Source organism: Panthera pardus, unplaced genomic scaffold (assembly GCF_024362965.1).
Source record: "Panthera pardus isolate Hobbes unplaced genomic scaffold, ASM2436296v1 HiC_scaffold_13, whole genome shotgun sequence".
In the NCBI taxonomy this organism is placed as follows: Eukaryota; Metazoa; Chordata; class Mammalia; order Carnivora; family Felidae; genus Panthera; species Panthera pardus.
The window spans coordinates 191,107,536-191,354,090 of record NW_026526688.1 but is presented as its reverse complement, the minus strand read 5'-3'; the positions used below and the strand labels follow the sequence as shown (position 1 = coordinate 191,354,090).

At 43.6% G+C, this 246,555-nt stretch overlaps 3 protein-coding genes and 1 long non-coding RNA gene across 7 annotated transcripts in view; 2 read left to right on the top strand and 2 right to left on the bottom strand.

The window, feature by feature from the left end:
* Window positions 1-30,663: 30,663 nt before the first annotated feature.
* Window positions 30,664-59,947, top strand: LAP3 (leucine aminopeptidase 3). Its single transcript, XM_019453630.2, has 13 exons — window positions 30,664-30,807; window positions 33,158-33,273; window positions 34,600-34,654; window positions 35,125-35,230; window positions 36,303-36,462; window positions 38,328-38,492; window positions 41,119-41,277; window positions 45,507-45,631; window positions 47,067-47,155; window positions 48,251-48,353; window positions 55,367-55,446; window positions 58,584-58,693; window positions 59,392-59,947. The coding sequence occupies exons 1-13, from the start codon at window positions 30,706-30,708 to the stop codon at window positions 59,579-59,581; spliced, it is 1,560 nt and encodes a 519-aa protein (XP_019309175.1). The 5' UTR covers window positions 30,664-30,705; the 3' UTR covers window positions 59,582-59,947.
* A 3,167-nt stretch (window positions 59,948-63,114) lies between these two features.
* On the top strand, window positions 63,115-77,394 carry MED28 (mediator complex subunit 28). 3 transcript variants are annotated; one of them, XM_019453629.2, is made up of 5 exons: window positions 63,115-63,292; window positions 67,627-67,693; window positions 68,366-68,478; window positions 69,730-69,955; window positions 70,803-77,394. In XM_019453629.2, exons 1-4 carry the CDS (start codon window positions 63,143-63,145, stop codon window positions 69,925-69,927), a joined length of 528 nt encoding a protein of 175 aa, XP_019309174.1. In that variant the 5' UTR covers window positions 63,115-63,142; the 3' UTR covers window positions 69,928-69,955; window positions 70,803-77,394. The 3 variants fall into 3 exon arrangements, with proteins under 3 accessions (XP_019309174.1, XP_019309173.1, XP_019309172.1); XM_019453628.2 differs by having other exon boundaries at window positions 70,800-77,394; XM_019453627.2 differs by having other exon boundaries at window positions 69,730-77,394.
* FAM184B (family with sequence similarity 184 member B) lies at window positions 76,711-227,391 on the bottom strand. Of its 2 annotated transcripts, XM_019453622.2 has the most exons (18): window positions 227,083-227,391; window positions 151,971-152,723; window positions 151,080-151,215; window positions 149,618-149,757; window positions 148,883-149,089; window positions 127,789-127,899; window positions 123,627-123,734; window positions 110,430-110,533; window positions 100,404-100,533; window positions 99,451-99,663; window positions 90,797-90,950; window positions 87,612-87,775; window positions 84,812-84,984; window positions 83,567-83,713; window positions 81,594-81,711; window positions 79,914-80,018; window positions 78,702-78,901; window positions 76,711-76,944 (listed from the first exon to the last, which is right to left on the bottom strand). In XM_019453622.2, exons 1-18 carry the CDS (start codon window positions 227,227-227,229, stop codon window positions 76,851-76,853), a joined length of 3,204 nt encoding a protein of 1,067 aa, XP_019309167.2. In that variant the 5' UTR covers window positions 227,230-227,391; the 3' UTR covers window positions 76,711-76,850. The 2 variants fall into 2 exon arrangements, with proteins under 2 accessions (XP_019309167.2, XP_053757637.1); XM_053901662.1 differs by lacking the exon at window positions 76,711-76,944 and having other exon boundaries at window positions 78,701-78,901; window positions 79,914-80,071; window positions 227,083-227,286.
* A 16,988-nt stretch (window positions 227,392-244,379) lies between these two features.
* Window positions 244,380-246,555, bottom strand: part of LOC128776657 (uncharacterized) — a 9,716-nt gene continuing 7,540 nt past the window's right edge. The window contains exon 2 of the long non-coding RNA XR_008421830.1: window positions 244,380-246,123. This is a non-coding gene — a long non-coding RNA (uncharacterized LOC128776657). The remainder of the gene's footprint in view (window positions 246,124-246,555) is intronic.

The following is a 246,555-nucleotide window of genomic DNA, read 5'->3' as shown; positions in this document are numbered from 1 at the left end:
TCATGACCTGAACCAAAGTCGGATGCCCAACCGACTGAGCCACCCAGGCGCCCCTGAATTCTACTTCTGAAAACAATATTACACTACATGTTAACTAACTAGAATTTTAATAAAATTTTTAAAAAGAAAAAGAGTTCTGGAGGCCAGAAGTCCAAAATGGGTCTTACTGGAGTAAGTAAAGCTGGGCTTCATTCCATCAGCAGGGCTGTGTTCCTTCTGGAAGCTCTAGGGGAGAGTTTGTTTTCTCACTGTTCCAGCTGCTAGAGGCTGCCTGCGTTCCTTGGCTTATGGCTCTTTCCAGCAATGTTGTCCCTCCAACCTCTGCTTCCATCATACAGGTGATTATTCTGAGAACTCTGACCCTCATGCCTCCCTCTCATAATATGGATCCTTGTGATCCCATTGGGCCCACTCAGCTAATCCAGGACATCTTTGGGGGACATTTTTCTGCCTACCAGAGCAATGCTACTCAAATCCAGAATTTCTTGTTCTAACAACATTCCTGAAAAAAAATATTTAGATATAAAATACATGAGCAAAATAGTGTATTATTATTAGTCAACACTAGTAGATTAGCATCATAATTTAGAAAATCTTTGCTGGAAGTGGAGTGCTCACCTACATCACCCACATGGAGTTCAAATACTTATATAATATTCGGAGTACATCTTTGAAAATCAGAGAGGGACAGGAGACTAAGTAAGGCACAGGGAATCTCAAGGTGAACCATGATCTCAGGATATGGTGCTGGAGAGGGACACAGCCACTTAGAGAAGTTACTGTGCCCATTTTAGATGAGTTACTGTATAGGAAAGACGTCTTCCCCTCCCCTTCTCTCCTCCTCCTCTCTCTCCTCTCCCCTTCCCCCCTCCTCCTCCTCCCCTTCCTCCACCTCCTCCTCTTCCTCCTCCCTTTAGTTTTGGTTGTTGAACTAAAGTAGAGTTTCATAAGTAACCTATGTAACCCTGACGCACATAAAATTCTTGCCAAATAAATTAGGTTTCACGCTCTCTTTTGCTCCTATAATTGCTCCTATAATTTATTTTCTACCATAATGTCAACAGTCAGCAAATAAGAGTCTCCACTTGACGTGAACACCATTGGATCCCTACTGAGCATTCGCTGGGCTCTGTGCTGAGTACTCCACGTGCATTATGTCATTTCATCCCCACCAAAACCCTGAGAAGCACTTACTCTAATTACTGGTTTTGAAATTAGAAATCTAGTTTTCTCATTTGGAAAATAACCAGCTTGCATAAGATCATCTCTAATTTTCTTTCCCACTGTAACATGTTATGATTTTTAATGCTATAAAATATGTTCAGATTTATCATAAACGGAGCACCTAGTATATCCCCGGCACTAAGCTCAGCATTTTCATGTGGGCTATTTGGTAATGTGTGATGGAGATGTTACATGTATAAACTAAAAATTCAACATTTGGAGGATTCCAACCACCAGTTCAATGATATTTTGAATACACATGCATTTCTGTAATCGTCATGGGTTGAATTCTCAGCTAAATAAAACAAATTTATACACAGCATGGGATTATTTGTTTCCTTGCTTTTTGTTTTGGAAAAAGTAATAAGCAACAATGACAAACAACTTTGCAACAACAGCGATTTTTCTTTTGCCATTTCGGGAAGAACAAATAGGATGTAACACATCTTTTCTTTATTGTTTTTTATTTTAAAACTTTTTTTTAACGTTTAGTTATTTTTGAGAGACAGGCAGAGCATGAGCCGGGGAGGGGGAGAGAGAGACAGGGAGGCACAGAATCCGAAGCAGGCTCCAGGCTCTGAGCTGTCAGCACAGAGCCCAATGCGGGGCTCAAACTCAGGCACCCCGATCATGACCTGAGCCGAAGTCAGACCCTCAACAGACTGAGCCCCCCAGGCGCCCCCATTTTTTTTCTTTTGTAGCAAGTTTCTCAACCCTGAAGATTTTGAAAGGGTGGGAGGCATGAGGAAGTTAATAGGCCAAAACGTGTTCATTCTACTGAAAAGGAGAGGATTATGTGAGGCCAGCAGACCTTCTTGGTACTGCTCTATGGAATGGGGAGCCAATCAGTAAGGAAACCCTGATGTCCCTGCTGATGGTCACCCTGGGCTCTTCCAGGTAGAGCAGCCCATGTTGAGAGGCAGTTGGCTCTATACCCACTATTTATTAACTGTATTGTCAGGGTAATTTCTGTCTCCAGAGCAAATTATTCAAAGTATTGTTTTGTGGGGTTTTTTTTTTAAGTTTATTTATTTTGAGAGAGAGAGAGCGTGGCTCCAGTTCAAGTGCAAGAGCGCATACCAGCCGGGGAGGGGCAGAGAAAGGGAGAAAGAGAATCCCAAGCAGGCTCCCCACTGCCAGCCCAGAGCCCAATGTGGCTTGAACTCACAAACAGTGAGATGGTGACCTGAGCAGAGATCAAGATTCGGCTGCTTAACCCACTGAGCCACTCTGGCGCCCCCTTACTTCGGTTTTGAAAAGCAGTGTTCTGGGGCACCTGCGTGGCTCAATGGGTTAAGCACCTGACTTTGGCTCAGGTCATGATCTCGCAGTTCGTGAGTTCGAGCCCTGAGTCAGGCTCTGTGCTGACAGCTCGGAGCCTGGAGCCTGCTTCGGATTCCATGTCTCCCTCTCTCTGCCCCTCCCCTGCTCATGCTTATCTCTCTCTCTCTCAAAAATAAATAAACTTTAGGGCGCCTGGGTGGCGCAGTCGGTTAAGCGTCCGACTTCAGCCAGGTCACGATCTCGCGGTCCGTGAGTTCGAGCCCCGCGTCAGGCTCTGGGCTGATGGCTCGGAGCCTGGAGCCTGTTTCCGATTCTGTGTCTCCCTCTCTCTGTGACCCTCCCCCGTTCATGCTCTGTCTCTCTCTGTCTCAAAAATAAATAAACGTTAAAAAAAAAAATAAATAAATAAATAAATAAATAAACTTTAAAATAAGCTAGATTTCTATTAAAAAAAAAAGAAAGAAAGAAAAGCAGTGTTCTCTGTGGTGAGTGGTCAGCAGAGCCATTTTAAAAGCCCAACTTTAGGGGCACCTGGCTGGTTCAGTCAGTAAAGCATGGGACTCTTGATCTCCAATTGTGAGTTTGAGCCCCACATTGGGAATAGAGATTACTAAAAAATAAATAAATAAAATAAACACCCAACTTTAGGGGTTCCACTCTAGTAGATTCTCATAGTGGAAAAAATCCTAGAAAATTCATAAATTGTTCACTTTTTCATTTTGTTTTTAAGTGTGTCTTTTTTTTCTTTGAGAGTCACATCTAGAAGGTGTTCTCTCTGTCAGTCATCATTATAGCAAATATTAACAAGTTACTTAGAACTTATAAAGCTATAGCAAAAACACTATTTTACAGCTGAGAAAGCAGAGTGGGAATGCATTACGTTTTCAAGTTTCCTTTATGTATCAAGTTTTATACCCATCAGTATAAATGAAAATACTACATTCAGACAAATAATATTACACTTTTTAAAGTTATACATTCAAAGAATCAGTTTTCTTTTTTAAATTTTTTTTTAATGTTTATTTATTTTTGACAGAGAAAGAGACAGAGCATGAACGGCGGAGTGTCAGAGAGAGAGGGAGACACAGAATCTGAAACAGGCTCCAGGCTCTGAGCTGTCAGCACAGAGCCCGACATGGGGCTCAAACTCACGGACCGCGGGATCACCACCTGAGCCGGAGTCAGACGCTCAACCGACTGAGCCACCTAGACGCCCCAGAATCAGTTCTTTCTTAAATTGAAGTTTAGCTTACAAATCACATTATTCTATTTATAAGGCTAGCAAATTTTAATGGTCACTTTCAAAGGGCTTTTGATTACTTGGTGCCATTTACAAATGTAGTTAAATAAACTTCTTGAAATAGCCTGTATACCTTTAATCAATTTCTTTTCTAAGCACTCCAATTAACTGACAAAATTTAATAAGTCTTCTAATGAGTGAAACTTAAAGTACTGTGAACCTTAAATTCTTGTAGCTGTTCTAACACTACACATAAATGGAGTAGGATTCCAAATCAATTGGAATTGCAAGGCTGACCTATTTCTCACAGACCAACTCCTCTTAATCATCACCAATACCTAAAATAGTAAATTTGCACAGATTTTAAACTCAAAAATATCACTACTTCGACTTTCTTCCTTTTAGATATTTTTGCACTCAATGAGAAATCTTGTCAGGGAAAGATGCTTACTCACCAAGTAAATAATTATACCAATTTTTTAGGAATTGCTTTCCCATATATTTTGGGAATTAACTCTCAGAAGGCTTGAGGTCACATGAGGATCTTAAGTCTTGCCTCAAATGTCACCTTCCAAGTCACAACCCAATTCAACACTGAAACCTGCTTCACACCTCCTTAGTATTGCCAATCGGCCTGCTCTGCTCTACATATTCCTTTTACTTAATTTTCACATGCCACATAATTGGTGTGTGTGTTGTGTTATTATTGTCTTTTTTCTCTGTTAAGAATGTCACCTCAGGGCGCCTGGGGGGGCTCAGTCGGTTAAGTGTCTGACTTCATCTCAGGTCATGATCTCACAGTTTGGGGTTTGAGCCCCGCATTGGACTCTGTGCTGACAGCTCAGAGCCTGGAGCCTGCTTCAGACTCTGTGTCTCCCTCTCTCTCTGCCCCTCCCCAGCCTGCACTCTGTCTCTCTGTCTCTCTGTCTCTCTGTCTCTCTCTCAAAAATAAGTAAAACATTAGAAAAAAAAGAATGTCATCTCTGTTAAGACAGTGATCTTTCTAGGTTTTTCTCTTGTTGATGTATCTAAAGCATCCCGAACTGTTCTTAAATTATATAGAAAACAAAGATTTTATATACACAAAAAAATTTAAAACACCAATAAAAATTTTAAAGTGCCCCTTTTCCTCCTTCAACCCCCACTTTTAAAGGTAACCATTTCTAAAATCTCTATGTAAATTTTCCTATACTCTTTTTTTTTTTTTTTTTAATTTTTTTTTCAACGTTTTTTATTTATTTTTGGGACAGAGAGAGACAGAGCATGAACGGGGGAGGGGCAGAGAGAGAGGGAGACACAGAATCGGAAACAGGCTCCAGGCTCCGAGCCATCAGCCCAGAGCCTGACGCGGGGCTCGAACCCACGGACCGCGAGATCGTGACCTGGCTGAAGTCGGACGCTTAACCGACTGCGCCACCCAGGCGCCCCCTTATACTCTTTTATAAATATACATCCACTTTTCTCTTACACAATGGATTATTTGTATACATATTGCTCTGTAATTCTAAAATGTTTATTTATTTATTTTGAGAGAGACAGAGAGAGAGAGAGCAGGGGAAGGGCAGAGAGAAAGGGAGAGAGAGAATCCCAAGCAGACTCTACAATGTCAGCACAGAGCCCTACATAGGGCTAAACAAGCCAACTTCTTCTGGAATAGTATTAACTATCTTCTTTTTATAAACAGAGAAATCATATATGACAACAAATGAGCTGTTGCTTACTTTTGATTTTATTTTATTTATTTTTTTAATGTTTTTTCATTTATTTTTGAGGCAGAGAGAGACAGAGCATGAGCAGGGGATGGGTAGAGAGAGAGGGAGAGAGAGAATCCCAAGCAGGCTCTGCAATGTCAGCACAGAGCCCGATGTAGGGCTTGAACTCACAAACTGTGAGATCATGACCCAAGCCAAAATCAAGAGTCAGATGCTTAACTGACTGAGCCACCCAGGAGCCCCTCCAGTACATATTTCTAAACAAGCCAACTTCTTCTGGAAAAAAAAAAAGTGGTGGATAATATAACTTTCTTCTTTTTATAAACAGATAAATCATATATGACAACAAATGAGTTGTTGCTTACTTTTTATTTTTTTATTTATTTAAATGTTTTTTTTTTAATTTATTTTTGAGACAGAGAGAGACAGAGTGTGGGCAGGGGAGGGGCAGAGAGAGAGGGAGACACAGAATCTGAAGCAGGCTCCAGGCTCTGAGCTGTCAGCACAGAGCCCAACATGGGGCTCAAACTCACAGACTGTGAGATCATGACCTGAGCTGAAGTCGGATGCTAACCAACTGAGCCACCCAGGCATCCCTGTTGCTTACTTTTTAGATCATTTGGTCCGTAAGAATTCAGGAAAGAGAAAGGTACACATAAGAAAGGTACATATTGCAGTGGTCAATAAAGTTTCTTGGGAAAGTGACTGGAGGTCAAGTAAATGTGTTTCATGCTGGCAGAGAGGATGCATGGAAAAGACAGAGACACAAGCAAGCAGGGCATCCAGGAAAGATGGACTGAGCTGTGTTCTGAGGACAGTGAGACGATGGGCTGCACAGAGTAGAAGACTGCATATCAGAAGATAAGTCTGTAATATTAGCAGTCTTGCAGGAAATATATCCTATATTCCAGGCACTATGCTAAGCACTTGATGAGCTTTACCTATGCTATCACATTTGATGCCTGTGGCAATTTTTTAACTTTTAATTTTGACATGATTTTAGACTTACAGCAACTCGTAAATGTGGTACAAGGAATCCCCACATATCCCTTAGCTAGATTCTCCACTGTTAGCATTTTACCATATTTTTTTTATTACATTCTCTCTCTCTTCTCTTCACCTCTCTCTTCTTCTGTGTGTGCGCATGTGCATGTGTGTGCATATGTGTGTGCATGTGCATATGTATGCAGGTGTGTGTGTGTGATGTGCACTATGTACATGTGTGTATGCACGCAAGGGTGTGTGCATAGACTTTTGCTAAAGCATTTGAGAGTAAGTTGCAGACATCTTACCACTTACCTCTAAATACTTTAGTGTGTATTTCCTTTAAAAATATTTTTAAAGGCATTCTTTTATATAACTACAACACAATCAGCAAAATCAGGAAATTAACATTGACACAGTTCTGTTGTCTCATCTACAGATCTTATTCCAATTTTGCCAACAGTCCTCTTTTGTCCTTTATAGTTTGTTCCTTTTAACATGATGCAGGGGCCAGGTTGCATTTAGTATCATATCTCTTTAGTGTCCTTTAAACTAGAACAATCCATCAGTCCTTTGTTTTCTCTCATGACCTTGACATTTTTTGAAGAACACAGGACATTTATTTTATAGACTCTCTCTGGGTTTGTGTTTCCTTAGATTTAGCTGTGCCTTCTCGGCAGGAATCACCTTTCACATGATGTTGGAACCATCTCAATACAACCTATAGGAGGCGCTTGATATCTTTTTGTCCTGGTGGTATTAACTGTGATAGCTTGGAGAGTGGTATTGTCAGATTTCTCCACTGTGGTTACTACCTTTCCCATTCACATTAGTCAGTATCTTCTTGAGAGATATTTTGAGCCTATGTAAACATCTTATTTCCCATCATATTCTCACCCAGTAGTTTTTTTAGTTTTTTTTGTTTTTTAACGTTTATTTATTATTGAGAGACAGAGAGAGACAGAGCATGAGCATGGTCATGGTCCAGGGGAGGGCAGAGAGAGGAGGAGACACAGAATCCAAAACAGGCTCCAGGCTCTGAGCTGTCAGCACAGAGCCTGACGCGGGGCTCGAACCACAAACCGCAAGATCATGACCTGAGTTGAAGTCAGATGCTTAACTGACTGAGCCACCCAGGCGCCCCTCTCACCCACTAGTTTTAGCATCTGTTGACTGCTTCCTGCCTGAATCCACTGTTATTGTGATGGTTACCAAATGGTTCTTTTCCTAATTGCATTATTCCTTCTTACATGTATTAGTTGGCATTTTACTGTAAGGTAGAATTTATTTATGTATTTGTTCATTTGTTTTTATGAATATGGACTCATAGATTCCTATGTCATTCTATGGTTTATTATCCATTCTTAGTTCATTGTTTATTTTGATGCTCAAATTGTCCCAAATGTGACCCGCGAGAGAGCCTTCTGGTAGCTCCTTTTGACAGGTCCCCACTGTTCTCTAAGCACTTCTTTACCTTTGGCACAGCAAGATTCTAGGCTTATGTTGTGCTCTCCCTGTCCCAGCCCTGAATCAGCATGGCTGTGTTTTGAGGTAGCTCATACTATGCATCTATTTTTTAGACGAGAAACAGAAGCTCAAGAAGTTGGGTATGTGGTTACAGATGTCAGAAAAAGGAAGTCAGTTCAGTAACATTTTGCCATCAGACAAAAAAACTGCAAGGGAACTGCCATTAAAATAACAACTGTTTGGGGGGAGGTGGCTTTAAGTCCCATTTGGGATGAGGGACCACTGCTCACCCACCATGGGGACCAACTAGTATGAGAACTCTCCCTGACAACCTTATCCTTGACAAAGCAACAGAAGAAAGAGAGAAGATGGTGTCAGCAGACTGTGCAGCATCTGCTAGAAAGCCAAACACACCTTGAGTCATTGCTTACACTCAGTGAAAAGCTGATTGAACTTAATTTTAAGAGTCTTTGATTTGGGACACTTGGGTGGCTCAGTCGGTTAAGCATCCAACTTCGGTTCAGGTCATGATCTCACAGTTCATGGGTTCCAGCCCCATATAGGGGCTGTTAGCACAGAGCCTGGAGCCTGCTTTGGGTTCTGTGTGTGTGTGTGTCTCTCTCTTCCCCTCCCCTGCTGGCAATCTGTCTCTCTCTCTCTCTCTCTCTCTCTCAAAATCAAATAAACATTAAAAAAAAAATATGAAAAACAAAGTGTCTTCAATTTTATGGTTTATCAGAAACATAGTCTCTGGGATTTTCTTTTAATAAAAATTCATTACCATTGGTGAATGGGACGCATCCTTGCTGGATTTTCACTATGAGTGATGATAAATTGTGCAGTGTTTGTGGAGAAGATAATGTAATGAATTACATCATGATGTAATAAGATAATTTTATTAAAAAAAAATATTGTATCCCAAAACCCCAACATTTTTAACAGCTTCATTGAGGATGACTTTATACACCATAAACTGCAGTCATTTAAAGTAGACAATTCATAAATAAATACATAAATAAGTGTACAATTGAGAGCATTTGTAGAATTGTGTGCAAACATCACCACAATTTTAGAACATTTTCACGGCCCCAAAAGGAGCCCAGGTCCTCTAGCATTCTGCTCCCTCTCTTCCAAGCCCAGTGTAGGCAACCACTAATGTGCGTTCTGTCTTAGGGATTTGCCTATTCTGGACATTTCTTATAAATGGATTTAGACAATATGTGGTTCTAGTGACTGGGCTCTTCTGCTTAATCTAATGTCTTCAAGGTTCATCCATGTTGTAGCATAATGTCCCCAAATTATAATTTAAAAAAAATTTTTTTTAATGTTTATTTATTTTTGAGACAGAGAGAGACAGAGCATGAACGGGGGAGGGTCAGAGAGAGGGAGACACAGAATCTGAAACAGGCTCCAGGCTCTGAGCTGTCAGCACAGAGCCCAACGCAGGGCTCGAACTCACGGACCACGAGATCGTGACCTGAGCTGAAGTCGGCCACTTAACCGACTGAGCCACCCAGGCGCCCCCTAAATTATAATTTTTATATGCCATCATTGTGTCTCTCATCCCACATAGTGTACAGCCTGTACTTATTTTCATTCCCTTTTCTTCACATAAAAATATCAAGCCTATTTTTTTTTTAATTTCCATGTTTTCTTCTTTATAACTTTTAAGGGCTATATCAGTATCTAACCTCATGACCTCCCCCTGCAGTGGAAATTTCCAGGGCTGACATTTCAGACGATCCCATCAGATCCTATAATCCCTTACTCATGCCATCATTAAAGACAAAACATCATTAAAGACAAAACAAAATCGGAGCCAAAGGATAGCGTGTAACAATGATCATTCTAATACTCAATTGTTTCCTCTGCAGCTAAATGAAGGTTTTATCCTCAGGAAAACTGTGACACCATCTCAAGCTCCACGGCAGTGACACCCTTGCCTGGGCTTCTCCCCGGAAGATATGGAAGTCACTGCCATCGTTCCTCAACAAAGGGCCATTATGACAAAATGCAAAAAATAAGCTTTCCCGGGCATCTTCATTATAACATTAAGACTTCTTTCTCATGCCTGTTTATAAACAAATAGACTTTCTTTTTTTTTCACATGTTAATCGGGAAATTTTCAAATCTAATTAAAAGCAGACAGACTATTATAATGCAGTCCCATCACCCAGCTTCAATGATCAGCCCATGGCTAATCTTGTTTCGTCTGTACCTTCACCTCCACACTCCCACCTCCAGGGACACCTTTTAGCTTCTCACTGAAACTATTTTCAAATATTTCCTTGGGATGCCCCTACACTGTCCTCCCACTGATATGACTATTTTAACTTTGTTTTCAATAGATATTTGGGGAGAATCACTATGTGTCCAGCACTGGGTCCTGAGGGCACAAAGATGAATAGGACATTGTTTGGGCAGTTTATAGACCAGAAAGCAAAAACACAAACATCCCATTTGATTATTACATGAGTTTGGGGCGTGGACCAAGTTGGTTCCTGACACGGCTTCACGCGGACAGTGGTGGGGTTTGTAAGTAAAGTCACCAATAGTAATCATGTGCTGGAGTGAGGGTAAAGTTTCCAATAAAGTTGCGGGTATGGAAGTACTCACATGGTGTTATTTTAAAGGTAAGATAGGGTTAACCTTTATGATGAGGTTGGGGGTTGGCTAAAATGTGAAAGCAGGGCCACTTCTCTGATTGAACCCTTGAGCAGCTGTGGCACTTTGTTATGGCAGCTCCAGGGAATAATAACGAGGGAGGAGCAGGATGTGAAGGAGGGTCAGGAAAACCAACAAGATTTGTTGGTTGCAAGCAGGGACAGAGGAAGGAGAAGGATCCAGGAGGCCTCCCAGATTTCTCATTTGAGGAGGTTAGTGATGATGGTGATACCACCGACCGTCACAGGAATCCAGGAGAAGGAATAGTTTGGGATGAGTTACATCTTCGAGCCTGTGGACGGGTCATCCAAGTAATACACAGCCGGAAATTGAATGTTGAGTCTGAAGCATTTCACAAACACTGGACACCTGTGATTCTTGCCTCATTTCTGGGACTGTTTTTGCTGTGTGCTCTTTCCTCAACCAGAAAAAAAAAAAAAAAAAAAGATAATAATACCTTCCCTGTCTACCTTGCAGAGTTGCTGAGGGATCAAATAATAATACAATGTATACAAACACCTTTTGAAAATGGTAGAAAAGCAGTTATTTTAAGAAAAATTTATAATTACATCTGCCTATTCCAGGACACCAAAGGATGTTTTCAAAACTTCGCCGAGCTCATTGAGGTTCTTCAGAGCAATCTGCCTCCAAATAACAACTGTTTTCTAGGCATGAACCATTTACCAAATCCTGGATCTGGTAGTAAACTGTGTCCGGATCCCTTTGTTTTGCTTCTTTTCGTTTTGTTCTGTTCTGTCACTGAAGGCTATAACCACAGGGTGGCAATTGGCCATTTCTGGAAACTTAACCACACTGGCTTATAATGCTGTCTTAGTATGATAAGGGCTGACTTTTAACTATAACAGTTACATGCATTTCTCTAAGATATCTTAACAGTAGGAGTATTGTAAATCAGAGATAAGTCGTTTCATTTGAAACAGTGAGTCAAAAAGAAATTAGAGAAGTAATGAGCTTCACCTGCCTTATTGCTTTGTTAAAATCATGGGCTGTTTTAGCACTGATATTATGTGATATTGTCACAAAAGCATAGGTTGTAATAATCACAGTCAAAGAAATGCATGCTGTGCAAAAATTGATAAACTGATTTTGAAGTTGAACTACTTTTAAAAACTGACATGGTAGGACCATCTTTCACCACTGGGGGGAAGCAATCCACTGGAAACAAATACATTGTGTCCTGGGGTATGATTTCCAGGGGGATAGGGAATGTTGAACGGGTCTTCCAACTCAGATTCAGTCTATGATTCTAACAGGATAGATTTCAATTTCAAGTTCCAATCAGAGAAGGAAAGCCCTTTCTATATTTTACATATAACATTGCTGGCTAAGTACAATGGCCATCATTTCTCAGGGGGTGCTGACAGACCGTTAAGACAGAAACTGTTAGAACTTTAGAGGTCTTCTATCTTACCAGTAATCTGTAAAGTCTTAGCCATTAAAGTATTCCTTTTTAGTCTTCTGAGGGAAAAGAGAGTCCTAAAACTAAAAATATTTTGTTAACTGATAACTCACCAAGTATAAAAGAGTAGATAGGGCAACCATGACAAGTCACTGGATCAACTTTTTACCCATAAAAATTTACTCTTTAATGGGGCACCTGCATGGCTCAGTCAGTTAAGCATCTGACTCTGGATTTCAGCTCGGGTTATGATCTCACCGTTTGTGAGACACCCCCCTGACTCAGGCTCAGCACAGAGCCTGCTTGGGATTCTCTCTCTCTCTCTCTCTGCCCCTCACATGTGCATGCTCTCTCTCTCTCTCTCAAAAATAAATAAGGGGCACCTGGGTAGCTCAGTTGGTTGAACGTCGACTCTTGGTTTCGGCTCAGGTCTTGACCTCACAGTTTGTGACTCTTGGCTGACAGTGCAGAACCTGCTTCGGATTCTCTCTTTCCCTCTCTCCCTGCCTCCCCCTCTCAGAATAAATAAATAAACATTTAAAAATAAATAAACATTAAGAAAACTTTAAAAGTTATTATCATTATAATAACACATGCCAGGGCAACTGGGTGGCTCAGTCGTTTAAGCATCCGCTTCTGCTCAGGTCATGATTTCAGGGTTCATGAGTTCGAGTCCCGAATCGGTTGAGCTCAAGCTCCACTTTGGGTGAGCACAAATCCTGCTTCAGGTGTGCCCTGCTTCTCTCTCTCTTCCTCTCTCTCTGCCTCTTGCTTGCTTGTGCCCTCTCTCTCTCTCCCTCTCTCTCTGTCAAAGAAAAAAAAACACACATTAAGAAAATCTGGAAAGCACAAAATTATGGGAGAGAAGGTAAAAATTAAACTACTATAAATATTTTATTTATTTTATTAAATGGTTTCCTAAGATACTGTATTTAATTAAGCTCATATCTTAAATGTTTTCTGGAATAAGGAAAGCAGAATAAATAGGATAGATAGATTGATAGATCTACAGATTGATAGATAGGCACAAGGAACCATCTCAATAGTTTCCAAACATGGATGACGGTCAAAATTACCTGCTGAGCTTTTAAAAACTAAATCAGAATCTGTTGTGGGGGAGGAAGGAGAAAAGGAAAGGTAGATTTCTGAGTGAGTGTGTGCGTGCATGTGTGTGTTTCCTGAGTTCTCCAGCTGACAGCTAAGAGTTGGCATTTGGGAATTACTGATACAATCAAGACAATATACAGTGTTTGAAATATACAGTGCCTGAATGTAAGTGCAGAATTACCCGACTCCATAGGTTGATCAGTACACTCCCTGGACATAAGAATGTTGTGCTGCTCCGTGCGAAGTGAGACAAAAGTATTACTCAGAGTCCAAATGGTTTGGAACAATGAGAGGCCCAGAGGGACTGCACCAAGAAAAACTCCCTTAAGCAAGAGAGGGCTGTGTGCAGCCCTGACCTGGGTAGCTCTCCTGTATTTGTTGGGGAGTGAATAGTAGTATGTGGAAATGAAAGCAGAAAAATAAGTTACTGAGTCATGCTGACATACCATGACTCTAATTACGTGACTGCTTATGCATATACATTAGCAAACTCAGGAAGAAATGCATGGGGTGGAGTAATGGGTAAGGGTGGGCTCGACATTCCTTAGTAACCTAAGCATTTCATCTTGGAAGGAAAAACATTTCTGCTATTTCCGGCATGTCTTGTTTTTTCCTTGGTTGAGCAGATACCACGTTCAGCGTGTGCTGCATTCAGCCCACGCTGCTCTTGCCTTACTTTATCTCTTCTGTCCTCTGTATCCCCACATAAGAAGAGGGTCCACTTCTTTTTTTCTTTTATTTATTTATTTTGAGAGAGAGAGAGAGAGAAAGCTAGAGCAGGGGAGGGGCAGAGAGAGAGAGAAAGAAAGAATCCCAAGCAGGCTCTATACCATCAGCACAGAGCCCAATGTGGGGCTCAAACTCGTGAACCGTGAGATCATGACCTGAGCTGAAATCAAGAGTTGGACATTTAACTGACTGAGCCACCCAGACGCCCCAGAAAAGAATCCATTTCTTAAACAGAGAGCTCGAGATATAGAAACTTAGTTCTATTTTTATTCAGTGGTAGAATTGATAAGGATGAAGTTTGTTTTGTTTTTTTTTTTTTTGAGTAATTCACTCTATTTTTGAGTGAATTATTTTGAGTACCCTATTTTTTGAGTAATTCACTTTACAGTGGTAGGGCAAAACACTCCCTTAGCTCTAGCAAGTTCTTGACTATGACAAGTTGGGTACTCACCTGCTCCAGTAACTTTTTTACCCACTTCACATATTCATCCTCCGTGAATGTAATCCTTACATAGATTCAACTCGCCTCAATTTTTCACAAACTGTATTCGAGCGGCATTGTTGGGCATTGATTTCCTAGCTCTAGAAGCAGATGCTGTGGAACTCAGAAATTTACATTTCTGTAGTTCTTAAATTTCAGACTCACCTAGAAATATTTTTTTAATGCAAACTTTCAACTCACGCTCCCTAAGATTCTGATTCAGAAGTTCTAGGGTGATTCTGATTCAGGTCTAGGGTGAGACCTAGAAATCTACATTTTTAACAAGCAGTTCCAGTGAGACTTACCCACATGGGCCACAACCACATTTTGATAAACGTGGGTCTGCTTGTGGATGATCATTTCTTGTTAACACAGGCTACCCCCTGGGGAGTGAAGACAGATTAATTAGAAAGCCCCAGAGACATACTGGCTTTACAAGTGCTTCTGTTACACAAGCGATGCCAATGAAATCCAGCTGACCTATGGCACTTGGAGAAAATTGCCTGGTGAACCTTAGCCAAGGAAAATGCTTCCCTGGCAAGGGCACCTTGAACTTGAATCTCTGCCTTCAGAAGGGAGAACAGTGACTCACGAGACTACCCATATGGAAATGGTAAAGTTGAGGAAAGCATTTCCTTTAAGATAAACACCTACACAAGTGCAAACTCCTAACAAGGCAAGGGTAAGCCTAAAATGTTCTCCAGGAATTCTGCACATATCTGTAAAACTGTCAAATATAACACGGATAGAAGCAGTGAATTGCACGATTCTACAATTGATGCTGTGATATTGTCTAAGGGTATCATAAAGGCGTCAAAATTATTGGGTAGAGGAGGATAAAGGCAAGATCACTGCAGGTACCTGGTGGTTAAGCCGAAATGACTCCCAGTTACTACGGAAAGGGTGGGGCACCTTTGCTGGCGTCTCACTACCTGTACCCACGCGCATGCGCACACACGGCTACTGTGTGATTGGAAATGTGATGCGCAGCACGTCCTGCGCATCAACGACAGTCACCCTGATGATGGAAGTACACTAAGTCGTAAATTCTCCGCATCAAGCTTTCACCTTTCTTTGAAAACGTAGAGAACACATAAATAATTGGTAACTTTTGTCAGACTCTTCTGGTGTGCAAAACTCTACTCCAAGTAGATTAATTCTGTATGGATTAATTCTCACAGCAAGCCTAGGAGGTGGGTGTACTGTTAATTGCACTTTACGGTAAGGAAAGGGAGACAGAGAAGCATTGAATAATGTGCCCAAAGTCACACTGGGATGTAGCTACAGGCACTTTGGCTCCAGAGCTCAGCTTTTATTGACTTGTCTGTCAGTAACCAATGTGTGGTATTTATTTTGTATACAAATTCTTTGCTGATTACATGGCTCGCAAATATCTTTTCCCAAGCTATGGTTTGCCTTTCACTGTCTGAATGTCTTTTTGTTGAACAGAAGTTCTTAATGTAATTCATCACTCTTCCTTTATTGGTCGTGCTTTTTGAACCATGTGTAAGAAATCTTTGCCTATCCCTAGTTCATCCGAATAGTGTCCTCTGTTTTCTTCCACAGATTTTACCGTTTTACCTTTCACATTTGCTTGGAAATGATTTTTGTGTTTGTTATGAGGTAAGGGTCAAAACTAATTTTTTCCTGGACACATACCCACCTGGCCCCACTTCATTAATTGAGATCCGAGGGCTTCAATTACGTAAAAGACTTGTTTCTCTGCTGCTCTGCAGCACCACTTTTGTAACAAATCTAGTGTTCATAGAAGAATGCTCATTCATTTTTATTCTTATTTTTTAATTTATTTTTTATTTTTTAAAATTTTTTAATGTTTATTTATTTTTGAGAGAGAAAGACAGAGACAGAGCATGATCAGGGGAGGGACAGAGAGAGAGAGAGAGAGAGAGATACACAGAATCCGAAGTAGGCTCCAGGCTGAACTGTCAGCACAGAGCCCGATGCAGGGCTCGAACCCACAAACCGTGAGATCATGACCTGAGCCGGTCTGATGGCTTAACTGACTGAGCCACCCAGGCGGCCCCTATTTTTTATTTTAGAGAGAGAGAGCATGTGAGTGGGGGAGAGGGGCAGAGGTAGAGAGAGAGAATTTCAAGCAGCCTTCAAACTTAGTTCGGAGCCTGATGCAATCCCACAACCCTGGGACCATGACCTGGGCCAAAATCTAGAGTAGGATTCTCAACCTATTGAGCCACCCAGGTGCCCCTAAGAATGCTAATTCATTTTTTTAAATGTTTATTTTTGAGAGAGAGAGAGAGAAACACACACACAGTGTGAGAGGGGGAGGGGCAGAGAGCAAGGGAGACACAGAATCGGAAGCAGACTCCAGGCTCTGAGCTGTTAGCACAGAGCCCGTCGCAGGGCTTGAACTCACAAACTGTGAGATCATAACCTGAGCTGAAGTCTGACGCTTAACCGACTGAGCCACCCAGGCGCCCCAGATGTTAATTCATTTTTAAGTATCAGTTTCGTATAACTAGTGCATATGCCAAATTATATTGGGATACTTTTTAAATACTAGGAGATTTTACTAAAAATCTGAGCACAATACTCTGATCCCACATAGCTGGACTCCTGCCTCTGTTGGGGAGGCTGGAAGCCCATGAGTGTTCATGGCAACTATCCTTTCTTCCAGAGCTTCCCCAAGTGGTGTGCCAAGAACACTGTTCTCTGGATGGGTGAGGGGAGGGCCTAGAAATATATGAGGAGAGCAAACAATTAATCCTTCACCACACACATTCATTTGTTCAAACCACAGGGTGTGGCCAGTTTTCATTCTCACCTTTCCCACCTAGCTCATAGCTAGGGTTCAGCGTTAACAAGAAGCATTTCCCAACTGTGTTTGAACTCAGAACCCTTTGATCTTAGAGCATGTCACTCTCAGCCTGGCCTTCATTCTCTATTTACTAGTGAGAAGAGAAGCCAGTAAGTTCCTGCTACCAAACCTATAAAGCAGCCTGTGTCTGACCTCACCCCTTCCTCCTCTGGTTACTAGTGTGTGCTATTCAGTCAAGGGATGTCCCTTTCTTCCACTCCAGGGCCACCCCTCTTGCTGCCTTTGGACTCTGCTCCCACCCCCCACCCCCCAAACAGTGCACCTTTCCCCTTCCTGGTGACTGGCTCCTCCCCTACAACACATAAACATGTTTTACATCACCCACCTTAAGAAACAAAACAATCTGGGGCACCTGGGCAGCTCAGTCAGTGGCACCCAACTCTTCATTTAGACTCAGGTCATGATCTCACGGTTTCATGGGTTTGAGCCTGAATTGGGTTCTGCGCTGACCGTGTGCAGAACCTGCTTGGAATTCTCCCTCTCGCTGCACCTCCCCTGCTCACGCTGTCTCTGTCTCTCTCAAAATAAATAAAACTTAAAAAATAAATAAATAAATAAACAATCATGAGAAATGTAAAATGGTACAGCCCCTCTGGAAAATAGTTTGATGGTTTCCTTAAAAACTGAATTCAAGAGTTGAACGCTTAACCCACTGAGCCACCCAAGTGTCCCACAGCTTTGTTTGGAATAGTCAAACACTGGAAACAATCAAAATGTCCTTCAGCAGGTGAATGGCTAAAAAAATGTGGAGCATCTATACCATGGAATACTATTCAGCAAGAAAAAGGAATGAACCATTGGACAGATCTCCAGAGCACATGCTGAGTAGGAGAAACCAATCTTAAAAGGTCACATATGATATGATCCCATTGACATAACACTCTAGAAATGATACCATTCTACACATGGAGAACAAATTAGTGGTTGCCAAGGGTTAGGGATGGGGAGAAGGGAGCATGAGGGAGATCTTTGTAATAGTTTGATGTGATAAAGTAACATGGAAATATACGCACACATTATGCTAACGTCAGTTTCCTAGTTTGGATATTGTACTGTAGTTATATAGATGCGAATGTAGACCTACTCATGTGATAAAACATAGAACTGTATAGACACACATTCACATACCAATGTCATCTTCTTGGGTTTGGTATTGTTCTATAATTATGTAGATGTAGAAGTAACCACTGGGGAAAACAGGTGAAGTGTAAATGGAGTCTCCTGGATTTCCTTTCCAACTTTCTGCAAACTGATCATTTTTTTTTTCAAAATAAAACATTAAGAAGAAAAGGAAAAATATGAGTGTCAACCAAACAAAAACATCATCTTCCCTAGACCCCGCATTTCCCTCTAAGTACAACAATATCTTTCTCCACTTCTTTCAGCCAAACTTTTGAAAAAATTTTAATTTACATTCTCCATATCTACTTTTTTGAACCATTACTTGAGTCATTAATTTATTCACCAAATATTTATTGAGTGACTATTATGCCATATGCATTATTCTAGTTTCTATTTATTAAGTGATGATGATGTCATATGCGTTGTTCTAGCTTCTTGGGACACATAAGTGAACAAAATTTCTTCTCTTATGCAGCTTACGTTTGAGGAAAGGTGGAGGTGACAGGCAATAAAGTAAATAAATTAAACATATAGTATGTTCAATGGTGGTAAAAGCCATGAAAAAAAAATAGTAAGGAGGAATAGTGCTTATATGGAAACAAGAGTGATTTATGTTTTGGGGTGTTTTTTTAGTTTATTTATTTTGAGAGAGAGAGAGAGCACAAGCAGGTGAGGGGCAGAGAGGAGAGAGAATCCCAAGCAGGCTCTGCACTATCAGATCAGAGCCCGATGTGGGGCTTGAACTTACGAACCATGAGATCATGACCCGAGCCAAGATCAAGAGTCAGACACTTAACCTACTGAGCCACCCAGACACCCTACAAAAGTGATTTAAACAGAGTGTCAGATAAGCCCTCACTAAAAAGTAATATTTGAGCAAAGACCTTAAGGAAGCAAAGGGAGGAGTTTGGCAGAAATCTGGGAACATCATTCCTGACAGGTCAAATAGCAACTGCAAAGGCCCTGTGGCAGGAGCCTCCCTGGCTTTTTCAAGACACAGTGAGGTGGTAAAGTGATAGGAGTAGAGGGAGTCGTAGGAGATGAGACCCAGAAGATAATTGGTTGGAGGTGGAGAGACTGGATCCCTAGTTGGACATTGTAAGTCTGAAAGTGAATGATCAGAAGACCTTGGTGAATTTTGAACTCAGGAGTGACATGAGGTAACCTACATTTTTACAGAATCTGCTACGGATGGAATAGACCTTTGCAATGGCTCTTGCCAAGTAAACTGGAACCTCCACATTGTATCATCTGTTGGACTCTTGCCGGTTTTTCTTCTTGCTGACTCATCTTCAGGCAGTGTTGGAGCTTGCTGAGCACTGTTGTTCTCTAGTCACTGTCTTTATCTTGCTACCCCTCAGGCCGCTCCTTCTCTGTTTCTTCCTCTACCTGTTCCTTAATGGAATCTTACCCTCTCCCCTGGTTCCATTCTGGCTGATGCTTGCAAAATTGTATCATTAGCCAGCATGACTCACCTGAACTCCCAACCCTTACATCCAGCTGCCTATTGCATATTTCCACTTGGATGTCTCCAACTGCAAACTCACCTTGAGTAAAATGGAACTGTTTTTTGGGTTTTTTTGTTTTTTTGTTTTTTTGTTTTTTTACTACTGCCTCTTTGTTTAACCCCATTCCCAGGACTGCTTCTCCACCTGGGTCTTCAATCTCAGCTGAAAGCATGACATCCACCTTACTGCTTAAGCTAGACATCTAGGAGTCACCTTTGAATCCTCACTGCCCCTCACTCTTCAAATCCAGTCCATCACCAAGTCATCTTGACTCCACCTTAAGTGCATGATAATTCTCCATTTTCCTCCTTTGCTGCAGCCCCCATGCAGTCCAAGCCACCGTTAGCTCTCCCCAGAGTACAAGTCTTCAACTGCTAGACCCTGCTTACCTGTACAGCTCCATTTTCCCTTACTGTCTACACTGCAGCCACATCGACTCTCAGTTCCTTGAAAGACCAGCCACACACTCTTGCCTATTAACAAGCTCTTCACCTACCTCCTCTCTCTTCAGTTCCATCTGTCCTACTCATTGTACAGGTCTCAGCTTTAATGTTAATTTCTCTGGGAGAACTTTCCTGCCTCACAAATCAGGTGAGAGCTTCCTACTCTGTGCTCTTGTAGTCTCCTTATCACAGCCCTCACTCATCACATACCCTTGGGATTGCCTTGTTTAGTGGTCTTTCTTCCTTCCCGCATGATGTGCTGAGTGAAGGCAGATTGTGTCTTTTATTTATCTTGTATTGGGCTACCTCACTACTGCCATATTGTAAGCCCTGAAAATATTTATGAAGTGAATGAATGAAGTAAATAGATAGATCCTGGGGCTCATGTAACTCAGGACTCTCTTGCTTGTCTTATTCACTGCTGTGTTCCCCAGCTCCTAGAACAGTATCTCACACAAAGTAGGTATTCAATAAATATTTGCTTCATAAATGAACAAACACATATAGCAAAATTCCATTCCCCTGGTCTGAGGAGTAGTAAATTATTCAGTCCGTGATGAGATTATATGGAGAACGATCCTTTTAATCCTTAATTTACAGAGTCATCATGAGGCCAAATTACACAGCAATGAAGAAACTGTAAACAGAAACATGAAATGATACCTCAATAAATCTTTACACATTATACTCACTCTCCCCCACATAAATGCTTCTTTCCTAATTTAGTTGAAGACTAGATTCTCTCTCTAAAGGGATTGAATCATAGATACTCCAGATTTGGGGGGCCCAGATCCATCAGGGGGATGCACGTAATTGAAAATAGGGAAGGAGTGCCCGGGTGGCTCAGTCGGTTAAGCATCTGACTCTTTCTTGGTTTTGGCTCAGGTCATGATCTTGCAGTTTGTGAGATCAAGCCCTGTGTCAGGCCCTGAGCTGACAGCTTGGAGCCTGCTTGGGATTTTCTCCCTCTCTCCCTCTCTGCTCCTCCCCACCTCCTGTCTCAAAATAAATAAATAAACTTAAAAAATGAAAATAGGGAAATTAAATGAAAATCTATAGACTGAATTATGAGTCAAGACACATTCCACTTGACATGCTCCAGAAAAACTAGCAGTCAGGCTATTGAAGGACAGACAATCAAAGGATCCTTTTTGAGGAAAAGGGGCAGCCCAAGAGGAAAGACTTGTCAATTCTGATATTTGGGGATGTCCCCATGAAATGACTGGATCCTACCTAAACACCCTTAGGTGACAGCTACTAATTGTCAAAGAGGTTCCATTTAGCCTTGTAGTGCCTCACTCTTATATATTATTAGACAGCCAAAGATCACCAGGCATTTGAGGAAATCCACCAACATCAAAGTCAGATTAAAACAAAGAAGAGCTAGGTCTCAGAGGAAACAGACAATTCAGAGAATAGGAGCAAACTTCAGAGAAAGTGTTATTAATGTCTACAGAAAAATAGTTGTAAATAGGGCAAAAATGAGAAAAGAAAGAGCTCTAGGAAATGAAAAATTTTGATAACAGAAATAAGAAATTCAAGGGCAAAATCCAAGAAGATGAGAAATAGGATTGATGTTAAACAAACAAACAAACAAACGTGTTAAGGGATGCATGGGTGGCTCAGTCAGTTAAGCGTCCAACTCTTGATTTTGGCTCGGGTCATGAGCTCATGGTTCGTGAGTCGAGCCCTGAGTCAGGAGATTCCTTCCTTGAGATTCTCTCTCTTCCTCTCCCTCTGCCCCTCCCCAACTCATGCTCGCTCTCTCACTCTCTGTCTCAATAAACTTAAAAAAATATATGAAGCAAATGTTCAGCCTTTATTTGTTCACAATAGATTCTTAATATATAGTAGCTATTATCATCTCATTCAAAAGATAAATGTGTCAGTAATCTTTGCACATGAGATTCCTTCCAACTGGAATGTGTCTTCTAGGGATATTTTATTAAAACCTAAATTTTGGGGCACCTGGGTGGCTCAGTCGGTCAAGCCTCCAACTTCGGCTCAAGTTGTGATTTCACGGCTCGTGAGTTCCAGCCCCGCATCAGGCTCTGTGCTGCCAGCTCAGGGCCTGGAGCCTGCTTGAGATTCTGTGTCTTCCTCTCTCTCTGCCCCTCACCCACTCACAGTCTGCCTCTGTCTCTCAAAAATAAATAAACATAAAAAATTTTAAAAAAACATAAATTTCAAAGTTTCACATGTATTATTTTAGAACATTAATCTTAGATTTGTACACAGCAATGAATTCACTCAGCCTTTGCAATATACTTTGCAATGCGTTGGTTTAAACAACATTAACAACCTAGTGTATAAGCTTGCAGCCCTAATTGCCTCTTTGGGTCTTTGTTTTTCTTGTGAAGGCTCCCATGTAAAAATTAATAAGTAAAATGTGTATGCTTTGTTCCTGTTAATCAGTCATGTCAGTTTAATTTTCAGGCCCAACTAGAGACCCTAAGAGGGTAAAGGAGAAATTTTACCTCCTCTAAAAGAACATAGACAAAGAGGACCTGATCTAACAAGGGCATCAAGAAAGAATTCCTGTGGGAAGTGAAATTGGAACTGTGACCTGAGAGAGGAGTAGCAAATACTGCGTGGGCAGACACCGCTTGTGGTGGAAACAATATCCAGTTTCCCTTTCATTGTTAGTTTCAGAAGGCAGATTTTCATCCTGGGTAGGCTCAGTGTGTGTTCCTTTGTTCTTCTGAAACGTGTGTGTCAATGGCCCACAGGCATGCCCCTAGCTTTCAGTGTTTCAGACTCCACTGGGGAAGGGGAGGGGTCCTGCTACTGAGGCAAGAGAGAAGTGCTGGTAAGCCAGTTGCCCTGCATTGGCTCTCAGGGAAACCCACTGGCCATCGGGGACTGACGCCCACTGCTGAACCTTACCTTGCTCTGTCTCCTCTCTGTGAGTATAATGTACTTCCATCCAGTGCTTGACTGCATTGCATTTTTCTTTGAAAACTCGGATACCAAGATGCAGTGGGCAGAAGAGCCTAGGTTCCTACTCTGGATAAGAGGCAACAGATGTCATTTGCTTAACACTAAATATGGTAGTGCAGAAAGACAGAAGAAATGTAGCCTCTGAGAACTGTAGGCAGCTGCGGTACCAGCCTTTGTCTTCTCTCACATGAGAAGATAAATTTCTAATGTGTTTAAGTCTCTATTGAAGAATTTCTTAACACACAGGAAGTTGCGTAACAGTAAGGGTTATGGACGCCTGAAACCACAGACAGTACCAAACTCTATACATACTAATGTATAAATTAGGTACAATAAGAGATTAGCAACAATAACTACTAATAAATAGAATAATTATAATAATATTCTGTAAAAAAAGGTGTGTCTCAAAATATCTTCTTGTACTGGACTCACCTTTCTTTTTCTGGTGATGATGTGAGACAATAAAATGCCTGCGTGACAAGATGAAGTGAAGGACGTAGGCATCTTGATGGAGCGTTAGGTTAGACGTTCCATTAGTTGATACGGTCGGGGGGGGGGGTCACCTGCTTCCAGACCACCTTTGACCGAGGGGAACTGAAACCATGGAAAACAAAACTGCAAAGAAGGGGGGTGGCTACCGAATGGGGCTGTGTGGGCATCTCAGGTTTGCTGGCTTCCCAGTACCTCTTACAAACCCCTTCCGTTTAGGGAACAGCCCACCTTGGGAGCCCTGCCTCCTTAGGGAATAGCCAGAGGCCTCACATTCCCAGCAGCTGGGGGCGGGCAGGTGGCCCCACTCTGCCCGTGGTGGCCCCCTCAGCAGATTTCAATTCAGAGGAGAGCAACCTGAGGAGGGAGGCCCGTGTGGGAGCAGAATTGTGGGTAGGTTTGAAGCAAATGGAAGACAGATGCAGCCGGTGCCATTCCTTTCTGCTACCCTGAGTGTAGATACGCTGCTGATAAGCTCCTGCAACCGTGAAGGAAAGACCAAGCAAAGAGCAGGAACAGCCAGGCATCACTAAGCAGCTGAACTAACACTGGAAAAACCTATCACTGGACTTGCTGTTACAGGAGGAAAACAAACTGCTATTCGTTTGGGCCTCCGTTGGTCAAATATTCTGCTGTTTGTGCCTGAAATTGTTCCTAACTTAGGGCAAAGTTACAAACAAGCAAGTGGTAGGTGTTGTCACGGAGATGTGAATGAGGGCCTCTTTCTTGACAAATAGGATGAAATGTTGTCGCCGGACTCCTTAATCTTGGGAGCATTTGAAACCCTTGAACTCTCAATCAGTAGTCAACCTCCTTCCTTCCTCGGCTTTCGTGACATTGCACCATGAATGTTAGGAAGCTGTGCATGGTGTTCGGTGATAGGGCTACATACGGGGGTTGTCCAGCCAGGAGGCTCTCAGCACACAAACCTGTACCGTAAGGGGGAGGGCCAACTTCGTGGGCGGGTGATCTGTGATGCATAGGTCCCCACAGTTAGCAGGGCCCAACACTTGGTTTAATGTTCCATCTTGTAATTCTTAATCATTTTGAAGAGGGGGCCGCACGTTTTCCTTCTGCACTGGGCTCTGAAAATCAGGTAGCTAGGCCTGGTAAAAGACTCTAACATGCTAATGAACCAAATCAGAAATATGGTGCCAGCTAACTCAAATTCCCCTCCATCTTGATGACCATACATCTAGTGAAATAAAAATTGATTACTTCCTGTCAAGGTACATAATACCTTCAAAGGAAAATCAAATTCTCCTCATGATGGTCCTCTTCTCTGTGAATTTATTTTTTGTGTGATACAAATGTATAAGGCTTTAAATTTTTTCTTTTTTACCAAAGTATAAATAACATACAATGTTATATTAGTTTAAACGTGTATTTTTTTGTTTTAAACGTTTATTTATTTTTGAGACAGAGCATGAACGGGGGAGGGGCAGAGAGAGAGGGAGACACAGAATCAGAAGCAGGCTCCAGGCTCTGAGCCATCAGCCCAGAGCCTGACGCAGGGCTCGAACTCACGGACCGTGAGATCGTGACCTGAGCTGAAGTCGGACGCTTAACCGACTGAGCCACCCAGGCGCCCCTAAACGTGTATGTTTTAAGGGGAGCAGCGGCAGACCCCACCCCACACTTTCAGACCAGCCCATTTGACAGCTTCTCTGTCTAGACTCACCATCAAAGGAAAGCAAACAGTACTATGGCATAGTGATTTGTTTTATTATCTGAATTGTAAAACGTCCAATACTCCCCCACAAGAATCTGTCCAGTTTGGAAAAGAAAAAAGAAAACCAAAGTAAGAATGAGAACGAATAAGATGTGGGAAAGATTTCAGCTTGAAACTAGGGTGGGGGAATTGAAAATATTTTTTTTAATGTTTATTTTTGAGAGAGAGAGAGAGAGACAGAGGCAGAGTGTGAGTGGGGGAGGGGCAGAGAGAGATGGAGACACAGAATCTGAAGCCAGCTCCAGGCTCTGAGCTGTCAGCACAGAGCCCAACTCGGGGCTTGAACTCACAAACTGTGAGATCAGGCCATGAGCCAAAGTCAGACGCTTTACTGACTGAGCCACCCAGGTGTCCCAGAATTGAAAACCGATTTTAAGCAAAGCTTTGTAATGTTATCTGTTATCTGTGTTTTAGTTAGAATTCAAACTCAGCTGCTATAACAAAGGATAGAATATCAGTGGCCTAAACAAAGTGACAGTCGGGGTATGAGCAGTCCAGATACGATTCACTGGCCTCCTGCTGTTGGTGACCAGCTTCCTGTGGCTTATGGTTTTACAGGGTTGCTGTTCTCGCCCCTCCACTAAGCCTGTGCTTCCAGTGACAGAGAAGGGGAGAAGAGGAGGAGGAAGGCTCCCTTTTCCATTTTACAGAAATCTTAAGGCTTTTTTCAAGGAACTACTCTCTCAGTTTTCCTCCTGCCCCATTGGTTGTGACATTTTATTCTGTGTGCTGGTTCTTCTTTGTTTCCAACATCTTCGTGTTGAAGGACCTTAGAGCTCAATCCTTGGTGCTTTACTTTTTGATTTTTCCCCTCTATCTACACGTCTCCTTTTGTGGACTCATGGTTTTAGGTACCGTCTTCATGCCAACTACTCTCAAATATGTATCTCCAACCCAGAACTTTCTCCTGAACTCCAGACTCCTCTATCAAGCTACTTCCTCCACATTTCCACTTGGATGTCTAATGGACATCTTATACCCCTGACCACCTCCTGCAAATCTGCTCTGCCCACAGCCTTCCTAGTTGATGACATTAGCCAGGAAAGCTCTTTCCCCTGATATTCTCACTATTCATTTTCTCACCTCCTTCAAGGCTGTGCTCAAATGTCATTTTTCCAATGAGGCCTACCTTGACCACCCTATTGAACACTGCATCACATTCCCCTTCACTGATTGCTCTCAACCCCCTTGCTCTGCTCTGCCTTTTCTTTTTTCTATTGCATGCGTGTATTATCTTCTCACACACAACATAATTTATGTAGATAACTTCTCATAATCCTTATGTTTATTGTTTGATTCTCCCAACTAGAATATAAGCTCCAAATTAGCAGGGATCTTTGTCTCTTTTATTCACTGATGGATCCCAAGTGCCTAGAACAGTGCTTGGCACTGAATATTCAATAAGTATTTTTAAATGAACAAATGGACAAAGAAGGGCCGTGCTTTGTAAGTCTCACATGCATACTTCACTTCCATTCCCTCCCATTAGCTGGAACCCAATCACAGAACCATCCTACCAGCAAGAGACTGGAAAATATAGTTTCATTGGATGGCAAAGTGCCTGACTAAAGCTTCCAGTACTAGAGAAAGGAGGGAGACTAATATTGGGGGACAACTCACAGACTCTACCACAGGGTGAAGGTTACCTTTATCCTCAGTGACTGTGAGTGACTAACATCATCCAGTCATGATTTGGCTTGGCGGGGGGAGGGAGGCTATAAAGTGAAAGAAGATGTGAAACAAGTTAAAATATTATGCTAGGGTTATTGCATGTAGCAACTTCCTAAACTTGAACATAGCTAAAAGTATATAATTTTTATTACTAGAAAATGCTTCTCCCTTTCTCCGTCTAAATAAGTGTTGATGTTTTAAACGTATCAGCTAGAAGCAGTGTTGAATTACTACCTGTCCAGGGTGCCCCATGAGGTGCTAAATGACTGTTACTCATCAATGTTTATATGATCAGGTCCTCTTCTTGCCTCTCTGACCACTCCCTACTTTGCCTCTTTCTTGGGTTTCTCCATCTCCTGACAGAGGGTATCTGCTACAAGCTCTGTCTTTTCTCTTTGTTCATCTTGCTCCATGATGGCATCTGTAGGGAAACCATCAGACTCCTGGCTATTGAACTCACTCTGTGAAAGTCTGCATAATCAGCTCAAGTTCCACTGGACTTCTTTCCTTCTGCTTTTCCCTCCAATGTCCCATTGTTACGTTAGAGTCAACGTTTTTTCATTTTTTTCTTTTTTTTAGACAGAGAGAGGGAGAGAGCGTGCACATGCATGGGAGGAACAGAGAGAGAGAGAGAGAGAGAGAGAGAGAGAGAGACTCCTAAGCAGGCTCCATGCTCAGTGGTGAGCACAACATGAGCTCAATCTCATGACCCTGAGATCATGACCTGAGCCAAAATCAAGCGTCAGATGCTCAAGTGACCGAGCCACCCACCCAAGAACCAGAGAGTTAACATTTATAATTAAACTCCCCATCGCCCATTACCTTCATCGCTTTTCCCCAAGCAAGAAGAGAGTGTTTGGGTCCTAAACAGGGTAGTGGTATATGTTGTCTCACATCCATAAGCTGTGTCTAGCTGATTCTAACTTTCATTTCCCAAATTGAGTCATCTAGAAAGTCTGTCAAAAACTCATGCCTTTAGTCAGCCTCCCTGCTGTTAGAAGATAATTTTCCCAAAAAAGTTATAATCATGGCTCTTATATGGACATAGAGATGAATACATGTTAAAGATTTTATTTAACTCATGAAGGAAACAGATTGTTGTTTATAACTAGCTCAAAAGATAATTCTGAGAACCCATGAATTTATAGATCAAGAATACTGAAATGAATATGCACATGGAGACAAGTTGTCATCAGTGAGGATGGGAACAGGGAGGCTATTGACTAGGAAGGCTGTGGTTGGAGCAGGTTTGCAGGGTGTGGTCAGAGGTATGAGACTCCATCAGACATCTAAATCCAAGTGTGGAGGATGTGGTTCCATGGGAGAGAGAGGGCAGTCAACTCACTTCTATTGGACAGGACATAATTTGCATGTCTATAAACAAGACTTGTGTTGCCCAACAATTGTCAGAGTTGTGAAAGAACTTCCTTGGAATCTAAATCAGATACGCCAGAGGAGTTTCCTCATAGTCTCTCTGGACAATGCACAGGTTTCCATGAAGGTGTAACTTTCCCCTAAACTGTTCATTCTTCTACCCTTCATACCAACCTCTATCAGGTGTACTAAAACATAGGTTTTAGGTCCTCCAGCTTCTATGAAGTACATTATCGAGTCCATGTGGACTCTCACATTGATAATAAACTCTGCCAGCCTTTCAAGATCCTCTTTAATCCAGCATCACTCTCTTTTATAACCACCTTTCATTCTAGGCAGGCCTGATCACTCTCCCCAAGCCAAGCCAATAACTTCCCACACACTCCTCCCTATTTTCATATCTTCCTCAATCATCTAAATCCTTCTCATTCGCCTGGCTCATTTCAAACTTTTTTAGTTTTGCATTTAGTATCTAAAGACTACAAGTGAGACCTATCCTGTTCTTTAATTATCAAAGCTATGTCCACTAGACCTTGATCAATGCTTTCATTCATTTTATGAACACCTTGTTTATGTGCCAGCCACCATCTATACTCTACATCTAGGGACAGGAAATCAAGACATGAAAACCTTGGCTCCCAAAATGCCTGAGGGGAAACATACAATGAGCACACAGTAATTAGTTCTCTGAGACAAGCTGCTTTCAGAGCAAAAGAAGTGCACATAACCCAGATGTGGAATGTTATTGAAGGTTTCCTGGCATCAGACAAAGTCTTAGTCAAGCAGAGAAGGGGGCAGAAAGAACTGGAGCATAGGCACATATCACTCAATGAAATACCGTCTATTTTTATCTCTCACAGTCATGATATATCTTGCTTCTACTACATAAGAGTCCTTGTGGCCAGGGACCCTTTTAAATCCTGTTGTACCTTAGTGAACACTTTGTAAAATTAAGGTTTGATCAAAGACTGTCTTACATCCCTAAGTGGCCAATAATAAATACTGTTTGGTAAGGACTAAAGTTACTTGGGGGCTGTGAGATTTATTTCTTCCTTCCCATTAAGTATATGAAAACGTAAATGCTGTGGTCCTTGAAGCACACTTCAGTTGGTGGATCCCTGCCACCACCCTGTGCCCTAAGCTAAAATCAAAGATCCAGCTAAAATTAGGATCAGACACTGGTATAACATTATGGATGGTTTTGTAACTCACCTTGTGCTTCTAAGTTCTCAGAGTTGCATTCCACCATGTGTGGGGGTTTTTTTACAATAAAAATTTAAAATCCTCTTATTTATATTTTTAAACACCTTTCTTTCTTCCTTCCTTCCTGAGCCAGAGTCAAGAGTCCCACCGATGTTTAACCAACTGAGCCACCCAGAAACCCCTAAAACCCTTTTAAAAAAAGGAAAATGATGGGGGCATCTGGGTGGCTCAGGCAGTTAAGCTTCGACTTTGACTCAGGTCATGATGTCACGGTTTGTGGATTTGAGTCCAGAGCCTGGAGCCTGCTTCAGATTCTGCGTCTTCCTCTCTCTCTGCCCCTTCCCTGCTCGTGTTCTGTCTCTTTCTGAAAAATAAATAAACATTAAATTTTTTTTTTTTTAGAAAAAGGAAAATGATGTTAAAATATTGAACACTATTCACAAAGCCCCTGTTTTCAAAAATAGCATTTGGGCTAACTGACGTATTACACTCCTGGACCAGACAGAAGTTCAAAAACGTTCCCCAAGAGGATATGAATAAAAATAACTCGATAGGACCACCTTCACTACTCGGACCTGTAGGGTAAAACCACACTCCTCTTCCTAGCTCCCGGGGATTCCTTGGAGCCCCGCCTCCGTACCCGCCCCTCGTGGTACGCCAGTACCGCGACTCCGCCCCTCTCTCGCGCTCTCGTCGGAGAGCTGGCACGCCCCCGAGCCCTCGCCACGCCCTAGCGTCCGTCCCAGCACCGTCCAGTCTGATGGTGCGTGCCTGCGCGCTCCGCCCCCTGGCATCTGCCCTCTCCCACCCCAGGCGCAAAGCACACTCGGTCCCGCCCAAGCTCGGGCACGCGCAAGCCGGCCGCACCCAAAAGCCGCGCCCCTGGTGACCTTGTGCCCAGTTTCTGACTCCAGCCCCGCACGCTCTCTGGCACCTGCCCCGCCCCTTGGGCGCGCGCCCGCCGTTCCCGAAAGCCCCACCCCCCCGGCACGCGCCCGTCCTCCCGAAGCGCCACGTGCTCGCTGGAGGGCGGTGCTGGGGCCGAGCCGGGAAGATGTTCTTGCTGCCCCTTCCGGCTGCTGGGCGAGTCGTCGTCCGACGTCTGGGCGTGAATCGTGTCTGGGGACGGGGTTTCGCTGCCGCAGACATGACGAAGGTGAGAGGCCGCCGCGGGAGTCCTGCGCGGGGCGACCGGAGCTTCGGGGCGGGTCGAGACCGCGGTGTCCGGGCTTCTGCGCCAAGTTGCCGAAACCGGTTCCAAAGTTCCCTGCCTTTGCCGAGCTGGGCTCTGGCAGGGGCGGGCGGCTTTGGGCTGCCCATCCCCCGAGCATTCAGCGGTGCGCTCCCTTCCTTCTTTTGCTTGGGGGAGTGCTAGGATCCGAGCTCTGGCCGAGAGAGAGTGATAGCTGTAGCTACCGTGTCCTGATGCATTGTTTTGTTTAGTCCTCGCTGTGTCCCAGGAAGGGATGGTGCCAGTGTGGCTGTCACAGTAGCTAGGACGAAGCTCACATTTCGTGAGGTGCAGCGCAGCGTCCTCTAAGGTCCCAGAGGCGGCCAGCCTCGGGCCCCACTCCCACCAGCTCCCACCGCCTGCTGAAGTGGAAGACCAGGAAAACAGGTCCACCGGGAGCAAATTGCCTGAAAGAGTTTCTAGAGGGAAAATAGTGTCTCTCTAGGGAAAAGGGCTTTGCACAGACACCTATATCTTCGTGAAATCAGAAGAAGAGCGTCTTGGCGGGAGAAAAGCCTTTTCCATCCAATTGATCAAAAAAAAAATTATGAAGGTCACTATTGGGGTGAGGATCTGGAAGGGGGATGGTTCGGTGAAAGGAGCACAGACTTGGGAGTCATGCTTGAGAACCAGAAAGAATGACCCTGATGAGGAATATTCTAGATGCGGCTTGAGCTCAGGCCTCCCTCTGTATGGCAGGTGAACCAGATACTTTATCCCCTGTTCTTTCCAATACTGTGCAACACCTATCCAGACAGCAGCTGGCTCCCGTCTCCTCAGTTCCTCATTGGTTTCACCAAATACCGGGCAGTGGGCAGTCTTAGGAAGATTAGAAGCCGGGAAAGCTATGCCGAGGAAGCGGTGTTTTTGTTTGATGGAAAAGAGAAAGGATGCTGTTTGGTCCAAGTACCAGTGTGATTTTGTGGCAAAGATGAAGGACTGTCAGAGAAGGTAATTAGGATTCTTGCTCAGTTCTGTTATTGCACATGGGCTAGTATTACTGCACCAGGTTTCTGTCTCCTGGTCTGTGGGAAGAAGAGTACATGTCCTTTCTACCTCACAGAGTTGCTGTAAGGCAGAAAACATTTTAAAGTCAAAAATTGTCATGCAAAGGCAAATAGTGATTCCTAGGGTGACTTCCTTATTTCAGTTGTTGGAGACTTGACGGGTAAGCCGCCTAAGTACTGGGCACAGTGCTCTGCTCCTGCCTCTCCTGCCTCTCTGTGAAGATGCCTCCTTTTTCTTTTCTTCTCTTTCAGCCTATGAGTTGGCCAGAGTGCTTATTTGTATTGGCAGGTGCAGCCATTGGCTTTGCTGTGATCGCATCCCAGGATACCTGAGATTTGCATTTGAAGATTGTGGGGAAGGGAAAACTTCCCTCTACTTGGCTGGGTTCTGTGGCTGGACCTGGCAATTAAACGGACATATGACAGATTAACAGGGAAAAGCGAACAAAATTTTTTTGATGTTTTTACACGTACATGGGAATTTTCAAAAGGAAAATGAAGACCCAAAGTGCCTGAGGCCTAAAAGCTTACATACCTTTTTAAACAGTGAGAAATTGTGGGGGTGTGACAAGACAAAGGGGCTTGGGCTGGGGCAGTAAGCTATGTAACTGACTAGGAAGTATATGGCGGAAATTAATGGAAGATAAGGGTGATTTTAGTAGGTTTGTTTGTGTAGGTGTGTTTTAATGTCAACTCCCAGTTTCTGGTGATAAGAATGTTCTCTTCTCAGTACAGGAAAGTACCTTTCTTATGGGAAATTTTTTGCCCTGCTTTTAGGTGGAAAGTGGGATGTCAGAGAGCCTTTCCTGCACCTGCTTTTTATTCATGAGTCTTTAGCTCAAAATAATCAATATGCCCAAGTGACATATTTTGGGGTGGCCTGTTCTAAACCCCTTTTGAGGTCTAACTTGGTTAAAAAATGAATTTGTTTTCTTACACAAAACACCTTTCTGCCCTTCTTTATTTGGAAGTAAAAAAGGAAACGCTTTATTTGGTGAAAGTCATTTGTTGGGAGAGACCAGGAAGACCCAGGACAGGTAGTACTTACAGCCTTGCTTTGGCAGGAATTTGAAACTTTTAGGCAGGATGTGAGTGTAGCGGACTGCCCAGCACCTACTTCTTTTTCAGCTTTGTCCTTGAGGGGAACGCAGTTTGGGTGGAATTATTTGCTGCTTCTGGAATGTGGGGACCTTTGAGTCTCCCTAAGGGATCTACTGTAATTATATTCTTTTTTTTTTTTTTTTTTTTTCCGGCTTATTCTTTCTCAGGGTCTTGTTTTAGGAATCTATAACAAAGAAAAAGAAGACGATGTGCCGCAGTTTACAAGTGCAGGGGAGAATTTCGATAAATTAGTGTCTGGAAAGTTGAGAGAAGTTTTGAACATGTAAGTATTCACCTATGGGTTCTGGTTTTTAAAACGCCCTGAAATCGAAAGAGAATTTTTTTTTAATGCTTTGTTAGTAGATAAAAATGAACGGAAGTAAGTTGGCTGCTATCTTCTCAGTAGAAGTGAAAGTATTCATTCCTGGAATGCACTTTGGTACTTTGCCTTTTAGTAGGGGTGGGTGTACAATTCTGGGAAGTCAGGCTACTTCGGATCACAAACATGTTATGAGAAACTGACCCAGAAGGATCTGGAAAGTACCAGATTTCCTTAGCTCACCTTCTTCCTACCCGCCTGTTTTCCCACCAGCCTGTCTACCTCCTCTAATGCCCCTTCACTTATGGGGGACAGTGTCCCTGGACTAGTTCAAAACTGCTTGAGGGTGTCACTCCTTTCTTGGCATGCCTTGAGTTTCAGGAGCTTCTCAGAGTTTCAAAGTGAATCACCTGGGGGTATAGTTGGACTACAGATTCTAAGTCAGTAAGTCTGGGTGGGGCCTATAGTTGGAGCACTTTTGGTTTAGCTACAGTTTAAAGAAGGTAGGGAAACATTGGAGTTTCTAAGTCCTTCTGAGCTGCGGGCCACTTTTGGCAGAAAGAGAAGTGTTAACATAAAGCCACAGCAAGTACATACTATGTGGGTTATAGATCAACCTACTAGAATCTAATAGATGTAATCTGATAATCATAGTAATTGTCTCATCACCGGGCAACAGAACTTGTGTCCCTTCTCAATGACCAGTCCTTCACCAGTAGACCACCTTCTCAAATGCTGTGATTAAGTCATTAATGCAAAAGCCAGCCTGACAAAGTATAGTTCAACTTGGCCTTCCTGACTGATAACTATCAGCCCTGGGACCAGGGCATCCAGCCCTCTAGCTATAAGGCTTTGCCATCTGCTTTGTTTTGAAATTGAACTGTATCCCATCTGTATATAACCCCCCACCCGCCCCAACAGTCTCCAGGCTGAACACCGCAGTCAGGTCAACCATGACGAAGATGGGAGATTCAGGCTCGCCTTCATCTGGGGCTCCGCTCTCCTCTGTAGCCACACGTTACCCATCCATGGTGTTGCTTTCTGTAGTTGTTTTCATATAAATTTGTATGAACTGTAATGTGGAAGTTTGCTGAATAATTTTTGAGCTAGAATTAGAAGTGCTGCAGCTGAAAAATCAGACCTGTGAGAATTCTGTATGTTGATAAAAGCATAAATGCAGCAAACTCACAGAAGCAGCAGAGTATTATAATAAACCTAAAGGTGTGAATATGTCACTGCCCAAAGGAGCAGAGCAAACTAGATTTTAAAACCTATTTCCTCTTGTTTTAGATCTGGACCTCCTCTGAAGGCAGGCAAAACCCGAACCTTTTATGGTCTGCATGAGGTATGAGATGAAGATTAGGTTCATTTGGCAAAGCCTCAGTGAGCACCCTCCTGAGTGCCAAGTATGGGGACTGCGTAGTCATGGAGAAAATTTCCTATCAGATTGTTTGCATGCTTTTGTCACCGTATTAAGCCATAAATACTAGTTAGATTTGACAGGCAGTTTGTGGTCAAATAGCACAGCATCTCCTGCATTCCTCAGTCTATCGACTTTCTTTATTCAATTGCCATAGAATTTCTGTACTCAAATTACATAGAATTATTTGCAGGATTATCTTCACTCTACCTTTTAAATACACAAGTGATAAAATTTTACCAAGATACAGGGTAAAAAAACCAAAATAACCGAATTACACGGTGAAGTTCCTGTGCTGAGGCGAAGGTAGTTGTGTGGGAGCTCATGTACCATTCCTGCTTGAAAAGGATGTTTTAAAGACAGGAAGTGGTTGATTTTGTGTGTGTGCCGAACAGGACTTCCCGAGCGTGGTGGTGGTCGGCCTCGGCAGAAAGACAGCTGGAATTGATGACCAGGAAAACTGGCATGAAGGCAAAGAAAACATCAGAGCTGCTGTGGCAGGTCATTACCGTTGTGAAGTGTAAGGTTGATGGAGAATCTGGAGGATGTCGTCTTTAAATTCTCTCTTCCCCTCATTTTATCCTCTTAATCACCACCCGTCTGCGGTCACAGAGAAAACCCTCATCTGAGTAAATATTCAGTTTCTCTTACACCGTATGCCTGGCCTTATGTTGGCTACAGAAGGTTAGCTTATGGAGTTTTAGTTTGGGTATTTCCATAGCTTGTGTTTGGAGCTTTCAGACCATTTATTCACTCGTGTAGTAGGACCTTAGAGCTCGATTTTACCAGAAAGTTACAGTGGATTTTCTGCTTTTTGTAATACGAACCTGTTGTTGCCCAACTTCTAAATGATGTGGATTCCTCTTTTTTACCAGTCAGAGAAAAGGGCTGCAAAGTGCAGGGTGCTTGTTTATTACTGCTTACCAAAGGTAGGTGCCTGTCCCACTTGGCCGTGTGCGTGGTTTACAAGTTGAGGAAGACGCAGCTGAGTCACTGCAAAGCTGAGCAGCAGAGTGAGGCCTTTACCACAGAGACTGTGGTTAAAGACGCTTTGAAGACATCGCCGAGGCGGTGGCAATTAGCTTGACTGATCTTTGGCTCTGTGTATTTCATCTGTGCTTGCTAAATCTACTTTCAAAGTTCACGGGGAGTGATTCGTTCATAACTTTTATTTGCAACTTTTTGCTGACCTGATCTTAATAAAGTGCTGTGTTACTAATGTACTTGACTCAGTTCTTTGCTATTGCTAATCTGGCAAGCTCTTGGTGACTGGGAAGCTTCATCAGGAGATTGTAGTGTTTCTGAAGTAATATGGTGACAGCAGCCACTTCTGATGGCCCCCTCTGCCAGGAGCTAGATGCGTCCTTTTGTCTGTGAGTCTGTCTTCCACAACCTGTGAGGCATGTACACATCCTCACTTTACAGAAGGAGAAATGGAGGCTAAGAAAGGTCAAGTGTCAGCTGGGATTTGAACCCCAGTCCTCTTTTCTCAGCCCACAACCATGCCTCTGCCTTTCGCTAGTGAGTTGCCTCTGACTGACTCCAGTTTTCCGGTTCCTCTGTCCTTCTGAAGCGGGGTGCAGGCAGATTCAGGACCTGGAGATCTCTTCGGTGGAGGTGGATCCCTGTGGAGATGCGCAGGCGGCTGCAGAAGGAGCAGTGCTCGGTCTCTATGAGTATGATGACCTGAAGCAGAAGAAGAAAGTGGTTGTATCGGCAAAGCTCCACGGAAGGTGATGGAACGAAGCCAGGCCCGGGGTTGCATTTCTTGACCTTCAGATAGTGGGACATTTGGATATGACCACATACGAGTTTTTCAGTACGGGCACTGCGACATGGCTTATCTGTGACCTCCTGCATCACTTTAGCCATTTTAAGAGTATGGTAACTGTCCATGTTCTGCTCCTGGCTTTCGCCATGTGCACGTCTTGACCCATGGCTTCCTACTCCCTCCATGCTTGCTGGTTACTAGGAAGCCAGACCCAGTTAGCTCTCTGAAGAGGGAGGGAATAAGGTGACAGGTAGGTCCCAGCAGGTTTCTTTCTTTCTTTTTTAATGTTTATTCATTTATTTATTTTTGAGAAAGACAGCATGATCCAGGAAGGGGCAGAGAAGAGAGAGGGGGAGAGAGAGAGAGAGGGAGAGAGGGAGAGAGAGAGAATCCCAAGCAGGCTCCATGCTTTCAGTGCAGAGCCCAACTTGGGGCTTGAACTCACAAATCATGAGATCATGACCTGAGCTGAAGTCGGACACTTAACCAATTAAGCCACGCAGGCGCCCCCCAGCGGGTTTTGATACAAACAGTTTTCATTTAGCCAGCATCTGTAGGCACTGAGTTAAATTCCAGGATACACAGAGGAAGAGCTATGGTCCTTGCCCTTGTGGTCTAGTGGGGAGACTCATTTCTCAGCCGACTTAATGAGCACCTGCTATATTGCAGCCCTATCCTGGGGTCTGGGAGATAAAGCCTCTCTTGTTAGGAACAGACAGAGGTGAGACCTTCAAGAGGTGGGGCTGTGAGGACACAGCCCGGTGGTTGGCAGCTGTCGTGGACTGGTTTGGAATGAGGGCCCTGTGACCAGTCAGTCGGGCTTTGAATCCTGGCTCCCCTGCCTGCTGGCTGAGTAACGTCAGCGAAGTGATTGAAGTCTCCGTTACACGTTCTTCGTTTGTTCAGTAGAGCTGTAATTCCAGCCTCCTAGGGCCTTTATGATGATGGAAAGACACTGTCAAGCGTATGGCACATGGCAAACCCTCCAAACTACGAGCTGTTTTATCTGTCTCTATGCCACCTGTATTAGTTCCTGTTGTGCATAAGGAGAGCTGGTGGGGGCGGGGGGTGGTGGTGCCACCTGGTTGGCTCAATCAGTTAAGCATCTGACTCTTGATTCAGCTCAGGTCATGATCTCATGGTTTGTGGGTTTGAGCCTCGGGTTGGGCTCTGCATTGATAGTGAGGAGCCTGCTTGAGATTCTCTCCCTCTATGTCCCTCCCCCATGCGCACTTGCTCTCTAAATAAATAAATAAATAAACAAACAAACTTAAAAAAAAAAGAAAGGAAGAAGAGCTGGGATCGTGAAACACATGCGCATGTCCTTTCTCTTAAAGCTGGTCATTGCCCTTCGGTGCGGTGGTATTCAGAGCCCTGACCCAGGCACAGAGAAGGCAGAAAGACCTTCACGTCCACTTCAGGACTTTGCAGTGTGCTTGCTCTCCAGTGAGCACTGGGGGCTGCATCATCCCTGATGCAGTGAAGGAAGACAACACGGGCCTTTGGAAATGTGGAAACCTCCTCCATCAGTGTGTGTTAGAGTTAGGGCTTCAGAGACCCATCAGTCCACCCCTTGTTCATGCACATGAAATGCAAAATGCTTACCACCTCTGACTCAGCTCAGCAAGGGCTGTTTTCTAGCTCTTATACGTTGCCCACCCCCCCCACCCCCAGGTCAGAGCACAGAGAATGATCCAGGTCCCATGTGTCCGTTTTGCACCTGTAGTCTTTGTCTTTTGTTTTTATAGGTTAAGGGCCCTCCTAGTTGCGACACAGTTAGTGTCTTGACAGGTTGTCTCGTGGTGACCTTGTGCTTTCTTCTACCAGTGGGGACCAGGAGGCCTGGCAGAAGGGAGTCCTCTTTGCTTCTGGACAGAACTTGGCACGCCACCTGATGGAGACTCCAGCCAATGAGATGACGCCAACCAGATTTGCTGAAATTATTGAGAAGAATCTCAAGAGTGCTAGTAGTAAGACAGAGGTTCATGTCAGGTAATTCAGCGTCATGTCAGTTACCCCAAAAAGAAACCTTGTGCCCATTAGCAGGCACTCTTCATTTCCATCTCCCCACCCAGCCATCAGTTGGTGAACATTCGGGTGCTTCTCTACCTTTTGGATACCATGAATAATGCGGCTCTGAGCATTGATGTCCATGTTTTTGTATGAACATATGTTTTCATGTCTCTTAGGTGTGTACCTAGGAGTTGAATTGTTGGATCAAATTGTAACCGTTTAGCTTTTTGATAATTTGTGTATCTTGTTTTGGTGAATTATTTCTATCGTTTTTTGACATAAGTAAAGAGCACAGCGTGCCTAAGTTGGCATGAAATGAGAATCTCTGCCTTGTAGATTCCTAAATTGGGTACCAGAGCTGGTTCCTGGGCAGCCCTGTGTGGTCATCGTCAGCAGCTGGGCTGTGGGAGGTAAAACCTACCCCTCCAGGTTCTGTTACCCTCTTGTGATCTCCCCATAACCCTGTAAGCAAAACAAGTCTGACCTTGGGGGAAATTTATGATTAAAATAAGTCAGTGGATATTTGCTTTACCTAGATAATTGTTTACTACCAGTGTTGTATCTCAGGGGAGCTTCCATTTAAAATATCTTCAGTACTTAGTTGTGACTGGAGTTCACGTTATTTGGGGAAATCCCTATGGTCTAGATAGAGTGAATAAAAATGTATAGTTTTTAGAAAATGCAGCACTTGATAAGATAAAATCCAGAGCTTGATAAGATATTTGGAACAGTTAGCATATGTTTAATTTGTAGCAACATTTAGTCTCTCTATAAAGGTATCTTGGCAAAGACTGTTACTTTTTTGATCTGAGGAGACACCAGAGCTACTTTGTGTCAGCGGATAGTGACTGTGTGGTTACACACCAGTGAGGGTGCCTCCTGTGTGCCTGGGAATTGGGCACGCAAATGCGGATGGTGGTGGTCCTTGACCTCAAAGAAGTGAGGAGCTTACAGGAAGGAACAGGCAGGAAAATGGGGGTGTGCGGAGGATCCTGCCCAAGCAGATAGTCAAGGAGGGTTCTGGGAAAGTTGAAAAGTTTGCCAATGAAAAGGGTGCCTAAGCAAAGTCTGGAGGTTCCTTGGAAATTAGCAGATGGAGAGAGTGGGGTGGGGCATTTCAGGTGCAGAAGCATGTGTTTGGTGGTCCCTTGGAAACTGTGGGGCTGGTGGCCCAGCCAAGGGGAGGTTCGGCCAGAGAGGAGGTGGGTCAGGTCGGTATAATTCATTAAACTGAGGCAGCTGCATCTGACGGCTGTAGTGTGGATGGGTACGAATCAGAGAAATACAGACAGGACTTCCAGAAGGACAGGATTTTAACAAGGCACCAAGTACTGAGTTTGTGATTAAAAAATGCCCATGTTATACAGCCTTGCTGCTTTTGAAGTGGGTTTTGTTTTGTTTTTAATTGTCAACCTTCTGTCTTTATGTTCTTTTCTTTCTAGAGTCTGGCAGCCATCTCTCCATGACACAACCCTAGTTTAATAGTTTCTTTTTTTTTTTTTTTAAATTTTTTTAACATTTATTTATTTTTGAGACAGAGAGAGCATGAACAGGGGAGGGTCAGAGGAAGAGGGAGACATAGAATCTGAAACAGGCTCCAGGCTCTGAGCTGTCAGCACAGAGCCTGACACGGGGCTCGAACCCACAGACCGCGAGATCATGACCTGAGCCGAAGTCGGACGCTTAACCGACTGAGCCACCCAGGCGCCCCCCTAGTTTAATAGTTTGAACGAATGGGTAGTCAAGTGTGGGAGGAGCACTCCTTGGATATGGCTGTTTTTGCTTGGCCGGTAGGAGTGTAGGATTTCTCTCCTGGCCTAGTTACTGTGGCCAGAAACCAGTACAAAGCCCTTTGTATCCCTTGCCTACGAGGAATAGCGATATGGCGTCTGTTTTCTGGTTGGCACCACCATTAGATCATCCCCAGCGATCCCGTGTTTGTTAAATAATTACTAGTTTTCCCATTTCAAGCAGACATCTCAAACTGCAGTTGAAACCGTGAGAAATGGTGTCACAACATTGAAAAGATCAAATTCCAGCAATTCTAAAAAAGCAAAGAAAGGCGATACTTTAGTTCACTCATTGAAGTGTAGCTTTGTGGGGGTTTTTCTTTGTTGTTTTCTTTTGTTGGTTAGGTTTTTTTGTTCTTTTTTTTTTTTTTTGTCGTTTTAGAAATACAAAAAAATAAAGCAGTGGACCCTGTAACTGTTTTTAAGCACCATTTGTGGTTTGAGAGCCTCGCTAACTTTATCTTGCGTTCAAACTTTGGATATGTGTGAGCAGATGAGGGGGAGCAAATCAAGTAATAGGCACTTACCGAGTCTGTACTGTTATCCGACATTGTATTACGCACCATGGATGAGCTCTCTTAGTAATTCTATAGTTAATCTTCTGACAGATGCATCTTTGACCTCATTTAATAGATGAGGAAACACATAGAATCAAGTGACTGGCTCAGGAACATGCAGAAAGCAATTAGGAAGTGATCATTGAAGCGTTATGTCGCACATTTTAGGAGTTTTACATGCAGATGAGCTTTTTCTAAGCTACTTTGAAATAGAGCTGACCGCAAGTGTGTTGACTTTTCACCTTTTCTGCCCTGTAGACCCAAATCTTGGATTGAGGAACAGGAAATGGGATCGTTCCTAAGTGTGGCCAAAGGATCCGATGAGCCTCCAGTCTTCTTGGAAATTCACTACAGAGGCAGCCCCAATGCAGGCGAAGCGCCCCTGGTGTTTGTTGGGAAGGGAATTACCTTTGACAGGTACCTCTTTATGTCTTTGCTTTGTATTTTGGTGAATGCTTTGTGTGGACTTGTATTGTTTATGTAAAGTTTGCTTCAAAAGCACAGTGTTTGGTCAAATCTTACGTTACTTTAAATGTATTACTATGTGTCAGAGACTCTGTTAGGCACTTTACATATGTCACCCCTGGTCTATCCTCTAGGAGTTAGGCAGACATTGTATAGATAAGGAAACCCCAAGTTGGAGAGGTGAAATAATTTGCTCAGAGCCCCATAACTAATACCTAGTGTTGGAAGTCAAATTTGGGTCTGTCTTTAATATGACTTGATCTTTCCACCATACACTTTGATTCCCCGTGTGGATGTTAAAGATCCCTCGTGTGGATGCAGGGATGCAACTGTTTGGACCATACAGCCTCCTGTCTGCCCTGTTTCACGTTGCTTTGTTTAGCTGACCAGCCTGGCTTCCATTAATCCTGTTAAGCCGTAAGTATTCCTTAGAATTGGAAACTGACTGTTTCAAGCAAGCAGAAACTGAGGCGGAGAAGATGCTATGGGTATTTCCGGAGGAAGCATTGGCTGCTGAATACTAGCTCAGAGATGCCAATTGAGTGTGAGAGTTAAAAAGGATTACTTGGCCAAAGATTGCGGTGGATAAAACACGTGAGATTTTCGTTTTGCTTTGTTTTAACTATGGGACTTCTCAGGGCACAGGATGTAGCATGTTCTAAATTCCCTTCGGTGGGAATTTATTTCTCGTGGGACTCATGGTCCCTGGAAACTACTTTGGAAAATGCTGCTACGTGTCCGTTAAATCTGGGTGTCCTCAGTACACGTGCACACCCATTCAGAGACTCTGGTACGTGAATGGAGTGTCCTTACAGGAGTGTGCTGGGCACGGTGACGCCCGTCCTGGGCAGAGCTGGCTGCCAGCAGAGTCTTCCTGATGTTAGCCTCCTGTGTCTTCCGCCCACAGGTCCACCTCCTCTCCTTTGAAGCATTGGGCTCCAAACGATCCTCAGTAAAAGATTCAAGCTCATACTATTCAAAATATGCACATTGATTTTCAGTTCCATTCATATGCTATTGTCACTTAAGTGTTTATTCTAAAACACTACGGCAAGGAAAAATTGGAGCACAAAAATGGTGCTGTGTTTAATGGTCTTGCCAATTGTGATGATTTTATATTGTCTTGGGCTCATATCTCAATACAGTGTTAACGTTCAGTGTGAAGTTTATTGTTAATTCAATTCCATACTTGAGTGTTTGCTGTGAGAATTTTGAGCAAGGAGACCTTGGTAAAGTAGAAAGCTTCCTCGCAGGAGTGACAGGCTCAGATAAAGTTGGGAAGGGAAGGAGAGGGTAGTGCAGCAGGGAGTCGGGCAGAGGAAGGACAGTGGAGGCTGCAAGGCAGGAAGGACGAGGGAGCCCCTGGAGCTGAAAGAGCACCTACAGCAGAGCCTCACAGGGAAGAGGACGCAGTGGCTGGAGAGGTTGGTGGAGCCGGGTCCTTCTGGGACCGGTGGCATTTTGGACTTGGCTCTAAGAACAGTATGAAGTAACTGAAGGGTTTCTGGCCAAGGCAAAGGATGACATGGGATTTATGTATGTAGTGAAATTCATCCTTGAAGTATTCAGTTCGAGGAGTTTAACAAATATGCATAGCCCTGCACCAGCCTCCGCTCCTGTGAAAACAGAATCCTTCCATCACCCCAGACACCGGCCTGGTGCATTTTGCAGGTGTCCCTTTCCCACCCCTGCCTCAGGCCACCAGTCATCTTTGTGTGGCTGTGGATGAGTGTTTCTTGTTCTAGAAATTCATTCTCATGGGATCTTTTAAGTCTTCTTTCTTCTTCTTTTCTTTTAAGCCTTCTTTCTTTCTGCATCGTGTCTGTGACATTCACTTATGTTGGTCACATCAGTAATTGGTTGCCTTTTATCACTGGGTTGTATTCCGTTATATGGAAACACCAGAGTATATTCATTGTAACTGCGTGTTTCACTATACACAGTGACCGAACTTCTCCACAGTGGTTGTGCCATTTTGCATTCCTGCACACAGATCCAGCTGTGGCGCGTCCTCCCCAGCCTCTGATACTGTCATTCTTGGATTCTAGCTCTTCCTGGGGATGTGTGGCATAGCTCGAAGGTTCATTTTGAGTGTGATTAGTTCCCTAATGACTAATGGTGTTTAGCATTCTCACTGAGAGTATTGGCTGTTGGTATATCTTTAGTGAAGTGTCCAAATCTTTCGCCTTTTTTTTTTTTTTTTATAGGACTGATGGTCATGCTGAGTTAGAAGTTTTTAAAACTATACATTGTATACATTGTTGTATTCTAGATAATAAACCCTTTGTGGGATCAGTATTTGAAAGTATCTTTTATTCCCCCACTGTCAGGCTTGCCTTTTCATTTTTTTAAGTGACCTCTTTCTAGAAGCAGTTTTAATTTTGATGAAGTGTAATTTATCAACTTTTACTTTTATACTTCATGTTTTTGTTGCCCTGTTTAAGAAATTATTGCCAATGCCCAGGTCTGTGTTTTCTTTTCTAAGTGTTACGGTTTTAGCATTTAAGACTATGATCCATTTTGAAATTTTGCATATGCTGTGAAAAGCATGGCATTTTTTTTTTCTTTCCATATGGATGTCTTTTTGTTGCAAACCTGTCTCTTTGAAAGACTGTCCTTTCTCCATTGAACTACCTTGCACCGTTGTTAAATCAGTTGACCATATAATTACGGGTCTAACTCTGGCCTCTGTCATTTCCCCAGGACCTTGCAACCAAGTGTCTAATGAGTACAGCTTTGTCTTGAAATGTTGTAACATGACCCTCCAGTTTTGCTCTTCTTTTTCAAAATTCTTTTGGCTGCATCATTTGCATTTACATATCAATTTTAGAATCCGCTTAGGATTTTTTATACACACACACACACACACACACAAACACACACACACACACACACACACACACACACACACACACACACAGAAAGCCTGCTGGGATGTTGGTTGAGATATTTTGTATTTTGGTAAGAAAAGTCGTTGTGTGGGTAATGAAATGACGGGGGTAATAAGATTGACATAGGGAGACCTTAATATATAGGAGCTGTGGCAGACATCTCCATGACGTGACGATGTCCTCACCAGGATGGATTCAATAGAAATGGATGGATTTGAGAGCAGTCTAACAGGTGAGCAGTGAGAACTGCTGCTCTTTGGTGGTTACTTTGAACTGTAGTCCCATGAATGGAAGGTTGAGAAGGATGTGGCCAGTAGACAGAATGACCTCATGTACCAGTGTGTTTCCTTTGCCCCCATGGGGTTCTCCCTGGACTTCTTGGACCAACAGTGTATTTCTTTTCTTATTCTGAGCCAGTGGATTGTCTTTAATTCTAGGTGTAATTGACAGCCATCTAATTATCCAGAGCTTCTGAGATGAGTGAGAATTAGGACCTAATCTCTAAGGAAAGCAGACCTCAGTGCAGGGAATTGACTCTGGAACCGCCAGGTCAGGTCAGCAGCACATCTCAGAACTCACAGTGCGAGCCCCAGCTCCAGGCCCAGCCTGTAAAGCCTGTGGCTTCCGGACTCTTGCAGACTGGAAGCAGAAAAGTCACTAGGTAGTCAGAGAAGCCTGTTTGGGGCAGTAGTTTAGGTTTCTTGCCAACTGAAACCCATCTCGGCTCTCAGGTTTGAGCACTGTCTTTAAGGCTTCTGGGGAGCATCTTCCTCATGCCTCTGCCTGATTCAGGTTGTATTTTGCCATCAGCAGGATGGAGTGCACCTTAGAGGTGTCGGAAGGAATTGTCCTTGTGTCTTTCTGTGGCTTGCGAGGGATCCTCCCAGTCTTCTGAGCTTGTTGGCTTTTCTTAACAGTTTGTGACCCTCAGGTTCAATAAGTTGACTAACTCACAAAATTTGCTGAAAAGACACATCTATGTGGGTGTCAGGAGCTAATGAGCTAATACAGAGATGGGTTTGAACAGCACCGATTACATGACTTAGTAATGGCTCCACTGACACTGCTGTGTTTCATTCAACAAGAAATAAAATGAGCCAGGACACCCATTTATGTTTTTATAAAGACTGGGATGTCATCTTTTAAAATGTTAAGTCATTCAGATTCTCAATTTAGAAACTTGAATTTTCTTTGCCAGGTAGATGATGCCTCAGCTTATATATTCTTTCTTAAAGGAACATGAGCCCTCTCTTTCGCCACTGATACGGCTGCTGTCCTTTCCCCCCACAGTGGCGGCATTTCCATCAAGGCCTCTGCAAATATGGACCTCATGAGGGCTGACATGGGAGGAGCTGCCACCATCTGCTCAGCCATCGTCTCTGCTGCCAAGCTGAACCTACCCATTAACATCGTAGGTGAGGGGACAAGGGGCGTGTCCTGGAGAGTTCTGGAATCCAGTCAAATGGCAGAATGGGCAGCAAACATAGTTTCCTCTAACCTGAAAAAAATCAGGAAATGTGTTTGTTTGTTTTTTTAAGATTTAATTAATAAACTAATTTAGAGAGCAAGCGAGGGAGGGGCAGAGAGACAGGGAGAGAGAATCCCAAGCAGGCTTCGTGCTCACCATGGAGCTCAAGGAGGGACTCAGTCTCACGACCATGACATCATGACCTGAGCCAGTATCCACAGTCGGCTGCTTAACTGACTGAGCTTAACCAACAGCTGCCCCAAGAAATGGTTTTTAAATAGCTTTTCCTCGAGCAGAAGCTGGTAGCTAAGTGTCTTCTTGTCTGAACTGGTGGAGTTAAATGTGGGCCGCAACTAGAATTGAGTGTTTGTACTTCTGCAGACGGTGGTTAGCAGTCAGGGGCACCCAATGTGGGGCTTATGACTTAACTCCAGTGAAAACTGCTCAGCAGTCTGGGTGGAAGAACACCTCCAGCTCATTCAGGGGTGGCCTCATCAGGCTTGTGGCCGATTACAAGGCATGAAATACAGAAAATGCCTGGGACACAAGAGGTGTTCCGTCCACAGCCACCCTTTGTGTCATTCAGGATGACAGACGCTGCTGGGGGCTCGCTGTGTTGCAGGAGTGTGGGGATGGCGGGGGAGGACTTAGGTTAACTGACTGCCCGGTGTCCCATCCGTGGTTTATACCAAGGGAAGGTGAACTTGGAAGTCAGGTCTGTTTCACATGTGCCTCCCCCGTCCTGCCAATATCCTCGTCCTATTTTGCTGAACTTTTGAAAGTAAGTTGCAGACATATGCCAGGTCACCCCTGAATGCTTCAGCGTGTGTCTGTCTCCTAAGAACAAGGACACCCTGTGCAACAACAATACCATTATTTCCAGGAATTTGATACACAGTCCCCTAATTCAGACTTCCCAGTTGTCCACAAAAATGATTATTTTGTGCACACAGGCACACACAAGTTTTTATTTTTGAAATCTGAGAGCCGGTTAAGGATCACACATTGCATGTGGTTGCCATGTCTCCAATTTTTTTCTATTTTGGAATCTTTTCCTCCCCTTTTATTTTATTCTTTCATGACATTGGCAGTTTTGAAGGGTCCAGGCTTGTCTTGTGATGGTCCACAATTTGGATTTATTTGGTTGTGTCTTCAGGATAGAATCAGATTAGACTCCTTGATAAGAACGCTACATGAGTGTGCACTTCCTGTTGCTGGTGCACATGATGTCATTTGGGTCACTGGTGATGCTAAAGTTGATCACTTGTTTAAGGTGATGTCTCTGGCATACTTCTGATGGCCCACCAGTGGCCTCGGTCCTCAGGGGGGGTGAGTTTGGACCCGGCACATTCCATGTTCATTCATATATGCTTTTCCAATAGGTTTGGCCCCTCTCTGTGAAAACATGCCCAGCGGTAAGGCCAACAAGCCTGGGGATGTCGTTAAAGCCAGGAACGGGAAGACCATACAGGTGTGTGAGTGGAAAACAGCCCTCCCCATTCGGGTGTTCCTAAAGGAATCCCCAGTGGCCACATAAACACATTTGAAGGGAAGCAGAGCGTGAGCTCCATTTAGAGGAGGGCGGTGTCTTTATTTAAGTGGCCTTCCATGCAGTTAGAAGTATTTTATGGGGAATTTTAAGAACATTTTCCCTGTCTTACTGTTCCTCCTATGTGCTATACACACAAGTTACAAGTCTGCAGCAGGCCCTGTAGAGCACAGCAAAGCAGGAAAGCGAGAGCTGTCTTTACCTGTGCCATGATTAGCTTTTTCTGTTTTGGTGTTCAGGCGGGGCACACCGACCTGAATCATGGACTCTGCACTCCTGGTGATGTGGCAGCAGGTTCTCTGCTGGGGCACCTGCATGCATGCACGCACTGCCCATAATGCCTGGGCCTCTGTGTAAAAGTAGGCAATATAATATATATAAAGTTGCTTGAGTTGCAAAGAGTTCTGTCTGGAGATCCAGGCTGCCCTTTCACTGTAACTTTCTTAAACTCTTTAGCCTCTTTGTTTTCAGAAATCTTGAAATCTTCCTTTATCCTGTGAGAAACTTGTTGGTAAAATGGACCAGACATTTTCTATTTATTCTTGCTTTCAAAGCCATGAATGAGGGTTTGGTCATCAGCTCTGGTACAGGGCTTATTAAAGCATGTTTGCTCTTCAGATTAAATCCGTTCCTATTCTTTTTTTTTTTTTTAATGTTTATTTTTGAGAGAGAGAGAGAGAGAGAGAGAGACAGAGTGCCAGCAGGGGAGGGGCAGAAAGAGAGGGAGACACAATCCGAAGCAGGCTCCAGGCCCTGAGCTGTCAGCACAGAGCCCGATCCGGGGCTCAAACTCACGAGCTGTGAGATCGTGACCTGAGCCGAAGTCGGCCACTTAACCGATTGAGCCACCCAGGTGCCCCTAAATCCGTTCCTATTCTAATTGAAGTATGTTTTGATACCGAGTAACAGATGTCACACTGGCTTTTCTTACATTTAAGTTGAACAGTGTTGTATCCAGTTTTGATACTCATTGTTTGTGTTATCTTACCCTTTTTTTTTTGACCCTTCTCTTTGCAGATCGATAACACGGATGCAGAGGGGAGGCTCATACTGGCTGATGCACTTTGTTATGCGCACACCTTTAACCCAAAGGTCATCATCAATGCTGCCACCCTAACAGGTCAAACAGCCTGCTTTTCCTACCTTTGTTTGAGGAAAGCTGTATTTGTTGGCATAGAGCGCACACGTTAACTCAGGGCGTGATTTTGCTGAACGTGGGCTCGCTCCACTTGCATTCAGACATCTTTCACCAGAGGAATCGTTCTGCAGCTTAAACTGGTTTGGACGTTGGATTTGTGGTTTTAAAACATCTCAGGCTATATCTCTTAAAAAAAAGAAATAACAAGTGGGTTATATCAGCCCACCCAGAGTGACATCTAAAAATGACACGAGATGTTTGTGGTGTTATTGCTATTTGATACAGACCCGAAAAGGTTAGTGATAAATCCCCAAATCGGTAGCTGTTTGCGTTAATCATAACGTATCGATGCCAGCTGAGTTTTCTGAACTTCCTGTACTTGACGTTACAAAGAAACAAAAACCTCGGAGGGTGGGTAGGGAGGTCCTCATTTAACAGGCGGTGTGGTGCGAAGCATAAGCTCCAAGGCTGGCTTTGGGCGTCTCCCGCTTAATGGTCGTTCAGCCTTGGGCAAGTCACCTGACCCCCTGGAGCATCAGTACCTGGGACAAAGTGCATTTGCCTGGCAGATTGGGAGATAGGGAGTTTTTAGAAAGCCTAATATAGTGCCCACACGGGGCGGGCATTGGATGAAGGAAGGCTGGGCCACCACTGTTGGGTAGAGTAACAAATTCATTCCCAAAGGGGTGACAGCAGACACTGCCTTGCTGCACAAAGCGAATGTTAGGAGTCTTTCATCCAGCAGTTCTCTTGCCGAGATTTGTTGTTTCTGCCTCTGTGAAGGTTAAAATTCAGACCATTTTTTCTCTTTTGGTTTTTATTCTTCTGATCATGTGAGCCTTTACTTTAGCAGAAATCAGTTCATGTTTTCCCTTTTATGTGACTGTAACAATACTGCATAGATTTATTTGCTGGGAGGCCTTTTTTTAAGCTAGCATTGTAGTATTTTTGTGGTCTTTTGTCTTTCTGTTTGATTTAGCAAACACGTGAGCTGAAGGGTGGAGGTGCTGAGGCTGGTGTTTGGGGGGTGGCAGTGAGGTGGGTGGTATAGTGCACCTTTCCTGTAAATGAGGAAGCACAGTCCCCCCCCCCTTTTTTTTTTTTTTTTTTGTCTAGTCTGAGGGTGAGAAAATTGGTCTCAGGTAACTAAGAGCAAGCTGATGGGTGAGCCTTTACACTGCCCAGATGTTGGCCCAGCGGAAGCTCCCCACACAGTGACTGGCCCCTTCTGAGTTCCAGTAGCTGTGATCAAAGGGGGCGGTAAGAAACACTTTCCAACCCCAGGTTCATGGTGGGAGGAGGTACATAGTCTTCAGAGATAAAGGACCTAATTTTGAAACTTGTCCTGCATCTTAACAGCATGTGACTTTGAACAAGGCCTCAGTTGTCTCATCTGTAAAAAGGGTATAATAGCACCCCATTAACAGGAGGGGTTTCTGTGCAGATGAGGTGAGATGATATAGGTTGATGTTACTGTCCTGCCAGACACTGAACCAATGTTACTGTCCTTGAAAAGGCAGGCCCGTATCAGACCGTAGGAATGATGGCGTGTTTAGGGGATGACCATTCAGTCATGCTACCTGTTTTCATTTCATTTCATTTCATTTTTCTAGTGCAACTTTCTGATTTGGGATGGAGTAAGAGGGGTGACATCCTTGGAGCTTTGATGTTTCTGTGAGACTATGACAGTTCTGGTAACTTGATCAGTTAGTACCTCAATAAACGGCTCCAAATGGGCCTTGGAAAAGAAAACAGAAAGTATGCCTCTGCTATTGGTAATTCTGAAATTGGTGATGGTACCAGTTCTGTAATTATGTAGAAAATAGATCATTTTCGGGGCACCTGGGTGGCTCAGTCGGTTAAGCATACGACTTCGGCTCAGGTCATGATCTCATGGTTTGAGTTCAGGCCCTGTGTAGGGCTCTGTGCTGACAGCTGGGAGCCTGGAGCCTGCTTCAGATTCCGTGTCTCCCTCTCTCTCTGCCCCTCCCCCGCTTGCACTCTGTCTGTCTCTCTCAAAAATAAATGAACATTAAAAAATTTTTTTAAAAATTAAAAAAAAAGAAAATCATTTTCTAAAGTAGGTAATGAAGTCAGCTTCAGAGCCTTGATCTCAGTTGGATCATATTAAATATCTATGTGTGTCACTTCCTATTCCTTTAGTAGAAGATATCACATTCTTATTTGAGGGCTGGGCATCTTGTTTGAGAACTGCTGCTTGAGCTGGGATCTGAAAGCAGAGGCACCACTGGGTGGAGGAGGGAAGGAAGAGCATCCCAGCAGAGGGCACCCTTCACTTAAGGGCTTATGGGGGCAACGGTGAATGGGACTGAGGAGAGCACAGTGCAGCTGGGGCAGGCACACAAGGCCGACATTCTAGGAGGTGCCAGACCCCGGCTCCACCTTGGCATGTTACTGGGTATTGTCCTGAGCCAAGTGCAGCAGGAAACTCTGGGACAGTGAGATCAAGTTTGCTCCATGAAACTGGCGCCATCAGGGCTCATGCTGGCCGTGTGCAGAATGCACTGGAGAAGGGCACGAGGTGACTGGCAGGCCAGCTAGGTGGTGAGCAGTGTGTACTTGCTGACTCTTGTGGATGTGTGAGTGCGTGTGTTAAGATGAATGTTGTAGTATCTGCAGGTGGCCTCAAAATAATCTGTTGAGCAGGAGGGGGGTGGGCGGGTGGGGGGTATAGATGAAACAAGCTTGCCCATGAGTTGGTTACTGTTGATGCTGGTTAATGGGTATCTGTGCATGTATGGTACTATTCTCTTTGTGTATATTTGGACGTTTCTATGAGTTTTTTGTTTTTTGTTTTAAAGACCATTATTACTGTAGTCCAGGTGGTGGATAACAGTGGTAACAGTGGTGGAAGAGAGCAGCAGATAGGTTTGAGAGAGAATTGGGAGGTAGAGAGTAACAAAACCTGAAGGAACAAATGACCCAAACAGACCTGAGTTACCAAATGTCGTGCAGAGTTATGGGTTTTTGCATATGGGTCACCAGTTTTTGTTTTAAATTGTCAACTGTTCAAAATTCCTTATTATTAACCAATTATTAATGTAGTTTACTTGTGATGTTTTGGGCAAAAGGTACAATCCATGCACTCATGGCACAGAGTAATCGGATACCAAAGTACTGCTCTCTTTCCTGAAGAGTCAACTTATTCATGGCATGGGTGTGGTGATGGGTTGATCAAGATTAACAAAATGAAATGATTCCTCTAAGCTTTATTTCTTTTTTATTATTTTTTATTTCTAAATTTACATCTAAGTTAGTTAGCATATAGTGCAACAATGATTTTAGGAGTAGATTCCTTAATGCCCCTTACCCATTTACCCATCTCCCCTCCCACAACCCCTCCAGTAACCCTCTGTTCTCCATATTTATGTCTCTTATGTTTTGTCCCCTTCCCTGTTTTTATATTATTTTTGTTTCCCTTCCCTTATGTTCATCTGTTTTATATCTTAAATTTCTCATATGAGTGAAGTCATATGACATTTGTCTTTCTCTAATTTCACTTAGCATAATACTCTCCAGTTCCATCCACGTAGTTGCAAATGGCAAGATTTCATTCCTTTTGATTGCCGAATAATACTCCATTGTACATATATGCCACATCTTCTTTATCCATTCATCCACCGATGGACATTTGGGCTCTTTCCATACTTTGGCTATTGTTGTAGCGCTGCTATAAACATGGGGGTGCATGTGCCCCTTTGAAACAGCACACCTGTATCCCTCAGATAAATACCTAGTAGTGCAATTGCTGGGTTGTAGGGTAGTTCTATTTTTAATTTTTTGAAGAACCTCCATAATGTTTTCCAGAGTGGTTGCACCAGTTTGCATTCCCACCAACAAGGGAAAAGAGATCCTCTTTCTCCGCATCCTCGCCATCACCTGTTGTTGCCTGAGTTGTTAATGTTAGCCATTCTGACTGGAGTAAGGTGGTATCTCATTGTGGTTTTGATTTGTGTTTCTCTGATGATGAGTGAACTTGAGCATTTTTCATGTGTCAGTTGGCCAACTGGATGTCTTCTTTGCAGAAGTGTCTATTCATGTCTTTTGCCCATTTCTTCACTGGATTATTTGTTTTTTGGGTGTTGAATTCAAAAAGTTCCTTATAGATTTTGGATACCAAGCCTTTATTTGATACGTCATTTGCAAATATCTTCTCCCATTCTGTCGGTTGCCTTTTAGTTTTGCTGATTGTTTCCTTTGCTGTGCAGAAGCTTTTTATTTTGATGAGGTCCCAGTAGTTCCTTTTTGCTTTTGCTTCCCTTGCCTCCAGAGACATGTTGAGTAAGAAGTTGCTGCGGCGGAGATCAAAGAGGTTTTTGCCTGCTTTCTCCTTTGGATTTTGATGGCTTCCTGTCCTATGTTTATGTCTTTCATCCATTTTGAGTTTATTTTTGTGTATGGTGTAAGAAAGTGGTCCAGGTTCATTTTTCTGCATGTTGCTGTCCAGTTTTCCCAGCACTATTTGCTGAAGAAACTGTCTGTATTCCATTGGATATTCTTTCCTGCTTTGTCAAAGATTAGTTGGCCATATGTTTGTGGGTCCATTTCTGGGTTCTCTATTCTGTTCCGTTGATCTGAGTGTATGTTTTTGTGCCAGTACCATACTGTCTTGATGATTACAGCTTTGTAATACTTCTTAAAGTCCAGGATTGTGATGCCTGCAGCTTCAGTTTTCTTTTTCAGGATTGCATTGGCTATTTGGGTTTTTTTCTGGTTCCATACAAATTTTAGGATTGTTTTGTCTAGCTCTGTGAAGAATGCTGCTGTTATTTGGTAGGAATTGCTAAGCTTTATTTAAGTCAGAGAAGTGTGCAAATACCACAAACATGGAAGTGTAGGGAATCACTCATTGGGGTGTCATACGGCCACTAATCCCAACTGCAAAGAAATGGAAGAATGTGGGAAGTTTTGTTTATTGTCAAAAAGTTGACAAAACAGTGTATATAATTCTGTCTTCAAGTTTCAGTTTTTCGTGGGGGAGATGCTAACAACCGGTCCATGAAAAGCCACCACGCAAAGCTACAGTTAAGGATTAAGGAGCACCCTGGACATGCCTTGTGTTATAGGTAGCAGGTGCCACCTTGTGAAAATTATAGAATTTCCCTCATCTTCTGTGGTGTCTCCTCTGACGTTCCAGGAGTATCCTAGGGTTGGCTTTTCCCTTCGCATAAATACTGAGCTCCTGTGTCCCAGGCAGAGTGCTAGGCCCTACGTGAATACTTAGGAATTAATGTGATCCCTGCTCCAGAGCTTGCAGCAGGACCAGGCAGGCAACAAACAAAATTGCCTGGAGCCAATACTGGAACCAGAGAAGGCGCTGCTAAGCTGTAGCATCTACTTGTGGTTGGCGTTCAGGAACATGTACCCACAAAAACCTGGAAATATGGATTTTTAACTTGATTTAAAAAATATATTAATGTAGGGCACCTGGGTGGTTCAGTCAGTTGGGCGTCCGACTTCAGCTCAGGTTATGATCTCACCATCTGTGAGTTCCAGCCCTGCATCGGGCTCTGTGCTGACAGCTCAGAGTGTCTCCCTCTCTCTCTGGCCCTCTTCTTTCTCTCTCTCAAAAAAACCAAAAAACCAAAAAAACCCATGTATATATAAATGGAAGGGGCACCTGGGTGGCTCAGTCGGTTAAGTGTCTGACTTTGGCTCAGGTCATGATCTCACGGTTCAATGGGTTTGAGCCCTGCGTCGGGCTCTGTGCTGATAGCTCAGAGCCTGGAGTCCTCCTTCGGATTCTGTGTCTTCCTCTCTCTCTGCTCCTCCCCTGCTCACGCTCTGTCTCTCTCAAAAATGAATAAACCTTAAAATATATATATATGTGTGTGTGTGTGTGCGCGTGTGTGTATATATATATATATATATAAATGTAAAAAGAAAAGTCTTCCAAGGTGATGCAAATTTGTTGGAGAAGGAAATGAAGATGAAACAAATTAAGTATGGTAAAATAAGAACACTTTTTTTTAAAAGGCAGAGTCTTAACAGCAGATGTGGTTAGAAATACTGAGGAATTAGAGATGCTTAAGTGCTCCATAAAAGGTAAATTATGATACCTGTACCCAGTGGACTTTTAAAGTCATTAAAACTACTTTCTAATGTTTGTTTATAAAAGAGGAATAAATGTTTAAATTTTTTTTAAGTTTGTTTGAGAGTACAAGCCAGGGAGGAACAGAGAGAGGGAGACAGAGATAGAGAGACAGAGACAGTCCCAAGCAGGCTCTACACTATCAGCACAGAGCCTGATGCAGGGCTTGAACTCAGGAACCATGAGATCATGACCTGAGCGAAAATCAAGAGTCAGATGCTTAACCAACTGAGCCACCCAGGCACCCCAAGAGGAATAAATGCTTAAAGCATAAGAGGAAAAACACATATTTGGACATGAACAGTATGGTCTTATGTTTTGGGTTTTTTTTTTAAGTTTAGAAAAAATCTGGAAGGAAATATTTATTTATTTTTTTTTTAATTTTTTTTTTTAACGTTTATTTATTTTTGAGACAGAGAGAGACAGAGCATGAACAGGGGAGGAGCAGAGAGAGAGGGAGACACAGAATCTGAAACAGGCTCCAGCCTCTGAGCTGTCAGCACAGAGCCCGACGCAGGGCTCGAACTCACGGACCGTGAGACCATGACCTGAGCCGAAGTCGGATGCTTAACCAACCAGGCCACCCAGGCGCCCCTGGAAGGAAATATTTAGAATATATAATGGTTATGCTGAGGATGAGATTATTGGTGATATTTGGTATTGTTTCCTTTTTTACGTTTTCTCTAATCACTGAAGCTGACTTCCAGTTGAGGAACTAGGAAGATCTTAAGTGTATACAGTAAGGATTTTCTAAGGTTACCTATTTTTGAAAATGAAGCATACATTAAAATCATATTAAAGACTGAACTTTTGGTTTGAGCAGCAGAGAAACACATCGTGCCTGAAGACGCTGAACATTGACCTGAGGGCTTATGTCTTGCAGGTGCCATGGACATAGCTCTGGGGTCCGGTGCCACTGGGGTCTTTACCAATTCGTCCTGGCTGTGGAACAGACTATTTGAGGTAGGAATAATATGTAGAGACTGAAATCACAGAGATGATTAAATTATTATGATTAAACCTAAGTTATTCTTTCTTCAACCCCTATGTGACCTAGTGATTTTTTTGTCGCAGGTTTGCCTTTGAATTGAAAATACAATACACTCTATTCAATGTGCCTTGGGTTCTCTATAAACATTCCAAAATTATAATTATGATACCACATTTCTCTTCTCCTTTTGTGGCCTCACACTGATGTGAAAGTGACTCAAATACCACGGCCACTGTGTAGAATCCCTGAGGTAGGAAAGGTTTTGAGGACAGCTTTGTAAAGGAAGGGATAGTCTTCAGTGAACGCGTGTTGTGAGTCGACAGGGCTTGTCCTGGCTATTTGTGGGCGGTGTGAAGTATGTCTACTGACCGCTGTGCTCTGTGCCTCCTCCACACCCCTTCGTAGCCAGCCTGCCTCTTCCAGACAGCAGTCTCTGTCACCCCTTCCCCCCGCTCCCCCACTGCCGGTGGCTTTCCCCAGTCAGCACCACTCAGCCTCACTAGCCTGGCTGGGGGCAGCACTCCACCCCGGCCTTTTGGTGACACCCTACTCTTAGCTTCTGTGACAATTTCTTCGGGTTCCCTTCTTCACTGACTTCTATTTCAGCCTCCTTTGCCAGTTTTTTCCTTTGCCCCTTTTATGGGCGTTCAGCCCTAGGCTACATGCTCTTCCCAGTCTTCACGGGGAAGCCCAGCGGCTTCAGCGGGCACCTCTCTGCTGCTTGCTCCCGTCTCTCTCCTGAGCTCCAGACCCGGTGTATCTGCTGGGTAATGAGACAGCTTCATCTGACCCCTCCTCTTTCAACAAGTAATGAATGGGAGCTTCCTGCGTGCCACTGGGGGACAAATACAAAATGTCTCTGAATACATTCTTGATATTTAAGAATTTGCCCTCCCCGCCCAGCACTTGGGACATTCAGCTCAGTTGTCTCCTGCCAGGCTGGGCAGGTGGGGGGGACTCTCCTCTAGCCTGCCATGCACCCCATGTCCCTCTTTATCAAGCACCCACAATGCTGCTGTTTTGATTTGTTTTTAATTATTTTTTTAACGTTTATTTATTTTTGAGAGAGACACACAGCATGAGCAGGGGAGGGGCAGAGAGAGAGGGAGACACAGAATCCAAAGCAGGCTCCAGGCCCTGAGCTGTCAGCACAGAGCCCGATGTGGGGCCCAAACTCATGAACCGTGAGATCATGACCTGAGCCAAAGTCGGATCCTTAACCAACTGAGTCATCCAGGCGCCCCTTGACTTTTTAAAATTTAAGCTTCTTTTTATTTTTTTTATTTTATTTTTCCATTTTTTTATTTTTTTATTTTTTAATATATGAAATTTACTGTCAAATTGGTTTCCATACAACACCCAGTGCTCATCCCAAAAGGTGCCCTCCTCGATACCCATCACCCACCCTGCCCTCCCTCCCACCCCCCATCAACCCTCAGTTTGTTCTCAGTTTTTAACAGTCTCTTATGCTTTGGCTCTCTCCCACTCTAACCTCTTTTTTTTTTTTTTTTTTTTCTTCCCCTCCCCATGGGTTTCTGTTACGTTTCTCAGGATCCACATAAGAGTGAAACCATATGGTATCTGTCTTTCTCTGTATGGCTTATTTCACTTAGCATCACACTCTCCAGTTCCATCCACGTTGCTACAAAAGGCCATATTTCATTTTTTCTCATTGCCACGTAGTATTCCATTGTGTATATAAACCACAATTTCTTTATCCATTCATCAGTTGATGGACATTTAGGCTCTTTCCATAATTTGGCTATTGTTGAGAGTGCTGCTATAAACATTGGGGTACAAGTGCCCCTATGCATCAGTACTCCTGTATCCCTTGGATAAATTCCTAGCATGCTATTGCTGGGTCATAGGGTAGGTCTATTTTTAATTTTCTGAGGAACCTCCACACTGCTTTCCAGAGTGGCTGCACCAATTTGCATTCCCACCAACAGTGCAAGAGGGTTCCTGTTTCTCCACATCCTCTCCAGCATCTATAGTCTCCTGATTTCTTCATTTTGGCCACTCTGACTGGCGTGAGGTGATATCTGAGTGTGGTTTTGATTTGTATTTCCCTGATAAGGAGCGACGTTGAACATCTTTTCATGTGCCTGTTGGCCATCCGGATGTCTTCTTTAGAGAAGTGTCTATTCATGTTTTCTGCCCATTTCTTCACTGGGTTATTTGTTTTTCGGGTGTGGAGTTTGATGAGCTCTTTATAGATTTTGGATACTAGCCCTTTGTCCGATATGTCATTTGCAAATATCTTTTCCCATTCCGTTGGTTGCCTTTTAGTTTTGTTGGTTGTTTCCTTTGCTGTGCAGAATAAGCTTCTTTTTAAAAAAAATCAAAGTTATATGTGTATAAACATTTAAATCCCAGTCAGCAATCTACAACAGTCTACAGTCTGTTTTTCCAGAGGCAGACACTTTCAACCCTAGGGCTGATTCATCTATTTACTCATGTCTCAAAATAACAGCTTCTGTTGCCGCTTCCTGACTTTCCACTTTTGGGTCTTACTTCTGACCACAGTGTATTAAAACCGTCTGTGTATCTGTTTCTCCTACTAGCCTTTGAGCCCTCTGATGGCTCAGACACTAAATTTCTTTATATCCCCAACACCTGGCGGTGCTCTGTAGCAATTCAGTAAATGGTGAATGTGAACGAGTGTGGTTTTGATTATGTGAATGAATAAGCTCAATAAGCTCACCTTGTCTTAGGCTCTGGTCTTCAGTGGTGCAGTTTCAGACATGTCTTTCCCCAGCACACTGAGGTGATGAGCATCACGAAGACTGTTTCCCCCTAATCAGTCCCACAAAGCCTGGATGTACTGCTGGATACCAGATTATTGTAAATTGAAATCCATATTTGATGGTTTTAGCAGATATCCTACAAATTTGTGGGACATTTTACAACATTCCTGGTTTCTTTTATAATTCTTAAGTAAATCATTGAATTAACTGAAATGATTCTGGACCTGGTTGTATAGTTTCCTGTTTTAGAGTAATAGGTCAGAGAGAACAGTTCTTTCTTTCCTGCACTGAATACATCAGTGCCATGAATTTAACCAGAACCTACTTCATGCAGTCTTCTATTGTACCTATTTCTTCTCTAGGCCAGCATTGAAACAGGGGACCGTGTCTGGAGGATGCCTCTCTTTGAGCATTATACAAGACAAGTTGTAGATTGCCAACTTGCTGATGTTAATAACATTGGAAAATACAGGTATGTAAAATGAGCTATAAAAGTACGCCTTTATAATCATTGGTTACCAAAATGATCACTTTAATTTTGTGCCCTTTCACAGAAAAATGTAGCCAATTTTCTTTTGATGCAGTGTTCATAAGCACTAATTCCTAATGTCTTTAATTTTCAAGGTGTTTTCCAACTGGTTCTCAAAATTTTCTATGTTTTCAAATCTAAAAGTTATTTTATTTTTTTAAGTTTATTTATTTATTTGGAGAGAGACAGCGTGAGCAAGGGGAGAGGGGAGAGAGAGACACACACAGAGAGAGAATCCCAAACAGGCTCTGCAATGCCAGCACAGAGCCTGAAGCAGGGCTCAAACCCACAAAACCATGAGATCATGACCTGAGCTGAAACCAAGAGTTGGATGCTTAACCAACTGAGCAACCCAGGCACCCCTAAAAGTTATTTTAAATAAATGGTAAGGGAAAATGATGAAAAATAAGTGAATTCATTACCATGGGGAAGAGGAATCTGGAATTTATTCTTTACCTTAAAGCTGTGTCTGAGAATAAATATTCTGAAAGTGGTTTCTGGGTTAAGTTCTTAGTAGATCTCATAAGCTTGACTTTTGCTGTCTGCTCATAGGAGCTACTTAGCACGAATGGAGGATCTTAATGAAATGGTCAGTGCACATTTACATGGCATTAAACAATGGTTTTTGTCTTTCTCTTCAGGTCTGCAGGAGCATGTACGGCTGCAGCATTCCTGAAAGAATTTGTGACTCATCCTAAGTGGGCACATTTAGATATAGCAGGTGTGATGACCAACAAAGATGAGGTTCCGTATCTGCGGAAGGGCATGACCGGGAGACCCACAAGGACCCTGATAGAGTTCTTGCTTCATTTCAGTCAAGATAGTGCTTAGTTCAGATCCTCTAAAATTTTTCAGTTCTCTTAAATGAGCAGTTGAGCCTCAAAATATTTTTGAATGAATGGATGAAAATCTTAAAAGAAACAAGGGATGGTATTTAAAAATGTAGAACAAAAGAAAATTTGATTATCTTGATTTTTTTCCGTTTTATGTAGAGATTTATAAAGGTAAAGCTAATAATCTTGCTTGGCAATGGCTTTTAAGATATTCTAGAAATGATTACATGTTGAAAAACTACCTGATTTTCAGAGTAGATGTTTTTAAGTGAGGAGCAAAATGTATTTTAGATTTGTGATGCTAGGAACAAACTAAAGGTTCCTATGTACTTGTCAGAAAAAATAAATCCAACTTTTTATGCTCGCTGGTGTGGCTCTGGTATTCTGTATTACTGTCAACTCAGTGACAATTACAACTTGTCTCTTCTGGCTGTGTTATGTGAACTAAGTAAGTTGGGGCATGGTGATACAGTATTTTCTCCAATGTTAATGATCACTTTAGAGCACTCAGTGATGAGCTTATCAGTTGGTGAGGTAGGTACTATTATCCCCAGATTACAGATGAGGAAAATGAGGCACCAGAGGGAGGGTTAATAACGTGCCAACAATGTCACCAAGCTAGTAAGTGGGAAAGCAGAGATTAAACACTAGGGGGCCTCTCTCCAGAGCTGGCATTGTTAATTGTTTATTACACTGTAGTGCTTTCTGTCAATACGGTGGCTTGAATAGATGTGGAATATATTTAAGTGAAGAAACCAGACCAAGAGGGGCACCTGGGTGGCTCAGTCGGTTGAACGTTTGACTTCAGCTCAGGTCATGATCTCATGGTTCGTGGGTTCATGCCCCGCATTGGGCTCTGTGCTGACAGCGCAGCGCCTGGAGCCCGCTTCAGGTTCTGTGTCTCCCTCTCTCTCTGCCCCTCCTCCACTCACACTGTGTGTGTGTCTCTCTCAAAAATAAACATTAAAAAAAAACCCACCACCAATAAAAGGAATGTTCATGGGTAGAGTATTGCTTATCACCTGGGACTACAACCAATCAACAAAATTCTACTTGTGCTGATTTAGGATAGAACAAACCTCTCCTCTTTTTTACTTTTGTATCTAGGTGAACAAGTTACCCATGAATTGGATCTATCTATACCTTTTTTCTTAAGACTGAACATTTGACAGAAATCATGTTTATTGGAGTTGTTTTTAATATTTAAGAAATGTGACATGTAAGAGGATGTTATGTGTCTTAAGTGGTTTATAGAGAGGGAATGGGTATGGGAATGCACATTTGTGTTGTTAGCATTAAAATCATGCAGGAATAGTGAGTAAACACAGGTGCCCCTGATTATCCATGTCCAGAAGGTACGTTGTCAGGAAAGATGGAAAAAGGTGGAACCACCACCTTGTGAAGGGAAACTAGAAGCATTTCGGTTTCTTCTAAGGTGACTCAGAAGGTGAAGCAGGGATTTGATAGAAAGCTTTCTATCGAAGGCATTTTATAAAGAGAGGAACGACAACTCTCATCTTTATTAGAGCGTGGGATCCAAAAAGCATGACTTAGCCCTGGATTCATGTGCTTATCTAGTCTGGCTGAGATGAAATTTAGCTGTCATTGCACATGCATCTGGCTGCCAGGTATTTCACAAACCCTTCGCTCGTCTCAGAACCACGCTCTGAGGCAGGTGGTATTACCCATGTCTATCAGGGAGGTCTAGGCATGGCTGCGCTGCACGCCAAAACAGTAGTGGTTTAGAATGTGATAGTGTTACGTGGTAGCTGAAGTAGAGAACCCCCGAACTGAAGCGGCCCCATCCATGGCGGCTGGATATCCAGACTGGGAAATGCGAATCACCCCCCCAGCCTCAAGTATCTCTCACGGTCCCAGGTGGCTGTTGGGGTTGGAGACCACATGAGGATGGGAAGCGTTAAAGTCTTTTACTTTTGCAAAAAAGTGAAGTGATTCCCACTGTTCCGATGGGTTTTTTTTTATAAAAGTTATATATATTAAAACATTGATGGTAACATTAACTGGTTTATTTTTAAATAAATATTTTAAATTCTCAGTTTTAATAGATATTTTACCTATTCTAAGTTTTAATTGAATACTGACAACCCATACAAACAAAAATGTTTGTCGTACTCAGCAATATTGTAGAGGCATAAAGGGGTCTTAAGACCCAAAAAGAGTTTGGGAACTGCTGGAGTCCACTAGTTCCATGATGGTGTTATATTTTTGTTCAGTCAACAAACATGCCAGGCAGTTTTGGGTGTTGAGAGTACAGGTACACAAGACAGGCAGGCCCTGATCTCATGGAGCTTGCATTCCTGTTGGTGCACATGTGTCTGGTGACTTTTGCTAATGAAGGACAATGAACAAGGTCATTTCAGGTGATGCTTAAATGTTGTAAAGAAAATTAAGCAGGGTGAAGTGGCTGGGCGTGTGGGGCTAATTTTGATGGACACTGGGAAGATGACTTTTGATCTGAGACCTGATTCGCAAAGGGGAGCCTCTGCTTTTTCTGGTTACTTGTGCCCTGCCTCCCTCGCTCCAGCCCTACTGGCCTTTCTGTGGTTCCTTAAATATGCCAGGCAGTTTCTTTCATCAGGCACCCCTGCCCCCGTCTAGAAAGATTTTTCTACGTAAATTTTTACTTCCGTCACTCTAGTGCAGAATCTCTGAGAGGACCTCTCCAGCCACCCATCTCAAATCCATCACTATGCATATTCTTACCGGGTTTCATTTTTTTAAAACACTTATCTCTACATGATATTGCTATATATGTGTCTCTCTCTCCCACAAAAACAGTAGTGAACTCCATGAGAACAGAGACTTGGGGTGACTGTTAAAATCCCAGAGTAAACAGAGTCTAGGACCAAGAATAAATGTGCTGGAAAACTGTGAAATTAAATATAATGGGACAAACACTTAGCTTCTGAAAAGATAAATGAGTGTTAAAAAGCAAGTTACTGAAAGACATTAGCATAGTGGCTTTAATTAACTATACATATCTAAGGTGAACAATGCCAGGCACACAGGGAGCCTGAACAATGTTAATGTTTTTGTTACCGGTCTCTCCGCACAGAAAATGTAGACGTAACTTTGCCAGTTTGTTCCCGCCCTGCCCACACTGACTAGATTAGTCATAGGTACACAGTAAACGCTCGGTAACTGTGGAATAAAGGGGCGCCTCCCTCCTTCTTACCAACGGGTAACCTGAGCCCGTAGAGAGAAGCTTTGGCCAAAGTCCTTCCAAATCTTAAGGGCAAAGGCGGGATTTGCACAGGAGTATCCTGACTCCTGGAGAAGGGCTCGCTCCATCGTAGTCACTGAATTCTCCACTCCCACAACTGCGTCAAATCCGGTCAAAGCTTTCAGTTAAGGTCACTAAAAGTCTGGCTGCCTACTGGCCGAGAAGAAAAGGGAGATGCCACCAAACCTACGCTTTCCCTGGAGCTCGACGGAAGCCCGCGGCGGCCTGCGGTGTCACGTGACCGTGCGTGCCCCGTGACCCGCGGGCGCCAGCTCCTGCGCAGGCGCAGTGGGCCTCCTGCCCGCCCTTTCAGAAATGGCGGCGCCGCTGGGAGGTATGTTCTCCGGACAGCCGCCTGGACATCCCGGAGACTCCAGGGGCCAGGCTTCGCTTCTTCAGGCAGCGCCAGGCCCTCCGAGAACTTCTAACAGTACGTTGGTGGACGAGTTGGAGTCCTCTTTTGAGGTAAGATGAGACTGCGGCGTCCGTTCCCAGCCTCCTTTCTTACCTGAAACCTAAGCTGCACCTGGGCAGTTTGCCCCTTTCAGTGATGCTCGCGACAGTCTTCCAGATCGGGGAAGAGGCTCAGAGAACGTAAGTTACTTGCTTTAATCTCCACTTTGAGTGGTGGCCGGAAGTGTGCGCAGGTCTGCTGGCGGAGACCTAGACTTTGTTTCTGGAAGCACGTGGACTTCAAGTTTGCCCACCCCCAGCCTTGGACCCTTCTAGGTTCCCAGTCGGTGGTTCCCGTTTTACTCTTTCTTGGCCCCATCCCTGAGCGCTCTTCCCCGCATCCCTGCGTGTAGGGTACTGGTGGATCTATGAAGGGTAACGACACACTGCTACGTCCTGTTCCTTTCCGCTGGGCTGCACCCTTCAACGGCCCTGAAGTAATGGACTCTTGGAGATGAAATGGACTTACGTAAAAGTTGCTGTGTGGAAGTTGGTACTAGGAGAGGGGGGAGGGGGAGAAGGAAAGCTGGGGGTTAGGGAGCGAGGGAGGCAGGGATGACCCAAACCGAGTTCTGCTCTAGAAGTTGGAAAATGGGGAGTGGTAGTAGACAAAGGAGAGGTAAAAATAAGTTAGTGCTTAAAAATAAGATGGTTTCCAGTGGTCCCTAAAGTGAAAGATGACCCATTATTGTGCGGAAATCAAAGAACTTATAAGTGCAGGCCCCTTTTCCACATTTTAAATCCTAGTCGTGTGAGTTTTATACTATGTGTAATAGCAGAGTAGAACATGAATATGGTTTGTAAATGACTGTGTTACTGGGGCTGCATGGGCAAAAATGTTTTTACTGGGGAGCGTACATTGAAAAGTTTGGAGATAACGAACTGATTTGAAGGATATCCAAATCTATCTGGGAGGAGAATGAGATGCTTTTGCGGTGGTACCAAGCCAGAAAGGAAGGGGTTTGGTAAGCTTTAGAGCAGCATTTAGCGTTGAGGTGAGGTGGCTGTCAGTCATGAGAGCTTGTTGAAAGACTGGCCCTGTAGATGTCTTGGCCAGAGCCAACCACCAGTGTCCTAATGCTGTCACTCTTGAGTTAAAGCCAAAAGGTTACTGTGGTCTTCCCAGCTCTGCATGTTCAGCTTTCTGCTGCATTCCAACTTTTTCTTCCTTCTAGGCACATAAGACTCCTTCTGCATGTGCTGTTTGTTTTCCCTTTGGGTTTCCAGCTGCCTTCTCCCAAGTCCCGCGTCACTTCCCCAATGGATCTGTCCTTCATTCTCCCATCAGTGCTAATACAATGGCAGCAGGTAGCAATAGCTTTGATGGATATTTGTCAAACAGTGAAGGAGCCTGTTGTGGCCCTGTCTTTGGTGCTTAGAATACAGAGAAAACAGTCCTTGCCATCAAGGAACTCAAGACAGCCGCCGGGTGGAAGAAACAGATGAGTGGCAGGCAGTTGCTGTGTTGGGGGATCAGTGCTCTGGTAGAAGAAAACCCGGGGTACTCTGAGAGCACACATGGGTGTGGCTGCCAAAGGCACTTCCCAGGGAATGTGAAACCCAAAAGGGCGTTCAGACAAAGCCAGGTGACAGGGAGTGAGTGGTGCGACCTGGGCTGGCTCTCTGCTGCTGCATGATCACCCATCTGGTCTTCTCAGGACTTTGCTCAAAGGCCACATTTTCATTTCCTTTTCATTTCACTGTGGTCTGTGTGGGCCTCTGTTTTGTAACCTGCAGTGGTTCATGGCACCTGCTTGCCCACTTTTCGTTTCTATTTGGGGGCTCTCCCTTTAGGTCTCTAGTTTTCTCATTCTAGTTGCTCAGTAAATGCTCTTCAATGTAATGAGTTTGTTGAGATCATGCATTCTTGTGGGAGGAGGTCTTGGAGACCATCCTCTCCTTTTATGAATGGAGAAACTGAGGCTCAGAGGAGAAATTACTTGCCCAAAGCCAACCCCTTGGCTTGTGCAAATGAGGACTATTACTTGGGCCTCCCTACTGTCCATCCTACGCATACTTCTAAAGTTTTTTTTTTTTTTATTTGTTTTGAAAGAGAAAGAGAGCATGCATGCACATGGGGGAGGGGCAGTGAAAGAAGGAGAGAGAATCCTAAGCAGGCTCTGTGCTGTCAGTGCAGAGCTTGATGCAGGGCTCAAACCCGCAAACCCTGAGATCATGACCTGAGCTGAAACCAAGAGTTGGACAGACACTCAACTGGCTGAGCCACCCAGGTGCCTCCCTACGCATACTTCTAAGAAGCATATTCTTTTTTTTTTAAATTATTTTTTAAATTTTTTTAATGTTTATTTTTGAGAGAGAGACAGACACACAGTGTGAGAGGAGGAGGGGCAGAGAGAGAGGGAGACACAGAATCCAAAGGAGACTCCAGGCTCTGAGCTGTCAGCACAGAGCCAGACGCAGGGCTCAAACCCATGAACTCTGAGACCATGACCTGAGCTGAAGTCGGACACTCAACCGACTGAGCCACCCAGGCGCCCCAAGCATATTCTTTTTATAGACTACCACACATTTCTCCATACAACTGCTCACCTGTCTGTGAAGACCTGTATGTATAATTTTTAAATTTTTTTTAATGTTTGTTTATTTTTGAGAGCATGAGAGCAGGGGAGAGAGAGTGGGACAGAGGATCTGAAGCAGGCTCCATGCTGACAGTAGAGACCCCATGTCGGGGCTCAAACTCACGAACCATGAGATCGTGACCTGAGCCCAAGTCTGATGTTTAACCAACTGAGCCATCCAGGGGCCCCTGATTTCTTCTTCCTTTTTTTTTTTTTAAAGAGGGAAGAGGGAGCGAAAATTCCTGAGATCAAATTTCACTATGCCTGGTGGCCCTGCTGGTTGTGAGGGAGCAGCTCCACCATTGTTGATTGGTTTGCCTGGTTGGCCTCCTGGGTGGGATGTTTTCCAGTACCCACAGGTTTCACAGAGCAGATGTGCCCTAGGCATATCCCAAATCCAACAGGCGTCATCTTTCCATGTAATACACAGAATGGGCAATTTGTTTTTCGGATTTCTTGAGGTGTTACAGGGATTTCCCAGGAGGAATCCTGTGATTTTTCTCTATAAATCAAATAGGGGAAACTTCTGGCAGCAGAATTTGTTGCTTCCCGAAGGGCCCTCACATGTGGGTGATGGCCTAAATTTGGGCCCAGATATGCCTGCCTCACACCAGTGTACTTTGCTCACTGCTGGTGGGGCTGTGCTTTCCTGAGGTTTCCTTCTTTCCTTCTTTCCTTCCTTCCTTCTTTCCTTCCCTCCTTCCTTCCTTCCTTTTTTCCTTCCTTCCTTCCTTCCTTCCTTCCTTCCTTCCTTCCTTCCTTCCATTTATGTATTTTGAGAAAGAAGGCACAAGCGTCGGGAGGGAGAGAGAGAGAGGAGACAGAATCTCAAACAGGCTCTGTGCTGCTGGCACAGAGCTGCCCACGGGGCTCCATCTCTAAAACTGCGAGATCATGACATGTGCAGAAATCAGGAGTCAGACGCTTAACTGACTGAGCCACCCAGACGCCCTGAGGCTTCCTTTCTGACCACTGCTCCCCACCAGCTCTCCCATTCTGTTTCTGATCCCACTGCCCTGTGATAGACCTCTTTATGCATTTCCTGACGGTTTCCTGTGCACAGAAGTGCTTGGCTGAATCATGTATTCCTCTAGATCAGTGCCCCTTGAGAGAAATTCTCTCGGACTTGTTTACCCATGTGATAGCAAGCTCTTAGGTTGTCCCGTCTGTCATTAACGTGTATTTAGTGAGCACCCACTTAGTGCCGAGCAGTATTCCTGCTCTAGGAGTATGAGAACAAGATATGCAAAATTCCCACCTGCTGGCAGGGGACAACTGATAATGGACTAGAAGAATGGAATGATGTCCGTTAACTGTATGAAAAACAATAAAGCTGGCCATGAGGATAGAGCGAGCCATTTCAAAAGAGTAGAGAGAGATGGCCTCTCTGAGGAGGTAAGGATTTATCTGAGCCCTAATAGGGTGATGGTACAATTCATGTAAGCATCAGAGGGAGGGGCTTTAAGTGGAGTTGGACCAGGGGCCCAGGCTCTGGTATGGAATGGGATCCTGGTGAAAGGGGCGAGTGGCAGGAGAGAGGCCAGGTTGCGATGCTTGCAAATACCAGCTGCCTCATTTGGAGGCTCTCCCTCCATGTGTCTCATGGACTTAGTTTACCAAGTTATTTCATTAGCAGGATATCTTGTCAGCTAATGTGTAAACCCAGACTGTGTCAACTCATTGAATAACTTCAAGAGAAGTTGTTACTCTGAAGTAGTATTTTTGACATGTGAATGACATTTTTTCTTATATGTTTGAATCACACAGGCTTGCTTTGCTTCTCTTGTGAGTCAGGACTATGTCAATGGCACAGATCAGGAGGAAATTAGAACTGGTAAGAATTCACTCTTTGTAGACCACGTTCTTGCCTTCAGCAAGATTCCTGATTGCTTATTTTACACTTTACAGTTTTGTTTGTATCCTTAGAGAACTTTTCCAGGGAATGAGATTTATGCAGTCATTTCTATATACTGCTGGTTCTTTGTTCGGTTTATCAACTGACATGTCACACTCATAATGAGCTAGTTATAATGTGCTGTCCATATTGTATAGGACAGTAATAACCAACAATGCGTGCTGTGTTTTTAAAAAAATAAGTTTTGATTATTTTTTGAAGGTGTTACAGAGAAAAGTCTCTTGTGTTTCCCTGACTTTGCCCAAGTTCTGTCCCAAGAAGCAACCACTGTTTCTGATTGTTTTGTACTATATTTTACATGTTACATTTTAACTGGAAGTCGTGATTCTAATTGCTGGATGTCAGGATTGTCTTTCCTCAGAAGAACTTTTGTGTTGTGCTGAGGTCTCATTGACCTTATATAAACGCAAATTATCTGCTATTTAATGTTGGTTAACACATGGGGGTTGGGAGTCAGTATTTCTGTTGTCAGAATTAAAATTCCAGATTACATCTTTGGGAAGGTGCTGTTTTGATATTTTTGACTGTTCATTTATGAGGACGATATATGTGTCTAGTGTTTTTCTTAATATTTTGGTCTTTTTTTATAAGGTGTTGATCAGTGTATCCAGAAATTTCTGGATATTGCAAGACAGACAGAATGTTTTTTCCTACAGAAAAGATTGCAGTTATCTGTCCAGAAACCAGAGCAAGTTATCAAAGAGGTATGAACTCAACTTTCTCTTCAACTTTCAGGAAGAGCACATATGGTCAGGATTCCATCTGTGCTTTAAATGAGATACACCCTTTTCCCATGAGTTATAGTAGGCTTTACAGATTGAATACACATGTTGCTAGATGTCAGTGTTCACTACAAGTTGGGCAAGTAGTGGAGCCAGGGGTGGAGGTGGAAGGCTGGGCTTCAAACAGAGTTTCGTTTGCTGGACGACTTCTCTTAAAGAAAAGGTTCTCCTGCTTGAAAAAGGTTGAAAAGTCATTAATATAGATGATAAGTTCATTTTGGACAGAAACTGTGATTTGTGTGTATCCCCGGCTGCCTTACACACAGGAAGGGCTCAAGTTTTGTTCAAGGAATCAAAACTTAAATGTTCTGTCCCAGGTTCCTTGAGACTCAGGGTTTCATTTATCTCAGTTGTTTGAAACTGGGGCATTTGGAAATGTGTTGGAGTTGCCATGATGACTGGGAAGCTTCATTGGCATTTAGTGTGTTGGGCCAAAGCCTGCCCCATGCAGTGTGGAAGAGAGAATTGTCTTGCCCAAGAGACCAGTCATGCCCCTGATGAGAAACACTAAATTGACATGATTGTTTTTTGGTACTGTTTGAAGTAACTACTCCCACAAGCTGCTGAATTAAATGAAAACCTTCTTTTTATTAATTGATATCAGCTGATGAGAATGTGAATGATAAGATGATACTCTTATAATTTATTATGTCAGAGCATTTCCTGATTTGAGTACTTGACTAAGAACATAGGTGTGTTCAATGCCAGGCCTTCATAAAGAATTACAATGCTGGTATTCATTTAAAAAGCTCTTGAAGATGAGATTTTAACACTTCAGCCCAAACTGATAGAGTAGTGGTGTGGACTCTTTTAAACGGTTGTTAACATATGTTTCAGATTCTCAGCAGTGACCTTTGGACAGAAATACTGGGTGCCTGGGGATCAGGTTGGGAAAGAGCCTGATTTTCTTTGCCTGCCCTTTGGTACTTTGGAATACTGGAACATCTGTATTACTTATTAAAAGAAAATGAAAAGTAAAAGCTCCCAGCGTTACGCAGCATCTTCCATTAGAGGAGTTGCTGTGTATTATTCGGATAGAGGAGCCAAGCAGAGTGTTGGATGTACAAAGGTTGAATTGATTCTCTTTGAGTTTACTTCTTAGTGCTCTTACCTAATCAGGAACTATTTTCATTTTTCATGAGTTTGCCCTGACTTAATCGTCTTTGTTTGTAGGATGTCTCAGAACTAAGGAATGAATTGCAGCGGAAGGATGCTCTGGTCCAGAAGCACTTGACAAAACTGAGGCATTGGCAGCAGGTGCTGGAGGACATCAACGCGCAGCACAAAAAGCCAGCCGAAATCCCTCAGGGCTCCTTGGCCTACCTCGAGCAGGCGTCTGCTAACATCCCTGCACCCATGAAGCAAAGCTGAGTCAAAGCGGGCCTGAAGGGGATCTGGTGTGAGTCAGCCTGGGCACAGTTTTGACAAACATCACTTCTTGTGGACGTGACATTTTGGAAGAACTCTTTGCCAAAGAATGAGATGATTTTTGTTTGATGGTCTCACCTAAAACGTTCCCCTAGTTTGATAAACATCTTTTCTTGAGTACTTTATAAAATGGTTTTGGTAGATCAAGTAAATTTTTGTCTTTAGCAAAGTTTAGGCTGTTAATATGCCACTTACAGATTCCTTTTTATGTTTCTTTGTATTTTTTTTATGACTAAGTCTTTTTGTGTTTCCAATTTTAGATTAGCTTATGAAGAGAAAAGTTTGTATGATTTGATCTGAGAATCAGAGGATGAGGATTTTGGTTGTAGACCTTTTATAACAATTACCCCTCAATGGTAATATAGTAAAATAGGTAAATTTGCATATTTTAAGACTTTGAATTACCTCAAGAAGAGGAATCTAATGCAGCAATGTCCATAAGGCTTCCAGAGCTCTCAAAATGAGGGTATTTTGTAAATAGGTTGAAAGGACTATCATATCCTAAGTTAGTGTAGTATTAATACATAGGATCCTTAAGTTGATGTTGACTTTTATTTGGGGTAAGTTTATATTTTGTGTGGTGTTTTTTTCACTTTTGGGGTGGGGGTGTGTAGCAAGAGCAGTGATATGGTAAATTGTTAGGTTCTGCAGTGATGCATCCATTTTAAGTAAGGGGGTAGACCTTGTGCTCAGCACAACAGTTGAGGTATACGCGCAGTATGAGAGGTTAAAGCTTGCTATGGTTGGTTATCTCTTTTCACTTTCAGTTTTGTTTGCTTGTGTTGTTTTTGTTTCTGTTTTTTTTTTTTTTGTAGCAGAATTTCTCATTAAGGAAGGATCTTGCTAATGAGTGACATTGATTCCAAGGGACTGGGGTCTTGGGATGGAGAATGGGCTGCAGGTGACTCTCAGCGACTCACCATCCTCGAAGATCATGGGATCTCAGCATTTGGGAAGACATTTTACCCTCTTGTTGGTTACATGGGGCAATGAGATTCTCTGTTGAGCTGCCGTTGAGAAATACAGACCGGCATTGTGTGTGGTGCTCCTTGGATGAGATTTTCCTTTCTCGTTGTTTACAATCTAATCAGATTACATCTCTTTACCCAAAACAGATGCTCTATTGTCTTCCGAACAGGCAATACTTCTGTGACTCAGTGTCCTGAAGTGTTTTATTTCCTTCAGCCTTGAAGGCCCTCCCTATATAACACTGATACCCATCCATTCATGGTTGTTTGGTCTGATGCCATCTGGTCCCTGAAGCCACTGCATGCTTTCTGCCTCACCCACCAAGACACAGGACTACCTCTCTCTCTACCAACCTTGCATGGTTCTCCTTGTGGAGGTTAGTGATTTGCATCTGTCTCAGTGCCTCTCATTAGAAGTAGGCATTGTTCCTCACTGAATGTACAGGGACCACTTATTATTTATTTTTTATGCGTAATACTTTTTACTCATTTTTGTTTGTGTGCCCATGTGTGGGGTACACAGCCTGAGGCTAACAAATCCCCTCAGTATAGATTAAACAGAGCTTTTAAAAAAAGGTTTTACTCACAATATATGACCTCAGGGTTGTTAACCTGGTCACTTCATGCCAATTCGAAGCTCTGATTGGCAGCTTTAGATTTCTTTTTTGTTTTTTTTAATTAAAAATTTTTTTTTTTTTTTAACGTTTATTTATTTTTTAAGAGACAGAGACAGAGCATGAGCTGGGAAAGGGACACAGAGAGAGGGGGAGTCACAGATTTCGAAGCAGGCTCCAGGCTCCGAGCTGTCAGCACAGAGCCCGACACGGGGCTTGAACCCATGAACCATGAGATCATGACGTGAGCCGAAGTCTGCCGCCTAACCGACTGAGCCACCCAGGTGCCCCTTTTTAATTTTTTTTTTTAATGTTTATTTTTGAGAGAGAGAGGGAGAGACAGAGCATGAGTGGGGGAGGGGCAGAGAGAGAGGGAGACACAGAATCTGAAGCAAGCTCCAGGTTCTGAGCTGTCAGTACAGAGCCTGACACGAAATGTGAGATCATGACCCGAGCCAAAATCAGACGCTTAACCGACTGAGCCACCCAGGCATCCCAACAGCTTTGATTTCTTGATTAAAAACCTAAATAAACTGCTTAAGTTTTAGGCAGTCTTTGAGTAATAAAGAGGTTCTTAGTGAAAATATTGGGAACTATTCTTTTTGGTGCTTAGTGAAAATATTTTGAATTCATTCAAGAACCAATTATTGCCATTTCTTTATTATGAATTCAGAGTTTTCTGTCAATACAACTTTTCAATCTTAGCTATGAATATCATTTTAATTTCTTGGTGATTAACATCGAAAACACTCTTGAGTTGCTGTCTTTAGTGAGAAGAAACCATCAGCTAGGGTTTCCCTTACTTTTCCAGTCCCAGAAGGACAAACCTACCCACATCTTCAGGGTCTCCTTTTTTTCCTTCCTGTTCCATCTCCTGAAGTGCCTACCCTGTGTAGGACCAGCCTTTCCACCAGGGTTCTAGGCCCCAGGCCAGTCACCTTCTCTAGGGCTTAATCCTTGGGCAGTGTCCATCTTCCGCATCCCCCATCTCCTGGATCATTCCCTGCGGCTCACGAGTTCTTCATCTCCCATCTTCAACATTCCTTCGGTACCTGAGCTGATGCCCTATCTCCCTGCCCCTCATTCACAGTCTCCAGCATCTCTCCTTCTCTTCCTCCTTTTCCAGCCTGCCCCTTCCATACCACCATCACTGTGCTCATGATGGTTACTGGCCACTTCATCTTCTTTACTTGAATTCATTCTCTTTGATACGTCTTCCCTTCTCTTTCCTTTTCTATCCAGCTTCTCAGTGTTGACATTTCTGAGCCTTTGGTCCTGGGCTTCTGGAGGCCTTGGAGGAATGCTGCTCTCCCTTCAAGAGAGTCGTTGTGGGGAGTACAGTTACCAAAGCTCCACCTCTGGGCATCTGCTGCAGGGTTCCCTGGAGGCCGTGCTCTCCCTGGCTGTGATCAGACACAGGTGGGGTACTGAAGCCAGGTCATTCCTGCTCAACATGGGACTCCTCATGGGCAGTCTTTGCTCTGGAGCTCCAACTGGCCTGGCCAAGACTTCTTGGTGCTGTCTTATTGTCTGAGCTTCTTTGCTCAAATCTTCCTTGGCCTCCCTTTCACTGGTGTCAACCTGCACCATAGTCTGAAGGCTCTTCTTGCCTTAGGCTTCCTCTTCCCTTTATGTTACAGGTGGTTTTTCTTGAGAAGGGGAAGAAAAACCTGTCCCTGACATCCAGATACTGATCTGTGTTATGGACACTTATCCAACTAGGCCATGGTATTCTCCTGTTGGACATGAACAATCTCAGAATACCAACTCAGAGTTGCTCCAAGACCATGATAAAGTAGGACAAAACAAAAGCACCTCATTATTTTGTCTAGGCTCAGAGAAAAAATAAGGTCACAGTGTTAACCCACCAAACATTCTTCTGACTGAAGTGAGTAACTGCTTTTTTTTTTTTAAACTATTTTCAGCTTTATCTTCACTCTAGTCTGTGCTCCGAACAAATAAAATTTTCTTTTAGGCACCCAGTCATAGAATTGCCCCGACTTGTTTACAGCATCCAAACTAGAGTGCACCCTTGCATCCTTAGGCTGTCTGAAATCACTCACCAAAGCCAGAATTCTGAAATAGGTTCTAACACCCTCTTTCTGAGAAGCCCTACCATCTCCGCAATGAGCATTCTCCCTATTGCAACAAGTAATAAACCCAACTTGTTCCCTGCAGATGTGTTTCTGGTGGTCCTTGGCTGAGGGCCATTGAAATCCCCAATAAATGTCTTCTAATTCTAATTGTGTCTTGGGAGATAGCTCCTGGAGGACCTGACTGACATGGCTGTTAGTGGACGTGGTCTGAGAGCAGGCAGTAGGATGGGGCCTGGGGACTGGCTCATGCACTGTCCCAATTGGCAAGGAAGACCCATGGCAGTGTAGTTGCCAGTGGCCCAATTGCTGAAGATTCCACCAGTGGTGCCACAGGGAGATGTCCCAGTGGAAGGGAACATTGTCAGTACAAGGACCAAACATTGGAAGGTAAGGGGGCATACTGTGTACAAGAACAGTGGAGTTGGCTGGTTAGCACCTCACTGTCTTGACTCCCCATGGAGGGATAATGACTAACAGGACTTAATAGTCAACGGCCACTCTGAGTGTCTGGGGCATCTTTGATTATCACCTGTAGGGTGAGGGGAGACAGCTGAGGAACTAGCAGGAGGGAGTAGATCAAAAATAGTATTGCATCCCCAGGGGTGATGGTGGAGATTAGCGCTACCGTAAGAAATCTGAAGAATGCAGGGACAGCTCCTTACCACAGCTCCATTTAATTTCCTAACGTCGCCCTTGCAGAATCCAGATGGATCCTGGAGAGAATATAGACCAAGTAGCCTCACTCACAACTACTGTGTTGGATGTTACATCAATGCTAGAGCAGCTAAAGGGTTCAGGTACACAATATGCAGCCATTTCTTGAGCGAGTTCAGTCTTTTCTACCCTAATTAAGAAACACTTTACAGCAATCTTCCTTTCCAGTTTTGCTCCAGCCGTATGTTAGCCCCTCCTTCTGTCCTAAAAGAGCCTAACAAGATTTATCACCAAATCTTGCTGTTTCTCCCTCCTGACTCAATCCTGAATCAGTTCATTTCTCTTCATCTGCACTGTTTTCCCCAAGCCATCACTGTCATGTCTGGACCACTCACTCTTGAGAGATTGATGGAATCTGATTATATACACAAAAACCAGAAGAATGTTTTATCTATCAAATTGAGTTTCTTTGTCAGTATTATCTAGGGTACAGAGAGGATTTTATTCACTGTGGTGAAGGTGGAACCTTGAAAGAAACTTTCTGGATGATAATTCTGCTATATCAAAAAGCTTAAGCATGTATCCTTTGATGCTTTACTTAGATACCCAAGGAATGTGTCCTAAGGAGATAAATGATAGAAGCATGCTCAGATTTAGTTAACAGATACAATTATTGCAGTGTGGAATCTAGAAATTTAACAGAATCTTTCACTTACCTGCAACAAGAAAGAAATCAAACAGATGTAGAGTCTCAGTAAAATTCTGTCCCTGCAGCAGGTGTCATGCTGAGTTAAAGTGCAGCCTACGTTGCTAGTCATCAGTAGTTGCAGTGTTGGAAGAATGTTTCAATAAACAGTACAACTATCTGTACGTAGTTTAGTTTTTAAAACACAAAACGCAAGCATAATCCTACAGTGCTCACCCTAAGCAGGAAACAAGATCACTAAAAAAAATTGATACTGAGAAATAACATGGCATGTTACATGTATGGTAACAAGTATTTTCATTTAAGAAATTATCGGGGCCACGTGTTTTGATTAGATAGGAATTTTACCTTTAGGGGCCTCTGGGTGGCTCAGTTGGTTTTGTGTCCGACTCTTGATTTTGGTTCAGGTCATGACTCACAGTTGGTGGGATCGAGCCCTGGAGACAGTGTGTCAGAGCCTGCTTGGGATTCTCTCCCCTCTCTGTCTGCCTCTTACCCTCTCACGTGTGCTCACTCTCTCAAAACAAATAAACCTTAAAAACATTAAAAAAGATAGTGATTTTACCTTTAAATTGTCAGTTGTAATTTGAGTTGTAATTGCATTTCTCCCAAAATTATGTAAGCAGCTACTTTTCATTTAAAGTTGACCTGATTGAGATTAATGTGAATTTCTTATTTCCAAACTGTCTTCATCTACTTTCACCTTTCTTTGGGAAAACAATACAAGTCACAGCCATTTTTAATTGCCCAGTTTAAAGTTTTATTCAAAGAGCAAAGATTTGACAGTGCATAGAATAAACGTTTATGGCCACGTGTGGGGCCAGCACCAAAGGATTGAGAACATATTTTGCCCAAATTGTATTGAGTCTTGTCAAATCACACTGCTCCATCAGAAGGCCAGACTATTCAGTGTGGACTGACATGGGTCAGCACCATGAATGGCCAGTCCCGATTCCCTTCCAGTACTGAGCATCCATGTGATGGGGAAGCAATGCACCATGAGGCAAAGGGCCCAGGCCCAAAGACTATGGGCTCAGTAGATCTTTGACTTCAAAGAATACTCTAGAAACTTTCACAAGTGACCAAGTTGAAACTACAGTCATATGACAGAGTGAGGCTCGGTTATTCACAGAAAAATTCTGGCAGTGATTCATTCCAGTTCGTGATTGGTGTCATACCTATCCTATTTTGCTTACTTCTCCAAAAGCCCCTTTTGAGGTAGGTGTTATCCCCTCTCTCATCTACTTCAGGTCCTGGACTTAGGAAGTCAGAGCACTCAGTCGAAGTGTGCCAAGGGCTGCTGTCATCCACTCCTAGTTTTGCCTTGTTTTGTGTTTGTAATTGGTTTTCATGAGTATTTCGAACTTTTATTCTTCTTCCTAGTGAGGTTGAATGTGCATTTTGGAATTCTGTCATTTACACAGAAATACTTTTCAAGTGGAGGTGACTAGCATTCTAAGGACAAGTGAAACCACTTTTAAAGTAGATCATGGAAATCACAAAGCCTGACATTCCACAAAGTGGAGTGAAATCTTATGGACACTAGAAATACAATGTGAGGGTCATCAGTAACATTAATATTTTCTGTGGGTGCATTTTGATAACACTGGTTTATGTTGTTTTGTTTTTTACCTTAATGTCAAGAATTTTGTTTAAGCACTGGTTTCACAATGAAACAGTATGAAATGTTAATGCCAAAATTTGTTTTGGCTATTATATATAAATCGTATCACAAGCAAGTTAATTTGGTTTTTTAGTTCATTCCTTCAGTCAGATGCTTTACATGTGTTTCAGGTGTCCTCTTTGTGATGGAATCCTGAGACTCAGTTTAGAAAGAGAAATACTTGGTAAACCATTCCTGGTGGGCAGAGCCCTGTTTCTGCTGGACTTCTTTGGGTTGGGCTGTTTCACCATCTTGTGTCCTAAAAACAAACCAACAAACAAAAAGATTGTTTTAGATGGCTTTGAAAATTATTCAGTAAACAACTTAATACCCCACTATCTTTCAGGGAGTAAAGCTGTTGCTTTACTCTTTGAAAGACCGTGAGTATAACTGGCTAACACTCATGGCTAGAAACAAGGTGTGAAAGATGGGGTGGGAAGGGAACGTCTAATTCCTGTTTCGAAAATGAGGTTCTCCACTGTTTTACTTAAGACTAATGAGCATATTGTATAAACTTATATTTCAGGCACAAATTGAACACTAAACCTCATAAAAAAGGTAAGGAATGAAACAGTTAATCAACACAGCCTTATAATGTCTGGCTTCTTCAGAAGTTATCTAATGTGTTCGCACCTCAATAAGACTGTGACATTAGCCTAATAAATTGAAAAGAGGAAACAGTAAGCAAGAAAGTATGATGTATACCTGCTGACTGGTCTCTGTCTGCATTTGTGAAGCTTCATATAAAACTGGGGACCTAGCTTATTCACAGGTGTATGATACTGAGATGAACCCACAGCCAGAGTCAGGAGCTGGCTCTAGCCGTTAATACAGGGGTGTGCTTAGGGCTCCAGGCCTCAGTTTCTGCAGCTTTGAAACAAAAGGGCTGGCCTCCTTCATTGACTGACAGGAGGTCCTTGCCACTCAACATTTATAAAGGTCTGTGCCTCCCATTTGTCCCAATAGCCGCAGGTATGCAGGGCCTTTGAAAAAAGAACACTTTATTTTTATTATATTTTGAGAAAGGACAAGTGCGAGTGGGGGTGGGGGGCGGGGGGGCAGAGAGAGAGAGAGAGAGAGAGAGAGAGAATCCCAAGATGACAGCTTGGAGCCCAATCCCACGACTGTGAGATCATGACCTGAGTCAAAATCAAGAGTCAGATGCTTAACCACCTGAGCCGCCCAGGCATCCCTGGAAAAAGAACATTTTAGAAGGAGCCATTTCTGAAATGCAAAATTCAAAGCACAGAATGTCAAGTTCTGCCTCTGAAAAGAAGACTGGATAGGAGGGAGAATTAATAAATGGGGAAATGATTGTGAAAGAGAAACATGTTGCAAGGGTTTCTGGAAAAATAAGGTAGTATCTGAGATGATTGATCATGCATGAGCTACCAACCCAGATTAAGAGGCCTTAAACTCTCAAGATGATACAATAAATCTTGAGAAATAACCTTAATAATAATAGCAGTGGCAGTAATAGTGGAAATCGACTGAATGCTTCTGTACCAGGTTCTGTGCTAACTGCGTCCTGTGGATTAATTCCGTCAGTCTCACAGTCTGGTGAGGCAGGTGCTGTATTATCTTTGTTTTAGAGGTGAGGAAATGGAGACCTAGAGAGGTCAAGTAACCTGCCCAAAGTCACCTAGGTAAGAACAAGAGACCAGAATTTGAATCCAGACCTCAGGGCCAGGTGATTAGAGTCCATCTTCTGTGTTACCACAGTGACACGGCTAGCTAAGTGATCTAATCATCCATGAGAGGAAAAAAAAGACTTTCTGGAACTTGGTACCAAGAATAGTACTTGTCTAAAGAATGACCTACTTCCTTCCTCTTACACCACCTTCCCATTTGGCTGGATTGTAATTTGTCCAAGGCAGGGAGGGGCTTGTCTCCCTGTCCTTTTTACCTGCCCAAAGTCTGGGTATTGAAGAGGTGCCAGAAAGGAATCTGAATTCCCCCCCTATCTATGGAAAACTGGAATCACAACTCCCCCCCCCCCCCCCCCCCCCCCCCCACCTTGTGGCAGTTTTCACATCTAGAGCCTGGGTGGGTTTGTAAGGCTGGCCACAGCCAGGGCTTGGGTCCAAGCTGGGTGACTTCGTTATTGGAGGGGCGTTGATCCTGGAGCTCAGATCACCACTCAGAAAGTTCTTTGCATAGGAGGCCAGGTTTGGCACGCTGACCACTCGGCTGGGCACTTCCTCCAGCTTCTTTTTCTGTTTGTAGTAAAAGAAAGGCCAGTTAGTTCCACCCTAAAGAGTCATTATTGTAAATAAAAAAGGCCCACCCAACCAAAACTATATGGTAGAAGAGGCAGTAATTTTATTTATATACCTACATGTTATTTTTAAAGCATTTCTTCCTCCAGTCTTTGTTTTATGAAACACAGGTTCACAATCTCTTGCCCAAAACCTCTGGGGACGTGTGTTTGGTAATTCAATTTTTTTTTTAAGACATTAGAAGGCCATATAAGACCCCCAACAGGAGCTGGGTCCATTGTCTTCAAATGCATTAATATTTCTGCAGTGAAACAACACTTTCACTGAGAGGCATACATAAAAATCATAAATGAGCTCACATCTGTTCAGCTTAGGGTAGGGTTACTGTCCTTTGAACTACTAAACATTTTAAGCACTTTTAGGATTTTGTTACAGCAGATGAGAGATTTGGATGTGAATATTCTCATTATAACAAATTCCAAAAATATATAAGGAAAAAAAGGAAGTGGGAGATTCCTGGGGCTCCTGGGTGGCTCAGTTGGTTGAGCATCCAACTCTTGACAGGTCATGAACTCCTGGTTCGTGAGGTCGAGCCCTGTGTCAGGCTCCTGCTAACCGCACAGCAGCACAGAGCCTACTTGGGATTCTCTCTCTCTCTCTGCCTCTCCCCTACTCCTGCACTCGCTCCCACTCTCTCTCAAACATTTTTTAAAAAGTGGGAGATTCTTGTTTGTTTCTCTCATCATCCAGATATAACCATTATTAACAGTGACATGTTTATAGGAAACTCGGAGAATACAAAAACCCGTAAGAAATTAAAAGTACACGTAATCTGCCTCGCCAGATATAAATACTGTTTGTTAATAATTTGGACCGTTCCCCACGAGTCTTATTTTCAGTGAACATTCCTCTGATTGTATGCCAGCACGCCGATAAGTAAGCTGTAGTTACCTTCAGGAAAATGAAACCAGCAGCACTGTAATGCCTGAAATCGGCAGAACCACTTTACCTTCATGGAGGGGGTCAAATATCCTGGGTGAGGGTTGAAAGAGAAAGACCGGTTCCGATGGGACATGGCGCTGGGGAAGGCTGCACAGTGAAATCTTCTCTCCTCCTGGAAAAACACAACTGAGTCCAAATGAGCCTGACCACACCACTGGGTTTGACCTGATGGAAGATGGTCGAGTGAGGGCAGAACACCGTGAGGGAAAGCCCAGGGGAAGGGGGAGGATGTGTGGGGATCCAGCTGCCGTCCACTGAAGCTTTGAGGAAGCACCTTTAGTCCTGTGGCCTGAGTCCCCAGCTTCTGTATAGGGAACGGCGAGCTTATTTGAAACGTCTTGGGCAGTTAGAGAAACAGGTACTCTGGGCATCTGAAGACTCAAAGCTGGTACAATCACTATGTCACCAACCTTGTTTATGCGTGTCACTGTCCACTTTTCTCTCTCCTGCTGTATTATTTTTAAAGCAGATTCTAATCATTGTATAATTTCATCTTTAAAAACATCCACATCTATCTCTAAGAGATAAAGACTCTAAAAAAAAATACCACAATTCTCGTCACACCTAGCAAACAAGCTATTCCTTAGTATCATTTAATTTTCAGTTAGTGGTGAAGTTTTCCTGACTGTCTCATCAGCGTCCTGACATGGAACTGCGTGGCAGGGGCAGGGATGGGAGTGAGAGAGGAGACGGGTGTGTGTTTGTGGGAGGACGTGAGGCTGGCAGGCTGCCGAAGATCCTGGATTTCACTCGGGGAAGGACGGGAGGCCGTGAGCGGTGCAGAATGGAGCCGAGCTCTCATCTGACACGCTTCCCCAAGACTGCCCTGGTTGATGTGAGGTCAGCGTGCGGGCAAGGCTGGAGTGAGTGGGGAGTCCAGTGGTTGTGCGCGTGAAAGGGGCTTGGACTAAAGCGGTGGAGGCAGAGACGGGTGGGGAAGGTGGCTGGACTTCTCAGGTGGCCGACTAGCCCTCCCACCGTGGGCTGCACTGACAGGCGCCAGTCGAGAGCCACCGTCTGCAGAGCTGGACGTAAGCCAGGAGGAGCAGCGCCCGCCGGTTCAGCTGGGGTGCTACAGGCAACCTGCCACCAGACCAGGGAGCACGGGGCCGCCGGGTTAGAGCCCAAAGCAATGGATGGAGTATCAGGAGACGGGGATGTGAGGGAGGTGGACTGCGTGAAAGCTCAGGGGCAGGTGGAGGGAGGGGCATTCCAGAGAAATGGCCTCAGGCCTTGGTGGCTGTGGGCTACAGACCCCGAGGGAGAAAACTTCTTCCTAAGGGGCCCCGGGGCGGCTTTGCGAACTGGAAAACAGGTAGTCATTTTTACAAAAGGAAGATCAACAAACAATAACTGGCTTGATTGAGTCTACTAAAATTCCAACAGAAGGCAAGACATTCTGGATTTTCCCAAATTCCATAGATGAAAAAACTGAACCAATCAACCATGGGCAGATGCTGTAGGACTTGAGTGCTTGGGGGGCGGGGGGCTCTATTTTTCTGTATTAATTTTTTTAGTGAGTATATATTGTTTCAGATAATATACAAAAGTAATCAAGGATCTTCTGAAGGTGGTTTTAGGGTTATCAGGATTAAAATTGCTAGGTAGGCAGAGCAATGGCAAGAACAAAGTGGATGGCCCTCCGGAAGGAACCCTGCAGACCCCCTGGTGGCCCTGACGGCCTCACCATGAGTTGCTTGATGATCTCCTCTCTCTCCTTCAGGCGGGTCTGCAGGCGGCCTATGAGCTGAACGTCCTCTGGCCTGGACGCCCCCTTCCCTGGTTTCTCTCCGGAATCCTTCAGTCTGTTTGGAACAGGCATGCAGTTAGTCTCCTTGCTGCCGTTGCCCAACAACAAGCAGGTGCATGGGGTGGGGACGCTGCTGTGAGCTTAGCCTGGCCAGCTAATATCTCCGTCCACAAAAGGGGAAATGGAGGCCGAGGGACCCTGCCTGCGACCAGCCAGTGAGTTGGCTGCAGAGCTCAGGACCCCAACTCCAAGTCTGACGTCTGCCAGTTACCCCAAGGCTGCGGGGCCAAGGAACCAAAGGCCTGTGGCTGATGCACACACTGCCCTCAGTGAAGCTTCAAGAACCAGGGATGCCTGGGCAGAGAGGCCTCGGCAGAAAAATGTCCCCCACTGCGGCCGCCCGAAGTCTGGGCTGATGCCGACGTGGCTCTGGCGCCATCTGCTGGCCGAAACGGAGAACGGGATGAGCTGGTTCTCCCTCAGAGCTGCGGGCAGCTAGTTCCCCCAGCCCTTTCAGCACGAAGCCAGAGAGAAGTAAATCTGCGCACGGTGGGGGAGGGGGTGAGGGCTGCAGGTGACCTACTGACTGTAGTGATAAGAGGGCCGGGACTTCGGGGTGAGATAACTTGGGATCTAATCCCTACTCTGCCTTTAGGAAAAGGCTATGTGACCTTGCGTAGCCTTTCCCTGTGATCATCAGTTACCTATTCTTTAAAAGGGGCACGAAACTGGGTGGTTGTGAGCATTCAGCGAGATAATGGGCGCCTGGCCTGTGGTAAGTGCCCATTAGATGGTAGCTGATAAAACCTTTCACTCTGGATTCTGGATGGTTTGCTTTGCACTGGAGACAGTGGAGAACATGTTTTTAAGAGCACAGACAGGTAACAGATTCACTTAGTGCGGCTTGACCTTGGGCAGGTGGTTTTACCTGTCATCTTCCACCTCCGTGCTGCTAACCCTGACCCCCTAGTCTCTTCTCTCAGCAGCCAGAGTGACCTTATTGAAAGGTAAATCTGACCATGTCATTCCTGCTCAAAGCCTTGCAATGGCTTCCAGTGCACCCTGAACACATCTAAACTCCTTCCTGTTTAGTGCGGGTCTCCTTCATCCCTCCCAGCTAGCCCACCAATCTCAATTCCTGCCACTCACCCTCTCACTTATTCCTGGCTGTTCAGTCATGTGAAGCAGGCCCCAGGGCCATTGTACTTGCTGTTGCGTCCACTTGGAATGTTCCTCCTCCAAACGGCTCTCTCATTCCCTCGCCTCCTTGTGCTTAAATGTCACCTCCTTAGACAGGCCTTCCTTGCCCACCCTTGCCACTCCCTAGACACTGATCCTGTTTTTCTTTTAGCACTTTCAATACCTGATATGAAAAATATTCATGTTTATTTCTTGTCTGAATTCCCATTGAGTTTTTGAGCTCTACGAGAGCATGGTCTTTGTTTAGTTCTGGCTGTAACTCCAGGCACACAGTAGGCTCTTAATAAACATCTGTTGAATAATAAAGATGTATGCATACAGGCACAAGACCCCCTCGGTTTCTTTATCTGTCCATGAAGGAGACTGTGAAGATTCAGTGAGGTGATGCATGTTAGAATGGGGCAAATGTTCATTAAAAAGTAGACTTGATCCCGCTGATTTCTTCCCAGGGTGAGGGGTCAAACCAAGCCCATAAGGCGGTGTTCATTCCTCACAGATTCCCAGTGCCCTGCACGGAGAGAATGCAGTCTCATAAAATGATGGGGGGTAACGAACTATCCCCAATTGCCCAGGACTGAGGTGCTTCTTGGAATTCAGAACTTGTAGTTTTAAAACTGGGAGCGTCCCAGGCACAGTGGGATGAGTTGGTCGCCCTAATAAAATGTACCTCTACTAGTCCCTCCTAACCTGGGGCCCAAGGCCTCACTTACTCAGTTTCCAGGGCAGCCAGCCGGGCCTGGAGCCTGGCTTGTGCACTGCTGAAATCCGCCACCATGGCCTGCATCTCCTTCCGGTGTTCCTGGCGTAGCTTCTCCGCCTCCCGGGCCCGTTGGGCTTGCTGATCCTCCTCCAGCAGCCTGTGGGTGGAGGGAAGCACAGCCGGGCTGGCCCAGGCTCTAGGGACTGAGCCTCTTGGGCACTGGGGTTTCTCCCCGCTCTGCTGGGTGGCTGGGGTGGGAAGCAATGGGTGGGGGTGATTATGAATGAGGTCAGGATGCTGGGAAGGAGACCTGGGATCTCTTGAGTTGTGGGGTCCAGGATACACCCTGCTTGTGGGACCCCTTCTCAGCACCTCCTGCCCCAGCATCCCATGAAGGAGAAACCCGACTGTGAAGCCTTCAGGGGCAAGCAGTGGAGGACAGCTCTGGAGGGTTCTGGAAAATCCTCCCTTCACGGGGGGGGGGGGGGGGGGGGGGGGGGCAAATGGAGGACTGGAGGCTGAGATTGTGTATCGTAATTACTGATCCTTGGGACTCTGAGGCCTGGGGAGTCACCAGTCCAGTGTTGAAAGGCAGGGAGGGTTAGGGGGTAGGTCTTCCTCCATGACTTCCTAGCTGTGTGACCTAAGGCAAGCCACACCCTGCTCAGTTTCTTCACCTGTTAAATGGGTGTGATGATAGTGGCTACCTTACAGGGTTAGTGCAAGGATGAATCATGCTAACACATGTCCAGAACAAAGTAACAGCGGTTCACCCAGCGCTTCCTCCATGCATTCCGGGGCGGGTGCTAAATCCTGCTCACCTGTCACTGCATTCCAGGACAGCCCTGAGAGGTGGCGGTCTTACCTCCTTCGCGGATGAGGGCGGGGGCGTGGAGAAGCTAGCGGACTCACCTGAGCTCACACGGCACCGCTTGAGCTATTTCACCGCACTGCCTCCCTAAGGCTGGTTTTGAAGGGACTTCTAGTACGGTAAGGTCTGATCCCAGAAATTCCTTGATTTGTAGGAAACAGAGTTCCCTCCTCTATCCCAGGGCAAACCCTGCAGTTTTGAGACGAATTCCTAGAGCACTGGTCCTTTTCATGCGTCGGGAGTAACATCAGGGCAGTGCTAGCGTGTTAGGGAGTCTTTCCCTTGCGGAGAAGCCCAGGGGGTGAGCCTTAGGTTCAGAGGCTCACCCCGTGGCGCTGGAGGGAGCGAGGGAGAAGGGAGCTCCGGCCCCGCCCGGAGACCGACCTGCGCTGCTCGCGGAGCTGTAGCGCCTCCTGCTGATGCTGTTCCACCTCGGCCCGCAGCCGCTGCACTGCGTCCTTGAGCTGCGAGTTCTCCTCCCAGGGGTCGCAGCCCTCGCTCGGACCCGGCTCCGCGGCGCCCTTCGGGGAGCCCGCCTGGCCCGGGCCGCCCGCGTCCTGGGGAGAAGCACCCGGGGGAGGCGTTTTCAGGAGGCGCCAAGGGCCCCAGATGCGCCGCCGAAGGACGGGGACCCGTGCTCCGCCCAGCCTGGAGCCCTCACCAGCCTCCTGCTCCCGATTGAGGAGCTCACATCCAGGCTCTTCAGGTTTTCCCCGCTTTCCGAGTTGGCCAGATCCGCCCTCACAAAGCCTAATAACGTTGGTGAGCCAGGAACGTGACTCAAGGCAAACCAAACACTCCACCCAGAGTGCCCTCCCCACTTCAACAGCACTGCCTCGGGCAAGAAGCGACAAGCCCGCTCTCCTCTGCTATCACCGAATCCCGATCCCGTCTGTGGAGCGATTACACCGAAGTGCGCTCATTTGTTTAATGGTGGTCTCCTCCACTAGCCTGGGAGGGCCTCCCGAAGGCACCGTCTCCCCTCGAGTTTTCCAATCTGATGGCACCTGGCTCGGGGGCTGGGATCAGAAGGGGCCAAATAAATGCTTGCTAAATGAAATGATACTTGAACGCCAGTGGTTCAGATAGAAATTCAAAAATCTATGTCCAAATGAAATGGGGTCAGAGTTAACCCCTGGTTAGTGAATGTTACAGTTTTCAAGTTCACTCAAACATGCCTGAAGGTTTCTGCGTTTGTTCATTCCACACGGAACAGCTTTGCACAGGGAACATCTGTGGCCCATGCCCCACACCTCTTGCTTCCTGCCCTGGGGCTTGTGTGTGTGTGACACCCATGGGCACGTGGGCACCTGGCACTCACCTGGTTGGTTAAGGTCCTGGGGGGCCATGGTTAGAGCTTGGTTAAGGTCCTGGGGTACCCAGGAGCTTGGTTAAGGTCCTGGGGGGCCATGGAAGAGCTTGGTTAAGGAAGAGCTTGGTTAAGGTCCTGGGGGGCCATGCTTGACTAATGGGAGAAAGAACCTGCTGGATAAATGCATCCCCCTCTGTCCCAAGCTGGGACAGGTATGAGGATGATCTCACAGGGCTCCTCGGAAGATCCCAGCAGGAGGGACACCACTTACCTGCAGTGGTGGCCGACTTAAGGACGCATCCTTGTACTGGGTACCCTCCCTTCCGTCTTTCACTCGTGCTGCCCGGGGCTGCTTTCCTCCTGGCTCACGCCCCCACCTTTCTTCTCTGTGTGGGTTTTCACCTGAGGCCCTGCTATTCCTCCCAGAGGGGTCAGGGCTTCCCTCCAATGAGGTGAAGGTGAAGGCTGGCACCTGGTGGCCGGGTGTCATCCCACCCATCCAAGGATCCATAGCACTTGGGGAGGGAGTTTGTCATTGCAGACGTCACGACCCCACATTTCTCCTGCCCCCTCCCATAGGTAGGGGTGGCTCCCACCAATCTAGAACGCTTACTGGGACACACTCTGTCTGGGAACGCTTACTGGGAACGCTAGACTTTACTGACTGGGCTGAGCTCCTTGTGAGTCATCATTTAAATTTCTCATTAAACACAGATTGTCTTCAGGTGCTCAGTACTGGCACAATCCTGAGCAAAGGATGCCCACGTCCCCCCGATCTTCAGCAGGGCTGGGACATGAACCCACTGTTGGCCACCACAAACCCTGGAGAAGACTCTCCCATGTGCAGACTTCGTGCAGAGTGCTGAGTGGGGGCAGGGATGAAATGAGGCAGACGTGGCTGATTCTCGAAAGACTCCTAATCCAGTTGAGAACATCCATGAGGAACACGCATGATATGCTGGCTGCCTAACAGGGCCATGCGGTAGACACCAGTGCCAGCTGAACTATAACCAGAAGTACTCAGAGACTGGTGGGGTCCCAGGTGTGGAGGGGAGCCCCCTAGAGCTGACTTCGGCAGCACATATACTAAAATTGGAGAGGAGACCACTGGCACAGAGGGTAAGCTGGGCACTGAGGGAGGACGGTGTCCCAAGGAGGGAGTGGGCACATGCAAAGGCCCAGAGGCAGGATGCAGACCCCACGTTGAGAGCAGAAGGGGATACGACTGAAGATACAAAGTGCAGCCAGTGGGTGAAGGCTTTTCCTTGCCAGGCTTGGGCATTTGGAGCTCATTCTGATAGCAATAGGGAGTCACTGAAGCCTTTATACAGATGAATAGCTGACACCATATGGTGCATGGTGGGCTGAGGGGGGGAGAGAGGCCTGGGCTGTTAGGAGGTCACTGTACTGCCAGCCATGTGGGAATATGGATGTACCCGGAAGGGGTTGATGGGCCAAGTCTGACTACGAGGCTCAAAGAGAGTCAGTGTTGAACCTCAGTGACAAAAAGGCAGCTCCCACTCATGGGAACAGACAGACAGGGAGTCTGTCTGGAAAGGTGTTCTGAGGCATTCTCTGCAGACTTGAGGGAGTGACCCTGACTGTCTGTCTCCAGGGCCTCTCAGGCAGTGACACTCTGAAATGCTATTGTATCTGCCTTAAAAATAACACGCAGCACGAAAAACTTGTGTTCTGCTTTTCAAAACGGGAGCCCGCAGGCCCATCGAGTGTCTCCCAGCACCGTGGAGCGAGGCTCTTCCCCATTTCAGACGGGAATGGGGAGCACCCGGGGCCCCTCCTTTATGAGTTTCTCTCTGCAGCCTGGACACTGCTCCCAGAGGGGTGCGGTGTGGGCAGAGTGGGGGTGCTGACCTCTGCAGCGACGGCGTGGTCCTCACTGTCCCCTGGACACTGGGCGGTGGCCTGCGGCTTGCCCAAGCTGCCCAGAGCCCTCAGCTCGGCCTGCAGCACCTCCAGGTCCTTCTGGTGCCCAGAGCAGGCGGCCCGCTGCTCCGACAGCTCCTGCCTCAGGGACTCTGCAGAAGGAAGGGCTGTCATTTCTTAAAGAGAAGATGATTTTCAAGGCTAGTAAGTTTGATACTTTCCTGTTATGGACTTTCGAGACTCTGTATTTTAGTTATTGCAAATTAACTTTGGAAACGTCGTTCCAATAATTCCGTAAGCTGTAAGATACCCGTAAGATAGTACAGGGCAAATACTCCACACACATTTGTTAAATAACCAAGTGATGTTTAGAGTGGAAATTAATGACAGTGTAAAAGCATATCCATTGCAAAACACTTCCCATAAACTTACTTCTCTGAAAGTTAGAGTATATCAAACACAGCAAAGCTTAGTTATTCTGATGATATGTTGAAAATTTTACTTGATCATCTTTCTTCCCCACTAGGATTTTAATATAGTGATTTCTACAGCTTATTTTCTTTAAAAAATCCACACCCAATGCAATATTTTGAAATCCCTTATCACAAAAATATGTGCAATAAAACTCTTTAGCAAAGCATAACTACAGTGGGCTCATTTATTACCCACTGTCTCCCCTGGCCTCCTTCTCCCTCCCTCCCTCCCTCCACACCCATCCACCTGTCCGTCCAGCATGTCTGGGTCTCCACCCCAGTGTATCAGGTAATCTGATGGACACTCCCTGCCCCTCACACACTGACCAGCAGGTCAGGTGTGTCTCATACAGAAAGTGCAGTAGCTAATCGAGACCAGGAATGTCTAATACCCTCCCTGTTGTGGCAGGTGCTCTCACCCACCCAATACCACTCATAAAGCCAGTGATTCGCTCTCATTGTTATAGGGTCCACCGACCCCCTTCTTCCTGGGATTGTGTTGAGAATCCCGGCATGTACCCAGGGTCTCTCCTGACTCTTTTGTCCAGGAAAGGACCAGGCTATTGTGGGATCAGAGGGGCCAGGGGACAGGCAGCAGGGACAGCTGCTGTTGGGTGCTGGAATCACCAGGGGTGCCCAACCAGATCTGAATTTTGTCGTGTACCTGAGACATATGGTACACCCTGGGCCTTATCTTGTGTAATCTGCCTCTTTTAGATGCTGCTAACTTTAGCACGTCCCACCTGGACACTAACTGGGGAATCTCTCTCTCTCTCTCTCTCTCTCTCTCTCTCCTGCCTGCTTCCCACATCACTTCCTCCAGAAATAGAGCGGATGTGCTGACGTGCAGTCAGTGGGACACGCTGTCTAATGAAAGCTCACCCAAGCAGCAGGTAGATCTTACTCACTTACACAGGTAAAGAAAATGCTCTTCTCCCAAATTCTCTTAAGGAGACCCCCGTCTGGGTGTGAAAAGAAATATTTAGTAAGGCCAATACGATCTTTAATGCTAGGCATGAAATAAGGGGAGGCATTTGTCTTGCTCCTAAGAGTGAGAAAGGCGGGCGCCTGGGTGGCTCAGTTAAGCATCTGACTCTTGGTTTCTGCTCAGGCCTTGATCTCACGGTTCAAGAGTTCAAGCCCTGCATCAGGCTCTGTGCTGACAGTGCGGAGCCTGCGTGGGATTCTCTCTCTCCCTCTCTCTCTGCCCCCCCCACTCTCTGTCTGTCCCAAAATAAATAAATAAAATTAAAATATTTTTTAAAAAAGAGAGAAGGAAGATGAGAAAATGAGGGAAAAGTTGATCTACAAAAACAGAAGTTTCTAGGGTCAGCCACATCTGTGTAACACGCTAGGTGGATGCTGTTATTCCCATTTTACAGATGAGCAACTGAGGCACAGCGTAGGTAAGTAACTTGCCCAAAGTCACACAACTAGTGAGTGTTGGAACTGGGCTTCAAGTCCAGACGATTTGACTCAGGAGATCTTTACTGCTTCTGGTAACTTCCAGAATGCTTTGTGTGACTGGTTTTGGATGTGGAAAGAGGAGGCGAGTTTCATGCCGAGGATCATGGGGGGCCGGGCAGGCAAAGGAAGCAGAGTAACTACAGGAGTCTGGAGGTGTAAGTTGCCCAGATTTTCAGGAATCTTCCGAACGGAAATGAGAGGTTGAGGCAATCCCATGCAACTCTCATGAAGGCTCAGCGATCTGGTTATATTTTATAATAATGATGATGATGATAATACAGGTGCCTCTACGTTTCAAAAGTTCACTTACAGGGACGCCTGGTTGGCTCAGTCGGTTAAGCATCCGACTTCAGCTCAGGTCATGATCTCACAGTTTGTGAGTTCATGCCCCGCATCAGGATCTGTGCTGACCGCTCAGAGCCTGGAGCCTGCTTAGGATTCTGCGCCTCCCTCTCTCTCTCTGCCCCTCCCCCGTTCGTGCCCTGTCTCTGTCTCTCAAAAATAAACGTTGAAAATTTTTTTAAAACTTAAAGTTCACCTACATTAGAACCTATTTTCACTAGCCCAGAGAAATCTGAAGAGGATTTTAATTTGTATATAACAAAGTGAAAAGCGACAACAGCGTTCACTGCTAATTTTGCAGCGAGAGGTCCAGAGGCAGCGCGCGCCCCCCAGCGCCTTCCGCGAGAACCACACCCAGCATCTCCGGCCCAAGCACCGGGGCTCCGAGCGGTGTCTGTGAGCATCTGGGCTGTTTGTCCATCTAGTGTGTCCATCCGTTAGCCAGATGTGTCCTACGATATGAGGAAAGCCTCAGAGAGGTGATCTGGGGGGCCTGGGAACGCTCAACATTTTTTCCATTTAAATTAATGGTAATTGCTTCTTCGCTCTTTGCCATTTCGGCTCATGACACGTTTCACAGGAACGCTCTGCTTTGGGGTAGCAGAAAACCTACACTACAGTCCGCATTCACTGGGCTCCTGTCGTATGCTGGGCACTTTATATTTAATCTCTCTTCAAGTCCACACAACGCCCCTATGAGGTAGGGACAACTGTGACTCCACTTTCCAGAAAAGGAAACTGAGACTGGCAGTGACACCCGCCTCCCAACCCCGGTGTCCCACCCTGACCTGTGTGCCCACAGACCCCCGGGCCCCATCTTGCCCCAGGTGTCCACGCGTGGACTCGGCGGGGTAGCCAGGCCCTCCCAGGGGCGGCTGGCTGGCTGTATACCTAACACGAGAGCCTGCTGAGCCTGCGTCCTCTCCCGCTCTCCCTGGAGCTCCTGCCGGGCCTTTTCCTCCAGGGCCCGGAGCTCCAGCCGGTGCGCCTGGTGCTGGATCTGCAGGCTGTGGCTGGCTTCCTTCTTCAGGCGCTCCTCTGCGGCCTGCGGGGGGGAAAGTGGGAGAAAGTGGGAATGGAGGGGAGACCTGTCCCCTCTGCCAAGTTCTGCCTCTGCACCAGGGCCCACAGAGCACTCACCACTGTTGGGTGGAGGCCTTATCAGGCTACAGAGGACATTCCCCAACCCATCTGGGATGACAGTGACAGCTGGGCCCCAGCAGCCATTTTGTGCCATGTGAACCTGACCCCAAACCACAGCTGATTAGACCAGAGTGGACACCTGTTCTAACCTGAGCCAGTCATTGGGAATTTGGTGTTAGGAGGCCAGGGAGAGAGCGAGCAAGAAACAGACAGACAGAAACTGACTGGTTGGTTCGTTTTAACACACTCGGGAGGAGTGAGGTGACCATCTCACTCGCACCTGCCCCAGGACCAGAGAGGTGCAGAGAGCTGTGTGCGAGGACAGCCAAAGGCTGAGTGCAGAGCAGAGCAGCAGTGACAGAAGGAGGGGCCCGTATAGCTTCTTCAGTCTCTGGTCTAGTCTGGTCCTCGGAACTGGCTGGGTCTCTGCCTTTAGGTTCACTTATTCTTTTATTACTTACTTCATTTATAATTATTTCATTCATTCAGTCATTCTTTTACTCAACATTCATTTTTTGAAACTCTCTTATATATCAAACACCCAAAGTGGGTTCTATGAGCAGCTGTGTAAACTTTAATAGAAATCTCTCCACAGCAAAGCTAGCTCAAGGTGGTTTCTGGGGTAGGAACCATGAATGGTCCCTGAAATGTCCATGTGGGAATCCCTGGAATATGTTACTGGAATCTCTGGAATAATCCCTGTGAATATGTTACTTTACATGGTAAAAGGAGTGTGCAGGTGTGATTTAGTTAAGGATCCTGAAATGGGAGATTATCCCGAATTATCTGGGAGGGTCCAATGTGGTCCTAAAGGTCCTTACCAGAGGGAGGCGGGAGAGCCAGTGAGAGGAGAGGTGCTAAGAGGAAGCAGAGGGGGAGGGGAGGGGAAGAGGAGTTGGGAGGGTGATGGGGGAGAGGGGAAGGGAGGCGGGTATGGGAAGATGTTCCATGCTAGGCTGCTGGCTTTGATGATGCAGGAAGGGGCCGGGAGCCAAGGAAAGCAGACAGCCTCTAGAAGCCTCAAGAGGCAGGAAAACATATCCTCCCTGAGAGCTTTCAGAAGGAGCACATTCCTGCCAACACCTTGACCTCCAGAACTGTCAGGTAATAAATCTTTGATGTGTTCAGCCACCAATGTGTTACAGCAGCGATAGGAAATGTATTAAGTTTCTGTTTTTTATTTTTTGTTTGTTTGTTTACAACAGAGAATTCCAGTTAAGACACAGCCCACCTTTTAGATGAGGAAATTGAGGCTGGGGGAGATGGACTGGTTTTCGAAAGTCACACAGGAAAGATGTGGCAAATATCGCCTCCCTCCCCCTTTTTAAGAGCCAGCTGCAGGGACTGACCTGACTGCAGACAGGTAAAGTTGGAGGCAGGATCGCAACCTTGGGCGGCAGCGGTCCTGGGCCCAATGAGAAATGGGGTTTCAGCAAAGGTAGGAGGCTCCTGCTGGGGAGCACTGAGCCCTCCCACCTCCCACCCCCCCCAGGCAGCTAGCTGAATGCAGCAGGGCCTCCAGATGCTTACTTGTGCCTTTGGCTTCCTAGAAACTGACCGGTTTTACTCCTCCCATGGGAAACTCAAACGGTGCTGAGTTTATTTAATAAGAAAGAAGAGTCTCCTGCTTTTCAGACTCTGATATTTCCTCCTCCTGCACTTGCTGCAAGGCTCAGAGAACTCCAACTGGCGGCATTTTTATCCCAAGGGAAATGGGAACCGAGAGGTATGAGCTAAGGCTTGCCCAAGACAGTGCCAAAGTCTCTCAGTCTGTGACCCAGGCCCTCGGTGCCTGGGGGCAGTAGCCCTTAGCAGTGAGGACTAAGCAAAGTTTAGCACCCAGGGTTTTTATCAAAACTGGACCCTCATCCCTGGTGAGTTGCTCCAGTAAACCTATGGGAAGTTTACTCTGCTTTTGCTGTGGTCGGTTTAGAGCCGCCCCAAAGGCCCATTTTCACCCTGTCTCTCTACAAAGGTTCTGACACCAATTACAATGTATGTGGGTGGTGGGGGGTGTGGGTTCCCTACCCCAACAAGCAATGATCGAAGCCCAAGTGTCCCACAATTCAACTCAGTCCTGACACTATCTACCCGGAGACAGCAGCATGTCCCATGGGGTGAGAGCTCAGTCCCACAAGACCGCCCTCCTTTCAGGTAACTATTGCAAGACTAGGTTGTTACCTGTGCTTCTGACCAACTAGCTATAAGTCAGAGGTTCCCATGACCCCCTCCCTGAATTCGATTAACTTGTTAAAGTGGCTCACAGAACTCAGGAAACCCATTTACTTACTAGATTATCGATTTATTGCAAAGGATATTAAAGGATATGAATCAACAGCCAGATGAAGAGATATGCAGGAAGAGGTCTGGGACGGTCCCAAGCGCAGGAGCTTTTGTTTCCAGGGAACTGGGGTGTGTCACCTTTTTGGTACTTGGATGTGTTCACCCACCTGCAAGCTCTCTGAGCCCCCTCCTTTTGGGTTTCTAAGAGGGTTCATCACATAGACATGATTAATTAAATCATTGGCCATTTGATTGATTGGATCTCCAGCCTCTCCCCAGAGGTCAGGGGTGGGACTGAAAGTTCCAACCCTCCAATCCTAAGGTTGGTTCCCCTGGCCACCAGCTCCCCAACCCTCAGGTGGGGTCCAGAAGCTACCTCCTTAACATAACAAAAGACACCTTAGCTGCTCTCATCACTTAGGAAGTTCCAAGAGTTTTAGGAGCTCTGTGTCAGAAATGAGACTAAGACTAAATAATATTTCTTGTTATAAGTCACAATATCATTCTTTCCGTGCCCCATCCTGGGTAAAGTCTCCTTTCCCTGTGCTCCCCAAATACCTTGGGCAACTGCCTCATAGCTCCCAACTCACTGAATTGCAGCAGCCTGTTTGAGTGGTTGCCTTTCCCCCTAGAGGTGAGCTCCATAAAGACAGGAGTGTGTTATCATCTTGGAATCTCTGGAGCTCAGCCCCGTGGTAGTTTGCGGTCACTGCTCAATAAGTAACTGCAGAATCATGAGTGAGCAGTGACAGGGGATCTTCAAAAACTTGAGCTCTGCTACAGACAGGATGTTTATACCTCCCATCCCCCAAATTCATATGTTGAAACCTGATCCCCAAAATGATGGTATTAGGGGTGGAGCTTGTGGGGGTGATTACGTCAACGATGGTGAAGCCGTCATAAATCAGTGCACCTGTAAAGGACGTCCTAAAAAGCTCCCTGCCCCTACTCCCATGTGAGGTGACAGCAAGACAGGTGTCTGTGAACTAGAAAGTGAGCTCTCAGTAGACACTAAACCAGTAGGTGCTTGGTCTTGCACTTCCAGCCTCCAGAACTGTGGGAAATAAATTTGTTGTTTACAAGCCACTCAGTCCATGGTATTCCGTTACAGCAGCCTGAATGGACAAAGACAAGCTCTTAGCCACATATGGTTCTAAGTACTTGACATGTATTATCTCTTTTGATGCTCTCAATGGTCCTATTAGCTATTATTTGATAAATGAGCAAACTGAGGCACAAAGAAGCTGAGTGACTGCCTGAGCCCACACTTCATAAGTGGTAGACCCAGGATTTGAACGCATGCATCCCACCCTTCATCACTATCCTGTCCCAGGAATGACTGTGTATCTGCTATTTCATTCTTTTTTTTTTTTAATGTTTATTTATTTTTGAGACAGAGAAAGAGGGAGAGAACATGCAAGTGGGGGAGGGGCAGAGAGAGTGGGGGGGTGCAGAGGATCCAAAGCAAGCTCTGTGCTGACAGCCCGATGCGGGGCTTGAACTCACAAACTGCAAGATCATGAGCTGAAGTCTGACAATCAACTGAGCCACCCAGGCGCCCCTCTATCTGCTATTTCTAATTAGAACTGGAACTTGATTTCCTTGGTGTCATTTTGGAATCATCAGATTTGAGCCAGCAACAAGGACCCCGTGAGCCTGCAGGGTCTCCAGGGACTGGAGCTAAGAACTGCAGGATATCCCCCTCTCCTGAGGCCAGACCTCACATGTTCCTTCTTCCAATCAACCAAAGCCCCTGGAACTTCTCCTCCCCACCGGTGGGTCACGCCTCCCAGCTTCCTCTGCCTGAAATCAAGGGTCAAGGTCTGCAGCCTGAATGGGTAAAGTTCAGGAAAACACAAAGGCCAGAATTACCCACCACTAACAATCTGGGATCTCATCAACCTGAGCTCTTGTAAAAGAAGAAAGAGAACTCACATTTTTTGAACACCTACCAAGTGCCAAGTAGTCCACATGCATTGTTTCATTTTTCTTTTTTTGTTAAAGCTTATTTTGTATTTTTATCAGGGCAATGAATACACATAGTATAAAGGGCTAAATAGTATTAAAAGTAAGGAAAACCAGCACCTAGGAACCCTCCTTTTCCTCTCCGCCCTCTGTTCTCTGGAGGCCGCCAATGACAACTCTTCTCATTGCTTCTTCTGGGATTTACCACCATCACCAGGCTAGAATCTCCATTCTGCTTCATCTTAGTTGTTTTAGACATTAGGAATTATCTTCCCATTAGGGTAGATGAGGATTTCAGGTCTCATACACTCTCCCCCTTCCATTCCTCATATTTCATTAAATTACTTTTTCATTATAGTGACATAAATTCAATACCTTTATTATTATGAGTAAATACAGTTCATTCCCAAGTGAAATAAACTATTATGATTAAAGCCTACCTGCACAACTTTTTCTTTTTCCTTGTATTAAAATAACTTGCTTAGCTTTCTTTGCTAAGCTTAAAAAATGTTGCTTAGCTTTCTTTGAATATTTGGCTAAAACTTCCTATAACATCTAAAAGCTTTGTAAAACATTTGTGTGTGTGTGTGTGTGTGTGTGTGTGTGTGTGTGTGTGTTGGGGGGCTCTTGGTGTCTCAATCGGCTGAGCATCCGACTCTTGATTTCAGCTCAGGTCATGGTCTTGCGGTTCATGAGAGGAACCCCGTGTCGGGCTCTGCGCTGACAGCATGGAGCCTTCTTGGGACTCTCTCTCTCTCTCTCTCTCTCTCTCTGCCCTTCCCTGCCTCACATTCTCTCAAAATAAATAATAAACATGAAAAAAAATTCCAAAAACCCACGTGTGTGTGTGTGTGTAAACACTGCCAATACGACTTTCCACATGGCCAAGTTGATCAGAGAATCCGTCAGTTCTATTTTCCCCCAGAGCCCTTCTCCTGGGACCGACTCAGTCCTCTTGCTCCAGCCCACACTGGGTTGTGGCTCAGCCAGCAGCATAGCTGAGCTCCTCCCTTTTCCTTCTCCTACACTGGATTCCTCTATCCTAGATCTCTCTTATTCCCTCGTCCTTGGTTTGCTCCCTTTTTTTTGTGGGCCACTCTTCAAGGAACTTCCTAAGAAAAAGTACGTGGAAGGTATACCAGTCTGGGTCCAACAGGAGACAGAAACCACACGGTATTTTAAGTTGGAGAAGCTCAATATAAAGAACTATTGTGCTATGACAGGGGAGTAACTCTAGAGATGCAAAGAGAACTCCAGGTGTCCTGAGGCTGAGAGAGAGCACCCAAGACAAGGATAACTTGGACGGCGGGAGTCCTTCCCCAGTTTGGGTCCAGACCTTGTTGGAGAAGGCACGCTGGCAGCTCACTGGGGGAGAAGATCACTGGGCTGCCCAGGCCAGAGTTGGTCAAGCAGGAACAACCCTCCATGGCACAGATGAGCCACAGTTGGTGATGCTCAGAGGACATGGGGGCACCATGAAGGCATGAGGGCCAGAGCAGACAGTATTTTTCTCAGGAGGCTGGCACAGAACGATCTCTGGGCTGTAGGCAACAGTGGACATTGGCAGGATCCCAGGGAGAGTCAGGGTGTGTACGCGTGAGGGCTGGAGTGTGTTGTGTCCACAAGGGGAGGCCACAGGAAGGTAGTCACTGGCCATGGTTGTGGAGTCACTGCGAGGTTACAGGGGCAGAGTAACACCTGATGTCCTCACACAGCCACATCACTGTTCAACTGTGCAAATGAAGCCAGAAACAAAGCAAAAACACAGCTGCAAGAACCAGGAAGAGAAGCCTCTTTCCTCCTACAAGGTGCCTCCAGCGCCCTCTACTGACAAAGCTTAACATTGAGCCCTCTGCAAAGGAGCAATGCTTCAAGAATCTGGTCATTATTTCAGGACAAGCACTGAAGAATGAATTGGGAGCTGAGAGGCAATAAATTGATAACAGGAGGTAAATTTCCTAATACTTCATATCCCAGTAAATATTTGTAATCAATTCTCACACTTATGAATAGTTTTAATTAAATTTCTCAAAATCGCCCGTTGGCTTCTAGCTTCTTGTGTTGGCTGTGGAGATATCTGATGACGTTCTGATTCAAGTACTTTGTGCCTGGTATCGCTTTTCCGCATTAGAAGCTTTGGAATTGCTTCTGTTTCCCTGGTGTCCTGAAATTTCAAGAAGAACCTCGGTAGGGGTCCTTCTCATATAGGTCTAAGGATTTCATTGTTTCTTTGAAAATACTCTCCCCTCCATTATCTCTTTCTGGAACTCCCATTTGTTAGATATCAGGGTCCCAGCTGACATCTAGTCTCTCCATTTCTTGTTCCTTCTCCTCCATCATCCATTTCATGTTCTTTCCATCTTTGCTTTCCAGAAAGTTTCTTCATTTTTTACATTTCAAATCGTTTCCGGATTTTTAGAAATTCTGACATTATATATATATAATATAAAGAGCTCTTCCTTACTCTAATTGCCCCTCCTTTACAAATAGCATGTTGTTCTTGTTTCACAGATGCAAAATCATCTTTTAATTCTGAGGAGATCAATCCTCAGAAGCTTTTTTTCCTCTTTTTCTTCTGACTGCATTAACCATTTCTTCTGCATCTTTTCTTTTTAAAAAAATTTTTTTATTTAATGTTTTTATTTATTTTTGGGACAGAGAGGGACAGAGCATGAGCAGGGGAGGGGCACAGAGTGGGGGAGACACAGAATCTGAAGTGGGTTCCAGGCTCTGAGCTGTCAGCACAGAGCCCGACGCAGGGCTCGAACTCACAGACTGTGAGATCATGACCTGAGCTGAAGTCAGAGGCTTAACTGACTGAGCCACCCAGGTGCCCCTCTGCATCTTTTCTTTCTCCCTCCATAATCTTGGATTCCAACTTCCATGTTAGTGGCTTCCATAAAAAGTTTAGCTGTCCTTTCATATTTAAGATGGAGCACTGAAGGCTACTTGGAAGAGGGTCCCATTGGGTGGCAGGCACCCTCTGGAGGTTGACCAGATGGCCAACCAGCAATTTTACTAGAAGCCCACAAATGTGAGAATCTACAGGTCTTTTCTCCAGGATGGTTTAATTTCTCCAGAGAAGGTTCTCCAGTCTCCTACTTAGGGGGTCTAAGTTCTAGTTACTTGCCTTCTGGAGCTGAGCAGCAGAATGCACTTCTGGGGACAGGACAGAGGTGGCAGCAGTCTATCTAATGGCTCAGTATACAGATTCTCACCTACACCTGTTCTCAAACCCAAGCCTCACCCTAGCCTCTGTGACTGGTATTTCCTAATTCAGAGTCTCTCTGGCTTAGTTTATCCAGGCGTTTCCTTTGGCTCAGGTCATGAACTCATGGTTGGTGGGTTTGAGGCCCGTGTTGGGCTCTGCACTGTCAGGGCACAGCCTCCTTGGGATTCTTTCTGTCCACCCCTCCACGACCCATGCTTTCTCTCTGTCTCTCAAAATAAATAAATAAACTTAAAAAAAAACACTTGAGACTTTAATTCAGTGAGGCACTTTACTAAACAACTATTGTGAAGTAGGTGAAGAATCAGTGATGAACAAATACAGATGGCTCCTGCCTCAAGGAGCTTCACTTAGTAGATCTGATCATATAAAAAAGTCATTCGTCAGTGCATGCAGACTGCCATGACCAAGGAAGACAGTGTGTTGTGACATAGTAGGAGACTCAGCTCCTGAGAGAGCAGGAGGTAGGAGATCGATGAAAAGTGCTCCTGCTGGATAACACATTGTCATGAGCCTGACCACCTCATCCCAACTTTCCAAGCTGTCCTCTCTGTTTTTACCTCTGGGCCAAGCCTGCCTCTCCCAGCATGCATCACACACGACATTGCCCAAGTCATAAAGAAAGTAGTTCTCATGTTATCAAGATCACACGAGAATAAGGAGAAGCAGCACAAGAAGCACAACAGAACCCATGTGTGAATCCTTCCTTGGCCGCTTACGAGTCGTGTGACCCTAAGTAAGTTAATAAATCTCTCTGAACCTTTTTCCTCATCTGAAAAAAGGGACCATGAGAACAGTGACCTTGTAGGATTCATGTGGGGATTGGAGATAATGTACAAAAAGAAAGGCACCCCATGTAGTGCATAGCAGGTGCTTGCATAGCGAGCGCTCAGTAAATAGTGGATTTCATAACTATCACCCTTACCTTGAGTTCTTGATTTTTGGCCTTCTCAAGCATGCGCAAGGCTCGCTGGTGGGAGGCCTCGAGCTGGGCTTTCATGGCCTGGTTCTGCTGAACGGTCTCCTGGAGCTCGTGCTGCAGCTTCTCCCTTTCGTGGTCGGAGAGTTGCTTGAGCTCCTGCAGGTCCTCCCGGTAGCTGCTGGCGCACTGCTCCAGAGCCTGCTGCATCTGGGAGACCTGCCCGACAGGGCATCCTGCCCTCAGGCTAGCTCCCCTCCCTCCCCCTTCCTGGGATACTTTTAAAAAAATAAGTGTTCTGAGCATCTCAAACCAGCTGAGCCTCCTTTATCTGTGGGAACTCTGAGGAGGGCACCTGTAACCTTGAAACACCTGGGGATGGCCAGTCTCCGCGGGGCTTCCTGGCTAGAGTCACAGATGCCAGGTGAGAGGGGCAGGGGGGTTGGGATGTAAACTATCCAAGAGAAACCAAAGAGGGGACCGCTGAAGTCTTCTCTGACAATCCCATTTAGTATTACACCCCCCCTCCCGCCCACCACCAGATAGCCTCTCAATCCTTCTTATCGTGTTCTGCTTTTCCTTTTTCCTGAAACCCTATCATCCTCTAATACACCATGAGCTTTACTTAATTCGTATGTCTAGTATTTACAGTCTGTACCCACTTCCTCTACTGTAATATAAACGCTGTAATGCAGGACTTTTGTTTAATTTGTTCACTGATGTATCCCAAGCATCTAGAAGGGTTCCTGGCTCATGGCAGGTACTCATGAGCCACAGGATGTGTTGAATGAATGAATAAATGAATGAATGAATGAAGCCAAGAATCCCACCTTGCCCTGACCCGGAATGCCCTCCCCATGAATCAGTCCTTGCATGTATTTCCAAGGCTGTCTGTAGGGATGAGAAGGAGGCTGGGTCTCCCTCAGAGTGAGGGCACACCCCCCCCATGGCTGTCCTACCTGGGCTTGCAATCTGGCCTTCTGGCTTTGCCACTCCTCCTGCAGACGCTGGATGTCAGGTGCCTTCTCCTCCAGCAAAGAGCTCAGTGGAGGTTGCAGGCCATCTCCTTCCTTGAGGGGCACTTTGATCCTTTGAAGAGAGAGAGGCTCAAATCACACAAAGTCCTGGGTGGAGAATGACGTGACCACCTCGGGCTGGGAGAGGGGACCTGCCACGGCAGTGAGTGGGGTGAGAAACATTTTCCTTGGCTTTAAAAAGTAACCTGACACACAATTCTAAGTGTTATCACAATTCTCAGTTATGAGTTACTTATGGGGCCCTTGGGAGCTCCAAAAAAGAGGTCTCTATGGCCTAATTTCACAACTCTTCCTGAAGATGAAAAAAAAAGAAATAATAATGTTTTACTTGAATACAGCACTTTACACTTTTCAAAGCATGCTCATACCATTTATTGACGGTCCCAGGAATACATAGGAGGATTGCAAAGAGGCCTTTACATATACAGCACGAACAAGAAGATGCTGGGTTAGAGCTGCAGGAGTTTCTTGTTCCAGGACAGATGTTCAAGGAGGTCTTTGGAGCAGACCTTCCTTTACTTAATGCTGAACTTTTAAACCAGCAGAGAAATTCAAATATAACTGACTGCGAACTGGGATTTTAAGTATTTATCCTGTATAGCAGTGTGAAAGAATGCCATGCCGTGGGCATCTCTGCAGAGATTGCTAGGATGTAGGTGGAGTTTTCTCCTTCCAGCAAGGACATTAGGCCAGAGGACCAGAGGTTAAGAGGGGAGGGCCCTTATCTGGGAAGAAAGGCATTGAGAAGGGGGAACTCTGGCTTGGCAGAGGCAGGGAGGCCCAGCAACATGGGCACAAGCTGGGGGGTAAAGGAATAGATAGTCAGCAGGGACCCCCGAAAGGGAAGACAGGAAGCCAAGAGCAGCACAGCAATGTGGTTCAGAGCATGAACTGGAACCAGATTCCCCAGAGTCAAATTTAGTCCTACTGTGGACCAGTTATGTGATGTTGGGTGAGGCCTTTAAACTATCTGGGCCTAAATTTCCTCATCTGTAATGTGGGGTTAGTAATGGTAACATTCACATGAAATGTTGTAAGGATTAATAGAGTAAATATCTTTTAAAAACTTAAAACCATGTCAGACACATAGTAAGAATTATATAAAGAATTAACCAAACACTTAGCAAAGAGAGGTTTCTTTCTCTGCATTCTGTTTCTTTTAGGTAATCCTTTAAGCTTTCGAGGAAAACTACCTTGAAGGAGAAACAAACAGAAGCCTCCTGGGTCTGAGCTCTGGGTATGAAACAAACCAAGGATTAGGAGACCGTCAGAAGGGGATCAGCAGAGAAGAGGCCTCCAGCAAGAGTGAGAAGCCACGTGACCACGTTGGATATGTGGACCAGGTTAGCTCACCTTGACGACTCCTGAGGAGGACACTGGACTTCCTCCCAGGGCTCAGCTATTATTTTTGAAATGATTTATTAAAACTTTTTTTTTACATTTATTTATTTTTGAGAGACAGAGCACAAGTGGGGGAGGGGCAGAGAGAGAAGGAGACACAGAATCTGAAGCAGGGGAGGGGCAGAGAGAGAGAGGGAGACACAGAATCTGAAACAAGCTCCAGGCTCCAAGCTGTCAGCACAGAGCCCAACGTGGGGCTCGAACCCACAAACTGCGAGATCGTGACCTGAGCCGAAGTCGGACGCTCTACCGACTGAGCCACCCAGGTGCCCTGAAATGACTTATCGAGATAAAATTTACATATAGTGAAACTCACAGATCTTAAGTCTACAATTCAATGAGTTTTGACAAATATATACAACTATAAAACCAACATTCCAATCCAAATATAGGACACTTTCATTACTCCAAAGCTCCCCCTGCACCCTCTTCTTGCCAATGTCCACTCACAGGTAGCCAGTGTTTTGACTTCCATCACTACAGAATACGTTTTCCTAATCTTCAGCATCATACACATGGAATCATATGGTATGCGTTCTTCTGTCTGGTTCTTTTCCTCAACACGGTGTCTCCAGGATTCACCCACATTGTTGAGCCTATCAGTGGCGCACACTTGCGTGGATGAGTAGTGTTTCATTATGTGAATATGCCGCAATTTGTTCACCCATCTTCCTACTGATAGACATGTTGAGTCGTTTACATTTCCGGGCTATTGTGAATAAGGCTGCTAGAGATATTCCTGTACAAGTATTTTCGTGGATCTGTGTTTCCATTCCGTTTGCTTCAAGACCTAGGATGGGAATTGCTGGTAGATGTATGACTAACTTTTTACAAAACCATCGAATGGTTTTCTGGGGTGGCTGCACCATGTTACGCTCCCACCAGCAACGTACAAGAGCTTCAGTTGCTCTACATCATTGCCGATGTTCTGGGTCTTCGGTCCTTTTCATTTTAGTCTTTCTGGTGGGTGTGAAACGGTATCTCACTGTAACTTTAAGTTGCATTTCCCTGATGACTCTGATGTGAAATACATAGTCATGTGCTTATGGAACTTTTTTTTGGACGTGTCTGTTTCTTGTAATTAAAAAAAATTTTTTTTTAATGTTTGTTTATTTTTGGGACAATGCAAGAGACAGAGTGCCAGTGGCCAAAGGGCAGAGGGAGACACAGAATCTGAAGCAGGCTCCAGGCTCTGAGCTGTCAGCACAGAACCTGATTCGGGGCTTGAACTCATGAACCATGAGATCATGACCTGAGCCAAAGTTGGATGCTTAACCAACTGAGCCACTCAGGTGTCCCTGTTTCTTGTAATTTTTTAATGGAAGTGTCTGTTCAAGCATTTTATCCACTTACAAATATATTTATCTTTGCTATTATTGATTTATAGGAAGTCATTATATACTCTGGATACAGACTGGATAACTTCTCTGAGCTTGTATATTTATTTTCTTAACAGTACTTTTCTAGTGAGCAGAAATTTTAATTTTGATGAAGACCAATTCATCAATTTTTTCTTGGATGATTAGTGTTTTCATGTCCTAAAAAATAATTGCCTATTTCAAATTCAATGATAATTTAAAAAGGACACATCTTTATTTGGGGGGATACGGCTAATGAAGGGAAGTTCTTCAACCTGAAAAAGATAATCTATGATAAACTACAGCAAACATACTTAATGGTGAAATGTTGAACACTTTCCTCCTAAGATTGGAAACAAGGCAAAAATTCTGCTCTCACGACTTGACATTGTCCTGGCCAGTCCTATAAAGTAAGAAAAAGAGCTACAGGTGAGGAAAAGAAGAGTAAAAATGTCTTTATTTACAGACAGAATGATAGTGATTGAAATACTCCATGTTGTTAAGATGTTAGTCTACTCTAAAGTGAACTACTGAGTTATTTTTTTATTTTTTAAATTTTTTCTTCCTTTAAATTTTTTTTTTAACATTTATTTATTTTTGAGACAGAGAGAGACAGAGCATGAACGGGGGAGGGTCAGAGAGAGGGAGACACAGAATCCGAAACAGGCTCCAGGCTCTGAGCTGTCAGCACAGAGCCCGACGCGGGGCTCGAACTTGCGGACTGCGAGATCATGACCTGAGCTGAAGTCGGCCGCTTAACCGACTGAGCCACCCAGGTGCCCCAATTTTTTCTTCCTTTAATGTTTATTCATTTTTTGAGAGGAGAGAGAGAGAGAGAGAGAGCAAGCACACAAATGGGGGAAGGACAGAGAGAAGAGGGAGACACAGAATCCGAAGCAGATTCCAGGCTCTCAGCTGACACAGAGCCTGATGCGGAGCTTGAACCTACAAACCGCAAGATCATGACCTGAGCCGGAGTTGGGCGCTTAACCCACTGAGCTACCCAGGTGCCCCAGTACTATAGATTTAGTTCAGTCCAGAATACAATCCTAACAGCCTTATTTGTAGAAATAAATAGGCTATTTTGACTACTGATATGGAATGGTGAAGGACCTAGAAAAAGAAAAAAGAATCTTAAAGAGCAAAGTTGGAAGAGGCAGGCTACACTGATTCCAAGACATTATGAAGCTAAAATAATACAGACTGTATGGTATCAATGCACAGATAGACAAATAGATCAATGAAAAATAACGCAGTGTCGGAAACAGACGCATGCAAAGAGGTTAGATTCATTTTTGCTAAAAGTGCTGAGGCAATTTGGGGCACCTGGGTGGCTCAGTAGATCGGGCATCCAGCTCTTGATTTCGCTCAGTCATGATCTCACAGTCCGTGGGATCAAGCCCTGAGTCGGGCTCTGTGCTGCCCGTGCAGCACCTGCTTGGGATTCTCTCTCTCCTTCTCTCTCTGCCCATCCCCCATGCATGCACGCACACACACTCCCTTTCTCTCTCAAAATAAATAAATCAACTTAAAAAAAAAGTGCTGAGGCAATTCAGTGGGGATAGGAAAAATTTTTTCAACAAATGGTGTTGGAACTGGACAAACATATGAAAATAATAAACTTTGACCCTTCCTTCACAAAAATTAACTCTAAATATACAATATAAAACTATAAAGCATAATCAGAACATCTGTGCAATTTGGGGTAGGCAGCGATATTTTTTAGGACATGAATCTCCAATTACGACTGTGGATTTTTCCCTTTAGTTCTTTCACTATTTGCTTCATTATTTTTGAAGCTCTGTTATAAGGTCAAACACATTTAGGATTGTTATGTCTTCCTGATGAATTGACCCCTTTAGCATTAGGACATACCTCCTTTCAGCCCTGACAACATTCCTTGTTCCGAAACCTACTTTGATACGAATGTAGCCACGTTAGCTTCCTTTTGCTGTTTGCATGGTATAGTTCATTTTTTTCCCTTCAGACCTCTCTGTGCCTCTATCAGTTTGCAAGGGCTGCGATAACAAAATACCACAGGACGGGCGGCTTAAAAACAGAAATTTATTTTCTCACAATCCTGGAGGCCAGAAGTCCAAGATCAAGGTGCCGTATTTGGTTTTCCCGAGGCTTCCCTTCTCGCTGGGTTCTTATGTGGTGGCTCCTCCGTCTCTGTTGTGTGTGTGCTGGTCTGTTCTCATAAGGACACCAGTCATGTCGGAGTAGGAAGGCCCTTACAACCCTATTGTAACTTAATTACCTCTTGAAAGGCCCTGGCTCTAAATATGTCATATTATAAAGTCTGCGGGGTTAGGGCCTCAACATAGAAGTTTTGCGGGGGATACAATCATGTGTATTTAAATGTCTGTCTTGTAGACAGTGCATAGCAACATCTTGCCTTGTTTTCCTGACAATTTCTTTCTTTTAGATGCTATGTTTGGTTCATGTACATTGTAATTATTCAAATGGTTGGGCTTAAATCTATGTCTTGCCATTTGCTTTCTATTTGCCCAATCTTTTTTTTTTTTTTTTTTTAACTGTTTTTCTACTCTTCTTCCTTTCTGTCTTCCTACCTGGCAAATATTTTTCAGTATTCCATTTTGGTTCTTTTATTGAATTGTTTTAGTTCTTCTTTGTATTAATGTTTAATGCTGCTCTATGGATTACAATTTGTATCCTTAACTTATCACAATCTATTAGAGTTAATAAGGTACCTCTTGGGGCACCTGGGTGGCTCAGTTGGTTAAGCGGCCGACTTCGGCTCAGGTCATGATCTCGCAGTCCGTGAGTTCGAGCCCTGCATCAGGCTCTGTGCTGACAGCTCAGAGCCTGGGGCCTGCTTCGGATTCTGTGTCTCCCTCTCTCTCTGCCCCTCCCCTGCTCATGCTCTGTCTCTCTCTGTCTCAAAAAAGTAAATGAAAACATTAAAAAAAAAAAAAAAGGTACCTCTTGATGTAACACATAAGTCTCTTACAACAATATAATTCCATTAATCCTAGCAGCCCAAGAGTCCATCCATAGATGAATGGATAAAGAAAATATGGGATGGATGGATATATATGTATATAAAGATAATATGTGTATGTATATTATGGTACATTATATACATATATAATGGAATATCACTCAGCCATAAAAAGGAATGAGATCTTGCCATGCGTGACAATGTGGAAAGACCTAGAGTGTATTATGCTAAGTGAAATAAGTCAGACAAAGAACAACAAATACCAAATTATTTCATTTATATGTGGAATCTAAAAAACAAAGCAAATGAACAAACAAATTTTTTAAAAAGCAGAAAACAGACCCATAAATACAGAGAACAAGCTGATGGTTTCCAGAGGGGAGGAGGTGGGGAGATTGGGCAAACAGGTGAAGGGCAGAGGGAGACTCAGGCTTCCAGCTGTGGAATGAAGAAGTCATGGGGTTGAAAGGCACAGCCCAGGGGACACAGTAATGGTATTGTAACAGTGTTGCATGGTGACAGATGGTAGCTACACTTGTGGAAAGCATAGCATAATGCATAGAGTTTTGGGATAACTGTGTTGTGCTAATGTAACATGCCTGTCAACTATACTGCTATTAAAAAAGAAGTGAGAGCAAACAAAAAAATGAAAAAAAAAAAAGCCTATCCCTGTCCTTTGTGCTAATGTAGTCATATATTGTCAGTAACATACATTATGAATCCCACAGTAAAATGGTAATATCATTATCATCATGCTCCTTCTTAAGCAGTTAGATGTGTTTTAAAGAAATGGAAAGAAAGTAAAACAATAGACTTTTACCTAAATGTTCACCATTTCTGTTGTTCTTCATTTTTGCCTCTAGATCCAAGTTTAAATCCAGTCACTTCCTTTTGGCTTAAATAAATTCCATTAGCATTTATCATACTGAAAGTTGGATGGTGAAAAATTCTCTTAGCTTTTGTGTGCCCGAATATGTTTTTGTTTCACTCTCATTTTTGAAGGATATTTTCACTGGATTTAGAATTTGGAGTTGACAGGTTGTTTTTGTTTTTATTTTTCCTTTTAGTACTTTAATGATAGTGTTCAAGTGCTTATTTTGGAATGCAGAAAGAGAATAAGGCTGGAAGGCCAAAGAGAAGTTTGTTGTCATTAGTACTCATGAGCATTTAAGTGTCCCCTATATTTGTAATGTCTTTTCAAAGGCTGGCTACTTTTAAGATTTTGGGGGGTATATTTGTTTTGGCAGCTTTTCTGTGATGTATCTAGGGATTTCTAGGATGTATCTGTGACACTGTCTTTGGATTCAGCCTGCTGGCCGTTTGCTGTGCTCCCTGAATATGTAAGTTGACATTCCTCATCACTCTGAGAGAATATTCAGCCACTATTTTCTAAAATATTTTTTCCTGATCCATTTTCTTTCTCTTCTTCCTCCTGGGCCCCAACTACATGCATGTTAGACCATCTGATTTTGTCCCACAGGTCACTAAGGATCTCTTCCTTAAAAATGTTTTTTTTTTTCTTTCTTCTTCTTCATTCTCTGGATAAGGTAGTTTCTATTCATCTGTCTTTAAGTGATTAACTTTTCTTCCATGGTCTCCAATTTGCTATTATACACACCCGTGAGATTTTCATTTTGAACACTATACTTTACAGCTTCAGAATTTCCTTTTGTTTCAAGGTTTTCATTCCTCGGCTGAGTTCCCTATTGGTTCCCTGATTATAACTGTCTCTTCTTCACAGCCTTCATACCCCCAAAGTATGACCTCCACGACGTCTCCACCGAAGGCCCATAGTGCTTGGGACGGAACCACCTCCCAGCTCAGCACCGCCTCCGGTATTCGCATTTTCTCAGTGCCACAGCAGCAGGCACACATCTGGGCCCCGTGGGGGTCTCATCTTGTAGATGTTCTCTGAAGCCCTTGGCCGAGGACCTGTGGAAAGTCCTAACAGATCTCTGCCCTTCCTGCCCCCCACAGGACCATCTCCTCTGATACCCTGCCTTATAAATTCCAGCCGCCTTAGCTGCCCTGAGCCCTGCTGTCTGCCTTCTCAGCTCAGCTTGACTTCACCTCCCCCCGCCGCAGCTGGCATCTCCCCACAGGCAGAAGAGCAGGGGCAAGAGGGGGTGGTCGTGGGCTTGGACCTACAGTTCCCTTCTCAAGAAGACAAACCTTCCCTGCATGTTGTCCCATTACTCAAGCATGCATTCATGTTTTCTCCAGTTAAAAAAATTTTTTTTTCTAACGTTTATTTATTTTTGAGAGAGAGAGACAGAGCCTGAGCAGGGGAAGGGCAGAGAGAGAGGGAGACACAGAATTCAAAGCAGACTCCAGGCTCTGAGCTATCAGCACAGAGCCCGACGCAGGGCTTGAACCCTTGAGCCGTGAGATCATGACCTGAGCTGAAGTCAGATGCTCAACCGACTGAGCCAGCCAGGGGCCCCTGTTTTCTCCAGTTTTATAGCTGTTTCCAGAAAGAGTAACTAGTACCAGACTGGAAGCCCATGGCTGGAAGTGGAAGTTTCAGTTCTTATTACTATTAGTGGATCAAGTGACCCTGGAGAGGTGGAAGGCCTGTGGCTCTTGGTTTTACACACACTCAATTTAGCTGCCCTAAAGTGAGATGTGGCTAAAACCGTGATTCTGAAGTCAGAGACACTCATCCAATCCTACTGTCTACCTTGGGAGACAATAACCTCCCTGTTAAGTTACCTCCCTTTCCTCTATTTTCCTCATCTTTCAAGTGAGGTACTTCAAAAATAGTATTTACATAATAATTAGATAGGTTAATCCTTTTTAAATTTTTTTTAATTTTTAATTTTTTTACATTTTATTTATTTTTGAGAAACAGAGTGAAACAAAGCGTGAGCAGGGGAGGGGCAGAGAGGGAAGGAGACACAGAATCTGAAGCAGGCTCCAGGCTCTGAGCAAGCAGTCAGCACAGAGCCTGACACGGGGCTTGAACCCACAAACTGTGAGATCATGACCTGAGCCGAAGTCAGACGCTCAACCAAATGAGCCACCCAGGCGCCCCAGGTTAATCTTTTTTTAAGTATTTATTTTTGAGAGAGAGAGAGAGAGAGAGAGAGAGAGAGAGAGAGAGAGAGAGAGAGAACGTGAGGGGGGAGGGGCAGAGAGAGAAGGGGACAGAGGGTCTATTGCCCAATGTGATGGTGTCAGGAGATGGGGGTTTTGGAAGGTGATTAGGTCATGAGGGTGGAGTTGGTCGTGGTGAGATTAATGCCCTTAAAACAAAGGACATGAGAGAGACCTCTCCTCTCCCACCCTCTCTCTCCTCTAACCCCCCTTCCTCAACCTTGCTCACCATGTGAGGACACAGAAAGAAAATGGCCACCTGCAAGCCAGAGCAGAGTTCTCCAGGACCAGCACCTTGACCTTGGACTTCCCAGCCTCCAGAACTATGAGAGACAAATTTCTGTTGTTTAGGCCACCCGATCTGTGGAGTTTTGTTATAGCAGCCAGAGCTGACTATAAGGCATGTGGACAGCATATTCTCTGTCCAGTGATAGTTTGGGTCATGTGACTTGCTTTGGCCAGTGGAATACGAATAGAAATGAGAGAATGCAGTTCTGAGTGTGGGCTTTAAAAGCCACTGCATATTTTCATCAGCTGTTTTGAGATTCTTCCCTTTACCATGACAACAACATGCCGTAAATAGGGGCTAATATTTCAGTCTCGGTCCCAGAATGATAAAGCATGTGGATGAGACTTGAACTCTACCCAAGGTTTGGGGCAGGTAATAACATGGGACCCTCAGCCAGGAGCCAAGATTATACATAGTTGACCTATGAGTTAAAAATCACTGATATTTTGGGGATGTTTGTTACAGCAGCTAAAGCTGACTAATATAGGTGATAGAGATGGGGGTTTCCCATCGGTGACAGAGTCCCCATATCTCCCCTAGTTTAAAAAAACTTGGAAGAATAAGGAATAGAGGTTTGAGGCTAGTCCAGGTCTGAGTTTTAGACAGGCTTACTAACCTCTCTGAGTCTCAGGTTCTTAATATATAAATGGACTCTCCAGGTTGGTATAACAATTAAATAAGATAAATTGTGTAAAACCCAAAGCTGCACTGAGGACATGATGTAAAGGGCAGTGATAAATACTTGAGGAATGAATGAATGGATGGATGAATGAATGAGTCCTTCCAAATCTGAGTTCTCATTCATTGGAGCACTTGCAAGCCTGTATGGCCTCCTGTACCTTTCCTCTTCATCACTGCTGGTTCCTTCTTCAGCTGCTAACTTGTCCTGGTACTCTTCTCCTTTGGGTGGGGTCTGAGGTTTATTCAGCTTCGAGCATGGATCCTAAGGCAAAAACAGTTGCAAGATGAGACTAAGTACACTTCCCTGATTCAGCCTGTGGCTTATCAAACCAGAGAGTGGAGGAGAAAGGGCCCCCAGCGATCCACGATCGGTGCACAGCCTGGTTTGATTCAGTGCCCAGCACAGTGCCTGGTTTAGCAGCAGCCCTTGTCCCCTTGTCCTGTCTTTCAGCTGACCAAGCATTTCACATAGCTGATGAAACTGAAGCTCAGAGACAATCAGTAACCTGTCCAGGGTCCCACCATCAGTGAGTGGCAGAAATGGGACATACAATCAGGCGGTCTGACCCTGGGGCTGCTGTGGGGATCAGAGAACACTGCCAGCAAAGCTTACTGATCAGTGTGAACAATTGCTATTATCATGATACCTGTTTTAAGGTGGCAGCCTGTGACATCTCATTACATAGGATCGGAGAACATGGGACTCTCTGAATGACCGTACGTGTTGAGACACAAGGTGTGGTAGGAGGAGAATGTGGAAACCAGGAATGATCACTGAGGCCTCAGACTTTTCTGTGAATCTAATTTGTTCGTGTTAGCATTCTCCCCTTTCCAAAGAGATAAAAGGTGAAAAAGACTTTTTTATTTTGATTTTTCTATTTGTCATAGTAACCACTGTCTATGGAACACACTATTATAAGACAAGCTAGGAACAGATTTCTTTATGGGCAAATCTCATTAAATAATGATAAATTGTAACCTGGGGTTCCGCTAACTACTTGTATGGCCTTGAGCCAGCCTCCTTCTCCCTTTTCTGGACAAAAGCTTCATCCGCTGTGAAACAAACAGGTTGCTTACATCTGTGGTTTTCAGCTTGTGCTCCAGAGACCCTGGGACATGTCCCTGGGACCCTCAGGGTTTGCAAGGGGCAGAACAGAGGCTGGAGGATGGGGCCTGGGGCTCCCATTCCCTCTCAACCTGACATGAAATTGCTTTGGTTGTATTTCCAGGTACTGCAATGTCTATCAAAGGTCGCTAATGTCAGGGCGCCTGGGTGGCTCAGTCGGTTAAGTGTTCGACTTTGGCTCAAGTCATGATCTCAAGGCCTGTGGGTTCAAGCCCCGCGTCAGGCTCTGTGCTGACAGCTTGGAGCCTGGAGCCTGCTTCGGATTCTGTGTCTCCCTCTCTCTCTGCCCCTCCCCCACTCATGCTCTGTCTCTCTTTCTCTCTCAAAAATAAATAAACATTAAAAAAGTGTTTAAAAGTCACCAATGTCAAGGCCAGTGATGACCTCTGTGGTGCCAAACTCAATGGCCACTCCTTGGGCCATTTCCAGTCCCTGCAGAACTGGAAATATCTGGTCACTCCCTTCTGCATGCGGCCCTCTGTCCTCCTCCCTTGCCAGCTGCTCCTTCTTAGTCTCTTCTGCTCAAGCCACCTGCTCTTCTGCTCCACACCTTAGTCCTTGGACTTCTCTCTCTCACTCCCCAGAATCTCATCTAGTTCCAAGAATACTGATGACAAAGAAATTTAATCTATTTCCAAGCTTTCCCCTGAAGTCTGGACTTGGATATCCAATTGTCCTCCAGATATCTCTTGGATGCTTATCTCCAAGAGATATCCTAGATATCGCTATGATGCTTAACAAGCTTCTCAAACTGCAACATGTCCCAATCTGAACTCTTGGTCTCATCCTCCCTAAACAACAAGCATGCACTTGCCTCAGGGCATTTGCACAGACTGTTCCACCACCCACAATGCTCTTTCCTAAGATATTGGCATGCCTTGCTCCTTCACTTCACTCACCACAACAGAGAGACTTTCCCTGGTTTAAATTCTGGGCTCTGGTACCAGATACCTATGTTTAAATCCCAGTTCTCTGTATTACTAATGATAGTAATACTATCTAATATCTAATACTAAATAGAAAAACTATTTAGGTTGTCATGAGGATTAAATAAACCAATAAATGTAAAGTCCTTGAAATAGAATGAATACTCAAATTAATATTTCCCAAGATTATTGTTCTCTGATCACCTTCTCTAAAATACCACCCCCTCTCCCTTTCTGTCTCCCACCTTGCTCTATAACTTCCTCAAAGTGCAAATCATGGCCTCATGTTAATTACTTGTCTACTTTTTTCTTCGGTTTCCCTTTCTGGAAGGTAAGCTCCAGGGCGGCAGGGACTCTGCTCTGTTCACGCTCCTTTCCTTGGTTCCTGGAACAGTGTGTGGCACATGGAGAACATTCAGTACACACTATATGAATAAACCGAAACAAATCACAGGCCACTAGAGGATAGCAGGAGGGCCATTTTCTTCCACACCTGCCCCACACTCCCACTACATCCCATGGCCCAGAGTTCGGGTGTTTTCCAGCGCTACTCAGGGGCCCTTTGTGCCTTTATGATTCTTAAGTTCCAAGTTCTGTTTGAATCATTTGTGTTTCCTCTAAACATAGCAGATACCATGCGATCCTGGACCCTTCATTTCTAGAGAATCAGGGTAGAAGTGGCCCTCAGGGAACCCCTGCCCATCTCTACCTGGGTGGGTGTGTTCAGGGGTGCCCAGAGGTGGTGGCCCATTGGAGAGTAAGAGTTCCCTCTGCCTCCCACACCCAAACTTTCAAAACCCTGTCTGGGTCCTTAGCTAAGCCAAAACTACCTTTTCCAGGTTTTCCTTCCCTGCATAATTCTGGGCCATGTGACTTTGCTTAAGACCTGGAATACGGGCGTGAAGGAGCAGCCTGCTTCTTTTCATGCTTGGATGCTTGATGTAGGTGCACATTGTCGCTGATCTGCTGGCTCGGCTGGTTGGCCTGGGCTGCTTGGGGCTCTCGGCTCCTCTACCTCTCACCAGACCCTCCATAGGCTTCTCACACCCTGGGCCCAGGGCATGTTTAGCCCTATGATGAAGGATGCCGGATTCTCCTACAGGTCACCAAAATCATCAGAGCTGGAGGCTCATTGGCCTCAGAAACTGATACCATTTCAGCTCAGCCTCCTGGGCTGTATTCGTCCTTGGTCTTCCCCATTCCACATCTGTCCTTCTGTCCTTCTGACTGCCCGCCCTGCTGTAGGCCCTCTTTAAGCCCAACACCGGGCGCAGATGCAACAGTGGAATATAGAATGTCTCCCACAGTCATGCCACGTTGTTTCCTAAAATGAATCCCATATTTTCTATCACTTCTAGTACTCTGTTTCTTTAATCTCTAGATCATGCTTATCCTTCCAAAGCCCCACTCAACAGCCACTTCCTCCATGAAGCTTTCACAATCTCTTTTGCTGCAATTATACCCTCTGCTCTTGAAGTTCCCATAAAATTTTTTTTCTTTTTTGCTACTGTAAATTGCTCACAAATATTTATGGGTCATTTACTAGGTGACGAACACTATTCCAGAGACACGGCAATAAATAAAACAGAAAATAGTTTTTCTGCTTTGCGTTAGTTATAGGAGTGTTCTCTGTCTCCCATCCTAGAAGGTAAAAGTAATCCCATATACAGTTTTTAAAATGTTATAAATCCCACAGCCAATAACTGAGAACATTCTGCATGGCCATTTTCCTTTGCCTGAATCTTTTTTCTTTATTGTGTGTAACGGGATACTAAATTCCAGCTGGCTGACATGCCATTAGTTGCAGGGCCCGGTGAGTTTAGTTCCTGGCTGTGCACTTTCAAAAATGTTGTCATTGACCAGCTTACAACCTCCATGTGGACTGTAAGCTAAAAGACCCACCTTCGCCTCCCACTATGAGGCATCTGGGGCATTAAAAGGATCTTGGATATCTAATTCCTACAAAGGCCAGGAGCTAATATCACAGTCTAAGCAAAACAGCTTTTTGAGACACCTGTTATAAATACATGTTCGATATAATCCAAGGAAAATTACACAGTAAATGTGGAATAGCAACAATAAATTAGAATAGTATAATACTACAATATAAGTACATAAATAATGATAAAGGTAATTAGTCCAAGTTTCTAAAGGAAAACTGAAGGTTATCAGGAAATGTTGATAAATAGAAAGCACAAAATAAATTGACAGAAATAATCTTAATGGTATCAGTAAGCATGATAAACATGAACTGGCTAAATTCAACATGGTATCTATCCTGGTAAAAAGAATTGTTCACTAAAACTCTCTAATAATGAACCTGTAGGCATCTAACAATCAAACCCGAAAACATAAGGCAAAATGTTCAGAACTGTATGGAGAAATGGGCAAATTTGTAACTGTAATGGGAGAATCTAATAACCACCTCTCAGAAACTGATATATTAAGTAGACAAAATGAACTAGGATATAGAATATTTGAACAACAAAGTTAGTAACCCAAACATAATAGCTAAAAAAGAAATACTAATCAGTGCTAACATTTACATGGTGCTACATGTTGCCAGGCCCTCAACTATGAGATGGGCAGTATCATCCCATTTTAAAGGTGATGAAACTGAGGCAAGAAAGAATACATAAGTTCCCTAAGATCATACAGTGAACATAGCACAGAGCTACAATTCAAACATATAGTCAACGCCTGAACAACACAGATTTGAACTGTGAGGGTCCACTTATCCGTGGATTTTTTTTTTCAGCACAATCTAGTACAGTATTATAAATGTATTTTCTCTTCCTTATGATTTTCTTAATAACATTTTCTTTCCTGTAGTTTATTTTAAAATATGTGTTAATCAACTGTTTATGATATTGGTAAAGCTTCTTGGTAAATAGTAGGTCATTGATAGTTACATTTTGGGGGAAGTTAAAAGTTACACGTGGATTTTTGACCATGTGGGGCAGTTGACATCCCTAACCCCTACACTGTCCACGGGTCAACTGTATACTTAAGTTACTAAAATGAGAATATAGGTTTTTTTCTATCACATTGGTTACTTTTATTTTTTTTTAAATTTTTTTTCAACGTTTTTTTATTTATTTTTGGGACAGAGAGAGACAGAGCATGAACGGGGGAGGGGCAGAGAGAGAGGGAGACACAGAATCGGAAACAGGCTCCAGGCTCCGAGCCATCAGCCCAGAGCCTGACGCGGAGTTCGAACTCACGGACCGCGAGATCGTGACCCGGCTGAAGTCGGACGCTTAACCGACTGCGCCACCCAGGCGCCCCCACATTGGTTACTTTTAAAAATGACCCCACAGCAGTCTACAGGGAAATCTCACCATGGTTCCGAGTGTTGACGTTCTACAAACCACGTGATCTGATAACAACGCAATAAAATTAGAAAGCAACAAGAAAGTAAGTTTTAAAAAGTAAACTATGGGATACAGCTAAAGACATACATTTTTACAGGGAAATTTACAGCCTTAAATGTATTTGTTAGAAAACATTCAAGAGGTTAGAAAAAGAATAACATAATAAACCCCATGTCAGTAGAAGGAAAGAGATATGAAAGACAAAATTAATGACATAGAAAAGAAGAGATCCAGCCAACACATCTGAAAGGTGACTTTTTGAAAAGACACATGAAGCCTGATCAAGGGAAAAAGAAGAAACTTAAAGCAATATGAATAATGAACAAATATCTCACGAAAGTTATTATAGAGATGAAAAAGAATTTCAAATGTACTGAGCCAATGTGAAGATCATGAAAGGGAATGTGCAGGATGTAATTTCTGGGCCACCTTATCAACAACTGATATATTTAAAGGCATCCTGGGCAGGAGTCCAGAAACAGGAGAGAATGGAAAACGCTATAAAGAGCTGATGATGCACCCAGATGACAGCACCGGCTCCCAGCTGCATCACATTTTTCTATTTCCATACATTAACTGATGGATGCCTATGGCTCTGTAAGGTGGGCAGGAAAGACACTGCCATCCTTACATTACAGATGGGGATGTGAGGTCAGAGAAGTAGTCCAGCTACTTGCCTCAGGTCACATAGCCTGGAGGGTGGCATGAGGACTGTACTCCTGGATTGTCCCACTCCCTGCCATGATTCCATGTGATCACCATGTTGGGAAGATTGCCAGGTGCCAGCACTGGGACTTAACTGGGTATGAGTTCAAACCACATTGTACAAATGTGATATGAGAACTGTCTGTGAAACAGATGCTCAAAATCAACCTGACAGATGAGAGCTGTTTTCCTAATCAACAGGGAGGTGAACTCAGTAATCCTTTCGGTCTATTCGCTTTTTTTCCATCCCCTAGGGCCAGAGACAGGGACATCCTTCCCAAAGAGGAAGGTGAATCCTCCTCTTCCTCCACATGTAATTGGAGAAGGACCCCAGTGTTCTTCTAAATCATCCTCCAGCCAAGGCAAATTTTGTATGGGGTTCCTAATCCAACCTTTAACTATCAGGACCCAAAATGGTACCCTTAATTCCCTTCATTCAGTTGTCATGTCATGTATCAATTTGTGTATGAGATGGTGCTAAACATCTGCCACAGGCAGATACATTAAGTACTGGAAAGGGTAAAGATTAAGAACACATAGTTCTTGATTTCAGCAAACTTTTGGTGTAGCGGGATGTGGGGAGGTGGGGTGTGGACCAATAGACCATATAAATGTCAAAAATATTTCCTCCCTCTCTCCCCCTATCTGTGCGCCTGGCATTTGAAGTCAAAGTACATCATTCAAAAGGCACTAGGGTGCCATTGGAATATTTCACAAATGGATATGACCATGGACATCACCAGTTGGCTGAATGAATGCTTTCAAGCCCACCACCACTCATGTCAATGGTGTGTTCTTCTCTGACCTTCAAATAGAGCAGACTCTCCAGCTGCCCGTTTCCTGGTTATCTGCCTAGGGTCTCAGTGAGTTCCTCCCAGGAAGGACTCTGAGCCACTCCTGGTGTATTCTAAGTTATCCAACCCTAATTCACACTCCTGGTTTCCCCATCAGGCTCCAGTTCAGTCCAGCACTCTCTATCCAGAGCCAAAGTGGCCTGGGCATAAGGTATGCACAGAAAAATAAATAGTTCTGCTTCTTCTGCAACCATCCATCATAAAAATCTCCTCCCAACTCCTCCCAAGCAAATAGCTGGTTATTTTAAACTTGTGTTCACATTAGGTCTTCATCTTTCATCTTCCAGGCAGCTAACCTCTTCTGGATTGTTTCTATTTTAAAGGAACACCCACACCCAGGAAATCTCCTGGAAGGGAATATTCAAAGTCATCCTCAAGTTCAGTTGACAATCTTTCAAAAGTAGCATTATGTACATCTTAAAATAGAACACCTAATGCAATGGGGTTTTGCTGAAATGATTACAGGGGACTGTAATAGATACTATAAAGTCACCTTACATTTATAGAATCTTGAACAGTTTTGAAAAGTGCGTTCATACACATTCTTCTGTTCATTACCAAAAGTCCCTGGGGTGTGGAGCCAAGCAGGGATTATAGCCACCATTTTACTAATGAGAAGCAGTATGGAATGATATCATGGGCCCTGATGCTACTCTTTGGGCCTCAGTTTCCCTACCTGCAGAATGAACATAATAATGACACTTGTCTTTTAGGGTTGTTGTGTGACCGTGTAAAGCACTAAGTTCTTGGCACATAGTCAGGGCCTTATCAGATTAATAAGGAAACTGATCTCAGGTTTGTGGATTTGCCTGAGGTCCCCAAGTAGGTCTAGGGTACAGCTGGGGTGGAATCCATGTCCTAATCTCAGACAGGAGCTGTTGCCCTCCCTATGCTGTCTTCCCAGGATCAGCAGATCTCAGTCTGATTCTCGGCCAGGAATCTCTCCACAGAGTAACTCTTCAGGGCAGCCTGCCTGTTCCATGTCAGATAGAACCAGACCCCTCTACTCACAACACACAGAGACATTGCAGTTGTTCAAGGGCTTAGTGATTATTTGTCTGCCCGCCCTCAGGACAGCTGACACCCTTGGATTCATATGATCCAGTTATGGTACTTGGTGACAGCTACCCGGCAAAGTGCACAGGGCCTCCTGTGACCAGGGGACACTTCTCAAGCCTGGGAAAGTGTTGGAGTACCCCTCATCTCCCTTCCTAACAGTCTTGGCGATTTCGACTTGGGACCTTTCACTGTGGTCCTTCCCTTTGCCGATGAAGTCATCTTCAACTTTCAGTGTCCAGGCAGATGGCAGCAGATGTCACTCCTCTGTGGAACCTTCCTGGACTCCCCTTGGCAGAAACCTGCCTCTCCCATATTGGCTGCAAAGAATCTTCCTGCCATTATTACAGTATTTCTCATACCGGGTTATTATTTAAATAAAAATTTATTTCCCCCACTTGCAATGGAACTCTCTGAGGACCAACTCTCTGAGGATCTCATTTACCCCAGCATCCAGCCCCCCTGCCCTGCACAGACACTACACAGAAATATTTGTTGAGGCAAAAAAGGCTTGAATAATAATTACCACAAATGACTCTCCTTTCTCTTCTGGAGAGGTATAGGCACAAGAATATGAAAAGTTCTCCCTTATCTTCCCTAGTTCACTGTGACCCAGGCAACAGAGGAGTCTTCCAGAAAAAAAAGAAACTTTTCCTTCAGAATTAGCAAGACTGACATGGCTTTCTGAAACCCAGAGAATAAAACTATGAATCTAAGAGAATCAAAGAGACTTGACATGAGAGACAAGGACAAAAGTTTCAGCAGAGTCCCAGCTAACTGTCCCAGGGACAGAGCCACACCCAGGCTTGGCAACCCTCTCTCTGCATGTTCTGGGAGTGGAGTGAAAACAGCTCGATTCTCAATCGGCGTTATTATTTATATCTTCTTGACTCTCTGCACTGCTTTGGCAGAAGAGTCAATGGCCTAAACTAAAACTCCTGAGTATTTTTTTTAAGTTTATTTATTTATTTTGAGAGAGAACACATTCAAGTAGGGAAGGGGCAGAGAGAGAGAGAGAGAGAGAGGGAGGGAGAGAGAATATCAAGGAGGCTCCGCACCACCAGTGCAGAGTCCAATGCGCAGCTCGAACTCATGAACTACAAGACCATGACCTGAGCTGAAGTCTCAGATGCTTAACCTACTGAGCCAGCCAGACACCCCAGAATGCCTGAGTCTTTTTTTTTTTTTTAACGTTTTATTTTTTTGAGACAGAGAGAGCATGAACGGGGCAGGGGCAGAGAGAGAGGGAGACACAGAATCGGAAGCAGGCTCCAGGCTCTGAGCCATCAGCCCAGAGCCCGACGCGGGGCTCGAACTCACGGATCGCGAGATCGTGACCTGAGCTGAAGTCGGACGCTTAACCGACTGAGCCACCCAGGCGCCCCAGAATGCCTGAGTCTTGAACAAACTTAAATTTTATAGCCCTCAGTTCAGCAAGAATATCTTTGGGGAAGTGGCGTGCTGTCCCTGTTTCCACCTCTGGATGAGCAGCCAGATGGTTCAATCCCCTCTGAGCCTTCTCTTCAAGACTCTGCCCCTTGCGGGTTCCTGTGTAGTGAAAGCTATCACTGCACAGCAGAGGGCCACTAACATATCCTCTGCACCAGCCTCAGAGAATCTCTAGGACTTTGTCTCTCTAGAGCCTGAGCAAAGCTTCGACTCCCTTGGCTGGCATATAGTTGGCTTGTCAAAAATATTTTAACTAAATTCTAAATTTTCTCTGACTGGTCATGTTCAGAAAGTTTTGTAATGTGCTGTGTTGGCCAAGTTGTGGGGAAACAGGCACTCACATGAGCTGCCATTGGGAGTGTGCCATGGGACATCATCAATGGAAGGCAATGTGGCATAACTATCAAAGTTAAAAAATCACATGCCACAGGAGCCAGAAAGTTCTGCAATCATGAGTTGGCACCTACTGAGCATTTCCACATGCTGGGTACTTTCTGACACTGTACATATATTAATTCATTTAGTTCTCACAAAAGCCCTCTGAGATAGATGGTATCATTGCCCCATTTTACAGATGAAGAAGCTTAAGCAAAGAGACTAAATCATTTGTCTGAGATTCTCTAGCCAGTAAGAGCCCAAGCATCTGGTTCAGGGGTGAGCTTTCCTAACCACTATACTACACTATATCCCACTACAGAGCTATCCAGTGAAGTAGTCCCTGTAAGGGAAAAACCAGCCAAAATATCTATCATAAGTGAAACGTTAAATATATTACGGTTTTTCTTTTTTAAAAAATGAGGTTGATATGGAGGTTTACTGCCGTGTTACAATCTCCTTAAATTTTCTCTATGAAATTTTAAGGTACAAAAAGTAGAGCACAAGGCAGTATGCTATCATTTGTAGAAAAAATAATATATTCATAATTATGCTTGCATACGCACAGTATAGCTCTGAGCAGATAGACAAGCAGATAGACAAGATAGGGAACTGGGGGGAGGAGGGATCCTTTTCATAGTATGCCTTTATATACCTTTTAAATTCTGTGCCACAAACATGGATTGATTATTTGAAAAGAAAACAAGTTAAAAGAACAAACTTTACCTGTAAAGTATATAATAGTTGCTTAATAGAAAACATAGTTTAATTTAATTTAAATTAAATTTAAATAGAAGTTTAATTCTATTTCTAAATGTCCACATAGTCTTAACACTGTTGATTTATGAATCTTTCTCTCCTCTAGCATCTAGCTCAGAGGCTGATACCTCCTAGCTATTCCACAAATGACTGGGGAATGAATGAATAATGTGCATGCAGAGCTGAACCAAATGGAACTGGTATTCTTCAAGGTTCCATGGGCAATTCTACGTAGGAGAGATACATACCACTCTCTAGAAACTGGGTTCATAAGGGACAATGTTCTAGACCAAGGAGGGTGGTAGGAGAGCCAAGTTTCATGGTGAACCAATTCATGGTTGTCAACATGCACTTGGATTTTGAACTTCTTCAGGGCTCTTAGCTACATCAGTGGTTCTCAACTGGGGGCAATTTTGTCCCTAAGAAACTCTTGATGACATCTGGAGACATTTTTGGCTGAGACATTTTTATTGGGGAGATGCTATTGGCACTTGGCGGGTAGTGACTGGGGATCAGGCAGAGAAACCCTGAGCTGCCATACCAGCTCTGGCCCTTATTCATCAGTCCTGGAACATACCTAGAATTTCTATGTTTGTGTATTGTCCCCTGAAAATGCAGCCAATGCACAATATTCCTGAGCTTATCAACCTTACTTTCACTGGAATCTCCTCACTCAGGATCCCAGCCAACTCCATCTGATCTTCCTGCCACAGTCAGTGTGAGGAGCTGAGAAATATTCAAATATTTGAGGAAGAGTCTTTCTGAGAAACTGCACAGTGTGCTGGCGGGAAGTTCAGCTGTCCCTGGGGCTAGCAGTTCTTCCAACAGAAGGCTCGCTCGTGAGGCTGGTTCTTGAGAAACTGCGGGAGAATGAAAATATCTGCCTACTTCTCAGGAAGACATCATCAGAAAGGATGGGTAGCCCCAGATCAGGAAGGACCAGCCCTACGGATGAAGGTGCCTTCAGCTTTCTCCTACAGGCTTATGTGGGAGCAATGAGGGCTGCTCAAGGATTCCCCCCAGTCTCTGGGTGTCAGGAAGGGAAACACAGGGAATCCTTGCCGCTCTTCTCAACCCCAAGACAGAGTTGAGGTCAGTTTTATCTGGGAGGCGTCTGGGCATGTGTTGATACTTTCACAAGAAGAGTAGAGGATCAGAACCATAGACAAGTAGTTCTGTTCTGTCCTGGCTGCTTGGATGCCTGTGACCATGGGCAAGTCACCCAACTGCTCTGTCATTCAGTTTCTTCCTCTGTAAAATGAGTACATTACAGGGTTGTTGTAAAACTCCAATGAAGTCATAGATGGGGACCGTGCTCTAGAACTGACCAGGTCCCATACAAATGTTGTTATTCAAGTCCTTATCCACCAGATTTTAGGCTCATTTTTACCCTGATGAATACGTGGTTAAGTATGAGCAATCCCAGTGGGGCAAGCCAGGGGACTGTTGGCAGGATCAGGGCTCAAGTTCTGGAAGTCTGAGGTCGAGGAAGAGAAACTGCCTGTTTCTGTAGACACTCAGGCACACGGATGTGATGAATAAGAGATGGGTGAGGGTGAAACAATGAGATTCAGACTCACATGGTTTTCCCACATGGAGTATGAAGCGGACTGAAAATTTAGGGCAGTAATAAGTAAAATTTTACAGTGGTGGGCTTTTCATGGCTCCAGATGTGAAGGTTAATAATAAGAAAGCTGAAGCAAGAGGATCATCCAAGCCAGGGCGCTCAAACACTAACTTCACAGGAATTATCTGTTTTTGACATCATGCAACAAATGTTAAATGAGTGCCTGTGGTTTGCATTAAATTGTGCCCCCAGGGAGATATATTGAAGCCCTAGCCCCAAGTACCTACTAAGGTGACCTTATTTGGAAATAAGATTTTGTGGATGTAGTTAGTTAAAATGAGGTCAAACTGCATTAGGGTGGGCCCTAAACCCAACAACCGGTTTCCTTAGAAGAAGGTCCTTAGAAGAAGGTCTTCCATAGTGAAGAGCCAGATGCATAGACACACGTGATGACAGAGGCAGAGCTTGGAGTGATGCATCTGCAAACCACAAGTGCCACAGATTGCCAGCAGCCATCAGAAGCTGGTAGAGAGGCATGCAAGAGATTCTCCCTCAGAGCCTCAGGAAGGAACCAACCCTACTGACACCTTGAATTGGGATGTTTCCCCTCCAAAACTGTGAGACAACACATTTCTGTGGCTTAAGCCACCAAGTGTGTGGTAATTCATCATGGTGTCCCTAGGAAAATAAAATAGCTTATCGTGAGCTGACAGAGGACAAACAGGAACCAGCTTCCGCCCTGGGGCAGAGTCCCTGAAAGGGCAGCATCGTGGGGAAGAGCTAGTATGAGAGTAACTGATACCACAGAGGCGGAGGGGGGTGGCCAGACAGCATTATTACTATGCTTCCTGCTGGGCAGAACAGGAGGCCAGCTCTTGGTGAGTGCCTTTCTATCTGCCAGGCAAGCTGCTCTCAGAGAGGGAGAGAAGGTTTCATCTGACAAGCCTTGTTCTTTTTCAAACCACATGCATAATTACTTGGAACTCTATTTTCTTCACGGTTTGTGCAAATGGATTTTGTGGTGATTTTTTATTTTCCAGGCATTTTGGCAGCTCTGAGGGGGGAAATAAAAGAACCTCTTAATGCCAGCATGTGTCACTGGGGACGATGAAGTGCTGAAAGAAGAGAAATATCCTTAATTAAAGCAGAAAAAACAGAGGTTACCTGGGTCTCTAAAATACTACAGCGCTGGCTGTCCAATTCCTGGGGCCTTTCTTTGCCTCTTCGGGGATGTACCTTATTCTGTTGGATAAATTCTTCCAGTCTTAAAACCTAAAATGGAAGAAAAGAAACGCTTGGTAATGGAAACAAAGTCCCATCTCCTGATGGGGTCATTAATCTGGGAAACCATTCTCCTGGGTCAATCAGTTCTGGGGACAGTGCTCCATTAGACAAATTCCAAATGTGCTTCTGGAAAGGGCATTTCTAATTGGCAAGTTGCTTCATCTTCCTGGAATAGATGAGCCTATACTTCCTTTTAAATTATTTATATAAATACACCTATACTAGAGCTGCAGGGTGGTTTTCACTGGCTTTCATACCATTCCTGGAAGGTCACTCTATTTCTTTTTTTAAAAAGTTAGTTGGTAAAGAAAAGGAACAGTATTTAAGAATTATACCAATAAGGGGTGCCTGGGAGGCTCAGTTGGTTAAGCGGCCAACTCTTGAATTCGGCTCAGGTCATCTTACTGTTCGTGAGATCAATCCCCATGTCGGGCTCTGTGCTGACAGCACAGAGCCTGCTTGGGATTCTCTCTTTCCTCTCTCCCCGTCCCCTGCTCTTTCTCTCAAAACAAATATTAAAAAAAAGAATTATACCAATAAAATGAAACAGTGGCAGAAGGTGCTATTAAATTGTAGAGCCTTAATTATGATGATTATTATTAACCAATTAACTGTAGAGTCTCAATTAAACAAACTGGCTTCTCTGCTCTAGACTTTGGGAAGAACAAGGCCTAGAACCATACAGGAAACTCAGATGTTGCTAACAAATCTTTGTAGGAAAGCTAGTGCTCCTCAGGCATCATGCCAGGTATGAGGAGATAAGGGAGAGGGACAGAGTGAGAGCAAGATGGTAAGAGAATAAAATATAGCCCATGCTTTCTAGGAGTCGTCATCTTATGGAGGAGGCAGATACACGTTTATAATCACAGCAACATTCAGAAGACAAACTAATAATAGTACCTTTGATGCTGAGTTTGCTCTGTGCCAGGAACAGACCTAAGCATTTGACAGTATAAACTCCTCTAACCCTCACAACAATTACTGTGAGACACATACTACTGCAGAGAATTTACAGCAATAAACTCTGCCGAGGGGAGTCCAGGGCAGCTTTATGGGCACTGAAGGATGAATAGGAGTCCATCCGTGGCCGGGGTGAGAAAGGACATTCCAGGTGGTAGGAATAGTAGGTACAATGGCAGAGGGAAGGTAGGATGTGTGTGAGAATTGGAGGAAAGTTCCATGTCAGGGGCTCAGCATGAAGGAATGGATGGGAGAAAACAGAGTCCTGGGGGGTAGTGGTGGAGAGTTAGGTTAGGCCCAAATTATGAAAAACATGGCGATTAAAAGATTTGGGAGAAAGAGGAGTGGGGCCTTGAGCATATCTGGGGTTTAGAATGCTAGTTCTGGAATTAGCCAGCCTAGGGAGAAGGTAGAGGCAGGGAGATACAGGCCAAGACTTTCAAGACTCCAGGCAACATCACAGAAGAAGAAGAAGATTATGCAACTACTTACACTACATCTTGCTAAGGCTTATGAAATACTCAAATGAGTTCTATGCACTTGTTCACACAATGTCTATAAGAGGTAAAGAAAAACAGAGCCTAGGTGAGCCATCCTGGGGGGTGGATAAAGACAGGGGAGGGGGACTGAGAGCCTTCAGTGGTAGGACACACAGGACTTGACAGCTGAGTGGATGTGAGGGTGGGCAGGGCAGGGACTGTAGGTGAGGACAGAGGAGCAGGAGAGGAGGAGGTCAGGGCTGACGCTTCCATTTCTCGCTTTGGTAAGCGGGTGAATAGATGATGTCGCCACCAAGGCTGTGGAAGGAATGGAGGGTGACGGGCAGGCACTTTGTCAAGGTCAGCCTCTGGGTCACACCAGCCATCTGCAGATACTCATGTCCTGAGTGATCCTGGGGCATCAGAGACACGGCATACTGTGCTGCACATAGTGTTAGCATAACGGTTAAGAGTGGGGTCTTCAGAGCCGCATAACCTGGGTTGGAATCTGAGACCCACTACTCATTACCTGTGTGACTTTGAGGAAGTGACTTACCATCTCTGTGCCTCAGTTAACTCATCCGTAAACCACAGATCACAACAGCATCCACTGTGTGGCAGTTGTGAGGACTAAAAGTTGATATATGGAAACTGCTCAGGTAGTACCTGAACTAAAGCAAGCACTTGACGAAACTCACTCTTGTCATTTTTTGAGGGGTTCTGAGGGGCATTCGGGGAAATCATCAGGTGGTGACCCCAGGGTCCCATGTCAGAAGGATACCTGGGCTGAAGCCTCCCTAAGTTCTGCAGCACAGAGTAGTCCAGATCCGGTGTAAAGATTGGCAGTATAACTCCAATCCAAGGGAGGGAGAGAGGAGTGAGAGCAAAATGGGCATCTTTGCTGTGCAGCCACCTGGGGCTGAGGTGGAACCAAAGCCTCCGGAACAGAGACTTCCCACCAGGACCTCTCCTCCAGAGCCCCTGATATATCAAGTTCAAGGCTTGGCACGTTCACCTTTTAGAAAAATGATAACTTGTGACATAGAAAAACCGAATGTGTTTTTCTCCCTTCATCACTCAGCTGAAGGGAGAACACATCACAGACACCGCTGCAGGCCCCTGAGCTTCTCCCTGATCCACCACCCCCTCTCCCTTCTAGAAATAACCACCAGTTCAGGTTTTCTTCTCTCACCATGCATGTCTCCAGACCGAAGTCCATTAGAGGTATCCTTAAACAATCCAGACTATTTTGCACACGGCTTCTATATTCTCAAAACCCCCCCTAGGAGGTCGTAGTGCTCGATGAGGGCTGAGGAACCAATTTCGTGGGCTCCTGAGGGGATGGTGGACTCAGGGTTCATCTGGAATGTGTGAAGGAGGACAGGGGAAGTAAGGAAACCTCTTTACATTTTTTGAGGGTCTAATTAGGCTCAAGAACGAAGCCGGGGGGCACCTAGGTGGCTCAGTCAGTTAAACATCCGACTCATGATTTCGACTCAGGTCACGATCTCACAGTTTGTGAGACTGAGCCTCGCATGGGGCTCTGTGCTGACACCATGGAGCCTGCTTGGGGTTCTCTCTCTCTCTCCCTCTCTCTCTCTTCCCTTCCCCTGCTCATGCTCTCTCTTTCTCTCAAAATAAATAAACATTAAAAAAAAAAAGAATGAAGCGTGTTTCCAGGCCCTCCCAAGAGTTCTTCCCCACCATAACATGGTCAACAGGTCTTTTAAACTTTGACTTGGTTTCTGGGTGGTCTGGGTAGGTGGACTTCCCTACCAAGCAAACTGTGATGTTCAGCTGGTCTACAGGCATTCTCTACCCCTTTCTCCCTTCCCTGCCTCCACTCTCGCTTCCCAGGCTGGTCACGTGATGCAGACATTACCAGTGGGAGGAAGAGTCAGTGGGAGCCCTCTGTGGAGGCTGGTGGTTTCCTGATGAAGTGGACAGGCCTGGTCTTCACTGCCTCTCCCCATTTCTTGGTGTAAATTTGGGCTCAACAATGAAGCAGTGACAGTCATTTTCCCAGTCTGGGGGAATCTGAGCTAATTTCTCCATTAGACACAGAAGGCACAGGACCTAGGGCCCACAATACTTTTAGGGGCCACGACAATGTTTTAATTTCTTTTAAAGTCAGAAGGTAAAAATACAGCTTGGCTATATTCATCTTCATACCAATGTAGTCATAAAATATGCTTTTTGATATTTTTTCCAGTAGAGGAAGGAGCCCATGAAGGCAAAGCACCTAATACTCCTGAAAGTGAGGACAGAGCCCAGGAGGAGGCAGGACTATGGGAATCTCAGATGTACCAGGCCTGATATAATTTAGCCACAGAATCAACCCCAGAAGCCTCCTGCCTCCTTCTTTTATGTGAGACATTAAACGCCTCTTTGTTAAGCTTCCATAAATCAGGCTCTCTGTTACTTGCAGCTAAATTTATGCCTCCTGAGACATATTTCTTGTCAGGATGAAGTCCTTTCCTTTCTGCTGAGGATGCTGAACGTACAGAAGTTGGGCCAGTTTTCTGAGATTCCTGGCATCTCAGTTAACCAAGACTCCCACCCAGAACCATCACTCCCAAGCACTGCATTAATTCAGGATTTACCTCGAGCAGAGAATTCTGGAGCTTCACATTTAGGGCTGCTTTCTCTTCTTCCAGCTGCTTGATTTCATTTTCTGATTTCTTCTTCACTTCCTCCAACTGTGCTTCTACTTCCTAAATGATGATTAGTAGAGTTATCCACACAAGTCACGAATGCATGGACAGGACATGTACCTATTCACACCCTGCCCTATTCCCAAAAGAGTTCAAAGAAGCTTACAATAAAGGTCACAGGATGCAAAATCAATACATAGAAATATGTTGCATTTCTATACACTAATAGTGAAGCAGCAGAAAGAGAAATTCAGAAAACAATCCCATTTACAATTGTACCCCACAAAATAAAATACCTAGGTATGAATTTTACCAATGAGATGGAAGTCCTGTACTCTGAAAACTATAAAACACTAATGAAAGAAATTGAGGATGACAGAAACAAATGTAAAGATATTCCATGCTCATGAATTTGGAGAACCAATATTGCTAAAATGTCAATACTACCCAAAGCAATCTACATATTTAATGCAATCTCTATCAAAATACTGACAGCATTTTTTTCAAAACTAGAACAAATAATCCTAAAATTTGCATGGAGCCATGAAAGACCGCAAATCGCCAAAGTAATCTTGAAAAAGAAAAAGAAAACTGGAGGTATCACAACCCAGATTCCAAGATATACTAGAAAGCTGTAGTAATCAAAACAGTATGGTACTGGCACAAAACAGAATAGACAGGCCAGAAATAAACCCAGAATTGTATGGTCAACTAATCCTTGACAAAGGAGGCAAGAATGTGCAATGGGAAAAAAGACCATCTCTTCAACAAATGGAGTTGGAAAAACTGTACATCTAGATGCAAAAGACTGAAACTGGACCACTTTCTTATACCATACACAAAAATAAATTCAAAATGGATTAAAGACCTAAGTGTGAGACCTGAAGCCATAAATATCCTAGAAGAAAACACAGGCAGTAATTTCTCTGACATCTACTGTAGCAACATTTTTCTAGATATGTCTCCTGAGGCAAGGGAAACAAAAGCAAAATAAACTACTGGTATTAAATCAAAGCAAAAAGCTACTGGAGCACCTGGGTGGCTCAGCTGGTTGAGCGTCCAACTTCAGCTCAGGTCATGATCTCATGGTTTGTGAGTTTGAGTCCCATGTTGGGCTCTTGGCTGACAGCTCAGAGCCTGGAACCTGCTTCAGATTCTGTGTCTCCCTCTCTCTGCCCCTCCCCCACTCATGCTCTGTCTCTCTGTCTCAAAAATAAATAAACATTAAAAAATTTCAAAACAAAAACAAAAAGCTATTGCACAGCAAAGGAAACAATCAATAAAACTAAAAATAACCTACTGAATGGGAGAAGACATTTGCAAATGACATATCTAATAAAGAGTTAGTATCCAAAATATATAAAGAACATACAACTCAACACCAAAAACACCCCCAAATAATCTATTTAAAAAATGGGAAGAAGAGGGGTGCCTGGGTGGCTCAGTGGGTTGACCATCCGACGTCAGCTCAGGTCATGATCTTGTGTTTGTGGGTTTGAGTTCTGCATTGCACTCTGTGCTGACAGCTCAGAGCCTGGAGCCTGCTTTGGATTCTGTGTCTCCCTCTCTCTCTGCCCCTACCCTGCTCGTCCTCTGTCTCTCAAAAAAATAAAACAAAATGTTAAAAAAAAATTTTAAATGGGAAGAAGAGGGGCAGCTGGGTGGCTCAGTTGGTTAAGCATCTGACTTTGGCTCAAGTCATGATCTCATGGTTAGTGAGTTAGAGCCCCACGTCGGGCTCTGCATTGACAGCTCAGAGCCTGGAGCCTGCTTGGGATTCTGTGTCTCTCTCTCTATCTCTGCCCCTCCCCTGCTTGTGCTCTCTCTCAAAAATAAATAAATAAACTTTAAAAAAATGAGAAGACATGAACAAATATTTCTCCAAAGATGACACACAGATGACTGACAGACACATGAAAAGATGCTCAGCATCACTCATCATCAGGGAAATGCAGATCAAAACCACAATGAGATACCACCTCATACCTGTCAGAATGATTTAAAAAATGCACAAGAAACAACAAGTGTTGCTGAAGATGTGGGGAAAAAATGAACCCTTGTGTACTGTTGGTGGGAATGCAAACTGGTGTGGCCACTGTGGAAAACAGTATGGAGGTGCATCAAAAAAATTAAAAATAGAATTGCCATATGATCTAGTAATTCCACCTAGGTATTTAGCCAAAGAGTAAAAAAACACCAATTCAAATGGATACATGCACCCCTATGTTTATTGCAACATTAATTAAAAGATCCAAAATGGGGCACCTGGGTGGCTCAGTTAGTTAAGCGTTTGACTCTTGGTTTAGGGTCAGGTCATGATCTCACAGTTTCATGGGTTTGAGTCCCACATTAGGCTCTGCTCTGACAGCATGGAGCCTGCTTGGGATTCTCTGTCTCCCCCTCTTTCCGACTCTCCCCCACTTGTCTCTCTGTCTCTCAAAAATAAATAAACTTAAAAAATAGCCAAATTATGGAAGCATCCATGTGTCCATTAATAGTTGAATGGATAAAGAAGATGTGCTGTATATATATAAAATTCAGCCATAAAAAAGAATGAAATCTTGCCACTTGCAGCAATATTGATGGATCTAGAGAGTATAATATTTTTTTTTTGTTTTTTTTTTATTATTATTATTTTTTTATTTTTTAATATATGAAATTTACTGTCAAATTGGTTTCCATACAACACCCAGTGCTCATCCCAAAAGGTGCCCTCCTCAATACCCATCACCCACCCTGCCCTCCCTCCCACCCTGCCCTCCCTCCCACCCCCCATCAACCCTCAGTTAGTTCTCAGTTTTTAACAGTCTCTAATGCTTTGGCTCTAGAGAGTATAATATTAAGTGAAATAAGTCAGACTGACCATGACTTCACTCATATGTGGAATTTAAGAAGCAAAACAAATATACAAAAGAGAGAGAGAGAGAGAGAGAGAGAGAGAGAGAAACCAAAAAACAAACTCTTAACTATAGAGAACAAACTGATGGTTACCAGAGGAGGTGGGTGGGGGGATGGGTGAATTGGTGAAGGAGATTAAGACTACATTTATTATGATAAGCACCGAGTAATGTATAGAATTGCTGAATTACTATATTGTATCCTGAAACTAATACAACACTGTATGTTAACTATATTGGAATTAAAAATTTTTTTAATAATTCATTTTTAAAAAGTTGCTGGGATGAGCAAGTCCAGAGTCAGCAGCATTTTATATAAACCATTACTTCACTCCTGGCACCAATTTAATTTTGTACCTCAGCTCAGCTTTTAATATTACTTAAAGGAAATAACTGCAAAGTTATTAAATATCTACTTCAAGTTAAAAAAAAGAAACTTAATCATAAAATACTTCAGGAAAATAGAAATTAGAGATACATACGCAGGTCAAAAGAAAACAAATGTGAAGATCATACCCAAAATCTGACCTATATTGGAGAGGGCATGGTAGACACCCAGGTTTAAGTTTTGTAGTGTCAAATGAGAAAAGAGGAATGCTCATTGACACAACTCTCAGTGTTCCATAAGTCAAGAAGCCAACTACATTCTCAGATGCAGGGAAATATTAAAATCAGAACAAAGTTTTCCTGTGGTCTTCTCAATAACTTCCATACTTTAGTCAAAATGATGAGGCTCACAGGGTTGCTTCCTCCACAGTTTCTCACCATAGACTGACAACCTCACATAGAAGATCCAGGTAGAGGAACATTCTGGAGACCATGTGAGTGGCACAGCCTTTTATCTATGTGATCTGGAGCACCTTTCCTAACTTCTCTGTGACTCGGTGTGTTCCTTCCATGCCCAGCACAGTGCCAGCAGGTGAGGGGTGGATAAATAAGTAATGAGGGACCCATAAATAAGAAGTACTACTCTTATTCTGACAGATGCATAGTATTTCCAATTTAGCTTATTTTGAGGGAGTGGAGGAAATATTCTGTTCCTCTTAGCTGGTCTTTATAAGTAGAAAACAGATCATTCATTCAACAAATACTTACTGAAACCTACCATGTGCCAAGCACTGTTCTCAGAGCTGGGGATAAAAACAGATGAAACATTTGGACGCACCCCGCATGGGGCTCCACATCCACATAATATTTTCTCTCTTTATCCCTCTTCCCCCTTTATTCTCTCTCTCTCTCTCTCTCTCTCTCTCTCCCCCACACACACACACTCAGAAAGAAAAAAAAAAAAAACGGATGAAACATCTACTCACCAGGAACTTACATTGGCATAAAAGAGACAGGCATCAAAGTCAATAGCCTCAACATAGTATACACTATGTTGTATGATGACAAGTGCCAAGGAGAAATAACAAAGCAGGAAAGGGGGCTATGGAAGGTCGAGGGGTTGGGTTCAGTTCACATAGGTTGGCCAAAGAAGTCTTCAGGAGAAACGACTCTGGAGTAAAGGCTTGTGTTAAGTGAGGAGGCTAACCAATGAGATGTCTTGGTGTGAGCCCTCCTGGACCTGCACAGACCCTGGCATGTTCTAAGCGCAGACAGGAGGCCACTTGGCTGGAGTGGAATGACCGAGGGGGTAAGGGGTGGGCAATGAGGTTAGAGGACACGGGGGAGACCACAGGAACCCTCATACATTGTGGTAGAGACAGACGAGTAAGATGAAGGCCAGCCAACAGCTGGAAAGTGGAGTGAGATGATTCGGCGTTAACACGGTCACTTGGTTTCTGTCTTGAGGGCAGACTGAAGGGGGGATGGGGCAGGCGGGGCAGCAGGCAGGCCAGCGTGGAGGCTGCTACAGTAACCAAGGCAGGAGCAGAAGGGGGCCGGACTGAGGCAGCAGCGTGGCTGGTGACGGGCATAGAACCACGGATGTTTTCTCAGAGTTCACTGCAAGGACCTGCTGTAAAGGGAGGAGTCACGGACAACACCAGGGTTTCTAACCTGAGCGGGGTGGAGGAGGATGATGCCACCATTAACACAGACAAGGAAGCAGGTTTACGGTCAGCAGGAGGAGCTCGGGGACCTGTTGAGTTTGAGACCTCTGTTAGATGTCCTGTGTGCAGGTGGACACATGGGTCTGGAAATCAGGGGAGAGTTCTGGATTGCAGGTATGCATTTGGGAGTCAGCATACAGAACGTATTACGCCATGTATTTGGATGAAAATGCTAGAGAGAGAATAAAAAGGAAAAGTAGGAGAGATTCAAGAACTGAGCCCTGGGACACTCAAGAATTTCCCGTGAAGTTGAGGTTATAGTATCTGAGAGCTACCTGGAGTGTAGTTCTTCTATGCTGTCAATTGATTACAGACCTTTATGCTCTCATTGAGAGATGGCCATAGTGATACCAGCTGACATTTACCGAGTGCATGCCATCTGCTGCTCCTTTACACAAATAATCACTTTGATCCTTATGAAAACCCTATCAACTGGGTACCAGTGTTAATGGTCATTATATAATGAAGAAATGAAGCTCTAAGAGGTTAAGTGATTTGCCCAAGGTTGTGCAGCCAGTAAGTGGAGAAGTCAAAGTTGAACTCAGGGAAGGCTGGCTGCTTGGCTGCACTTCTTCCCCGCCATCCTAAGGGAAATGTGGCATGCAGCACAGGCAAACGCCTGACTTAAAGGCCATCCTACTTCTGCTACAGCAAAGCTGAGGGAGGTCCTGTGGGCAGGCCCCAGATGCTCCCCAAAGCAGGGTGAAGAAGCTGGAAGTCCAGTCTTCAGAAACTGGAGCCTTGTTCTGTTTCCAAGGAGTGTCAGCACTTGAGCTGACATATGGGAATGTGGAGAGGCAAAGGCTTATGTGATGGGGGATGACCTGGGGTTAAATGGAAACCTATCATTCATTCATTCAACCAACCAAAATTAACTGAATGTCTATTACAGGCCAAGTATTGAAGAAGCTAGAGATATAGTGACTCGTAAATGTTTAGCTGGCTTCCAACCAATCAATTTGATTTGTAGCATTTGTTAATTTCTGTGGCATAAGAACTCCTACTGTGGCCAATTTCAAGCTACTGTCATGATGTCACTGAACACAGAATTGGGAAAAGATGTAACAATTGTCTCTTAGGAGTCAGTACAAGTTGACTCTAACACACCACTGGAGGTAGTAGTGAACAGGGTATCCCAGCGGGGAAAACAAGTAGCAAATAGGTGATTACAATGAAGTGTAGTAACAGCCAAGCTAAGGTAGGTACAGAGGGGACCACGTACCAAACACTAGGCCAGGCAAGTGACAGCTTCTAGAAAGATCAATATTTAAACCAAGACCAATAGGATCAGCAAAAACGAGGCAAAATGAGACAGATGAATTTGGGAGTTGGTGGGGGAGTGTTCCCCATCAAGGAAGAGCTATGCATTAAGGCCAAGAAGGGAAAGAATTTGTCATGAATGGGGACCTAAAAGGCTGGAAGGCAGAATTAAACCGGGGAGAGGTGTGGGATGAAGCAAGAGAGTCAAACAGGAGTCCAGTGATGTAGGGTCTTAAAAAGCCACATTAAGGAATTTGAACTACACTGTGAAGACGATAGAGGGCCTTTGGAGAGTTTGAAACCAAGGCTGAGTTTTCAGAAGATTCCCCCTGGAATGGAGACTGGGTTCAAGGAAGTGGGAGAGGGGACACAGGGAGACCAGTAAGGAGATCATCGCATGGTCTGGCAGGAAATGGTGGGTGACTGGATCATTGTGCTACCACTGAGGATGGAAGGAAATGGAGATATTTCAGGGCCATCAAAGGAGTGGACGACATGGGCTTGATGACTGGCTGAATGTAATGCATGAAAGAGAAGTCATGTCTGACTCCTGGGTTTCTGACTCGGGCATCTAAAAAGATGCTGCTATTGATCACCTGGAGGACACACTTTGCACTTCCTGTGGGGCCAAGTCCAGGTCAGGCCAGTGGCCCTGGGGTCAGTCACTTAGAAGAAAAGAGGGAAATGATTAGATTATAAGGTCACATGAGGTGGACACTTAGCATGCGTACAGTCTCTTCAGTGAATCTATGATCCCTCTTGCATGGCTTGTTGTTCGGAGAGATCACTTGCAAAAAATATATATATAAATTATCCTTTTGTCCCAAGAACCATCAGAAACAAAGCCATCCCCCCAGCAAAGTTTTTGTTTTCTTTTTTTTTTTTTTTTTACTTCATTGATTAACTTCTCAGTCAGTGAAGCTTTTGTTGAAAAGTTTTGTTGAACATGCTTCCTGGTGCAGATACTCACTGACTTTGCCAAAGCATGTTCACTACAACGACAGTGTAGACTCCTGTGAGACAGATTCTTAGCAGAAAGCAATGGCTATTTCTAATTTTATGCAGCCCACCTTCCCAGGGTCCATGTAATCAATCACAGCTTCAGTTGTCGCCTTGACAAATGGACCTAAAGTGGAAAAAAATGTCCCCACAGATGGAAATAGCTGATTTCATTAATAATTTTTGGAGATATTTCAGTAAGCTTCATTTTAGGTGCTGAATAATGAGACTTACTGTCAGAAGATGAATGGTTCTGGGTTGCCTCCAGAACACAGATTGGAAAGAAAGCATCCCCATAGCCAGCTCAGGCCAAAGTGAACCTGAGGATTTCAGCAGGAAATTTTAACATCCTCCCAGCTAGGCAAAGAGGAAAAACAACTACCAGGATATGAACATGAGAAAAAGGAGACTAGTGCTTTCAAATCTAAAAATTGCAGCTTCCTATCCATACCTGGAACAGGGTTCCATGAGCCATTAATTTACAGAATTCACAGAGCACTTCCAGAAACTCTGTTCTCACTGAACTCTCATGGTACGCAGGGAAAAAGCTTTAGTACATCCATTTCACATGGAAGAAATCCCATAAGGTAGAAGCAGGACTCACACCCATCTTCTGCTTCCTTGTCTAGATTGTCCACAATTACAGGTAATTTTTTAAAAAAGACACAGGAAGGAGCCACTGTAATGGGAACAATAAATGAGCAACCACAGAAAATTACCAAACAGACCTTTCAACTGGGGTTTTAAAGGAAAACGTATTAACTGTTTTTCAGGAAGAAAAATTATGATTTGGAATGCACTTATAGTAAAGCCCATGAAAGAGTCAGTACAAAACCTAAGCCACCTAAGCCACCTAAGCCACCTAAGCCACCTAAGTCACTCTGAGCCACCATTAGCGATCACCATGACACCAATATTAATCAATACGTGGGGCATGTGGCCCTATAAAGGGTCACCCGTCAGTAGTAGGGCTGGAGCAGCACTAGCGTAAACCCTACTCTAAACTCATCCCAACAAAGCTTAAAAATAAGTCAGGAAAACTGGTAAATTTTCTGTTATATGCATTTGACCACAATGAAAAAAAAAATGTCTGGAAAAGATGCGGCCGATTCACAAGTAATTTAACTTCTCGGCTTGCCAAAACATTTAGCACTCATAAAAGGATGCTTTAAAAAATCCATACTTCCAACAAGTTAACATTCTTTTTTATTTATTTATTCATATTTGAGAGAGAGAGAGAGAGAGAGAGAGAGAGAGAGAGAAAATGCATGAATGGGGGAGGGGCAGAGAGAGACAGAGACAAGAGACAGAATTCGAAGCAGACTCCAGGTTCTGTGCTGTCAGCACTGAGCCCAATGTGGGGCTTGAACTCACAAGCCTTGAGATCATGACCTGAGTCAAAGTACGACCCTTAACCGACTGAGCCACCCAGGCGACCCAAGTTAACATTCTGAATGTCCAGCATCCAATTAAAAATTACTAATAGAGGCTGCAGGGCCAGAAATGTAAAAGCTGGGGGGCGGCACACAGAGTCAGTAAGAGGGACACAAGGGCAAAAGCCGGCCACCTCGCTGTGCCAGCCCTGCTGCCCTGAGGAGCTGGGCTGGAAGGCAGGCAAGCGGGTACCTCCTCCATGTCTGTGTGAAGTCCCCAGAGTCTGGAAGGTGCCTACCATGTGTGACTACGGGCCCCTTGGAGCTGTGGCTTCATCCCACCCAACCCCATCGTCCCTCTGTCTTGAGGCTCCATCTGGCCAGGAGCTGGGTGTCTCTATTTGCATTCAATTTAAGTTTACCCAACTACAGAGCAGGCCCGCACTGCGTCCAGGGGCGTACCCCGTCCTGTTCACTGGCACAGTGCTTTAAGGCATAGGTGCTAAATAAACATTTGTTCAAATATTACTCTCTACCACATAGCACTATATTGAGTTCGACTGTTTATTTAAATATAACCTGTCCTAAAGAACAATGCATTTGTTAGTGCAAAATACCTACTGGGCACCGACTAGATTGAGGGGTTCAGTCCCCGGGCCCACCAAGTTCACATTCTAGGAGATGGACTACAATCAAGCAAAGCAATCACAGTGGCTCTAAAAGCCAACTGGGGCTGGTGTGTGAGCTCAGGGGATGGAGTGACCAAGCTGGGCACTGGGCTAGTTTGTGGGGGGAGGTCCTCTATGTGGGGATTCTCAGGGGGGGTCCCCAGGAGGCCCAGAAGCACGGAGATGGGGAAGATCACTTCAGGGGAGGTGGCCAGCAAAGGAGGGGGTGACACACAGGCCTGGCGGGGGGGCTCCCCAGGGTCAGGCAGAATGAGAAGCATGTGCCCTGGAAGCTAGAAGTCCAAACATGGCCAGGCAGGATGCAGTGAATATACGTAGTCATTGCTCAGTCTCCTGGGGAAAGGACAACAGCCAGCAGCCAGGTGCACAGGAGCTCAGCTGGGGTGACAGATGCGCTGGGAGGAGGGAGGAGGGAGGACACTTTGGTTTGGGGCATGAGCAAGTGGGAGAATGGGGCCACCTGCTAACGGGGAGTCAGGGGGACTATCTCTGTGGATTTGTGCACCTTTGTCCCAAGGTGTTTCCTTCATTTTCACAGTGGAAAGCAGACGTCTACAAAGGCTTCTGCAGGTGCTGTGCTGCCATGCTCCCTTCGGGCTGACTGTCCTGTGACACCCGCAGAACTCTGTTCCCTTAGTAACGCTGCAGCTGCCCCCAAGCCACCCCCTCAGCCTGCCACCCTGCAGTCAGCACTCCGGCTGCAGTCCGGCTGAGGAGTGTGGTGTGAACAGGGTGAGCTCATCTTCAGTTTTCTCTTGTGGAATCGAAATGCCTGACTTTGAGAGTGTGGCTTGGGCCATCACCTACAATCAAAAAAAACCCCACTTCCTTGCAGGAAAACTTCAGGGTTATTTTCTGTAAAAGAATTTCCCAAAGATACGTTTTCATTAGCCCTGAATGAATGTACTCCTCTGTCTGTGGGGCCAGACATGATGGGGCGTGTAGGCAGGTGTTCTGGTTGTAGATGGATTCGGGTTGAACTGTCTGATCCTATGCCACCTGGGTTCTTCAGTTCAAGTGGAGAGGCTAGCCTTGGCCAACCTGAGCAAGAGGGAACCTTTCGGGAGGCAGGCTTTTGGGGGTCCCAGCTGGGGCCATGCCTCGGAATGGCCTTGGGTGGTTGCCTGGAGGGAAAACCCGCCATGAGACCCTTGGTCCTGGAGTTCACTTCTCTGCGAGAGTGTCCAGGGGAGTATGGGAGGACCTCAAGGCTGCCCCAAGCTGATGTGGAGGAAGGAGACACTGACCTTTGGGGTTTCCAGGTGGGCTGACCGCCACACTATTCTTCCTCTGTAGCTGTACTCTGATAATGGGAATGAGGGCAGAGGTCATCCTCAAGCTGGAAACTGGGGGGAGTAGGTGGGGAGGGGAACGTGTGTCTCACATCAGTGGAGCACACCAGCCCACCGGCAGAGCCAGCCAATCCATCCTGGGCTGGAAACCCGGTCAGGTTCCCTCTAGAGGGTGGGGAGTGGTGTTGGGTGGGATGAAGCCTAGGATGAGGACACTAGTAAGACAGGGCCTTTTTCCCTTTAATGCTTATTTATTTGTTTGGAGAGAGAGAGAGAGAAAGAACATGAGCATGGCAGGGTAGAGAGAGAGTGAGAGAGAAACCCAAGCAGGCGCGACACTGCCAGCTGGGGCTGGATCTCACGAATAGGAAGATCGTGACCTGAGCTGAAACCAAGAGTCGAATGTTCAACCAACTAAGCCACCCAGGCACCGCAAGACAGGGCCTTTTTGATTTAAGTTTTGAGCAAGTCCAACATCAATACCAACCATCCCAGTAAGCCCGTCCCTACTGATTTCGACCAGCATACACCAAATTGGCCAAATGCACTTGACACACAGAAACAGGCATCTCCTGAGGACTCCCCATTTCCAACCAGAGTTTTGATCACTACAGGGTTCTCATCCATCCTTAGGGGTAAATTCAGCAAACAGCATGTTTTTAGTTGTCATGTGTCCTCATTGTTGCCTGCAGGGAAGAATGCCACGATGGTGTGACTTTCCACGCAGTTTGTCCTCTATTTCCCAGTTGTGTCTGGCCAGACTGAGCGGCTGTAGCTCTGTCCGGGCCTCAACGTGCTCCCTCTGGTTTGGGCACATGTCTGGGACTGCACTTGCTAGCCACACTCCTGTAGACCCACTATCTGCTGACACACCAGATTTAAGAAGATCCAGGGTCTCATAACAACACCCAAAATATCCAGGGTATGATTAAGAATACTCATCATACCAAGGACCAGGAAAATGTCATCTTGTACAAGTCAGACAATCCAAAGATGCCCAACACCAAAATGACATAGGTGTTGGGATTACCTGATGTATTGTAAAGTAGCCATCATAAAAAATGCTTCAACTGGCAATCACAAACATGCTTGAAACAAAAGAACAATAATAGGTCTCAGCGAAGAAACAAAAGATACAAAGAAGAACTATCTTGAAAATTTAGAACTGAAAAAATACAATAACTGAAATTTTAAAAATACCATAAATAGGCTCAATAGCAGAAAGGAGAGGAATCTAGAAGAGAGTCATAAATTTGAAGACAGAGTAACAGAAATTACTTTATCTGAACAAGAGAGATAAAATGACTGAAAAAAAAGGAAAAAAAGAACAGAACCTGTGAAAATGCAGCAAAAACTCTAACATTTGCCGAATTGGAATCCAAGAATGAGAAAAGAAAAAAAGTGGGAATGAAAAAGTATTTCAAGAAAAAATGGATGATAATCTCCCAAATTTGCCATAAGATATAAACCTAAAGATTCAAGAAACTGAGAAAAACCCAAACAGGATAAACCCAAAGAAATTCACACGAAGACACATGTTCCAGACTAAATTGTGTCCTCTCCCATATTCACACGTTGCAGTCCTAAACCTCTGTGAATTTGTGGAGGTAGTACTTGGGCAGGTAATTAGGTGGAGATTAGGTCATGAAGGTAGGACCTTTATGATGGAATTAGCACCATTATAAAAGACATCAGAGGGGCGCCTGGGTGGCTCAGTTGGTTAAGCATCTGACTTTGGCTCAGGTCATGATCTCATGGTTCCTGAGTCCCAGCCCCGCATCAGGCTCTGTGCTAACAGCTCAGAGCCTGGAGCCTGCTTCAGATTCTTTGTCTCCCTCTCTCTCCCCCTCCCCCACTCACACACACTCTCTCTCTCTCTCTCGAAAATAAAATAAACATTAAAAACATAAATAATTATTTAAAATTATTTATTTGAAGTTCATATAAATCCTGAAACTCATGTCATCTCCCATTCTGGGAGGTGACCCCCAATCCACCCCAGCTCCTTTTCCATGCCCTTCAGGGTGGGCGTGTGCAGGGACATCACCCCTTTGAAAATGTTGCCTGCAAGGCAAATGCTCCCAGGAAGCCATGCATGTTGCTGATGAAGCTCTCCGGCTCATGGACATCAGCCTGCCTCTGACCCCACTGGTCGCCCTGTTCTTGTGAGGCTGGAGCACCTCTCCTTAGCCTGGAGAAGCTCAGCTGATGACCTCTCCATGCTCAGGGCCTGGGTTCCCTCTGGAACTTGCTCTCAGCCTCCTCTGCATCTCATGCCCCTGTCCAGGGAGACCTGGCTCTCTGGCAAGGTGTTCTTTAAATTGTGTCCTTCTTGTGACACCCAGTGACAAAGCAGATTTCTCAATGTTTGGTTTTCTTCTTCACACATTAAGAGTAAATCTTTTAGCTCAGACACTTTCTGAAGGATTTATTCCTCTCCCTCCTTATATTGAAAGCTTCTTTCATAAATTCAAACTTTCTGTCAAATGCTGTCAAAGATTTATCCATACACTTCATTTCCATGGAAAACTCTTCCAGCTTTCAGTCTATCTCGTTTAAGGCATGGTATCTTTTGCTCCCTCTGAAGACAACTCCCCAGAAGATGAAGGCTCCTCAAATGAAGTGCCATCAGGATACCAGGCTGAAGTTGGTCCCGGGCCAGAGGTCTGACTGTGGGGACTGCAGTCTGAGTGGTTTCAAGCACTCGTCAGGCCTCAGCCTCGAGCCACAGCTGAGTGACATTTGGGAGCAAGCTTCCAGCAGAGAGAGGAACCTCTACCTTCACAGACAGCCTCTATCCTGGCTCCTCCACTAAAAGACAGATGTTCTGGGGACTCATTTTCCCTGCACTAAGCTCTCAGTCAGCCAGACATGCAGGGGAATCTTTGGCCCTATGCTGAGTTGGCTGGAATTCCTGGTTTGTCGAGTGTCTGGAAGACTCATTCACCCTTTGCTGAGCTGGGGTGGCAGGGCTCCCAGTTGGTGAGGTGCCCAGGCAACTCCTTTGTCCTGTGGTGAGCTGGGTCAGAGGGCTCCCACTTTGGAGGGTTTGCATTCAGCCAGTGGTCCAGGGGACTCATTTGTCCTGTGCTGAGCGGGTTTGGAGAATTCCTGGTCGGCCAGGTATCCATGGGCCTCATTTTCCCTGTGTTGAGCCAAGTCAAAAGTCTCCCAGTCATGTGGGTATACAGGGGCTCACTGCCCTGAACTGAGCCAGGGAGTCAGAAGCCTCCCAAACAGGAGTGTCTGTGAGACTCACTTGTTCTGTGCCGAACTAGGTCAGTGTGCTCATGGTTGTCCCAGTGTTCCAGGGACTCATTTGCCCTCCTCTAATTGGTAGGAGAGCTTCTGGTCGTCAGTGTGTTTGGGAAACGTGTTTGCACTGTGCTGAGCTGAGTGAGATGGAGGGCTCCCACTTGGTCAGATGTCTGGGGAATTCATTTGCCCCATTCCAAGTGGGGTCAGAGTACTCCTGGTCCAAGAGCACCTAGTCAGCCTATTGTCCCAGGGACTCCTTTGCCCTGTGCTAAGGTGGTTCAGAGAAATCCCCACAAGCCAGGGGGCAGTTGGGACATGATTGCCTTGTGCTAATGTGGGTCAGAAAGCTTGTAGTTGGTTAAGTGTCTGGGGAATTCGTTCACACTGTGCTGCTGAGGGTCAGTTGGCTCTTGGTCGAAGGGCTCCTGGCTGGGCTAGCTGGAAGACCTGATTGTTCTGTGTTCTGTTGAGTAGGAGGGCTCCCGGTTGGCCCAGTATTCAGGCAACTTGTTTGCCCCATGCTGAGCTTGGTCAGAAGGTTTGTGGTATGTGGGTCTTCAGTGACCCCACTATCCTGGGGACTGGTTAGCCATATGCTGAGTTGGTTCAGAGAATTCCATTGGCTGGGAATCCAGGGGCCTTGCTTGCCTTGTGCTGACCTGGATTAAAGGGCTTGCCATCAGCCAGGTTTCCAGGGGATTAGTCTGCCCTGTGCTGAACGGGGTCGGTGGGCTCCCAGTGGGCCCAGCGTCTGGGGGACTCCACTGTCTGTGCTAAGTTAGTTCAGAGGATTCTCTATTAGCCAGGGATCTGGGGGACTCATTTTTCTTGAGCTGAGCTGGGTCAGAAAGCTTGTGGTCAGATGGAGGTCCGGGGAATTAGTTCACCCTGTGATGCACTGAGTTGGGGGGCTCCTCTCCCGGATGGCCTGGTGTTTGGTGGACTCAGTTGCCCTGTGCTCTGTTGAGTTGGAGGGCTCCTGGTTGGCCCAGTGTTCAGGCAATTTGTTTGCCCCATGCTAAGCTGGGTCAGGGGCCTTTTGGTATAACGGTGCCCAGTGGTTCCACTGTCCTGGGAACTCATTAGCCCTATGTGGAGTTGGTTCAGAGAATTCCCTAGAAGATGAGGGCCCAGGAGACTTCTTTGCTTTGTGCTGATCTGGGTCAAAGGGCTTGCCATCAGCCAAGTGTCCAGAGTATTTGTTTACCCTGTGCTGAACTGGGTCAGTGGGTTCCAGGTCAGCCTGGTGTCTAGGAGACTCTACTGCCTTGTGCTACACTGGTTCAGAGAATTACCCATTGGCCAATGGACTGGGGGACGCCTTTGCCTTGTGCTGATCTGAGTCAGAAAGCTAGTGGTTGGCTGAATGTCTAGCGGATTAGTTCACCCTTCAATTAGTTGGTTTGGATGGCTCCTGGTTGGCCTGGTATCTGGTAGACTCAATTGCCCTGTGCTCTGCTGGTTGGAGAACTCCCGGTTGGCCCAGTGTCCAAGCAACTTTCTGACACATGCTGAGCTGAGTCAGAGGGCTTTGGGTACAAGGACGCACAGTAGGCCCACTGTCCCTGGGAATGATTAGCTCCATGCTAAGTTGGTTAGGAGAACCCACTGGCCAGGGATCTGGCTGACTGGTTCACCTTGGGCTGATCTGGGTCAGAAAGTATTGGTCAGCCAGATGTCCGGAGGGTTAGTTCACCCTGTGATAAGCTAGGTCCCAGGGCTCCTGGATGGCCTGGTGTCTGGCAGACTCAATTGCCCTGTGCTCTTCTGGGTGAGAGCTCCCAGCTGGAAGGCTCCTGGATGGCCCAGTGTCCAGGCAAATCATCTGTACCATGCTGAGCTGGGTCAGAGGGCTTGTGGTATGTGGGTGCCCAGTGGGCACACTGTCCTAGGGACTCGTTAGCCTTATGCTGAGTTGACTGGGAGAATTCTTTGTTGGCTGGGTGTCCAGGGGAATTGCTTGCCTTGTACTGATCTAGGTCAAAGGGCTTGCCATCAGCCAGGTATCCAGGGGATTAGTTTGCTCTGTGCTAAACTGGGTCAGTGGGTTCCTGGTGGGCCCAGTGTCTGGGGTACTCCATTGCCCCATGCTAAGTTGGTTCAGAGAATTCCACATTGGCCGGGGGTCTGGGAAACTTTATTGCCTTGTGCTGATGAAGGTCAGTTGGTTCCTGGTGGCAGGGCTTCTGGTTGGCCCAGCTGGAAGACTGGATTGCCCTGTAGTCTTGATTCAGAGAGCTCCCAACTAGAGGGTTCCTGGTCAGCCTAGAGTCCTGGAGACTTGTTGGCTCCATGCTGAGTTGGGTTAGAGAAGTCCTCACAAGCCATCTTTCTGGGAGAGTCTCTTATCCTGCACTGTGGTCTGGTGTGCTCCCACTTGGTCATGTATCTAGAGGACTAGTTTGTGCTGACCCTTGACAGAAGACTCCATGTCAGTAGAATGTCCAGGGTACCCTCAGGACATGCCCCCAGCTTCCTCATGTTGAGCCAGGTTATGACCCCAGAGCACTGGAGAGGCTCTGCCTGGCTGGGTAAGGGTCTGTTGTACTCTGATTCTCACAACCCCCTACCCTTCTGCCAAATGGGCCAGAGTAACTGGGTGTTCTGGCCAGCCCTGCAGTGGGGCCTGGATCCAGGTGGGGCCCAGAGGCCCCACACAACCCCAGAGGGGCAGAAGGGTAGAAGCAAACATGAAGGTGGAGTGCAGAGCGTGGGTGAGAGGCTGGGATGGGATCAGTGGGGGGTGGAGAACCCTGAAGTGTACCTGAATAGGAGGAGCTGTGACCCAGGAGCCCTCTCTCCAGTGCAGCCTTGGGTCAGTGCTGGGCCTTTCCAACAATCAGGGTTCATCCCAACACCTCCTGAGGGCACCACTGTGCCCCAGCCAATCACCAGGGGGCTCTCAGCTTGGTCTTGCTCATGCAGCCAATCACCAGGCAGCTCAACTGGCCAATCACTAGATGGCTGTCGCCGTGGCCCACCTGCTGTCATCACCTGGCCTCCATGTTTTTAAAGGAAAATATGTAAACTTGCTTGGAGAAGAAACATTACTGTTTTTGGAATCTATCTATAAAGTTCATGGTGCGGCAACAACAGTCAACCAGTACAAAGCCAAAAATGTCAGCAATCACAACAACCCCAGTATTAATCAATACATGAGGTATTAGACCCCATGAAGGTCACACTTCAGTAGTAAAGCTAAAGTGGCACCAGCCCAAATGCTACTCTACACTCATCCTAACCAAGTTTAAAAATAGATCTCAGGGGCGCCTGGGTGGCTCAGTCGGTTAAGCGTCCGACTTCAGCTCAGGTCACGATCTCAGGTCCGTGAGTTCGAGCCCCGCGTCAGGCTCTGGGCTGATGGCCCAGAGCCTGGAGCCTGCTTCCGAGTCTGTGTCTCCCTCTCTCTCTGCTCCTCCCCCGTTCATGCTCTGTTTCTCTCTGTCTCAAAAATAAACAAACGTTAAAAAAAATAAAAATTAAAAAAAATAAATCTCAAAAGAGGTACCTTTTAACACAATAAAAAGAATAAGTCTGGAAAAGATGAAGCTGAGTCACAAGTAATTTAACCACTTGCCAAAACAAAATGCACTCCTAAAAGGGTGATAACAAAATGCAGTCTTTCAATAAGTTAACACTCTTAATGTCCAGCATCCCAATTAGACATTACTAAATATCCACAGAAGCACGAAAATGGGACTTGTAACCAGGAGAAAAATCAATCATAGAGAAAAAAAAAACCAAAATAACAGATGAGAATGCTAAAAGAGCAATTACACTCATGCCGAAGAATTTAAAGGAAGACATAAGCATAATGAGGAGAAAGGGAAACCATAATGGAAGACCAAATGGAACTTCAAGAGCTGAAAAACATGATATTGTAAATGAAAAAAATATACCAAATAGGCTTTAAAAAAAATTGCATAATATACAAAAACAAAATGAGTGTACTTAAAAGATACAGCTATGAAAGCTATCCAAACTGGAGCACAGAGAGCCAAGGAGACCAAAAATAAATGAACAGAAAATAAATAAATAAATACATGAACAAAGCTTCAGTGACTTGTGGGACAATATTGGAAGGAGGGTGAAGCAGAAGAGATAATGGCATTAAAATTTCCAAACTGGAAAAAACTATAAACCCACAGGTGCAGGACATTCCATGAATCCCAAGCAGAAAAACATACATATAAAATATCATACGTGGCATACCATAATCAAGGTGTGGAAACCAGTGACAAAGAGAAACTCTTAAAAGCAGTCAGAGAACAAAAAGACATATTATGAATAGGGGGAATATGAGAAGGGGGACTGCCAAGGTTTCTTGCATTTGAAGAAAATGCAAACCAAAAAATGTCAAATGACATTTTTAAAGTTCTGAAAGAAAAAAAAAAACCCGTAAACTTAGCATTCTGTATCCAGCAAAAATAAAGGCAAAAAAAGACATTTTCAGACATACAAAAACAGAATTTGCCGTGAGTGGACCTATACCACAAGAAATGCTTCAGGTCAAAGCAACAAAGACTGTAGAAATGGGAAATGGGAAAGAATAAGTATAATATTGTAATTTAAAAATAAAATATGCAAGGAATATTTTTTTCTTATTGAAAACTTTCCTCTAAAAAATAATGGACTTTTGGGGCCCCTGAGTGGCTCAGTCTGTTGAGCATCCACTCTTCATTTTGGCTCAGGTCATGATCTCACAGTTCATGAGTTCCAGCCCCTGTCCAGCTCTGTGCTGACAGCAAGGAGCCTACTTGAGATTCTCTCTCTTTTCTTCTCTTTCTGCCCCTCCCTGGTTCATGTGCTCTTTCTCTCTCTCAAACTAAATAAATAAACTTCAAAAAAATAATTGACTTTTTAAGGAAATATAAAAGCAATATACTGTCTTGTTTGTAACATGTCTAAATTAGAATGTATGACAACAATTACACAAAGATCAGGAAGGGATAAATGGAAATACATTGTTGTGAGGTTTGTACAGCGAAGTTATATATGTGAAGTAAAATAACATTTGGCACCAGACAGGGATAAATTAAAGACGTATGTTGGAAATCCTAGAGCAACCACTAGAGCAGCCCCCAACCCCTGAAGAAAAAAAGGAAAAATAGCTAATGAGCCATTAGTGGAGATAAAAGAGGGAATACAAAAAATAAATTCGATGAATCAAAAATAAACAGAAAAAGAAGTAAAAAAGAGAAAGAAAACAGATATGACAAATACAAAAACAGCAAGATAGTAGACTTAGTGATAATTATATTCAATGTAAATGGTCTAAATGCCCCTCAAAAAAAAGGGGGTGGGGTAAAAAGCATAACGCCCCTCTCCCAAACCAGAAGAGAAACACAATTTATTTCTATGTGATTCATTTCCCAAATGGATTCATGCCCCCTGATTAAAGCCAAAATGGGATTTGTGCAGTCAGTCAGGCTTCGCTGACAGGTTACCAGGGCAACCTGTAGCTCTGGGAGCTATGGTTCCTTCCACTGACTGTGACTCTGGATAGAAAGAGCAGTCAGCTATTTGTCTGAGGATCGGGTTTGCGTGACCACTAGCAGCTCATGGGGAGGAAAATGCTTTCCAAACAGCTGCCTCCTGCTCAGCGCAGGGGTGGGAACCAGGGGTTCTGGACTTGGGCTATCAGATTTTTAAAAAATTTTTTTAAAGTTTTATTTTTTGAGAGAGTGACAGAGTGTGAGCCAGCAGGGAAGGGGCAGAGGGAGAGAGGAAGGGAGAGAATAGCAAGCGGGCTCCACGCTGGGTGCAAGCCTGATGCGGGGCTCGATCTCACGGCTGTGAGATCATGACCTGAGCCAAAATCATGAGTCGGTCACTTAACCGACTGAGCCAGGTGACCCTCGAGCTATCAGGTTCTAATACTAGCTCCAGCACTCACTGTCTGTGTGAGTTGATACGCAACATCTTTGAGCCTTAATTTTCTCATCTCTAAAATATGAATACCAATTTTGTCATCTTGTTGGGAAGATTCACTGTGTTTCTGAGACTGAAGTGCCTTATAAGTGTGGTGGTCATACACAATAAATTAAAAATTAAAAAGAAAGTATAGCAGGCGCTAACCAATATTAACATGCATTGTGTCAGCCGGTGCTCAGGGTAACTCAGCATAGCCACTGTTTATCCACCTTTTACTACATGCTGTGCACTGAACTAAGAGTTTTTATTTAATACCATAAGGAACCCATAACAAGCCTTCAAAGTGTTTGCCCTTATTTTAGAAATCATGTCTCAGAGAGGTTAAGTGACCTGGCCATGGTCATACAGCTGGTGGAAGTGTCAGGACTTCTTAGATGAGGACTAGTTTGGATCTTTCATGAGTTCATTTATTTACCCAACACACACATTTATTGAGTACCTACTACTCGTAACCGCCACACAACACTGCAATCGTCAGTGCTATCTGATTGTCTTTCAGCAAAAACTCAAAGCTGATAATGCAGGCTCTTGCATTATAAAGAGAGTAAGTTCACGATATTATTGATTTACACTTCATTCTTTTCCTAAAATGTCACAGACGTGAGTTGCTCTTCCCAGTAAACAGGAAGAGATGAAGCCTTGCATTTCTTCTCAGCAGAAAGCTGCCTCCTTTGGTAGAAAGTCGGAAAAGTACCCAGAGGCTGGGAATCTTCTCTCACGTTGGCAAGCCACTGATTAATTACCTTCATCTACCTGTTATGCCCCAGGCACACACTATGCTTTGTTTCTTTTCACACAGATTACCTCATTTAATCCTCGCAGCTCCTCTAGGAGGTGCTGTTATCGTCATCTGCTTTATAAATGAGGAACCTAAGGCACACAAGTTTTCCCTCTGAGGGGCCCAAGTTCAATAACTCACTGTGCTCACAAAGCTCCTAGCAGAGCTGGGATTTGAATCCAGGCAAGTCTGCTAGGGCCTCAGTGCTTGCTTCATGTTATTTCTCTCTGTCTTTGCTGAGGAGAGTTGAATTTCCTCAGTTAAATGTTCAGAGGACACAATTCTACATCGTGTCAACGATTCTAGGCCCTGACCGGCTCACAGTCTAAGGAATGTCCCCGTCTCCTCTAAAAGACTCTGAACTGCCTTGGGCAGAGAAATAACTTAGATGTATACACAGCAGGAGCTCAGTAAATGTCCAAGGAAGGAAAGAAGAAATACAAGAGAAAAGGAGGGAGGTAGAGGAAAGGAAAAAGAATCGGAACAGGGTCTATGAAAGGGGGTCTCACCTTCTGCAGCTTCCTCCTCTCGGCCTCCACCGAAGAGCGAACCGATTTGATTTCTATGGCGTGCTTCTTTACCAAGTCTTCCAGGCGCTTCACTAGCTGGTCTTTGAGATGTTTCTTCTCCTCTTCTGTCTGATGTTTGATTTTACGAAGGTCTTCTTCATATTGCTTCTTCATATATTCCGTCTCAATACTCGCCTCTTTCTTGGTCTATAAAAAAGAAAAAGGGCCTTGTAAACCTGCCAGCATGGGGTGAGGAGCAGGGAATTACCATTTCTCTTGGGTACAACATTTACACACTGATTTTACAGCATGTAGCACAAGGTGCCATAAAGTTCATGAGACTATATATCTGATATTCGTAAGAGACCACTTTATCCACCTGAATCAGCAAAGGGCCCTTTGGCATAGTGTACCTATGGTCACAGGAGGAGATACTCCAGTCCACTATAGCAGTGTCTAAAGAATGCTTTGTTTGTTTTGACTGGGAACAGACAGTGGGAATCCCATGCAAGTTTCCCAGGAGCCGTCGATAGAAGTTCTGCTATATTCTTAGTCTCCTAATTTCAAAGGCAAGAAGTTAGCTGGAACTTCACACCCATGCATTGACCCCTGAAACCATGGGACCTGCTTCTTCCAAGTGGCTCTGTCATAGTTAGGAGATTGGCCTCTGCCTGAAGCTCATTCCAGCAAAGCCTCCTGTGACTTCTCCATTCCCAGGGCTGGGTGAGACACTACCTGTGTCTCTGGGCCTCCTTTGGTACATGGACACTCCTTGGGAAAGTTCGGGTCCTGCTGAGGATGGAGACTGTGGCCTTCCAGGTCATTCGCCTTCCCTAGGACTTCATTCTCTGCAACTAGCTCTGTCTTCATTTCATCTGCAAGCATAAGTTTCAACATCATTTGAAATGTCCTTGGCCTTGGCCTCATGTCCAAGGTCTTCTGCAGTCGGGTACCCATTCTGCTGTTTGACTATTCTACCCACCACTCTCGGATGGACTCCCCTGCTCTGTGGCCTTCTGGCCCCTCAAGCATAGTCAAGGTGGTGATTGTTGTCTTTGCTCAAGCAGCATCCCAAATGCTAGCTTCTTAAACAAGTCATTGTCAAAGCTTTTTGATTGTGCTTTTCATAGGTTAAAAAAAAAAAAATTGAACATATTCCTGGATAGATATACATTCAAAATATTTAAATGTAAAAGATAAAACAAAAAACAAATATAACTAGAAATGCTCACCGTTTTCTTCCCATATTCTCAGAGGTATCCAAGCCCTACTTTTGAAAACATTGCACTAAAGCCTCCACACACTTGTGGCTCCAGTTCGAACCTCCTCCTCCACACCCTTCCAGCCCATGGTGACCTCTTTTCAGGACGCTTCACTTCCCTGCAGCCTGGGCCACCGCATGATACCAAAGCATGCTCTGGGCTGTAGAGTCACTGTCCCATAAGCTCCCTGGGGGAAGAGCCTATGTTTTGTGCCTTTTTTATATCTCCTAGTATCAAGTTGATCACACTGTAGGTATTCAAGAACTTTCTGATGAGGGACTCTACTGGAAGGCCTCCTGGAGTCAGATATTCTGAGACACACACCAGTTATCCCATTAACCAGTGGCCTTGAGCGAGCCACTTACCCTTCCAGCCCCATCTCTTTGTCTGGACCATGGGAGATACTGACAACACCCACTCACAGAACAACTGGGAAGACCCAGTAACGTTGCTGTGTGAAATGATGGGAAAAGAATGAAGTGTTGCCCAAGCGTGGGGGAAAAGCCAATGCTGAGGAGTTCAGGCATGTGGTAGGCCTGGTGACGAAGCATTTGGGGGGGCAAGGTGTCCCTTTGCGTCATGCCTTTTAGCTATTTGCACTGTGGTGGCTCCAGATGGCAGCTCACCTTTGTCCTGCATGGATTGAGCTGGCCCACCAGGGGTCAGATCAAACAGCCCCGCCCCTGGCTCTGCTCCCTCAACAGTCTCAAGGCTGCAAAACTGTTGCAGGGCACCTGGGTGACTCAGTTGGTTAAGCATCCAACTCTTGATTTCAGCTCAGTTCATGAGATTGAGCCCTGCTGTCAGCACAGAGCTTGCTTGGGATTCTCTCTCCCTCTCTCTGCCCCTCTCCCACTCCCCCACTCTCACGCATGCACGTGCTCTCTCTCTCATAATAAATAAATGTTTAAAAAAGCTGTTGCAGCACATCCGACCGGTTTTCGGTGTTACATGACGTTCCTGCAGCATCAGTCTGTCTTTGGCAATGGCCAGCTTCTCCCCGAGTTTTTTTGCAGTGCTTTTCAACTCAGAGTTCTCCTGCCGAGCTTCCTTGAGCTGCACATCTAGGTCCTAAACAGACAGAAAGGGTCTCATTTCTCTGGGAACAGTTCTCTGTGGAGACATCCAATATACACAGAACCAGCATCACATCTGAAAGGTGGGTCAGTGCACAGCATAAGCTCTGCGTCCCTGCAATTCGGTGGCTCATGTTCATCAAATCCCTACTCATCCAGATTGGCTGTGTGACTTTGGGCACATATTTAACCTTTCTGTGGTGAGGATTAAATGAGATAAAGTCTCTGGGACAGAAAAAGTGCTCAGGGATTATTAGGAATATTAGCTGCTGCAAGTTTTAGAGACAGAGTGTTGTGAGCGTGTGGGGTTTGTCAATGATCTGCCTTGTCAATGTTCTGGCTGTCCAGGAAAGCCAAGTCCCAAGGAGTTTAGGACAGGCAAGTTGTTATGGAATGAAGAGGGCTATAGAATGCAGCTGACCAGAGAGGTTAGTCTTTAAGCCTCCCAATTTCTTTTCTTCTGCAAACTGTAAGTGTCTAAGCTCTCTGAGGTCAGGGAGCCAGCTCACCATGTGTCTCCTGGCCATAGCCCTGGGCCTGGCACATAGTAGGCATTCCGTAAATATTTGCTGACAGAATGTACTTGAACTCAAGGGAAATAAGAGGAGTCACTTTGGTAGAAGTTAAGGGCTTTGCACAAAGAGTTTAAAGCTCAGTAGATGTTAAAAACAGTTTTAACACTCAGTAAGTGTTAAAATTAGGGACCACGAATATGATCTCATTTGCAAGCCATCCGAGACCCTGCTTTACCTGGGTCCTCTCCTTCAGCTTCTGGGCATACTTCTTCAGGTCACTTATCTTGCGGCCCCTGTGCTCCAGATCCCCTTCTAGCTTCCTGACCTGAGCCTGCAGGGCTGACTCCTGGACCTGGAAGTTCTTGCGGAGGTCCGTCTCCTTCTCCTGCCACTGCCACAGGGCCTCACTCACAGACTGCTGCATGGCCTGCCGGATGGCCTCGGTGTCCCGCTCATAGGTGGCCTGCAGCTCCTCAGCCTTCCGGGCGTAGTCCTTGCTCAGCTGCTGGTTTTCCGCTCGCAGCCTCTCCACCTCCAGGAGGACGTCCCGCATCTCGTGGCCGTGGCCTGGCTCTCCCTTGGGCTCCGGGCCCTCCTGGGAAAGCTGGCCCCACTGGGGCGTCTCGTGGCTCGCCAGGTGCCGGAGCCTCTTCTCATAGTCGGCCTTGAGCTCCAGCATCTCCTTGGAGAGGGTGAGGACCCGCTCGGCGTGCTCTGCCTCCACCCTCAGCTCCCTCTCTTTGGTCTCCAGCCTGCACGTGGCCGACTGAGCCAGCGCCTCCTGGGTCAGCCTCTTCTGCAGCTCCAAGGCGTTCTCCAGGGCCCGAATGCGCTGGAGCAGGGCCTCCTCCTCTGCGTGGCCCTGTTCCCGTAGGAGCCTGGCCTCGGTCTCCGCCACGGCCTTCTGGAGCTCCTCCCGGTGGGCTTCCCGCAGAGCCTCCACGCTGGCCTCCGCTTCATCCTGGCGGGTGTTGAGGGCGTAAATCACCTGCAGGAAAATCCACAGAGCCCAGTTAGTGAGAGGAGTGTGGATATGTGAGGGACGACGTGGCCAGAGATGCTTCTCTCCCATGGTAGTGACTTAAGCTAATCCCCACCAGCGGCACCTGAGAAGAGGATTTGTGTGGAAATGATTTAGTAGAAACTAGTAGAAACGATTTAGTAGAAACCCCTCCCGGGATGGGTGCCTGGGCGGCTCAGTTGGTTGAGCCTCTGACTCTTGGTTTCGGCTCAGGTCACAGTCCAAGGTTGGTGAGTTTGAGCCCTCTGTTGGGGATCCCCGCCTGGGATACTATCTTTCCCTCTCTCTGTGCCCCTCCCCTGCTCTCTCTCTCTCTCTCAAAAAATAAACTTTAGGGACGCCTGGGTGGCTCAGTTGGTTAAGTGTCCAACTTTGGCTCAGGTCACGATTTCACGGTTCTTGGGTTTGAGCCCTGCATCAGGCTCTGTGTTGGCAGCCCAGAGCCTGGAGCCTGCTTTGGATTCTGTGTCTCCCTCTCTCTGCCCCTCCCCTGCTCATCCTCTGTGTCTCTCTCTCTCAAAAATAAATAAACATTAAAAAAAGTTTTTAATAAATAAACTTTAAAAAAGAGATTTAAAAAAATTGTCCCCAGGAGAGACTAGTAAGGAAGCAGGGAGGTGAGACAGGAAAGTGGTGGAAGCAAAGTGAAGTGAGGGAGTGATTAATGCATAAAGGCCACATATATCTGTGGCAGAGATCCATAGGGGAGCTCTGGAGTGCCATGGGAATCCAGCAAAAGATTTAAAGCTCAGATTTGTTAAAAACAGAAAACACTTTGGGGCACAAACAACCCCCCCCAAAAAAAACCAAAACATCAGAAAATAGAATTCAGCAGTATATAAAAAGGATTACACACCATGACCAAATGGGATTTATCCCAGGAATGCAAAGTTGATTTAACATCTAAAAATCAGTTAATGGAATGCACCATATGAATAGAATAAAAGACAAAAAGGACATGATTGTCTCAATAGACACAGGACAAGCATTTGGTAAAATACAACACCCCTTCGTAATACCAACAACACTCAACAACCTAGAAATAGAAGGGAGCCTCATCAATCTGGTAGAGGCAACAGCTTGCGCTGTATCCATGGTGAAACACTGTTTCTCCATAACTTCAGGAACAAAACAGGGGCACTTTGTTATTGCAGAGAAGAGAAGGAAGGAAGGTGGGAGCATGGTAGGGCCCAGGAACTGGCCTGAGCAACAGGTAGATGTTTACTAAAAGGGAAAAGCTACAGGTAGGACAGGCATGGGGAAGAAAATCAAGAAATCTGTATTGAACAAATTTAAAAAAAAATTTTAATGTTTTATTTATTTTTAAGACAGAGAGAGACAGAGCATGAGTGGAGATGGGGCAGAGAGAGAGGGAGACACAGAATGGGAAGCAGGCTCCAGGCTCCGAGCTGTCAGCACAGAGCCCGACACAGGGCTCGAACTCACGAACCGTGAGATCATGACCTGAGCCGAAGTTGGATGCTTGACCAACTGAGCCACCCAGGAGCCCTGTCACACAGTTTCACACTTATAGACCCTTGACCTTTGTAGGTTGCTGTTTTTCCCTTGTTCATAAGTCTTGTCTATTGAATTGGACTAGAATTTCATTATCAATTTCCCACTACTTAGTTAAGACTTCATTAATGGCTTTCAAATCCTATTCCTTATATCCCCAAGTTCCTCTGTGAGACTGAAAGCCGTTGAAAGGATCAAGGTGGAGGCAAAGCAGGTGGAGACCCCCCTGAACCAGAGAAGAACTGCTTTCACACTGGGGGGTTACCAGACATGGAGTTTATAAATAATCCAAAAGGTTTCCATTGCTTTAAAACGGTAAAACACACAGGGGCTTAGATGACTATGAGAATAAATCAATCAGAAACATGATATGAGAGAAAGTTTGGGGTAATTGTGTGTGTATGTATGTATATGTAATTATGAAATAGTTGTTGAAGAAGGCCAAATGGCACCACTAGAGCTGACACCTGTGATACGTTTAATAACAGTTTACCTTAAGGGGTGCCTGGGTGGTCCAATCAGTTAAGCTTCTGCCTTCAGATCAGGTCACAATCTTGCAGTTCCTGAGTTTGAGCCCCGCGTCGGGCTCTGTGTTGACAGCTCAGAGCCTGGAGCCTGCTTCAGATTCTGTGTCTCACTCTCTGTCTGCCTCTCCCCTGCTCATGGTCTATCTATCTGTCTGTCTCTCTCTCTCAAAAATAAATAAATTAATTAATTAATTTTTAAAAAAAAGAAACCACATATCCAGGATGCTGCCTAAAATCTCAATTTTTTTAAGTTTATTTATTTATTTTGAAATAGACAGAGAGAACACAAATAGGGGAGGCACAGAGAGAAAAGGAGAGAGAGAAAATCCCAAGCAGGCTCTAAACTGTCAGCACAGAGACTGACATGGGGCTCAAACTCATGAAACGTGAGATCACAAATTTGAGCCGAAATCAACAGACACTTTATCGACTGAGCTACCCAGGCACTCCTAAAATCTTCTTTTTCACCGTCTACATGTGACATACCTATTGGTTGGCTGTCTGTCTCCCTTCCTAAAATGTAGGCTCTGTGACAGAGGAGACTGGTCTTCTTTGTTCACTACTAATGATCCCTAGTGCCTGACTCAAGGTGAACACTCTAAAAATATTTCTTAAGTGGATGAGTGAATGAAGAAGGAATCAGAGCTCTATCTTGAACCATGTTGTTCTAAAGGTGTGAGATGAGCTTGACATCTTGTGAAGTCTTGGGAGAATAAGCACTGTTTCGAGAATGTGAATCTAATACTCTTTGATGTCAAGGTCAAGGGAAGGAAGCCCTTTTGTCCTCCCAGGAAGACTCGCCAATGAAATGAAGCTGCTGTCTCTACAACTCGTTCCTCTCATCACCCTTGCACACAATTTGGCCACCTTTGGTTTCTACGGCTTCTAATAGTTTGCACCTAAGAGTGTATCTGGAGTAACCGAATGTTGAAACTGGTAATGCCACTGGCTGTCATTTGTGTCAATAATAAATACCATTTTTACAGAGTTTACTAATATCCCTAGAACAAGGTTAGGTGCGGTATACACATTCATAATCTCAGAAAATCCTCATAGCAATGTTGCAAAGTTAGTATTTTTATCCCCATTCTAAGCATGAAAATTTGAGGTTCAGAGAAGTTTAGTAACTTTTGCAAGGTCACAGGAGATAAGAAATTTTCACGAACTCTGAAGCACATGCTCACAGCCTGCTACTACATTGCGTCTCCCAGTCCCATTCAACCACTTATTCCTTTATGCATTTACTGCACATCTCAGATGGACCAGATTCTGTTCTGGGCACAGAACATATGGTCGATAAGACAACTAAAGCTGTAGCCTCAGAAATATTATGATTCAATGGGAAAGTCAGACAAGAAATCGGTGAAGTTTCAATACCTTGTGATAAGTGCTATGAGAGGGATCAGCACCAATTACTACGGAAACACAGAAGAAGGGGTCTATTTGGAAAGAAGACTTCCCGGGAAAAGTTAGCCTTGCCTACTCAATTTGGGATGACCTATTTCCTTTTACATGTCAACCTGCATATAGGCAAGAACAGTATGGCTTCTGTGTATTGTCTCCTAGCACTTAGGAGGAAGTTGAGGGTGCCACAGTTTCATAATAAATAGATCTATTATGATCCTGTTGCAGGCCATCAAGGATTTATAATTTATTTCCACAGAGTTGCTGCAGGGGAACAGCCACCAAGCAGAGACCACATTTCGTAGCCCCCTTGTATCTACATGGGACCATAATTGTCAGTGGAATGTAGCCAGATGTAGTGGTGTCATCTTCGGGCCAACAGTGGAGTTAAGGTGAAGAGGAGGGTTAAGAAGGGGGTATGGACTTTCCATAGTCTCTTTTTTCCATCTACAAACTTAATGAACAGGACTCAGAGGCTTTAGAAGAAGGTGGAATACAAGATGGAAGGCACCTAGGTCCTTGATGATTGATGGAAGACCATCTACTCACCAGGAGCACTGGCACTGATCTTTATATAAACAAGAAATAACCTATAGTATTGGGCCTCTGAAGTCCTGGCATTTATTTGTTCCAACAGCTACTGTTACCCTAGGAAACCTCACAGGACTCAGCATACAGTCAGAATCCTATGATTACAGTGAAAGTCTACAAAGTAAACTCAACAAAGGGAAAAGATGAATGGGGAGAAGTCTGGAGGAAACTAGGCTCAAGCTTCCAAAAGTCCTCCCCCAGTGGAGTCCTCTTCCAGCACAATCCCACAGGACTTGCTTAATTTCCCTATCAAAGCATTGTAACAACAACTGTGAAATACTGTTTACCAAAGGAGCTCATTAAAGACTGAGTACAGTTTTTACTGGGGGCTAGCCAGGTAGGCAACTTCTACTGGCAGTACAAAAATACCAGATTCCCAGGAGGAAAGCAAGTGCTCAGTATAAATCACACCATTTGCATAAACAGTTTAGGCATAGTGAGTCACTCTTAACAGTCTGGGTGGTGGGAACCCTCTGGAGAGCTAAGTTCCTAGATGCCAAGTGAGGGCCACTTTGCAAGACAGCAATCTAAGCATAAGCCATCTTGGGCCATCTAAGTTAACTCTTTCTGTGCGCCTAATACCCAACTGATAAAGATTCTCTTCAGTAGAGTCAAGCTTGTGCCATGAGTAAATCTGAACATAAATAAGGCTTTCTCATGGTGAAGAACAAAACATCCTTGAAAGGTTATTCCATGAAATTTGGCATAGGTGATTCCATGAAGGATAAAATCAACTGGTGTAGGTGGTGATCATAGAGAATGGAATTCCTACATTCATCTACAGCTGTAGAACAGAAAACTTAGTTGAAGATTCTGCATATCCTGATGCCACAAAAGCACTCAATGAAAAAAGAACCCAAAGAACTCAAAGAAGAATGAACTCCACCCGTTTGAGTAGAAACCACTGTCCTCTGGGTTTTGAGGACTATAACTGTTTCCAGCATTTGCTCATGTGAGTCTTCTCTGTCCTGTGAAAACTCTCCCCACATGCATACCCTTGAATTAACACAAGATCAGAGGTAGCAGAGAGGGTATCACACTGTGGGTGGGCACATGATGTCTGAGGGCTCTTGCACATATGCACGTTTACTCATGGCGGCTCCCAATGAAAAGTCCCCAACTAATCCCCACCAAGGGTCTCCTCCAATTGTTCTGTTTGCCTGAGATCCAGTTACAGAACTCCTGGAGTCCAGAAGTGCCCTCCTCCCTTTCCCCTCATGCCCTCACCCAGAAGGTTACTCCAAGGATAGTGTATGCACAAATAAGAAAGTATGTTATGTTGTTATGTTATGTTATGTTATGTTATGTTATGTTATGTTATGTTATATTTCATATCATATTTCTCACCCTCTTTTACACAAATGTGCATTAATCTAGACCATGATTTTTTTTACCCTGCAATAGATCTTGGAGGTTATGTAATTCTGTACATAAAGCAATTCCTTATTTTTATTTTTGGCTGCTTCATATGCCATTGTATGGATGTGCTATAATTTATTTTTCTGCTGCTTTCTGATAGACATTGAGGTGTTTCTCCATGGAAGATTATTGATATGTTTCTTATTTCACTGTTAAGAAACAAACTTTTTTTCCTTTTCCATTCCTGCCAGTAAACTTGAGGTCTGCTTTTTGCATATGAAATTCTAATGTTTTTATTTATTTTTGAAGGAGAGAGAGAGACAGAGCATGAGCAGGGGAGGGGCAGAGAGAGAGGGAGACACAGAATCCGAAGCAGGCTCCAGGCTCTGAGCTATCAGCACAGAGCCCAATGCAGGGCTCGAACTCACAAACTGTGAGATCATGACCTGAGCCGAAGTCGGATGCTTAACTGACTGGGTCACCCAGGCGCCCCTGCTTATGAGTGAAATTCTAGAGCTTGGCGTTTAAAAAAACAACAACAACCCACATCTTCATAATTAATACAGAAGCCTAGTGAAGAGATGGAGGAAGAGTCTCCTCTTCTTGCAGGAGAAAGAGACACCATTTTGTGTCATAAACCTAACTCAAAAAATTTTGAGAACGTTCAAATGTGTCAAATTTGTCTTCCTGTGCAACATGGAGACATGTGTGAATGTTCACGACTATGACCATGGCAAGGGCATTCCTGGGGGGCTCCACTGGGATATCCTGCCTACTATCAAGACATCTTCTTCTTTTTCTATCTTCTCCACTTCCTCACTCTTGTAAGTTTGCTCTCTGAGTTTAACCTCTCTTTCTTTACCTGGTGCAATAGTCTGTTTTCATCTTAACTGCCCCCCACCACCACTGCCAATTTTTAACCTGAACTCCATGGCCAATCATTTCAACTACCTTCTTATTGACATCCTCAAACCTTCTGCCCATCTCATCTTTAGCCTCACATCCTTGGTATTCAAAACAGCAGATCAACCCAACCACCTCAACTCTTGTCAAATACTCCTAACTGGTCCGTAAGATTCCCAACCTCTGAATCACTATATTGCACATCTGAAACTAATGTAATACTGTATGTTAACTAACTAGAATTAAAATAAAAATGTTAAATAAAAAAAAAGAAACTTGACAAGTATGGATTTGAGGCAGTCTGGAACATTAAATAAGACCTTGTTAGACTGAAAAAAAAAAAATATGCCTGACTTCACCTGTGGTCTCCATGCTGATACCTTTAATCAATATGTCTTGAAGTCATTCCTTATTCCTTTTCCCTGTAAAGGCTATTTTAATTCTCTACCACATTTCATAGGCCACATCCCCAATTCTTGGCCCATTCCTATTCTACCATACAGTGTTATCTCTTGCTTTTTGGAGGAGCAGTCATTAAGAGCTTGAGCTCCAGGGCTAGCCAACCTAGGTTGGAGTTCCAGCCTCACTGTTTCCTACCTGGTGACTTGGGAAGATAATTCAACCTCTCTAGAGCTCAGTTCCTTTAACAGCAAAATGGTATTAACAAAGGGAACCTGGGTGGCTCAGTCGGTTAAGCATCTGACTTGATTTCAGCTCAGGTCATGATCTCACAGTTGTGGGACTGAGCCCCATGCTTAAGATTCTCTCTCTCCTTCTCTCTCTGCCCCTCCCCTGCTCTCTCTCTCTCTCTCTCTCTCTCTCTCTCTCAAAAATAAATAAATAAACATTTTTAAAAATGACATTAACAACAGCATCAATCTCTTAGGGCTATATTGAGAACTACATGAGAGAATGCACGGAAACACTAGATATTGAATAACTGCATAATTAATGTACCTGAGATCCAGAGAAAAAAAGACTTGAATTCTTAACCATAAGCTGGGAAAAAGTATTTAGTGCAGTGTTGGGGCAGAAGCAGACTGGTACAGTTAAGGAGAGAATGGAGGGCAGGGAAAGGGAGGTGACTGATGGGTGCCTACTATTCCCCAAAGACACTGGTGAAGGGAAGGGGAACAGAGCAGATAGACAAACAGGATCAAAGCAAGTGGGAGGCACTAGAGAAAGGCAGATGAGAAGAATTTAGAAGAATGGAAAAGATGCAATATAACTAAGTTTTATTTGGAACCATTGGAAAAAAGTATAAGACATTTCACTTCCTATATAAAGTGTCCTTTAGTCCCCTACAAACAATAGAAACTTACTCCATTCATCTTTCTTCCAGTGCACTTTGCAGCACTTGGTTGTTATGGTCCTTTCATGTCACAAGATGGACACTTGGGTGCTAGATGTTGAAGTAAAATGTGAGCTTCATCAGAGTAGGGACCTCAGGGACCCTCAACAGGACCTTCTATATTACATAGTTCCCAGGCACCTAGTATGGTCAATGTCCGGCTTGATTCAGGTTCTCAGAGTGTTTACTGTTAAACAGAGGGAGGACTTTGTAAAGGGGTGGTGAAAGACTAAAAGAATAGGATTCGAGAAGGGAGACCTGCAGGAGCAGAGGCCCTCAAGTGGGAACATACAGGAAACAAAGATAACAATGAAAATACTAGGTTTGGAATCTCTCCTGCCTGAGTTCAGATCCTGTTTGTCATTCGATGTATGGACCCAGATGCTATTTGCTATCTGTGTCACCTTGCACGTGCTATATCATCTCGCTGAGTCTCAGTTTCCTCATTTGTATAAGGGGGAGAATAAGGGGGAGCTTTATTGAGTTATTGAAGAATTAAATGAGATACTGCTCTAAGGCATGTTGCATGGTGCCGGGCTCACATTAAGCATCTGATGAGACTCCGCTGTTACTATTATGGTTTCCGTAGGGCACTTTAATCCTGACAGAGGTCCCTGCAGCAGTGGCATTTCTCCTAAGGAAGGCAATATGGTAGGAACAATGGAGCTGGCCAGGATCCTCTGGAATGAGATGGGCGTAGGTTTACCTTCCTGGTAGCAGAGATTGCTGGTGTGCCCAGTATCTGTTTCTCTCCTACATCCTTAAAAATAGAAGGTTTAGGGGTGCCTCGTGGCTCAGTAGGTTAAGCGTCTGACTCTTGGTTTCAGCTCAGGTCATGATCTCACAGTTGGTGAGTTCAAGCCCTGCATCAGGCTCTGTGCTAGCAGTGTGGAGACTGCTTGGGATTCTCTCTCTCCCTCTCTTTCTGCCCCTCCTCCACTCGTGCTGTCTCTATCTCTCCCAAAATAAACTTAAGAAAAAAATAGAAGCCCTAACCTTTCCATGGGAAGTTTGCCACAATTCTCAGCTTCCCTTCCAGCTCTGAACAGCCATGTGATCAAGTTCTGCCCAGCTGGATATAAGCAGACATGTCATTCCTTTCTTCCAGGATGGGTCCTCTATTTCTGAGCGGTCTTCTTGGACCATGTTGTGAACACCATGGGCTAAGATTGGCAGAACAATGAGATAAGAGGAGCCAAGGCCTTTGCTGCCGTGGAAGGCCATGCCAGCCCTGGACTGATTTCAACTGGATTGCATTTGGGTTTTCTGTCACTCTCAGAAAACCTAATTCAGTTGATATATATACTTTCTGACTCTTATCTTTTTAAAAAACTGTTCAAGTTATTTAACTTCTTGGAAACTGTTTCTTGCCTATAAAATAGACCTGTTTTTTAAGGATACGATAGGATTACATCTCTGAGGTTCTGGCACATAGTAGGTACTCATTAAATGTTTCTTCCTCCTCTCTTCTCATGTTCTGCTCTCAAAAAGAAACGTCCCCCTTTTTTGGAGACTCAATCTGCTCCTCCCGCCCTCCTCTACGTCTGCAATTGTTGAGCAGAATTGGAGCAGACCCACCCTTTCTCTGGGCTTGGTGCCATGCTTTCTTTCACTCACCACCTAGCCAACTGAAACATCAAAGGAACTGCCCGAACCTCATTTATAAATCCACCTCCTCAGTAGGAGGCCGACTTCAGAATCCATCAAGGGACATGAATAATTTAGCAGCCAAGAGAAATACTGAGCCAGTCACAGTCTTCCCAAGGGTTTTAGAAATCCACTGCTAATGGTTTGATTCCGGAGAAAATTTCAGCAGAGGGCCTGTGAGGGTCTTAGAGGTTGAGTATTGTAGGTTTAACAAAGTCATAATTTATGTATTATGTGCATGAGATCCTGAGGAAGTTTTCCATCAAGTCTGGAAGCAGGAGTCAGAAGTGAAATAAAAAAGGAAGGAAGGAAATAATATTTATTGAGTGCCCAGAGTATAAGCTTCACTGGGCCAGGTAACTGACATAGGATTTTTCAATTAATCTTTTTTAATTATTTTTTTAAGTTTATTTATTTATTTTGAGAGAGAGAATGCAAGTGAGAGAGGGGTAGAGAGAAAGAGAGAGAGAATCCCAAGCAGGTTCTGCACTGTCAGTACAGAGTCCAATGTGGGGCTCGGACTCACGAACCATGAGATCATGACTTGAGCCAAAGTTGGACACTTAACCAACTGAGCCCCCAGGCACCCCTTCAAATAATCTTCTAATGATTCTAGAAAGTGACCATTCTCATGATTATCCCTATTTTACAGGAAGGAAACTGACAATTTTGAGGAAACTGACATTGGGTGGCCTAACTTAATGTGCAAGGGTCCTACGGCATGGTGCTCACTAGGAGCCTTTACAGACTACTGGATCTGGCTTCATATCACAGCTCCACCACTTTCTAGCTGTGTGACTTCGAGTATGTGATTGAACCTCTCTGATTCTCAGTAACCTCATCTAAGGCGTGGAAAACGCAATGCCTACCTCATAGATTTGCTTAGAGATTAAAATGACATAGTGAACCTAAAACCCTATAGCAGTGTTTCTAGCACACAATAAACACTCAAAATATGCTGTTATTATTTTTACTATTATTGATATTATTGCCAAAAGTCATTGAGCTAAAAAGTAAGGGTGCTGGAATTCAACCCCAAACCCTTCTGGATCTAAAATTAAAAGAAACAGAAGCATAACTGTGGTTAGAAAAGAGCTGGTAATATTCTTCCCTACAAGATTTTTTGTAGCATTTACCACATTTGCAGAATTTAGCAGTCACGGTGCTCAGCCCCGGAAAAACAGAGAAAACTGAAAATCATTCTATTTAGGAACTTGTATGAGATATGGTAGATGTATTATTTGTCCATTTTTTTTCCCTTTCCCTCCCCTTCCTGACCATGGCCCTCCCAGTCTATGGACCTCATTTACTTGAATCCCTGTTGGGCTTTATTTATCACTTGCTTTGGCAAATGGAATTTGAGAGTACTTGTTGCAAACAGAGGCTTTAAATGTGTTCGTGTTTTGGCTTGCCCTCTTGTGCTTCTACCTTTTGCCACTGGAAGAGTACACGCAGGGTAGCCACAGTTCCCAGAATGAGAGACAAGTGGAACCTTCCAGACCTCAACTCAAAGCCTGGAGCTATCCTGGTTCAGCCAAGTTCAGCAGAGAGCCGCTGAGCAGCAGCCAGGCTGAGCATGAAACAAACCACTGTTGTTGGAGGCCACTGAGATTTTAGGGTTGTTTATAACACAGCGTTATTGCCAGGAAAACACAAAGAGAGAGAGAAAGAAACAAGTAAGACAACTAGTATATTGGGGCACCTGGGTGGCTCAGTCGGTTAAGCGTCTGACTTCGGCTCAGGTCATGATCTCACAGTTTGTGGGTTCCAGCCCCATGTCGGGGTCTGTGCTGACAGCTGAGAGCCTGGAGCCTGCTTTGGATTCTGTGTCTCCTTCTCTTTCTGCCCCTCCCCAACTTGTGCTCTGCCTCTCTATGTCTCTCAAAAATAGATAGATAGATAGATAAATAAATGTAAAGACAACGAGTATATTTAACAGTATCTGATGTACTTTGCTAGCAGTCTTCAGGGGCACAGGGAAAGGCACAGGAAAGCAAGGATCACACTGCCCAGTAATCCTCCCCGACCTTCCATCCTGCATCATCATTAATGGATCACTCCCACCAACATATAAATGTGCTGTAATTTTTTTCATTAACAAAAATCCTTCTTAATCCCAGTCCCCCATTTTTCTGCACCCCTTTATAAAGACTTCTCAAATACTTTGTTTGTACCTATTGTCACTAATTCCTTCCACCCTCTTCTCTCTTGAACCCTCTCCAAACAGGCTTTCAAGCTGACCAATCCACCAAGCCAACTCCTCACTCTTTCACTAATGATCTCTACATTGCTAAAACAGTAGCCAATTCTGAGTCTCCAACTGTTCAACTTTTCGGCAGCTTTTTGACATTAGAAATCACTTCCTCCTCCCCAAAACAGTCTTCACTTGGCTCCCATAATACATCATCCACCTACTGACCACTGGCCACTCCTCATCTGGCTAGTTCCTCGTCATCTCTCACCCTTCAAATAGGGGTTCCCCAAAGCTTAGGCCTCAGATTGCTACTCTTCTCTACAAACATTCCTTTGGGATCTTATCCAAGCTCATGATTTCATGCATCCTTATTTGCTAATGACTCCCAAATTAAATGGCCAGGTTGGACCCATCAGCTGAACGTCCGACTCATGTATCCTCTTGCTTACCAATATCTTCACTCGGATAGCTAATATACATCTCACATTTAATTCTGGATTTTTCCTTCAAAACCTGCTCTTCCCACAATGTTCTCCATCTCACCTCATGCAATATTCTCCAACTCCCTCCGTCTAGTTGCTTAGGTCAAATTTTGGAGTTGACCAACAAGTTCATGAAAAGATGTTCAACACAATGTCACTCATCATTAGGGAAATGCAAATCAATACTACAATAAGATAGCACTTCACAACTATCAGGATGTTTTTTGTTTGTTTGTTTGTTTTGAGAGAGTGAGGGCAAATGGACAAGGGGCAGAGAGAAGGAGAGAGAGAATCCCAAGCAGGCTCTGCACTGTCACTGCAGAGCCTAATAGCTTAATTCAGGGCTTGAACTCACACACCATGAGATCGTGACCTGAGCCAATCGTGACCTACCACTTAACTGACTAAGCCACCCAGGTGCCCTAGGATGGTTATTTTTAAAAAAACAGAAGACAAGTGTTGATGAGATGTGGAGGAATTGGAACCCTTGTGCATGGCTGGCAGGAATGTAAAGTGGTGTAGCCACTTGGAAAACGGTAGGAGGGTTCCTCAAATAATTAAATGTAGAATTACCAGTTGATACAGTAATTATACTTCTAGAGTTTCAATTCCAAGAGAATTGAAAGCACGTACTTGAACAAGTATGTGTACACCCATGTTCACAGCATTATTCACAATAGTCAAAAGACAGAAACAACCCAAGCGTCCATCAGTGGATGGATGGATAAACAAAATGTAGTATATACATACAATGTTATTCACACTTAAAAAGAAAGAAATTCTGGGGCACCTGGGTGGCTCAGTCAGTTGAGTGTCCGACTCTTGGTTTCACCCCAGGTCATGATCTTGCCGTTCATGAGTTCAAGCCCCATGTCAAGCTCTGCGCTGATGGTGCAGAGTCTGCTTGGGATTCTCTCTCTCTCTCTCTCTCTCTCTCTCTCTCTCTCTCTCTCTCCCTTTCTCTATGCCCCTCCCCTGCTCACATACACACTTTCTCTCAAAATAAATAAATAAACTTAAAAAAAAAGAAGTTCTGACATATGCCAGAACTTGGATGAACTTTGAAGACATTATGCTAAGTGACATAAGCCAGTCACGAATGACAAATATTGTGTGATTGTTTATATGAGGATCCTAGAGTAGTCAAATTCACAGAGACAAAAAGTAGAATGGTGGTTGCAGGGGCTGGAGGAAGGTATGGGAATGTGGAGTTATTGTTGACAAGGTATAGAGTTTCAGTTTAGGAAGATGAAAAAGTTCTAGAGCTAGCTGGTGATAATGGTTGCACAATGTGAATGTACTTAAATGCCACCGAACTATACATTTTAAAATGATAAATTTTATGTTATTTATATTTTGTCAGAATAAAAACATGTTTAAAATTTCCTGGCTCAAATATGTCTCTCCCATCCCACATCCACTCCCTGAATGTGGCCACTTCTCACCTTCCCATCCTCCCCTTAAACTGAGTCATGAGTCCATCAGTGGATGGATGGATAAACAAAATGTAGTATATACATACAATGTATTCACACTTAAAAAGAAAGAAATTCTGGGGCACCTGGGTGGCTCAGTCAGTTGAGTGTCCGACTCTTGGTTTCACCCCAGGTCATGATCTTGCCGTTCATGAGTTCAAGCCCCATGTCAAGCTCTGCGCTGATGGTGCAGAGTCTGGACCACTGCAATGACCTCCCGACTCTTGCTTCTGCCTTTCCCATACAGTCTGCTAAAAGTCAGCCAAATCATGTCCCTCCACTGCTCAAAATCTTCCCCTTGTTTCCAGTGCACTCAGGAAAAGTCAGGGCCTTAAAATGGCCAAAAGGGGGTTACCTGACCTGGCTCCCCATGACCTTTCTGAGCTCACCTCATGCTCTTTCTCAATCCGCCCATCTTCCACTGCACTGACATCCTTGCTACGCCTCAGTCATGCCATGGCCTTCTCTCTGTATCTGTGCATATATTGTTGCCTTTTGGGGATTACCATCCTTCCATCTGACATCTACATGGCTTTGGGTTTCTGCTCATATGCCACCTTATCGGTGGTACCTGCCCTGATTACCCCAAAGCCTTGCTCTCCCCGTATCTTTCCCCCTTGATTTTTCTCCATGTCACCTTCATCTGACATATTATATATCTAACATATTTTTAAAAATTTACTTATTTGCCTCCCTCTCCAGAAAATGAATTGTATGCAGAGACTTTCGTCTGTCAAGTCCACTACTAGATCCCAGAACAGTGCCTGACATGTGCAAAGGACCCTGTAAATATTTGTCGAATAATGAAGTTTCTCTTTATCCTAGCAGAAAGGCGTCAGAATGAGTTGGGTTTAAAAAGATGAGCAGTTGTCAGCTAGGTGGGCAGGGAGGGGAGGAGAATACAGGTAGGGGGAGTCTCAGAAACAGCAGGTAGCACAAAAGCATGACACAGAATGGGCTGGGAAGGGACACACAAGGGGAGCCCTCCTGGGGAGGAACACTAGCAGAAAGGGGAGGACAGTGTGACACAATGCTGGACAGGCAGGCAGGGCTTGGACCCTCAAGGCTGCAGCATCCATGTTAAGGGGTTTATCCTGTGTGCCTAGCACGTAGTGATCATGTAGATTCCCATGGGACCTTGCCCCCCAGGAAGCCTGGTGTGGTAGGTCGTGGGGTCGAGGTGGCGGTGGGGCAGGGATCTGCATTTTTCACATTCATCTGCAGAGTCCTCAGATCCTGAAAAATGATGTGTGCATACATTGGGGAACTATGTTTACATGTCTTGCAGGAAGCTTTTCTCATAAGATTCTGCCTGTCTGTAATGTGGTGAATAACACACTCCGTAATGGTTAATTTGATGTGTCAGCTTGATTAGGCCATGGGATGTCAGCTATTTGGTTAAACAGGATTCTGGGTGTGTCTGTGAGTGTTTCTGAATGAGATTAACATTTGAATCAGTAGGCAGAGTGAAGCGGACTGCCCTCCCCAGTGTGGGTGGGCCTCCGCAGCTCCAATGGAGGACTGAATAGAAGGAAAGGCCGTGGTGAGGGAGAATTCACTCTGACTGCCGCATGTGGAATCAGTCTTCTGCCCTTGGACAGGGCACCATTGGTTCTCCTCAGGCCTGCAGACTTGGGGCTGAAATTTACACGGCCAGTGCTCATGGGTCTCCAGCTTGCCAGACCAGACATCAGGGGCCTCTCCGCTTTCATAACCTGGTGAGCCAATTCCTTATAAGAAATCATTCACAAAAAAAAAAAAAGAAAAAAAAAAGAAAAAAAAACAAAAACAAAAACAAAAAGTTCCATCGACTATTCTAGGTGCTATACATTTAAAAAAAAAAAGAAATCATTCACACGTGTACATGTGTGTGTGTGTGTGCAAGTGTGTGTATTCTGTTTCTGTGGAGAACCTAATACACTCTCCAGTTCATAAGTTTGGGACCACCGCCCTGGCTGCAGAGTGGAGTCCCGATATAATGGGGGCAGGAAGAGGACTGCAGGATGCCCAAGAACAAGCTGGGGGTGGCAAAAGTTGGAATTAGAGCCAGAGAGGGGAAGAAGTACCAGGAAGGATGGCAGACCTAGAGATGCTCTGTATGTGGGGTGGGGAAGAGGGAAAAGAGTTCAGAGGATTCTCCTGCTTGCACGACTGAGGGGGTGTCCATTCCACCCCACCTTGGAAACATAGCATCGTAGGATGCGAGAACACGGAAAGGCTGTGGTCCTTGCTCTTGACTCAAATGTCTGCACACATGGTGGAGCCCCAACTTCCTGGCACCAAGTCAGAATAGAGGACTACCTAGCTCTTAAGAAGGAAGACCTGAATTTGAGTGCCAAAATGCCCAGAAAGAGCAGAGGTCATGAGGTTGCTACCCCTTCCTTTGTGGAAATGGGATAGAACAGGTTCCAAGTAAGGCTGGGCTCCTGCAGGAAAATGGGCTTGGGACGGACTCCTAGATGGAGTCCTTGATGCTAATTAAAATCTCACCATTACCTTGGGGCACCTGGGTGGCTCAGTTGGTTAAGCGTCTGACTTTGGCTCAGGTCATGATCTCATGGTTCATGAGTTCCAGCCCTGCATCAGGCTCTGTGCTGACAGCTCAGAGTCTGGAACCTGCTTTGGATTCTGTGTTTCCCTCTCTCTCAAAAATAAACGTTGAAAAAAAAATCTCCCCATAACCCATCAGAGAGCCATTGCTAGGTACCTAGCTGCACATGGCTGTGCTGGGAGGCTTAGGCTTCTGAGTAACTGACGCCCACTGTCTCTCAAACCAGTTTAGACTGAGACTTAGCTAAAAGGTGAGTGCAGTTTCTCCAAAGGATCTTTTTTTTTTAATGTTTATTTATTTTTGAGAGAAAGAATGCAACAGAGCATGAGCAGGGGAGGGGCAGAGAGAGAGGGAGACAGAGTCCAAAGGAGGCTCCAGGCTCTGAGCTGTTAGCACAAGCCTGATGCGAGGCTCAAACCCACAAACTCGGGGGTCATGACCTGAGCCGAAGTCCAACGCTTAACCAACTGAGCAACCCAGGCGCCCCTCTCCAAAGGCTCTCAATTAGAGCACCTTCTTTTCCTGGTCCAGGCCTGCTCTCACAGAGACATGGGCCTTCCTGCCTTCTAGTCAGCTGCACTAAAGCAGATGTGGGACCTGGAAAGTGGCCATCTTGTCTTGTAAACATGGAATTATTTGTTTACAGCTTTTTGGAAAGGGAAGACTAGGGATAGTTCCCTTGGTTAGCTAACCTGGTCAATGGATACGAGTATGTTAGTCATACTTCCTTTGTGGATAAAGCCAATCCAAAGAAATCTTAACACTGCTCACAGGGAATATTGTAACAGACAAGTAATCCAAACTGGGGCATCAAAATCTATAACAGCGCACACAAATGAAATTGTGTGAACTCAAAAGCAGAAACAGCAGTTCTTCAAGTTCACCTGTTTAAATTACGATTTTATAAAGTTAAATTCTGAAAGCAGGTTGTGTGTGTATCTTATACAGACATGCATATCCATTTGCTCCATACAAATGGTGTAACAATGAGTGCTAATGTTATTTTTACATAGCACTTTACAGTTCAGAAAGCAACTTTAAAGGTAAACCCCACAGCATGAAAGATAAATATATTGAATGCTCATTCTAAATGAATTTTTATTTTCTTCACTGTTCTCTGGGGGAAAAAATCTCCTTAAGAATTTTCCAATCCATTTATTGTACCTTCTGCATAATGTTCAGTAAATGGTATGTTTCAGGCTAAATATTCTTGTCCAAATAACACCTTAAAACCCAAAGACCCATTTACAATACTCGGGTCTCCTTTGCAAATTGTCTTCCCAGCCATAGCTGAGTTTCTGTGCTGTGACCATGGGTGGCCTTGAGTACTACAGCAGGGAATTCTTTTACATTTTATCTTGTTAATGTTTATTTATTTATTTTGAGAGAGAGAAAAAGCATGCACGAGCAGTGAAGGGGCAAAGAGAGAGAAAAGAAAGACTCCCAAGCAGGCTCCATGCTGTCAGCACAGAGCCCGACGTGGGGCTCAAAGTCATGAACCATGAAATCATGACCTGAGCCAAAATCAAGAGTAGGTAGCTTAACCTACTGAGACACCCAGGTGCCCCCTCAAGCAGGGAGTTCTGCTAGATGCTCTGTTCGATTCTCAATTTATGGGTGATGGGTAGACATGGCTCACTTAACCTTCGCACAAGAAATGGAAGAGCCACACTGGGGCAAGCTCACAGACAAGACCATCTTTTGTCTCTGGCTTGTCCTATCGGGAGCATCTGTGAGAAAACAGAGTCCACAGAAGCCAGCCACAGCAGGGGCCTCAAAAAGTTAGAGTAGATTCAGTTAAAATTAAAGATATAAAATTGAAGAGGCAAGATGGTGTTTTAAAATCACACACACACATCAACAAAGAAAAGGGTCAAGAATATACCAGAATATGACCAGAGTGATCTCTGGATGGTACAAAATGAAGGGTGATCAATTTTTCTCCTTTTTTGTTTTTTGTTTGTTTTTCTGCATTCTCCAATTTTTTCTATAATGAGTGTGTACTTCAGTTATATCAGAAAAAAAAATCTATGTGTTTTTCTTTTATTTTAAGGTTGGGATATACCATTGAACTGTTCAGCATCAATTAATCCACAAGGGTCTGGCCTGAGGCACAAGCCCTGGAGAAACAGATTCTGACAGAGAAGAATCAAGTCCTGAGGCCTCGTCCGACCATGCTGCCTCCACCTGGCTGGTCTATTTTGGTCTGAATGGCCCAATGATAAATGTGTTGTCTTTTCCATTAAGGTCTCTAGTTCTACAAAGAAGAGTTTAAGAAACTTCAGCAAGTGGTGCTGGGAAAACTGGACAGCGACATGCAGAAGAATGAACCTGGACCACTTTCTTACACCATACACAAAAATAAACTCAAAATGGATGAAAGACCTAAACAAAGGACAGGAAGTCATCAAAATCCTCGAGGAAAAAGCAGGCAAAAACCTCTTTGATCTTGCCCGCAGCAATTTCTTACTCAACACGTCTCCAGAGTCAAGGGAAACAAAAGCAAAAATGAACTACTGGGACCTCATCAAAATAAAAAGCTTCTGCACAGTGAAGGAAACAATCAGCAAAACTAAAAGGCAACCGACAGAATGGGAGAAGATATTTGCAAATGACATATCAGATAAAGGGTTAGTATCCAAAATCTACAAAGAATTTATCAAACTCAACACCCAAAGAACAAATAATCCAGTGAAGAAATGGGCAAAAGACATGAGTAGACACTTCTTCAATGAAAACATCCAGATGGCCAACCAACACATGAAAAAATGTTCAACATCACTCCTCATCAGGGAAATACAAATCAAAACCACAATGAGATGCCACCTTACACCTGTCAGAATGGTTAACATTAACAACTCAGGCAACAATAGATGTTGGCAAGGATGCAGAGAAAGAGGATCTCTTTTGCATTGTTGGTGGGAATGCAAGCTGGTGCAGCCACTCTGGAAAACAGTATGGAAGTTCCTCAAAAAACTAAAAATAGAACTACCCTATGACCCAGCAATTGCACTACTGGGCATTTTTCCAAGGGATGCAGGTGTGCTATTTCAAAGGGACACATGCACCCCCATATTTATAACAGCACTATCAACAATAGCCAAAGTATGAGAAGAACCCACATGTCCATCAATGGATGACTGGGTAAAGAAAATGTGGTATATATACACAATGGAGTATTACTCGGCAAACAAAAAGAATGAAATCTTGCTATTTGCAACTACATGGATGGAACTGGAGGGTATTATGCTAAGTGAAATTAGTCAGAGAAAGACAAAAATCATATGACTTCATTCATATGAGGACTTTAAGAGACAAAACAGATGAACATAAGGAAAGGGAAACAAAAATAATATAAAAAACAGGGAGGGGGACAAAACAAAAGAGACTCATAAATATGGAGAACAAACTGAGGGTTGTTGGAGGGGTTATGGGAGGGGGGATGGGCTAAATGGGTAAGGGGCATTAAGGAATCTACTCCTGAAATCATTGCTTCACTATATGCTGACTAATTTGGATGTAAACTTTAAAAAATAAAAAATAAAGTTAAAGAAAAAAAGGAGAGTTTAAGAGAGTCTTGTTGCTGCTGTGGGTGTAATGATGTGTGAAAAACTTTGATCCAGGAGATAGGGAACCACGGGTCACAGACAAATAATGGATGCCAATGTTCGGTGGCCACTCTCTGCTTTCAGAGATGAGCTCTTGAGGTCAACCTCGCATAAACCTCTTCGGGAAACAAATGTAACAACAACAGCAAGAGCATTTGGCTTCTGTAAACCTGAGAGCCAACCTGCTGTCTGTACTGCCTCAACAATTCTGGAATAGTCCCCTCAAAACCACTCTCCCCATGACTACTCAACTTGACAACCCCTTCACCCCTTGCTCACCAGAGTGTTCTTTCTAAATCTAAGGGCTGACTATATGACAGTCCTGCTTAACAATCCTCAGAGGCTCCTCATCACCCACAGCAGTGGCTCTCAACCTTTTGCTGTCCCAGTGTCCCTGATGGTAGGAAATGGCCTATGGGGACTCACCACTGTAGAGCCTGTTGGTTTTGTTGGGACAGTCATGACACACTTTTGTGTGTCCAGATGCCAAACCCTGGGCCAGGCAACTAGCAGGCACACAGTAGGTCCTCCGTGACAGGTTGCTGAAGTGAACTAGCTGGGACTGTTACACAGCACTGTATCCTCCCCACCTGGCAGAACCCCTCATCCAGAATTTGACAGAAGATAAATGAATGAATAAGTGACGGACAAGTGAATGAAGAACTCCATGTGACAGAGAGGGGACATCACTCAAATGTGATACACGCAAGTGATATTATATAGAGCTGCCTTGGAAGAGAGGCACGCAATTCTTATCTTCATCTAACTAGTGAAAACAATTTTAATCACCCCAGGTAGTAAAGTCAGAAAATAATAGAAATTATTCTTCAGTAAACATTTAGTAAGCATCTAATATGAGTCTGACCTTGAATCTAGAGCTCTTTTCATTCCGTTCAAATCCAATAGCTATCTGTGGGGTTACAAAAACCCTTAATAGAACATTCTGTGGGTGAGCATCTAAGAGGTTGCCAGGATGGGTTCTGATAATAACATTAAGTATAAAATCATGTCTATTTTCACTGATGGTGACAGTCTTCTTTCTCTTGGCTGAGTTCCCTGAATCAATCTTAAGTCTTCCAGCATTAGAAAGCCCAAAATACATTTGTTACATACTCCTGAAAGTCCCTTCTTTGCTTTTAAAAGAGAAAGAAAGATCCAGAGGTCATGGAGTAATGCCTTCCCTGCATTTCTTGGCCTGATCCTTCTTGATCCAGTAAAAATATGTGAAACTCCCCTTTAAAATCTTTATGTTTTAGGGTCACCTGGGTGACTCACCTGGTTAAGCATCCGACTTCGGCTCAGGTCATGATCCTACAGTTCATGGGTTCGAGTCCCACGTTGGGCTCTATGCTGACAGCTCAGAGCCTGGAGCCTGCTTTGGATTCTGTGTCTCACTCTCTCTCTCTGCCTCTACCCCACTCACACTCTCTCTCTCAAAAATAAACATTAAAAAAATTAAAATCTTTATGTTTTAGCAACCAAATCCTAGAAATGTACAGATTTAACAATCAGGCCTCTTCTAGATACAAAAACAGAAAATCAAATTCACCAGGTTGGGGAAAAGAAGGCAATTAATTGGCTCATGTACCTGAAAAGTCCAGAGCCAGTTCTGGCTTCTGGTACAGATAGATCCAGGCTCTCAAATGTCTATTGACTCTATCTCTTTCCATCTCATAGTTTTGCTTCCCTTTGAGCTGGCTTTATTCTTCAGGAGGTTCTTAGCAAAGTAGCCACAGGCAGCTTCAATAATACATTTTACCAACTTAGCATGCCCCTAGAAAGAGAGTGCCTTTGCCAACCACTTCAACAAAGTCTCAAGGTATTCACCCAAGAAGAGTCATGGTTTCTAACACTAACTTCTGTGGCCAATGAGATAGAATACACTGATCAGGTAAGCTCAGGTCATGTGGGATCCAGGAAAATGGGGCCTACCTGCCTCAACCATATGGTCTAGAGACTGAAGTGGGGGACACTGTGCCAGCACGAACAGATGTCCACTACAGCCAGTACTCCTGGGAAAGACAAGATCTTCAATTTCTCTGAGAAAATGGTTTCCTCTCCTAGTAAACAGAATGGTCAAACTGAACTGATACTTCACAAAGGGAATGGATGTGAACGAGGGAGTCTAAGGTCAAATAGGCCTGAAAAGGATTTGGGCACCTCTGTTATAAAGATACTTGTTTAGCTGTCTCTACCCACAGAAGGTAGCCATTGAGTTCTTTTTCTTATGCATAAAACCTTGGATTGCGAGCAACTTGTTCTGCAAGTGTTCTGCAAGACGAGCAAACATTTCTAATAAATTTTAACTTGATAAAGGAGCAATGTCTTGCAATATTAGTAGTATGTGATGCCGAACATGGCATGATCACAACTGAGCCAATGGTTCCTGAAATTCTCTTTGATATACGTATGCTTTGGATTACAAAAATGTTTCCAGAATGAGTTATGCTCACAAACCAAGGTTTCACTGTAATGCCAATTAATGTCCTTTCAATTGTATTTTGGGAGGTGCTGGGCCAAGAGTTCTTTAGGTTTTGACCTGTGTGAAGTAAAGTGTCAAAGGCACAGGAGAGCACATGGTAGGAGTGCTCAGGGCTTGGAGCTCTTTCCATCTGGACAGTCAGCACAGACAGGTCCTGGAGGGGACCGGGAACTGGGGGAGTAGAGTGAGGAAGTTTCTGGAGAGAGAGAGTGGGTCGAGGTGTGCAGGGAGAACAAATGTTGTCTGTGGGGAGCTGGGAGAAATAAGACTCAAAAAACGCAAAAGAAAAAAAAAAGACTCAAAGAAGGCATCTCAGCATTCTAGCATAGTTAGCTCTAGGTGGTGGCATTACAGGGGCTTTGAACTTTTAAGCAATTTTTGCTTTTTTGCATTTTCTAATTTCTTACAAAGTATGTATTACTTTGAAAAAAAAAATGACCAAGGGAGAGAAACATTTTAAAATATTTTTTAAAATGCAAAAACTATACGAACTAATTAACCATGTAGTTTTTCTATAACCCATACTCTATTTGATTAAATGGATAAGTTTTAAGGCGTGCCTGGATGGCTCAGTCGGTTAAACGTCTGACTCTTGGTTTTGGCTCAGGTCATGATCTCATGGTTTCATGAGTTACAGCCCTGCGTCAGGCTCTGCGCTGGCAGCACAGAGCCTGCTTGGATTCTCTCTCTCCCTCTCTCTTTGCCCCTCCCCCACTCATGCTGTCTCTGTCTCTCTCAAAATAAATAAAATAAAAACTTAAAAAAAGGAACTTAAGCAGGTAAGTTTTAAGTTAAAAGCTGGTAACTTCCTTAATCTCTGTCATTGGCCTTTTTTCCTGTAGTGAAAAAGCAAATATAAGGATGACAATTATGAAGAGAAATGATTCTCTATTCAACTCTTCATTTTTCCTCATTGCTCCCTGTCTCATTACAGGTACTCTGGCTCCTGAAAGGATGCTGACCATGCAGGACCATGGGTGCAATGAACACCATGCTCAATCACTCTGCAGATGACGCTACAAGCAGAATAAATGCAAAAGCAGCAGGTATTTAGGATACATACCCATCCATGGTGCTGCTAAACTCATCCTGCATCAAACAGAGGTACACAGAGTCCCAGAGTGCTGAAGTCAGGATGGGTGACTGTTCTCATCAGGTTTCCAAAATCTGAGATGCTCAGCAAGCCAGTTTTAAAAGGACATAACTAGATGATGATGATGATGATGGTGGTGGTGGTGGTGACGGTAATAGCAGGATGATCTTTATAATACAGATGATAATTATAGCAGCAACTAACACTTCCTGAGGGTTTACAAGGTGCTAGGCACTGAGGTCACAGCTTGATACACCCTCTCCCATCTGACCCTCACAATAATCCCACAGTGGGTAAATCACATTATTTCCTCAATTTTATAGATTGGCAAACTAAGGCACAGGAAGGGTTGGGAAATGTGCCTGAGGTTATGGGACTGGAGAGCAACCAAACAAACCAAGACTCTGTTCTGGCTTGCTCTAGGGCCCGTGTTCTTAACCACTGCATAAACCATTTAAACAAAACTGGAGGGCCAATTAAGTAAAAGTGAATTCTAAATCTATGATTGGTAAGGTCTTAAGTAAGAGTGAATCCTATTCCTTTTTTTAAATAAATTTTTTATGTTTATTTATTTTTGAGAGAGAGAGAGAGAGAGAGAGAAGGGGAGGAGAAGAGAGAGGGAGACACAGAACACGAAGCAGGTCCCAGGCTCTGAGCTGTCAGCACAGAGCCCTACTCAGGGCTTGAACCCACAATGGTGAGATCATGACCCGAGCCAAAGTCAGACACTTAACTGACTGCACCACCTACGCATCCCAAAGTGAATCTTATTCTTAATCTTTACTTAATCTTAAGTACAGCTGAATCCTACTCATTCAACGGTAGGCGCTATAAAAATGGTAAGGGGCTGTATGGTAAAGGGTTATAAGAATACTCCCTGAAATACAGAGGGTTAAATAAGGTGGGATTTATTTTTCTCTTTCTCAGAACAGTCCCCAGGTGAGTGCTGGTCAGAAGTGGGTGGAAGGCTCTGGTCTACAGCTCAGTTCTGCCACGCTCATCCTTCATCAATCTCAACCTGCAGCCTCTGTTATCTGGGCCCACACCCTCTGCCACATTTGTTGCCATTTCAATCAGTAAAAAAGGGAAATAGAGGAGGTCCAGGGTAAGCAGCTTTAACTTAAGTGGGGATGAAGTTGGAGGTGCATACATCACCCACTCACCTCCCACGATTCTGCTTGCACTTTCTCCCAAGGCCTCACCTAGCCAACAAGGAGATTGGGAAATGCAGTCTTTGGCTTGGCTGCCATCTGTCCAGCTAAAGCATAGATGGTTCTACAACTAAAAGGAAAAAAGGTAGACAGGCTGTTTCCTCTGTGCCAGTGCCCTAGAAAGTTAAAAGTTCGATCGTGCCTTTCACTGATTCTATACCAACTGTCTTATGTACAGATTAAGAAGCAAGGCTCAGAGAGTTTAAGCAATTTTGCCAGTATCCTTCATCTCATTAGGGCAGAAAAGAATCTAGAGCTAGTCCCCTGACTTTCAGTCCAATGTTCCTTTTTTCTAAATTGAGTCTTCAGATTAAATTGAAAAGGTTACCATCAAAATTCTAAGTTGTGCCAGATAAACACAATGACCTTTAAAAGACTGACAGCCGGTTGTGACACTGCTCAAATGTTGAACAGACGTTCAAAAGAAGTCAATAAAGGCCAAAAGAAAGGTGAATATATTCACAGAATTTTAAGATTGTAAGCAAGATATCACCAAGACCATCTTCCTCATTTCATAAATAAGGCCATTATGGCCTCAGGAGTCCACTGATTTCTACATAGTCACCCAGCATATGGGGAAGAGTCACGATTGGCTTTATCTCTCGATCTTCAGTGTTACTTCCACTGAACCTTAAAGTCCCTCATGAGAAGGAGAAGGCACCTCAGAACACCATAAAGTTGGAGCCCATGTGACTGATTCCATGGAAACCCCACTTCTACCTCCTCGGGCATTACCTATGAAATCTGTTACTCTCTGATCTAGACAGTTACAATTCAATAATCTCCATTTATAGAACTCCTTCCCTTCATTAGGAACATACTAGTGGTGAAGGGATACAAAGATATGGAAGCCATGGTCCCTGTCCTGGGACCCTACAATTTAGCAACAAATACATAAACAATTGTTATGAAGCAGTGCAAAATGACATAATGGCCGGATCTAGAACGGTGACTACTTTATCTATTTTCCAAGAAAACATAATACCTCATACACCATCTGTGACAGACTCTCTGGCAGAGGGGTGAGTAGGCATTTTCAGCTAAGCTGATGTTAGAATACCATCCCTCTGACCAAAGTGATTGGCAGAGGATGGGCATGTGATCCAAGCAAGGGCAAGCAGGGTCCTTCCTGAGGTTTTATTCACTGAGGTGGGAGAGAATCATCCTTTCCCCTGTTGGGTCTGAGGGTTAGAAGGATGTGAATTCAGAGTGACCTGTGGCCTTATTCTCCATCACAGGGAAAAAGCCATGGAGAAGAATAACTGCCACACAGACCAGTGCAGAGACAGGAGTGGGAGAAAAGTTAAGGATACCTGTCTAACTGCAACCAATACCTAGGTCCTTGGACATCCATCCTCCTCTCCTCGCTCCTCATCAGAATTGACATTTTCAGTGATTGTGTGTGTGTGTGTGTGTGTGTGTGTGTGTGTGTTTGGTTTTATTTTGTTGCTGTTGTTTACTTTTAATTTAAATTTTAGTTAACATACTGTGCAATATTGGCTTCAGGGTAATTCAGTGATTCATCACTTACATACAACACCCAGTGCTCATCCCAACAAGTGCCCTCCTTAGTACCCATCACCCATCTAGCCCATCTCCCATCCCCCTCCCTCCATCAATGCTCAGTTTGTTCTCTATCATTAAGAGTCTCTTGGGACACCTGGGTGGCTCAGGGGGTTAAGTGTCCAACTCTTGATTTCAGCTCAGGTCATGATCTCACAGTTTGTTGTATTGAGCCCACGTTAGATTCTGTGCTGACAATGAGGAGCCTGCGTGGGATTCTCTCTCTGCCCCTCCCCCGCTCATGCTCACTCTCTCGCTCTCTCTCTCTCAAAAATAAACACTTTTTAAAAAAAGAATCTCTTGTGGTTTATTTCCCTCTCTTCTCCCCTCCCCTTCCCATATGTTCATAAAAAAATGGGTGTGTATTAAATGACCCACCCCACAAAGATAATACAAAATGAATATTGTACATACATATGTAACACATACAAAGATATTTATAGTTCAGGGAACATTTGGGGCATACAGAGATTTTTCACTGTAGCTGTTAAGACCCAGTTGAGTGCTGTTTACACTCTTCATTTCTTGAAATAACACATAATCCTGCTTTTGGAAGAGTCTGCTGTCAGGCTGGCCTAATTGTTTGGTCACAATAAACAGACAAGAAAGAGCGGCAGCTGCTCAGCTGGAAGCTGGCTGGGAGAGACAGATGAGTGAGTGTTTTCATGATTATACTTATTTAATATTTATAAAAGATAACTGTCATCAGGATCCAATCTCCAGGCTACCAGGTAATTTGTATCATAAAGCCTTGTGGGGGGTTGTGTTTTATATCATGTATTTCTTTTTCCATCATAGTGGCCTTCACTGTTGGCTCCACATATAAAGCAAACTACAAAACCATATGGTCCCTTGTTCTGGATTTTTGTAGCTGGAGAAAATAAAGAGCCAACTCACGATTTTTCTTCCTCTTTTTTAAATGGTTATTTATTTCTGAGAGAGAGAGAGAGAGCGCACGTGCATGTGCACAAGCAGGGGAGGGGCAGAGAGAGGGGGGAGACACAGAATCTGAAGTGGGCTCAAGGCTCTGAGCTGTCAGCACAGAGCCCAATGCAGGGCTTGAACTCATGAACCATGAGATTATGACTTTAGCCAAAATTGGATGCTTAACTGACTGAACCACCCGGGTGCCCCTCAACTCACTATTTTTCTTAAAAAATATACCTAGTACCAATTTCCTTGAAGGAAAAAGAAGTTACCATTAGGAAGTGGAGTATATCTTCCTTATGCACACATTCCCTTTTCGTTCAATTGTTTAGTGAACATTTATCAAGGGTCCACTACATGCTAGGCATGGTTCTCAGTATTGGGGATACAGTGTGCTTGAAAGACACCCAAACACTGGTGTGCACAAAGCTAACCATTCTAGTGAGAGTGAGACAATATGTTAGATAAGTAAAATAAACAAATTGTTAGTGATAAATGCTAAAGAATAACATAGAGCAAAAAAGGAATGTTTGGGGGATTGTAGTTAAAATTTTACACAGGGTGGTGATGGAAGGCTTCCCTCAGAAAGTAACATTTGAGGGAAGGTGTAGGTGAAGGGAAAGAGCAAACAGTGCAGTTTATAAGGGAAGAGCCCTCCTGGCAGAGGTGAGAGGCTGTGTGTGGGCAGACGATCAGCAGGAGGCCGGTGTGGCTGGGGCAGAGTGAGTAGTGGAGAGTACTCAGCAGGTGAGAAGTGTTGGGGCCAGGTCATGGAGATCTCACAGGTGATCGAAGAAGTTGGGATTTTACCTGCTGTGAGGTGAAAGCCCTGGAGAGTTTTGAGCATGATGACACTATGTGATGTATATTTTATAACAATTACCTTGGTGCCTGTGTTGGGACCAGTGGAAGCAGGATTGGTCAGGATTCATTTCTCTTAGGCATCTCCAGACACTGTCTGTCGCCAGCCATTCTACCTTCTTCATTCCTTCAGTGATCTTCTTCCCCAGGCCACTTCAGAACCACAAGCTCTTCTGTCCCCATCAAAATGTATTTTGGGCTTCTTTAATCACACTAGATAGTCAACAATGTATACCACTGTGGCAAATTCAAACCCAAGAAGAGCAAAATGATGAACAAAAATTTGTAGAGTCTTTATGGAGTACAGTGGGCTTATGATCTCCCACTGTTTGGTCAGGACTTCTTCAGGTATAAGTAAAACTAATCCAACTGTACTCACTTTCTAGTTTTGATACATTGCCATAAATTTAGACACTTAATATAAGGTCTATATGTCAGAAGTCCAGGTATGAAGTGGCTGGGTTATTGCTTAGGGTCTCAAGGGCTAAATCAAGGTGTTGGTCGGCTGAGTTCCTGTCTGGAGGCACTGGGGAGACATCTGTTTCAGGCTAATTCAGGTTGTTGGAATAACTTAGTTACTTGTGGCTGCAGAACTGTCATCAGGGACTGCTCTCAGCTCCCAGTAGCTACCTGCAGTCCTGAATACGTGGTCCCTCCAGCTCCCTCACTGAATCTTGTCACACTTCAGATCTCTCTGATTTCTCTCTCTAATCTCTAGACTTGACTCTAAGGGCTCATGGGATTAGGTCAGGTTTACCTGGATAATCTTCCTACTTTAAGATCAGTTTATTTGGGAACTGAATTACAACTGCAAAATCCGTTCACTGCAAAACCTAGATTAGTGATTCACTGAATGCCTGAATACCAGGGGCTGAGAACTTGGGGCCATCTTAAAATTCTGCCTAATACATCAACTAAAAGGGAACATACTGACCCATGTGTCTGGGAAAGACCTTCCAGAGAGGAAGGCACAGCTATGGGAGCCAAGCAGGGCCTTAGGGACTGGTACTAGGACTCACTGCACCCCCAACTTACTCATTCTCTCTCTCCATTCACCTCTTAACTCTGTTGACTCCTGCTCATTTTTCTTCTGCAGAGTTGCCTTCCCCATATAACAAGAAAGACAGCCATCAACTGCTCTAGTTCCTTCTCTCACAGTTCTGCTATTCCAGCAGAAAGTGGATTTCTTTCTCCTTATGTCTGAATATCAATCCAGAGAAGGATACTAGATCATGTGCTATGGCTGGAATGGGAAGTGGAGCACCAAGACTGAGATGCTTTCAGAGCTGTTTGGAAAGGGATGAGTTCCCCAAAGGAGAGAAATGGAAGGTATGCTGGATAGACAGACAAACAGACCAACTGTGACCCTAGTCAGCTATCAGCCTCACTCTTTCCCTCGAGGACTTCAAATCCCCTCTGCATCTCTCCCTTCTTTTCTTACTTGACTAGTCTTGCCTTCTCCACCTCTCAAGGGATTGAGATATGGTTCCACTGCCCACAAGATTGAGTTCAAACCTACATCAGTTGGGGATGTGGGATGGGGTTAGACAGTGAGGGGATAATGCCTTGTAGAATAATCTAGAAAAAATTCTGCACCAGAGAGTAGTTCTTGTTCTGCTACTAACTGACATTGAGCACAATGTGGTAGCCATGGAGGTCTGCAACTCAGAACTCTCTTCTGGAGAACTTGACATCAGGAGTATAGTCATTTGGCAGCTTCCACTTTCACATCTTTGGATTCACTGTGACATTCACACCAAGACAATGATCCCTCCAATCTGCTTTGAGCCAACAACCAAGCCTGATGGTGATGCCAAGTCTGGGCTATTTCTGCCCAACACAAGATTGTTGTAATATTCTATCTTTTCAGGAGCTCTTCATTGGCCTGGCCAAGACCCTTTTTAAAGCTGTACTGCAGTCTGCAGGCTCTCCTATTCAATCCTGTCCCTTTCCCTCTCCTCTCATGGGTGTCAGGCCTGCATCAAGTGGGTGCTCCCTGACTACTCCTTTACTCTTCAGACATTTCTCCTAACAAATCTCTTGCACATCTAAATTGGTCCTGGTATCCACTTTTTGGAGGATCTAAACTGACACTCATGACAATGCTCTATTTCTGATCTATAACATGAAAGAAATTGGACCGGATTTCTAGCATCCTTTCTAGCTCTGAAATTTCACCTATATTTGAAATTATAGAAGATTATCTCTGTTTGATGAAAGAAGAGAAACAGGGCTAAGCAACTAGATCTCTGACCCACGCTATTTAGGGCCTCTGATGCTTGCTATGTTTGATTTTTGTCACTATAAAGAACCTTCTTGTTGCTAATACCTTATCAGGAAAGGTAAATAATTCTGGGCAATGTTTCAAATGGCTACAAAGTGTTTAGAGACTGTCTGAAAACTCTACACATGGCTTGAACCATCACTTTGCCTGAGCTAATCGTTCTTATACTTCAATGCACAGAAGAAGCACTTTTAAAAAGGCAGATTCATGAACCCAACCCATAGAAAGCTTCACTCAAGAGGAGGGTGGTGGCTCCTGGGAAACTGCCCCTGCCCCACTTTTTAACAATCAAGCTTTCTAGTGACTCTGATGCTGGTAGTTTGTTCCCCAGGTGGCAATGTGGTGAAGACATTTCCAGTATGTTTAGATAACAGCTGGGAAAGCTGAGGAATTCTGGAATTTCAAGAAACTTCAGCAATGGAAGAAGAGACCACAGGAGGGAGTGTGGACCCTCAGTTCTATCCCAGTTTCTAGCTTGGACTGTATTTTATTTAAAACAAAAATTTTTTTAATGTTTTTTTTTTAATTTTTTTTTTCAACGTGTTTTATTTATTTTTGGGACAGAGAGAGACAGAGCATGAACGGGGGAGGGGCAGAGAGAGAGGGAGACACAGAATCAGAAACAGGCTCCAGGCTCCGAGCCATCAGCCCAGAGCCTGACGCGGGGCTCGAACTCACGGACCGCGAGATCGTGACCTGGCCGAAGTCGGACGCTTAACCGACTGCGCCACCCAGGCGCCCCAGGTTATCACTTCAGGCGTCCCTGGGTGGGATAATGTTTATTTATTTGAGAGAGAGACAGAGAGAGAGAGAGGGAGCAGGGGATGTGCAGAGAGAGAGGGAAACACAGAATCTGAAGCAGGCTCCAGGCTCTGAGCTGTCAGCACAGAGCCTGACATGGGGTTTCAACTCACGAATAGGGAGATTGTGACCTGAGCCGAAGTTAGCCGCTTAACCAACTGAGCCAACCAGGTGCCCCTGGACCTTATTCTAAAGATCTGTGAGAATGTCACTTCAAAGTTTAGGAAGCATCTCTCTCATCTAGATGAAACACAGGGTCAACAAAGAGTAGAGAAAGAGTCAGATGCAGTGAATGTTATTTTTCTTCTCTGGCATAACATGTGCTAGAACTTAGAATGGTGCTCTAGATAAACAGTGGAGCACAGAATCTGAAGTTTCAGAGCTCAGTGCCTGGTAAGGAAGTAGAATGAATCCCCAGGAGCAGGCAGCAGGGTCTGAGAGGTCCATGTGCCACACAGGGAGAAGTGGTTCCCCCGCTTGGAGTGCATTTGGTAGAGACCATATGGCCTCCCCACAGGCAAAAGTCCCAGCAGGCTGTGAAGAGCAGCCATGTTTGCTGGTATTGGAACAAAGATGCCAGAGTGCAGTGAAACCTGGCACTGGCTGTGTGTTAGGATTTGCCATAATCTCTGAACCTCTGCTGCTGCACAATTGCAGAAATGTTTTCTGGGGCAAGCCAGCACCTGGTCATTGTGCAGCAAGACCTTCCCCCAGAGAGTTGGTACAGGTCCAAGCTGAGGGAGTTTCTGAAGCTTGGGGTTTCTGAGATAAAACTCTGAAGGGAGGTGTCACCTGGCTGGCGGACAGCTTGGAGATGGCCAGGGTAGAGGCAAGGAGTGGACGGAGGCTGGAGACAAAGAAGGGTAAGGTGAGATCACTGGTCAGTGAGAGCATGAAGTTCCTGTGCCAGAGACTAGGGAGCTGCCTGAAGCCATTTCCACCTCTCCTGTGCACATATATGTGAGTGGATGCACACCACACTAATCCACCCCAGTAAGCTAAGCAGTGCCGCCTAGTGGAGAATGGAGCCATTATGTCAAACCCTGCCAAACTGCACCCTCCAAGCACATCCCCTAGAAGACCAGCACAAGTCACTCCACCTGTTTAATGTACAGACTATAGAGGGCTTCATAGTTTCAGTTCTAGGGGAAACTGAATGTAACTTCATTCGGGTTTCATTTATTGGTTTGTGTTCTTTGCTTCTGTTTTTGTTTTCTTTTTCTTCCTTTCCAGGATACACAAAGAGAACATTTATTTTTACTTCTACTTTTTTTTTAAAATTTTTATTCTATTCCATTTTCTTTATTTTGTTTTATTCTATTTTATTATTTTTTAATTTAAAAATTTTTCTTTATCTCTTTTTCCTTTTCTTTCCCTTTTTTCTCTATTCTATCAAACTTCTTTCAACAAGCAGACCAAAACAGACCTAGGATCCAGCTTCCTTTATTTGATTTTTTGTTTTGTTTTTAATTTTTTTAATTTTAATTTTTAAAATTTTATTGTTTTTTCTTCCCTCAAAATGACAAAATGTAGGAATTCACTCCAAAAGAAAGAACAAGAAGAAATGACAGCTAGGGGCTTAATCAGCACAGATATAAGTTAGATATCTGAACTAGAATTTAGAACTATGAAAATAAGAATACTAGCTGGGGTTGAAAAAAACATAGAATCCCTTTCTGTGGAGATAAAAGAAATAAAACCTAGTCAGGATGAAATTAAAAATGCTATAACCAAGATGCAATCTCAAATGGATACCACAATGGCAAGGATGGACGAAGCAGAGCAGCAAACCAGCAATATAGAAGACAAAATTATGGAGAATAATGAAGCAGAAAAAAGGAGGGAAACAAAGACAAAAGAGCAAATATGAGACTTAAAAAACTCAGTGACTTATTAAAAATGAATAACATCTGAATCATAGGAGTCCCAGAAGATGAAGAGAAAGAAAAAAGGGCAGAAGGTTTATGTGAGCAACTTATAGTAGAAAACTTTCCTAGTCTGGAGAAGGACACAGACATCAAAATCCAAGAAGCACAGAGCACTCCCATTAGATTCAACAAAAAGTGACCATCATCAAGGCATATCATAGTCAAATTCACAAAATACACAGACAAGGAAAGAATCATGAAAGCAGCAAGGGAGAAAAAAAAGTCCTTAACCTATAAGGGAAGATAGATCAGGTTTGCAGTAGACCTATCCACAGAAACATGGAAGGCCAGAAAGGAGTGGCAGGGTATATTCAACATGCTGAATTGGAAAAATATGTAGCCAAGAATTCCTTATCCAGCAAGGCTATCATTCAAAATACAAAGAGAGATAAAGAATTTCCCAGACAAACAAAAACTAAAGGAGTTCGTGACCTCTAAACCAGCCCTGCAAGAAATTTTAAGGGGGACTCCTGGAGTGAAGAAAAGACAAAACAAAAGAAAAAAAAACCAAAGCAGCAAAGACTAGAAAGTACTAGAGAATATCACCAGAAAACCAACACTAATGCTCCAAGCAAAAGACATAGAGTATCAGAATGGATAAGAAAACAAGACCTATCTATATGCTACTTACAAGAGACTCATTCTAGACCTAAAGACACCTGCAGATTGAAAGTAAGGGGATGGAGGGGCACCTAGGTGGCTCAGTTGGTTAAAGAGTCTGACTTCAGCTCAGGTCATGATCTCACAGTTCATGAGTTTGACCACCACATCGGGTTCTGTGCTGATAGCTCAGAGCCTGGAGTCTGTTTCAGATTCTGTGTCTCCCTCTCTCTCTCTGCTGCTCCCCCGCTTGCACTCTGTCTCTCTCTCTCTCTCAAAAGTGAATAAAGATTAAAAAATAAAGAATTGAGTGACTTAGTAATATCTTATTTAAAAAAAGGAAGTAAGGGAATGGAGAACAATCTATCATGCTAAAGGTCGTCAAAAGAAAGCTGGAGTAGCCATACTTTTGTCAGACAAACCAGATTTTAAAATAAAGACTGTAACAAGAGATGAAGAAGGACATTATATCATAATTAAGGGGCCTATTCACCAAGATCTAACAAATTTCTAACAAAGAAATTCATTGATAATAATACTATATATAATATTAGGGGACTTCAACACCCCACTTACAGCAATAAACAGATCATGTGAGAAGAAAATCAACAAGGAGAAAATGGCTTTGAATGACACACTGGACTGGATGGCCTTAACATATATACTCAGAACATTTCATCCTAACGCAGCAGAATATACATTCTTCTCGAGTACACATGGAACATTCTCCAGAATAGCTGGGTCACAAATCAACCATCAAGAAGTTCAAAAAGATCAAGATCATACCATGCATATTTCAGACCACAATGCTATGAAACTCGAAATCAACCACAAGAAAAATTTGGAAAGACCATGAATACTTGGAGATTAAAGAACATCCTACTAAATAACGAATGTGTTAATCAAGAACTTAAACAGAAAATTAAAAAGTACACTGAAGTCAATGAAAATGAAAACATGATAGCCTAAAAACCTCTGGGATGCAGCAAAGGTGGCCATAAGAGGGAAGTATACAGCAATCCAGCCTTACACCTAAAAGAGCTGGAAAAAGGACATCAAATAAAGCTCAAAACCAGCAGAAGAAGGGAAATAATAAAGATTAGAGAAGAAATCAATTATATGAAAAAAAAAAAAAAAGAACAGATCAATGAAACCAGGAGCTGGTTCTTGGAAAGAATTAACAAAACTGATAAACTCCTAGACAGACTGATAAAAAAAAAAAAAAAAAGGACCCAAAAGGACCCAAATAAATAAAATCGTGAAGGAAAGAGATCACAACCAATACCACAGAAATACAAAGATCTACCAAACTACCAAAACTAAAACAGGAAGAAATAGAAAATTTGAACAGACCCATAACCAGTAAGGATATTAAATCAGTAATCAAAAATCTCCCAACAAACAAGAGTCCAGGGCTGGATGGCTTTCAAGGGGAATTCTACCAAACATTTAAAGAAAAGTTAATATCTATTCTTTTGAAACTGTTCCAAAAAATAGAAATGGAATGAAAACTTCCCAACTCATTCTATGAGGCCAGCATTACCTTGACTCCAAAACCAGACAAAGTCTCCACTAAAAAGGAGAACTACAGACCAGTTTCTGATGAACATGGATGCAAAAATTCTCAACAAGATACTAGGAAATTGGATCCAATAATACATTTAAAAAATTATTTACCACAATCAAGTGAGATTTATTCCTGGGATGCAGGGCTGGTTCAATATCTGCAGATCAATCAATGTGATATATCATATTAATAAAAGAAAGGATAAGAACCACATGATCCTCTCAATAGATGCAGAAAAAACATTTGACAAAATACAGCATCCTTTCTTGATAAAAACCCTCAAGAAAGTAAGGATAGAAGGATCATACCTCAAGATCATAAAGGCCATATAGGAAAGACCCACAACTAATATCATCATCAATGCGGAAAAACTGACAGCTTTCCACCTAAGGTCAGAAACACGGCAAGGATGTCTACTCTCACCACTGTTATTCAGCAGTATTGGAAGTCCTAGCCTCAGCAATGAGACAACACAAAGAAACAAAAGGTATCCAAAACAGCAAGGAGGAAGTGAAACTTTCACTCTTCATAGATGACATGATACTGTATGTAGAAAATCCAAAAGACTGTAAAAAATTGCAAAACTGATAACATGAATTCAGCAAAGTCGCAGGATTTAAAATCAGTGTACAGAAATAGGTTGCATTTCTATACACCAATAATGAAACAGCAGAAAGAAAAATCAAGCAGTTGATCCCATTGACAGTTCCACCAAAAACCATAAAATACCTAGAAACAAACCTAACCAAAGATGTGAAAAATCTATGCACTGAAAACTATAGAAAGTTTATTAAAGAAATTGAAGAAGACACCAAAAAAATGGAAAAACATTCCATGCTCATGGATTAGAAGAACATATATTGTTAAAATGTTGATACTACCCAAAGCAATCTACATATTCAATGCAATCCCTATCAAAATAACACCAGCATTCTTCACAGAGCTAGAACAAATAATCCTAACATTTGTATGGAACCCTGGATAGACAAAGCAATCTTGTAAAAGAAAACCAAAGCTGGAGGCATCACAATCCTGGACTTCAACCTATATTACAAAGCTGTAATCATCAAGACAGTATGGTACTGGCACAAGAACACTCAGATCACTGGAACAGAATAGAGAACCCAGAAATGAACCCACAAATGTATGGCCAACTAATCTTTGACAAAGCAGGAAAGACTATCCAATGGAATAAAGACAGTCTCTTCAGCAAACGGTGCTGGGAAAACTGGATAGCGACATGCAGAAAAATGAACCTGGACCACTTTCTCACACCATACACAAAAATGAACTCAAAATGGATGAAAGACATAAACATAGGACAGGAAACCATCAAAATCCTTGAAGAGAAATCAGGCAAAAATCTCTTTGACCTTGGCCGCAGCAACTTCTTACTCAACACGTCTCCGGAGGCAAGGGAAGCAAAGGCAAAAAGGAACTATTGGGACCTCATCAAAATAAAAAGCTTCTGCACAGAGAAGGAAACAATCAGCAAAACTAAAGACAACCGACGGAATGGGAGAAGATATTTGCAAATGACATATCAGATAAAGGGTTAGTATCCAAAATCTATAAAGAACTTATCAAACTCAACACCCCAAAAACAAATAATCCAGTGAAGAAATGGGCAAAAGACATGAATAGACACTTCTCCAAAGAAGACATCCAGATGGCTCACACATGAAAAAAAGCTCAACATCACTCATCATCAGGGAAATACAAATCAAAACCACAATGAGATACCACCTCACATCTGTCAGAATGGCTAACATTAACAATGCAGGCAACAACAGATGTTGGTGACAATGCAGAGAAAGAGGAACCCTTTTGCGCTGCTGGTGGGAATGCAAACTGGTGCAGCCACTCTGGAAAACAGTATGGAGGTTCCTAAAAAAATTAAAAATAGAAGTATCCTATGACCTAGCAATTGCATTACTAGGTATTTATCCAAAGGATACAGCAGTGCTAATTCAAAGGGGGAAATGCACCCCAATGTTTATAGCAGCACTATCAACAATAGCCAAAGTATGGCAAGAGCCCAAATGTCCAATGACTGATGAATGGATAAAGAAGATATGGTATATATATATATATACAATGGGATATTACTCAGTGATCAAAAAGAAATAAATCTTGCCATTTGCAACAACATGGATGAAACTGGAATGTATTTTGCTAAATGAAATAAGTCAGAGAAAGACAAATATCATATGATTTCACTCATATGTGGAATTTAAGAAACGAAACAGATTAACATGAGGGAAGGGAAGCAAAAATAATATAAAAACAGAGAGAGAGACGAACCATAAGAGACTCTTAATGATAGAGAACAAACAGAGTTGCTGGCAGGGTGTTGGGTTGGGGGGGTGGTGAGCTAAATGGGCAAGGGACATTAAGGAGAGAACTTGTTGGGATGAGCACTGGGTGTCATATGTAAGTGATGAATCACTAAATTGTATTCCTGAAATCATTATTACACTATATGTTAACTAACTTGGATTTAAATTTAAAGAGATAATTAAATAAAAATAAAAATTATAAAATAAAATAATTTAAAAAATAAAAACAATAAAATGGAATTCTTATAATCAACATAAAAAAAAAGAATGGTGCTCTGAACAAACTGCTCTGTGAGGCTGCAGGATCTCTGCTCTCATTCCCTCAGTGGACCTTCTGGGGCATCTTTCAGTCCCAGGAGGGAGCATCTAACTGGCTTTGGCCATCTCATCCGTCTTCCAAGGTTAATCTGGCCCAACTATCAAGGTATCCTCAAGAGGATTGTCCCTGGAAGAAATGGGAATCAAGATCCTCTGGTTCACTGAAAGTCTTCAAAGTTGATCCATAGTCACCTTGCATTTGACACAGTTTTGTTCCTTACATTTTAATCATTTGTATAATGTTAAAAAATCATTTGATTTTTCATTATAAAAGTAGTACATGATCAAGGTAAAAGTAAGTCAAAAGAACCACAATTAAAAAAAAAAAGGGGCGCCTGGGTGGCGCAGTCGGTTGAGCGTCCGACTTCAGCCAGGTCACGATCTCGCGGTCCGTGAGTTCGAGCCCCGCGTCAGGCTCTGGGCTGATGGCTCGGAGCCTGGAGCCTGTTTCCGATTCTGTGTCTCCCTCTCTCTCTGCCCCTCCCCCGTTCATGCTCTGTCTCTCTCTGTCCCAAAAATAAAAATTAAAAAAAAAAAAAAAAAAAAAAAAAACGTTGAAAAAAAAAAAAAAAAAACTGCTCTCATTGTGCCTAGGTGGCTCAGTTGGATGAGCATCAGACACTGGATCCCAGCTCAGGTCTTGATCTCAGGGTTGTGAATTCATGTTGGGCTCCACACACTGGGCATGAAGCCTACTTAAAAAAAAATCTTCTCCCAATTAAAATATCCTCAGGGGCGCCTGGGTGGCTCAGTCAGGTAAGCATCCAACTCTTGGTTTCGGCTCAGGTCATGATTTCACCGTTTCGTGAGTTTGAGCCCCACATCAGGCTCTGTGCTGACAGTGCAGAGCCTGCTTGGGGTTCTCTCTCTCCCCCTCTCTCTGCGACCCTCACGCTGTCTCCATCTCTCTCAAAATAAATAAACTTTAAAAATATACCCTTAAAAAAAAGAGTACACATATTCTACAATCATAGGGGTTTAAGGACCCTCTGAAGTGCATCTATAAGCGTCTTACTGTCTATGGTGCCTTGTTCAGGAAACTTTGCAGTAAGGAAAAAGGAAGCCAGAAAAGATCATAAATCTAAAATACTGGAAACAGATCTAAAAATTGAATTGTTAGCATAACCTATATATTCTGCATTCGTTGCCTCGAACACAATAAAAAAAATCAAAAGAAGAATAAAAGTCACCTCCAAACCCACTAGGACAAAGAAATGGTTACACTAACATTCTGGTGTGTTTCCTGCCAGGTTACTTTTGTACTTAACGTTTGAAGGTATTTTCATAATTATGATCATGGAATATATTCAATTTCATTTCCTTACTTTTAACTTACCATTATAAGCGTCTTTTCTTCATAAACATAAGTGTTTTTTTCCCTTCACAAACATTATTCTTACTGTGGACATAAAATTCCATCATATACCCCAACCCTATTTTATTGCTATATACACCTATCGTTGGAAGTTTAAATTATTTCCAATGTTTGCTTATAAATAATGGTGCTTAGAATAAAGACTTGCAATAAGGCTCTTTTCATGTTTTGGATTTTTCCCTTAGGAGAATTCTCAGAAGTGGAATTTGAAGATGAGAGGGCACGATTTTTTTTTTTTAATTTTTTTTTTAATGTTTATTCATTTTTGAGACAGAGATAGACAGAGCATGAATGGGGGAGGGGCAGAGAGAGAGGGAGACACAGAATCGGAAGCAGGCTCCAGGCTATGAGCCATCAGCCCAGAGCCTGACGCGGGGCTCGAACTCACGAACCGTGAGATCGTGACCTGAGCTGAAGTCGGACGCTCAACCGACTGAGCCACCCAGGCGCCCCGAGAGGGCACGATTTTAAGAGTAATCATACATATCATCAAAATGCTTTTGACAGTGGGACCATTTCACTCTGCCACCAGTCTGCTTCACCACACCCTCACCATCATTGTGTGTTTCCTTTCCTTTAATCTTTACAAGTTGATTGGCAAAAATTGTTGATATACTTCCCATGGTCCTGTTTTAATCCCATGACCCTTGATTCGCAGAGATGCCCATTAGACATTGCAAACCAGTATCCGAGGTATGTAAAAAATGGACTAAAACATTTTACAAATGTTCATTAAAGCAGTTTGATTCTTGCAATTCATCATGTTTTGTATTTTCATATAGATGGATTTCTCAACCTTGGCACTATTGACATTTTGCACCAGATAAGTCTTTGTTGTAGGGATTGTAGGGTGTGAAGCAGCATCCTTGGCCTTGACCTACTAGATGCCAGTAGCTCTATCTCCTGTGACTCCATTGTGACAACTAAAAATGGCTCCAGATATTACCAAATGTCCCCTGGGGGAAAATAGCCCCTAACTGAGAATCGAATGTCTCCTAGGAAGAAAATGGCCTCTGACTAATGGAAAAACACTAATACAAATATACTAATGGCCTCTGAGTTCTGTTAGCTCAGGTTTCCATTCCAATATTAAACTTTTATTTCTTAGTATCTTCGACCTGATAGTGCCTGCCTAACACCCTTTCTTGGTTTCTCCCTTGCAATAGAACGTCTATTTCATTCAGCTGTTCCCCTCCCATGGACTCAGGACATGAATTAGGACTAATTACTCCTTGTCTAAGCCAGGCCCTAGAGTCCTGTTTCCCTTATCAGTGATTAGTTTTGGTTTGGGTGTAGTAGTCTGTCCTGGCCATGGGACCCAAGGAGATATCTGCTGAAGGACTTCTGGGAAATATTTCCTTACTAACAACAAGAAGCACATAGGAGAAAATGCCCTTCACCTTCAGCAGATGGTGTCATGTCTCTGTGTGCTGCCTGGAATTGAAGCCACCTTGGAACTCTGAAGGGAGAAAGCATTGACATGCAGAGGACTAAGAAGATGGAAAGCACTCAGCCTATGAGGAAATACTTGAGACACTGAATCATCCAGCCATGGAGAGGTTCTACCTCCTGGATTCCTGTTACATGACACAACACATCTCTAAACTTTTAAACTACTTGTTATTGTTGTGTCTTCCACTATTTGCATCCTAACAGACTTTCTGGAACCCCAAACACAGTGCCCAAGAGAGGTGGCAAAATCAGTTCCTCTCTGGGTGGGTTCCAACATCCAAGTTGGAGCAATAGGCAGCCCATGGCCACAAGGGCCATCTCCAAGCAGAGACATGGCTCCAGAAGGTCCAGCCAGTTGAAGAAAGAGCTCAACCAAGGGGCGGGGAATCTAGACAGCTAATTCTTGTCCTAAAGAACCAGGTAAGCAGGTCTAAAAAGACAGAGGTGTGGCAGGAAGGAAGCTGCTCCTCAAGGTCCAGGAGTTCAGGGAAGCAGATGAATTTCAAGCCCACCATGGAAGGTAACAGAAGCTTTTGGTACAGAAGGATGGCTCTGTTTTCACTCTCTCAGAGTGGGCAAGACTGGAGGTCTTCAGTACAGTCGCAGTAGTTGAGAGGAGCTAGAACAGGTTGTTACTGACCAAGTGTCTAGCATGAAAAGATCTCAAAAATATTTTAGGAACAAATACATCAGCTGGAACTAACAAGACCAAGTTTTATTTAAAAAGGTTTTAAAACATTCTCTGTATGTAACTTTTACTCAAATAAAAAATTTTAAAACATGTTGAAATGAAATGTAGCATTATTTTCAAGATAGCTATAAGGCAGCCTTTCTCCCCATGGATGCCGCCAAGCAAGCATAATTAAAGTCTCCCCTCCCACCACCATCACGTCTAAGTCAGAGTCTCCCAAAGAGCCTGAACAGCTGAAGAAGCCCTTCATCAGAGGTTTAGCTTTGAAACAACCAATGGGAGTCTAAGAGGCTTTGGGTTTGTCATGGATGCCACTGTGGAGGAGGTGGATACAGCTATGATACAAGGCCACGCAAGGTGGATGGAAGAGTTGCAGAACCAAAGAGGGTTGTCTCAGAGAAGATTCTCAAACGCCTGGTACCCACTTAACTGTGAAAAAGATTTATGTTGGTGGCATTAAAGAAGACACTGAAGAACATCACGTAAGAGATTATTTTGAACAGTATGGGAAAATTGAAGTGGTTGCAATCATGACTGACGAAGGCAGTGGCAAGAAGGGAGGCTCTGCTTTTAACATTTGATGACCACGACTCCATAGACAGGACTGTCATTCAAAAATACCATACTGTGAATGGTCATAACTGTGACATAAGAAAGCCCTATCTGAGCAACAGATGGCTAATGTTTCATTCAACCAAAGATGTCCAGCGGTTCTGGAAACTTTCATGGCGGTCATGGAGGTGGTTTTGGTGGGAATGACAACTTTCATCATGGAGGAAACTTCAGTGGGCCAGGTGGCTTTGGTGGCAGTCGAGGTGGGGTGATAGATATGGTGGCAGTAGGGATGGCTATAATGGATTTGTTAAAGATGAAAGCAACTTTGGAGGTGGTGGAAGCTATAATGATTTTGATGATCAATCTTCAAATTTTGGGCCCATGAAAGGAGAGAATTTTGGAGGCAGAGCTCTGGCCCCTATGTTGGTGGAGGCCAATACTTTGCCAAACCACAAAACCAAGGTGGCTATCGTGGTTCCAGCAGGAGCAGTAGCCACGGCAGTGGCAGAAGGTTTTAATTACAGTCAGGAAACAAAGCATAGCAGGAAAGGAGAGCCAGAGAAGTGACAGGGAAGCTACAGATTATAAGGTGAACTCAGCCCAGCATAGTGGTATCAGGGCCTAGCTGCTACAAAGAAGACATGTCTTAGACAATACTCATGTGTGTGGGCAAAAAACCTTGAGGACTGTATTTGTGACTAACTGTATAACAGGTTATTTTAGTTGCTGATCTGTGGAAAGTGCAAAGCATTCCAACAAAGGGTTTTAATGTAGATTTTTTTGGTTGTTGCCTCCTTGCTGTTGACTGCTAAATAGTGTTATCAGGATGTCGAATAAATGTGTCTTTTTAAAAATGTGTTGTGTATAGTTAGTCTACTTTGAAGCCATCTTGGTAAACTAACCCAACAGTGTGAAGTTAGAATTCCTTCACAGTGATGCCAGGTTTGATTCAAAATTTCTCTGCAACCTGCTTGGGCACAGAAGCCATGATCTCCACAAACTTTGGTGTAACTGGACTGACAGTTAATGTGTTGTGACCTGTAGTTCACTGTTAAAAGGGCCATCCAAGCAAAGTCCTGGAGTTTATTTGGTTATTTATATGATCGTTGACACATCCTAGGCAATATATCTAAATTGAAGTATGGTATCAGCTAAAATTAGATGGGACTAAAGCTTGTGTATCATTCATTATCATGCATAATCAATAAACAATTTAATATTCTCTTGAAAATATATAGATAAAGCCATTTTTCCTTAAATCACTTAATCAGCTCTTCTGTTGTCAAAATCACTTAAATCAGCTCTTCTGTTGTCAAAAATTTCCATAATTAAGTAATTCAGAGAAACAGGTTATTAAATACTGGGATGGCTGTCACTCTCTGCAGGTCTTTAAAAATTGACTAAGTGGGGCGCCTGGGTGGCTCAGTCGGTTAAGCGTCCGACTTCAGCTCAGGTCACGATCTCGCGGTCCACAAGTTCGAGCCCCATGTCGGGCTCTGGGCTGATGGCTCAGAGCCTGGAGCTTGCTTCCGATTCTGTGTCTCCTCTCTCTCTGCCCCTCCCCCGTTCATGCTGTGTCTCTCTCTGTCTCAAAAATAAATAAACGTTAAAAAAATTTTTTTTAATTGACTAAGATAATTGACTAAGATAATTGACTATGATTCAACAGCTTTGCTAATTATAAAATATAACCAGTTGAAAAGGATTAAATGTTGGAGGTGGTCATAGAGAGGACATTCCCGCTGCTTGACCCATGAGCTGGACCAGAGAGACTGGAAGTTTCTCACACCTTGCCCTGTTCTCAGAATGTGTTATGGCCCATTCTTTCCACACTGGGAGCCATTCTCAAGGCCATGGACTTGTTGCCACCATCTGGACTGAATATGTGACTGAACCCACTTAGGGCCTCTATATAAACTTTTAAAATTCTGGGGGTGGGTGTGAAAGCCTCCTCCTCTTGCAGCCATCCATGAGAAGCCTTATATGTAAGTTTTCCTTGCTTATTACACCTGCCATCTACCAACCTAAGGTGCTCTGCCTTTTTCTTCAGTCTCTCCCTGTCCTTTCTATACAGGGGCCTCTTTTGATTTTCACCCCGAGAATTCCAAAGGTTCCCAACATTAAGAAAGGAAATGTTCTCTTTACAACAACAGCAAATACACACACACACACAACACAGAGGAACAAATTTAAGAAATATGTAGAATTTATATGTAGAAAATTTTAAGCTGTGAGATGTGAAAGTAAATGAGAAGACCTACTGTGGTTTTGAAGAGGAACACTTAATATAATAGTATGTAAATTTTCACTATACTAATGTATAATTGCAATGCAATCCCTATACATACACCAACAGGATTTTTTTCTATTCACATAGAAAAATGAATAGGTGAATAATCCAGGGACCATTTTATAAATCTATGGTAGATATTTAGTAAGATATCAAAGCTTATTATAAAGTTATAATAATTAAATTAAATTGTTTGGTTCTAGACATGAAATACATGATTAGAAGAGAAGACAGTGGCGCCTGGGTGGCTGTTGGTTAAATGTCTGGCTCTTGATTTCAGCTCAGGTCATGATCTCACAATTTGTGGGCTTGAACCCTGCATTGGGCTCTGCGATGACAGTGCGGATCCTGCTTCAGATTCTCTCTTTCCCTCTCACTCTGCTCGTTCCCTACTCGCTCACATGTGCATTTTCTCTTTCTCTCAAAATAAATTAAAGAAGTGTTAAAAAAAAAAAAAGAACAGGAGAGTTCAGATTGCTAAATTCATGGTAAAGATTTTATTTCAAATCCATGTGGAATGGCTGAATTATTCAATAAATGGTATAGGGCAATTGGCCAAGCATTTGAAAAGGAATATAGTCGGATCTCCACTTCACCCTTTATATCAAAACTACAACTTACATGTAAAAAATAAAACCAGATAAGTATTAGAGGAAACTATAGATTAATTTATATTTATTTTATATATTATATAACTTACAATATTAGAGAAGGATAAAGGCCTAAGGTATTATTTACCTACTATATTTTCCTTTTGCTAATTCCTTTAACAAATTACCACAAACTTAGTGGCTTACAACAACACGAATTTATTATCTCACAATTGTGGAGGTCAGAAGACCTAAAATCAAGGTGTCAGCAAGGCTGCACTCCTTCTAGAGGCTCTAGGGATGACTCTGCCTCTTCAGCTTCTAGAGGCCACCTGTATTCTTGGGCTCATGGCCTCTTCCTGCATCACTCCCATCTCTGCTTCTGTTATCACAGGTCCCGCTCTGCCTGTGACCCTTCCACCTCCCTCGTAGAAGAACCCCTGTGATTACACTCCGTCCACCTGGATAATCCAAGAAAACAACCCATCTCAAGCACTTTAACTTAATCACATCTGCAAAGTCCCTTCTGTCATGTAAAGGAATATATTCTCAGGTCTTAAGGATTAGGACACTGACATCTTGGTCAATGGGGGGGGGGGATTATTCTGTCTACTATAGCACTACCCAATAGCTACTCCTTCCTTCTTCCCCCTTTTTTAAAAAGCTTATTTATTTTGAGAGAGAGAGCGAACATGGGTGTGTGTGTGTGTGTGTGTGTGTGTGTGTGTGTGTGTGTGTGTATGCATCAGAGAGGGAGGGGCAGAGAGAGGAGGAGAGAGAGAATCTGAGGCAGGCTCCACACTGTCAAACATGGAGTCCAACATGGGGCTGGATCCTCATGAACCATGGTATCATGCCCTGAGCAGAAACCAAGAGTTGGACGCTGAATTGACTGAGCCACCCAGGCACCCCTCCTTCCTTCTTCATTAACAGGACATCAATTATATTCATGTAGCCACCTCTACCCCATACAGTCTGGGTGACTCAGGAAAAGAAGACCACATGTCTGGCTGCAACAATGGGTTTTGACTGGTTCAGACATTTGATGCATAACATTCCTCTAGTGATGGTTATTGATCCAGAATGGTCATGGGCTCTAATTCATTGGTACAATCAAGAAAGTGGGAACTAGTATTCCATGGCAGATAAAGAGATTTCACTCTCACTGAATAAGAACAAGGGGTGTGTCTCTCCCGTTGCTACTAGGAGCCGTTTTATGACAAGCAGGGAGGCCAACTTCAGTATGGTGTCACCACTACAGATGTCAAAGCAGGGACAGGAAGGACCTCAGGTCCTGATGATATCGTTGAGCTGTTTGATCAGCCTATCACAAAGTCTTCCCTACTATTGGATTTTCTGTTAAAGAAAATAAGAAATTTTCTAATTCTTTAAACCATATTTGGGTAGGTTTTCTGTTAATTGCCCTAAGAGCATCCTAACTGATACATAGCCAGAACATAAAACCCAGAAGCCAGTAAGAAGAATATGGATATATTCCAGTAAATTTTAAACTCAATAAACTTTAAAGTTCCAAGTGGGAAAATTATAAAAACGTCAAAAGACAGTAATAAATGGAAAAATGTTTTCAACAGACATGACAACCAATTACCTGACTTAACAAAAGCATGTATAAATTGTAAGAATGTGGAACCCGATACAAGTATGGACAGGGACTTACATAGTCTAAAGAAAAACAAATGCAAGCAGCCAATAATCAAATCAATGAATGCTCAAACTCAAAATTTTTAAAGGGTAATCTAATTAAGTAGATTACTTTCTAAAACTATGATCAGAGGAAAAAGTTTCATGAGGTTGGTTCAGGTTGGGGAAAGAGGCCTCTCTATGTGGATGAGAGTATACAAATCAACACAACCTTTCTGGGGGGCACCTCAGCAACATTTCCCACAATTTTCAATGAATATGCCTTTTGATCCAGCATTTCCACTGCTAGGGATTTATATTATGGGTGCCATAACATGATGTAGGTCATGAATATTTACTGCAGTACCATCTGGAATGGAAGAAAAAAACCCAACTATGATGCCCAAGGAGAACCAAATAATGAATTATGGACATTCTGCAGCCATTAAAAAGGCTAAGGTGCCTGAGTGGCATAGTCAGTTAAACATCTGACTCGATCTCAGCTCAGGTTATGATCTCACAGTTCATGAGTTTGAGCCCTGCATCCGGCTCTGTTTTGATGGAGCAGAACCTAATTGGGACCGTGTCTCTCCTTCTCTCTGTCCCTTCCCCGTTTGTGCATGCTCTCTCTCAAAATAAATAAAATTTAAATAAATAAATAAATAAACAAACTTGAAATAACGAATTTTTTTAAAAAAGGCTAAGCTAGGAGCCAAGATGGCAAAACAGCATGGAAGTTTTTTGTGTGTCTCGCGTCCATGAAATACAGCCAGACCAACAATAAACCATCCTGCACACCTAGAAAACTGATTGGAGGATTAACACAACAATCTGCACAACCTGAACCATAGAATTCAGCAGGTACACGGCACAGAGAGTGAACTTGGGGATCGAGAAGCCTCGGGAAGGGAGGTGCTTTTGCGGGTGGAGAGAGGACACAGACGGGGGTGGGGTGGGGAGAATACAGGAAAAGCACCCCTCCCCAAAAGCAGCTGGAGAGAAAGTGGAAAATTGGAAACAGCCGCAGGGACTAAACTAAAAAGGGAGAAAGGAGAAAGGAGAGGGTTTAAATTCCATTAAGACTGTAAACAAGGGGAGCGCAAAGGCTGCAACTCCGCAGCTCGATACCTGGTGGTGCTCTGGTGGGAAGGGCGAATCCCCAGGAGCAGAGTGGGGTCCGGGAGGTTCTCGGGCCACACGGGGAGAAGCGGTTCCACTGCTGGAAGGACATTTGGTAGAGACTGTTGAAGCCACCTCGTCCCAGCAGACCCCAGAAAATGGCCACTTTCTTTGATGCTGGAACAAGGTCATCAAAGGTGAAGCCTGGTGCCAGACGTATGTTGTGATTCTCCATAATCCCTGAAATGCTGCTGCTACACTGTCTCGCGAACCTTTTCTGGGACGGGCTGGCACCTGGCCGCAGTGTTGGGGCACCGGCAGCAGCAGGGTCCAGCAAGTGTTCCTGGTTGAGGCTGACATTCGGCCATTGCTCATTCGGCCATTGCTCGGTGAGACCCTCCTGCAGAGGGGTGAAGCGGGTCAAAACCGCAGTCCTTCAGAAGTGAGGGGCCGGGGAAAAGAGCCGCATCTGAGACAAAACTCAGGAGAGAGGTACTGCCTGGGGCTCGGTCACGGACAGTGAACAAGCAGGGAGTGGTCAAAAGCTGAAGACAGAGGACAGGTCCGTGATTGCTGATCGGGGAGAACATAATTCTGATACTAGAGAAGTATCAGCTGGGTGATGCCATGTTCACCACTACCGCGCATGGGCATACGCACCCACGAGCACGCAACAATCCACCCCAGTCGGCTAGCAGCGCCATCTAGTGGAGAACAGAGCCGTTACACTGAGCCCCACCCAGCTGAGCCAACCTCACTCTTCAAGAACACAGGTCTCACTGCCTACTTAGTTTTTGGACTATAGAGCACTACACAGTCTGACTTCTAGGGGAAAACAAAGTGATTTCAGTCCTATTTCAATCTGTTAGCAGGTCCATCTATTCAATTTTCTTTTTTTTTCTTTTTCACATCTTTTCTTTTTCTAGAATACAGAAAGACAAAAAATTCATTTTCATTTTCAATTTTTATTAAAAATATTTTTCTTTAGTTTTTTTTACTATATTTTTTACTTTTGTGTAAATTTTTTCAAATTCTATTTTACTTCCATCATTTTATTTTAGTCTACTTCAGTGTATTCACTTTTTCAAATTTTCAAACGATTTCCTTCTTTTTCTTTTTTCTCTTTTTCATTTCTTTTCTTTTTCTTGAATGCAGAAAGAGAAAAACTTCATTTTACTTTCGATTTCTATTAAAATATTTTTCTTTAATTTTTTTACTATATTTTTTGTTTTTATGTAAATTTTTTCAAATTCTATTTTACTTCCATCACTTTATTTTAGTCTACTACAGTGTATTAATTTTTTCAAATTTTCAAATGATTTCCTTTTTTTTCTTTTTTCTCTTTTTCATTTCTTTTTCTTGAATACAGAAAGAAAAAATTCATTTTTATTTTTAATTTTTATTAAAAATATTTTTCTTTAATTTTTTTCTACTATAATCTTTACTTTTGTGTAAATTTTTTCAAATTCTATTTTACTCCCATTATCTCATTTTAGTCTACTTCAGTGTATTCATTTTTTCAAATTCTCAAATGATTTCCTCCCCCCCCATTTTTTCTGTTCTAATCTGTCAAACCACTTTCAACACCCAGACCAAAACACACCTAGGATCTAGCATCATTTATTCAATTTTGTGTGTGTGTGTGTGTGTGTTTAATTTCTTAATTTTAATATTTTTAATTTTTATATTTTTTAATTTTAATTTTTCTACCTCATTAATTCATTTTCTCCCTTCAAAATGACAAAACGAAGGCATTCACCCCAAAAGAAACAGCACGAAGAAACAACAGCCAGGGATTTAACCAACACAGATACAAGCAAGATGTCTGAACCAGAATTTAGAATCACGATAATAAGAATACTAGCTGGAGTTGAAAATAGATTAGAATCACTTTCTGCAGAGATAAAAGAAGTAAAAAATAGTCAGAATGAAATTAAAAATGCTATAACTGAGCTGCAATCATGGATGGATGCCGTGGCAGCAAGAATGGATGAGGCAGAACAGAGAATCAGCGATACAGAGGGCAAACATATAGAGAATAATGAAGCAGGAAAAAAGAGGGAGATGAAGGCAAAAGAGCATATTTAAGAATTAGAGAAATCACTGACTCATTCAAAAGGAAGAACATCAGAATCATAGGGATCCCAGAAGAGGAACAGAGAAATAGGGGTAGAAGGGATATGTGAGCAATCATAGCAGAAAACTTTCCTAACCTGAGGAAAGACACAGATGTCAAAATCCAGGAAGCACAGAGGACCCCCATGAGATTCAATAAAAACTGACCATCAACAAGGTATATCATAGTCAAATTCACAAAATACTCAGGCAAGGAGAGAATCATGAAAGCAGCAAGGGAAAAATGTCCCTAACCTACAAGGGAAGACAGACCATGTTTGCAGCAGACCTATCCACAGAAACTTGGCAGGCCAGAAAGGAGTAGCAGGATATATTCAATGTGCTGAATCAGAAAAATATGCAGCCAAGAATTCTTTATCCAGCAAGGCTGTCACTCAAAATAGAAGGAGAGAAAAAAAGTTTCCCAGACAAAAATTAAAGGAGTTTGTGACCACTAAACCAGCCCTGCAAGAAATTTTAAGGGAGACTCTCTGAGGGAAGAAAAGATGAAAAAATATATACACATACATATATGTGTGTGTGTGTGTGTGTGTGTGTGTGTGTGTGTGTGTATATATATATATATATATATATATATATATATATATATATATACCAAAAGCAACAAAGATTAGAAAGGACCAGAGAACACCACCAGAAACTCCAACTCTATAATCATCATAATGGCAATAAATTCATATCTTTCAGTACTCACTCTAAACGTCAATGGACTCAATGCTCCAATCAAAAGACATAGGGTAACAGAATGGATAAGAAAACAAGATCCATCTATATGCTGTTTACAAGAGACCCACTTTAGACCTAAAGACACCTTCAGATTGAAAATAAGGGGATGAAGAACCATCTATCATGCTAATGGTCAACAAAAGAAACCTGGAGTAGCCATACTTATATCAGACAATCTAGGCTTTAAAATAAAGACTGTATCAAGAGATGCAGAAAGGCATTATATCATAATCAAGGGGTCTATCCACCAAGATCTAACAATTGTAAACATTTATGTGCCAAATGTGGAAACACCCAAATATATAAATCAATTAATCACAAACATAAAGAAATTCATTGATAGTAATACCATAATAGTAGGAGACTTCAACACCCCACTCACAGCAATGGACAGATCATCTAATCAAAAAACCAAAAAGGAAACAATGGCTTTGAATGACACACTGGACCAGATGGACTTAACATATATATTCAGAACATTTTATCCTAAAGCAGCGGAATAGACATTCTTCTCCAGTGCACATGGAACGTTCCCCAGAATAGACCATATACTGGGACACAAATCAGCTCTAAGTAAGTACAAAAAGATTGAGATCATACCGTGCATATTTTTTAGACCACAATGCTATGAAACTCAAAATCAACCACAAGAAAAAAATTGGAGAGATAACAAATATTTGCAGACTAAAAAACATACCACTGAAGAATGAATGGGCTAACCAAGAAGTTAGAGAGGAAATAGAAAAGTACATGTAAGCCAATGAAAATGACAACACCACAGCCCAAAACTTCTGGGACACAGCAAAGATGGTCATAAGAGGAAAGTATATAGTAATCCAGGCCTTCCTAAAGAAGGAAGAAAGATCTCAGATACACAACCTAACCTTATGCCTTAAGGACCTGGAAAAAAAACAGCAAATAAAACTCAAAACCAGCAGAACATAGGAAATAACAAAGATTAGAGCAGAAATTAATGCTATCGAAACCAAAAAAACCAGTAGAACAGATCAATGAAACCAGAAGCTGGTTCTTTGAAAGAATTAACAAAATTGATAAACCACTAGCCAGTTTGGTCAAAAAGAAAAAGAAAAAGAAAAAGAAAAAGAAAAAGAAAAAGAAAAAGGAAAGGCCCCAAATAAATAAAATCAAGAATGAAAGAGGAGAGATCACAACCAACACAGCAGAAATAAAAACAATAATAAGAGAATATTATGAGCAATTATATGCCAATAAAATGGACAATCTGGAAGAAATGGACAAATTCCTAGAAACATATACACTACCAACACTGAAACAGGAAGAAATAGAAAATTTGAACAGATCCATAACTAGAAAAGAAATAGACTTAGTAATCAAAATTCTTCCAAAAAACAAGAGTCCAGGGTCAGATGGCTTTCCAGGGGCATTCTACCAAACATTTAAGGAAGAGTTAACACCTATTCTCTTGAAGGTGTTCCAAAAAATAGAAATGGAAAGAAAACTTCCAAACTCTTTCTATGAAGCCAGCATTACCTTGATTCCAAAACCAGACAGAGACCCCACTAAAAAGAACTATAGACCAATCTCCCTGTTGAACATGGATGCATAAATCCTCAACACGATATTAGCCAACCAGATCCAACAATACATTAAAAAAAATTATTCACCACAACCAAGTGGGATTTACACCTGGGATGCAGGGCTGGTTCAATATCCACAAAATAATTAACATGATTCACCACATCAATAAAAGAAAGGACAAGAACCATACGATCCTCTCAAGAGATGTGGAGAAAGTATTTGACAAAATACAGCATCCTTTCTTGATAAAAACCCTCAAGAAAGTAGGGATAGAAGGAGCATACCTCAAGATCATAAAAGCCATATATGAACAACCCAACGCTAATATCATCCTCAATGGGGAAAAAACTGACAGCTTTCCCTTTAAGGTCAGGAACAAGACAGGGATGTCCACTCTCACCACTGTCATTCAACATATTATTAGAAGTCTTCGCCTCTGAAATCAGACAACACAAAGAAATAAAAGGCATCCAAATCGGCCAGGAGGAGGTCAAACTTTCACTCTTCGCAGATGATATGATACTCTATATGGAAAACCCAAAATATTCCACCAATAAACTGCCAGAATTGATTCATGAATTCAGCAAAGTTGCAGGATATAAAATCAATGCACAGAAATCGGTTGCATTCCTATACACCAACAATGAAGCAACAGAAAGAGAAATCAAGGAATTGATCCCATTTACAGCTGCACCAAAAACCATAAAATACCTAGGAATAAATCTAACCAAAGAGGTGAAAAATCTATACACTGAAAACTATAAAAAGCTTATGAAAGAAATTGAAGAAGACATAAAAAAATGGAAAAATATTCCATGCTCCTGGATAGGAAGAACAAACATTGTTAAAATGTCAATACTACCCAAAGCAATCTACATATTCAATGCAATCCCTATCAAAATAACACCAACATTCTTCACAGAGCTAGAACAAATAATCCTAACATTTGTATGGAACCAGAAAAGACCCTGAATAGCCAAAGCAATCTTGAAAAAGAAAACCAAAGCAGGAGGCATCACAATCCCAGACTTCAAGCTATACTACAAAGCTGTAATCATTAAGACAGTGTAGTATTGGCACAAAAACAGACACTCAGATCAATGGAACAGAATAGAGAACCCAGAAATGGACCCACAAACATATGGCCAACTAATCTTTGACAAAGCAGGAAAGAATATTCAATGGAATAAAGACAGTCTCTTCAGCAAGTGGTGCTGGGAAAACTGGACAGCAACATGCATAAGAATGAACCTGGACCACTTTCTTACACCATACACAAAAATAAACTCAAAGTGGGTGAAAGACCCCAATGTAAGACAGGAAGCCATCAAAATCCTTGAGGAGAAAGCAGGCAAAAACGTCTTTGATCTTGCCCGCAGCAACTTCTTACTCAAAACGTTTCTGGAGGCAAGGGAAGCAAAAGCAAAAATGAACTACTGTGGACTATTTAAAAAAATTGCAGAGAAAGACAATTTATACAAATTTTTTTAAATAGTTCACATTGGTTATCTGACTTGTGGAATAATTTGACATTTTTGTTTTATTTTTTATATCTGTGCATTAAAGAAAACAAATAGAAGTTAGTTTGACAGTGAATTCACTGGAGAGTCATTTGGATGGTTGGCTGGAAAGCAGACTATTCAGCAGCATATTCAAGGCCATTATAATCAAGCCACAGCTTTCCTTTAAGTTTATTCATTTTTTTTATTAATTCAGCAAATATGTGAAAGGCCACCATGTTTCTAGCTCTATATAAGAAGCTCTACAGATTCAAAGATCACAAGCCATGGACAGTATCCTCAAGTTGCTCATGGGCATTTGTGCCAGTGGAATGTATTGTCCATGATGCTGTCATGGAGGAGAGTGCCATATGTGGTAGTTCCCAAGGTGGGAGGGATCTGTTTGCCTTGGGTGATTCATAAACGCTTCACAAAGCCACTTGAACATGACCTTGGGAAGTGTTAAGGTGGAGAGGACATCAAACTGAGGAAACGTGCAAACACAAGAAGAGGTGGAAGGAAATGGTGTGTTTACAAATCTTTAGGTTATCTGGCATGCCTTGTGCATGGGGTGAGGCCAGGAAGTATTCAGAAGATGAGATTGGAAAGGCAAAAAAAAAAAAAGGCATATCACAGATGGCCCTGTTTACTCTAATGGCAATAGGGAGCCAATGCAGGATGTGATGTAGCTGCATATATGATCCAGTGGGTTTCAGAGAGGTCACCCCAACATCAGTGAGAATAGATCCTAGTCCCATGGTGGTTACATGAGAGTCTGTGAAGCATAGTAATTAATAGCATGGAATGTCTCGATTTGAATTCTGGCTCTACTACTTACTAGTTGTGTGATTTGGGGAAAATTATTTAGCGTTTCTGTGCCTCAGTTTTCTCAGAGTCAATGTCCAATAATCAAAGGTCTAGGTATCCAACTTTCTCCAGGACACAGCTACCCTCATACACTCACACAACAGTTCCGCTTGGGGAAAGACTCAGTACCGAGGTGTGAGTTCTTTCTTAAGGGGACCTGTTCTCCCCTAGATTAAGGGGCTCTGGGCCTATGAACTGATGCAGGTCTGTAACAGTTCAAGGAGCAATGACTCTCAAATAGCTTGATGCAAGTTAGGCCTCTGTCCATGACACCTACAGATATAAAATCATTAAGGTTGAATTTAAAACCCTATACACTTTCAGCTTGACTTACAAGTATCAATATGAAACCATGATGCAATTTATCTTTAGAAAAATACATATCTCATATATCTGCATGGAAGGTCTAGATTCAGGGCATCTGGGTGGCTCAGTTGGTTAAGCGTCTGACTCGATCTCAGGTCAGGTCTTGATCTCAGGGTCATCGGTTTGAGCCACGTGTTGAGCTCTGCGCTAGGCGTGGAGCCTACTTAAAAAAAAAAAAAAAAGCCTAGATTTGAGGAACAACCTAGTAGCAATGAGTGCCCTCAGCATATAGACTGCAGGTTCTTAATGCCATTTTCTACTAAAAAGAAACAAGGGTTGAAAGATGTGTGAAATATGTGAGTAAGGTATTTAGCAATGTCCACCCTCAAATCTGTAACTCAAACCCTGACCTCTCTCTTAAAGGACCATTAAAAATAACCAGCTGCCTCCCTGACATCTTGACTTGGATGTTTCATAAGACCTTTAAACTCAACATGCCAAAAACAAAACAAATGACCTCCTCCCCATCCCCAACTAAATCTGCCTTGCTACTAATTAGCTGTGTGACTTCAGAGAAGCCTCTTAGCTAGTCTAGTCTCCAGTGTGTGAACTGGGCCAATAACTAAATTATCTCTAGGTCATTTCCAGCTGAAGGAATGTGTGGGACTAAAACTTGCCCCCATTTGTCAGTACTAATTTAATTGTGCATTGTTTCTAAAACTGAACCACTTTTAAGGCAACACTAAGTTCCTATATATTCTTGGAAGCAGCAATACTGCATGATAAATCTTAGCATCAGCTTAGCCATCAGAGATTATTTATTCAGTACTGGCAACTGCGGTGTATTTGGCTGAAATTTCGAATAGCCCATCGTTGCTTTCACTATGGGCTCATGCATCCTGGAACCAACCAGCCAAGTAGCTAACCACCTGCCTCCCTGTAGCAACAGCCAAGGACCTGTCTGTTGTTGGGAAGATAATTTAGATGACTGGGTTTTGTTTTTTTTTTTTTCAGGTCCAGGCTTTTGTATCCGTTTCTGAAATGTGACAGGTGCATTTTTTTCCAAGGTAGGAAGAAGAGATGGTTTTGACCTCTAGTGCCTATTGAAGCATCTGCAGAAGGGTGACGTCATTTTTATTGCATAAGTGAGGGCACTGCCACAGTAAAGTGAAAGGGGTGATAAATAAGATCCTTGGAGGCTGTTAAATGGCACTTAGCAGGAGGGAGACCTGAGTGACAAGTGCGCACTGCTCAGGGATCACAACACGCTTCCCCTTTCCTTGGCACTCTACACTGTCACGCTGATGGTGGTGTTCAACTTCACTGTCTCTCTGCTTAGATGGTTTACTTGATTTAAGGGGTTAAAAAGTTGGGAAACGTTAAAATAAATGAGAATAAAAGATAGTTGGGAAAAGGTGGAGAAAAGATGGATCAGCCTCTTTCGGCCAATTCAGAACCACCCCTCCCCCCCGCCCCAAGGTATAAAAGATAATGCATTTATCTTTTCTCTGAAGCAGTAGAAGTCTGACGTCAGCTGGAGCATCCTATCCTATCCTTGGGAGTCAAAGGAAATGTGACCGGAACCCCCATTAAACAGACAGTGGGAATCTCAGCACCATCCATCCTTTGGGTTTTTAGGGGACTGGCTTCTGTTTCTTCTGGTCTCCACCAGCTCCACGTCCCTGCTTCCACTGGACTCATTCCCTTTAGGGATTAGCTCACTGCCTTGAAGTGCTGTCCAGTTTCTTCAGACATTGTCAAGCAGTGGACACTGCCCGGACACTTTTACTCCCCCAAGAACCACCTCTACGGGGGTCAAGGCAGCAGACTTGCCTGAAATGTTAGGAGAAGTGTTCCATTGCATGGCATCAGAGCTCAGCGAGCAGCTCAAAGTTGGGTATAGGGCATCTAGCTAGGTTCTTAAAGTTAATTCAAGAAAATCTTCAGCCATTCGCTGTTGTTTTAAATCTATTTGCTACGTCAGTTAGTTGCCATCTTCACACATCAAGGTAGGTACTGCTTCCAATATTTGTCAGGTGAGGAATCTAAGGAATCTGTTGGGTAACTTTCTAAGGCTCCAGACGGTTTGGAGCACACGAGTGATGTGAATCCAGACCTGACTGACTAGGGCCCCTAAACAATTCAGGATTTCATAACATGCTTAGTTGGTAAGGAATTCATATACGAATTCTCACCTGAACAACAGTCCAGTGGAGGAAGTAGGGATTAAAATGCCCATTTTGCACATGAGGACCTGAAGCTCTAGAGGAAATTCAAAGTCAACCAGATATTCAAATCAGAAAACCATCCAGGCTGCCCCTTGTCTGTCTGTGTCTCTTGCCAAATAAATAACCAAACAAGACACACGTCCTGGACTCAGGCAATGCATTCAACATTGTTAGGTATTGCTATTTATGTGTGACTTGTCCTTTTAATGTTAAGAGCACTTAGAGTCTTAAAAGACCTCTGGGAAAATGGGGAGCCCAATCCCCAGGTCTCCCTTGGAAACTCTGGTTTACCAGCAAGAACCACCACACTGTTGCATATTTACACAGAAGCCTCCTGGGCTTCTGGGAAGAAATGTCTCTTCTCCAGGGGACTCTGTGACTTCTGATTAAGTCCTAAGATAGTGAACTGAAGGCTCTTCAAAGTCACTGTCCAAATATGGCTTGAGCCTTGAGTGAACAAAGTCTGCCTAAGTCATTGGTTCTCAACAGGAGTTGATTGGACCCCCCCTCCCAGCCCCCAGAGGTTATTTGGCAACATCTGGAGACATTTTCTGTTGTCTAGGGGAGGGCTACTGGTATTTAATAAGTAGAGGACAGGGATGCTTCTAAACATTTACAATGCACAGGACAGCCTTTCACAACAAAGAATTATTTGGCCTCAAATGTCAGTAGGGCCCAGGCTGAGATACCCTGCCATAAGCCTAAGGTAATGCCCGGGCTCCATCCTGGGCCCTGGTTGACTGACGACACAAAGCAAGCTCAAGGTGGTGGCTATCATGTGTTCTCTGACATAGAAACCTCAAAAACAAGTGGCTTGTTCCCCCATAGAAGGGAATGTAAGGGAACTAAAGTATGAGCCTTCAGAGCTCTTTCTGTGGTGGCTGAACACTAGGGGGAAGGGATGTTTCCCCATCTTCAGGAGAGTGGGCTAGGCAAGTGGCAGGAACCTAGGTGGGGGTAGACAGGGACAGCTGGGGAGCTCCTCTTCCCAAGGAATATAGATGGAAAAGGCAACCAGAAGCAGCAGCAAAGAGGCACAAAGTTCTCCCTGCAGCAACCCTGAAGCAGGCAGGTGAGGTGGGCACTGTGTCCATTAGACAGATCCAGACAGGGAGTCCTCGGGGAATTTCACAGAGGTGATCCAAGCAGTGGCAAAGCTGGAACCAGACCCAAGTCTTCTGATGCTCTTAGAGACTAAATTGGGTGCCCTCCCAGATTTATACTTTGAATTACTAACCCCTAGTGTAAGTGTATTTGGAGAGAGGGCCTTTAAGGAGGTAATTAAAATTAAATGAGGTCATAATGGTGGGGCCCTAATCCAGTAGGACTAGCATCCCAATAAGAAAAGGAAGAGACACCACAAACCTCTCCCCGCATATGCACAATGGAAAGCAATGTGTGGACACAGCAAGAGGGGGGCTGTCTACAAGCCAGGAAGAGACCCCTCTCAACAGAAACCAACATCACTGGCAACTTGTTCTTGAACTTCCAGCCTCCAGAAATGTGAGATAATACATTTCAATTGTTTAAGTCACATGGTCTGTGGTATTCTGTTATGGCAGCCTGAGCCAATTAATACAGATGTCAACATTTGGCTCCCTGTGCCAGGCTCTCCTAACCGTGGCCCATCATTCTAATGACACCCAGGTCACCAATGACCAATTATAATGGCTTCTTTTTCAGGACTCAAACCACCTTCCATCTCTGCACCACCTGCCACCAGTCAACACTCCCTCTTGAAGGCCTCTCCTCCCGTGTGAAACACCAGCTTCACCTATGTCTCCCAATATCTCTCTCAGGGCTCTCTCAGGCTCTCTCAGGCTCTCTCTTTCATAGGATAGCTGTCCTGAAGGTTCCATTTTTGACAGCCTTTTGTTCTAATGCTGCAAATCCTCCCTGGGAAAGCTGCCAAAAGACCTATTTCCACAAGGATTTTAAACAATCTCCATAGCAATGAATGGAAGTACCCAGTCCAGAATCAGTTTGTACCAAATATTTACTGAGTGAAGGAGTAAATGAAGAAATAAACAAACTATCCTCTATAAGTTAATAATTCCTAAAATCCAGTCTCTAGCCTAGCTATTTCTTCTGAGGTCCAACCCTACTGTCTTAGGGACTGCCCATAGCTGCAAAACAAACTACCCTTGAACTCAATGACTTATTACAAGAAGCATTTTTTTTTCTCATGCAGGCTAACTATGGTTGAGCTGATCTAGGCTGGTCTTGGCTGAGTGGATCTGCCCCATGTTTCAGATTTTGAATCATCCGGGTTTGGCTCCAAGCTGTGAGAGCTGGATTCAGGTCTGCTCCTTTGGGGCCAGACTATAGGGACTGTGGCCACTCAGCACATGGTTTTCTCATGGCAATATCCAAATGGCACAAGCACATCGAAGGCCTCTGCCCATGTTCACAGCCTTTAACATTCCATGGACCAAAGCAGGTTCAAGAAGAAGCCCATCATCAATGGGATGAGGAGGCAAACTCTGTTCATGGGATGGGGGAAGGGGACAGGAGTATTTGCTGAACACTAATGCAAACATCCAAGCTAGCACAACTATATATTGAATCTCCCACAAGATATTTCCCCTTCGAATATCTTACAAAGTCCTTAAATTCTCCATGTCGTTTGCCAAGAACCTGCCACTACCAAATCCTCCTTTTGTAGAGTTGGGTCTCCCTGTCCATGTCCTATTAGCAGGCGATCCTGCTGAATTTGGACAGAATTCCAAATACCTACTTCTACCAGCCAGCTCCCCTGAATTCTGAATCACCCACCTTCTAGAACCCCTCATTGTCCTGGCCCACACAGCTGAAGAACTCTCCCATTGCAGACATCAGCCTGACTCACACTTGTGCTGCCTAGGTTTTTCAGACACTGCGTCCCTGGCATCTCAATGGGATGCTCACTTCCCAGCTCCTGTTGTTCAATGCTGGTTCTTCCCCTGCCAGTCAACTCCAGCTACCAAGGTCCCACAAAGCCCTGTGCTTTTGCTTCCCTAAGTCACAATGAGGATATTACACACTGCACAGCCCTTCTGAGCACTCACCTGCTGTAATGGAAACAAGTTTCTCTCTATCAGCTCTTCTCTGGGGACAGCATGTCATGGATGTGGCTATGAACCACTATTCATGGAACTCACATTAGGACCCACCAAAGGGGAGAGAGGTCAGCACATGAGTTACTGATTAGCATTTGCTTTCCTGAGGCATGGTTTAGTTTACATTTGCTCACAAATACACACACACACACACACACACACACACACACACACACACATACACACACACACAACCCTATACTCTGTTCTAATTTCCCCACTCATTTTTATTTAGGCTGTCACCAGATAATTTGATAGGCTTCCTTGGGACCAATGGGCCCTGCTCCAGGAGGCTGAGGACAGGAATAGCAAGTCTGGACAGGAGCACTTTGGCAGCATGGAGAGGAAAAGCTTTGCAAGACGAATGTCGCCAGTATTGCTGGCTCTTGCCTGCTGTATTAATTTCTCCTTTAAAAGAAAGCTGACCCATTTTTTCCAGCCCACAGCCCTAATGGACTCTTATTCAGAGGCCATCCTTCTCCCACATAAAGAGCTGTATTGTGTTTAATGATAAGGCTTTTAATGGAATTTGCTATTTCTGGGTCTCTGGGAAAACGCCATTAATGAGCTTGCAAGAGCAAGGAAAAGCAGACGCTTCAGGGGCGTGCTTCTCAAGGGCAGGCTACCCTGGCAAGATGATGCACGAAAACCAGAAAACAGGTTCTTTCACACTTTCTTGGAACTGGTTTGACCTAACAAAACTATGATCGAGACAAACTTTGTCTTCAAAATGTCAAGGTATCGCTCTTACCCGCCCCCATGCTACCCACCCCCGACATCCTCTTGGCATGCCCCTCATGCTGATATCGCCCACAAGTGCTTCTGTCACCCTGATCATAACAAAACCATCAGCAGAGTGCAAAACTAGACCAAGACACGCAGGTAAACTAAGCAGACTAACACCTGCCACTCCTTCAAAACCTGGAATTGATCCAAGGCCTGTTTAAGACACTGCGAATGACATGAGGAGGAGAGACCCAAGAAAGAGGCAGGCCACTCCAGGTGCGTAGGTGGCAGTTTTAATAACAGCAAAGGGACCTTTCATATGAGGCTTATCTTGGGTGACAGTAAGACAAACGGACGCCTGCACCCACCCTCCAAATCTTAAAAGGTTACTAAGAGGCCCTCACCAGGCCCGGTCACGTATATACTGGTGGTTTTCAACATCACATCACCCTCTCAAGGCTGTGTCCTCGGAGCAGCCTCTGGGAGCTGGAAAGGCAAGCGGAACCCACATTCCAAGGGCAGGAGAGGGGGTGCCCGGGTCCAGCTCACAGGTCAGTTGGTGGTCCCGTCTTTTTGATGACGGTCCCCAACAATGCAATGCTTCTCTGAAGGAGCGGCTTCTGCCATCCCTGGGCCCTTCCTATGATGTGCTGCCACCTCTTACAGATGGAAGTTTTGCTGGCACACCTGCTCTTTCATGTCTCCTGCTGGCACTTGCCATGTCCTGGCACTCATGGAGCACTAAAGACATAGAAAAAAGGTATAAGATGCGGACCTTGTCCTCAAAGGCTTAACAGTTCAAACTAATCCGACTCCCATTACTATTATTGAGAGCAGAGCCCTATGCTCCAAGCTGTTGAAAGTTCAAAAATGAGGAAGACAAAACAGAGCGTCCTGGTTATCTTACAGGCTTGCTCAACCTGAAGTCTGCAGCATCACCTGAGCTGGCTGAAAATGCATATTCTCAGCCCTCACTGGGGACCAACTGAATGCAAAATGCTAAAGGTGGGCCTAGCCGCGTGTGTTTAATACTAACATCTGAGCAGCACAGGCCTCAAGAGCTTCTAGAGAAGTGTAGGAAATAAGACAAACATGCAATCTCGCTGCTACTGGACAGGCCAAGCCCAGGGCCCGGCAATGGACCAGGACCTATCGCCTAGGCCAGAGGCAGTGGCCTCGGAGTCAGGCTGAAGTCACAGCCACCAGTGCAGTTTCAAAATGCATCACTGCCTGAGCCCCACACTTTGCTGGTCTAAATTTTCATTAAAAAACCCTGACGGTTATGAGAGGAGAGCAGCTCAGCAGATATCTGAGAGAGCAGTAGCCTTCAGTAACGGTGAAAAGGGGATTGTAAGAAGCCAGTGTATTTGCTTTCTGTGGCGCCATAACAAGTCACCCACAGACTGGTTTCCAACAACAGAACTTTAGGGGAGCCTGGCTGGCTCAGTCAGGAGAGCGTGGGACTCTTGATCTCAGGGTCATGAGTTCAAGCCCCACACTGGGTGTAGAATTTACTTAAATAAATACTTTAAAAAATAAAGTAAAACAACAGGACTTTATTCTCTCACAGTCCTGGAGGTCAGAAGTTCAAAGTCGAGGTGCCTGTAGGGCCTCACTCCCTTCTGAAGCGCAGGGGGCGAATCATCCATTCTTGGCCTCTTCCAGCTTCTGGTGGCTGCAGGTGTTTCTTGGATTGTAGGAGCACTTCTCCAATCTCTGCCTCCGTTGTCACAGGGCCTTCACCTCTTCCATCTCAAATCTTCCTCTGCTGTTCTCTTGTAAGGACACATGTCATTGGATTTAGGGCCCACTCAGACAATAGAAGACTATCTCATCTCAAGACACTTAACCTTCAAAGGCTCCTTTTCCCAATAAGGTAGGATTCATGGGTTCCAGAGCTTTGGTGTCTACCGGGGACACAATTTGTGTGTGTGTCTACCACAGTCACCAACAAGAGAAGACAGCGTCTGCCAAGCATACAATTAGCACGAAGCAGTAAAAGACTGAGCAGTCTCTTGGGCTTGCTTGTTAACCAAATGGGAGCCCGAAGGTCAAGGGGCAAAGTTATTATGGTAGCTGTTCAGAATTCAGAAGGCAGGGGCATAGCTTTTCAGGAAAATTTTACCACCATTCTGCTTCGAAAGACTAAGGAGAACACTATGTCTGATGATGACATCAATGATTCACAAGCAGGCCTCCCTGCTTCCTGTTCTGAAGGTTCCACAGCAAAGGAAAAGGTGTTCTCAGGAGACCAGGGACAAGACAGGGAGAACAGCTCATGTGCCACAGATTCCACTGGAGCCCTGAGCTAGCTGTGAGGAAGCTGCTTGCTTCTCTGATGGCTTGAGCAACCCAGGAGCATCCTTGAGCTACATCCTCTTACTCTGGAGGATCAGAATACAGTAACTTCAAATAGGTCCATTGCACAGTCAGAATGTGAAATGACAATCTGGGCCTGTGATTATGTCACTGTAGTTTGAAAGTAATTACAGTAGCCCCTTCTCCCTGCCCTTATCTGCTGGGGACACATTCCAAGAGCCCCAGTGGATGTCCTGAACCCACAGATAGTACCGAACTCACTTGTACGTGCTATAGGTTTTTTCCTTCACATACACATTTATGATAAAGCTTAATTTATAAATTAGGCATAGTAAGAGATTAACAACAATAACTATTAATAAAATAGAGCAATTTTAATGCTATACTATAAAGAAAGTTATGTGAATGTGGTCTCTGTCTCTCAAAATGTCTTACTGTACTGTCCTCACCCTTCTTGTGGTGATGTGAGATGATAAAACGTCTACATGATGAGACAAAGTGAGGCAAATGCCACAGGCATTGTGACATATATATCACACTGTATCGGGAAGATCATCTGCTTCTGGACTGTAGTTGACCCTAGGTAACTGAAACCACGGAGAAGGGGGGGACCACTGTACATCATGGTCTCGGTAACTATGAGTGTTGCTCTCATGGAACTGTTCCAGCAGTTTATAGAGGTAGAGAGCTGTAATAAATGCCTTTAAAAATGGCAAGCTTTGCAGTTAACAAGTCAGGAGAACATCTTGTATATGAGACTGCTTTCAACTAGTCACAAAATACCCCTCTCTCCAGGTCTCTCCCTTCCAAACTTCCTGATATTCCTTCATAGGAGTCTACCTGTAACGAAGGTGAGTTTTGCTCATAGAAATTTAACCAAAGAAAATAATATAGCACGTGTGCAGTCTCAAGAACATCCATCATAATACAAATTACAATAATGAAAAACTGGAATCAACCAAAATGCCCACCAATAATAGTTCTCAGGGAAACTTCCTTGATGCCTCGGGCTGTTCAATGTTTTCATACTTCTTGCTTGGTAACATATCAAAATTGTAATTTGCTTGCTGTATAAAAACAGTAGATAATAAATAAACATTGAAAAAAATTATGTTGGAGAGCTCAAGATCTATTGTGAAGGTAACACAATAGTTATGTATCATGTAACCCTATTTTTGGAAATTATATGTCTATATTTGCATGGGGAATTATATAGTAGGATATATAAAAATATTAGTTATTATATCACTATAGTTATTACATATTTGAAAATGCTTTAAAATCTTGTTTGTATTTTTGATTTTTCTAAAATGGATGTTTTTCTTTTTTTTTTTAAATTGTTTTTAATGTTTATTTTTGAGAAAGAGAGACAGAGCACAAGCAGGGGAGAGGCAGAGAGAGAGGGAGACACAGAATCCGAAGGCGGCTCCAGGCTCGCAGGCTCCAGGCTCTAAGCTGTCAGCACAGAGCCTGGCTCGGGTCTCGAACCCACAAACCGCAAAATCATGACCTGAGCTGAAGTCGGACACTCAACCAATTGAGCCACCCAGGTACCCCTGGATGCGTTCTTCTAAAATAGTATATGATTGGTCATTGCTCTTTTATTTTACCTTACAATTCTGGTGTCCTGAAGGAATTGGAATCTGACCAATGGAAGCACCAAGTTTGGTCAGACCCTGTGTCTGTAGTCAGGGGCTGGAAGTGACTAAGTCAGATGCTGGCTTGGGAGGGAATGAAAGAAGTCCACTTACTTGTCAGATTTGACCAGTTCCCCACAGCACTCAGAAAATTAGAGAGTAGCACCTCCTGAGTTCTGGCCTTGAGAAGAGCTTCCCCACTTTCCCACAAAATGTATGTAGACTCTGGTTAAAATTTGATACTTTATCCCAGGAGCAGAGGAAGGTCAGGGTAGAGCTGTATTCATTTAGTCCATCAATGAGCACATGTGGGCACTGATCACTAACTAGGCACTGTTTTGGGCACTAGAGGTAGAGGAGAAAAGAAAGCACACAGAAATCCCTGCCCTCAAGGAACTTCCTCTGCGGAGAAGAGAAGGCAATAAATAGAGGAGAAGAAGAAAATAGCAGATAGAGCCAAGAGGACCTCAGAAATGAGCAGGGCAGCAGCACAGTCTAGGGGCACAGGGAGGCCAGGTCCGAAGAGACATCTGAGCCGAGACTGGTCAGCCAAGCCAGGGGTCGGGCAGAAGACTCCACAGGACAAAGACACCGAGCAGCACAAACTGGGCACATTTGAAAGGCCAAAGAGAAGGACGATGTGGCCCGGTAGGTGACACTGAGACATGGTCAGCAGCCACCTCAAGTGACCACCATTGAGAATGTATTCTAGGTGAACAAATTTCATTCCAAGAGAAACAGGAAGCCACGACATTTTAAACAGAAGAACGACACGTTCTGGTTTACATTTTAAAGGCTCATGCTCGCCACTGTGTGAGGAGCCCAGGGTAGACCACAGGAACCTGAGGAGGCCACAGCCAGGGTTGGAGCAGAAGTGGAGGTGGACAAGGAGAATGGAGATGGACTGATTCGTTATTTGTTTATGGGGTGAAGTCACCAGGACTTGCTTTCAGAACTGGATTCAAGCAGGAGAAAGATAGGATTCAGTTTATTTTGTTTAATGTTGTTTTAATTTAGCAGCTTTATTGAGATACAATTCTTATACCATACAATTTGCCTAATTAAACTACAGTTCAGTGGCTTTAAGTACATTCACAGAGTTATGTAACCATCACTACAACTGTCTTTAGAATATTCCCTTCAGGGAGACACTTGGGTGGCTCAGTTGGCTCAGTCAGTTAAGCAGTTAAGCATCCGACTCTTGGTTTTGGCTCAGATCATGATCTCATAGTTGGTGAGTTCAAGCCCTGTGTTGGGCTCTGCACTGATAGCACAGAGCCTGCTTGGGATCTCTTCTGCCCCTCCCCCACTCACACTCTCACTCTCTCTCTCTCTCTCAAAAGTAAATAAACTTAAAAAATATATTATATAAAAACATAATATTCTTTACCCTAAAAAGAAGCCCTGTATCCCTTAGCCACTACCTGCCCCCCACCTCGTACCTTGTACCACATTTCATTTATCCATTCTTCCACTGATGGACATTTAGCTTATTTCTATTTTGTGGCTATTATGAATAATGCTGCTATGAAAAGTGTATGAGTTTTTGTGTGGGTGTATGTTTTAATTTCTCGTGGGTACTGCAGAATTGCTGGTTCATATGATAACTCTGTTTAACTGTTGGAGGAACTGCCAGACTGTTTTCCAAAGCAGGTGGAATGTTGTGTGTTCCTACCAACAGTGTGTGAGGCTTTGATTTGTTTTTTTTTTTATATAAGGGAAATTATTTTTAAGTTTATTCATTTTGAGAGAAGGAGAGAGAGAGTGAGAGCGAGAGCACACAAGCAGGGGAGGGGCAGAGAAATGGAGAGACAGGATCCCAAGCAGGCTCTGCGCCATCAGCACAGAACCCGACGCAGCATTCGAGCTCCCGAACTGTGAGATCATGACCTTAGCTGAGATCAGGAGTCCGACACTTAACCAACTGAGACGCCCAGGCGCCCCGAGGCTTTGATCCTGTTTTATGGTCACTCTGGCTCCTGTGTGGAAGAAGGATGGATGCAGACATCAGAACGGCCATGCAAAAGTGGAGGTTATCTTAGTAGAGTTCAGACACCCCACTTAAGGTGTACTTCATTTGTTTGTTTTATGGCAAAAAGATTTTTGTGAGGAAGCCATCTTTATACCATGAATCACGTCATTAAATGAAAAGATTCCAACAGAGAGAACCTGTTAAAACAGATCTGCAGTTTCCAAATCTAGGATCCTAAAGCAAACTGGTACGGAACTGAGTGAACATCTGTCCCCAAACAAGCTCCTACAAGCAGGAGGGTATTTTCAGAGAAGCTACGGGAGTCAGGGGGTACAATAAAGCTTCCACACCTTTAAGCCATGAAAACCCAGGGCTCAAGTGGCAGCCTGTGGCTGAGGACTCCTGTGGCAACAGGCATCACTCCTACTGCCTTTGGACCCTGCCTCTCTGTCCCAGAGAAGGGCTGGCTTTGTTCCCACTGCTGCTTTGGACAACTGGGCAAGAGTCCTGTCCCTCTGCACTTCTTCCAGTCCAGAAAGGAATGGGAAGCCAGTGTCTATCAAGCTCACAATATGACCAGCCCTGGGCGAGACGCTCCATTTGCAGTCAGTAAAACCTCTTCTGTCAAATTACCAAGGAAGAAACATTTATTTTTTCCAATTAGAGATGAGGAAGGTTGGCCCCTTTGGCTCAGAAGGTCAGAAAAGGCTTCTCTAAAGAGTTGGTATTTAAGCTGATACCAGCCACGTCCAGATCAGGAGGAAGAACAGTCCACAGTAAACCCCCAAATCATTCATTAGCTAGCTCTCCACGTGTCTTCATGTTTTTTTTTCATTTAATTTTTATTTATTAGCATAAATAAGAGTAAGAAGTATCCCTCTAGAAACAAATCAAGTTTAAATTGATTGAAAAGATAACTTTGAGTAGAAATTGTCATTGTTTTTCCTTAATCTCTCCATAACAATAGCCCCCACTCCATCCCTACAGACATCCACTATCTCCCTCACACATTAGTACCATTGTCTGTGCTAATATGTCTTAGTAGACGTTGGACGTGGGGGAGATCATGTAAACCAATGGCATGGCAGACAACGTGCGTTTCTATGGGCAGATGGCTCCATGAGAAAAAAGGAGGAAGAGGAAAGAGCTCTGCCCAATTCCTACTCTTAGCCTCAGTAATTGGATACGCATTCCCCCTTCCATGGGAAAAAGTAGTAAAGATGATTGGGAGAGGTTAAGTCTGGACACATAAGGATGACCAGGGAAGAAATATTCCCCACCCTCCACACACACCCAGCACTAGGTTCTGGATGTCCTGGTTCTGTCACTACATACTAATGTGACATTGGGCAAGAATGCTGGCTCTCTTCTGGGTCTCAGATTTCTTCTCTCTCAATTAGAGATGGTGCTTCCCTCCTTGCCATGCAGAACTGCTGTGCGCACAGGATGAGTAAGTGTGTCAAAGGCTTTGCAGAGAGCACACACACTACAAAAAAAAGAATGAAATCTGGCCATTTGCAACAGCACAAATGGATCTCGAGGGTACAACACTAAGTGGAATAGGACAGAGAAAGACAAATACCATATGATTTTACTCATATGTGGAATCTAAAGAACAAAACAAATGAACAAACAAATACAGGAAGACTCATAAATACAGAGAACAAACTGGTTGTTGCTAGAGAAGAGGGGGATTTGGGGAGATGGGTGAAATAGGTGAAAGGGATTAAGAGGTACAAACTTCCAGTTATAAAATAGATGAGTCAAGGGGATGAAAAGTACAGCATAGGGAATGTAGTCAATAATATTATTATAATGTTGTATCATGCAATGATTTTCATGGTGCCATGTATGGAATTGCTGAATCACTGTGTGGGACACCTGAAATTAATATAACTTTATGTGTCAACTATACTTAATAAAATAAATAAATAGGGTCACTTGGGTGGCTCAGTTGGTTAAGCGTCCAACTCTTGATTTCGGCTCAGGTCATGATCTCATGGTTCATGGGTCTGAGCCCCGCAACGAGCTCCACACTAATAATGCAAAGCCTGCTTGAGATTCTCTCTCTCTCTGCCCCTCCCCCCATAAATAAATAAAATTTAAAAAAATAATAAGATAAATAAGTAAAAAATGAAAGGGGGGGTAGGGAACTAATATAAAGCCTTGAAGCTCAAAAAGAAAAGATTACAAACACTAACAAATCATAAGGTATCACGAATGTGTGGAAGTTGCAGGCCCTTGCTTGCAGGGTCTTTCAAGAGACTGGCGGAGATGTTTTTAAAACAGTGACTGAGAGGGTCCCGTAGGGTTAGTCTACTCCTTCTACTTTTAGCTGGGAAGCTTCTGGCACCTGGCAGAACTGCTCATTGTCTCCTGGGCCCATTTTCTCTGATCGGGAGATGAGAGGGAGGGCCGTGGGTATGTGGTTACTTGTGGTCCGGGTTCCCGAGAGTCAGTCTTCAGTTGGAGAAATGGTTCATGGACAGGGAACGCACACTTTCCCACTCATTTGCTTGTTCTAATTTAAAGGGGTCTTCATTAAAGCTTCTATATGGGGCAAGACTTTCTATCCCTTGAAAGTTGAAACTGGGGAATCCCTGAGTATGAGGGATGCCAAACCTTCTGGGTATGAGGATGTGGAGAGCCCTGAAAAAAAAAGAATCAGCCTGAGATTGCTGGGACAGAGCAAAAGCAGAGGTAGGCCTGACTGTCCCAGGCTTGGCTGGGCCAAGCTGCCTGATGTTTTCAAGACTGAAAGCTTCCCAAAGGCTTTCATAGAGATGGATTTGGAACCTCCTGTTGCCCAAATAACCCTTCTGCGTCCACTTTACTGTTTAAACCTTCACTTGTTCTGAAACGGTTGTTCTTGGCCTTGAGAAAACAGCAATGCCTGTCACCTCTCTCTCGTCTCCTTCAAAGGTGGGGCCTGGGGCGTTGTATGCTTCATGTTTGTTTTTAACTTTTTATTCGGAAACAATTTCAAACTTAGGAAAAAAACTGCCAGAAGAACAGCACAAAGAACATCCCCACACCCATTCACCTGTTCTTAACATCAGTGCCCTTTGTTTTCACCTGTTCTTAACATCAGTGCCCTTTGTTTTATCGTTTGCTTTCTTTCTATATTCTATTTTCTATATTTTATTTATAAGATAAAATGCTCTGAGAGTAAGACATCACACTCATGTCCTGGAAAGTAAGACCTATTTCAAAGTGCATTACTTCAGAATAAGGACATGTTGGTGTATAGCCACGGTATACAGTCAACTCCAGCAAATTTCACAGTGATATAAATGCTTTTACTTTCTCTGTCATCAAATTCCAGTTTGTCAGTCAACTCCACTGTCTCCTCACAACAATTTTTCCACCCAGTAGAGACTCCAGTCTAGGATCAGGCATGGCATCTAGTTGTCGGCTCACTGGTGTATATTTTTTTTAATTTAATTTATTTATTTTGAGGGAGAAAGAGCACGCTTGTGCGCATGCGGGGGAGGGCCACAGCGTGAGGGAAATAATCGCAATCTCCCTCGGTGGTAGCACAGAGCCCGATGTGGGGCTCCATCCCATGAACCGTGAGATCATGACCTGAGCTGAAATCAAGAGCTGGTCGCCCAACCCACCAAACCACCCAGGCGCCCCACCCCTGGTGTATTTTTTTTTTTCCTTCCCCTCCCCCATGGGTTTCTGTTATGTTTCTCAGGATCCACATAAGAGTGAAACCATATGGTATCTGTCTTTCTCTGTATGGCTTATTTCACTTAGCATCACCCTCTCCAGTTCCATCCATGTTGCTACAAAAGGCCATATTTCATTTTTCCCCTGGTGTATTTTTAAAAGCTCCCCAGATGACTGTAATGTGAACCCATGTAAATGAATATTTACCACACTAATACATACTGAGTGTCTACCAGGTGCAAAGTATTGTGAATAAATTAGAGTTTATGATTTTTAAGGGACATACTATCTACAAATCAACTATAACATCAGATGGATAAATATCATGAAAGAATATTTACCAAGTCTGTGGGAGGAAACTCTAATTAAATTTAACAAGCTCACTGAGAGTCTACTATGTGCCAGGCATTGTACGAACTTCTGGAAAAACAGATGTAAGAAAAAAATAATCAATGCACAATTAATAATGAATGAATGTATGGCTAATTTCAAAAGTGAGGTTTTTCAAAGGCTTTTCTTGGGGCCAGTGAGACTTAATAGATAAGTAGGACTCAACTTTTAGAGATGAAGACATTTCAGGAGAGGAGACATCCAGAGGACAATAGAGAGAAGTGAGTGACCATGGAGTAAGCAAAGAAGTGTACTTCATTGTGACTTGAGAACTGAGTGCGTGGAATTGGATTAGGTTTTCTTGGAAAAGTAGGCTGAACAATGCAAGATGACAGAGTCACTTTGAAACATGGTTGGGCCGTTTCTTCAAAAGTTAAACATAAACTTAACATACAATCCAACAATTCTATTCCTAGGTATCTACCTGAGTGTAATGAAAATGTGTGTCCACACAAGGACTTTGCACAGGAATGTAATGTTTGTAGAGCATTATTTATAGTAGCCCCAGCGTGGAAACAACCCAAATGTGTGCCACAGAAGGTACATATTCATGCATTGGGGTACTACTGAGCAATGAAAAGGAATGAAGGACTGATACATACTACAACATGGGTTAACTTCAAAAACATTCTGCTAAGATTTAGCAACTATGTGAAAAAAGCTAGATGGAAATACCACATACTGTATCATTTCACTGAGATGAAATGTCTGGAAAAGACAAATTTATAGACAGAAAGTAGATTAATGGTTACCTGGTGTTGGAGTTGGAATGGGGACTAAGTACTAATGGGTACCTAGGACAGGTTTCTTTTTTTTCTTTTTTTACATTTTTATTCATTTTTGAGAGACAGAGAGAGACAGAATATGAGCGGGGGAGGGGGAGAGAGAAGGGGAGACGCGGAACCTGAAGCAGGCTCCAGGTTCTGAGCTGTCAGCACAGAGCCAGACGTGGGGCTCAAACCCATGAACCGTGAGATCATGACCTGAGCCAAAGTCAGACACCTAACCGACTGAGCCACCCAGGTGCCCCCCTAGGATAGGTTTCTTTACAGTGATAGCAATGTCCCCAGACTGGATTATGGTTATAGAGTAACAACTCTGTACATTTACTAAAAAAGTTGAATCATACACTTACATAGATGAATTTTATAATATGTAAATTATACTTGAATAAAACTGTAAAAATTAAGAAGTTATTAAAATCAGAAAGGAAATATGAATAGTAATCTTAGAAATGAAAAATACAATTATTGAAATTCTAAAACTTAACAGGTAGAAGAAACTCTGGACTGGATAAATTATTTAGAGAACTGGCACACAGAAGGATTGGATTAAGGAATTCACCAGGAGGCAACGCAGAGGCAAAAAAAAATTTTTTTTGAAATCACATTTCAGGATATAGATGAATTGGCTGGCTTTCTCACTGACCTAACAGTAGTTCCAGAAAAGAGAATGTAGGCAATGACAGAGAAACAATATTTGAAGAGAAAATCATTGATAGTTTTCCAGAACTAAAGAGAGCACACCAGTCCTCACCAGAAGGGACACTCACATCTAGAGAGTTCTGGTGAAACCGCTGCACGTCAAAATAAAACAAACACAAATCTTGAATACTTTCAACAGAAAGGCAGACTGTCTACAAAGGAATGAAACTTAGACTGGCAGCAGAATTTTTACCAGTGACAATCAGTACCAGAAAACAATGGGGCACCTTCATCAAGGTGCTCTGGGAAAATAACTGCTCACTAGAATTTTACACCCAAACACATTTTCACGCTCTGGGAAAATGACTGTTCACTAGAATTTTACACCCAAATACATTCTCACCCAACACTGAGGGCAAAATACAGTTCCAAATATACAAAGAATTCCCTCCCCCACCCAGACCCCAACAGAAAGGATTATTAAAAAATGAACTTCAGCTAGAAGAAAAGCAAACCCAAAGAGAAGCCTTTGGATTTGAGGGAAAAATAGTGAGAAGAGCCTGATGAAGTGTCAGTGAATTTAAATAACTCTTGACTATAAAAATGATTTTTATTTTTATTTTTTTAATGTTTATTTATTTGGGGGGAGAGAGAGGGAAAGAGTGTGCAAGTGGGGGAGGGGCAGACAGAGAGAGGGAGAGAGGCATTACATAATAAGAATCAATATGACTTCTAATGCAAAATAGCCTTTGAGAAACATTGCCTACTATGTGCTAGGGATCGTGCTGCTTTCGTCACTGCTGTGTCTTCAGTGGTTGGCACATAATAGGTGTGCCATAAATACTACTGAGTGGAATGATCACCACATTGTACTGAAATAATCTGTTTACGTGTTTGTTCTACACAGGGGTAGGGACTCCGTCTTAGTTTTGTGCCATCAATATTCAGCACTGGGCCCGGCACACAGCAGGCACTCCATAAATTCAAATGAATTCAAGGTTCATCTCTTCCATAAAATCTCCCTGTCTCTGCCTATAATGGCTTACCCCTTGTTTCCACTTCTATAGAACTCATAATTTGAAATACCCAATTTAGCAACTGATTACACAATAGTGTCTTTTAGTTTTCTTTTCATATTTCAAACCTTGTTTTTCCAAAAGCATTTTAGATTCCTTACAGATAACGATGTTTTATACTGTGCCTAGCACCTTGAATCAATATTTTGTGGGGGGATGAATGTCATATTTGAGTAAATGTAGATCAGTGGTGCCAAGGTCTCAAGGGGTATCTTCATTCTCTTTTTTTCAATCCTTGACTAAAGAGATCACTGTTTGGAGACGGGGTCATATGCAAAGAATGTGGACAAGTTGATGGGAGGGGCGGGAGAAGGCAGCTAGTGCCCAATTCCAAGTCTCCCTGCTGTCTTCCTTCCAGCAAAATAGAGAGGAAAATGCCTGTGAACCTACCAAAAAATGGGTGTGGGGAAGTGAAGGAAGATAGGGAAGAGAGCACGTCCCATACACTACTGGACAGAATCTGGACCTGACCCTTCCACTAGCAGGCACAGTACTAGGAATTTATTATGAGATCAAAAGGAAACCCTGAGGCAAAAGCTACATTCTCACACTGGGAGCCTTGTATAGAAAACAGAGAGGGATGCTATTTCCAGCTATACACAAGGCACAGAAAGGGAACCTACCACAAGGAGCTCCTAATAGGGAAGCTGCAGAGGGCTAACAAAGGCCAGTGTGGTATTTTCTTGCTGGTCTTCATAAGGAAGACATCAGAGTCTGGAGAGGTTCAATCCAGTTCCTGGGAGGAGGTAGGGAGATGGGCCCGCTGACCTCCCAAGGTCTTTTGTAATCCAATAATTAATGGGGGAGCCGTACACTTCCCCACTTATGCTCTTACACACATCTGCACCCAGTTTGATAGTAAGTCCTCTGGGCTGCCTTCCAGGTCTAGTACGGTGCCAGGCAAGCTGCTGGCACTCAACAAATGGCTCAAATATTTGTTGAATGAAAGAATAAATTAATCAAGTGTTTAAATAGAGCCCGCATGACCTCCCCAGCTCTAAAGTACAACGATGAATAAAATCACAACATTCCAGGCACGATCACTTGAGCAGAGCTGCCAAAGGAAAACACACACACACACACACACACACACACACACACACACACACACGCACGCACTGATTCAACTAGGTTTCCCACCTTGGGAACACAGACCACCTGCTCGGCACGCAGTCTGTTGGAGTTTCCTTGGCAAGGATCCTCTCAGCTGCTTTAAGGATGGTGCTTCCAGAAGGTCAAGTTACCAAGATTTAGGACCGCTCCCCTAACCGGTTGGCCTCCCAGACAAAGTTTCTGCCCGGATTCGTCCTGGGCCTCCCCTGGGTGCGTCTGCCCTCCCCCAACCTGGGGCCCCTGGACGCGCAGCTCGCCTGCCCGCAGCGCCTCACCTTACCTTGGTGAGCTGGGCGATCTTCTTGCACATTTTCACGTGCATCTCGGGATCCCAATCCATTCTCCAGTCGGTGCCACCGCGGGCATCAGCTTTGGAGCCCTGGCAAGTCCCGGACGCGTGAATTTTGCTGTTAAGGACAGAAGCCATGGCTAAAACGCGTCCGACCCTCAAGGGCTCTCGCTAGTGTTCTCGCTGCCCGTGGTGTGCACGTGCGTGCGCGCGCGGGCGTGTGAGCGTGTGGGCTTCCTCCGGAGCGGTGGCACTGCAGTCCCGCCGCCCGCACCGCCGAGCGGCCCCTACTGCCCCGAGGTGTCGGCCTCTCGGCGGTCCCCGCGCCCACCCTCCCTTCTCCGGCGCTCGCTCGCTCGCTGGCTCGCTGGGTCTCTGGCTCTGCGGGCACCCGCACCCTGCGGCGGCACGCCGAAGATCCGCACGTGCCGCTAGTGACCCGCGCGCCGCTCTCCCGCCCGTGCGGGTTTCGCCTGCAACAGAAGTGCTTCCGCGACGAGGAGCCGCTGGCCTTGGAGAGGTTCGCGCTGGCCCCGCGCCGGGCTCTCGGACACGTGGGTGGCGCAGGGCTCTGGACTCAGCAGCGACTGCCCCCGCCGGCGGTGCGCATCCCAAGCCAAGGAAGAATCAGAGCCGGCCTCAGCCTCGGGCAGCCGGGGCGCGCGGTCTGGGAAGGGGCCCTCGGCGATGTTCTCCGGGGCGAACGGGTGGCGAGGGACCGGGCAACCTTGATGGGCGCACTCAGCCGGAGGCTCTGGAGCCTCGGAGCTCGGCGCTGAAGGCGGAGATGGGGGCGGGATATAGAGAGAGGGGCAGGGAGGTAAAGAGCAAGTCGCGCGGTTGCAAGGAGGTACCGGGACCAGGGCGCACGGTGCGGGCCCCAGCGGGGGCTGCGGGTGGCAATCCCCCTTCCCCCATCTTGGGGAGGAGCCCGGACGTTGCGGGAGGATTGCCGGAGATCACCGAACAAAGGGAAGAAGCCAAAGGGGCGGCCGAGGAGCTGGTGACAGAAATCTGGGAAGAGAAAGCGCGGAACGCGTAGTACCAGAAGCCGCAGGAGCGAAGAGGGAAAGTCTCAGAGAGATAGAAACGATGGTAGCAGGTGTGGGAAAGGAGGAAGCAAAGAGGAATGGGGTAGTTGAGTAACAGATGGAGCTGAAAGTCTAAGTACACAGAGCCCAGTGAAAGGGAAGTGACTCATCCCTCTCCACACTCTTGGCCACTGGCCAACTGGAGGCAGATCTTGTCACGATTTCGAGCTTGTGCCTTTTTGTTTGTTGAATGTAAGAGTTAGCGGCCAAATTTCTTTGTGACTTGCTTTCTCTGGTTTCAAACAGTGGGCTTTGGGGAAAGTGATAGCACCCTCATCAGATTTTCCTAACATATGAATAACAGCGTCAACATAATAAGCAATTTTCATGGTTAATACATTTTATTTTAGAAACTGCCTTATATCAAGAATTTTAATAATCTTGATAAAGCAAGCAAGCTTCCAAATGGTTTCAGAAATCACAATCCCACCCGTCTACACCGCAGATAACCATACCCATTTTTATAGATAAGGGAATAGATCCAGAAAATTTGTACAGTCAGGCAGTTGCAAAAGTAGCCCAGTTGTGTCTGAAACCAAGATATTCCTCTTCTAAATTGCTTACTTTAACCCCAGTATACTGCACTGGGTAGGAATGGCCAATCTGGGTTTTGGGCTCCTAGTATATTATCTTAGATTCCCTCTCCAAGGCAACATCTTAGTTTCCGATTCATTTAGAAAACACAATGCCTGGATCAGAATCACTGCCAATGTGGGACCCAAGGAATTTAACAAAAATCCCCTACCCCTGGACAAGCAGAGCAAGACTAACTCCATTTTGTGCTATACCCACCATCTCATGTATAACCCCCACATGACCTACTTATTGCTTTAACACACTCCCCCACCCTAGTCAAGCCGCTGAGCACACCCTTACTGGAAACTGGCTCATATAGGAATACGGAGCCCCTAACCCCCAAAGAATGTAAACCTCGCCTTTTGCCCGCCAAACTTGCGCGCCAATTCTGACCAGAGTGATAGGCTAGTTCAAACAGTTACTATAAGGTAAATTGTAATTCAATTGGCCACCTGCGTGTGGACTGGCATGACTATGCAACTTTCTGTGTGTGTGTTACAATCTCATTGGCCACTGGCCCCTATAAAACTGCTATGCCTCTTAACCTAGGGGTCCAAGTCCCTGCTCTGCTGTGTTGGGTATACTTGGGCCCAAGCTCGAGCTTGCAAATAAACCCTCGTGCGTTTGCATCGGTATTGGCTCCTTGGTGATCTCTCGGATTCGAAATCGGGGGCGTTACACCAGGAGACTGACACAGATTTCCAGCCTTAAGCTAGACTCCCAGAGTCAAAATACTTGGAGTTGAGGGTCCAGGAATCGACATTTTACACAAGTTCCCTTTAGAGTAGTTTCTGCAGGATCTTATTACACATTAAATTTTATGGGAATTCCACCACTGTGTAAACTTGAGGGAAATTAGCCTTTTTAGTGCAAAACTTTACCAAAAGTTGTGCACCATTTCAGAAAGTCACATCAACAATGGCCACATGACTCATGGTATTTGATTGCCAGTGCAACATCCTTGTACTATATTTGACACATTCATGGGGGGGGGGTTTACCTATATGTGCAAGCATCTGAATACTATATGATACCATAAGGTTAATCATATCAGAGCATGTCTATATTGAAATATATATGACTTAATTATAATTATTTTCCTTTTATTTCTCCTTTATATTACTGTCAAGGAATTATATTGATTTTAAAAATGTGTGTACTAATTTTAATTTTTTTATGTTTATTTAATTTTGAGAGAGAGAGAGAGAGAGAGACAGAGCACAAATGGGGAAGGGGCAGAGAGAGAGGGAGAGAGGGAGACACAGTATCCAAAGCAGGTTCCAGGCTCTGAGCTGTCAGCACAGAGCCCAACGTGGGCCTGAACCCACGAACTACGAGATGACCACCTGAGCTGAAGCTGCCGCTTAACTGGCTGAGGCACCCAGGCACCCCTAAAATGTGTGTACAAATTTTTAAAATTATCTCTGAACTTCAGTATAGTAACATGAACATTATAAAGAAAAGTGACACTGGGTCTGAATAGGATTGAGCATCCCTCCTGTAGATGATCATATACACACTAAAGCTTAGTAATACTGCAATGTAACCACAAGTTTTACTTATTTAAATATGATCATGTCTAGGGGCCAAAATATTTTTCCAGTAGGATATATTATACTTTCAACTTTATACTGGAAGACTGGGAAAACCTCAGATTCCCTTATCAGGCTTTGTTGGACCACAGCTGCTGTAAGGAAGTTACCATAGCTGAACCATCTTGGAAAGAGTCCTCTGCAGCTGCTGGGATTTGCTAGTGCTATGATTAGTAGGTCTTTCACACTATCAGGAATGAAAGAGAGGGCAGAAGAGAATTAAGCACTGTATCACAATATGGGGTGTGTATGTGGGGAACAATTATTAGACCACTAACATGATCTTGGCATTGTACTATGCTCTTGGCACATGTTCTTACTTCCTCTAAGGTACTTATTATTATTGTCATTCTACAGACTATGAAGTTAAGGGAGGCTAAGCACCCAATTTTATACAGCTAGTAATGGATCTGGGTCTGATTTTGAAGGCTATTTTTCCCAGAGCACGATGCTGGCAATATGAAATTCTTAAAGCCATAATTGATTTTTCTTTCTTTAGATTGTAAAAATATAAGCTTCTTACAGTAGTCTTTGCCTAAAAAAAAAAAAAGACCCTCGCCTGTAATAAGACAAAATATAAGAAGCAGGCAAAAAATTACCCCAAATTCTACACTTAGAGAAAATAACTATTAATATTTTAGAGAAGATTCTTGTAGATGTCTCTCTGCACACATCTAAAAAATGTTATGTTCATATATGCAGTTTTAAAACATAAATGGGATACTGTACATAATGTTTTTGAACCCTATTCACTCAACATAAAATATACATCTTCTTCCTCTTTTGGCAAGAAAGATCTACAATCCCATGTTTAACAACCAGTACTCCGTTGTATACAAAATATCCTATTTATCCTATCCCCTATTGAAAAAAAATTTATATTTTAAGCAAAATGTTTCCTATATGTTCCTATTTGCTGTGTGTATTTTCTGTATTGAGAATATTCAATTGTGTCCCAAAGGACAGGAGAAACAAAAAGGATATATGATATTCATCTGTTAAGTATAATAGGAAAAACAAATAGCTTAAATTGTTAAGAAGTGTTAAGTACAGAAAGTATACTGTAAGACACGATAAAGAGAATGGAATGTATATAAAAAGGATGGCACAAACAAGAGTATTACTGAAAATGATGGGAAGGCCAAGTTGTCAATTAAGATGATACCAACTTCGGGTCAATAGCTACATTATCCCCTCAAATGCCATTCGTTGTTGACACCCATTCTGGCCCCATGAATGTTCTGTCCAGAAAAAGATAAAAAACATGGCTCTCAGCAGACTTCTAACCAGGCATACTTGTCCCTGCACATTTCTGATAGAAGCACTTATCGGCTCTAGGCACCCTCTCTCTGCTGAGCCCCCTTTTCAGTTTCAGCTGTTGCCCTTTTAAGTGCACTATCAGAAGTGAAGGTTGATGCAGCAGACGGGACATAACACTGCATGACACAGGGTTCAGGTAATAAGGTCCTCCCAGCTCCCTGGCACCTTATCCTCAATGTCTTCACCTTCACTGTACTTTCCAGCTGACTTCTATTGAAAAGTGACTCAGTAAACCTTGTGATTTGAGCACCTTAATTTGGGCTGTGGAGCTTCCTGTCCATGACATATGGGATAGTGTATTTGGAGGGCTACCATTGCATGGAGATAACTTCCTACATGACATCATACATGGATCTTTGCATACATGTGCAAATATTTCTACAGGAATAAATCCTCATAAACCAATTTCAATAGGTCAGCAAATTTTAAATGTTGATATATATTGCTATACTGTTCTCTTGAAGTTATTCCAACTTATACTCTCATTAATAGGGCACAAGGGGTGCCTGGGTGGCTCTGCCAGTTGGGTGTCTGACTCTTGATTTCAGCTTGGGCCACGATCCCAGGGTTGTGGGATTGAGCCCCGCATCGGGCTCTACACTGAGCATGGAGCCTGCTTGGGATTCTCTGTCTCCTTTTGCCTCTCTCCCCCTCTTGTGCACACTCTCCCCCCCCCACTAAAATGAAAAAAAAATTTTTTTTAAATAGTGCACAAAAATGAGTGTTTTCCCATACCCTTGCCGAAATTAGCAGCTTTTTTTTTTTTAAGTTTATTTATTTATTTTGAGAGAGAAAAGGAAAGAGAGCAGGGCAGAGGAGAGAGAAGGGGAGAGAGAAGAAACCCAAGCAGGCTCCACACTGCCAGCTCAAAGCTGGCTCTATCCCGTGAGATCATGACCTGAGCCGAAATCAAGAGTTGGATGAGCCACCAACTGAGCCACCCAGGGGCCCCACACTAGCAGCTCCTGATCTTCAAATATCTTCCATTTTAATAGGTGAAGCGTGTCTCTCCTTACATACCATTTTTGTGAATATTAGTAGGGCTATTGGAACACCTTTCCACAAATTGATCAGTTGTTGGAATTAAACCTTTTTTCATTGTTTTCACGGGGCTTTTTTCCTTATGTTGGAATAATTTTCTAGGCCCAAGTTGGAGTGCCCAGAGTGCCACATCTGCCAACTGAAACTTAAATACCTTTTGTGTCCTTGTAAATTTTTTGCCTGACCAGAATCAGTATATGCAGTCAGCCAAGCCTCAAACCCCAAGCCAATTCTGGGCCCTGGGCTTATTTCCTGTTCCTCCTCACTCCAGACGAGGTTGACTCTGTGGTCCCAGCCAATCAGGTGTTTTCTCTTTTTCTCCTGCTTGTTCTTTATCCGTTATCCTACAAAAGCGTCCTGCCTTCTATCCTATTTTGTAGTCTCTGAACACAGACTGTCCACTTTTGTTGAAGGTAAAAGAAAGTAATTGCATCCTAAATGAGACTGGTTGTTTGGAGTGAAGTAGCTTGGGACAAAATCTGAATGCAAAGGAAAGTTGTAGAAGGTTCGTGAAGGGAAATCTTTGGAAAAGAATTTTATGTGTGGTCAGGATAGACTAAGATTGAGATGAATGGATTTTAAAAGTATAGTGGTGTAAGGTTGAAGTTCCCACTTTTCTCTCTGTTCAAAACACAAAATTTTCTTGGACTGTTGATCTGTTCTTTTTTTTTTTTAACGTTTATTTATTTTTGAGAGACAGAGTGAGACAGAGCATGAGTGGGGGAGGGGCAGAGAGGGGGGGGTACACAGAATCCGAAGCAGGCTCCAGGCTCTGAGCTGTCCGCACAGAGTCCGATGTGGGACTAGAACTCACAGACTGCCAGATCATGACCCAAGCTGAAGTCGGACCCTTAACTGATGGAGCCACTGAGGGGCCCCTGATCTGCTCTTGATAAGAAAATATAAACAAAGGTTTTTTCTCTTTTGTCTGCTGGGAAAACCAAAGCTTGTATTTTTGTCTTTTTCAGGTCTTTGATTACTTAGTTAAAACTTCTCAATGTTAAAGGAGCTTAGTTTTGCTAACAACTATATAATCCTACATATTTGCTTTTGAAATCTTATTGCCATCTTGGTTAAATAAATAATTTAAAGTCTTGAGATTTGTAATGATCTGTAATCCTAGTTAGGATGTGCTTTATAACTTTCTAAGGTTTTAACAAACTTTCAAGATTTAAATTGTAAAAGAAGTCTTTGTGACCAATTAGGCTTTTTTATCTGGTTTGCTAAGTTACTTGGAAAAGAACTTTCAAATAATGGTAAACCTTAGGTTGTACTGCATGGGTAAATGCTATGACTGCTCAAATATATACGCAATTCCTAAAGTTTTAATGTTTTGGAATAAGGTCCTGACCGATATTCTTATTATGGAAGTGTTACGTGTCATAAAAATAACTGAATTTCCTTATCATTTGCATCATAATGAACTCTTACCAGATCTTTAACAATGTCCATTTCTGAGATTTTGTCACTAATAGTTTTGTACTTAGGCTGTAACAAAATGTGTTTTATCTTCAAGGAGATTCATAAAAAGGACTTTTAGGACAAATACAGGTATTTGACATCTTTAAGATTAATACTAAAATGGGTTAGAATTTCCAGAACTAAAAAGTTGCATCCAAACTGAACAAGAATTAGGAACATGGGACTAATGAACTGAGGAAGATTATAGTTTTGTGACTCTTGTTGGAAATATTGCTGGTTCTCTAATGTCTGTTCTTCTATATTAAGGAAACTTTCTCTTAAAATATCTATGATATACAGAAATGTGATAAAATGTTCATTTGTAAACTGAAGCAAAAGATAACTCTTTTCTTTACCTAAACCCTCTAAAATTCAAAAAGTCTCAGTGGGTATTCTTCCAGCAATCATTCTTATTTGCATAAGTTCAGTAAAAATCTATTCTCCTTGTAACAAGACACGACTGAAAATGCTGATTATTTTACCAAGGCTGCAATGTCATCTTTGAGAGTGATATGCACAGACTCAGATATGACCAGACAGCTTTAAGGAACTAAGGTTGACTTTATGAAACATGGAGCCATAGAGCCCCTTGGAAATGTTGGCCTGATACATTGCTTACAGAGTTCCCAGCAGCCTTACCAGGTGAGTAAAGAATGTTACTTCCTGGCAGGTGCAGGAACCTCAGGACATCTTGGGGACCTGGTGAAGAGGAATTTGCCCAAATCTACAGGTATTGCAGGCATGTCTGATGGCAAGTATTTGGCTTGGCTTCTGGTCTGGAGAGGCTACTAAAAGTTCAATCTTGGTGATTCCTTATAAAAAGTTCCAACAAAGCAAACTTTAAAAGATCTATATGATCAATCACTATACTTGCTGAGCTTATGTAGATAATTAGGCCAAGTTTTATTAAAACTGGACTTGTTTTACAAGCAAATTAGTATTGATTTGGCTATCTCTGGAAATGAGGGTTTTTAGAGAGAAAAACTATGTTTCAATAACACACATTCATGGATGTTAAATTCTAGTTCTGATTGTCTTTAAATGTTTATTATCTGCCTAAGCTGGACAACTTGAGGTAAACTTAAGAGATACTGTCACGATAGCACAAGTATGGACAATCTTCTTGTTATTTTGTGGAGATAGTAACAGGACCCTATGGGTATATTATTTAAACAACTGGAAAATGGGATGAACTCACCCAACAACTGTATATGAAAAACCTTTACTCACTGTAGATCTATCAACAGATAAAGACTATAATGCTTTATTAAGTTGTTCACTTGAGGCCAGGTTAATTAATAAATCTCTAAATCCCTCCTAAACCTGAACTGACAGTTCCTAGAAGCCTACCCCATATAAACCCAGGAGACCTGGTTTAATGAAAGGATTGAAAGTCCAAAATAGCAGGGAATTTAATTCCAAAATGGAAGGGACCCTACTGGGTCATATTATGTACTCCCACTGCAATAAACTTAGAGGGGCATTTTTCATGGGCTCCTGTATCCAAAATAAAACCTGTATCCCCATAACAGGAAACTAATGAGTAAAATAATGTGTCTTCTTATTCCTGTGACCCTGTAGAAGACTGCAAACTTCTCTTAGGCCGGTTGTACCTTTCTTTTTCATTCTCCTTTCCCCGATTTATATGGACAATTCCTTCTTACAATGGGCCATTCAAAAGGATCACCACAGACATTTAACTTACAAACCAGAAAAACCCATCTGACCTGCTGCCTGGACCCACTCCCATCTGAGGATGCTTCAAGCCTGACATCCAAAAAATCTCACTGGCAGACACCGGGTTTGTAATTTGCTGTAACCATTAAACTGTATTTTTCTTGTTTCCATAAAAACACCTCTTATTAATTACCCGATTGTTCACTAAACAATACAGAGTCTTTATGATGGCTAAACACCACCTGTTACACGGTTAAGGCCTTAAATGACTCTCGAAATAACATTACATTATTAAATACTAAAATAACTCAAATGCATAAAATAGTTCTACAAAATAGAATGGCATTAGATGTTTTAACTGCTGCACAACGTGGAACTTCTACTGTCATAAAAACAAAATGCTGTGTATACATTCTATATTACCACAAAAATATTTCTGGATTTTAACTGATATGAATTCTCTAATTGGTGCTTTAAACAATCCCTCTCTTACTCTTAAATATGGAGAACAAACAGAGGGTTACAGGAGGGGTTGTGGGAGGGGGATGGGCTAAATGGGCAAGGGGCATTAAGGAATCTACTTCTGAAATCATTGTTGCACTATATGCTAACTAATTTGGATGTAAATTTTAAAAAATAAAATTATAAAAAAGTATAAAAAAACAAACAATCCCTCTTTTTCCTTTAATGATTGGTTAAACATCTAGACTAGAGGATTTTTGACAGCTACCAAAGGACTTTCATTTGAGCTAATCTTTCTAGTTATTCTAATTATGTTTTGCTGTTTTCTCCCATGTCTCTCTGCCTGGTCCCAAGATTCCATCACTGCAATAACTTCAAGCCAACAGATGATCCTTTCTACTCAAGGAGGTTCACGTTGTCCACGTTGGATCCAGCTGTCTCTGCCATTTGTAACTCTCCTGTATGTTCTTCAACTGATCAATATTGACCCATAGGTGGGGACAACTCTATGCCCTTGCTTAGCAGGAAGAAGCTACAGAAGACAAGACCTTCCACCTTCAGCAAACTTCAAGATTTAAGGGTCAAAATTGTTCATGGGGGATATGATGAGGAGTATAACACAAGCTGAAGGCAAAGTACAAGCTAGCAACCCCAACCCCCACCCCCCCACCATCCCGGTGGACTATGTGTGATATTCCTTGGACACTCCGGGCTACCCAAGAACAAAGGAAAGGGGTTTAAGTACTTGCCATGGTGATGTGGGAAACTAAGGCAAGTGAAAAATTAAATTCCCTTACTGCCTATAGCCCATTGACAAGTCCTTGAAACTGGCAGAGTGACCTCCCTCTAGGAGCTCAGCTGCCTCAATGATGACACTTTGCTAGGGGCAAAAGGGAATCTTGGCTTAATATTATCCTGACCACCCGCCGCCCCCTCCACCCCCCCCCCCCCCCCCCCCCGGATCCTGTGAGTATCCTTAAACACATAAAAATTCCTTTGCAAACCTTCTTTATCTTTAACCTCTGAGTATACGTTGTCAATCATACTCCGGGCTTATGGCCTGCTGATATACATCTGAAGGGTCTCATGACTGAGGTTTTACTAAACAGTAATACATGACGTTTTCTTAACAACAGCTAGCCCCTCAAGGTCCTGGAAACCTTGCTTCCAAAATTCCTTAGAGACTTGCACTGTCCCTAACCCCCTCCCAAAGTGAAGGTATATCATAAGTCACTCTTCACCACCTGAGTGCAGCTCTTTCTGCCCACAAGTCCTGTCCCTGTGCTTTAATAAAATCACCTTTTTGCACCAAAGACGTCTTCCAGAGTTCTTTCTTGGTCGTTGGCTCCGAACCCCAAACCATCACCCCAAAACCCCATCAGTTTCTCCTAGTAATTCTATGGTTTCTTTCTTTCTTTTTATGTTTATTAAATTTGATCTAGCTGTGATTTATGTTCATATATGGAGTGAGGTTGAAATACAGACTTGTTTTTCCAGATGGGTAAGCAATTGTCTCAACGGGTATTGAATAGTTCATCTTTACCACACTGATAATCTAAGTGCTGCCTTAGGTGAGCTCTTCAGTAGAAATTTACTAATCTTTTAGCCTTTGCTTAGTTTTATTTCCTTATCAGTTAAGTAGCATGGGTAACTTGATTGTTATCATTACCAATATATTTCTACTACTCATCTAAAACCAAGATCACATTCTTATTTATTTCACTTAACCCCTTTACGTAGAAGGCTTACTCTGCTTATTCCTACCGTTAAAAGGAAAACCACAGGTCCAAAATGGCGTTACTTAGGTCAAGTCACCAAACCAGGGGTTAATGCCTAGTGTAAGTGCAGTTTCAATCTCCCCCATAAATGTAGTCCTAACTGGTCAGTCAGGAATTTGTTTATAAGAACAAATAAAGTAATCTGTCACAAAGGAAGATGAGGTAATCTGCATGATGACATCCTCTGCCATTCCCCCCAAAGGGAAAGTGACCTTTCCGGGAAGAATCCTTTCTTTCTTTTGCTAATAGCTTCCTTGCCTCACCCTCTTTCCTATAAAAACCTTCCATTTTGTAATATAACTCCTTGATGCTCCCTCTACTTGCTTGACAGGATGCTGCTCGATTCATGAATTGCTTTAAAAAGCCAATTAGACCTTCAAATTACTCTGTTGAATTTTTTTTTAATTTTTTTTTAATGTTTATTTATTTTTGAGAGAGAGGCAGACACAGAATCCAAAACAGGCTCCAGGCTCTGAGCTGTCAGCACAGAGCCCGACGTGGGGCTCGAATTCACAAACTGTGAGATCATGACCTGAGCCCAAGTTGGACGCTCAACTGACTGAGCCACCCAGGTGCCCCTCGGCTTAATTTTTTTTTTAACACTACTCATCTTTCAGACTGGCTTGCAAGTCCCTAAAATATGTGCTCGAGGCTGTGCATTTCTGTATAGCATCTAGATAATATTTTTAAAAGCTCAAGTTCTCTGTTGGGGTGCCTGGGTGGCTCAGCTGGTTAAGCATCCACCATTGGCTCAGGTCATGATTCCACGGTTCTTGGATTTGAGCTCCACATCAGGCTCTGTGCTGACTGTGCGGAGCCTGCTTAGGATTCTCGCTCTCAGTCTCTCTCTCTGCTCCTGCCCCACTTGTGCTCTCTCCTCTCTCTCAAAATAAATAAACTTAAAAAAATAAATTTATTTGTCAAATATCTCCCCCACCCCCCCTTTTGAGGGAAGAATGTAAGAAATGAACACACAGCTTGAACTGGGACTATGCCTTTGTTATAATCCTCACACACATTGATTAGTACCCGGGTGTCCATAAAGGTAGTGTAGAGGCCACTGTTAGGCAATAAGCTTGAGCAATGGAGACCTGAGTAAGGTAAAAGGGCACACAGTGACTACAGAGTTGACTGGAAACAGCCTCATTTAGCTATCCACCTTAGGCCCTAACTGACCAATTATAACCAGGCATAGTTACAGAAAAAGGGAACCTTCTGTACATTCCCATACCTCCTCACCCTGCCCTGTAAGTGTAGCCCCTCACCACCACCTCGTGGCAGACAGCCTATCCTTTGCTGTCCTGCCTGCCGCTCCCTTGTTGTGTATTCAATAAACGTTTATCTCTTTGGTTCTGACTTGGGTGCATTCTTTCATTGGCCCAGCCACCTGACTCTCCGCCTCCAATCAGATCGGGATGCCCCACGGGTAGCCTGGAATGAGGTCTTCTGTATCATCTCCACAGGAAGAAAATAAAGACAAAACCCTTGTCAGGAAATGACAAGACTTATGCTGAACTTACAGTAATATCAACATAACACCACGGGACACGCCATTTTGGAATAAAATGGTTTGGGACAATATTATAGCCAGATTATATTGTTGCACGGTCATGGAGTGAAAGGGTCAAGAAAGAATTCTTGAGACATTGTATGGTGCAACTTAGTAAGTTTATTTAAGTAAGAAACGTAGGGACAGGACCCCCCGGGCAGAAAAGAGCTGCACTTTTGCTGTATGAAGCTGGTGATTATATGCTTAGTGCTCAAAGGGGAGGGGACGTACAGGGAGTATTAGATCATAAATGTCTTCTTCAGATTTCTACTCATAAAACTACTTTTGAAAGATTTCTCTGGTGTTTACCATTCAGTTAGATATTAACTATTGGTGAGATATATAGTCAGTCATGACACCCTTTAAGAAAGTAGCAACCAGCCTGTAATTTGATCCCTATCGGAACTATATAGCCTATAGATCAGCCTTCTGGGCTAAAGGTGAACACTTTTGTGCTTCTATCCCTCATCAACATTAATATTAGTATGAACACCATGCACTCCATACGGTTCTGGAAACAGCCTGTGGGAACTGAGTCCAGGAACTCTAGCATTGGTAGTTTTTTGTTTTTTTTTTTTTCATCTTCCTACCTTAAAATTGCATTAGTGGTAACAAAGGTGTGAAACACAGGGATAAAAGAGTAGAGTACTTCACCTAAGAGTAGTTCATGGCAGAAGTGGTCTTTTCAATACCTGAAATATTAACCAATTTGCAAAGTACATTGGACATTGCCTTAGGGTAAACAGGTAGGAAGTGAATACTGTTGCCTTTCTGGTCTTTTTCTAGAGTTCAAAGAGAATTAAACAGTAGAACTCTCCAACACTCAAAAAAGGAATGGAACTGATGCTTTTTAATTCTCTTTGTAACAGCAATAGAGTGCTCAGCACTCAATGGAAACTCAAATGTTTTTAACTGAGTTAAGTATCGGTAATATGACTGACCCGTATATACGGTCGAATATTTCAATGTAGCAATTTCTCAATTTCTCTTTTTGGAACTGACTACTTTTTTTCTCCCCTTAAATCATCTATGGTGTTTCTGCAATAAATTTCCAAGTATTGTCTAGAGTATTTACATGGATTTATAACTTTTTTTTTTAAGTAAGCTCTACGCCCAACATGGAGTTTGAACTCAGGATCCTGAGTATTTCAGTCTCCTCATAGGAGAAATTTTGATTTAGTAGATATGAGTAAGGCATTTAAATAACCACTTCAGTGATGCTGTTGTGGATGGTACCAGGCCCCACTTTGAAAATTGAAAATTGCCATTAAAGGCTCTAACAAACCTTGTCAGTTCCTTCTAGGTCTTGCTTTATAATGTCCTTCTTGTCCTTTCTCCTATTTCAAACCTGTCATCCACCAAGTTTCAGCTCAGATCACCCTTCTGAGGCAGGCTTGACCTGACTATTCCAGTCAGAGATGCTCTCTCTGATCTCCCATGGCAATCAATATATAAGGGACATTCAAAAATGAAAAAAATGAAGTCTCTCTCCCACCTGTTTCTAGCCACTGGTTCGACTTCCAGAGGCAACAAATTCTATTTCCGTATGAACATATAAAGTATGTATGTATTACTTTCTGACCCATTTTATGCTTGCTACTATACTGAATGAAGAACATGGCTTCCTACACTGTACCCACTCCACATTCCTTATCTTTATTTTATCGGAATTCCAATAGTAACTGTTTAACATTGTAACTATATAAATATGGTTCGTGGGCCAAAGTGTGACCAGGATTACTCCTACTTTCTTTTACAACCCCACACCCCCCCCACTTCTAAGTCACTAACTGCTAGGGATTCAATTAATTTTGTGTTGGCTCAATATTCAGCAAAAATCTGTTGTTGGGTATTGGCCTTGCCCTTTGGAAGGCGGAATATCTAACTTTCTTCTTTAATATTATTTTTGGCAACCCTCAAATTATGCTAGATCAATGATAATGGTTCTATTTTCAGGTAGACATCATATCTCTTCAGATTAACAATGTCTGCAACGTTAACCAGACAAGTATGCTAGTTATGGTGATACTAATTGCTAAAATAAACTCACATTTCACTGTCTTAACACCAGAAAGGGTGTTTTTTTTGGTCACAATAAACTCTGAGTTATTGGTCTTTAGACCCTCCCCCCCCCCCCCCCTTTCCTGCCTAAGGTGAATCTGTGGCTGGCTCTTTCCCTCTGTGCTCCATCATCCCCTAGGACCTCACTGCCATCCTCATTCAGCCAGCAAAAGGTAAAGAGAACATAGAGAAGGTATACCCAATTCTAAAACACCCTGGACTGGAAGTGACACAACAATTCTGTTGTCATTCCTTTGGCAAGAACTGACACCAAAGGCACAGCCAAAGATATAAGGGTCTGGGAAATAAAATTCCTGCCTGGGTAGCAATTGCTCAAAAGAACTCCATACTGTGAAAAGGGGAACACACAATTTGATGGGCACATAATATTCTACTGCAAATCATTCAGACTTACTGTTCATATCTGAACATTCACTTGTAAATAAAGGTAAATATTAGGGATATAAACTGAAGTGCAAAAAAATCTCACAAAAATGTAAGCTGATGAAAGTAGAAATTTTTGTCTGTTTTGCTGACTGCTGAAGTCCCAGTGTTTAGAATAGTACTTGGCACTTGGAAGGGGCTCAATAAATATCTGCTGAATATTCAACTGAATGAATGTGATTTATGTGCCAAATTCTATTAGTCAGCCAAAATATTAATGTGAATGTATTTTGAAAGTGCAACAAATTATTGATTGTGAAAACTGTTAAATTTATGTGCAGAAGCAGATATTGAGAAATTTCTTAAGTTGAATAACAGGAAAATGGATGGTAAGAATATTAGATTAGCTAACATCTAGAAGAATATCTTAAACGCATAAAAACATTTAAAACAGTACATGGCAGAATAATAAATACATTTATTCATAATTCCAGTAGTTACAGAATTGGTATACTAACATTCAAAATTTTAAGCAAATAATTGCATTAGATTTTTAGTTATTTTTTGCCACTTAGATAATTAATTTTCAAGAAAAAGTTTAATTTGGGAATTCTTCAGTCTTTTGAGGATAGCTTAAAAACACAATGTCAAGGGGCACCTGGGTGGCTCAGTCGGTTGAACGTCTAACTCGATTTCAGCTCAGGTCATGATATCACTTGGTGAGATAGAGCCCTGCATAGGACTCTGCACTGACAGCACGGAGCCTGCTTGAGATCATTTCTCCCCCTCTCTCTGCCCCTCCCCTGCTCAGGCTCTCTCTGTCTCTCAAAATAAATAAATAAACATTAAAAAAAAAAAACCAAAAACGTGGTTTATGAGTTTGGGCCCTGCATCGGGCTCTGTGCTGACAGCTCAGAGCCTGGTACCTGCTTCAGATTCTGTGTCTCCCTCTCTCTCTCTCTGCCCCACCCTCCTTGCTTGTGCCTTCTCCAGCTCTCTCTCTCTCTCAAAAATAAATAAATAAACATTAAAAAAAAAATCCAGAATGTCAACTTTCCTACCTCAAATTTCATGAAAAGGACAAACTCTAAAAAATATAAACCACATCTAGATAAATCATCTTTGACCTGGATGAGACTGAGAATATAAAGAGTATGAAGAAAAGGAGAAAGTACTAGAGAAAACAGAGATGCCTATAATATTCTGATCTCAGTGATCAAATTTCAAAATGTCAGCTGTAATAAGAATATTTTAATCAAGACAATTCCCCTTCTACCTCATATCATATAGAAAATTAATTTGAGATGGATCACAGACTTAAATGTGAAAGCTAATACTATAAGCCTTCTTAAAAAAACATAGAATATTCATAACATTCAGGATGGCAAAGATTTGTTAAAGCACTAACCACAATGAAAAAAAGATAAACTGGATTTCATCAAAACTATAAACTTCTACTCAAAAAATATACTATTAAAAGGCAAGGCAGCGACTGGCAGAAGATATTCATAACACATATACACAGATGACTCTTGAAATGCACAGGTTCACTTATATATGGATATTTTTTGGTACAGTACAGTACTGTAAATGTATTTTCTTTCCCTTTTGATTTTCGCAATAACATTTTCTTTTCTCTAGTTTACTTTATTGTAAGAACACCGTATATAATACAGGTAACATACAAAATGTGTGTTAATTGACAACTTATGTTATCAGTAAGGCTTCTGGTCAACCGTAGGCTATTAGTACTTAAGTCTTTGCGGAGCCAAAATTACATGTGGATTTTTGGCTACACAGGGGTTGGGGTTCTAACACCCCTTCTCCTCCCACTGCTCAAGGATCAACTGTATATCTGACAACCTATATAATAGGTGTATAAAGAATTTGTACAAATCAATAAGAAAAAGATAATAACATTTACAAGTGGACAAAAGACTTGAACAAATACTTCTATAAGAGGTGTATGAAAAGTCAATAAGCAGACAAAAAGGTGCTCACTGTTGCTAATCATGGTAATGTAAATGAAAGCCACAATGAGATACCATTATATAATGTCAGAATGGCTAAAATTAGAGACTGACAATAACAAGTGTTTGTAAACATGTATAGCAACTGAAACTTTCACACTTTGCTGGTGGGAGTGTAAAATTATAAAATCACCTTGATAAGTGTTAGAAGCTTCCAGTTTTACTAAAAAAACCATACACGTATCCTATGACACAGCAATTGGACTTTTAGGTATAAACCCAAGAGGAATGAGTACATACACCCACAAAAAACACAGGTACAAAAATGTATATTGCAGCTTTATTTGTAACAGCCCCAAATTGGAAAGAACTCAAATGCCATGAATGGATAAATGAATTATGGTATATTCATTCAATGAAATAGTCTACAGCAATAAAAAGAAATCAACCACCGATACATGCAAACATTTGGATGAATCACAGCAGTCGTGTTGATGAATGAAGCCAAGTATAAAACAATATACACTGCATGATCCCATTCACATGAAGTTGAGGACAAGCATAACTAATTGAGTTTTACAAAAGAAGAGTGGTTCTTTCTTGGGGAGGGAAACTAGGTAATCAGGACATTTTTTGTACTTTAAGTGTATACATCCTGATACAAGTGTATACATGTGAAAAATCATCAAGTACACTTATGTATTGTATACATGTGTATACATGTATACATGTGAAATGTGTATACATGTGAAGTGTATACATGTGAAAAATCATCAAGTACACTTTTTGTATTCCACTGTAGGTATGTTATCTGTTTCTTAAAAAAAAAAAAAGGCAGATAGATAAATTGGCCTGGTTTCCTCAATAGATTTGATAACAGAGAAAACACACGTCATGACACATAATCACTTGCAATTAAATCAAAATTTATTTGATTATATAATATTAATATAAACAAATTATAGGAAAACCCTCAATCATAACTCAGAAAAAAACCCAAAGGCATTATATGGGAATATGTTATGGAGCTGTCACTGGATATAACTATATCTTGATAGCAAAAACAGTATGGAAGATGAAAAATAACATGAAAATTCAAAATATTATTTTTAAAGTAGCACGCTTTTGAAACAACAGAGGCTAAAATTTACATGAAAATGCTATTCACCCTACTGCTATAGACTATGTATCATTTCTGTTAGTAAGAAAATTTTGAGGTTTGCCTAAGGAAGGGACAAAGTTCTTTTTACAAAACAAGTTATAATACAGTAAAACCTTGGATTGAGAGTAATTTGGTCTGTGAGTGTTCCACAAGACAAGCAAACATTTCTAAAAAATTTTAACTTGATCAATGAGTGATATCTCGCAATCTGAGTAGTACGTGACACTGAGTGTCACATGATCACAACTGAGCCAATGGTTCTTGAAATTCGCTTTGATATGTGAGTACTTTGGATTACAAGCATGTTTCTGGAACCAATTATGCTCGCAAACAAAGGTTTGACTGTAATTTTTTTTCTGAAAAAGCCTTCTGCAGTGCATGTCTTATTGGTGCATCTGTTGCAATTATGGAGTATGATACCTGAAGAAACCATATAATTACTGACATGACTACAATTTTAATACTACATTTTTAATGCCAAACTTCTAAATTCTGACTAAAATTGTAATAAAATAACTGCATTTTAAGAAATAAAATTTGAGATTTATTTTTGTGACACAGTGACACCCTGGAATGTGTCCAAAATCCAAAATCCAAAAATGTGTATTGGGGTACTTCTAATTGCCTCATTTGAACATTAACCAAGTATCCCATGTACTTATCCTTTTTGTTTCCTCTAATGTCCTAACATCTGACTCACTCCTTTCTGCATTTTCCACGTACTCAAACACTGGTTCCCAGTTTCCTAGAGCCCTACTTCCTGAGACCCCCACCTTACTTACTTGACATGGTAGCCATCCTGACTTTCCTTCATTGCATTCCTTTGTGAGATCTTGTCTTCAGGATGCCAAGCCTTCTTCTTTAGATTTACTCCTTTGTTTTGGTGACACACACTCTCCAGTAGCCTCCTAAGAAAGTGTACATGGGAAGATAACATTTTGAGACCATGCAAGTCTAAACTTTATTTTAGCCCCATACTTGATTGGATTGTTTGGGTACAGAATTCTGCATTGGAAATAATTTCTCCTCTTATATTTGAAGGCCTTACTTTCACAGTGTTCCTTCATCCAGTGTTGCTACCAAGAAATCTAAGTATCACTGTGAAAAAGTCTTTTGTGTAACCCTTGTTTCACCTCCTTTGTAAACTTTCAGGATCTTCTTTAATTCTGGCATCCTGAAATATCATGATATGCTTTTCTGTGTTAAATTCATTGTGCTGGGCACTCTGGATCCTTTTAATTTATACGACTCATGACCTACATTCTTTAATTTTGTTACCTCTTTTCACTTCCTTTCTCTGCTATTTTGGGGCTTTTACTAATCAGATGGATCCCATTCTG

Excerpts from the sequence above, each read along its gene's own strand:
- MED28 (XM_019453629.2), top strand. The coding sequence starts at position 63,143 with ATGGCGGCGCCGCTGGGAGGTATGTTCTCCGGACAGCCGCCTGGACAT. Across the intron at positions 63,293-67,626 it reads AGTTGGAGTCCTCTTTTGAG|GCTTGCTTTGCTTCTCTTGT; the intron begins GTAAGATGAGAC and ends TGAATCACACAG. Across the intron at positions 67,694-68,365 it reads TCAGGAGGAAATTAGAACTG|GTGTTGATCAGTGTATCCAG; the intron begins GTAAGAATTCAC and ends TTTTTTTATAAG.
- LAP3 (XM_019453630.2), top strand. The coding sequence starts at position 30,706 with ATGTTCTTGCTGCCCCTTCCGGCTGCTGGGCGAGTCGTCGTCCGACGT. Across the intron at positions 47,156-48,250 it reads GGAACGGGAAGACCATACAG|ATCGATAACACGGATGCAGA; the intron begins GTGTGTGAGTGG and ends TTCTCTTTGCAG. Across the intron at positions 58,694-59,391 it reads AATAACATTGGAAAATACAG|GTCTGCAGGAGCATGTACGG; the intron begins GTATGTAAAATG and ends CTTTCTCTTCAG.
- FAM184B (XM_019453622.2), bottom strand. The coding sequence starts at position 227,229 with ATGGCTTCTGTCCTTAACAGCAAAATTCACGCGTCCGGGACTTGCCAG. Across the intron at positions 90,951-99,450 it reads CCAAAAATCAAGAACTCAAG|GCCGCAGAGGAGCGCCTGAA; the intron begins GTAAGGGTGATA and ends TCCCCCCCGCAG. Across the intron at positions 83,714-84,811 it reads CAGCTCCGCGAGCAGCGCAG|GCTGCTGGAGGAGGATCAGC; the intron begins GTCGGTCTCCGG and ends CTCCACCCACAG.